This window comes from Canis lupus, chromosome 25, assembly GCF_011100685.1.
Source record: "Canis lupus familiaris isolate Mischka breed German Shepherd chromosome 25, alternate assembly UU_Cfam_GSD_1.0, whole genome shotgun sequence".
Taxonomy (NCBI): Eukaryota; Metazoa; Chordata; class Mammalia; order Carnivora; family Canidae; genus Canis; species Canis lupus.
In genome coordinates this window covers 40,794,775-41,083,132 of record NC_049246.1, presented here as the reverse complement: position 1 = coordinate 41,083,132, position 288,358 = coordinate 40,794,775, and the positions used below count along the sequence as shown (strand labels likewise).

General features: G+C 38.0%; 1 protein-coding gene, 2 long non-coding RNA genes and 1 other non-coding gene across 5 annotated transcripts; 1 reads left to right on the top strand and 3 right to left on the bottom strand.

Moving 5' to 3' along the window:
- The first annotated feature begins 83,290 nt into the window (after positions 1 to 83,290).
- SPHKAP (SPHK1 interactor, AKAP domain containing) lies at positions 83,291 to 252,344 on the top strand. 2 transcript variants are annotated; one of them, XM_038574058.1, is made up of 13 exons: positions 83,291 to 83,336; positions 107,016 to 107,094; positions 120,535 to 120,640; positions 139,711 to 139,818; positions 210,626 to 210,685; positions 212,300 to 212,434; positions 220,680 to 220,935; positions 222,208 to 225,967; positions 237,753 to 237,938; positions 239,766 to 239,852; positions 242,190 to 242,242; positions 242,332 to 242,516; positions 250,475 to 252,344. In XM_038574058.1, exons 1-13 carry the CDS (start codon positions 83,309 to 83,311, stop codon positions 250,616 to 250,618), a joined length of 5,187 nt encoding a protein of 1,728 aa, XP_038429986.1. In that variant the 5' UTR covers positions 83,291 to 83,308; the 3' UTR covers positions 250,619 to 252,344. The 2 variants fall into 2 exon arrangements, with proteins under 2 accessions (XP_038429986.1, XP_038429987.1); XM_038574059.1 differs by lacking the exon at positions 239,766 to 239,852 and having other exon boundaries at positions 83,292 to 83,336.
- Positions 88,112 to 96,634, bottom strand: LOC102153787. The gene is made up of 3 exons (XR_005378769.1): positions 96,547 to 96,634; positions 93,380 to 93,474; positions 88,112 to 88,201 (listed from the first exon to the last, which is right to left on the bottom strand). It is a non-coding gene; the product is annotated as an uncharacterized LOC102153787 (long non-coding RNA).
- On the bottom strand, positions 135,314 to 154,139 carry LOC111092300. Its single transcript, XR_005378768.1, has 5 exons — positions 154,060 to 154,139; positions 148,991 to 149,092; positions 148,324 to 148,410; positions 136,067 to 136,164; positions 135,314 to 135,969 (listed from the first exon to the last, which is right to left on the bottom strand). It is a non-coding gene; the product is annotated as an uncharacterized LOC111092300 (long non-coding RNA).
- Positions 252,345 to 273,918: 21,574 nt separating the features above from the next.
- On the bottom strand, positions 273,919 to 274,137 carry LOC119865996. The gene has a single exon (XR_005378947.1). It is a non-coding gene; the product is annotated as a small nucleolar RNA U89 (small nucleolar RNA).
- Between the last annotated feature and the right edge of the window lie 14,221 nt (positions 274,138 to 288,358).

Below are 288,358 nucleotides of genomic sequence, written 5' to 3'. Positions count from 1 at the left end.
AGCTTTTGAACAAATGTCGGTCTCCTCCTAGGCAACCTCCAGACAATGAGCACAGCAAGGATCCCACAGCCTGGCCCTTTCTGTCCCATTCGAGATTCTTCTACTAGGTAATCTGTCCTTGATTCCCTTTTCCACTGCCTAACCGTGCCAGATCTGCACCACAGCCCACATTTCCTTGTCCACTTCTGCTTCCTCCCTCTTTCTTTTCACAGATGTTCAGATTGGCATCACAATCTGACGGCTTTTCCTGCCCCACTTTGCTCTCTTCCTCCATTATCTTTCCCAGACACACCTCCACTCATATATGCCTCACCCCATCCAAGTGTCTTCTTGCTCAGCTGGCACAAGTCCGGATACTAGGAGCCCCCCCTCGCCCCCGCACTTCATGTGGTTTAGAAGGAGAGTGAAGGAAGAGAAACTTCTAGAATGGAGTCACTTGGTAGATCTTCATGGAGGAACGTGTGTTTGGAGGCTATGTAGGATTTGCATAAGCAGCAGAGAGAAGATAGGGCAATTCTGGTGGAGGAGCACAAGAAAAAGTGGGGAAAACAAGGTATTCTTGGAGGACAGGAGCTAGGTCCTTCCTGACAAGTTCCTTTGCTGAAAGTTAGAAGTGGACAGACTCTCCAATAACCATTTATGTGAGTCCTGGTACCAGGGAGCATCATTTTCAAATCAGTATGTTCCCTGCAGAAAGCATGATACCCTCACTCTTCTTTTTAATTACTTTTACTTTGTATTAGTGTCAAATGTTTGTCTTCTATTGTTCCCCGCAAGCACACCTGACCCCCCCCCCAAGTGTAAAATTATCTTCTCACCCCAGTAATTCCCATTTCTAGTGAAAAAGAGAAGGAACCCAGTGGCAATCAGGAAAAGTCTTGGTGAGTTACAGATTTCATTTTAACCTTAAGAACAAGCCTGAAAATTATTCTCCAAGTGGATAAATTGAGTCCCAAAATAGTAACACACTTGTGCTGACAGATGGAGCTGCGGATAGAGGAATGTGTACAGCAGTTGCTGCCTGGAGCACTTCCATCTGTCACCAGGTCTCTGCTCTGTCTGTATATTTAAAACTACTCTGTCCACTAATAGGCAATTGTACATGCCTCCTTCACTCATTCTGCTATGATGCGGACTAAATTGTTCATAAGGATCTCTGAAGCTATAATAATTAAAACAATAGCCAGAGAGTTCTATATCTATGTACTAAAATGTTATCATTTAAAAATACCACCTCTTGTGGTTTCCCCCCAAATAACACATCTAGGAAAAAGGAAGCAGATGAGTGGAATGAGGAAGGGAAGGGGAAAGAGAGGAAAATCTCCCACTCAAGTGCCAACAAACTTGCTTTCTTTCCTAAAAAAAAAAAAAAAAGATTATATATATATATATATATATATATATATATATGTGTGTGTGTGTGTGTGTATATACATATATATTTAAATATATATATATTTTTCCTCTTTCTCTTCCTATCTATAGAATTTCCTTTTTCTCTTCCTATGTATAGAAGAGTAGCCATGTGCATGTTAAGATTGAATTTATTGTTCTAGTTTGTAGGCAGCACAGTAAATATGAACCCAGAGTCTGCATCCAGACTTATCTAAATCCAAGAAGCTCTCCACTACTAGCTCTGAGAACTTGAGAAAATTTCTGAACCTTTCTGTGCCTCACTTTTCTTACCTGTAAAAATGAAGACTACCAAGAACTATTTCATTGGTTTGATGAAAATTAAGTCAACATACATGATAAGCTCTGACAAACCTAGTCTTTTGCCACTAGTGCAGACCTGACTTGGCCTATAACCTTTACTGGGACATGATATAAACACAGCAGAGGCTTCTAGTCCCTACAATCTCAGGTAGGCTCTCCTAGACCGCAGTAGGACATCTCTACCCAGCCACTGCCTTTCTGACCATTGGCCCTAAAGTAGCCAGTTAATCAGCAGAGCTCAGTGGCTCTGCTGTAACACAAAAGTTTCATGACGTTCTGGCCTTGAAAGACCTACCTCATTTCTCCCACCCTGAATTTTGTCCCCAGAGTCTAGAACCTCATTCTAGGCTCCAAAGTAAAACTGCTCCACTCAGGACTCAGGCTTTTATCACATAGTATTTATTTACTTGTTTAGAAACTGTAAAATGTATTAGCTCTTATTATTTGAAGATCTAGTGTAAAAAAAAATTACCAGAATCAACAAAATTAAATGTAACTGGAATAGATAGGTTTGAGTTTCTCACCTAGGAAACATGAAACACAAGTAGGGGATAGAGAAAACACTAAAGTATCTATGCAGTTCTCAACTTACTGAATCATATGTAAAGGAATAAACTCTATAGTAGCATTTTGTATTTAAGAAATATTTTTAGAAATAAATTTGATTTATTTATAATGAGGATTGGGTTTATTTCAGGAAAATAGTTTTTTAAAAATGTATTTATTTTAGGGACAGCATGCACAAGGGGGGTGGGGCGGGACAGGAGGAAGAGAGAATGTCAAGTAGACTCAATGCTGACTGTGGAGCCCACCATAGGGCTCAGTCTCACACCCCTGAGATCACCACCTGAGCTGAAACCAAGAGTTAGATGCTTAACTGACTATGCCACTCCAGAGCCCCAAGAAAATATTTTAAGAGAAACATTTCCACTGATTTCTTCTAATGAATATTAGGTATTTTTTATATTTGAATTTTGATCACCTGGAATTTTTTTTAATGAATGGAATGCAATAGGAATTTTTTATTTTTATAAATGGCTAGTTATACCAATATTAATAGTTGATTAAATTCATGTTTCACCAATTATTTAACATATCAATAATTATATACAAAATTTTAATATATTCATATAATACTGAGAAGTCTTTAGTTACACTGATTTGTTTCTGTTTCTTCTTTCCAAGTGTCTTCATTAATGTAAAATTTTAATACATTTAATATCTAACCAAACCAGGGCCTTGTGTCTATGAATCGTTATTTTTAGAGCAATCCTAGACATTATTGAATGGTTCTTTTCAAAAAATTGTCCACCTTCAGTGTTATTTCCTAAAATCCCACAAAACAAAGTAATCTGTATTAATTGGAATGGCTTGAATTTCTAGGCTGATGTAGGGAAAACTGCATCTATACAGAAGAGAATTTTCTATTCTATGTTTTTCAGTGACTTCCATAATTCAGGTAAAAACGCCACTTAACTGAAGCCAAAGCAGGACCTCCCTGCATCCAATTCTGATTGTGTTTGGAGATGAACTGAGCAACAAGAGCCTGGAAATCTACCCATAGATCCATTCTGTGAAGATTAGGTTAGTCAAGGAGTTCTCTAATAATACTTTTGGCCGTAAATGGTTTGCAAAATAATTTGTGAAAGTGTCTTGAGAAATATTTCAAAGACAAATTGTGGCATAGGAAGACATGCTTCTTTCATGTGTAAAGCAGTTACTCATTCCCATCCCTAAAGTGCAGGGAGCTCCTTCCTTCACAGTTGATTTGAATGTCACTGAACCATCCACACTTTGTCACTTGATTCCCATTAAGAACGATAGGCTTTTGTCAAGAGGATGTTTGCAGCTTGTCTGGGCAGGCAGCTGGAGGCCATGGAACTGCTCATAACTAAATGCCACTAAGGAATTAAGCTGATGCCCTGGCTGGCAGTAACTCTAGTCTGTAACTAGCTAAGCCAACCAGCCATAAGTACCTTCTATACAATTTCCTCCTCTAGGTGTTTTAAAACACCTAGAATTTTCTAAAATAGGATGGGTGCTGAACTCCTTCGATCCATATTCATGTTCATTCAGAAATGCAAAGCTCAGTAGATTCCATAGGATGTAGGGAAACATTTTTTTTTTAATGTCAGTCATTGGAATTTGAAAAGTAACACATGATTATTTTAATAATTTAAGCAGTAATTTGAACAATGCCTTAATAATTTGAACAATGAAGAAGCATCCGAATTAATGCAACCTTCTGAAGTAAGCATGGCTATACACTTGATTTAGATGTTTGAATTATATATATATATATATATGTATATATATATATACATATATATATATATAAAATTATGGATACATAAATATATTTTCCTAGACCTTATGGGATGACTGCCTAGTTTCTCATCCCTGTGCTCATTTTTGCACAGAACAAAGGCAAGCACCTTCACCCACTACAGTACAGGGCCAGCACTGCACAACACCTTCATTGTGAAATCTTCTACAGTATTTTCAGAGTACTGAAAAAAGGTATGCATTCTCTTCTTTAAAAGAAATGACAAAAAAAAAAAAAAAAAGAAATTACATAGTCAGGGCACCTATAAGGCTCAGTCCGTTGAGCATCTGCCTCTTGATTTTAGCTCAGGTCATAATCTTGGGGCTTCACACTCAGCCTTGAATCTGCTTGTAGATGCTCTTCCTCTGTGCCTCCCCTTGCTCACTCTTTCTCTCAAATAAATAATATTTCTAGAAAGAAAGAAGAAAGAAAGAAAGAAAGAAAGAAAGAAAGAAAGAAAGAAAGAAAGAAAGAAAGAAAGAAAGAACACAGTCAATCAACAACAGCTTTTCTTTATTGTAGAATCATACTTCCAAGTTGGGAAAATGCTGCAGAAGAGCAAAGGTGTAATCCCTGCCACTGAGAAACTGAGATTTTCCCACTTGGTTCCTCTCTGAGGAGCCTAGAAGTCCTGATGCAGTATATCTTAAATTTGATCAGCCCGCTTCCAACCCCTCTGTGTTTCCACTCACAGGAACCCATGACATTTATTGTGTCTCCCAATCAGATCATTTGACACTTGTTGGAACTGCTTGCGTTATCAATTTTGATGTTATTTACTATTCTGCATGTTTTGTCTCTTTAACTAGGATGCAAATTCCCTGAGAAAAGGGACTTTGTGTTTTACTTCTTTATATCTGTCAAAATGCCATTATTCTCATAATAAACACTTGATAAAAAGATGCATAAAGATAAGTGGTCTCAAATTTTCACACACACCCACACACACATGCACACACACACAGACACACACATCTGCGTTTGAGTCCAACTTTCGCCAATTACAAAGCTGTGGAATGTCGACAATTTCGTCCTTGATAATATTGGAATAAAATACCCGCTTCACAGAACTGTTGTCAAGGCTAAATATTACCTGTAAACATTTCACTATGTATTATGTAAATGCCAGGCACAAAGATGGTTGATCAATATTTATTGAAAAAAACACAGAGATCTTGTTTTGTAATCATTAATGTAATAGAATGAGATTTGAAAGTGATTTTAGAGATTATCTATCCTAACCTTGTTGTACAGATGAGAAAACACACAGAAGTGATATATTTCAAGACTACACACTAGGGTGCTACTCTACATATTTAATAAAAATTTTGTTTAATAAAACCTCACACCTTCAAGCACAAGTATTGTTAGAATAATTAATATGCTTCAAGGAAATCTTTTATTCAAAATTAACCTGTAGTTAATTTTGTAGTTAATTTTATTCAAAATTAACCTGCAGTTGATGATTGTAATCATTTTAGTAATCTCCCTGGTTAAAAAAAAAAAATTATCTTTGAGCTGTTACATAAATACATTAGGCTAGGAAATGTGAAGATACCTGATGGTGAGTTGAAAAACTGTGTTCTCATAACATCTAATTTATGCAGATTTAAACATGCATATTGTGAAATCAACCATATCTGCCTGATGTTGAGGTAGAAATACACGAATAGGATTAACAATGCCCTGTAGAATACCCAGCTCCTTGTTATATAATACTTATATAACTAATTAAAATACTGAAATTAAAAAAAAAAACAGTAAAGAAAACTAGTCCATTTCTTCTGAATCTGTAGCTGACATCCCTGGACGAGGCATGCAGGCCATGTATGGAGATGCTAAGCCCCTGAGAGGAGGGCAACTGCCCACCCATTTTGACAATTATCTTCGGTCTCTTGCTTACTCTGTATTTAAATCTGTGTGATTAAAGAGCAAGCCTGCCAATGGAAAACGGTGGGCCAGGATTTCTGACAACCCTGCATACAACCAGCCAGCACTGATCCTTTACGCCACCCATGCCTGTCAGCACTTTTGCACTTGCCAGGAGAAAGGCCAAGAAAACTGTACTTTAAATACCAAGCTCAGAAATCATTAGGCCATCAGCCCATTTTAATAAAGAATAAACATGTTTTTTTTTTTTTCCCCCCAGGGAAAAACAGAAGCCTCATTTTAGGATTTGTCTTTTAAAACTCCAGTGGAATCTTTACAGGGAATCTGTATTATATACTACCTGGTAATGCTGGCTTCTGAAATCCGTTGGAAAGTAGTTAATGAGAAACACACAACCATTTGAATAACCCTGCATAAACCATTTCTGTTCCCATAGCCAACCTTCCTGGACAGTTAGGCTATATTCTTTTAATTACGGGTTTCAACATTTTGAACACAAAAGAGACAAATGCAGTAAAAACCTCTAAAGGATGACCTTGGGGAAGAGCCTTCTAACTAAAATTTTACTTCCTATCCTAGCTTCCTGCTGCATGGCTACTGCTTTTGGCCTCTTCTCTTCTCTTCTCTTCTCTTCTCTTCTCTTCTCTTCTCTTCTCTTCTCTTCTCTTCTCTTCTCTCTCTTCTCTCTCTTTTCTTTTTTTCTTTTCTTTTCTTTTCTTTTCTTTTCTTTTCTTTTCTTTTCTTTTCTTTTCTTTTCTTTTCTTTTCTTAAGATTCTATCTATTTATTCATGAGAGACACATAGACAGAGGGAGAAGCAGGATCCTCACAGGGAGCCCAATGCCGGGACTCAACCCCTGGGCCTGGGATCATGCCCTGAGCTGAAGGCAGATGCTCAGCCGCTTAGCCACCCAGGCATCCCAGCTTTTTTTTCTTCTCAATTCAACTTGAGTATATCTAAGTTATCTTTGGAGAAAAAAACACCCAAATGTTGAAATGAAATTGGATTAAAGGTATGAATAAATGATGCTCCATCCAACTCTCTCCCAGCCCCATTTCTGAAAGACAGTTGAGGCAGGAAAAGGGTGCATGGCATGCAGGTAATGGTTTTCCAGATGAGAGAAACAGCTTCTGAAAAGAGCTGCTGACAACCCCACGGCCTGATGTTGCATTGTCTGGCTCACTGTTTCTCTCAGACCTGTTGATAACATTTATTTTCCTCCCATAGAAAAGCCTTCTTTTCTCTGTTGAACTGAGGCTGAAATAGTCTCCAAAAAAGTGAGTAAAGGCAGCTGTACTTGGTTTCAATGCCATGACTTCACCTTCCCAGAACAGGTGGTAGTTACTAACTGCTGCCATCTCTCTTGGCCTAGCCAAAGACGAATTCTAAGTTCAATAGCCAAATTTAATTGAAAAACACAGACTTCATTCTGAATTTGACAGATTTATTACATAAGCAGATGATCTTCCCTGTTGTAGTTAGAGCCATAAATATCCAGATGCTGATATTGTGAGACTTTCAAGTAGAAGCTTAGGGGGTTATTTCGCATGGAAATAGCAGCACACTGCTTCCTTTCTGCATTTTTTCACTGTATATGAATTATTCATAAGTATAAAATACCGAGAATTATTTTTCAGCATGAACACACACAAAAAAAGAGGGAGGAGAACGTATCATAAGCCACTGAATTTACATCTTTACAAATAGCTTGAGATCTCAAAGGATTCTTAAGTGAGAAAAGCAGGACAGTTTTAACATGATTTTTTTTTTTTTTTTAAATTTTTATTTATTTATGATAGTCAGAGAGAGAGAGAGAGGCAGAGACACAGGCAGAGGGAGAAGCAGGCTCCATGCACCGGGAGCCCGACGTGGGATTCGATCCTAGGTCTCCAGGATCGCGCCCTGGGCCAAAGGCAGGCGCCAAACCGCTGCGCCACCCAGGGATCCCTTAACATGATTTTTTACGGAATATTTCTACAGAAACTTCTGGGCAGCTCATCGATGTAAACAGACTCACAGAGGAAATTATTTCTTTGTACCAGAAGTAAGATCAGGCAAGTGTCAGAAAGCAAGACATGGCTTTTTATGTTTGTGTGGATGAAAGAAAGAGAAAACAAAAATGCAGCCTCTGAGTCCTGTCACTCATCATTAAAGCCAAATTCTTCTTCCTCTAGTTATTTCTTAAGGTTTTGGTGCCCATGGAAATATTAATATCTGGGAGGTCACATGAAAAATTCTTTCTTACCTGCCGAAGATCCTGCCTTGATACTTCTGGACCTGTGCCTGGCAATGTGTTCCACCGGGGCCTCAGATAATTTTGGGGCAATGGACCCCTGGACCAAAATCTCAACACCTCAAAAGCATAGTAAGAGCTTGAGACTTGAGTGCTGTATGCCACAATCTTTATTTTAACAAGATCTTTCTGGAGGTTAGCATAGATGGCACATTTAGGCAAAAGCCAGGATCAGCTTCAGCTAAAGTGAGGGGTGCTCAGCATCACAAAGTTCTCTGCTGGTTGCAGGGCCAGCAGTGTAATGGTGCTGGTGTGGGCTGGGGGGGAAGGTGTGTCATTGATGACAGCAATTGTGAAGTGAAATGCCACTCCTTTTACCTCTCGATACTCTGTCACTCTAGCCAGTGGCACATGTGGCCTTATGGGTAGAAATGCTTACAGTGGTACAAAAATTCTTTGTGAATGGAATTCGGCATAGCATTGTAAGGCTGTCTTTTACTTGGTGCCTCTGAAGTACGAAGGTCAAGGTCGTCAAGGTCTCAAGCCTTAAAATTTTCAATATTTGACAATTCAGAAGTCAATCAAAAATGAATTAGCATATTAAACACTTGGGAAAGTTATCTTGTAAGGTAGCAGTAAGGAACAGGCAGGGCTAGGTAAGGGGGCATGTGAACAGGTTCAAAGAAATCCCCCAAAATGCGGAGGTATAAGGAAATTGGAGATAAGGGAACACTCCAGACCACCCTGCCCTAAGTGTCAGAGGGGGAAGTCTTATTTATGACAATCTCCTGTGGTCAACAGAAAATAACCAGACCCTAAAAAGAAGTAAGCCATAAATGTGTTATCACTAGTCCTTAACCAATGGTGCCACCAGGAGAGGAGTCAAAGAAATTTAAGTTCCCCGGTCAGCTCTCTATAAAAGACCAACCCTAAAAATCCAGAGTGGCAACCCTGTCAGGACCCCCCTCATTCCTGAGAGCTTTTCTGTATCCTTGCTTAATAAAATTCTATCATTTTACTCACTCTCCTTTGTCTTCGAGATTCATTGTTGGACTCCGTGAGACAAGACCTAGCTCTTCCGCTTCAGCAGGACCAACTTTCCTGGAGAGAGTAAAGAGTGGAGATACACTTATTTGTAGGCTTTAAGATTCTCTTTACAGACTTCTATTTGCTGCTCAGGCAGTGAGTATACCTACGAGGAGATGATACTTCCCAATTGCTGTCATCAATGACCACACATAGTACATACCATGCTATGTGAGAACGTGGTAAGTGCTATGGGAAAAATATAGCAGTTATGGAGCCTCCATTCAATCAATAATTGCCATTTGGCATTCTCAGTCAGGTACTGTGTTAATTATAAGGGATTCAATAGACTCTTGATCCCTAAGGAATGAGGGCCCCATGCTGTGACTTTCATACTCCAGGACTGGCCAAGATGAGGACTTGTGTGTTGCCCCTCAACCTTGCTTGGCCATGAAGAGTATTGCTCATAGAACATAGCACTATTTCCCACTGGGCTCCACAGTTTGTCTCAATACAATGTTCCAGGCAGTCTCCACTCATGAATCAGAGCAGGCCCTCAAGAGGAACCATGAATGGTGTAAAATTATAAATGTTACCTAACTACCCACTCAACCCATCATGTTCCTCTTTATAGGAAGTGAGACTGTGTTTTGAAAAATTCTTGCTAGTTCTGAAATTTAGCATTTCTCAGGAAGCATATGAAAATATGTACCAAATGAATTGTATAGACACTAATATAGGACATCAGAATGGGGGGGGATACTCATTTGCAGTTTTAAAATTAGATTATCTCCTTTCACTTGTTCCAGTAATGTTTCCTAGAATACTCCTTCAAGATATTCCATGGAAAATGCCTAATTTTTGACTCTTAGAGTTCCACCCGGCACTTTAGCATATAAGTGCTCAGGAAAAAACAAAAACAAAACCCCACGGTTATTTCTTGTTCTTCAACTGGGTCTCCTGAATACAACATAGATAAGATATGATTAAGAGGAGGACATCAGGAAAAACCAAAATACAACCCAGAGGTTCTCTAAGGGCATCTGGGAATAAAGACTTAGGAGAATAGCAGAGAAGATGTAATGTTTGGTCCTCTCAGCATTTTTGCCATAGTCTGTCCCTGTTAGGCTAATGTTTTGTTTTGTTTTTTCATGTTTCACTGATGAATTTTTATTAAAGTTGTACCATGTTCTCATACTAAATTTAAAAAATGTTCTTTTCTTAGTATTGTATTGTTACCCTTTAAAATACCTTGAAAAGCTTTCCGAGAATTATTTTGTTATGTATTAAATATTCTCCTAAAATCTCAGTCATTTCTTTCCTATCTCTCTGTCCTAGATTCTTGCCTTGCCATCACTACCACTTCTTTTGCATCTTTAATGCTTTATTTCAGAGAAGCATTAAAGGAACAAAAGGTTTTCCTAGATATACTATTTAAAAAAAATATTTGAAAAGGAAAAGCCACTGGCAATATTTGATATGATATTGAAGATTCTTATTAACAAGGCTTCCCTACAGAGTTACACATTTTTAGGTTAAAAAAAATTAGAAAAAAATTTCAGGCCAAGATGTAATAACAGTGACTAGATTTATCCTTCTGCTTGAACCAGCTAAAATACTGGACAAAATATATAAAGCAACAGTTTCAAATATTGGTGTCGGGCAGAGTAGGACAGGGATCATGACAGGAAATGGATATGACCTATGATTGCCCCAGATTACTGTCAGGTCATAGCATGGGGCTGAAGGGCAAAGTGATCTCGGCCTAGTGGTTTCCCTGAGTTGAGCAGGGAAAGGCAGTCAAAGGAGACCAAGGTGCTGAGAAGCTGCCAGTGAGAGTACCTGAAAGAAGAGAACTTCACACAGTGAGAGAGGTCCAGAAGTTTTCCCCTTTAGTTTTCAGCTGAGTATGACTGAGTACATGCATGTGAGTGAAACCTCCTGTGGCCAGAGAAAGAGCCACTCGAGGATTATGGGAAACCAGAGCCAGAGATCACATCTGGTTGGAATAGTTAGCATCCCCATCAGCCAGAGTGGGAAAACTTCACAGTTTTCAGTGCATGAGCTCAGGAAAGTATCCACCAAACAATGGGGCGAAATTAGCTCCCAGATAAAGGCAACTCTAATGCCACTTGACAAAGCCTTTAAAGCAAAAGATTAAGTTATTTTCATGTAGCTTAATTGCAGAAGAGTTAATAAAGATTGAAGAATACTTAGAGAGGTACAAAACTATCCAGCAAACTATAAGGTAAAGTTCACAATGTCTGTGATCCAATAAAAAAGATCCTAGGCATACAGAGTACGAGGAGAAAAATCAATAAAAAATGATCCAAAAATGACACAGGTGAGAGAATTTAAAAAGGACATTAAAAATTATAATTAAGCTCTGACTTCAACTCAGGTCATGATCTCAGGGGCATCGGATGGTGCCCTGGTTGGGCTAACAGCTCAGTGGGGAGTCTGCTTCTTTCTCTCTCTCTCTCAAAAAAAAAAATATATATTTTAAAAAGTTATAATAATTATATTCCATATATTAAAGAAAATAGACAAATTATGAGATATATTAAATATAGTCCTATAGTATTTTTTGAATGTTTTTTTAATAAATTAATTTTTTATTGGTGTTCAATTTACCAACATACAGAATAACACCCAGTGCTCATCCCGTCAAGTGTCCCCCTCAGTGCCCGTCACCCACTCACCCCCACCTCCCACCCTCCTCCCCTTCCACCACCCCTAGTTCGTTTCCCAGACTTAGGAGTCTTTATGCTCTGTCTCCCTTTCTGATATTTCCCACACATTTCTTCTCCCTTCCCTTATATTCCCTTTCACTATTATTTATATTCCCCAAATGAATGAGAACATATAATGTCTGTCCTTCTCCGATTGACTTATTTCACTCATCATAATACCCTCCAGTTCCATCCACGTTGAAGCAAATGGTGGGTATTTGTCCTTTCTAATGGCTGAGGAATATTCCATTGTCTACATAGACCACATCTTCTTTATCCATTCATCTTTGGATGGACACCAAGGCTCCTTCCACAGTTTGGCTATTGTGGACATTGCTGCTATAAACATCGGGGTGCAGGTGTCCCGGCGTTTCATTGCATCTGAATCTTTGGGGTAAATCCCCAGCAGTGCAATTGCTGGGTCGTAGGGCAGGTCTATTTTTAACTCTTTGAGGAACCTCCACACAGTTTTCCAGAGTGGCTGCACCAGTTCACATTCCCACCAACAGTGTAAGAGGGTTCCCTTTTCTCCACATCCTCTCCAACATTTGTTGTTTCCTGCCTTGTTAATTTGCCCCATTCTCACTGGTGTGAGGTGGTATCTCATTGTGGTTTTGATTTGTATTTCCCTGATGGCAAGTGATGCAGAGCATTTTCTCATGTGCATGTTGGCCATGTCTATGTCTTCCTCTGTGAGATTTCTGTTCATGTCTTTTGCCCATTTCATGATTGGATTGTTTGTTTCTTTGGTGTTGAGTTTAAGAAGTTCTTTATAGATCTTGGAAACTAGCCCTTTATCTGATACGTCATTTGCAAGTATCTTCTCCCATTCTGTAGGTTGTCTTTGAGTTTTGTTGACTGTATCCTTTGCTGTGCAAAAGCTTCTTATCTTGATGAAGTCCCAATAGTTCATTTTTGCTTTTGTTTCTTTTGCCTTCGTGGATGTATCTTGCAAGAAGTTACTGTGGCTGAGTGTTGGCTGTGTTCTCCTCTAGGATTTTGATGGAATCTTGTCTCACATTTAGATCTTCCATCCATTTTGAGTTTATCTTTGTGTATGGTGCAAGAGAGTGGTCTAGTTTCATTCTTCTGCATGTGGATGTCCAATTTTCCCAGCACCATTTATTGAAGAGTCTTTCTTCCAATGGATAGTCTTTCCTCCTTTATCGAATATTAGTTGACCATAAAGTTCAGGGTCCACTTCTGGGTTCTCTATTCTGTTCCATTGATCTATGTGTCTGTTTTTGTGCCAGTACCACACTGTCTTGATGACCACAGCTTTGTAGTACAACCTGAAATCTGGCATTGTGATGCCCCCAGATATGGTTTTCTTTTTTAAAATTCCCCTGGCTATTCGGGGTCTTTTCTGATTCCACACAAATCTTAAAATAATTTGTTCTAACTCTCTGAAGAAAGTTTTTATTTTGAGATATTTTGAATGTTTTTATTTTGAGATAATCTTAAATCTACATATAGTTGTAAAAAATAACACAGAAAGATCCCATGTAAACCTTACCAATTTACCCCAATGGTAACATATTCCAAAACTATAGGAAAATATCATAACCAAGACATTGAGACTAATGCAGTAATGATACAGAACATTTCTATCACCACAGGGTTCTGCATGTTGACCTGTTACATGCCCACCCTCTTCCCTCCCCTAAACACCTTTTTTCAACCTACTAACCTGCTAACTACACATGTATTCTTCATATCTATAATCCCATCATTTCAAGAATGTTATATAAACAGAATTATATAATTTTAACCTTTTAGAATTGGCTATTCTCACTAAGCCTAATTCTCTCAAGATTATCCAGGGTGTTGCTTATAGCATTAGTTCATTCCTATTCATTGCTGAGTTGTGTTTGATAGCATGAATGTGGGATGCCTGGGTGGCTCAGCAGTTGAGTGCCTGCCTTAGGTAGTGATACCTTAGGTAGGTACTTAGGTAGTGATTCCGGGATCCGGGATTGAGTCCACATTGGGCTCTGCGAGGAGCCTGCTTCTCCCTCTGCCTGTGTCTCTGCCTCTCTCTCTCTCTCTCTCAGTCTGTGTCTCTCATGAATATTTAAAGAAATCTTAAAAAAAAAAAGATAGTATGAATGTTAGAACAGTTTAACCACTCATCACTGAGGAGCATCTTGATTGTTTTCAATGTGAGGTTGTTATGAATAAAACTGCCACAAACATTGATATAAGAATTTTGTATGAATATAAGTTTTAATTTCTCTGAGATAGAGGCCTAGCAGTGCAGTTTCAGAGTAAGATAGCCCAGATGCTTGTTGTATGTTTAGTTATTCTACAAGCTGCCAAACTGCTTCCTGAAGGAGGCAGTGCCATGTTATATTTCTACTAGCAATAGATGAGTGATCTAGTTCTTTCACAACCTTATCAACATTTGGAATTTTCATAGGAATTATATGAAGCCTGTATATCAATTTGGAAAGAAAATTTTTGCCATGTTGAATCTTCCAATCCATGAATATGGTATGTCTCTTCATTTATTTAGATCTTTGGTTTCTTTCATCATGATTATACAGTTTTTAAGATTCAAATCCTATACATGTTTTTTTTAGATGTACACCTATGTATTTCATTTTTGTGTGATTTTAAATGGCTTTTTATATTTAATCTTAGTGTCTGATTCACTACTAAAGTATAGAAAAAATGATTTTTGTACATTCATTTTGAATCCTGTAAATTTGCTGAACTTACTCAATAGTTGTAGGATTTTTTTTGAAAATTCCTTGGTATTTTCTATATAGGAAATCATGTCATCTTGAAATAGAAATAGTCTTATTTCTTCCTTTCTGATTTGTTTGCCATTTCCCTCCATCCCTTTTCTTGCTTAGTACAATGTAGGTTATTCATAGATTCTTTTTATCAGTTGAGGAAGTCCTCTCTATTCCAATTTTTCTGAGAATATTTATCATGAATGTGTCAAATTTTGTGAAATACTTTTCCTGCATCATTAGATATGTCATGCAGTTTTTCTTCATATGAGTGGTAAAGTGGCTGATTACACTGATTGACTTCCAAACACTGACTTAGTCTTGCATTACTAGAATAAACCTTAGTTGGTCATGCTGTTTAATTCTTTTTATATATTATTCAGTTCTGACAGCTTAGATTTTGATAAGGATTTTTCTATATTTTATACATGAGGTATATTAGTCCATGGTTGCCTTTTTGTAACATATTTTGTTTTGGAGCTTAATACTGGTTTCATAGAATAAAGAAATATTCACTCCTATTTTCTGGAAAAGATTGTATAGAGCTGACGTTAATTATTCTTTAAAAATTAAAGAGAATTATCCAAAGAAAACTTCAAGTTTGAGGTTTCTTTTCTAGAAGTTTATTTTTATTGTTAATTCAATTTCTTGAATATTTATAGAGATGCCCAAATTATTTCATATTGAATGAGTTGTGATAATTTGTATTTTTTGAGGAATCACTTAATTTCATCTAAATTATCAAGTTTACATGTACTGAGGTGTTTGTAATACTCCCTTATACCTAGAAAATATAATAACCACAAATAATACTAGAAAAATAAAGAAACTAATAATAATAATCTTCAAAATAATCTTCAAAATATCTAAACAAATACTTCACCAAAGAAGATCATTGAGTGTCAAATAAACACATGAAATGATGTTCAATATTCTTAGTCATTAAGGAAATGCAAATTTAAGTCACGATGAGATGGCACTTAACCTTTAGTAGGTTGACTAAAATCAGTAACACTCACTACATACAGCAAACATTAGTGAGGAGATGGAGGAGCTGAAGGGCTAGAACTCTCATTTACACCTAGTGAAAATGCAAGATGGTACAACTACTTTGGAAAACAGTTTGGAAGTTTCTTATAAATTTAAACTTTCATCTACCCAATGACCCAACCATTTTACTTCTAGTTATTTACCCATGAGAAATGAAAGGATATCTCCACACAAAATGTTGCACATAAATATTCATAGCTGCTTTGTGTGAAGCAACTCAAATATCCATCAGTAGGGGAATGGATAAACATAGTGTGATATGTATCTACACATTAGAATACTAGTCACAAAAAAATCCACTATTGGTCTATACATAAACACAAATGCATTTCAAAATAATTAAGCTGTAAAAGAAGCCAGCCTAAAAAATAAGCCAGCCCCGCAAAAAGTACATACTGCATTAATATCATTTATACTGTATTCTCTAAAATGCAATTTAATCTCTAGAGATTGAAAGTATATCAATGGTAGCTTGTGGATGCTAGTAGTGGGTAGGGGAGGTTAGGGATGGAGGGATTACAGAAAGATACAAGGAATTTGGGGTGATGACAATGTTCATTAACTTGATTATAATTATTTCCTATGTGTGAAAATATGTCAAACTTTATAAAACTACACTTTTTTTTAGAGGGGGAGAGGGGAAAGGGCAGATGGAGAGGGAGAGAGAGAGTCCCAAGCAGGATCCATGCCCAGCACAGAACCCCACATCTGGCTCTCTATCCCAGGATCCTGAGATCATGACCCGAGCCAAAATTAAGAGTCAGACACTCAACAGACTGAACTGCACAGGCATCCCAAACTGTACACTTTCAATATGTATAATTTGTTCCATTTCAGTTATATCTCAATAAAGCTGTAAAAAAAAAAAAACACTAGAAAAAAAAGAGTACTTCAATAAGTTTACATCAATTTGCCCTAGTAGTCCCTTCATAGCCAGGTTCTTTTCTCCATAGAAAATGTGTGTGAATTTGGAGCTACCAAAAGTTATTAATAAAAACAAAAGCACAAATAAAATGCAAGTGCTCATCTCTAAAGATCAACACCTTAGCCATTCTAAGACATCATGTAAATGACACCTAAAAGAGAGGCTGATCATACTTTTATCTGGTATTGTGATATTTGATTTGTGGGTTTTTTTTTTTTCTTTTTTTTTTAACTTGGGTAACAGAAAGAAACAAACATGTGGATGGACGGTCTTGAAGAAAAACTTTTCCTGAAGATGATATTTTTATAGTCTGGCATCATACTTTGACACATGCATTCTCTGTCAGCAACTTAACAAAGTTGGTAACATTCTTAACATGCGAAGAGTGCCCTGTCAATCAGTGCGTTAAAGTGTAGGGAAGCCTGAAAGATTTCAGATTAGATAAAAAAGCAACTGAACTCGTGAAAGCAGCACTATCACATTTTTATTTCAAAAATCAGCCATGAGAAAAATTAATCTTTATCCAAAGAGTTCCTTTAACCAGGACCCGAAATGATATATATGTTTAAATATTCCATAAAACCTCTACATTTAAAGGCTGATGAAGATTCCATCTTACATTTCTATAGAGAATATTTTTCTTTAAAAAGAAAGTTCTTTTGAGATTAGATACCACATAGTTAACTGAAAACATGAATACGCATTTTGAGTACCCTTAAAGTAAATTATAGAATAAAAGCACTGTTAAATTTTCGGCATCAGGGCAGCCCCGGTGGTGCAGCAGTTTAGCGTGGCCTGCAGCCCAGGATGTGATCCTGGAGACCCAGGATCGAGTCCCACGTCGGGCTCCCTGCATGGAGCCTGCTTCTCCCTCTGCCTGTGTCTCTGCCCCTCTCTTTCTCTCTGTGTCTCTCGTGAATGAATAAATAAAATCTTAAAAATCATTTTTTGCAGCATTATTAGCCAATCTCAATACTATTCATTTATTTGAGGATAGAGTTTAGACTAAACTTCTATGGAATCCATGTATAATAAAGTAATTTTGGCTACTATACTGACCCCATGATCTCCCACAGTGCGTTTTATGCCTTCCCCTCAGTTATTAGCAGCTTTGTTTTCTTCCACAAACATTTTCATAAGTCCCTCCATTATGGCCCTCACGTAATGGCTTATCTCACTCCATATCCGGATGGTCTCCATATTGAGCTGGAGAAATACAATCCTAGCAACTTAAATGAATCTTAGTTCTTGAAGAAATGATTTTATGCATAACAGGGCTCCCATAATCCTTTCTCAAAGTATTAGCTCTATTCGTGTATCAGTGATTCACTGGGATTCTCAGTTTTTTAAATTTGTGTAAACAAAACAAAACAAGAGACTCCCAGCTGGTTCCATTGATAGAACCCTTGATCTTGGGGTTGCAAGTTTGAGCCTATGTCGGGTTTAGAAATGACTTAAACAAACAAACAAAAATAACAAAACAAAAACAAAAAACCCTTCTCTGACTTTTGATAGCTCTTTGCCCTAAGGCAACATTTCTCAAAGTATACTCTAATCATTTACATCAGACTTGATCATTGCTAATCAAAAAATGCTAATTTCTAGGTCTACCACAAGTCTCAAAACCATTGCTTATTTTTAAAATAGGGTATAGGTGATTATAGGGCCTGTTGAAGTCTGTAGTGCTAGGAAGCTGAATTAAGTTCCTCACATTCTCATTCCCACTTCATTCTACTGATGGCCACGTTTTATTAAGAGTATCTCTCGTCAGAGAGATCACTGTGTGTTTTCAGTGCCAAGGATATTAATCCAATTGAAAAATAAAACTTGAGGGGTGCCTGGGTGGCTCAGTCAGTTAAGCGTCTGCCTTTGGCTCAGGTTGTGATTCCAGGGATTGAGCCCCGCACTGGGCTCCTTGCTCAGCCTAGAGCCTGAAGAGCCTGCTTATCTCTTTCCCGCTGCCTGCTGTCCCCACTGCTCGTGTTCTCTCTCTCTCTCTGTCAAATAAATAAAATCTTAAAAAAAAAGGAAGAAAAGAAAACTTGACAGGTGCCTAGGTGGCTCAGTTAGTTAAGCACCCAATTCTTGATCTCAGCTCAGGTCTTGATCTCAGGGTCATGAGTTCAAGTCCCACACTGGGTGCCATGCTGGGTGTGGAGTCTACTTAAAAAAAAAAAAAGTAAAACATGGCAGCAAGGAAGGGAATCTATAGTTCACAACATAATTTTGAATGAAGTAAAACAAGAACATGACTCTTTTATGTTCATTATGTTGTTGACTGTGCCCTAGGTAAGTTGGAAATGATGGTAAACCTGTGCTGGACTATGAGTTGTCTCATGTATACAGTGCATAATGTAGAAAAGAAAAGAAAATGTGATAATGAGTGGAAAGACTTTCAACATTACAAATTTTCTAAGAATGAAATTTAAAAGTCTCCTTTTGGGGCAGCCTGGGTGGTTCAGTGGTATAGGACCACCTTAGGCTCAGGGCGTGATCCTGGAGACCCAGGATCAAGTCCCATGTCAGGCTCCTGACATGGAGCCTGCTTCTCCCTCTGCCTGTATCTCTGTCTCTGTCTCTGTCTCTCTCTCTCTCTATCATGAATAAATAAATAAAATCTTAAAAAAATAAAAGTGTCCTTTTTCCTGTCTTATTCCAAAGATTAATAATTAATCTCCATGTTTTATTAAACACAAATACTAGTTCCTTCATATACATGGCAGGTCTCTGCACTCAGCCACTTTAGTTAACTAAAGTTTGGACTATGGACCAAGATTATGACTCAGTCCCACCTCTTCCACTTCAAACCATATGAACTTGGGCTTTTGACTTCAATCGGTCTGGTTCTAACTTTGCACAATAGTAAAATAAGGGTGGATATTGTTTCCTAGACTCATGGTAAAGACAAAGGCAGGTTATTATATAAAAGCCAATCCCACAGCCTTTGGTGCATCGTAGACATCCATTTACTTTTAGTTCCTTGTAGAGTGACTCTGTCCTATGTTTGTGTGGCATCCTGTGATGACAATGGGGAGAACAACTTCATGACTGCTATTTTTATCTTTTATGAAAATCTATAGTTATGAACTAAATTTCAAAAGATAAATTGAGATAATGGATTTTTTTTCTCCCAGTAATGATGTTGAATATGCTACAGATAAATGCGAAGTGACAGCAAAACTGTGCTTGACTATTGGATGCTTCATGAGAATGACCCAGTGAATAATAGTGTCTCCTTAACTTGTGTTATCTATTCCGGGATCACAATTAGAGGTGAGGCTGAATATTTTAGTTGGTGAACTGGGAGCTATTCTGGACTCTTTCTGAGATTTAGTGAGTAAAGACACATTAAGATATGTTGTGGGTTTAATTCATGCTGCTACAGAGCCTAATTTCAAACTCCACCCAGAAATGAGAGTCTATCATTTATACCATAATTCTCATACGTGCTACCTAGAAGTAAAAACTTTTTCTTCCACTGAATAGGGAGAAAAATAACTTTTATTTTAATATCTGTGGTCCAAAATCTTTAGGCTTTGACTAGACATGATAGAAGAATGTACCATCTGGAAAGTGATTATACTAATTCAATTTTGTAAGCACCTTGTAAAATCTAACCTCTGTCTGTGAGGTACATTTATTATGTTTGCAACCTGAACAAACCCTCCCCTCCCTTAAAAAATGTAGAGGAGACAGTAGTCTCCTTTCCAGCTGGAACATGAGAAGGTGTCCTTACACCACCACTTTACAATATTAACATAACCAGCTTTGCTTTAAAAAAAATCTCAAATTCAAATGAACATCATTGGCTTTCATAATACTATCTCCATTGTTCTCAAATACTTTCCTCAAGTTTTGACAATTTCATGCCCCTTTCCTGTTCATGTTTTATTTTTCATCAGTCTCTTAAACACAATGCCTTGCCCAAATGTCATGACCATTACCTCTTTACACTGATGCCAGCTAAAATAATGTCTTAAAAAATAGCAAAATGAATATCACTCCCTAAAGTTAATATATTATTCTAGCTTTTTAAATGCTTCTCTAGTGTCTGATAGAGATTCTAAAGTTTGTCAATGTTTTGTCTTTTTTATCATACAAGTCACAACTCAGTTACTATACAAGTCACATACAGCATCAACCTGAAATCATTACAAAGTAAACTTGAACTCCTTTGACCAACTAAATATGCAACATGTAAGAATCACCCTGGATAGTTTTATTATTTACATTGTAGTCTACTCTGCAGAAAAAAGTTAAAGCAGGCCTGGGGCCGCTATCTTTAGAAGAGGCTGCTTTCAAGGTTGGCTCTTGGCTAACTCTTGGCTAGGCTTCTGGAACTTTCCCTAATTGATAGGGTTATTTTCTTATGACTGTACATACAACATGATTCGTGGTTAATGTTTGCTGGGAGTCTGAAATTTTGCTAGTTGCTAACAGAGAATGTGACATATGTGACCTGCCTCAACCATATATATATATGAATGTGCTCTGTGTGACCACTTATAAGAAAAAGAGGGAAGGGCACCTGGGTGGCTCAGTTGGTCAGGCCTCTGCCTTTAGCTCAGGTCATGATCCTGGAGTCCTAGGAATGGACCCTGCATTGGGTGCCCTGCTCAACAGCAATGGGCAGGGTGGCTGCTTCTCCCTCAGGGCCCCACTCCTCCACCACCACCACCCCAGCTCTCTCTATAAAATAAATACATAAAATCTTAAAAAAAAAAAAAAAAAAAAAGGAAAGAGAGAGCATGGGAAGGTGGATAGCCAGACTACTGTATTCTTTTCCCTTACAGATCCAGCTGTGCCTGTGTGCTGTGGTGTAATTACGACTGCATGCTGAATCTCTGAGATTTTCTAGCAAATCACTGAACATATGGGTGGTCTTGGAAACCCCCCAAAAGAGTCACCTAATTACATAAAATACTACTTAGTATGAAATAAAGCAGGAAAAGTTGCCTCAATCCCTCAAGAAAGAACCATTAACTTCTTCTCTTTTCTCATAGCACATATGTTACTTCCCTGCTTAAAAATCTGCCATCACTATGCACTGTACTTGAGATCCTAATTCTTCATGAACATCTACCAGTTCCCTCCCTACCTCCTCTCAATTCCCTTGTTCCTTTGCTCACTGGAATTTGGCCATGTTCTCCACCCCAGAGAATCATGCATTATATTCACTCACAAAATGGGCCTGGTTTTCTCCTCCATTCTCCTGATGCCATTACAAATCCACTGTTCTGCCCCTAAAATGGACTTAATCTGAAGCACAATTAGAAAATGTGGGCATTGGATAATCTCCAAACCCGGTACTTTCCTCATAATTATTTATGAGCCAGAGGACGCCTAAAATTAAGTTTAGCTGGCAATTCCTTTATAGTAGTTGGTATGATGTCTGGCAAAATGTTAATATACACAATTTTTTTTTATCACTTAAGGTGTGTTGACTGAAAATAAGGGTACTTTTGATTACCTATGATTAAAACCATAAGGATATTTATTATAATTTATCTCCCAAGAGCTCTGAGACTGTGGCTTCCAGGTCTGCTCAGGACCTCTGCAGTATCAGACCACTAAGGTGACATTTCCGCATTTCTCTTAGCCTTCTCTTTTTTAGCTGCAATTTGACAGCTGCTATCACAGACATCACACAACTAACTATATTCACACAGAAATCAGAGGTTAGGTGTTGTGTTAGTAATAAAATAGCTTTTTCTTCACAGGCTGGCTCTCTCTTTTATCGGGAAGCAGAATGCTTCCCGCAAGAGAACAGCTGGCTTCTCTTATAATGCATTATAGCCAGAAGTAGTTGGCATGCCATCCCCTGTATCAATCCTGGTGAAAATAAATAGCATTCACAAGACTGGCTCAGAGCAATCATAACTTGACCCCAATGACTGGAGGAAAGACTGGAACATGCGGCTACTAAATGAAGCAGGAATTACGTTAGCAGTAACTGTTGGGTAGGCCAGTGGTTCATCCAGAGTACTAATTAGAACACAGATCCAGAGGCCCAACATCCTGTTTCTGCTTCAGTAGGTCTAATATGGAACCTGAAAACCCACATTTCTAATGACCTCTTTAAAAAAATAATAAGATTTTATTTATTTACTCATGAGAGACACACAGAGAAAGAGGCAGAGACATAGGCAGAGGGAGAAGCAGGCTCCCTGCGGGGAGCCTGATGCAGGACTTGATCCCAGGACCCCGGGATTATGACCTGAGCCAAAGGCAGATACTCATCAACTGAGCCACCCAGGCATCCATCTAATGACTTCTTAGGTGATACTGCTGCTCCTGTTCCGGGAAGCAAACATCAACCTCTATCACACAACTCCGTGAGTTCTAAGTGAAGTCCAGGGTTATCATGTTATTTACACACCTAGGTAAAGATTAGTGCTGATCTCATATACTGATGTGGACAAGTTTTAGTGCTGGTTTAGTACTCACCTACAACGATAGGCAAGAGTTAGTACTAGCCTCCCAATCAGAGTGGAAACATACACTGCATTGATTCCAGTTTTCAGTTTTAAAATCAGTTTTGTGATGTGCTTCATCATGTCAAACATAAAAGGGAATTACCATAAAATAACACAGCGTTATTTGTGCAAAACGAATCAACTCCTTAAATCGAAATGTGAGCCTGTCCAGATCACTCAAAATAATAGGAATTCTCTTATGAAATTTAAATGTAACATAGTATTGTATTTTTCTCCAAACACCTGAATGCATAAAAATGGGAAGGATAATAATGTTTTACATTTTCTAAAAATATTACATCCTAGGAAATAGAATCTTGGCATGGGTTAGTGTCAAACCAAATGGAGGGCTGGAAAATCAGCCTGGTGAATACATTTTTATTGGTAGAGTTTAAGGAAGTTGAGATCTTATGTCTAAGAGACTATAGAACATATGCAAAAAGAAGGATTTGGATACATTATGTAGAATAAGTTTTGTATTACGACAGGCAGATAAGAAGGGAGCAGGTCATATGATGAAGGAATGCCTATTAGTACTGTAAGCTAGCAATATAGACTTGTTGATCATCTATATGTTTCTAGTATGACCATGATGTCCTGTTATAAGTTTGTAGACAATATATAGAAGCAAAAAGTTTTACCCATGTGAAATGTCTAAGGAATAAAGAAAGGTATAAGGAAAGAGATATTTCAATGGCCATAAGCTCAAATAGTATGATAATGAGTATCATGCCCTGAAGTAGATGGGGAAGGCTCCACAGAGGAAAGTTATGCTTCAGGTGATTTATAATTAAGGGAAAAGGAAGGAATTTTAAGTTAGGATAACAGTGAGGGATAAGAATATGTTAAAAGAGAGAGAAGGAGAGAGAAAGAGAATAAGGAGGAAGTCTGGCTAATGCTAGGGTGAGAATTATAAACAATTAAGAGCATACTGGCTTTTGAGCTCATTTCCTTATCATGGTGAACTACAAAGCTGAGTAAACAAGCTTATGGCAAGAGCCTATTCAACTAAACTTTTTCACAGGGTAGATTTCTGAGGTTAGGACTTCAAGATTAAAGAGCTATTGAGTGTAAAAATAAGTTCTATATAAAATAGAGAAATGCTTTGTTGTGCCATAAGGGATTATCTTATAAACACACATCACATTTTACATGTGTGAGGAGCCAAAAAGGCCCATCTGTGCTCCAGATATTATTTAACCATCTAGAAAGAACTCAGGCTCTGCCTAAGCCCTATATTTGGATAAACACTCATGATCCCTCATAACTAATTGCTCTTTTGTCATGGATACTTCCATCGTCCTCTTTCTAAACCCCATATTTTTGTTAATTTTTTTTTTCATTTTTTTTTTATTGGTGTTCAATTTACTAACATACAGAATAATACCCAGTGCCCGTCACCCATTCACTCCCACCCCCCGCCCTCCTCCCCTTCTACCACCCCTAGTTCGTTTCCCAGAGTTAGCAGTCTTTACGTTCTGTCTCCCTTTCTGATATTTCCCACACATTTCTTCTCCCTTCCCTTATTTTCCCTTTCACTATTATTTATATTCCCCAAATGAATGAGAACATATAATGTTTGTCCTTCTCCGACTGACTTACTTCACTCAGCATAATACCCTCCAGTTCCATCCACGTTGAAGCAAATGGTGGGTATTTGTCATTTCTAATAGCCGAGTAATATTCCATTGTATACATAAACCACATCTTCTTTATCCATTCATCTTTCGTTGGACACCGAGGCTCCTTCCACAGTTTGGCTATAGTGGCCATTGCTGCTAGAAACATCGGGGTGCAGGTGTCCCGGCGTTTCATTGCATTTGTATCTTTGGGGTAAATCCCCAGCAGTGCAATTGCTGGGTCGTAGGGCAGGTCTATTTTTAACTGTTTGAGGAACCTCCACACAGTTTTCCAGAGTGGCTGCACCAGTTCACATTCCCACCAACAGTGTAAGAGGGTTCCCTTTTCTCCGCATCCTCTCCAACATTTGTTGTTTCCTGCCTTGTTAATTTTCCCCATTCTCACTGGTGTGAGGTGGTATCTCATTGTAGTTTTGATTTGTATTTCCCTGATGGCAAGTGATGCAGAGCATTTTCTCATATGCATGTTGGCCATGTCTATGTCTTCTTCTGTGAGATTTCTGTTCATGTCTTTTGCCCATTTCATGATTGGATTGTTTGTTTCTTTGGTGTTGAGTTTAATAAGTTCTTTATAGATCTTGGAAACTAGCCCTTTATCTGATATGTCATTTGCAAATATCTTCTCCCATTCTGTAGGTTGTCTTTGAGTTTTGTTGACTGTATCCTTTGCTGTGCAAAAGCTTCTTATCTTGATGAAGTCCCAATAGTTCATTTTTGCTTTTGTTTCTTTTGCCTTTGTGGATGTATCTTGCAAGAAGTTACTATGGCCGAGTTCAAAAAGGGTATTTTTGTTAATTTTTGCTAGCACTTCCTACACATTGCCGGTGTTCTTTACGTAAGAAATCTGCGCTAATACCATAAAATTGCTTTGAGCGTTATTTCAAAGATAAAGAATTTGGGGAGGAGTACAAGTGAGGGAAGAAAGGCTTTCTCTTTCTACTTCATGCACTTCTGTTTTGTTTGAAGATTTTAACAAGTATTTACTATTTTTGATAAATGTCTAAACTAATAACTTTTTCTTGTGGTAAAATATATATAACATGAATTTATCAAGTAACCATTTTCAGTGTACGATTCACCGGCATTAAGTACATTCACTTTGTTGTGCAATCATAATGACTATGTACATCTAGAACTTTCTCATCATCCCAGACTGAAATCCATTAAACAATAACCCTCATCCCTTCTCTCAACAACTAGACACCATAATTGCATTTTCTGTCTGTATGGATTTGACCACTCTAAGTACCACATACGTGAAATCATACATTATTTGTCTTTTTCTGTCTGGTTTATTTCACTTAACATAGTATTTTCAAGATTCATCCATGTTGGAGCATGTAACCGAGTTTCATCCTTTTTTTAAGGCTGAATATTCCACCATATGTCTATCCCACATTTTGTTTATCCATTCATCCATCAGTGGACACTTGACTTGCTTCCACTTTTTGACTATTATGAATAACACTGCTATGAACATGGGTATACAAATAAATGTTTATGGTCTTGCTTTCAATTCTTTTAAGTACATATCCAGAGGTAGAATTTCCGGATCATATGATAACTCTATATTTAAGTTTTTGAGGAACCTCTATACTGTTTTCCACATCATTTGACATCCCTACCAGCTAGGCACAGAGTTCCAGTTTTTCCATGCCCTTAATAATTCTTGTTATTTTCTGGTTTTGTTTCTTTGTTTTTAATATTAACCATTCTAATGGATGTGAAGTGGTATCTCATTGTGGTTTTGATTTGTATTTCCTTAGCAATTAGAGATGTTGAGCATCTCTTCATGTGCTCATAGAGCCATTTGTATATCTTCTTTGGAGACTTGTCTATTTAAATTCATTGCATATTTTAAAATTGGATTGTTAGTTATTTTGTTGGTTCTCATCCTTTTGTGTGTGGATATCCAGTTTTCCCAAAACTATTTGTTGGAAAGATTGCCTTTTCTCCTTGGAGTAGTCTTGGCACCCTTGTCAAAAATCATCAGACCTGTATGCAAAAGTTTATTTCTGCGCTCTCTGTCCTATTCCATTGATCTATAGGTATGCCTTTATGCCATTACCACAGTTCTTTTTTTTTTTTATTTTTTTTTCATTTATTTATGATAGTCACACAGAGTGAGAGAGAGAGGCAGAGACATAGGCAGAGGGAGAAGCAGGCTCCATGCACCGGGAGCCCGACGTGAGATTCGATCCCGGATCTCCAGGATCACGCCCTGGGCCAAAGGCAGGTTCTAAACCACTGCGCCACCCAGGGATCCCACCACAGTTCTGATTATGATAGCTTTGTTGTAATTTAGTAGTAAAAAACAAGAAATTTGAGTTCTCTTAATTTGTCCTTTTTCAAGACAGTTTTAAAAATTATGTACTTTTGCCACTTTGCTATTTGTTTTCAATATACAAATTTTAGTTTTATTGCCCCTCATTTTCTTCTTAGCAATTATTTGATTTTTTATAGTGAAATTTTTAAATTCCCTTCACATTTTCTTCTTACATATATTCTCTAGCTATCTTCTTTGTGGTCACAACAGGAATTACACTCCTGTTTGAATTTACACCAACTTGATTTCAACCACATACAAAAACTCTGCTTCTTCACAGCTTTGTGACTTAATCCCTTTCAGTAACTAATATCATAAAATTCTACTGTTACACTTTGTATGTCCAAAATATGTAATAATTTTAATGCATCAGTCTCTTAAATCATGTAGAAAACAAAAAGTCAAGTTATAAAAACCAAGATTACAATAACATTAGTTGATCCTAATATTTATGCTGAGGATAAATCTGAGCATCGTTTATACATTTTATAATTTTATCAATTTTATAATTTAGAAAATTTTTGCATGAATATTTATATTAATTAAATACGAGATGGCAGCAGGAGCTTGTAGCTATTTATATATTTAATGTTTCACTTGAAATTATACATGTAATAGAAATAAAATTAAATTTTATTTAGAGTATTTCCATAGGCCATACTTTTATATAAATAATGGTTGGGCAAATCACTCTATTAAAAGAAACTGATATATCTTAGTTTTAAATCTCTTCTCTTTTTTTTTTTTATTTTTTTATTTTTTATTTTTATTTTTATTTTTTTTTATTTATTTATGATAGTCACAGAGAGAGAGAGAGGCAGAGACACAGGCAGAGGGAGAAGCAGGCTCCATGCACCGGGAGCCCGATGTGGGATTCGATCCCGGGTCTCCAGGATCGCGCCCTGGGCCAAAGGCAGGCAGGCACCAAACCGCTGCGCCACCCAGGGATCCCTTAAATCTCTTCTCAAAGGATAATTGATTTTTGTGTTTAAATTTCAAGAGCAATATTTAAAACCTGCAAAATGTTTTCAATTCTATGATAAATGTCTTCAATATGTTTTGAGGTCTTAGGAGCAAATAATAGAAAAATATATTAGATAAAAGTCATGAGGAAAATAAAAACACTGAAATACAGATATTAGAATTCAAGGTCAGAAGAGTTCTGCTTCAGGTGAATATATTTCCGCCTAAAAAAAAGTTGTTGTTGTTGTTGTTGTTTTTAATGAAGCTCCAGTTTTAATTATTTTGCACCTGTTAAAAAGCTAAAAACCTTGTTTCACAGTATTTTCACTGTATTTTAAAACAGGACAATATCTATAACTTAAAATGTTTTTATGAGTCTTCTGGTTGGAATATATTTATTTAAGTCATTTTTATTTCAGCAAACTACATGGTCTATGGCAAAATAGAGAACTGAATCCAAATTTTTAATTCAAGCATTCCTTACATAAGTATAATTGGAAGTGGACTAGAAAATAAAATCCTAATCTAAGATGAAAAAATATTTATTTTATATAAATTTATTAATATATATTAATATATTTATTTTTATACAAATTTATTCATATTTTATATAATGAATATTTATTTTTATATATAAAACAAATAGTTTCCTGAAGGGAAGTGCAAATAGAAATGATTCTATCACTGAATCAAAATTTTAAAAGTTAAAAAGCAGCTACCAAAGTTAAATAATTTTCAGATAATATTCTATTACATTAAGATTGTTAATTTAATAGAGTCTTATATTCCAAAAAACATAGAGCAAATATTAACGGCACATAGAAAAGGTTATTATCCAGATCATCATTTAAAGATAGTAGCGGTATGCCAGCCATAACCTCAACTGTTTTCCTTTCCACAGCTGAGGATTATGCGTGCAGGGAGAAATGCCTAAACATGGTTAAGGTTCTGGAACCAAATTACAATATGGGATGGGGAGGTTTCCACACACATCCAAGCAATTCTCTGGACACTAGCTGGAGAGCCTAAAATTCAACTCAATTCTAACAATATGTATTTAAAGATAATATCAGGTCCCAAAGATTAAGTGCTTAGTCCTATAGTACGGCCTCCCTGCTTCAGACACCAGTCACAAATCCAGGTTATCATCTGCACTTTTGTTTTTTTATGGAGGCTTCATTACATAGACATGATTGATTAAATGATTGGCCAATGGTGATTGATTGAAATCCAGCCCCTCTCCCCTCCGAGGAAGTCAGGAGGTGGGACTAAAAATTTCAGCCCTCTAATCAAAAGATTGATTCTCCTGAGAACCAAAAGGTGTGTTACAAAGTCATCATATTAACATCACAATAAGCACTTTTTTTTTTTTTCTCTCATCACTCAGGAAATTACAAAGATTTTAGGAGCTCTGTGCTGGAAATGGGACAAAGACCAAATATGTATTTCTTATTATAAACCACAATATTACAGTGGTACTGCATAGTACTTAAGAGCAATCACCTGGAGCCATTGCCAGGTGTAGGCCTTTCTTGGTCTAAGACCTCCATCAGATTTTGTAACAGCTATGTGCTTTAGCTTTCTTGTTTGTCAAATAAGCATAAAACTAGCACCTCAAAGGTGCTCAAAAATGGTAAGAATTCATTAGTCAATAAATGTAACATACTTAGAAGCGTGCATAGTATACATATTAATATTTTTAAAATGTAAGTTGTACTGATGATGATGATGCCCGAGGTAGGAGAGAAACACTTAAGAATGGAAGGGTATATACTATAATAGATTGAATTGTGTCCCCTAAAAATTTATATGTTGAAGTCCTAACTCCCACATGTCAGAATGTGACCTCATTTGGAAATAAGATCATTGCAGATAAAATTGATTCATTTGATAACTCGTACTGGTAGGGTTGGATCTACTCCAGTATGACTGTTATAATTTTGAGAAGGAGACACTTAGACAGACATGTATACAGGGAGAATGCCATGTAAAGATGAAGCAAGAGATTGAGTCCTATTCTGCAAGCCAATTTAGGCCAATGATTGCTAGCAAACCACCGGAAGCTAGGAGAGTCATGAAACAGATTCTCTCCCAAAGACCTTAGGTGTCATCAACTCTGACAACACCTTGATCTTAGACTTCTAGCCTCCAAAACAGAGAACAAATTTTTGTTGTTTAAGCCATATAGTTTGTGGTACTTTATTATGGTAGTTTTAGTAAACTAATGTATGGTTATGTTGTTGATAATATATAAATCCATCTATACTCTTGATTTTCTGAAGTAAAGGTACAGAGAAAAAAAGAAAAAATTTCCCTACTGTATTCTCCTATGTTTCACACACCATATTGTTTTGTGAACCTCACACAAGCTAATGAGAAGGTCTCTAAGTGAACCCTTGAAAGAGACTGTGATTTCCAATAGGAAAGGAAGATTGGCCTTTGTCTATTGGTTGAAATCTATAGGGACTGCAGAAACTCACAGGGACACAGCAGTGGTGTGAGCCCTTCTGAGAAACCAACATAATATTTTCTGGAGGTTGAGGTTGCACATGAGCTCTAGACTGGTGCTTCCTTCTGTGGAGAATCCCATGATGTTTGGCTAGTTTGACTTGTGTTTTAGAGAGGCAGTGTACCACAGAGTTTAAAGGAAGCTGGCTCTGGAGTTGGAGTCCCAGGCCAAAATTAGAGATGTTACTTTCAGCAAGATACTTAACATTATTATATACCACCTTCCACATTGTGTCTCAGTGAGGATTATAATATTATAATATAATTATAATAATACTGCACTTCTTTGATAAGTTTGTTAGAGAAATTAATCATAATGTAAAATGCATATAACAGTGTCTGTGTGTAGGTAGCATTCAATACATGTTAATTATTATTACTATTATTATTATTCTATATTATTCTATATTCTATATATTCTATATATTCTACTATTCTATAATATAATTTTCTAAACAAGTCTTTATTCAAACAAAACGTGCAAGAATCTTGCAGTCAAAACTTGGTCAAATAATTTTCATGTAGATTATTTGTGTTTAACAATATTGGCTGAATAGAGATACAGTCTAATGTCAGAAAATATAGGATCTGCATAGTTTTAAAAGAGGTAAGTAAATTCTCCTCAAAACCTCCTTCTCACTTCATCACATACATGTTTTTTTCCTAATATGATCTGGAGTCAGATCAAGGAGTTGGGACCCAACAGTGAACAATCAGGGAAGCAGTGCTATCCTTATGGCGAATGCCAATAGGTAGAGCCGTAAGAGATAGTTTGTAAGGAATTTAAGTCTAAGAATCTCATACTGAGTCACAATAAGGAGGGAGGTGGAAAGAGACACAGATTGAGGATGTTCCTTGGTATTGACAAAGCAGGGGCAAGCCCTTTTTAGATAAAAGCTATCACAATTAAAGCATACAAATCTTCCACAAATGAAGTTCAAGCCGTAAGTCTGCAAACATCAACAAGTACCAACAAAAACAAGCCACTGTACATGAGTGCCAACAGAAATATAAAATGATGCTCTTATTTCTTCAAGGATCATGGATATTGGAATTGCCAAGTTCAGCAATGGGTGCAAGTATTACAGAAATAAATGATTCAAAGATGAGCATGTAACAAGAAATCATCAAAAATAAATAGGAAGAGTTTTTAAAAAATAAAATCTAGTGAAACAAAACATCAAATTTTGAATTAAAGATTCAATAGATAGTATGAATATCAGCTTAGGCTTGAAACATTTAATTAGTTAGAAGATATAGAACTAGAAGATATATCAAAAATTACTCAGAAAGACAAATTCTGTATATTTTCTTTTATATGTGGTACCTAATCATTCTCAAAAAAAATGTTCATAAGAGAGAACAGATTAATGATTGCTAGAAGCAAGGAGTGGATTGGGAGAAATGGTGAAGGGGGAATTAGAGGTAAAAGAAAAAATAAACTCTTAGATGGAATAGATGGAAACTTAGGTACTGGGAACACACAGAAAACATTATACTTAAGGGTATAAAAGTAGATTCCCACCAAGATGGGGAAAAAATGGCTTTTATCTTCTACCTCTGCTACTATCCTAAGACTATTATAAGACTGCTAAAAGTCTTACTAAATCAATAAATTTGGTACAAAAAAAAGTATAAAGATTTAAAGATTTGGTAGTTTGTGGTTTTCCAGAAATGCGTCCATTTCTTCTAGATTGTCTTATTTATTGGCATATAGCTGTTCACAATATGTTTTTAAAATTTTATTTCCCTGGTGTTGGTGGTGATCTCTCCTTTCTCATTCATGATTTTATTAATTTGAGTCTTCTCTCTCTTCTTTTTAATAAGGCTGGCTAATGGTTTATCTATCTTATTAATTCTTCAAAGAACCAACTCCTGGTTTTGTTAATCTGTTCCATCGTTCTTCTGGTCTCTATTTCATTGAGCTCTGCTCGAATCTTTAACTCTCTTCTGCTGAGTGTAGGAGCCTCGGTGTCCATCAAAAGATGAATGGATAAAGAAGCTGTGGTTTATGTATACAATGGAATATTCCTCAGCCATTAGAAATGACAAATACCCACCATTTGCTTCGACATGGATGGAACTGGAGGGTATTATGCTGAGTGAAATAAGTCATTCGGAGAAGGACAAACATTATATGGTCTCATTCATTTGGGGAATATAAAAAATAGTGAAAGCGAATAAAGGGGAAAGGAGAAAAAATGAGTGGGAAATATCAGAGAGGGAGACAGAACATGAGAGACTCCTAACTCTGGGAAACGAACAAGGGGTGGTGGAAAGGGAGGTGGGTGGAGGGTGGGGGTGACTGGGTGACAGGCACTGAGGGGGGCACTTGATGGGATGAGCACTGGGTGTTATGCTATATGTTGGCAAATTGAACTCCAATAAAATAAAAAAAAAATTCAACTAAAGTTGAATTGAACTTCCAATCCGAATACAATTATTTGTTAACAATATCATTGTCTAGATAGAAAATGGAAGAAAGTCAAATGAGAAATTATCAGAAAGCATTAGATTCATACGAGATTAAAAAACACCAAAAACACCACCCAGGATCCCATTCATAACTGTCACACACAAAAGTTCTAAAATGCTTAAGCATAAATTTCAAAAACTTACAAGATATAAAGAGAATTATAAAAGTTTATTGAAGAACATAAAAGAAGACTAAAAGAAATGGAAAGACATTTAGCTGCTGAATGAGCTTTGTTACTGTATAAACTCCCTCAAATGAATCCATAAATTCAATTCAATCTTAATCAAAATTTTAGTTGAAATGTTTTTGGTAGAACTTGATAAATTCATTTTAAAGTTCATATGTAAGAACTATTTCTAGAATGGCAAATAAGAAACTGGTAACATCAGTTGCCTCTCAAGGGAGAACTGAATTATTGACTATATGAGAGGAAGACTTATTTAGTCACTGTTTACCCTTCTGTGTTTTTGTATATAATGTGTATTTATTTCCCAAAGAACTAAAGAAAATTAAAGTATAGGCTTCATGTGGGGCAAATCTATTTTTTAAAAGGATGTTTTTGAAAAAATGTAATAATGGCAAAAAGGAAAATATGTAATAAATAAATCCATAATAAAAGGGTTAATAAGCAAGAAATCATCCCCAAAAGTGAATATATCTGACCAGTCTCATTATTCTATATTATGACATAATAATATAAAAATATCAGTGCATTCAGGGAAAAAGTCTTGCCTTCCCAGCAAACCTACTTAAAATGATTTTCCTAGTCATTTGTCTGACTTTCTAATTGGAGGCCACATGGGTTTTGTTTTTTGGTGTTTGTTTGTTTGTTTGTCTTTCTCTTTAAAAAAATGTTTATTTATTTATTTATTTATTTATTTAGTTAGTTAGTTAGTTATTTTATTGGAGTTCAATTTGCCAACATATAGCATATTACCCAGTGCTCATCCCGTCAAGTGCCCCCCTCAGTGCCTGTCACCCAGTCACCCCAAACCCCTGTCCATGTGGAGAAAGGGGAACCCTCTTGCACTGTTGGTGGGAATGTGAACTGGTACAGCCACTCTGGAAAACTCTGTGGTCGTTCCTCAAAGAGTTAAAAATAGAGCTGCCCTATGACCCAGCAATTGCACTGCTGGGGAGGCCACATGGTTTTAAATGGCTGTTGGTTTAGTCAAAGTGTGCTGGCTCAAGGCTGGCATTATGAAGGATAACTTGAGGATATGTACATTGGGATGAAAGACAAATAGGTCAGAAAAACATGTGGTGTCTCACTGTGTTGGCCAGAAACATCTGTCACTAAAATAAGATAATGTGGTAAGATGGAGTTCCTCCAAAGTTAAAATTAAAACTTTCTATGATCTTAAACAGGAATGTGTTTGGCATGCAGTTGAAATGTCAGTCTTTTTTTGTTTTTTGAGCAAATTTATTTAATCTATATATCATTTCTGATTCAAGATCAATATTAAAAACTTGGACTGCAGGGAGAGAAAGGGAACAAGAGTCTAAGTATTTATGTTTTGAAGACACTAGTTAATCCACCCTCCTTCTGTTTCTCTCATAGTTGGGATCAATCATTTTTCCTCTGTTATTGCTCAGAAAATCATAGAGGAGTGTCCCTTATCTACTAGGTCTAGAATCATAGTTCTCCCTCTTCCAAAAAATATTTATTTTAATCAATTAGTGAACATCTAGGGAGATATTTTACTAGGCAAATAAAATAATAAAAAATATTATTAGTCTCAAAAAAGTACAAAATTTTGAATAGTCAACAGTAATCTTAATACAGAACAATTTTTTAATATAAATTCCTAAAATTAAGATTAAATTATTATTTAGATACATGATATACACATGTATCTGAATATCATATATATATATTTAAATTTATATATATAATTTTAATCTTTTGTTAATTATTCATGTATTGACTTGTTGAGTTTTTATGTGCTTGATGCTATATTATAAGGTCATCCAGAATCTGTGCTGGAAATCTCTATGGGAAATACATAAATTTCCTAACAGTTTCTTTAAAGGTAACAGATTACAAGCATTTATAAACTTCATAAGACAAAACACACAACCATGAAAATAGGTAACACATTTGAGAAATTATGTATATTTAGCACTCTATAAATGATGTGTTTCTTAAAAATAAAACAACACTTAGAAGTCATCATTATTAATCCCACTTTACAGATAAGTTAACCCAAGCTCAGAAAGATAGACAATTATGTTCACAGAGTTAATGAGTATAAAAATGTGGTTCAAACCAAGAGGGTCTTATTTCAAGGCCCATGGTATTTGCTCCAAAATTTAAAATGGTTGTCAACTTTACACATGCTTACCCAACACAAATCTCTGGACGACTCATTTCTAACTTTGCTCATTCTCTGTTCCTTTCATTTATTTGTCCCATAAATACTTATTGAGCACTTTCTCTCTGTAGGTCACCATGTCATGGATTGAGAATAGAGAATCAAAAATTATAGAGTTTTTAGGATTAGAGAACATTTCTGGTCAATGGTTAGAAAATTGCTACAGGAGAGAGACACCTGTAAATACAATTGCTCAAAGACAAGTGACTGTGGCTGCTCAATAGATGTCAGAGGACTGGTAGCAGGTATTCTCCAGGTAGTACAATCATCTGTGAATAATGGTTGTATATAACAACAAGTAAAAACTAACTGGTAAGAGCAGAAGGATAAGGAAGTTAGAATGGTTGGGTTTGGAATCAGAGCTCTGCCATTCATGAGCTGTGCAAACTTGGACAATTCGCCAAACCTTCTCATGTTTGTTTCCTCAATTGCAAAGGAGGAAAATAATACCCAACTTCTTGCAAAAATCATAAGAAAAAATATAAAGTGCCAGATACACAGAAGATACTCGTACACAACCTTTACTACTGTCATTTTCATTGTCTGTAAATTTTCCCATCACATACACCAAATTTACGCTGATGTAGAAGAGCATCATCTACTCTACTCTAAAGCAAATTATAACATAATAAATAGCAGTTACTAATTCAGAATTTTCATTTTGGAATTTAACTAAAAACGAATGTTTCTTGAAAATTATTTCTCTTTTACAAGCTGAAATGTACAATAAGTACATTCAAAGTTGGTTATCGTCCTTCAAAAAGTGTAAGAGCTCAAGTAAGCTGTCATCAGTCAGGTCCCATACAAGGCTCACCTCCAATCTGATGTGAAGCTGAGGCCTCCCTCTTTCCTCTTGCCAGAAATCTTTGCAATCGGCTTCTCATTTAAATAATCTACATACGTTTAAAACCTACTGTTGTCTGGTTCCTCATTCCCGGAGATTCTAATTAAATTGTCTGAGATGAAGCCTTAACATCAGGATTCTTAAAGCTCCCCAAGCAATTTTATGTTTAGTCAGGGTTGACTGCCACCACCTTGCCCATCCCTAAATAGTTTCATGATACACCTACCAACCATTGATTGATCAAAAATCTACGTGTAGGTTGGGATAGAAGAGAAAATTGATGAACTATATAATATAATTGAGGAAATTACCAGAATGCAGCACAAAGAGAGAAGGAAAAAGAATGAATCCAAGATTAATAAACATGAAGGATAAAATAACAAAATCAACATGCTCTGTTTCCGAATAAGAAGGAAAAGATAATATGTAGATATCTATATGGCTAAGAATTGTTCATTCTTGAAAGAAGAATAAAAACCCTCAGTTTGAAGAAGCACATCAAATTGGAAGCAGGAAGATCCTCCAGAGGGCAGGTTGACATTCTGAGATACATTTATATCCAAGAGGGGTCAAGATCTAGATAATAAACGGAATGTATTTGTAATTTAGTTATAAATGCATGACATACCATTAAAATCAGTAATAAAAATGATAACGTCTGTGTCAGATGCTACATTAGGCATTTATATTTTCACATCTAATAAAAATCCTATGGTAAAGTCATTATAAATTCCCATTCACATCTGAGAACACTGAGATAAGGAACATTAAATATAGGCTATAGAGGTTAAACATGGCAGAGGCATCATTTAAGCCCAGAAATATCTGGCTCCTGCAGCAAATGAGCCAAAGAATTAACTTTGCTCTGAATCAGAGAATGGACAATGTCCTTTGGGAGACCATCGGTCACATGAAACAAAAAGAAACTTTTTTTCTCATTAAGTCACCTGCGCAACTCTTTGGAAAGCAGGCAGAGAAGCAAGGTGCTACTCTTCTTGTCTCATACATGATTGCTTTAAAGCTTTTCTACAGCAGAATACACATTAGGCAGATAATTTCAGGATAGAGTAAAATTAAGATTGCATATTTTACTCTGCTTATTTACTAGAAGGTTACAGACCATTCAGGAAACACGCGTGTGTTTTATTATGACTTTTTTTTATTTATTTTTTATTATTTTTTATTTTTTTTATTATGACTTTTTGACAATTCTTTCAACGAAAATGGCATGAAATAAAATGTTCTCTTTTTAATATATCAAAAAGAATTGAAAGTAAAGTGTGAACAAATATTCTCAATAACAACAAAAAAAAGTAATTCAAAACATTACTAGGAGACTGGTTGTTGGGTTGTAGGAGTGGATCTGGGAATGGTTTTACTTAGTTTTGAGAATCCATTGCATCTAGATTCTTTGCATTTTTGTAGTCCTGAGAACTGGACTGCCTGCATAGATGTTTTTGTACATGTTGACATTTCCTGTCACTAGCAATTGCTAATAATGCATGCATACAGAACGGACAAACAGATCAACCACAAGCAATGATAAGCATGAAAACTTTGCCCATAGTAGCCTAGCTATCTGTGAGATATTCCTCACAAAACTCTTTCTCATTTCCTTAGGTATGAAGCAACCTGGTGCTTTCCCTGCCTCTTCATCACCTGTCCCAGGGCTGCTGCATTACACAGCTCAGTCTGGAGGAAGGAGGGGCATCATTCATAGTTGAGTTGTACTCCAGAAGTGCCATTTATATAGAAACCATAATGAGGAAGGTCCTTCCTGGGATTGTGCCACCTAAGGGCCCTGATCTGGCTACCTGCTTACCTTCCCTGCCTGTTCTGGTACTACACTGGCTCTTCAAACACTTGCCGCATTGGCCTCCTTTTGGTTATCCAAACGTGCCATGCTTACTTTGCCCCACAGGCTCTGCACTTCAGCTCCCTCCCTCATTCATACAACAAACATTTTAAAAGCGATTTCATCATATTGTGTTCTGTGCTGAGCACTATACAATAATCAGACATTGATAAGGTGGAGAAAAATTATTATTCATTTCTTTCTCATTGTCACCATAGAAAAACGGAACAGTTCAAATAAAGCAAACATCAAGCATACCATAAAATGGAATGCTGTGTTCTTTATTATATTTTCGTGTGTATTCACTGAAGAAGAAAAAGTGTGATCATCACACTCTTGATCATCAGAATCTTTAGTAAGAAATCCATCTTAAACTGGGTTAGCTGAAAAATGTAGTGGTGAAATGCTCAGATAATCTTTTGGGAAATCCAAAGATTGTATCTGGGACCCAATAAGACCTAGGAATCCAAATATTGTATCTTGAACTTTCCCCTTCATAGTTCTTTCCTTTTTATTATGAATTCCTCCTTGAGTTGACTTCTCTTTTCTTGTTGTATTATTCTTTTCTGCCTCAGGCAGCCTTTTGTGTTTTGCTTTGTTTTTTGGAGATTATGATCTGCATCTTCAGAGACCATGATCCAGAAAGAAGATAGAGCCAGTCTGTTGGCAAGCATTTATCAAATGTATGGCTAGACTGCTTGGCTCAATCACTGAATGGAGGGGGATAAGATACCATGTCTAACCATGCCCAGACCATATGTGTACATCCCTAAACTGGAGGAGCCTTAAATCTCTGATTGACAGTTCTTCCAGAATAACTAAGGTAGAAGATAAGTGGCTTCCCTTCAGAAAGTGGATGTTTTATCAACAGTAGGAAAAGAAAAATGTGTACTGGATAATGAAAACTATATCTATCTGTCTTTATTCTGATCACCCTCAAAATGGAACCTAAGACAAGGAACTGGATGTGAATTATACCAGGAAACACAGATCAGGAAGTGTAGAAAATAGGAAAGTCGAGGAGAAAAGCCAGTAAAGAATAAATTAATGACCAGGTCCCTGCTAGAGTGATTGAGACTTCATCCCACTTAGAATCTACAGAAATCAAGTATATCTCAATATATCTGAGTATATCTGAGAATTGGCCACTAGAAGAAAGTGGGGATGATTACTCACTGATGACCATTCATTCCCCTTTGGCTGAAGTTTGTGCTGGTGGGGTGTTAACTCTTCATGTTTTCACTGGAATAAGAAAGCTCTCAAGTAGAGAAACAAGAGACATACTGGCCCTGCAGTAAGCAACTATTACATACCAGGAATGGTGCAGCAGGCAGCCAAGGGGATATGGGACGAGGTATCAATAGTGCTCACTGTGCTACCACAAACCACTACAAAATATAGAAAGAAGCATCCAAAGTAAAGCAGGGTGTGTGAAATTTTTAAATTTCTAATAAGATATAGGAAAAATAAAATGAGAACTTTTTAAATATTTTTCACTTGGTTCCTTCAGAAAAAAAAAATAAATTCTCTTCTGTCCATTGTTTAAGAGAATAAGAAATAAACTAGTCTTCTCTAATATTTAATCTATGAACTAACACCGTGCCTTTACTTGGTCTCCTATGGTGAGCAAGGTCTACTGTGGGAGGAGAAAGGAATTACATGGAAATAGTTTGGCAAGGTGCCTGGTTGTTTCCTCCATGGACTGGACATTTGAAGTTATTGCAGTTTACATGTGCCCAGTTAAGAGAATTTACAGATAATATTATTAACTAAGTTGACACTCAAAAAATGGAAAGTGACTTATGGAGTTTGCTTTTTTTAAAAAAGCATCAGATGGATGATAATGACTATAATAATGTAACACAGAAAAACAAGGAAATGCAGAGGTGAGAATTCTCTCAAGTCAGAGAACATATGCTATAATACATATGGTTTCAATACCATGTAATTTATTTAGACATATTAAATGTGTTAGATTTTGAAATATTTTGCATGTGATTGAAAAAAAAGTGTGTATTTCATCTTTGCTCCTGGCCCTATTCTTTTTACATATATTAAATCAAATTTTCAAACCAGTTCAGATCAATTTTAACTTCCTTGGTTTTTTTACCCTTATTTCTGTTGCCACTGAGAGAAAGCTTTTTTTTTTTTTTTTTTTTAATTTTTATTTATTTATGATAGTCACAGAGAGAGAGAGGCGCAGAGACACAGGCAGAGGGAGAAGCAGGCTCCATGCACCGGGAGCCCGATGTGGGATTCGATCCCGGGTCTCCAGGATCGCGCCCTGGGCCAAAGGCAGGCGCCAAACCGCTGCGCCACCCAGGGATCCCGAGAGAAAGCTTTTTAAAATCTCCCATTAAGTTTGTGGAAAGATGTGTGCATATGTGTGTGTGTGTGTGTGTGTGTGTGTGTGTATTCAGGTTTTTAGCACATGGTATAAAATATGATTTGATCCCTACCACCTTTGACATGAAACTTAATTCACCTATTTGACTTCAAACATGTTAAATATTATATGAAATACAGTTATATTTATTTTTCATTTAATTCTACTTAAAATGATAGCTGGATAGTAGCTGGATACAGTGAATTCTCATAAAAAAAGAATGTTTCATCTTGGAAAACAAATCTCCTATAAATAGATGTTCTGAATATATTTTTGTATGTAATATAATTGTTGATTCATCAAGTCTCAGGAGCAGGTTTAAAATAATCACCTTCAACAAAATGAAAAATATCAAAGCACTTACATTAAAGAATTATTTGTGCATATTAAGCTTACAATTTGAAAAGTACATATGGATATAGCTTCTAGAAAGAAATGAAAAACACAAGTGAGAAAGAATAGGCTATAGAAAGAAGGAAAATATATTGGAGGATAGATCATTATTTTCTAATTATCCCAAAATATATTCAAAGATATTTAGCTTCAGCATAAAGAAATCAGTTTGCATTTAAATGTGAAAATCTAGGAAAGAAAATATATTTCTCTTTTTATACAAAATATTTGATGATTCCCAAAACAGGTGTATTCATTAACTATGAGACAAGACTAAATAGGCATTTAGTGGAACTGTGATGACACAGAATTGGCACTCAATAAACATTAGTTGAGTAAATGAAGAGCTGAATTGAAAGCAATCTAATGGCTGTGGTAAATAAAAATGCTCATAGGAAAATTGTGAAGGATCTGACTGCATGTAGATGAAAGTTCAAAATTTTAAATGCTGGCCTTCTGGTTTCTTTTTTAAGAAGATATTTTATTTATTTATTTATTTATTTATTTATTTATTTATTTATTTATTTAGAGAAAGCACACTTATACAAGGTAGGGAGGGGCAGAGGGAGAGAGAGAATCCCAAGTAGAATCTGCAGTGAGTAGGAAGCCCAAAATGGGGCTCTATTTCATATCCCTGAGATCATGACTTGAGCTGAAACCAAGAGTCAGATGCTCAACCCACTGAGCTACCCAGGAACTTCAACACTTTTGGTTTCAATACTTTACTCCATCTTCCTCAAATCATTAACATTCTCTGAAATTATTGTATTTGGACATTGCAACTACGCCTTACAAACTATCTTATTGTGTAATAAAAGTATTCAGATACTCCCAATATTTGTTTTTAAAAGGTTAATCGCTGCTTGAATGTCAAGAACAAAATCTTAAGCCCCCTGATAGAAATATAGATGACTATCTGTTAGATCTCAGATGAGAAATATTTTTTTTTATACAGAGACACAAAAAATGTTAGCTAAGTCGAAAAAAGCAATTGCTTATGTTAAAATTAGCTTTTGTTAATCGAAAATGCTTTAAAGAAAATGAAACACAATTTATAAACTTATGCATACAACCAAGAGAGCAATACCTCCAAGAATATATAAAGAACTCCAAAACTCAATTTAAAAAGCATAAATGGGGGCACCTGGGTGCCTCAGTTGGTTAAGCATCTGCCTTTGGCTCAGATCATTGACCCTATAGTCCAGGGATTGAGCTCCACATCAGGTTCCCTGCTCAGCAGGGAGTCTCCTTCTCCCTCTGCCCCTCTCTCTTCCCATGCTGTCTCTCTTTCTCAAATAAATACATAAAATATTTTAAGAAATAAAAAAAAATAAAAAACATTGAAGACCTGATAGAAAAGATTTTTAATGAGTGTTTCTTCAACAAATGGTGTTGGGAAGACTGGACAACCACGAGCAGAAAAATTAAACTGGACTACTTTCTTACACCATACACAAATATACATTCAAAATGGATGAAAGACATGAATGTGAGACAAGAACCCATCAGAATCCTAGAGGAGAACACAGGCAGCAACCTCTTTGACCTTAGCCACAACAACTTCTTGCTAGACACATCTCCGGAGGCAAGAGAAACAAAGGCAAAACTGAACTATTGGGACTTCATCAAGATAAGAAGCTTTTGTGCAGCAAAGGAAACCACCAACAAAACTAAAAGGCAACCCATGGAATGGGAGAAGATATTCACAAATGACATATCAGATAAAGGGCTAGTATCCAAAATCTATAAAGAACCTATCAAACTCAATAACCAAAAAACCCCCAGAAAATCCAGTGAAAAAAATGGGCAGAAGAAATGAACAGACATTTCTCCAAAGAAGACACACAAATGGCCAACAGACACATGAAAAAATGCTCAGCATCACTTGGCAGATGTGGAGAAAGGGGAATCCACTTTCACTGTTGGTGGAAATGCAAACTGGGGCAGTCACTCTAGAAAACAGTATGGAGGCTCCTCAAGAAGTTAAAGCTAGAGCTATTCTATGACCCAGCAATTACACTAGGAGGTATTTATCCAAAGAATACAAAAATTTATCCAAAGAATACAAAAATTTATCCAAAGAATACAAAAATACTGATTCAAAGGGGCACATGCACTCCAAAGTTTTTGGCAGCTATGTCCACAATAGCCAAGCAATGGAAAGAAGCCTTATTAGATATATATATATAATATATATACATATTATATACACAATGGAAATATAGTATATTATATATACAATATAATATATAATATATTATATTACTATATATTATTATATATTATTATATATGATATACGATATATTATATAAAATATATAAATAATATTTATATAATAATATATTATTATATATAGTTATATATATATATTATATATATAATGGAATACCAGTCAGCCACCAAAAAGAATGAAATCTTGCCATTTGCAATGACTTGGTGGAACTAGAGGGTATTATGCTAAGTGAAATAAGGCAGAGAAAGACAAATACCATATGATTTTACTGATCTGTGAAATTTAAGAAACAAAAAAATAGAGAAAGAGAAGGAAAAATAAAATAAAATACTAAAAACAGAGAGAAAAACAAACCAAAAGAGATTCTAAACTATAGGACACAAACTGGGGTTGCTGGAGGGGAAGTGTGTGGGAGCATGGGGTAAGTGGCTGATGGGCATTAAGGAGGGCACTTAATGTAATGAACACTGGGTGTTATACTTAAGTGATGAATCACTAAATTCTACCCCTGAAACTTAAAATACATCAAGTGTTAACTTAATTGAATTTAGATAAATTTTTTAAATGGAAAAAAATAAAATAAAAAATCAATTGAAAAAAAAAAGTCCCATTATGCCAAGAAACAAATGAACGGATGTTTAACATCATTAGTGGAAAAAAATATATAATCGCACTGACTGACTTGTAGTTATTTTACTAGATACAAGTCCATGCTGTTCAACTGGCAAATTTTAAGTCTGAAAAGAAACAAAATTTGAATTCTGTGTTTCAGAATGTACTACGCAATTCTATTAGAATGCTACCTGGTGCAAGCACTTTGGAAAACATTACAGCATCATATCTTGAAGTTGCACATTCATATACCTATGGGCTAGCAATTTCAGTTTTAGGAATATCCCAGAAGAAACTCTTACACAAGAACAAGAGTCAATACAAGAGTATTGATAATAACACTGTTCATAATGGCAAAAAAAAGAATCAGGAAACAACAAAAGTGTGCACCCTAAGATGGTGAGTGAATAAACTATTCACAAAATGGGATGCTATAGAATGGTCAAAATGAATGAACTATATAACAACATGCAACAACATGAGGAATCTAGGAAAAATAAAAGTGAGTAAAAAAAAATGAATCCCAGAAGATCAAAAGATTTCATACTACATATTATGAAATGTAGTTTTTTAAGGTTAGTTTTTTAAGGAGTGCATATAGATGTAATCAAACTAGACAAAAATGGAAGCAAAAGGATGATGAAAATGACACCCAGTCATAACCAGGGGATATATGAGGACCCAATTCTGTGCACCTCATTCCAAAGAAGTAGGAACGAGAAACCAAAGTTATGGTCCCTGTAGGGGCAGAGGGTACTAGGTCTGTAAACAAAGAAATAGAGTAGGCATGCCAAACTGAGGTCACCTGTACAATGCTGAGGATGGCTTTTCCAGATTCTCTGTAGTAATATGACCAGACAGCCTTTTGTTCGGAACCGGTGATGTACCAGGCACGCTGATGCACGTGTGTACACACCCTGTCTCATTTAATCCTTGTTATTAGATACATTTTCCATTGGAAAGGCAAGAAAACTGTTGTTCAAAGAGTTTACTTGTCTAAGGATCCAGAACAAAATGTAGCAGCGTTGGTATTGGAGGGGCAGGCATAATAGCCTGGACAAGCTTAGGCCGGCAGGGCAGGGGTCTTAATAAAGAGATTCCGGGGTGGGGGTGGGGTGGCTCTGCATTAATCAGAGTCCCAGCAAGAGACAGAAGGCATTTTCAGCTAAGACTATGGTTCAAACTTAATGAATGGGATATTAGCAGAGTTATGGGCAAGGTCAAGGAAGCTAACAGGGCTACTAAGTTTCTCTGGCACCAACAAGCTCTACCACTGGGGGAAGGAAGGGAAAGAAACTCTGACAAGAGCGGAGCCTTGGAAGCGTGGGGCCACCTGGCCGGTGTTGTAGTCAAAGAGAGACAGCTACTGCCTCAGGCACAGACCTCTCCTGACAGCATCTCCTATTAGCTGAAGCTTCCTATAATATGAAACAAGGTCCAGGGATCTGGATCCAGTAGTATAGAGAGGTCAGTACTCTTGGGGCCCTGGTCTTGAGCTCCTGGAAGTGGATCTCATGAAGAGGGTATAACTAATGGAGAGTAACAGCCCAAGCACCTTTACAAAGCTGCCAGACTGACCATGGTTAGAGATTCCTTATTTGATAATTGTTACACAAACACATAATGTTTGCCCATAAATCAGTCATTGGCCGATCAAGCTTGCTCACTCTCTTTCTCCCAGACACACACCAATAGTATGGCTGGTCTACTGCTAGAAAGTATATACTCAGTTCGTGACACATATTTAAGCAATACTTTTTTCCCTTTCCCTTTTAATCATGACCCTAAAGAGTTCAAAAACTTCTTAAATTCTCTACTTATCTTATACTATACAACTACATGATGATTTAATAGCATGGCCCCAAGAATGGGAAGATTAACCTTTGTCTCAACATTATTGACGTATTTTAATTTTGACATTTATTTCTTGCTTTGGGAGGGGAGAGTAACTGATATGAAATTGGAAAAGATTTTGCAACTTGTGTAGCCATTCTATTAAATAATGATCATTTACATGAAAAGACTTCCTATTTTTCCATTCACTGGGTACAATCCTGCTCTGTTCTATCTTTCTTTTCCATCTCTTAATGATATCTCTAGCAGATCCTTAGCTTCTGGTCACATTAGGTTATGGTCATCTTATTTTTGTGATTATGCCAACTTTCAGATACACAAAGGTGCATTTATTCACTTATCTAAGTGAAACTTTCTTTGCACATTGAGTTCAGCCAGGTAATGGGCAGAGGCAGTGAAATACTTTGAGCAAGGAAATGGGAGCAGCCTTCTCAAGATGCAGGCAGTAATAAAACCAATGAAAGGACTATCACCATCGCTAGGCAAATTTAAACAATGTCAGCAGTGAAATAGTTCTCCCCCGCAAAAAAAAAACTTTTATATAATCCAACTTGTAAACAATTGTCAAGGTTACTGTTGAATTTTAATAACACAATCTCAATTTCAAATGAGAACATTTATCTTACTTTCCCCTTAATAAATGTAGTATTCTACATAGAAGCTAATTTGGGGAATTTGCAGTTAATGGACTTGACCCTGAACACACATAGCATCAGCCACACGTTAATTTCAAGAGTAAGTTAGCAAAGTTTTGGAATCATTTCAACTTGAGCACAGTTCATGTTACCAACCCTTACATATTCTTGGATGTAAACAGGCTGTAAGTAGCTGTAAACTTGTAAACAAGCAGGGGTAGCTGTATATAGATTTTCCTTTCTGAGTTATTATTTCTGATGTGATATTTTAGATGAGGCTAACAAATTGAGACACAAATTTGCAAAACAACTAGAATCAAACTTGAGGAATGTATAATGAATGATACACTGGGCTTTGAAACTGTTCCTTGTAGAGAATGTTGTTAACTATGAAAAACAAAGAGTAAAGAAATAGAATTTATATAGTGAAAAAAAGATTGAATTTTAAGGAATACCATGAGAAATGACAAAAGATGATGGCCTTGTAATGCCAGATACCAAAAAGACGGTATTTGAATGCTTTGATCATTTTCACCAAGAACTAGACACTAAATGAATCAAGTAAGGCTATTTAGCCATTTACTCTGAGCTTTGCAGAAGAAAAAAAATTGGAAATTTCTTCCAAATATAACAGAAGTCTGTGTTGAATTTTCTGGTGAAGATATTTTAGTGGAAATGTTTCAACTGTAGAGATATTTCATTGCCACTAGAATCAACTCTGAAGAAGTAAAGATCTAAATAGTATTGCAATTTCTGGAATTTATTATGAAATGGAATTTTTATGAATTTCTGCCAAACTTAACCTTATGTTTAAGACTTTTGTTAACTATTTTTAGATCTGTTGCTACATGTGAAAGAAACATTTCACAATTAAAATGAATAAAATTGTTCATCAATCAGATATGAGCATATTCAAAGAACACCTTTAATTGTAACTGAAATATTTGGAGAAAACTGAAATTATATCATTCATGGTTGTGATAGAACAATATATTGGTACAGGTTTTTTCTTTTAAAAATATAACAATGCAATTGAAAAGTATCAATCCATTACATTTTCCTCTTTTGTACCTTAACATTTGCTTTAATATTTTTAATATTCACTTTATTTTCATTTTAATTGAAAATAAAATCCTTTTATTCTTTTACTGGCATGATTATATATATGAAGTTCAATTAAAATTTTCACTATTTGCATTTCTTATCTTGCCATAATGATTTTTTTTCAAGACTACTACTGAAAATAATCATATATAGAGGATGGTGTTATAAAATGACCTGGCCCAAGTGTTCATATCAATTATATCACAGATAAGAGTATGTCTGTTCTTTCAGGAATTATTCCTCCTTGCTGTTTCTACTTCAATCCTTCTACTTCTAGTTCCTCCAAGGAATGAGAAAGAGGACTAAAGATAAGAACCAAACATTACTGACTGCATACCTGTCCTGCTGTTGGAATCCATGCTTGATGTTTGATGTCCTCTGGAAAATAATGACATTTTATGGGCTCCAGAAGTTGGTTTCCTTTGGAGACCCTCTGAGAGCTCTACTAGGGACAATTCCCTGATGTAGCTGATGTGATTTTATCACTATCCATCCCAGCTATCCCAGCTTGTATTTTGAAATACAGCCCACACCCTTCCAGACTGCCATCTCTTTACATTGGCAGATCACTTCCTTGGGGGAAGGGAACATCTGTATTTCATTGTGTCCACCAAACCCAAGGAAAACCCATGAATTCTTGCCATCCCAAACAGCAGGAACAAGGGCTACCTGAATAACATCTGCTCCTTTCCCACTTAGAATTCTCTAGAGCAGCAGGCACCTGTGTTGCTGTTCACGCACACCACAGCTCCAGGATGTGCCCTAAATTCCACACACAGCACTTTGCCCCAGGGAAGCCCCAATGGGAAGAAGTGATTTCCGGTGGCATGAGTTTCTACATGGAGTGCAATGTTGGTCTCCCATTCTTGCTTACAATTCCAGTCTTGCTCGGTGTTTTATCGTTGTTACTGTTGTTGTTTTGGCTTTGGGAACTTAGCACTCAGAAGAGCAGAGAAGGGCTTTCCACAGGGACAAAAGCATCAGTGTGGACTCAGGCAGACTTGCAGGTTTTCTAGGCAGGAATGGAGAAGCCCCAGTTCCATTACTTCTGTTTTCCTCTGTGAAATAAAAAATGAGACTGTCTATGAGAGGTGCAAGAGAAGATGGGAAGGAAAAATAAAGTAAGATGAAAGCAGAGAGGGAGGCAAATCATAAAGGACTCTTAACTTTAGGAAACAAACTGAGTGCTGCTGGAGGGGAGGAGATAGGGGATGGGGTAACTGGGCGATGGGCGTTAAGGTGGGCACTTGATGTAATGAGAACTGGGTGTTATATGCAACTGATGAATCACTGAACTACCCCTGAAACTAATAATACAGTATATGTTAACTAAATTGAATTTAAATAGGATTTTTAAAAAAGAGAGAAAGAAGTTCTGAAAGTTTTTTTGTAAAATGTGTAAAAAGCTGGGAGAACAAGCTAATATAGGAGAGCATCTAATTATATAAATTGTTGAGCACAAAATCCTACCCATCAGGGAAGGGGACACACAGGATGAATGCACAGGACGACAAAGATCAACATCAATTATCCAGCATTGTCTGTGTAGACGGGCTAATCATTCATGTAACCACTTAAGGAATTCCTGAGATTTTTTTTCACTCAAATTATCCCCAGACACTTCATTTTTGAAATTAGAAACATAGGGGATCCCTGGGTGGCTCAGCAGTTTACCGCCTGCTTTCGGCCCAGGGCGTGATCCTGGAAACTCAGGATTGAGTCCCGCATCGGGTTCCCAGCATGGAGCCTGCTTCTCCCTCTGCCTGTGTCTCTGTGTGTGTGTGTGTCTCTCTCTCATAAATAAATAAAATCTTAAAAAAAAGAAAAAGAAATTAGAAACAGAACATGCTGAGAACAATAAAATGAAGCTATAGTGCACTTTAAACAACACAACATTCTTTTTCTTTCAACAATACTATGGCTTCTTACACATCTCTATATACATATATATGCCTATATGTCTTTATATATTAGACATATATATATATATAGGTTTATATTATACATTTCTTTCAGTCTTTTTTTAGAGATTTTATTTATTTATTCATGAGAGACACAGAGAGAGAGGCAGAGACATAAGCAGAGGGAAAAGTAGGCTCCTCACAGGGAGCCTGATGTGAGATCATTCCCAGGATCCTGGGACCATGACCTGAGACAAAGGCAGGTGCTCAACCACTGAGCCATTTAGGTGCCCCCATTTATTTGTTTCTATGTGTATATATATGGTTGTCCTACATTGCATTTAAAAAATAAAGCTTCCAGGGCGCCTGGGTGACTCAGTCAGTTAAACGACTGGCTCTTGATTTCTGCTCAGGTCATGATCTCAGGGTGGTGAGATTGAGCCTTGGGCTCTGAGCTGGGTGTGGAGCCTGCTTGAGATTCTCTCTCTCCCTCTTCCTCTGCCCTTTCCACCCTTCCCAAACCCACTCGTGGGCATGGTTTCTCTCTCTCTCTCTCTCTCTCTCTGAAAAAAACTAAAAACCAAAAAATAAAAATTAAAGCCTCCAATATGTTTTAAGGAGCCTATTACATAGTTTAGAAACATTAGTTAAATGGATCTCAGGTAGATAATTGGAAGAAAAGTCTCTAGTTTTTCAATTCCAAGTGATCCATTTTCATGTAAACCTTCCATTCTACTGCCTCAGAGATATTTACAGGACACATGGTGATCTCTTCCTAAAAGCAGCACATCGCCTCTGCTATTTTTAGTTCCCTAATTCTCTTTTCAACTTCTCAGTCCACAGCTTGACACGTCTTTGGAAATGATCCCTCGGTGGGCTTAGTATATTCTATAAAGGAGCAAAAAAGACCTCTTTTCATGCTTCATGTGTGAGCTTCCCACACCTCACTTCGGAGCAACCACTTCGTGTGCTATAAATGCACATGATAGTCAATGTTTTCCTCATTTGCTTTTCATTAACGATCAGCACAGCATGTTTTCAAAAGGAGAGCTATCTTATTTTCACACATAAGGAAGGACACTCAGAACTTTGATGTTGCTTCCTTAAGTGACAAACGCCACTGTTAGAGAGACGTTATTTGTTCCTGGTTGACTTCTTATGGTTTGCAGGGATAATGTTCCTCTGTGAGTCATCTAAAATGCCTCACACATTACTTTCGTTTGACATCTCATGTAAAAGACTGTAATTCCCATTTTTACAGAGCAATAATTTGCAGAACAGCTTCCTAACAGTAGGTCAGCAGTTTCTGTGTAAACCTCCTGCCTATAGGTATGCTTTCTTTTACATTGGGCAGAAGCATCACTGCAATTACCTGTGGTTTCTCTTTCTAAAATTGTCTGTTATATGTGTTTCCAAACAGAAAAAGCTAAAAATGAGAGAACTGATCTTCCTTTAAGCAATGGCCTACAAGAGTTATTCAGTTGAAAGGAACAATGTAATGTGTAGCAGAATGAGGAAGTGTGGTGGGCCAGAAGTGGTGGGGAAAGGCTAAGGAACCCAGAGCAAACACATGGGAGATAGTACAAAAAGAGGTCTTGCTTCCCGGAGGCATTTAGGAGGAAAATGAGTCTTTGCACTTCCACTAGATGGCTTTGTTTTGCCACCTTCCACAAGTACACTTTGAAGCAAGGGGCTGGTCAGTGGACCACTGGACAATTTGAAAGGGGAGTGCCAGAAGAGAATTATGTCAGCCTGGTTCCATTGGGTCAACTATCACCCCAACATCCATGTCTCTATGTGGTCCCCAGAACCTATCTTTCACGTATTGAGCTCTAGTCCAGGAGGGTACAGAAAAAAAAAACTCAAAGATTAAAATCGACTTCTAATATTTTAGACCTTGATTTGAGAGGTGGTTGGATAGCTGTATATATTTGTCAAAACTCTTTGAATTTTACCCTTGAAAGGAGTGTCTAATTATTTGTGTACTCAAACTCAATAAAGGTAATGTTAAAAGTTAACAAAAAACCTATTAGCTATAAAAATAATAGATTTTATGGAATATGCTTGCAATACCATGTTATTTTATGACTTTTTATTAAGATATTATTTTATGTTTAGAGTAGAAAAGAGTTGCTTGGAATAGTTATGCCTGAAAAAAAGTGCCATTATACTACTCTAGATTCCCTCACAACACGGAGAGCATACACAAAGTGCTCAATAAATATTTGTTGACTGAATAAATCAAAGAAGTGTAAATGAGTACCAGCTATTGCCAGGCACAAAAGTAAATATATGTAGTCATCAAATAAAGACTCTATGCAAAATAATAATAATAATAATAATACATGTACGCATAATTTAAAAAGGTAATTAGTCCTCTGAAAGGAATGTCACTTGAAGAACAACAACAAAATTCATTACCATGGAGAGAAACTGGATCTTCTTGGTTCTTGGGTAGAAACATAAGCTTTAGAGGAAATATAAGAGCAATTAAGACTGAGCTGTCCAAAATGAAAATTGATTATAAAGACCAGAAGGATCATTCATTTGTTCAATACTAGAGATAAAAATCTCTCTCTCTCTCTCTCTCTCTCTCTCTCTGTCTCCCCACAAGTACACATACACAAAAAGTTTATTTTCTCTGTATCTCTGAATGACACTGAGGAACACAGACAGGAAAAAGCACTTAATCGAGAAAATATTAGTGAATTATTGATTTGAAACTTTTTGATTCCTCAGGGTCTTCAAATCTCATAAATATTGTCAATAGATTCCTTACAAATAAAACCTCTAGGAAAAGTTATCTTTCATTTCCACGAAAACACAAAGCATCTTTTTCTTTCCCGAGGAAAGAAAGAAGAGGCCTTCTGGGATGGAAGGAACAATTCTCTTGTACCTAATTTGTCCCAGTGTTGGGAATCTTGGCTAAGGGAGAACTGTGGGCCTGCTGGCTGTCACTGAATTCATGCCTGTTCTCCAAGTTCAGTTCAGTGGAGACGTTGGATGCAGAGAATGGCTTTCTTGAAGCCACCAGATGAGTTTCCAACAAGGAACTTGTGTAGATCTTGAAGCCACAGAAGAGTATTCTGGCTCACAGTAACAAATTCCAGGGGTCCATAAGCTCTTCTATTCAGTGATATTTCATAAACTTGCAAGAGTGTTACAATCACTCTAAATATTGCTACACCCAGACCAATCACTCATTATGTCCTATCTTTGGTGCAGCCAATTAGTAGACCTGACTCCTCATGCCCACTGGGGACCCCAGGGCTAAAATGACTTTTCAAAATGTTTGATGAGGTTGCTAGATCTTTTCAATCTTCCTGATTGAAGATTTGTTTTTCTCACTAAAGATAATTTACCTGGTCCCCCTATCTCTTTACTACTGAATACAATTTAGAGGAACCCTTATTTACAGCTGCCTTTAAAAGTACATAAAATTGTGTATTAAAGGTTGCATTATATCAATCAAAAAATGTTTTCACAACCAATGATAACATTTATTCATTTCTTCTGATTTCTTTTTACATACACTAAGAAATTTCCCTATTACCAGAAGATGTAGCAGTGATGTCCATGGTTAGCTGTGATATGAGCAAAATTTTTATGTGGAGTACCAATATTTGCATGCTGGTCTTCTAACAATTGAGTGCAGGGTAAAAAGTTTTATCACTGTTGGCTCAACAGACTACCATCTGTGCTAAAAGCTATTTTATATTGGTCAGCAGGTTGTGTTCCTGAGACAACCTATTTATGTCATCACAAATGTTAGGAATATCACAGACAACTATTGAAAATCTGAAACTGAATGCAAGATGAGGGTATGTCATTTGGCCTATGAATCCACCTGCCTCATGAAAATCAGTTTCCTTTGTCCTCTTGTCCTTTAGCCGTAGAAGACAGTTTGATGCTCTGGTATTATTTCTTTGCCAGAAAAGAAACTAAACCTGGGATTTAACAGGTTGATCTCTGAAGCAAACCTGCATTGCAAATTAGGGGATGAAAGTGGTTTACAAATATGCTAGAGCTGACACTGGCCTTTTTGGGTTCCTATCAGGGACCCTGGGCCTTCTGTTATTCCATGGATGCATCTGTACATCTTCAGTAAACATAAAAGCCTGAGTTGAAATGTTCCTCAGTCAATGCTTAGACTAATAAGAGTTTCTCCTGGAACACATTAGAGTGACTTCTCCAGACCTTCATTCCCAAGTAACCCTACTTTTCATAGAGATCAACTCTGGTATTTTGTAAAAATCTGGTATGATTAGTCAGAGGACATTTTATAGAGTCAAGTGTGGTGATTTATAAGCAACTATTCACTTAAAGCCTTGTATTCATTCCCCTCCTCCAACAAGAGACAAAGTGGCAAAAACAAATGCTTATTGGCCATGTGTTTATCCTTTGGGAGTACATTTAGTTTGGTTAAATGTTCAAGAAGCTAAAAATGTCACAAAATGAAATGCTTTTACAAATTATGCTGGAAATCTTTCAAGAATAGGGTTTGGGCAAAGGCTTCTTATACTTCTAGATTTGAATGAATTAGGAAACCTGCATGGGCTCATGAATCACATATAAGAATAGTATATTATACTCTTCTTCCCTGTGAAGTCCAGGTTTCTTTACAGTGGACCATGTGAATTTCAGAGTGGGCAACACAGCCTTCTACCATGAGTGGCTGAGAATAATACTCTCACTCAGGGTTATTCTGATTTTAAAGATTTTATTTATTTATTCATGAGAGACACACAGAAAGAGAGCCAGAGACACAGGCAGAGGGAGAAGCAGGCTCTTTGCAGGGAGCCTGATGAGGGACTTGATCCCAGGATCCCGGGATCATGCTCTGAGCCAAAGACAGACGCTCAACCGCTGAGCCACCCAAGCTTCCCTCCATCTGAACACTTGAGCTGTTTAATAAATAATGCCTCATTAATTTCCTTTGAAGGGAAATCATTTAAAGTAATTTGAGGGGGTGACTATTGTGATAATATTTTTGAGGGGGGAAGAGTTGAAGAATCAGCATTTTGCTGAGTGATTCTTGAGACTCTTATTGTCTCCATGGTCCTTTCTAGTCATATATGTGTTGCTGAAGTGAGCACACCTTCTAGTCGATTCTTCTTATGTTGGATAGTCTGACAGTAACCAGACTCACCCTCTGCATCACAGGAATGCCTGTGAACTCTTTCACATCATCCTGTCACTGACCACTGAGTTGTAGAGTCCAGTGTCACAGAAACAGCATTACACATAAAGTGACTTATTTTCTTATGTCCACTGTTTCCCAGGTGCCAGAAAGCAGGTATTTCACTTAACCATGCTGATATTCAGTTTTCCTCTTCATTCCTTTTTCCTTTATCTATTAAATGCATATTCATTGAGTCTCTACTCCAGGCCAGGTACAATGCTAGGTACAATTAAACAGTGGCCTTAAACAGATTGTAGTTGCTGGCCTCCACGTCATCAATTTCTTTCCTCCCCATATGCTCAATCCTTTTTCCTATTGTAAGGAGGAGTTGATTTCCCCTCCCCTTGAATCTAGGTAGGCTCTGTGACCAATCAAATACAATGGACTTGATATGGTTCTAGATTCCAGGCTGGCTTTGAGAGACTACAGGTTTCCACTTCTTGTCTCTTAGTATGCTAGCTTGTGGAATCCTAAGCTCACCATGCAAGAATTCCAACTATCCTGAGGCTGCCATCCATGAAGAAGCCCAGAGCTAGCCATGTGGAGAAGCAATGGGAGGAGAGAGGGAGGGAAGGGAGTGCAGGCTTGGCTGGTCTCTCACTGTTTCAGCCCCAGAACCCTACTGTATAAAATCATGAAATGAGTCCAGTCTCACTTGACATTTAACTTCAACTATGTGAAGGATCCAAGGTGTCAATTTCTCAATGCAACCCATCAATTTTCCAAACTACAGAGAATAGGAAATAAATAGATCTTCTAAGAGACTAAACTTTAGGATGGTATTTACCTGACAACAGATATGGAATACATGCTCACTACCATCCTGGAGCTTAAAGTTTTGTGCAGACAGCAGAAGGCTAAGCAAATGATCACAAAATGAGTATAAAGTTACACTGTGGTGAATGTCATTGAGGGAGGATATAGGGGGCTGTGGACATATAAGAAGAGAACAGAACCACATTTGGGTTCAGGGAAAGCTTCCATGGGCAGTGATGTTTGGATTGCAATCCAAAAATTAGGTACTATTTTTTGGAGAGAAGAGGATCTTATTTGCATAAGGATAGGGCTCCATGCAAGGGGAGTAGTATGTGCAATGGCCCTGAATTGGGGAGGACCATGGTGCATTCAGTGAGCAGAAAGATGGCCAATGCAGCTGGGGGTCAGTGAGTGGCAGATGATAAAGTCAGCAAGAGAAGATGGGCCGATCATGCCACACCGTATATGGAGTTAGGAATGTTTTTACTGAAGTGGCAAGCATCTGAATCATTTTAACTGGGAGAGTAACAAAATTAGTTTGACCCTTCATCCAAAGACATACTTCCCCAACAGAGTTGCTGCTTGCTTCAAGTGGAAGCATTTTAGAAAACCAAAATATATTTATGACAAAAGAGTTTTAGTGAGCTCACAAAGAAAAAGCCAGATATTAAAATCCAGAGGCAAACAGGATATTTTCAAGAAATATTCAAAATGAAGGAAAATCCCAGGATTTATCTATATAATAGAAGATCAGTACTCTACTGGAGAATATGATTAAAATGTAATAAAGGAAAAGAAAAGCAAAACTACAAGTAAAAACAGTTTAAGAATATTTTCTGTTTGGTATAGTATGATCAAAAGCATAAGGAATTAGAAGTCAGAAATTATGATTGGTCATGTTAACAATTATCCAAGTGATCTTGTGCCAGTCCTTAAACTCTACAGACATCATTTTCCCATCTGAAATAAAGAGATTATGATAACTTATCTTTTTCCAGTTCTGATTCAAATTATATCTACTGTCTATAAAATTATTACATATCTAAGAATGTGTGACTATATAAAGGGAAACTCCTTTATCATATTTTTTAGAATTTCTGACAAGTCTTGGGCCAAAGCTGTATATTCATGACATTCTTGTACTAGTTTATCACTCATAAATTATGTTTCTTTCAAAGACTAACTATTCTTAGCAAAGTTACCAGGTACTTGTTCTTTAATTTTCTAGGAAACACCTAAGAACAATTGATCACCCTGAGTCTTAACAGAATAAAATGTTTATACTATAAAAGATTGATTTTTTTTTCCACTGAAACTAACTCATTGTCACATTCTGGGCTTAATTAAAAAAAAACTTAAAGTAATTTATTGTTTCATATCTACTATCTTCTAGTCTCATACAACCTATTTATAGTTCTTTTCTTAAAGAAATATGAAAGTTATCAAGCTACATTATGTAGCTTAACATTTTGTGTGTCTATAATATCTCCACCTGAGGTGAAACTTCAGGCTCCATCCATCATTAGAACTTACATGAATATGTATGAATAAATAGAAATGAATTTCTGTAGCACCTTCTATGTTCAATTCTGCTAGCTAGATGAAAGTGGGATACATATGGATAATACCTGGTCTCTGTCTCAAGCAATTTGTATTTCACTTCAAAAGCAAAACACCCATGCAAATAAGTATATGGTAAATTTGGTGGTTTTAAACCATGAAAAGAATGAAGTGGACTTCCCAGCAAGATAGCATAGTAATGGTAGACTTCCGAAGACCATTTCCTATATATCACTTCTAAGAAATATCTTCAGGTTAAAACAGCTGAGATTAAATTAAAGGAAGTTATCAAAGGGTATAAAATAATATATCAGGGCGGTTTTAAAAAGCGTGTTTTGTGTTCATACACAACTAGGTTAGTTTTCCCACTTAATATCCCTGCTGATACTAGCGGGTCATGTAAATAGTCTATGTCTGGCTCCACATCTATAAAATGAGAATGATATATATCTTCCACACTAAGTTATTGAGAGGTAGTTTTATTGAGAAAGTATCACAATGCCTGGAAAATATCACAATGCTTGGAACATAGTAATACTACATAGATATTACCTACCAAGTTGACAATATTGGGAGAATTTCTAACTGATGAGAATTAACAGATGCTGGTGTCTGCAAGCTAGTTGCAACAGTACACATAGGTGACCACTGTTCACATATCTTAGGCAATACATAAAGCATGCTGTACAAGCAAACCCGAGGATACAAAATACCTCTTGAAGCAGAGTCTTATCTGTAAATTATGAAATAGTGAAGACTGTAATTCTAGATCACCACTTTATTGATTTGGTAAAATTTTTCTTCCACTAGATGTAGAACAACTTCTCTGATACCCAGGATCCTCACAGGAGTTCTGCTTTTGTCCAACTAAAGCTTTCTCTCAGATACCAAATTGAGAAAAGGTATAAAGAATTGCCAACACATTATAGAGATATCTTCCCACAGAGATTTCAACTGTAAAGGACCCCAAAATTCTAAATGAGAAAAGCGAATCTTTTGTAGACACCAGTCATTGAGTGAATAAAGACTTTTCCATGCTGAGAACACTGATTCTTCCCCACATACTCTGAAAATTATGACTATTTATCTATGACTGAAGCCAAACTTACTTTGAGACATTTGTTGACAACATCTAAAAAGTTAGCTGTCAATAAGGTATAAAATATGGAGACCATATAAACTAAGTGATGTATAATTAATGCATAATAATGTCTAGTTAATAAATATTCATTGATAATGCTCCTGTCATTGCAAGGTGAGTTCGTTGTTGAAGGGACATAATTATGCAAACAGTACAGGTTTCCAGGTTCTAAAACTGGTCTAAAAATAGAAATCCATGAACCTTCTGGAACTTCTGGCTTATTACATATATTTTACATAAATGCTAAGGTGAAGTCCAAAAAGCTGTACAGGAAGGTGCTGTATTTCATATCTCTCTGCTTTTTAATGTGATCAGATTCTGATAAAGCTTAATTCTTTATAAAAATGAGAACTATAACCTCAAATGCCAGAGAGAAGATGTAAATGGGTATCATGCATGCTAAGTCATTAATCTCGTGGAGAAACAATATATGTGAGTGTGAGTGCACACAGAGCTGTGTGTGAAAGTACACAAATTATTTCTAACCTAATACTTGTAACAATAGAAAAAAATATCCACCACTTAACCATTCCTTAATAATTAACTGGCACTAATGTCAGCTGCTTTGCGTACCTTCCTTCTCCACTTTACAAACCACCTACAGAGGCAAATATGACCTAAAAGAACTGAGAATAAGAGAAATTAAGAGCTATAAAAAATCATAGAGCTAATAAGTTTCCATATCTATGACTCAAACCTAGGGTCTCAGCTAGTCTGGGCTGCTATAACACACACCATCAACTGAGTGGCCTACACAGCAAATGTATATCTCTCAGTTTTGGAAGCTGGGAAGTCCAAGGTCAAGACACTGACAGATTCAGTTCCTGATGAGGACTCTCTTCCTGATTTGCAGATGGCCTCCTTCTCACTGTGTCCTCACAAGGCAGGGGAGACAATGAGAGAAAGATTGAGAACACGTTGGTACCTCTCATAAGGGCACCAATCTCATTCATGAGGCTCTATGACCTAATTACCTCCCAGAGGCCCCAATTCCAAAACCCAGCAAACTGGGGATTAGGGCTCCCACATATGAATTGGGGGGGAAGGGGACACATGCAGTCCATAGCACCTGGGTTTGAGTACTTCCATAGAATATCTACTTCTCATTCTGCCCTCCCTCCTCATGATTCCCCTTCGTTAACTACCTCGATTTTATTTTATTTTATTTTTATTTATTTATGATAGTCACACACACACAGAGAGAGAGAGAGAGAGGCAGAGACATAGGCAGAGGGAGAAGCAGGCTCCATGCACCGGGAGCCCGATGTGGGATTCGATCCTGGGTCTCCAGGATCGCGCCCTGGGCCAAAGGCAGGCGCCAAACCGCTGCGCCACCCAGGGATCCCAACTACCTCGATTTTAAAGGAACAATTATATGCCTTTTCATTTATAAAATATACATTTCTCGTATGTTGCATTATCGTTTGATGTCTTGATGATAAGGTTTCACCTTACTGTATTTTTAAAAGGTCAGGTATGATTTCCTTGTGTCTAGAAACGATGCTAATGTTGATGTTAAGGATCTGCTGCACACTCCTGGTTAACTTTCAGTCCCTTGTTTCTTATCTAATTAAAGATCAGCGTGAAAGCCTTTGGATGACACTTAGCTTTGTTCAAGACAGAGAGCAAGAGCAGTAATTCAAAATGTCTCCTCTCAAATAAGACAGCAATTTCAAATATGTCATGTCAAGGTTTTAAATGGTTTTTACTAATGTGGTTTGTTTTGTAATACAATTGACATGTAACATTCTATTCATTTTAGGTATACAACATAATGATCTGATGTATGTATACACCAAAATAATTACCACCATAAGTCTAGTTAACATCTGTCACCACACGTAGTTAACGTTTTGTATGTGTGATGAGAACTCTTAAGATTTACTATCTTAGTAACTTTCAAATATATGATATAGCATTGTTAATCATAGTCATCATGCTGTGATTTCCTCGTGCTCATTTCAGCCCCAGAATTTATCTATCTTATAAATGTAAGTATCTACCTTTTGCTGGTTGCTACTTCTGAGGCAAGATTGAAAGTGAGACTAAATAAAAATTGAGCGCTGACAGGTGACAGCAGTTTAACAATGGGATTGCAGTAATGATTGCAACAAAGCCGGTCTGGGGTAAGACAGTAGGAGTCAATCACAAAGACTCCAAGAAGAGTCCATCATGGCAGTTCAGGGCCACTGCATGACCCATGAGGAGCCATGCTCCCTGTGAACTTTGCAGCTAGCTTTACCTCTGTCTGTCCGGGAGCTTGATTCTTGAGGTGCTATGCTTTCTTCATCAATCCAAGCTGATTTTCACTCTTTCAATCCAGGCTAGGCATTTATCTTTCAATATGGGTTATTCCGATTATTGAGGTTAAGGATCATTTCTATGATCCTTATGAGTTTGAAAGCATATTCCATATTTCATACAATTCCTTTTAAGATCAGAAAAAAAATATAGAAAGTCCTTGTGAAGGAATAGTTGACCAGCAGTAATGGCATAAAATCAATTTTCAATCAGCACTCCTGAAAATTAACTGTGTTTGCATTTATTAGTTCACAGTAGTTGCAATTTATTAGTTCCTTAAGTCCCTTGTTTGCATTAGTAAGTAATAAATTTACATTCTAGGTAATATTTGTATGAACTAAATGATTCATATATTTTAATCAAAGCAATTTTCTAAACTATTTTATTCAAAAAATTCAAAATGCTGATGAAAAGAGGAAAGAGTGGGAAACTCATTAGGGATAATGCCTTACTTATTAGCACAGAGATGGTATGACTCAAGAGCCATCATGGTGTATTTTGTCAATAAGCCCAATGTGAAAGACTTCTGAATAGCCCTGCCAATTGTTACTCAAGACGGTACCTTGTGTATTTAGTGGCACTTTCCAAATCTCAGGGGCTGCAGCTACATTTGGGGGAATTCCAAGAGGAGCTATAATCCAAGTTCCTTTCTAAAGGTGTTGAAGGAAAATGGACTGAAGCAAGTCTGTTTTCTGCATCGATGAGTCATAATTGATTTTAAATTCAATTTGTTCTTTTTTAGGTCCAGCACACAGCACTGAAATGTCTAAGGTATCTGGTATGCCCATGTGCTGAGAACTGAAGATTCTGATGGACAGGTCCTCTTGCTGTGTTTGGTGTCAGCTGCCCAAATGTGTACCATGAACTACTTGATGCCACCAACACCATCACTGTTTTAATATCAACAAAAACTAAAGATAGGACCCTGCGTGTTTTCCATTGCAGAGGAAGGCTATGATCGCCCCCTTTTGCTGTGATATGCTCTCACTTTCTTTTCTTTCCATTTTCCCAGATATTTGACGTATAAAATAAATTCTGATTGCAGGGCTTTCAGGAGTTAACAAATGAAACAAATCTTGTTATCAAGATGTCCGTCTAATTGGAAATACATAAGGCCCTAGTTCTTAAACTCCAAGACTTAGGACCAGGAAATGTAATGTAAACTTACGATGTTTTTCTTACAAACTTCAAAGATGGACTCAGGCTTCTTTTTTCCTTATATTGTACTCCTCTTTGTATTTATATGCATACCAATAATGACTTCTTTAGTTCTATTCCATTTTCTTTTGAAAATTTGTTTCAAGAGGTTTATCATTTGGATTACTTGCCTTCCCAAATTTCGTAAGCATGTGTCATGTTTTCTAACAACTAAAGAATGTATACAGAGGTCCCATTATTCTGAAATCTTTTTCTCATTTTGCGTGTTTAGAAACCACTTCTGTTATTAACTTTACAGAAAAAAGGTAATAACATTTGGTGTTCTCATTCTTCCCTTTGTTGCATCTTCACAAGAAGCATAGAGTTTGAATGCATTCTAGAATATTCTAAATCTTTTTTTTTTTTTTTTTAATTTTTATTTATTTATGATAGTCACAGAGAGAGAGAGAGAGAGAGAGAGAGGCAGAGACATAGGCAGAGGGAGAAGCAGGCTCCATGCACCGGGAGCCTGATGTGGGATTCGATTCCGGGTCTCCAGGATCGCGCCCTGGGCCAAAGGCAGGCGCCAAACCGCTGCGCCACCCAGGGATCCCACATTCTAGAATATTCTAATTCACAGTTGAAAAGCACCTTCATGTATTTGCTATTTCTACTATTGGTTTTGGTCTGTTTTATGTTTTATTCACTATGTATTCTTTCTAGAGGGAGTCTTAGAGTGTTAACTGTATCCTAAGGAATTGCAATTGAGTTCAAGAAAATTTTAAATCAATTGTTTTGGCCATCGACAAGAATTTAACAGTAATTTCCCATTCCTCTCATGGATCACCTTAGACTCCTTCAGCTATAAATAGCAAAAGGATTACTTGTGCTAAGCCAATCTTTATGCTAGTCTAAGCAACTCACATCTTTCCAATGGCACCTCATCTTCTTTCACTCTCTAGTGCCCTCACCAATAGTTTCAAAACAAGTCAAAATCCTAAAGAAGGAAAACCTTTGAGTTTTTATAGAAGCTATTTCCTTCATTTGAAACTATCCATTGAGACCTCACCTTTTTTCTTTCAACTTAAACCAGTACCTGTTCGCTATTTTAAAAGATATTGTCCTGGTTGTTAATTGGCTGTTTTACAGAAGGGCAATTTGTTCTCCCTTGTTTTCTTGGTTCATCTTTTCCCTTCTTAGACTAGTGTGAGGATAGTATCACCATCTCCCTTGCACCACCCCCATTCTGCAGAGAACTCATTTCCTGCACACCCATCCCCTTATTTGTTGCTTTCATCTTTCAATTTCTAACGTGCCTGACATTCTTGAACATTCCAGGTCCCCCAAACAATTCCTTGTCTTAGCACACGTTGTTGCCTCTAACAAGAATGTTTCCATTGTCCATCCTTCCCACAGTGCAATCACCTGGGAACACCCTACTTAATTCCACTTCCTCTGGGATGCTTTATTGTCTCTTTCAAGTAGAATTCATTGGGTTACCTTTCCCTCCTAACTCTTCCCTTTGTAAAATGGTTTGAAGCCTATCACCTTGTATTATGATGCAACTGCTTTCCTGATTTTTCCCCCTTCAGTGGGTGAAGGGTAGTTGGGAAGACATGCATTGAAGGACCCAATACTGTACTCTTGTCTATGTCCACACTGTATTAGTCAGGGTTCTCCTGAGAAACAGAACCAGTAGGATATATATATAAAGAGATTTATTCTAAGGAATTGGTTCCCATAACTGTGGAGGCTTGTAAGTCCCAAATCTTCAGCATGGGCCAGCAGGCTGGAGACCAGAAAGAGCCAATGTTCCAGGTCCAGTCTGGAGGCATCTTGCTAGGAGGAGGTCAATCTTTTCCTATTTAGGTCTTCCAATGATTAGAGGAGATCTACCTACATTATGGAGGGCAATATGCTTTACTCAAAATCCACTGATTTAAATGTTAGTCTCATCCCAAAATACCCTCATAAGAAACATCCAAATGTTTGATCACAATATCTGGGTCCCATGGCCCAACCAAGCTGACACATAAAATTAACCATCACAAAGATTTTTTTAAAAGATTTTATTTATTTATTTGAGAGAGAGAGAGAAAGAGAGGGAGAGAGAGAATAGTGAAGGGGGGAATGGAGGAAGAGAGCCAAGCCTACTCCATGCTGAGCACAATTCCCAGGATCCTGAGATCACGACCTGAGCTGAACTCAAGACTCAGATGATTAACCAACCGACCTCCAAGGTGCCCCCCATCACACAGATTATTTGCCTTTGTGCATGCACACCCTTGACATCTCTCTGTGCCCTGATATCCTCTTCATACAAGGACACCAATCAGACCGGATTAAGATACACCCTAATGACCTTTTTAGCCCTAATGAATTCTTGAACAGTCCTAGATCCTAGTCACCGTGATCCTAAAATGGATAGAAACCATCTAACATACCGAACAATGGCTTCCACATGTTCAAATCATTAAAGAACATTGTAGGTAAGGGGACTTCAAAGTCACTCCAATTTCCTCGTTTTACGTAGAATTAAATTGGAACAGGAAAAACTTAAGAAGAGGTCACCTGAGGCTACCCAGCCTTCTTTACTTACCTTTCCTGACATGACTAAGACACATTATAAAATGTAGTAAACTTCATATTTATCATAAAATCCCCAGACTGTGCATTTAGTTTTCTGGGGAGGAAAAAAAAGGAAAAAGAGAGAAAATTATGTGTAAAATCAAATATAGTTAATGGTGGTCCTCTAGAGTCCAGAACCAAAGAATTTTCTTTTTTTGTTTTGTTTTTACAAATATTCATGAATTCAACTATGACTGGGCTGATTAACAATTCTAAAACTTTATCAGCTCATTCTTTGTGGGAGGATATAAAAGAAGCTAAGGGCAGAAGCTTATAGAAAAGAAATGCAGAAGAGCAGAATGATGGGAGAAAGAACCAGAACAAGAGAAGAAAAATGGGAAGACCGAATAGGGTTTATTCACTATATGCCTTAGGCTGAATGAAAAGAGTTTATGACAATGATGTACTATGCTATACACATTCATAAAGTAATTAAACCATCAAAACCTTTTCTTTGAGCAGAAAAACAGCCACAGCTCATTCTTCAAGCAATCCCAACCTTTCTGCTGCCATTTATTATACCATTTACTATTTAATCCTAATTCAAATCAGTTGTTCCTGTTCAGGCAGGAGCTCCTACAAGGAGCTTTGAGGGGAAGAGAAATCATACGCAGGCACTTGCTTTGTGGGGTTTTGAGAAAAATGAATGACAGGAAACCCACAGCCAGGGGAAAATACCAATCACAGGAACTTGAAATGTAGGTTGTAAAGAGGTAGTGGGAGGGGTTAAAGAATTCTCCTCTCTGCTCCTACTTGGAAAAAGATTATCTTTAATAATAATTATTGCAGTAGTTAGCATTCGCTAAGCCTTTAGTATATGTCAGGCACTGTGGGAAATTCCATGTGGCATCTCACTGAATCTTCACAGAACTCCTATGAAGATGCCACAGGGAAATTAAAACCCATGTCAGGGGGTTGGCAATGGGAAACAGTGTCTCTGAAAAGAAAAGAAAGAGAATAAGCTTGTTACAGCTGAAGCCATATAACCAGCTGATTTGAGAAAAAGAGCTCCATGAACATTATAAAGAAGAAAGGACATTCCATTCTCTACTAAGCAAACGATTCACAAACAATGAGGGTTGCAAGGCATCCTGCTATGGGTCTCTAGGAAGAGACATTTCATGAAAGTCTATTATCCATATTGAGGTGGCCACTCTCAGACTTGTCATGAAATGTCACACTGTCCTGCCAACCCCAATGCACCTGTTAAAAACATGGTATATATTAAGCTTATTTTTTTCTTATCCCTTTTTCATCACAGTTTCTACCTTACAAGAGATCCTCTTTCTTCTATGTTATTAGATCAAGTTAGTTTCTGAAGTCTGGCTCATTAGTTTTTATGTCCTCAATTCTTTGGTGGGGAGTGGGTTGGAAAACATATGGTTCTATAGATCATTCAAGCTTGTTTTAGTTGTTAGACTGAGAGCAGCATTTCTCTTGCAACTTTCTGCATCAGAAGCAGGAACCCTTTACCCCTCTATCATATCATCTTATAGTACAATTACCATGTATATTAGTATTTACTAAGTTTCTTTCTCTAGGTGGTGTATCATCTTTGCTATGTTTCAAATGTCTAGGAAGCGGGGTTCAGAAAATCTTTTTTTCTCTCTAGTGGAAATATTTGTATTTAAACCCTTATACTATCTTTTAATCTCCTTTTTCTCTTACATAATCTTTTACTATCCAATTTGTCCCTAATATGCTTTGACTCCCATCTATTAACTATCAAATAGTCAATGATCTTATTTTACTTCCCCCTTCAATTAACTTCTACTTCTATTTTTCACTTGCATTCATTCCACTTCTTCAGAACATGTAAGGTTTATTTGGTTTCTCTCCACTCCTGTTGCCATCTTATTTCAGTCATAATTGTACAGCTAAATGCATTAAGTGTTTGAAGTTTCTCTGGTTTATCTCTTGATAAAAAGAAACCCATCATATAGTGGAACCCTTGAGAAAGGTCGCTGTATTTCATATTCCCTAAGTTATTGTATATTAAAACTGCTCTTCTGTGCCCTCGATATTTAAAGTACAGCTTGCCTGGAAAGTACATTCTTGGCCCACGCTCTTTTTGTGTTTCTTGAGAATGCTGCTCTACTGTCCCCTGGCTCTACATTCAGTTCTTAAGAAGTCAAATGCCAGCCTAATTTTCTGACATTTGTAGTCTTTTTGTTGTTGTTGTTGTTGTTCTTGTTGTTGTTTTTGGTTGTGTGTGTGTGTGTGTGTGTGTGTGTGTGTGTGTGCGATTTATTGCCTGAAGACTCTGGGGTTAAAAAAAAAAAGGTCCTTGAGAACTAACAGTTTTGCTAAGAAAAGTCAGTTTATTGCCAAGCCAATTTTCTCAAATGAACTCTTTCTAGATCCTATTTCCAAAAATGTTTTGTTGGAGTATAAACTATATTAGAACATATTAGTTATGATGCTTTATATTTGTTTGCTCACTTTTCTTCTTCAAGGACTCCAATTTCATGTATGTTGGAATATCTTTTCCTGGCTTCCCTCATAATCACTTTTTCTCTGGTCTCTTATGTTGCTCCTTTTATCTAATTTTCATTCTCATGGCTCTTTTCCTACTTTTCCTCAATATGCCTTATGAAATTTTCCTTGGTAGGGCACCTGGGTGGTTCAGTGATTGAGCATCTGCCTTTGGCTCAGGTCAGGATCCCAGGGTCTGGGATCAAGTCCCACATCAGGCTTCTCACAGGGAGCCTGCTTCTCCCTCTGCCTATGTCTCTGCCTCTCTCTGTGTGAATAAATAAATAAAATCTTTAAAATAATAATAAAGTAAATAAATACATTTCTCTGGGAATCTATTTTCCTTTGAGCCTCGTATATTTCTTTTTTAAAAATATTTATTTATTTATTTATTTATTTATTTATTTATGATAGACATAGAGAGAGAGAGAGAGAGAGGGAGAGACACAGGAGGAGGGAGAAGCAGGCTCCACACCGGGAGCCCGATGTGGGACTCGATTCCAGGACTCCAGGATCATGCCCTGGGCCAAAGGCAGGCGCTAAACTGCTGAGCCACCCAGGGATCCCCAAGCCTCATATATTTCTGAGATTGTTTTCTTTTTTTCTTTTTTCAAGTTCTTCCCAACTGCTGCACTAAGCATACTCTGAAACAAAGGGAAATGTAGAGGAAGGTCATCAGAGTTCAAAGAAATAGAGGACTTCAAAAATTGCACTTAAAATATTTTATTTTCACAATTTTGTCGAAAATCTGACTTAAACACATTACAAAGACCTCTGCAAGGATTCATAAAGGCTTGTCAGTCTGAGAGTTTCCAAAGCCTAAGATTTACTAGCATCACAGTAATTCCACCTCTGGTGACAATTGGACACCAACCTTATACAAAGTGCTTTGCAAATATCATTGCCTCTGATAATTTTATCTAATACCTACAGAGCAGTTCTTTAGGATAAATAGTGCTTTTAACACCCATTTGATGAGGAGGAAAATCAGGGGACAAATGAAAAATTCTGTACTAGAATACAGTCCTCCACCTCTAGAGGGTCTGTGTGTCCTCCTTCAGCCACTCATCTTTGATGTTCTCTGAATTATACACCAAGTGCTCTCGCTATATGCGCTTGCACCTCATCAGTTGTTTCTGCCTACTTTGCTTCCAACTCTACTTCCTTTCCATCAATCTCTTCTTTAAACTCTTTTCTAGACATGTGTGTTGAGCTACCTCTTTGAAGTCTCTAATCCTAGTTCAGTTTCCTACCTACTCATCCTGTTGCAATTCCTTGAAATAAGAGACACATGGGGCTTTTCCTACCTGCATAGCCCTCATAGCCATAGTAAATGTCTCCAGCACACTAACCCCAGAGCTATAAGAAATCATGGACACAGTGTTGGCATTATCAACAGTTTGGCATATCCCCCTCTCCTGAGCCTCCTGGCTCACTGACTACCCCCTATCCGTGAATATAAAGGACAAAGAAGAGAGAGAGTGAGGCTCAGGGATGCCCATTAGGTTGTTATCTTGAATTAGCAGGCTAGTAGGTAACCATGGTATCCTTTTCTGAGAGGTAGAAGGTTGGGAGGAGGTAGCCGTTTGAGGTTTGGGAATCTTTGGTGAAGCAGCCTTCTCTTTAAAATGGAACCATCAAAAATGGAGCTAAAAGTTAAGATAGGTATCTCGCAAGAATGAACACACAGCAAGATTTAATTTCATGCCTATTGGATGAAAAAAATTAAGCGTTGTATTTTAATGCCTTCCTTTAATAATCCTAGCAACCTAATTTGTTTTCAACCTGGGAGAGTATGGAAAGAGTTTTAGTAATAGGACTTTTATTAATAGATTTATTTGTATATACAGATGTTTATTGGATTATTGTTTGTTTTGGTTTGTTTGTTTGCACTTCAAACTAGGACACAAGCTCCATAGGGAAATGAATCATGACTTCCTTGTTCACTGGTGTATCCCCCATACCAAGTACAATGTATTTGCACATATTGGGCACTGGTAAACTCATATTGGATGAGAGACTAAAACAATAGCTTTAGCTATCAAATGCTGTAATGAATATAAAATATTATCAAAAAATGGATTGGATTCTGGATTATTTTAATATTGATATCACTAAGCATTTTTATTACTGAAATTAACATTTAAATTAAAAAATTCATCCCCAGCAATAAAGTTATCATTCTTTGCTATGGCTCCCTTTCCGCTTACATACGAATGTGCTATGAGAGAGGCTGCTCTAAGTGCTTAGTGGCTACAGTAATTTTAAAAATTCCTGTTCATTGCACATGGCTTAGAAAGTATGGCAAGGTAACAGGACTGTAGATGTGAAGAACAATAAGACAGCAAATTGTTCTTGCTGAATCTCGATGGCGGCAGCATCTTTGGCTAACATATATTAAACCACCTCTACTCTGCTTGAGGATGTTATTCAAGAAAGAATGAGCTGCATTGAAAAGATGTCACAAATCCACAATATCTGCAGCACCATTATTGTGTTTCTATGGGAAGCACTCGTACCTGGAGGAAATGCAGCCCTTGTAGTACATTAACGCAACAGCTTATGAGTTCTCCCAGGTAACGTAGAAGCTATTGTCGGGTGCCATGTTCTCCCTTTCCAGAACTTCGAGAAATGCCTCAAATATGCAAATATGTATTTTAGTTCTATTTTTAAAATTATAATAAATTCTATAGTTATAGTTTTAAGTTTATTTTTATTTTTTCAATTATAATAAATTCTATGTAAATAAGCTGTGGCAGAACCTATGACTATGCTGCTGCTGTGGCAAAAGGGACTTTACAGATAGGAGTTAATTAAGGACCTTGAGATGGAAAGATTATTCTGGATTATCTGGGTGGGCTCAAAATGTAATCCCTGGATTCTCATGAGACAGAGGCAAGAAGGTCAAGGGGAGGAAAAGGTGATGTGACAGCAAAAGCAGACACTGGAGTCACGCGACCACAAACCGGGGAAAGCTGGCAACTTCTAATGTCTGGAAGAGACAGGGAATGGATTCAGATTCTCCCCTGGATCCTTGAGAAAGACAAGCCCTGCTGACATCATGACTTTAGACTCATGAGAATCTTAATCACATTTCTGGCCTTCAAAAGGCATTGAGTCAAAGACCTAACTAATGACAGAAGTAGGACATGCTAATGGGGAGCAAAGGCATGGAGATGCAAGAATTGCCAGAAGCTTCTTATTTTGTGTCATCTTGGTCTGCTGTGGTTGTTGACCAGGCCTCTTCTCAATTTGCTGCTTCCCAGGGGCCTCCTGCTTAGTTAGTTCATCTATAGCAGGAGGACACTGAACCATACACAGGTCATGCTTCCAGGAGGTGGCAACCACTAGTCTTGGGGTAGGGGTCAGACAACTCCTCAGTTTTAGAACTAAACTGTGTGGTTACTTAGCCTGTGTGTCTGAGGAGCAGAACTTGGTCATCCTATAAAGTAGATCCATAGTCTTTTACTTATTATTTTCTTTATGTTTGCATTAAAATGTTTATTGGTCTCTTCTGATTAACAAAGTAATATCAGTTAAGGAAAATGTTTCGAATGCACAGATCAATGCACAGAAGAAAATAGATTTCCTACAGTCCCACCATCCAGGAATAACTATCTTTAACATTTTAAAAAAATCAATTAGTTCTTTTTATCAAGTTCATATTTTTTTTTCTTTAAAAAGTAACAAGTTTTTCTACTTGGGATGTAGCAAGCCGAAAAGATCCTCCTTTTAAGGAGTGTGACTCTAAGGACAGTAAGTTAATGTGTTCAGCTATTTACTGATAAAGTGGAAGGTGGATGGAGATGTGTCTTGTTGAGTTTATCAACATCACCAATGCTGCTGCAGACAACAGGGAGGGATACTAAGAAGCTTTCAGAAAAAGTGGCCACAGTGGGGCTCTCTGGGTACTTCTTCCCATTTCTTTGCTGCTTCTGAGTTCATTACTGACCCTTGACTTCCAAACTCCTTAAGCTGCTGGATAAACCTCACATCCCACTTCTCCCTTCCATATCTATATCCTTGAAGCTAAGTAGGTCCCTTGCTTAATGCCAATATGAGCAGATATTGGTCATTTCATGCACTCTTAGGAATCCGGCAGGTCCTGCACAATACCCCTAAAATTCTATGACTACCATTGAATCTTGGATCCGAAACTTCCAAATCCTTACATTCTAGTTCCTCAGACTTGTTCCAGAAATCTGAACCAAACCAACTGATTTCACATTAGAAGTACAGTGTCTGCCCACACCCTTAGGAGTTCAAATTCTGATGGCCACCATCTCGAACCATATGCTAATGGCACCTCCCTCTTGCTGCTCCCATAATTGGTAGAAGCCTACATTTTGGAGAGCCATGCCACAGGTACCAGAGTTGAAAAGCCTGGCAAACCTAAGAAAACGAAAAGGAAAATTTTAGTCAAACTAATATTTTGGAGAGTTCCATGATGCCATATTCTCCATTTGCTTTTTTAAAATCTAAATTTCCCAACTGTTTTACATGATGTACAAAAAGTTTCAAATATCTCACGTTAATTTATTTGAAACTTCATTGCTTCATTGTTTTGAAGGGTGCAGTGATCATTGCAATGGCAAAACACAAGAATGTTCTCTTGTGCTTTGTAAATTAAGACTGAATCTCAGTAATCAAATTTTTAGGGCTTTGAATGCACATAGATATTTTCCTTGTTTCTTTACAAGTACTGTACCCTAATGTGTGATGTGTACGTTATAGACTGAACCACTTCTCTGCAGCTGTGATCTTTTTCTCCTGATCCTTTAACTTTTTCTTTATTTTTAAATGGGGAATATATATCATGCCTGTCACGTATCTTGGGGAAAAAAAACCCTCAGTGTTAATCAGTGATGGGTACAGTCAGTACAGAGAGTCATGAGGACATGAAGAAACTCACAGGAGAGTGGGAGGAGGAGAAGAAAATATTATGATGCTCACTTCTTAGATTTGGCTTTGCTTTTGTACACAACCTGAGAATGAATTGTGACATGCAAGCTTTAGACGGCCAAGTCCTACATGGGAAAGAGGGATAGCCAACACAATGATGAAAATGTGCTACAAATTCCAGGAACAATTTCAGTAACTGTTGCTTCTGCCTGTTGGCTAAGCTCTTTCCCCTACATCTCTGCACTTCTAGCTCTTTCTGACCTGGCATAAACTTAAATGTTCCCTTTTGAGAAATATGTTCCCCAAACATTCAGTAAAAGGTACCAAATTCATTCATACCCCAATTGCCAAAAAGCCTATGACTCTGTTACCTTACATGGTCAAAACCAGCTGACAGATGTGATGAGGTTGAAGACTTTGAGTTGAGGAAACTTATTCTGGATTATCAGGTGGCCCAGTCTAACCATGTGAGTTCTGGAAAATTGCTAGAATTATGGCCCAGAGAGATGGCATATAATAAGGATATGACCCATCAGCACTGGCTTTAAGATAGAGGGAGAGAGCCATAACCCATGAAATTTGGCAGCCTCTGGAATTGGGAACAGCCTTGAGTTTACAGCTAAAGGGAAAGGAGGCCCTTGGCCCCATGATGATAAAGAACTGAGTTCTACCAACAACCTCAATGGCCAGGAAATAGATTCTCCTCCAGAACCTCCAGAACAGAATGAAGCATGCAGGGCCCTTGATTTTAGCCTGATGAGACCAATATCTAATTCCTTTTTATTTTATTTTATTTATTTATTCATGAGAGACACAGAGAGAAAGAGAGGGGCAGAAACACAGGCAGAGGGAGAAGCGGGCTCCATGTAGGGAGCCCAATGTGAGACTTGATCCCGGGTCTTCAGGATCAAGCCCTAGGCTGAAGGCGGTGCTAAACCGCTGAGCCACCGAGGCTGCCCCAATACCTAATTTCTAACTGCCAGTACTGTAAGATAATATTTTTTAGTTATTGTAAGCCACTAAATTCATAGTAATTTGTTATGGCAGCACAAAAAACTGATCACAAAAGCTAGATCAGAAAAATATAATAGAGTGAAATGCAAGTAAAATTAGAGTACTAATGTGGTGGTGCAGTGTGCACACTTGACCTCTCACTCTGCCTCTCTGATGAGTCTTGTGATCTACAGGTTCATATACAGTGAAGCTGATCTTACAGAGACCTGTTCCAACAAAACAGTCCAAAATTATTTTGTTCAAGACTTACGGTAAAGTGGAAAGCCTTTAAAAGATATTCAAAAATGTTTCATTAGTTGGCAAAGTCATGATAGCACATCTCTTTTTTCCACTATGGCTGAGATGCCTTTGCACCAGTCTCTCTCCTTCCCTCCCCCCGACCCTCCTTCTCTCCCTTTTTCTGCTTCTACTTATCCCTAAATTGCCATTGATTATGATCACTTAGAAGGCAATCATTTTCTTTCTTCAGTGGAAACAGTAAAATCTAGAGAAAAAGCTCTAAATTTGTTTATAGGTTCTATACTAGTTACCCCATGGAATATACCAGAAGATATTTTTAAAAATTCTTTTTATTTTTTAAATTAAACTTTTTATGTAATTGTCACTTCACATGTTGCTGTAAGAAAGAAAAGAGAGCCCATATACCCTTTATCAAATTGTTCATTCACACCTTAATACCCCATGGAGCTTTTTGGGTGCAATCTGGAACCAGCCAACATATACAGAGGACAAAGATACTAAAGAAAGTAGCAGGCCATTCCAAATTGGTAGATGACATTTTTAATAAGCAAGGAACTCACTTATGAAGCTTGTCCTGCATGGCTGCAGAAGGAGTAGATATCCAAACTCATCTCCAGAATCTTAAAAGTTTATATTGGGATCCCTGGGTGGCTCAGCGGTTGGGCATCTATCTGCCTTCGGCACAGGGCGTGATCCTGGAGACCCGGGATCAAGTCCCACATCGGGCTCCCTGCATGGAGCCTGCTTCTCCCTCTGCCTGTGTCTCTGCCTCTCTCTCTCTCTCTGTGTGTGTGTCTCTCATGAATAAATAAATAAAATCTTTAAAAAAAGTTTATATTGAGGTCCTAACAGGGTTCAGCACATCCATCCAGATGGCCTCAACAACACATTCCAATCTCAAGGCTTGGTCCATGGGGGCACTTTCTAGCACAAGGAAGACAAAGTGCAATACATCGCAAGGGTGTGGAGAGAGTGAGGAGGCTCTTATTGCCTGGGTCCAGCTGGCAGATCAACCAACAGCCATATGCTCTCCATGACTTCCTCCAACACCAATTTGCCCCAGTAGTAACATGTTGCAAGACCTAGCGTGCAGCATCACAACTAGGATACTCACCTATGTACAGGCAAGCTACACAATACTTCCATAACCACAAGGATCTCTCATGTTGTTGTTTTATATGTACACCCATTTCCCTCCTGCTCCCAGCCCCTCCCTGACAACTCTTCTCCATTTCTTTAATTTTGTTATTTCAAGTATGTCATATAAATACAATCATATGAAGCTGTAACATTGAAATTGCTTTTTTCCACTCAGTGTAATTCTCTGGAGAGTCACCTAGGCTTTGGCCTGTATTAATTCTTCTTTTTATTTCTGAGTAGAATTCCATGGTATGGATGTACCTACTTGTTTAACCATTCACGTACTGAAGGATGCCTGTGATGTTTCAAGTTTTTTATTATTATGAACAAACCTGCTATAAACATTCATGTAAGGATGCTGTATGAACATAAAACTTCATCTATCTCTGAGAAAAATACTCAAAGTGAAATTGCTGGGTCATGTGTCTCTAGCATACTTAGTTTTTAAAGAAACTGCCAAACTACTTCCAGAGTGATTTTTACATTTTCCATTCCTACCAGCAATGGATAAATGATGAGCAACTCATTTTCTCTGCAGCCTCACCAGCACTCGGTCTGTCAGTATTTTTTATTTTAGCCATTCTGATAGGTGTACAGTGAAATCTTGTTGTGGTTTTAATTTGCATTTCTCTAATGGATAATAAGGTTGAACATCTTTTCATGTGCTTGTCATCAGTAAATCCTGTTCAGTGAAATGTCTGTTTCTGTCTTTTGCCCAAGTTTTAGCAGAATTTTAGTTTATTTGTTAAGATTTTATTTATTTATATTTTTAAAGATTTTATTTATTTATTCATGAGAGAGAGAGAGAGAGAGAGGCAAAGACATAAGCAGTGGGAGAAGCAGGCTCCATGCAGGGAGCCTGATGTGGGACCCCATCCCGGGACTCTAGTATCATGCCCTGGGCCGAAGGCAGGTGCTAAACTGCTGAGCCACCCAGAGATCCCCAAGATTTTATTTATTCATATGAGACAGAGAGAGAGTGAAGGCAGAGGCAGAGGGAGAAGCAGACTCTTCGCTGAGCAGGGAGCCCGCTGACACGGGGCTCCATCCCAGGACCCTGAGATCATGACTTGAGCTGAAGGCAGAAACCTAACCAACTAAGCTACCCAGGCTCCTCTGTTTGTTTGTTTTATAGTTAACTTTTGGGGGATTTTAAAAATATATTCTAGGGCAGCCCGGGTGGCTCAGCGGTTTAGCTGCCTTCAGCCCAGGGCTTGATCCTGGAGACCTGGGATCAAGTCCCACATCAGGCTCCCTGCATGGAGCCTGCTTCTTCCTCTGCCTGTGTCTCTGCCGCCCGCCCCCCCCCCCCCCGCCCCTTTCTCTGTGTCTCTCATGAATAAATAAATAAAATTTAAAAATATATTCTAGATACTAGTCTTTTGTCAGATATCTGTTTTGCAAATATTTTCTCCCAGTGTATAGCATGTCTTCATTCTCTTACCAGGGTCTTTCTCAGAGCAAAACATTTTAAATTCAATGTGATTTGTCAAATTTTCTCTTTATAGATTGTGCATTTGCCAAGTCTAAGAACTTATCCTTAGCCCTAGATACCAAATGTTTAGTCCTATGTTTTGAACTAAAAGTGTTATGGTTTTAGTTATATTTTACATTTCAGTCTGAGATTCATTATAAGTTAGTTTTTGTATATGGTGTGAGACTTGGTCAAGGTCCATTTCTTTTTTTTTTTTTTTTTAACATAGGAAAGTTTAAATGTTCCAGCACTATTTGTTGAAAAGACTGTCTTTCTTCCATTGAATTGCTTTTGCAGCCTTGTTAAAAGTCAGTTGCACATACTCTTTCAGGGCTATTTCTGGTTTCTCGATTCTGTCCCATTGATCTATTATTCTTTCACCCATACCACATAGTCTTAATTCATGTAACAACATGCTAAGTCTTGAATTCCAGTGGATTGCTTTCTACTACAATTTTTTAGCCATCCTAGTTCCTTTGCCTTTCCTTGTAAAATTTTACAATAATCTTGTCTATATCTACAAAAAAAAAAAAAAAAAAAAAAAAGAAAGAAAAAAACAGAAAACTTGTTGGGATTTTTACAGGAACTGTGTTAAACCTATATACAAATTTGAGGAGAACTGACATTTTTACCATGTTGAGCCTTCTAATTCAAGAGCACAGTATGTCTCTTAATTTATTTAGAGTTTCTTTGACTTCTTTCTTCTGTATTTTGAATTTTCGGCTACAAGTCCTGTGTATGTTTAGTTAGATTTACAGCTCAGTGTTTCATTTCTTGAATAAATTTAAATGGCATTGTATTTTTAATTTCAATGCTCATATTCTCATAACCAGTGTATAGAAATGCATTTGATTTCTACATGTTGACCTTGTATCTGCAATCTTGTAATTCCTAAGCTCTAGGCTCTACATAGACAATTACATATTCTGAAGGCAGGAGCAGTTTTATTTCTTCCTTTTCACTGTGTATACTTTTTATTTCCTTTTTCTGCTGATTACAACCACCAGAGCTTTTAGCATTTATAGTTGAATAGAGTTGGCATCCTTGCCTTGTTTCTAGCCTTAGGGAGAAATAATTTAGTCTCTCTCTCTCTCTCTCTCTATATATATATATAATTATAATAAATTATTTATATATTATATATTTATTATAATTTATATATAAATTATAATAAATAATTTAGTCTTTATATATATGTAGCTATATATAGCTAACATATATCATATATATATATATATATATATATATATATATATACACACACACACACACACACACACACATATATATGTTAGCTATAGGGTTTTGGTAGATGTTTTTAATCAAGTTGAGGAAGCCACCCTCTATTCCTGTTTTTCTAAGAGTTTTCCTTATTGTAAATGTCTGTTCAATTTTATTTGATACTTACCCTGCACTGATGATCTGATCATTTTTTATCTGTTAACATGGTAGTTTACATTGATTTTCCAATACTGAACTACACTTACATCCCTGAAATAAACTCTAGGTGGTCATGAGTATGTAATTCTTCTGTTTATATATTGCTGAGTTATGTTTAATAGTACTTTGGTAAAGATTTTTGCATCTGTATTCATGAGTAATGCTCATACATCGTTTTATTTTGGTCTCTCTAGTTTTGTTATCAAGGAATATGGATCTCAAAAAATAAATTGGGAGGCGCGTCTGGGTAACTCGGTTGATTAAGCCTCCAGTTCTTGATCTCAGCTTCACTCCTAATCTCATCTCAGGTTTTGATCTCAGGGTCAAGCCCCATGTTGGGTGTGGAGCCTACTTAAAATGAAAGAGAGAGAGAGAGAGAGAGAGATAAGAGAGAGGAAGGAAGGAAGGAAGGACAGTGACGTACGGAAGAAAGGAAGCAGAAGTAAGTAATGAATAAGAAGAATAAGAACGAACAGAAGCTAAAGAGAGAAGAGAAGAGAGGAAATAGAGAGCAGAAATAAGACAGAAAGCCATAAAGCCAATCCCTCCCTCCATCACCTCCAATTCCCTTCCTGTACCTTCGCTCCCTCCCTCTCCTCCCTCCTCCCTCCATCCCTCCCTCCTCCCTCACTCCAGACGAAAGAACGAAGCACAAGAAAGAAAGAAGAAAGAAAGAAAGAAAGAAAGAAAGAAAGATTCACTTGTCTCCTATTTTCTGGAAGTGATTATGATGAATCAGTGTTAATGTTTTCTTTAAGTATTCACAGAATTCTCCAGTGAAACCATCTGGGCCTGGAGAGTGTTTTAGGAAAGGTTTTCTTTCATTGCAAATGTCCTTAATAATTACAGAGCTGTTCAAATGACTTGTTACCTATTGGGTCAATTTACATAGTGTCTTAGTTTCCTAGAACTTCCGTAACAATATCACTAATTGAGTGGCCTTGAACAGAAATGTATCATCTTATAGTTCCGGAAGCCAGAAGTCCAAAATTAAGGTGTGAAGAGTCCCTCTAAAACTTGTTAGAGAAGAATTCTTTCTCTGCTTTTCCAGTCTCTGGTAGCCCCAGGCAGGTCCTTGGTTTAGGGAAGTGTAATTCCAATCTTTGCTTCCCTCATCACACAGTTTTCTCCCTGTGTCTCTTCATATCATCATCACTCCATGTGTGTGTGTGTCCAAATTTCCCATTTTGATAAGGACATCTGTCACATTGGATTAGGGCCCACCCCAATGACCTCATCTTAACTTGCTTAAATCTGCAATGGCTCTATTTCTCCATGTATTCACATTCTGAAGTTCTGTGGGCTAGGAATTCAACACATCTTTTTTTGGAGATCCCAACTCAACCCATAACAAGTACTTTGTGTATTTCAAGGAATTGGTTCTTTTAATCTAAGGTATCAAATTTACGTGTGCAGAGTTGTTCATAGCATTCTCTTTTTTGTCTTTTGATGACTGGAGGATCTGAAGTCTATTTAATGACTAATATTGGTGATTTGTACCTTCTTGGCATTTTGTTCATCTTGTTAAAAGTTTATCAATTTCATTGATCTTTTTAAATATGCATCTCTGGGGATGCCTGGGTGGCTCAGTGGTTAAGAGTCTGACTTTGGCTCAGGGTGTGATCCTGGAGTCCTGGGATCTGTATCCCAGGGCTGTAATGGGCTCCGTGCATGGAGCCTCCTTCTCCCTCTGCCTATGTCTCTGCCTCTCTCTCTCTTTCTCTCTCTCTCTCTCTCTCTCTATGTTTCTCATGAATAAATAAATAAAATATTTAAAAAAATAAAAATAATAAATATGCATCTCTGTTTCACTCAATTTTTAATTGTTTTTCTGTTTCAATTTCATTGATTTCTGCTTCTATCTTTATTATTTACACCTTTTTTGATCAAAGTTTATCAAAGTTTATTCAGCTCTTTTTTCTGCTAAGTGCTTGAGGTGGGGCCTTAGATTATTAATCTGGGAAATTTTCACTTTTCTGATATGTACATTTAGTGTGATAAATTTCCCCGTCTGATTATGTCCCGCATACTGTGATACGTTGTATTTTCATCTTCATAGAATTCATTGTGTGTTTAAAATTTTTGAGTATTCTTCTTTGACCTGTGGATTATTTATAAGTGTGTAGTTAATTTTTTAGGTTTGGAATATCTTTATTTTTTTTTCTATTCTTGATTTCTTTTCTATTCTATTGCAGTTGGGGAACACACTGTATCTGATTTCAATTCATTTGAATTTGTTGAGTTTTGCTTTGTGCTTCAGGCTATAGTCTATCTTGTCATGTGTTCCATAGATTCTTAAAAAGTGTGTATTCTGCTATTTTTAGGTACAATATTCTATAAGTTCCATTAGATCCTATTGGTTTATGATGCCAAAGATCCTTCTATAAACTTGATGATTTTCTGTCTACTTTATCACTTGTTAAGAAAGAGTGGTTGTTGGAACACCTGGGTGGCTCAGTGGTTGAGCATCTGCCTTTGGCTCAGGTTGTGATCCCGGGGTCCCATGATCGAGTCCCGCATCAGGCTCCCTGCATGGAGCCTGCTTCTCCCTCTGCCTGTGTCTCTCTTCTCTCTCTATGTGTCTCTCATGAATAAATAAATAAAACCTTTAAAAAAAAAAAAAGGAAAGAGTGGTTGAAGCTTGCAACTATAATTGTGGATTTGCCTATTTCTCCATTCTTTTTTTTTTTTTAGTTTGTTGCTTCACATGTTTTGCAGCTCTGTTGTTCGATATGTATGTATTTAGTGTTGCTATGCCTTCTAGTAAGTTGACCTTTTTACCACTATATAATCTCCCTCTCTGTCTCTAGCAATTTTCTTTGCTCTGATGTCTATGGTATCTAATGCTAATATAGTCACTAACATTTTCTCTTGAATAATATTTGCATGATATATCTTTTTCCACATTTTTACTTTCAAACTTCTTATATAGTTATATTTTAATTCCTTGTAGACAGCATGTAATTGGCTGAGTTTTTAATCTACTCTGCCAATTTCTCTTTTAATTGTTGTGTTTAGACCATTTATAGTTAATGTTATCATCAATATACTAGGGCTTAAAATTGACATTATGGTTCTTTGTTTGTTTTATCTTTCTTCTGATTTCTTTTGCCTGCCTTCCTATGGTTACTTAACATCTTATTATTTTAATTTTATTCATACATAATGTTTTGAGCATGTTTATACAGCTTTTCTTAATGATTTCTGTATGTATTGCATGGTATATACATAATAATCATAGTCTCCTGTGTTGTCAATTTTCTAGTTTGAGTAAAATGTAGAAATCTAAGATCTCATGTGTCCCTTTATCTTCCCTCCTTTATAATATAATTGTCTGCAATGTTTTCTCTACATTTAGAAGCACATCTGATAGGCATCTGGGTGGCTTGTGGGTTAAACATCGGACTCCTGATTTTGGCTCAGGTCATGATTTCAGGGTTGCGGGATGGAGCCTCAAGTGAGGAGTCTACTAGAGATTCTCTCTCTCTCTCTGTCCCTCGCCCCACTTGCGCACCCCACCTCTCTCTCTCTCTCAAATAAATATAAATCCTTAAAAAAAAGAAGCACATCTGAAAAAGTTTATAATTTTTGCTTTACCTGTCAAATATAATTTGGAAAATTCAAGAGGAGAAAGAAATCCTTTTGTATTTATCATATTACTACTTATGGTGTTCTTCCTTCCTGGTGTTCTAAGATTCCATCCTTAAAATGTCCCTGCCATTTAGAAACCCCTTTCAGCCCTTCTTTCAGGGTAGGTCTATTGGTGGTGACAAATTATCTTAGTTTTCATTCATCTGAGAACGCTCTGATTTCATCATAATTCCTGAAAAATATTTCCACTGGATAATGGATATTGTGTTGACAGTTCTTTTCCTCAGTATTTGAAAAATGCTGTGTCACTAACTTCTGGCCTCCATGGTTTCTGATAAGAAATTTGAATTGTTTTCCTCTGTGGGTAAAGTGATATTTCTCTATGACTGCTTTCAGTATTTTGTCTTTGTTTTTAATTTTCAGAAGTTTGAACTGTACCTTTGGGTGGATTTCTTTATGTTTATCATGTTTGGATTTTCCTCAGCTTCATGAACATACAACTTTATATCTCTTGCTAACTATAGGGATTTTTCAGCTGTTTTTCTTCATTCATTTCAGTGGCTCTGTTCTTTTTTTTTTTTTTTTTTAAGTCTGCTTTCTGACTTTTGTTCAAATTAGATAATTTATATTTGTTTTATCTTTAGTTCACTAATTTCTCTCCTCTACGTACTTCACTGTGCTGTGAAATCATCCCATTAGTGTTTTATTTTGACTATTATATTTTTAGGTTTTAATATTTCCATTTGGTTTTCCTTTATGTATTTGCTTGCTAAGATTCTTTTTGGCTATCTATTTGCTTGCTAAGATTCTTTTTGGCTGTCTATTTTTTCATTTGTCTCACATGTGTTTGTAGTTGCTCACTGAAGCACTTTTATTTGGATATTTTAAATTATTTGTCAGTTAATTGCAGCATCTCTGTCATCTCAGTGTTGGCATCTATTGATTTTTTTTCATTCGGTTTGAAATCTTCCTGATTCTTAGTATGATGAATAATTTTCTACTAAAATCTGTGCATTTTGTTTTGCTTTGTTTTGTTTTAAAGATTTTATTTATTTATTTATTTATTTATTTATTTATTTATTTATTATTTATTTAAGAGAGAGCACAAGCAGGGAGAGTGGCAGAGGGAGAGGCTCAGTGGGGAGCCTGATGTGGGGCTAGTCCCAGTACCCCAAGCTTATGACTTGAGCCGAAGGCAGACACCCAACTGACTGAGCCACGCAGGTGCCCCCAAACCTGTGCATTTTGGATATTATGTTAGGAGACTCTGAATCCCACTTAAAGATTTGTTTTCATTAGGTTCTCTTGTTGTTGTTCTTGTAGGGCAAAGGGGGCTGGGTGGGAAGGTGGTGTGGCCTCATTTCTGCTAGATGGGGAAAGAAGTCTAGGTTCCCCTCTTGACTTTCTTTGACACCTGAGGGAGAGGGGTCTCCTCCTTGATGGAAGGTATGGATGAGGCTTTAGGCTTCTCACAAGCCCTGACCTTCCTTCACTAGACTGCTAGAAATACCTAGTTATTGCTTCCCAAATGGCTTCATTACTTCTGTGCCGTGGCGAAACTTCTGGCTCTCCACTCTGCCTCCTTTTACTCTCCCCTAGTACAGAATGGAAGGTGGTGGCCTCATTGCTGCTGTGCTGTGTGAACACACAGGCTTCACTGACACCAAGGTGGGAAGGGATGGATGTAGACGCCTGGATCCTTACTCAGCCTTCTCTAACACTGCTGGGCTGGGGGATTGGAGTGCTTCATTAGAGACTAGAAATAGTATAGTCTGGGTCTCCCACTTGTCCTTTGACAGAGTAAGTAAGGTGGAACCAGAGGACTTTTTTCTTTGGTGTTCTGCTAGAGCATAGCCATTGCTGTCTGTAAATTTTCTGTCTTGCTAGACTGTCTTTTTTTCTGGTCTTATAGTAGAAAGAGGAGGGTTTTTCTCTCTGCACCCACTGACATTTCCAGTTCACCAGTTATGTCTCACATATCCCAAGGCTGGTTTGCATCTCTTCCACCCCCCCCCCCACCCCATCCCCAGGCTGGGATATGTGAGGCATAAAGAAAACCCTGAAGTCACAACAATGTCAATCCTTGTGTCTCAAGGTCCCTACCTTGCCTGTCTTCTCCTGCTTGCCTTTTTGTCTTCTTATATTTGTTTTTAATCTCCAGTTTTTACTTGCACTTACCAGGAGAAATAGGGCAAAATACACATACTCCTCCTTCCCGTTTATGGAAGTTCTATGCTTTTCTCAAATATATATACATATATATTTCATGTAATGAAAAAGGACCAGAGTCAACAGTACCCTCTTAACAGTCATTTGCTACCCCCAACGTCTTTCTTCTTAAAACAAATGCCATTTTTACTCAAGGAGATACCGAAGCAGACACTTGGGAATTTTCTGTGACACTTCTTCCTTCCAGGGGCTGGCCCCTGATGGATGGCCACTGTCATGGGTTTTGAGATCTCTGTGTGCACACAGCCTCTCTACCAGGCTAGGAATGAGTGAGTCACAATTAAGCAAAATGAGTTAGATGAATTGTGAGAACCAAACCCAGGAAAGGGAGTCCACGTAAAAGGCGAAGAGCAAGGGGAGCACGGCATTGCTCCGAGTTCTCAGCCATTACATTGCAGAAGGTAACAAAAATAACATCAAATCCAGAGGAGCAGCCGAAGGGCTGGTGCGCGACCAGTGTGGGGTGTGGGCATTGCCAGCAGAGCGCGAATGTGGGAAAGTGGGGGAACAACTTGCGGGCTGAGACCTGCTGCACCCCAGAGGTAGGGGGGAGGAGACGCGACGGCGGGGCGGGGCGGGGCGACAGCCCTGCGGTCCGAGTCCCCCCTGCTGGGCTCGCGGAGAGGCGGGGAGAGCGCAGAGGGAGCCTGGCCCGGGGCTTCGGTGCAGAAGGACGGAGCCGGGCCGGGGTGCAGCGCCGCCCCGGAGGGCGCGACCCGGAGGGGCCCTGCCGGCGGGCGCGGCGCTTCCCGGCCGGGGCGGAGCGAGTCCCGGACCGCGGCCCCCGCCTGCGCGCCTCTGTCCCCGCGCGCGCCCGCCCGTGCGCTCCGGGCCCGGCTCCCGGCGCCTGGGACTTGGTCCTGCGCCCGCCGACGATGGATGGCAACTCCCGGCTCTCCGTGCCCAGGTGAGCGCGCTGCCCCGTGCCCCACGCGGGGGCCCTAAACTCCGCCTTGGGCCTCGGGTCGCCCCCCGAACGGGCCCGCGGGGTGGGCGCAGGGTGTGCGCGAGGGTGGCCCGGGTCCCCTGCCCCGCGGGGCGCGGCCTGCACCCCGGGGCGGCTCGGGGCAGCTCGGGGCAGCTCGGGGCGCGGGGCCAGCTCGGGCAGCCTCCGGGGCTGGGGCTGGGGCTGGGGCTGGGGCTGGGATCGGAGCCCGCAGCCGCACTTTCCGCGGACGCAGCCTGCACGGGGTTCGCGCCCTTTGGAGAGACCCGCTCCAAGGTAGGGGTGAGAATGGGGGAGAGCAAGACTAGGGCAAAGTACCCCCGTCCCCGTGCATTGCGATCCGGGCGAGCCCCCGCGGGTGCCGGGGTGAGGAGTGGGTGCGCAGGTGGGGGGCAGCGTCCCTAACCCCCGACGACACGGAGGCGGCGCCCCGCCGAGGCAGGGGACAGCGGGACCCGCTCCGCTGCAGCCCCACCCGCCTCAAGCGCCCCCACATCCTGGGCCGGTCTGGGCTGGCCGAGCGCGCCCGGTGCCTGCACCCCAGCCTGGGGTCCCCGCTCGGGGAGGGTCGGGAGCCGCGTGTTGCCCCGGGTGTGCGTCCCTTCCCGTCTCCCCCTGTGCCCCGATTCCGCGCCCTTTCACACTCGAGTCCTTTGCAAATTGGAGACACTGAGATTTTTTTTTATATTTCAGCCCCCATACACCGTTAGGGGGAAGTCGAGGTGGTTGTAGCGCCGGTTGTGCCCCCCCCCCCCCCAGCTGGGCAGGTGGCTTTTGTGCGGAGCGTCCCCGCAGAGGGCCGGCGGACACCCCAGGGCGGCCCGCACATCACCCCCCCCCACACACCCAGGCGAGGGGCTTCGTGGTGCTCCTCCTGTCGCCCTCCCTTGCCCCCAGTCCCCTGTCCCCTGTCCCCTGTCCCCAGGCACCGATCTAGGCAGCTTCCCGCCGAGATCATCGCGCCCAGGAATAGACATTTTTCAGCTCGCGTTCTTGGAGAGCAGCGAAACCCAACATCCCGGGGCGAGGGCACACATGGAGCTGATACTATAGAGCCAAGGAGCCAGGATGGGGGTGAGAGTGGAGTGGGGGTGGCCCAGGAGGACGAAACTGCTTTTCAAGCGCGTTGAAGGCTGCCATCTAGAGACCTGAAGCATTTATATTCTGTAATGAAAGAGCTTTCCCAGCTCCACAGGCAATTTCCTCTTTAAGCATCCCTTCTCGGTGGGGGTAGCAAAAGGCTCTGAAAAGGCCTGCGGTGGTTTCAAGGCCTGGCCTGAAGCTGCTGTCAAGGGGAAAACCTCTAGCCTTGTGGCCAAACACGGTCAAGTGACCACGAAGTCTTTCCATTCTGCCCTAATGCATGAAAAGGACAAGAGCCCCAGGAAGGTTTTGTTTTGTTTTGTTGTTAAACTTAAAATATATATATCTCCACTGATTTTTAGGTAAAAGTGTGAGGCACCTTGAAAGCATGAAGCCCCCTAGGACTTCACTTGCCATGCCCCCTATTCTACTGCCTAGAATTGAAACGGCAACTGTGATTCCAACATTCCCCTAGAGACACTTTTGATGAGAGATCTCTGGCCTTGCACACAGGTTTGCAGATCAATAGTGATGTGCCTGAATGGGGACTATATTCCTATTCAAAAGCTGGGACCTTTTCTAAAATATTAAAGTTCATGATGCCAGTAATTCCTTAAAATTATTTCTATGGCACTACTGTAAAAATGATTTTACAAAGAGCAAACCAGTTGCGATGGTATTGCTCTGTGTCATGTAGCATCCTACAAAATATTAATATAGGTTTAATATCAGCTGCCGCAAATTACACGTTGAATTATTCAAATATTATTGTTTATTCACCAGACATCATGTCACATCTCCACGAATCGGTGTAGTAATTCAGCTATTTTGTTAGCATCTTTACTCATATAAAACATATTCAGTTCACTCTAATAGAATAGCTAACTTGATCCTCTATTTCATTGAATACAAGAAACATAATATTTAATTGGAGACCATAGGTATTGATATGCAAAAAGTAAACTAGAATTACCAAGCAGTGTCTGGAAATATTATATTAGCCACACTACTTGTCCACAAAAGTTTGAATTTAAGGAATTGATGACTGGAAACTCTTCACAGGTTTTTTTTTTTTTTTCAAGAAAATGGCAATGATCAGGAAAAAAATCAAGTTGTTGTCAATCAATATGTGTGCTGTTTAAATCTGAAATATTTTCGGTATCTAATGTAATTAAGTGGGTGATTATAAATCACTGTTTCTCTTAAGAATTATAAAGCAATCAAAGACATTCTGTTTAGCACTTGGGTAGGAAGAACAAAATGATTTAGTAATACACTGAGGTAATCACAGAATTTTTGCATGTGTTGGCTTTTACATACAGTTTCTTAAATTTTTCAGGGAATCAAAAATACAAATTAAATTTTGTTCAAGCAATGTTCTGTAACAGTCTTAAAATTGTTTTTGATTCATACACTTTAGATACTTTAAACCATGTTTTTTTTTAAAAAAAGAATTGTTTATGCTTTGACTTGTTATACTATATTTCTTTACTTCCGTGAAACCTCCAATTAGTTGTTAATATTTTCATTTTTAAATGTACAAAAGCTATTTGGATGATGTTACAGAGTTCTTTAAATGACTGTTATTAATGTTGGAAGGTGTCTCCAGTAATGGGGCTGACCTATGGAAAGATGAAATGTTCCCATGTTAGTTGTATTATAAATCCAGAAGCCAAGTGTGTCCCGACTAGTAGTCTAGTTCAAGAAAAGAAAATAAATAAAAAAGGGGAAAAATTTTAGATTCTTTAGTCATCTACTTTACAAAAAAGTTTATTTGATTTGCTAAGGTACAAAACTAGATATTGTGAAAATAAGAGAAAATCCAAGGACTCTCACCCAGTGTGTTCCGTGGCTGTAGTGCATTGCACTGTAATATAGAAGCTACCCCTGACAGAGTGAAGATCAGTGTCAATTATATTGATCACTAGTGTGTGTAAAATAAGGCTTATATTTTATGAAGTATTAACCTATACATTAACTTTTGTGATCTTCACATCCCTGTGAGTTAATATTACAGATATAATTATCTCCACTTTTTAGTTAAAAAATTTGAAGGAAAAAGAAATAAAATGAGGAAAATGGTTAGATTTAGAAAACCACGCAATAGTCTGTAGCAGAGCTGGGTCAACCACAGAGTTCTTCTGGCTTCTGGTGAGGTTCTCTTTCCTGTATTGACGGAAAATCCATACTTTCAAATAGGGGAAGTTTGAACAAACACTGATATCATTAGGACACATGGGGGCAGCCTAAAAGCAAGATCATCTGTTAAAGCCAACCAATACTGAAAATATCATTTTTGTAGACAGAAATAATTTGTCACCTTGACCATAACTAAGGTTTGAATTTGAAGTTTAAGAAAGGGGCCATCTCATTTCCTGAATCACTTGTACTTTTTATACTGTATCACTTTGTTATTTTTGTTTTGCTTACTGGATTTCTATTTCAGTAATGTTTTTATCAGGCACTTTGAATGAGAAAATTATCAAAGATGAACCCTTGGAAAAAATAGGGTACTTTGATTTAGGTTTCCTGTGAGATTATTTTAATCCAACCTAAGGTTACCCTAGCAACATTTCACTAAAACCCACCAAAATCTCAAGGTTTTTCCTCTAAAAATGCTAGTTCTAGGGAAAAAAAAAAAAACACACAACAGGATTTCCTTTTTTTTTTTTTTAAGAAGCAAACCAGCTTATACTGTAAACTAGACTATGATCTTCTGTCAACAAGTTTTTATTTAAAGGTTATGTTTTCAAATTCATACAAAAGGAAAAATTCAAGAGTCCATTACATTTCTGTGTCCTATTTATCTGAAACTCTCAGAAAAGATTAATCTATCACTCTTAACAAATTGAGGAACAGAGACAAATAACAGACTGTCTTAAGTGTAAACTGAAGGCTGTTTTCTATCGTGACAACCATGCTCCCTTCAAGAGCAGTGCTGACATGACCATATTCTCCAACTCATAATTCACAAGGAAATACGGCCCAAGAAGTGCTGTTTCCTACTATAGAGAAAGAAACGGAGAATTAGTCAATCCTGGTGCCAAGGACCCTGAGAGCCACATTGCTGCAGGGTAACAGGATCTGGAGAAGAGATGGAAACTCTGAAGGCAATCAGATCTCTATCCATGTGGTCCCTTTAGTAAAATATGTATCTGATTCAAAATCATCAATGTTTTTAAGATTCATTGATTGATTGATTCATGAGAGACACACAGAGAGAGGCAGAGACACAGGCAGAGGGAGGAGCAGGCTCCATGCAGGGAGCCGGACGCGGGACTGGATCCCAGGACCCCAGGGTCACACCCTGGGCTGAAGGCAGCGCTAAACCGCTGAGCCACCTGGGCTGCCCTAAATCATCGATTTTTAAATGAACTATTATATTAGAGCTTGTCTCGTTCACAAGGGGTTGCCTTTGTCTGATACTATTCATTTTCATGGTATTTTATTCTTTGCATGAGAGTAACAGCTACAGAGACTTGTAAAGAGAGAAAGAAGAAATAGTGATGTATTTGATGGCAGGAGATCTGGTGTTTAGTCCTGTTCTGAAGTTGTTGGCTGCGACTGCCTGGGCAGTGTGCTTGACCTGTGACTCCTGTGTCTTCTCCTGGATGTCATGACTTATATCCTGAATGTTCTGCTTTTTTAAGTCCCTTTTACTTCTAACCTGTAGTGCTGCAGACTTTATTGTAGCAGTGACTCTCAGTTGGGCATGATATGAGGATGAACGTCGTCTCATTCTCCTGAAAGAGAGATGAAGTTAAGGCATTTAAAAGAACTGAAGTGGGCACCTGGGTGGCTCAGTAAGTTAAGTGTCTGCCTTCGGCTCAGGTCGTGATCCCAGGGTCCTGGGATCGAGCCCCACATCAGGCTCCCTGCTCAGCAGGAAGTCTCCTTCTCCCTCTGCCTCTCACCCCACTTGTGCTCTCGCTCTCTCTCTCTCTTAAATAAATAAATAAAATCTTTTTTAAAAAGAAGAGAACTGAAGCAGCACTCGCCATCCAAAAGAAAGCACAGCTTAGAGAATGAGTTGGCTTTTTTTAAATGTCTCCCAAGGGGGAAAGCAGCATAATGCTCATAGAAGGCATAATAAAATCTTGTGGGTTTGTTGTTGTTGTTGTTTTTTTGTTTTTTGTTTGTTTGTTTGTTTTTGTTTTTTAAGAACACAGGACAGTGATTAAGATCCTGGTTCTCCTACTTAGTAGTTATTGGTTATCCACATTGGGGCAAACATTATAAGAATTGAGATGGTATGTGTGAAATACAAGGATCATGAACCTTCATCTATTGCTGTTTATCATACTTAATAGACTCTTCTAAATACAACTGTTTCATGATGGATTTTTAAAAATCAATGCTGGTGAATAGCCCACATAACTCAGACACAAAGCACACTTTAGCTGACACTGGTGTGGCTGCTCCAGCTTTCTCTTGGCTTACCTTTTTCCATCCTTTTGCTCCTAACCTAAATTTTCATTTTGAAAGTTGTTTCTTACAAATGGGCTACTGCATTTTACTGTTTAAAAATCCTATCTGACAATCTCTCTTCATTGATATATTTAGGCGACTCACATTTATCATGATTCTAGATAGTTTGGATTAAAATTTACCAACTAACTAGCTATTCTCTATGCTTTATCTGTCATTTGTTCCTTTTTTCCTCTTTTCTGCCTTCCTTTGGGTTGATAACTTTTTAATGATTCTATTCTATATTTCTTTCAAAAATGTATGATTGCCTTATGGTTTAGAATTTATAGGGGTGCTTGGGTGGCTTAGTTGGTTAAGTATTGGACTCTTGATTTCTACTCAAACCATGATCTCAAGGTCATGGGATTTAGCCCCACATTGGGCTATGTGCTCAGCATGAAGTCTGCTTGGACTCTCTCTTCTTCTATTCTTCCCCTCCCTATGCATGTATGCTCTCTCTCTCTAAAATAAATAAATAAATCTTTTTGAAGAAGAATTTATATATATATATATATATATATATATATATATCATTATTATTCAGTATTTACCTTCAGATTATAATATGCCACTTCATACCCAGTGTAAGTCCCCCCCCCCCTTTTTAAGATATTATTTATCTATTTGACAAAGAGAAAGAGGGCACAAGCAGGGGGAGTAGGAGAAAGAGAAGCAGGTTCCCTGATGAGCAGGGAGCTGGATGCAAGGCTTGATCCCAGAACCCTGGATTCATGACCTGAGCCACAGGCAGCTGATTAACCAACTGAGCCATCCCAGTGCCTCCCCCCACCCCCACAATGTAAGTTTCCTGCAGGTATATATCCAAATTCTCTTCTCTTTTGTGCTATTATCATATATTTTGTTTTTGTGTATTCTATAAACACTATTTATTGCTAATATGTTTGCTTTATAAAGTCAGGTATTTCTTAGAGCAATAGTATTAAGAAAAAAAATAAATTTTATTTTACCCTCATATATTCATTTCTGACACTTGATCTGTGTAGAGCTAAGCTTCTGTCTAATATTATATTCCTTCTGTCCAAAAAATTTCTTTTAACATTTCCTATAAGGAATGTCTGCTGGCAATGAATTTTCTCAGCTTTTGTTTGCCTGAGAAAGTCTATTTTTCCTGTACTTTTTGAATCATATATTTTTTTTTTTACTCTAGCTTTCTGGATTTGCAAGATATTTTTCCCCATTGTTTTAAAGTTGTCACTCCATTGTCTTTTGGCTTTGAAGGTTTGTGCTAGGAAATGGGTTTCATTATTATTTTTGCTCCTTTCTATGTTACATTTCCTTTTTCCCTGCTTATCTTCAAAATTTTCTTTTTATCTTTTATTTAGAGCAATTTAAATATGATATGCCAAGGTGTGTGTGTGTGTGTGTGTGTGTGTGTGTGTTGTATTTATCCTATACAGTGTTCTCTGAGCTTCTTGGATCTGTGGTTTAGTGTCTGTTGTTAATTCTGAAAAAAACTAATCCATGATCTCTTAATATGTTTCCTACTCTGTTCTCATTCTCTCTTTTCCTTCTAGAATTCCAATTGTGCCTATATCAGAATATAGCTCCTGGATACTCTCTTATGGTTTTGTTTGGTTAATTATTTAGGGTTTTTTATTTTAATTTTTTCTCTTTTTGTTTCAATTTAATTAATTTGTATTGGCATACTTCAAGTTCATTGATTCTTTCCTCAGCTGAGTTGATTCTACTGAAGAATTTATTAGAGGCATTCTTCATTCCATTATAGTGCTTTGCATTTCTAACATTTCCTGTTTTTTCTTATAGTTTCACCTCTCTACAGAAATTACCCATGTAAGCATGCATGTAGTGTACCTTTTCCATCAGAGTCACTAAACTAATAATCATTATTTTGAATTCTTTGCCAGATAGTTTGAACATCTATGACACAATCAAGTCTGGTCCAGTTGCTTGTTTTGTCCCTTAGAAGTGTTTTTTTTTTTTTTTCCTCCTTGCCTTTTCACATGACTTATAATTTTTTATTAAAAGCCTGATATCTTCTATAGGGTAATATAGCTTCCCTGAGTGGAAACTGGAAGTCAGTGAAATTATTTTATTCCTATTTTAAAGATAAAGAAATTTAGGCTTAGTAAGGTTAAATGACCTGCCCAAATCACTCAACTAGTAAGTAACAGAGTCAGAACTTGAACCTGCTTTTTAAATTGCAATGTTTGAATGTTGTTAAAATACATCACTGTCCTTTTCTATTTCCTAATACATGCACATTCCCACTCTTAGCCTCCAAGATATTCTTGAACTCTTCTAACAAAGTTACTGAAACATGTATAATGATGAGTAAGAAATGGTTCTTGTCCTTGATGAGTTTAGTATATAATTTCAACATGCCATTTTTTTTTCTAAATATTTTGATTCAATCTTTCTCAAACTATGGCCTCTAAATTAGCAGCAACTATGAAGACAGATGCTGTAAGAGATTTTTGACACAACAGGAAAACAGAGGAAACCCAGCACATGGAATCAAGCACATGAATGAAAATGTTTGTGTCTGTTCTGAAAGAGATCTTGGAATCCAGGCACTGGAAGCTCTACTTGCATATCAAGCCACACTCTGAATGAAATGGAAGAGGTGACATATTTGGACCTATGATTTGAGAGAATTTCTCTCTAAAAAAATAATATGCAGACCAGTGTGCTTTTTATTCCTTTAATTTAAAATTAAAATTTATTCCTTTAATTTAAAATTAAAATTAAAATTAAAATTACATGACCAAATTATTGAAATAGTTAACAGAACCTCTTAGAGTAGCCATGATTTTAGAAGTATAAGTTAGTTTTAAAAAAACATAAAGGTATTATATTAGTTTTCTATTTTGCTATAACAAATTGCTACAAAATTAGTGACTTAGATCAACACAAATTTACTATCTTACAATCCTCTATGTTGGAAGTCTACCATGGGTCTCACTGGAATAAAATCAAGGTCTTGGCAGGTCTGTGTCCATTTCTGGAGGTTATATGGAGGAATCTGTTTCCTTACCGTTTCCAACTTACACAGAAAGCATTTGCTTGGTGATGCCTTTCCTCCATCTTCAAAGCCAGCAATGGTGGCTTGAGTTCTTCTTACATCACATCCTTCTGACTTCTGACCTCTTTTATTTATTTATTTATTTATTTATTTATTTATTTATTTATTTATTTATGTATGTATGTATGTATTATTTTTAAATTTTTTTCTGACCTCTTTTTATGCCTCCCTTTCGTATTTTTAAAAATTCTCGTGATTACATTGGACCCATCCAGATTATCCAGGATAATCTCCCAACATCAAGGTCAGCTGATTCCATCAGCTTAATTCCATCTTGAAATTGACTCTGCTTTGCCATATACCAACATATGCACAGGTTTGGGGATTTGAAAATGGATATCTTTGGGGGCCCTTTACCCTGTCTGCCACAGGCAGTAATTTAACTAAAAAATTCATCATGCTGGCTCTGAAATGGCACTTGAGATTCTACAAGGAGTACCTTCTCTCTCTCTTTTTCTCTCTTTCTCCTTGTTCTTAAATAAAGGGGAAAATTGACAGAATGATTTGTTTCTCCACTGTGATATGTGAGTTATTCACTGTAGCTGAGCTGACATAATGACCCAGCTCCTGAAGTTTATTTAAGAACATAAGATTGGGGGTGTCTGGGTTGCTCAGTTGGTTTAGTGCTCAACTCTTAGGCTCAGTTCATAATCTCAGGGTGTTAGATCAAGTCCCATGTTGGGCTCCATGCTTAGCAGGGAGTCTACTTGAGATTCTTTCTCTCTTTCTCATTCTCCATATACCCCTCCCCCTGCTCATGCTCTCTTTCTCTCTCTCTTTCAAATAAATAAATCTTAAAAAAAAAAAAAAAAAAAAAAAAGAACATAAGACCAGTTAAGAGTGGACCTGGAGACCTTACAGAATTCACTCTTTGGCACATCTATTTGTTGTAATGGGCATTAATGATATTCAGCAAATATTTCTAACTGTGTTCCTAAGGATAGGGTAGGATCGAACTTGTTCATCTCTTTGGTACAAGGTGTGGCCATATGACTTGCTTGGGCCAATGCAAAGTGTGTAGAAGGGACATTTGTCTCTTCTAAGTGGAAGTACTAAAGAGGACATTTATGATTTGCTTTATTTCTCCTCTTTCTTACATAGTGAAGAACAGATTTCAAATAGTGGTTGCTCCATCAGCCTGAGTCTTAGAATGAGTACAACCTGAAGCAGAGCTCTCAGCCAATCCATGATGGACACATGATATGAGCAGGACACAGACCTTCATGATTTTAATTCTCTGGCATTTTGGAGCTTGAAACTGCAGTAAAACCTAGCCCAATGTGCCTGATCTCACAGAATTCTCTTTTTGCTCTGAAATTTCCAAAGATCTTCATCACTAACATGCAGGGATATGAAGATGGGGTTGGAGAAAGGGAGAGACGGAACTCACCTTAACCAGTTGAAGCAGTCAGGAAGCAGGCCCTATGCACCAGCTCCAGGTAATAACAATGGATACTGTGGTCTGTAGGTGTCTCCTCCTGAGGACTGGAATGTGAACTGGGAATCACATTCATCCTGACATAAATTCACACTTTCCCCATTTCATAGTCCCACAAAGCTGCTGCTATTTAGTGATATAATAGCATGCCATAAACACATTTAACCCATACATATTCAATGTTCATTTTTCTTTTTTTTATTCTTTCATTCTCCAACTCTCTTTCTCATTGTTAAAGACATGGTAAGAGGGGATCCCTGGATGGCTCAGTGGTTTAGTGCCTGCCTTTGGCCCAAGGCGTGGTCCTGGAGTCTCAGAATTGAGTCCCACATCAGGCTCCCTGCATGGAACCTGCTTCTCTCTCTGCCTCTCTCTCTCTCTGTGTCTCTCATGAATAAATAAATAAAATCTTAAAAAAAAAAAACCAACATGGTAAGCTTATATTTATTTTTATCACATATTATGCATTTCTATATAGTGTATACACATACACACAAATAACGTTATGAGACATTTTTTAAAAAGTCAACATGCTGTAGTTTATAAACTTCTTAAGGGATTTTCAAAAGCTATTTTGACTCCACATCATTTTCAAGATAGGCAATGACATTAGATCTCAAACCCCACATTAGATGCTTCCAATGTTGCATAGTGATTCTGGTAGCATGTCAACATAAGAATAGGAAGATTGGAGAGTCAGATACCAAACAACAATTAGTGAGCAGACACTCACTCCTGACACCTTCAAGATTTTGGGTTAGAGTAAGACCGAGTTCCTGTCCTCCTTGCATATCACCTTGGGGGCAGGTGGCATTGCAGATGGAAGGAGACATACTAGGAAGTAGATAACCCAGGACATGTTGACTGTAGTTTCTTTTCATTTCCTGAGTGACTTTTCTCAGGTTAACCAACTGATCAGTTCTTTTATTTGATGGACATGATTGATAGATGACCCCTAACTTCTCTAAACAATTTTTAAAAACAACTTTTTGAAACAATTTCTCCCTAGTAAGAAACTTACATATAAAATATGTCTTTTGGAAGATCAAGTGTTTTCTCTCTGTGCTGGAAAAATGGGAACCCATCAAACATGGGATATTAGAGCTACAGGGAAGTTTGGTAAAAGTGATCTTGTTCAACACCCTTCCTTAACAGATAAAGAAATTGAAGTCACAAAAAGTTAAATGAATTACTCAAATCACACAAATATTTAGAGATAGGGCCAAGAATAAAACCCTGACCTCTTGATTCCTGTACTTCCCATTGCATGGGATTTGTTTAAAATAATCCTGACAGTAAGCTCTAAAACATAGAAACTCTTGGTATTTTCTGGTGCAGCAGAACTTGTCTGTTACCCACATCTAAATACCTTCTTTACCTTTCCTCTAGAAGGATACTATCTCTATAACTGCCCATGTCTACATTTTACTTCAGCTGCCAGAAATCGCAGAAACAAATTCGAAGTTCAATTATAACAACCATGTAGGAGTTCATTACCTGAATATCTGTGCTGTTTTTAACAATGATACTGATCTTTTGTTATAATTTCTATTTTACTTATCCCTGAGTTTTTAACTTATGTTCTATTATTTTATTGCATATATCTGTTCCTTTAGTTACACTGTGATTCTTAGTGGAACAGATGGAATATCCATTATTAGATGACTCACACAATCAATCATTTTCTTTATAAGTAATGCAAAAGAATAGTTTTCCTATGTATTGGAGAAATTAAATTGATCTGTGGCAAATTAGAACTCATATAAAATAATGGTCTATTTATATTTAATTAGACTTCTTTTAATGATAGCCTGGTTGTATCTGAAAAATTAGAAGCAGTTCCTTTAAAATGACTCTAACATTATTAATATTAAATTAAAGTCAACTGCTTCAGAAGCTTATAATAAAATAAAATGCTAAGGTTTTGTGAGATGTATTTTTTATTTGTTAAACATGTTATACATACATTTTAAAAATATGTGCATATGTAATGGATATGAATTTGTATCAAGTATTAGTTTCTAAAAGTACCCTGTTTAGTTTGTAATTTTATATTTCAGCATGCTTTGTTTAGGTATTAAAATGCATTAAGTAAAAGGAGAGGAATTTTTAAATATTTAATTTTGCTTCCAAAGATACAAGGAGAATTGATAATTTCTTCTTTATACTTTAGTATTAACATAAGTTAAGTAATACACCCAAATGCTTTTTGTCCTAAAAATCTATAATTTTTAACATAATAATAAGAACATAAGAAAGCAATACACACAATTGCTTTTTGTCCTAAAAATCTATAGTTTTTAACATAATAGTAAGAACATAAAAATTCAAGAAGTAACTTTTGATAGATTATGCCTATGAATAGATTTATTCATTCATTTATAGTTTGAGTAGTCAGTACTTCCACTTAATATATGCAGAGAAATAAAGAATTTATCTCACTAATTTAAACCAAAAATAAAATTCAGGTAAAAAATAAAGGACCAGTTGAAGTCATTTTTTTCTATGTAAAATCTTGGCCTCACATAATGTGCTCTTTGCTGACTCATGCACTCATTATAACCTGAAGATTTTTAATTTCTACTTTTTTTTCCTGAATGAATTAACAGTGCTTCAAAATAGCAATTAAAAAGGTACATACACTTCACCTGTCTAATTATCAACAGGTCAGTGATCTGACCTGGCATTCTGTTAAACCATCAGCCTCCTTTTCTTGCAAAGGTGGAAAAAAAGGTGGTGACTTCATTGGAATCTTGTCATTTACAAAATGAGCTACAGTTGCATCATATGAATCATTATTAAAAACAGTGTCCAAGAAGGCGATTCAGTATCCAGAGAACATGTTATCCAGAGGAGCTGTCATCCCAGACTTAATCAGACCAGCCCTTGTAGATCACCACTACCCTTTGTGAAGGCGAAAGCATATCAACAAAATATTGATGATGGCATTTTTCTTAGTTTTCCCACTGGGTCTAAGATATTTTCCATAGGATGGATGAGGGCATATATAAACAGGGAGGCAAAAGCATGAAGATCTAATCCAAGTTTTAACCTTGAAGATCATATGTGACTTGTATGGTTGTTTGGGAGAGGGGGGAAAAATAGTGGGGAGGACTTACTTGCTTCGTTGAGAGGAGGGAATGAAACTCAGAATGAAACCGAGTGACTTGAATGCCATCTTCTCTCTGTGAGGATGAGAGGAACCTGGAAAAGGGAACATGAAGTAAATTCACTACAAAGAAGAATAAATGTCATTAAATAGTGCAGACAATTAATGTATTTGACTGGAAATTTATCTTTAAATGAAATTTATCTTTAAAAATTATAGAATTTTTAAAAATTAGTTTATTTTATCATTATCTGAAAAATAACATGAATTGTGTAATAAATAAATAATAGATTAGGTGTTGACTGGATTGGAGGATCATAATTTTCCCTTCAGAATTGTTAACATGGCACTTTTGGTCACAATATCATAAACAGTGTTAGTACTATATTCGTCAGCCTCATCCATTTTGCCAATGCTCCCTTTAATTCTTTGATTCTCAAATCAACCTCTTGTGAAAATATCTGTCACATCATCACCCTCACTGATTTTCTCTCCTTCCACTGTTAACTGATCTCACTCTGCCAGGTGCTCATTTGGAGTTGGTTTGACTTGTGATGAAGAGTTCTCCAATATCATTTTATTCTTCTTTCTGAATCCCTGCATCTTTTGCAAAATTTATTTCAATCGATTAGCATTTTATTTAGATAAAAGTCACAACCTCTGAAATCATCAACAGAAAACAACCACCAAAAGTTGTTGATGCACTGCACAGAGAAAAACACTCAAGTGGGAAGGATCTTCACTGGAGACTAATTGTTAGTTAGCAGTTGGTCCATTTGCTTTCTTATACAATCTTGAAACTGCAGGGACTGGCTAATGAATAACAAGGACACCTGATCTTTGGGGGGGATAAGTTCCAGTGACTTTAAGTTTACTAGATTTTCTCTAGGGAATGGCACTGCTGGAAACCTTTTCCATTTTCACAAACATTATCTGTAGATGAGCAAATTATCTAATGAAACCATCCAAGTGCAATTGAATATTTCAAAAACTCAATCTTCTGGAAATCTCCACTGTAGTAAAGATTAAAGAAGTCTTTCCGTTTCCAAAATATCTCACAATTGTTAGTTGATTTTTAATGCAGTAGTAATTTAGATCTAATGTATGAGAAAACACCAAGGAAGGTGAATAAATTAAATATACATTTTACCTGATAATCCTTGAGCTAAGTTTATCTGTGAGCACAGGGATCCCTGGGTGGCGCAGTGGTTTAGCGCCTGCCTTTGGCCCAGGGTGCGATCCTGGAGACCCGGGATCGAATCCCACGTCAGGCTCCCGGTGCATGGAGCCTGCTTCTCCCTCTGCCTATGTCTCTGCCTCTCTCTCTCTCTGTGTGACTATCACAAATAAATAAAAATTAAAAAAAAAAGACTAATTTATCTGTGAGCACAGAGAACATAGATGCTAATATCTCATATGCAAGACCAGAAAAGTCCACATAAAGGAAGAGGTACTGAGTCCAGGACACTAGATCCAAACATTTATTTCCTTAGAAATATGCAAAAATTTAGAATATGTAGAAAGGTACAGTTAAAAAACATTTATTGTCCCATCAAGATATCTTTGGTATATAAAAATCTACTCTTAACCAAAAAAATACATCAAAGCGTTTACCTGAGAAGGTTCACATAGTTCTAACTAAAGATGATTTGAATGTCATGGTCACAGAGAAGATGGACGTGATTAATACAACATTCCACATCTCTTGCTTCTTACCCCACAGATTCCACTGACAACATCACCTCTCAGATACATTCAGAACACTAAACTAAGCTGAAATTACTCCTCTTTAATCTGTATTTTGGCTCATTTCTGTCTTCCTCAAAGTGATGAAGGTTTTACAATAAAGCCCTTATCTGGCAGCTGAGGGTAGGAAATGCTGGGTTCCTCTGCTCCCTTCCCTAATGAACTAGATGCTCACAGTTTAGCTCTTAGCACCCAAGATATTCCAAGTAGTAGACAACAAACAATAGATCAGTCTGGAGGGAGATTTTAAAGACACATTTTACAGAAATCGTTTCCACAGATATATAGTGATGATGGCATTGAAGCAAAGTACATGGTTCCCTGTGGTGAGAAATGAAGATGGAGGGGAAGCCAGGGGCTAGATGAGGGAAGCACTCACAGCCCATCCACCAAAATGGCTCTGACATTTCCCTCGTCTCTCATTTTGACTAAACTTTAGAAAACATCATATTCCTGACTTCAGTTGCAGGCTTCCCATTTCTTAGAACATTTTATTTAGAAAACTTGTGCTTGTAAATGATTTCTCTGCTAAGATAGAAATCCTTTGAAAAGACTTTGTGTGTGTGTGTGTGTGTGTGTGTGTGTGTGTGTGTGTTTAACAACCCAGGAATGTCTTTGTTAAGGACCTGGAAACATCTCTTTGAAATGTTTAGATAGGAGATAGCACCCAGATCTCACAGTTTCTGTAAGAGGAAAAGAGCCTAGCTTCTGTAGGCACCTTTACTCTAAGTTATAAAACTGTCTCCTGCCATGAATATATGACGTTTACTTTTCCTTTGATAAGACCAATTAACACCACCATCACCTCTGCTCTTAAAAACATTCACTCTTTATTGGAAGGGAGTTGAATTTAGACTGCATTCTTGCTCTCTCTGTTTCCTTTTGCCATAGACCTGAATAGTCTTCCTTCCCTGCTTACCTTTGTCTGGTACAGTTTTTGCTTTGACATCATGTTTAGGAATGTGGACCATGTCTAAGTTGGTTAGTAGGACAGTGGTGGAAGAGCTCAAACCTAGGGGTCCCACAACCTAGACTGGAATTCTGACTCCACCGCTCCACAAGGCAGTTAGTGGACAATTTATACAATAAATAGGAAGTTGTTTGATTGGGTGATCAACACTGAACATTAGCACTGATTAAATTCGCTAGATAAGTGCTGGGTTTTCCCTGTTGCTTGGCTTTAGTGCAAAGAAATGCACCTGTGAGCATAGTGTCCATTCTGCTGCATTATTCCTGACTTTTTGCAAGCACATGGGTTATAATTAGCTTCGCTAAGCTTGGCATGCTATTTTGCCCGTGGCATTTCCACGTCAGTCTTGTGCATTCTGAACCAGGTGAATAATTATAGATTAACAAATAACATTATTAAAACTTTGGTTCCTTGTTTTTCTTGGTAACGTTACTTTCAAGAATCATAATTATTCAACCTATACAGAACACTGCTCTTCTGTGGCCATCCAAATAATCCAAATAATCCGTGAAAATATTTCAACCTAAGGGTTTGTTTTTCAAGACTCTCCAAAGAAGGCTTTCCTAGCAATTGTAAAGCAGCCCAACTCTTCCAAATTCCAGTGGTCTCTGGGGGCTATCGCTGCCCTTAAGGACATGTACTGCTCTCTAACTTTCTTCTGTTGCCTTTCTACCAAAATAATGCCTCCTTTACTCCCATATAATAGGCCAAACTAATAGAAACACCTGCAAGGAGGTAAATAGACTCTGAATTCCTCTGAAAGTAATTTCTATAAAAAACAAATAGAAAAGGGGAATAACAGGTGTTCCATTGTTAATTATCCAGCTGCCTTATTCTATTCTCATAGAGTCCTGCTTTCTTTGAGCCTATGAGTAGAGAACTCTAGAATACTCAGATACATATTTAATCTTTCAGATCTTTTGGATATTTCATTTCCATGATATTCAATACACAAATCATTGAAAATTTTAATTTACTTTGGGTACTATGTAGACTGCAGTGTAATGGAAAAGAATCCAAGGCATAGAATTGGAAGATGTGGGTGTAAGATGTCCTTCAATGTAATATGTGATTTTGGCCCAATTATTTAACTACCTTGAACTTGTATATTAATGCTTTTTGACCCAATTCTCATCTTGCAGAGAAAACTAAGCAACATATGTGAAAATATTCACTTCATAAGAGTAATATTCAAGTATTATTTTCCTTAATCTTTTATATATCCTACTTTTATATATTACTTTTTTGTTTCTCTCCATCAATGCAACATAAATGCCATGAAGGCAGGGTTTTTGTTTTATTCACTGCAATGTCTTGAGCACTTCCTACAATGCTTGGTGCTCAGTAGCTATTTGTTGAAGGAAATTAAAAAAAAAGTGTGCATGCAGATTTCTATTTGGTTTTATGATTGCTTAGGAAGGCTTCTGCTCTTTCTGCTTACAGAGTGGCTATTAGAACTTAACACATTGTTAGAAAGAAATCCCATTTTGATTGAGCATTTCAGTATAAATTAAATGGTGTGTGTTTCTAGAAGATCTTACCTAAGAAAATGAGAAGCTCAGAGGTGAATCTGAATCACTGGCTAAAAGGTTTGGGATCTATGACTATTTATTGATGTTAGCCTTTACACTTGTAACTTTTTTTTTCAGAGGGGTAAACTTCATTCCATCTACAGTGGAAAAGAGCCATTCAGGCAATCCTACAGTACACCTCAAGAACACTGATAGAAGTAAAGCTTCCTTGTTGCTCTTTGTAGGTCTATTGCAATCAAGATGTGGCTACATTTGAGACCTGCACATCAAATTCTCTGAGAAATCATAATGTAGACACTGTGAAGGTATACATAATAGATAGTAATCTTACATTGAAATAGGTCTTGAAGGGGAAATAAAAAGTCTTGTTCTCTTAGTTGGCATATTTTAGCTTAAATCTTTCACAAGGGAAGACCTTTCTAATGGGGATGATCTCCTATCTAGGACACATTCGTTTCCACTTTGCTGAGAAACAGTCTAATAAGCTGGATGGTCTGCTGCATTCTCTCCCTGAGCTACAATTAACAGCAGCTCCTAAACTTTGAGTCTTTGCCTTCCCTGTTTTCCAGTGCCACGCAGATGTTCTATTTCTTGTTTGCAACTATAATTTGCCATTAAATATTAAATTATAGGATTTATCTCAGATATATGTTTATTGTATTTTGAAAACTTTGAAAATAAGAGAGTGAGTGTTGTAAGGCACCAAGCAGCCTGGAAGTCTCTTTACATAATCTCCCTAGCTAGATTTGCTCACTGCTCTCAGTTCACTTTTCTCAGTGGCATCTAATGAGGCAACAGCATCAACCTGCTGTGACAATGGCTATATCATCCTGCTAATGATGAAACACATTCATCTGCTCAGCCTCAGTAAAATTCTGTGCTCCATGTCCCCTAGAAAGGATGAAATGTGATTTCCAAGAAGAAGTCAAAGTGTTTTGAATCTTGACTATTTGGGAATCTGTGGAGTTATACAATCTGAAATGCTTATTTTTATTCATTTTATGGTATTTTTATTAAATGACCTTTTCGGTTGCTATGACTCATATATGACATAAAACTTGAGGTTCTCATTAATAATAGCTGCATATAGATTCTAACTAATCATCTGTGGTCTGATTGCTATATTCTCATGTCTACCTTTAGAAAGCAAAGAATTCTTACCCTTGTCAAATTTTATCTCAGAAATAGCTACCACTGAATGAGTGACAAGAGTGTTCATTGTTAACCTTCCAACAGAGATGCTGGTCTCAGCTCTAGGCCTTAATTTCACCTCCTGAAAGCAGAAGGTTTGGGCATAGTTAGCTTTAAGGATGAAATAAGAAACTGTTTTAAACTTTAGTAATTGAGATTCACCTGTGTGAAAAAAGACAGTTGAACAGTTTGATAATGCCTCATGGTACCTAGGAAAGACATTTGTGATTAGGAATATGATTTACACAAAAAAGGAAGAATGTTGCTATACCATTAAAAAAAATGTTTTCTTACGTGGGTTAAATAGATGGGTTTCTCTTTTCATGAGAAAAGAGAAAATAGATGTTTGATTCTTTCCTCCATTTTTGCACTTCATTCTAAAACCTGATCATTTTTAAGTTGCTTTTTTAAAAGAAATTAAACCAGAGTGGAATTATAGAAAAATTGATCATTCTACCTGTCTCTCTAACATATTGGATTGTGCCACTCAACTTCTATTAGGGTAAAAATGCCTTGTGGAGAAAGCAATTTTGATCTGGCAGGGAGAGGTAGCATGCATCCTATCTGAATTCCGTATGTGAATCACTTAAGCTTTTTCTGCAAAATGAAATCTATGAACACAATGACAATATATTGTTATAATGAATTTATAACACAAAAATGTTTTGATGATTATCAGTAAGCTCACATATTATGCTTTCTGTGCCTGGGCATTTTGATATATTTTGTAGAATTAAACTTACTTTATAAAGTATGCTTGCTTTCCAAGAAAAGAGATTGTGTGTTTATATATATCTGTATATAAAGACCATACTTTTCAATCTTGAAAGCAAGACTCTTATCCTGCCAAGTATGTGTTTTTGAAGTACAGTTCTGCAAATGATTTGAAATCAGGTCCTTCTTGAAAAATATGTCATTTTCACTATACATTAATTTCATAAAAAATGAAGATGGTTTTATTTGACTTCTAAGGGGGTGAGATATAATAAGAATTATTGATTGCCATCGTTGTTTCTGTTTTTGCTACAGCATGCTACTACTACATGAAATGTCTGAGTGACTAGATATCTTTAGGCCACTTAATTATCTACTTCTTTCTCCATCTAACTGTTTCTATCCTAATGAAAAGGTTTTCAGGAGATGGGTCAGTTGTTTTTAACCCACACTTTTCTCATCCTTGAAATCTGTTGGTACTATTTTCCTCTTCTGTGTGACTTTCCCCACACCATCAGATAACTTTTAAAGGCCTATGAGTTTTAATTCCAGGAATATAACAAAGCTATTCATCAATCCTCTTGCTGAAAATGACTGCATTTATTTATTTTAAAGATTTTATTTATTCATAAGAGACACACAGAGAGAAACAGAGACCTAGGCAGAGGGAGAAGCAGACTCCCTATTAGGAGCCCTGTGTGGGACTCAATTCCAGGACTCTGGGATCATGCCCTGAGCTGAAGGCAAATGCTCAACTGCTGAGCCACTCAGGTGTCCCCAGAATTATGCCATTTATAATAAAACATTTTAAAATTTATGAAAAAAACTGAAGGGTTGATATGATAATAAGGAATTATTAGGTAAATATCAACAGGCCATCAAAGAAAAACAAAATCTTAAGAGTGGCTGGAAAAAGATACATTACCTTTAAAAACTAAAAATTGGATTGACAGCTCATGTCACAAAAGCAACAGTGAGAATCCAAAGATAATGAGGTCGTATCTTCACAGTATAAAGGAAAATAATTGCCAGTTTAGAATTCTGTGCATTGTGAACATATCTTGCAAGAAAAAAATAAAGTTTTTTTTTTTACAGCCCCAAACTGGGAATATTACTAAAGAAAATCATAAAAGATTTTAAAGACATCAGTGGTTACATTAAAAGTAATTGTACTAAATGCTTCAAACAAAATGCAAAGATTATCTTTTGGATTTTGTAAAATCAAAGAAAGTAAGACATATTTGAAACATAAATTACTAAAAGGCTGGAAAAAATACACAATTCAATAGCTAACTAAAGCTTTGTCTTTATCAGACAAAATGACCTTTAAAACAAAAAAGCATTGCCAGAAGCTAAGCATGTCACTTTATGATGGAAAAGGGTTGAATAATCAGCAAGACATACCTAAATTTTAAATTTGTATGCACATAACAAAGTGTCCTTAAAATTAAAACAAAAAATGGACAGACATATAAAAAGAGTTTATCCAAAAATATCAGTATGAATTTAGAAGATCTGACTATCACAACCAACTTAATGTACATACCTGAACTATGACAACCCAAACCTGCAGATTACATACAACACTGACAGAAATTGGCCACATAACTGGGTTATAAAGCAATTCTTAACAAATACCAAAGATCAGTGTTATGCACACCATGGTATGAGTAAAATGCAATTCTATAAGTTGATAATGAAAAGATAAATTGAAATTTTCCATATAAGTAGAAATAAAATCACCAAAATTATAATGAAAATTAGAAAATCTTTGAATTGAAGGATAATAAACATACCACATTTCAAAACTTGTAGAATGCCAGTAAAGCTATCATAAGAGCTATCATATGACCTTAAAGAAAAAGAAAAAAGTAGGGCTAAAAAAAAAGTAGGGATAGAAAAAAAAAGAAAAAGTAGGGATACGTAGGTGGCTCGGTGGTTAAGTGCCTGCCTTCAGCTCAGGGTGTGATCCTGGAGTCCCAGGATCGAGTCCCAGGATTGAGTCCCATGTCGGGCTCCCTGCGTGAAGCCTGTTTCTCCCTCTGCCTGTGTCTCTGCCTCTCTCTCTCTCCCTCTTTCTCTCTCTGTCGCTGTCTCTCATGAATAAATAAATAAAATTAAAAAATATATATATATATACAATGAAAAGTAAACATATTTAAAAGCTAAATCAAAAGATTGTTCTTGGAAAAGACAAAAATCCCTGACATGTTTAACTTCAAAAGGGGATAGATGAAGCAAGAAAAAGCAATTTTAGGTATCAAAAAAAAAATAATTACTGCAAATACTATAGACAAAATTATAGTAATAGTATAAAGCATCACATCAAAACATATATATATACATATATATGCAACTTGTATTAAAATTGTAATTTTGAATGAAAGTAGGACCTACCAAAGTAACTGTAGAAAATAAAAGGAACCACGACAAACATTAAAGATACCGACACTGTAGTCAAAATCCTGCTAACAGGAAAACTACACTACCAGACAAACTCACTGGAATAGTTAATTCCTATAGCAGTCGAACTCTTCCAGCAAGCAGAAGAAGAGAAATACCCTCAAACTCTTTTATGAAGTTGGCATGACCTTGATACCAATCTGACAAAGGAAGAAAGGAAATACAGTCAATTTCATTCATGATCATAGAGGGACAAATGCTCCCAAACAAAATATTAGCAAGCCTATGTCCCACAAAATATAAAAAGGATAATACATTGTCATCAAATTGGGTTGATCTCAGGAATTCACGCCTGATTTAATATTACAAATCAATTATAATTCATAAAATTAACAATCTAGAGGAGGAGAGCAATATAGTTATATCAATAAATGTAAAAAGACATTTGATAAAATGTAATATTCTTTTATGATTAATAGGATAAAAACACTAGAAAAATATAAATAGACAAGAACTTCCTTAATAAAAATGTACCGGAAATATAATACACAGTGGTGTAACTTTAAGGATTTTTGCATTACTCTCTTCAACATTTGACTGAAGATCTTAGCCAATGCAGAAAGACAATAACGAGAAACAAAAAGTAAAAGGTATGACAAAGAAGAAACCAAAACTCTTGGTATTTGCAGTTCATTTGACTGTGTGCACAGAAAACCCCCAAAATATGCAGATAAATTATTAGGATTAATAAATGAGTTTAGCATGTTTGCTGAATATCAATCAAAGCACACACATAAAGTACATTTTTTCATATAAGCCTCAAACAAAGTGAAATTTAAAAAGGAAATTTAGGAATGTCTAGATACCAGTGGTTGAACGTCTGCCTTTGGCTCAGTCATGATCCCAGAGTTTTGGGACGGAGGCCTGCATTGGGTTCCCTGTAGAGAGCTTGCTTCTCCCTCTGCCTATGTCTATGCCTTTCTCTGTGTCTCTCATGAATAAATAAATAAAATCTTTAAAAAATAAAATAAAAAGTAAATTTATATGCTGTCAATAAATATGATGTTTTTAGGACTAAGTCTAAAGAAAGCAGACAAGACCTTTCCAGAGAAAATTATCACCCTTAGAGAATGGAGATTGGAGGTCTCCTTATATGATATTTTACTGCTTTAGTCTTCTCTGGCATCTTTAGCCACACAATAAAATTTTGTTGAATTCTAATCATGTACTGGTAACTATCAGCCATCTATCAGCCATTGAGATGCAAAGATAATTTCACTGACTCCTTACTCTCCTTTTGCTCTTATATATCTACATTTACAGATGTAGATATATTATTACTTTTTCATAGTTAGAGTGACTTTCTAGCTTTTGAGATTTGAAATAATACAATTTGATCTGAATGGAAAAAAAGGACTAGAGTGTAAGCATCACTCAAGCATCGTATAGAAACTTAATTACAAGGCATTCAATTTCCATAAACACTTTTAGCCTGCTTTTCTCTTCATATTGATCTTAATATTAAAGTAGTAAACTTGAGAAGCACCGTGGTTGCCTATAAACTAGGTTGGATGGATCTGAAATTCTTGTCTACAAAATGGCAATTTCTTTTTGATGCATCAAAGATGTGAAGCCCAATCATAGATACACATCCAGCACATTACCTAAGACAGGGGCTATCTGAAAATATGTGTGAACTCTTTTCTGAGTTTTTTGTTTGTTTCATTTTGTGTTTAATTGTTCCAACCTCATCATCTAGCTACTTTTGTTCTTTTTAAAGACAGCCTGCTTGAGTGTGCCTTTTTTTCTTGAATGACACTAAAACCTCTGTTTTTTTCCCCTCACCTTGTTCCTCTCCTGCCTCCTCTCCAAATCTGCTGGTGTTTGTAACTCCTTTATTGTGGGTGTGGTCCTCTCCATCAGCCATGTGGGTAGTTGAACCAAAGTCACCTACCAACCTCTCTGCTGCCTTGTCCACCAGGAGACACTCCCAGGAATCCAGGTTGGTTGTGGGGTGTGGGGTCCAGGGGATGTATGCAGCCAAGTCATAACCAGGGCCTCTTCTTTCATTCCAGCACCCCATAGGTTCCCCTGGGTTCCCAACTCTCAGATTTTGACCCTGACTTTCCAGGCTTTCTGGTTTATGACACTATTTCTGCCAAGCTCCAAGCTGCTGTGCATATTACCTCTTTCTTACCATCAAATTTTACCCTTTCTATTCCCCATCCTTTTGGAGTCCTGCTACCTCTTTTCATTTAAATTACTCTAAGGCATTTGTTGGGACTCCAGCATCAAGATTCAGTGGGTGGTAGAAATTTTTAATTAGGCAGGGGCCTCATTCCTGAAATCACAAGAGGACATTGTTTGTCTATTCCACTTTCATGGAGGCCTGGGGCTGGCAGTGCGTTTGGCTGAAGCTCCCCTCTTTCTCTCAATGGGACTAACCATCCAACCTGGTGCAGCAGTCAGAAACATCCCCTCTTTTGATCCTCACCCCTTGTCTGCAGTCCTCTTCTCTGGGGCCAAAGGTCCCCATAAAATGTGAGCATCCTAAACAAAATAGTTCTTAAGAAAGTTAGCATGTGACAAGAGCAAGTGGTACTATGTGAAGACAGCAGGGCACCTGGGAGAGCACAGACCAGGGATCTGGCTCACCTGGGTTTGGATCTCAAATTGTGCCTCTTAATTAGCTGTGTAACTCTGAGCAAATTCTAAATTTCTGAGTCTCAGTTTTATGAATATAATAGGCTAACATAACAGCACCTCCCTCATCCTGATGCTGTGAGGCTATGAAGTGACAAAGCTAAAGGTCCTGTCATAACTACTGGGTAGAGTGAATGTCAATCAAGTATACCTGTTAATATTGGCTGAGATTTTCTCCCTTCAATAGCAGCAAATCATGAAAACTAAATAGTACTGGTTCCATTTGACAGATGAAGAAACTGAGGCTCAGGGAGGTTAAATAACTATTCTAAGGTCAAAGTAGTAAAAGTGACATTTGGGACCCAAATTCAGGTCTTCTGACTTCCACCATATAGTCATATTTTCACTATATCACATGACATAAGAAATTTCTTAGTTTTGGCATATTTATATTAACTGCTAGTCTTCTCATCTGGTGTATTTAATGTGTGGACGTTGTCTCATCTTTTCATTTATTGTTGTGGTTTAAAATATCGCTATTATAATTTACATGAGTTTCATCCTAACAAAAACCACGACATTTGCCTTATGGTTTATATGGATTATTTCTAGCTATCTGATAGTTTCGCTAACATTTGTATTTCAGGAATGTAGACTATCACAGACAAAAGCATGTAGTGAAAACTTAGAGACTGTCTTACCTTTATCTGACAAAGAAAAACTGCTAATATTTTTAAGTGGTGCCATTTATTGACCCTACCATATTTACTGAGCACTGACCAATTGTCAGGTGTTGTGCTAAGCTTTCTGTGAGGTTCCATAGTGAATTAGATGGTCTTTTTTGCCTCAAGAACTAGATAACAAATTTGGAAAGAAACTCTAGCCATTTTAATTGATCCTGAGCCAGACTGTAAAACCCCTCTTCATTTGATATAAAATACAAATTTGCCTTAAAATGGAAATTGATACATATTAACACTGATAGGCAAAGATCTCTTCCTTGAATTGTGATTTCCACAGGTATTTTGACATGAAAAACCAACCCAGATCCCCGTATTAGTGGAGTTCATTGCCTATGGCTGGGGGTGGGGTGGCAGGGAGGAGAGACACATAACAAATAATAAACAGTAAATAAATACATTCTGTTTTTTTGTTAGATGATAACTGATCCTGAGAAAAACAGAGCAGGATAGAGAGATTGGGAAGCCAGAGATAGCTCTGGGTGGCAATTGTAAACACAATGGTCAGGGGAAGTCGTATCCAGAAGAGGCCTTCAAGAAAGGCCTACCTGAAGGAGATAATAAAGTTAAGAGTGCATCTCTCCAAGAAAAGAGCATTCCGGGCTAGGGAAGACATCAAGACAGCAGTGCAAGTGGAGAGAGAGGGAAAGCATAGAAGACAGGAGGTCCCAGAGGTGACAGGGAGTTTAGGCATTAGGGTCTCACAGCCCATGGCAATGACTTACAGCTTTCCTGGAAGTGAAAGGCAAAGCTACTGCAAAGTTTAAGCACAGAAATGACCCAGAATAACATTTTGTGTTCAACTGTGTTCATTTAATGGAGCAACATTTTCCTGCACCATTTTTCTTGGGAGGGAGAAGAGACATTATCTTAATGTCTGCATACTAAACCCATCAGGGTATCTATTGATGAAGATACTACTTATTTTCGGCTTTTTAAATTAATAACATTGAGTTGAATATCTAAGTAAACACTTTATCTTGCTATCTTTGCTCTAGAATAGATTTCTATAAAGGGCATTCTTTATGGGTGTGCAGGTATGCAAGGGTAGAAATCATGAAAAACATACCCAGATTGTTTTCCTTAGCAGTCATTTGAGTTTATATATTCTCAGAAGCAATATGCATTATATCACACATTGCTATTTTTTTAAAAGATTTTATTTATTTGAAAAAGAGAAAGTGGCGGGGGTGAGGGCAGAGGGAGGGAGAAGCAGACTCCCCACTAAGCAGGGAGTTTAATGTGGGGCCTGATCTCAGGACTCTGAGACCATGACCTGAGTTGAAGGCAGGTGTTCAACTAACGGAGCCACCCAGATGCCCTTATATCACACATTGTTTTAATCAACAGAATAATATATCAATTTTCCTAATTTAAGGAAAATTAGTCAAAATTCAATCACTCATTTGTCAAGAGATTCCTTAAAACCTACACTTGACTCAACAATCACTAGACACATCAGAATGACACATACCTGTTCTCCATATACAGTTATATATTTTCTTATCTTTACTATATTAAGCCCCTTTACTTCATTATTCCATTTTCATACACTGACTTTTTCTTAAGATTTGTTCTTTATTTGAGAGAGACAAAGCATTGAGAGGGACATGAAGAGGGAGAGAGAATCTCAAGTGACTCTGCACTCAGTGCAGAGCTCTACAAGGTGTCAGGATCCATCTCATTTCTGAGATCACGAACTGAGCAGAAACCCAGAGTTGGACACTCAACTGGCTGTGCCACCCAGACACTCCTTAATATAACTGACTTTAAATATAAATGACCAGCATACATGGTTCGAGTCAGGATCCCATCCCTCTAGTAATAGTTGTTTAATTCAGTTTCGTGATGTGATGATGTTTGTGATAACTTAAGCAGGGCTCACTCCATTGAAACCTAACTCCCAGTATCTTCAGAAGAAAGGGTTTCCCAAACAAATTAAGAGGGCAAACAGAAATACAGAGGGGAAAATATAAAATGCTAGAAAAATTGCTCTTAATGAATTTATTAAGGTAATATTTTTTTTTCATCTAAAGTAACACTTTAGCAATACAGCTACTTTTCTCTAGAAATGTTTTCAATTCAGATTTTCACCAGTATTAGACTAGTCTTCTCTGAGCTTTTCAGCTTTGTTTCAATTTTCTGGATGTTTTCCCATGTTGGTAGATATAAAACTGCCTGCACGGGTCACATCTTTGTACAGTTTTAGACTACTTGATTGAATTCTGTGTTTTTTTTTTTTTTGATTTGAAAAAGCCTTAATTATTCTTCATTTTATAATCTTGTGATAATAGTTAAAAGTCAACATAAGTATGAAAATCATTACTGTATATATTTTCAAACCCAAGTCTGAGAATAGAAAAGAGAAATGTCACTATAAGGAGTATTTATGCATTTATACAAAAGGCCTGCAGATGTATTTAATTTAATATAAAAAAGTGTATTGAGGGGTGTCTGGGTGGCACGGTTAGTTAAGCCTCCAACTCTTGGTTTTAGCTCAGGTCCTAATCTCAGGATTGTGAGATTGAGCCTTGCATTGGGCTCCCTGCTCAGAGTGGAGTCTGCTTTATTTATTTTTGTTAATATTTTATTTATTTATTCATGAGAGACAGACAGAGAGAGAGAGAGAGAGAGGCAGAGACACAGGCAGAGGGAGAAGCAGGCCCCCTCGCAGGGAGCCCAATGCAGGACCTGATCCCGGGACCCCAGGATCACACCCTGGGCCGAAGGCAGGCGCTAAACCGCTGAGCCACCCAGGGATCCCCTGGAGTCTGCTTCAGACTCTCTTTCCCTCTCCCTGTGCCCCTGCCTGCTGTGCACAGACACACACTCTCTCTCCCTCTCTCAAATAAATAAATAAATCATTACAAAAAATATACTGGTGACAAAGCTTCTCTTGTAATCTGCATTTTATGAATGAGGAAACCAAGGCTTAGAGAGGTTTCAGTAACATGTCCTATTCTTGTTTCCTTTTTTTAGAGAAGGAGGGGGGAGATGTAGGAGGGGCAGAGAGAATCTTAAGCAGGGTTTCCACCCAGTGCAGAGCCTGATGCAGGGCTCAATGTCACAACCCTGAGATCATGATCAGAACCGAAATAAAAAATCAGACACTCAACCAACTGAGCCATCTAGGCATCCTGCCAATTCCATCTAGCTAGTAAGTGGTAGAGTGGCAGCTGGAATCTGGGTTTCTCAAATGCCAAGGCACTGGGCTTTGGCTGCGTGAAGACTCATTTGGATGTCATGGTCATAGAAGCAAAGGATTAGATAGAATATGAGAGGTCACAGAAGGAAAGAACATGATATACTGCTAAGAGAAGCCAGTGAAATCTCAGATCAGTTATTTACAAGTAAATAACTGGATTCTATTATATTAACCTCTAATCCTTGATTTCTCATCTATAAAAGGGGTATAATTAAAAGACTATGTAAAATATTTCTTAGAGCTCTAAGCACCCATTGTGCATGAAACGATAGTAATTGTTTTTAAAAGCAAAATAGGGAAGATTTTATAATAGCACTTGGCCAGCTGGTTTGGTGGAAGAACAGAAATACTTGAGACCTGGGATGGTTACTGTAGCATATATTCTGAATGTATCTGAAAAGTCTAGATGCAGCAGAATCCAGTGACATATATAAAATGTTTTGACCATGGAAGCAAATAAAATTTAAAACTTTTTTTTAGACAAAGCACTTAGGGATAAATACTTCAACAGGAAGCATCTAATAGTCTTTGCGTACAAATACATATTCATGAAACACTAACTTAGCAACAGCGATATGTACTTTTTCCGTCACATTAAAATAGTCTTTGCAAACACCATTTGCAGGATATTTGTCTTGCAAAATTTCCCTATAGCCCTCATTAACAAAAGAGAAAAAAAAAAGATTCTAAGCTATCATGCTATTTTATTTGATTCTCTTTTCTGAACAAGAAGATACAGTTTTAAAATGAGTTCTTGGGGTTTTGGTGGAGCTTGAGATTGCGAAGCAGCTTTTTAAGCTTTTTAAGGTCCCAAGCTAAAAACCTCATAGTAGTGATTTAAAATCATGAAGACATTATTTGCTATCACCTCTTAGAGACAATATATGGATTTGCAAAGCACAGCATTTGGCACACAGGAAACTTCAGTATATTTATTTTCTGTTACACATATTTATTACCAGTAGCACTATATTGAACAGTATATGCCTTTTCCTATATAAATAAGTTCACTATCTGATTATCTTTTCCACTGTAATTTGCTTATTTTGCACAGTATCCATATATGATGAGGTTTATGTTTCACTGGATATATCTGATAGATTCAAGAGTTGCCTGAATGAAGTCGCTTTTGAGTTATTTTCAATATAATTTCTCAGGATAAAAGATTTCAAGGCAGCCCTGGTGGCACAGCGGTTTAGTGCCGCCTGCAGCCCAGGGCGTGATCGGGAGACCTGGGATCGCGTCCCACGTCAGGCTCCCTGCATGGAGCCTGCTTCTCCCTCTGCCTGTGTCTCTGCCTCTCTCTGTGTGTCTCTATGAATAAATACAATAAAAAAATCTTAAAAAAAAAAAGATTTCTTCCCAACTAGTACTGAAAATAGAGAAATCGCTAGCCATTGGTGTTTACGAATTGTATCCCTAATGAATTAGCTATGCTATAATCATATGTCTTTTTTGTTTATTTTTTTTAAAGATTTGATTTATTTATTTGAGAAAGAGAGAGAGAGTGCATGCACAGGTGTGCCTGCAGGTGAGAGGGAGAGAGAGAGAGAGAGATTGAGAATGAGCAGGGGTGAGAAGCATACTTCTGGCTGAGCAGGGGGTTCAATGGGGCTTGATCCTGGAATTCTGGGATCATGACTTGAGCCAAAGGCAGATGCTTAACTGACTGAGTCACCTGGTCACCCCTGTTTATGTTTTTGGGTTTTTTTTTTTAAAGATTTTTTTTTTAATTTATTCACGAGAGACACAGAGATAGGCAGAAACATAGGTGGAGGGAGAAGCAGGCTCCATTCAGGGAGCCCGATGTGGGATTTGATCCTAGGATTCCGGGATCATGCCCTGAACCAAAGGCAGATGCTCAACCATGAGCCACCCAGGCATCCCATGTTTTTTTAAATTATGGGATTAAATCAGAGTATAGCTAATTTGAAGCCACTATTTCTGCTAAGAATAAGCTACTTGATTTATGATTAATAATGAATGACTTGTTTATATTCTATTTATTGTCTTTTGATAGTACCCAGACTTAGGTGTGCAACAAGTTTCACTGATCTGAGGACACAAATGATAGTGAAGTGTGTCAATGATCTTATTCCAAAAAGAAGTAATCTCCATTCTTAGATAATCTATCGCAGTTTTTTGTTACATTGTTAAAATGTTCTTTCTTTGAAGAATTATGGTGAAAGCAGAGGTAGGAGTTAGTTTTAAATGTTTTTATTGGGAAAATAAAAGAATGGCCATTTATAATCTTATTTCTGTTTTTATTATTATTTTACTGGTCCAGAAGATGGGAAAGTCTGGAATTCACCATTCTATAGTTACTCAGTTGTCTTTAAATATTGAAACAGGACACTTAACAGTGTTTCTAAATATTTTCAAAATTTGGATAGTTGTTTCCTCTGATTAGCATACTGAAGTCTTACAGAATTAATGAGTGCCATTAGGTCTTTCAGTGACTAATGAACTGTGACATATTTCATTTGTATGAATGGCTTGATAAGAAAATCATGCTCTTATGTCTCCAACCGAGAAAAGAAAAACATGAGTATAGAAACAAAAGAAAAGAAAAGAAAAGAAAAGAAAAGAAAAAGAAAGAAGAAAGAAAGAGAAAGAAAGAAAGAAAGAAAGAAAGAAAGAAAGAAAGAAAGAAGAAAAAGAAAAAAAGGAACTTCATACTTAAGAGATAAAAGCAGAGAAGGAGCAGAAGAGTACACATTATAAACAAAACCTTTTGCACCAAACACTTGCTGAAAATGTGATTTTATTTGAGCTACTGCAGTAGGGGAGAAAGAAATCAGTATAGAACTGAGCTCAACTCCAAATACAACAGGAACAAATGGGGATTTATAGCCAGTAGGCAGAGTGAGGGCCTGGTCAGTATACTAAGTGGACATGACTGAAGACAGGGGATCCTTGCTAAAATGGCCTAACAGTGTTCTTGCTAAGGCCAACCAGCATAGCTATCAAGGGTGAGGGATGAGGATAGATGTCAATGGTGGAGGGATTCCCACTAAATGGACTTAGCAGGATTCTTTGCTAGAAACTGGGCTCGAGGACCAAGGGTAGGGCTGCAGTTCAAGGTCAAGATCTGGTTGAAAGAATGCTTGGAGGCTAACTAAAGATTGGTTAAAGAGAGAGCCTTTGTCAATAGATGAAGACAAGAGAAACGAACACACCATGCGATTTTTAAAAACACATCAGTTTTTGAAAGACTGACCTAAACCTCTGAGCTTCACATAACATGTTAGCCCTTTGGGCTGAGAGTAAAATAAGGACATTCACTTGAGTGCGGTTCCGTTTTGAACCACGTGAAGTTGTTTTTTAACTTCCTCTAAACTCTCAGTTGTGGTATGTCATTAAATTGAACTTAATGAGACCATCTCAATTCCTTCTTAAAGATCTCCTCTGATAGATGTAAGTTTTTATTTTTTTCTCCAGTGTTGAGATGCAAGGATTTAGTATAAAGCTCAAGAGTAAATATCCTTAATAGGATAGAGATAATCCTAGGAATGGTAATTACTCCATTTTACTGAAAACATTCAATAAGTGGGCAGGAGATAAGAATGAATTTTACCTTTTAGAATCTGCTAAGTTTAACTTTACACTTTGTTTACTTGACATTTAAGCAACAATAGCAGCAGGATCCCATTTCATTAGAGCTATCCTGGGAAATTCTTTAAATGATCTCCTCAGATGCAGCTGATCCCACCATCTGTCACCACTGCAGAAAATTTAGCATTGATTTCAAACACTCTTTTGTGCATAATTTTTTGATGTCAACCAGGATGCTCAAAAAGACAAGAACAAACATTAATAAGTACTAATTCAGCATCTACCACTGCCTGGTTCTACATCCTAACAGGTCCCTGTTTTTTCAGTATTTACAAGCTCAAAGGGAAGATAGACAAATATTACAAAATTATTTGCCATTTGCCAAGTGCGGTAATAGGACATGATACAGGGTGCTGTTGAAACACACAGGAAGAGTGTCTGTCCCACTTCTTGCGCTAGGGTAAGATTGGGAATTGGGGAGTGGTGAGAGTGTGAGTGTGTTTGTGTGTGCATGAGGCATTGGAAATACATGGGAGATGAGACGTGGCCTCCTTGGGGGGGAAGGAAGGTGCAAGAAGTGATTTATAAATGGAGACCCAAGAGGTAGAGTAGATATTATTCAGAAGGAAGGAAGGGGACTGGAATGGGTGTTCTTAAAAGAAGAAACACCATGTGCAAGGATTCAAGGGCAAATGGGAATAAGTACTTAATTTAACATGTCAGAGAAATGCTTCTCAAATTTTAATGGGCATGTGAATCCCTCAAGTTGGATGTTAAAATGCAGATTCTGATTCAGTAGCTCTAGGGAGAGACTTGAATTCTGGGACATCTAACAAGCTCCTAAGCAATATCAATGCTGCTGGTTCACAGACCAAACTTTGAGTAGCAACATACAGACAACTTGACTTCCAGTAACTGGACACTTCTCTCTCCAGAGAAGTCACTGAATATTCCCGAAGCCATTGTCACTACTGATGGTGACCTACTTATTCACACTGTGTGAATCCTTAATGATGGCACTGTGGTGGCAACTCAGCACGTCATTCACATACTACATTTTCTGCAAGGGAGCCTACTTTTCTTCCCATAATATTTTTAAAGTCACTACTTCAAATTCTGCTTTTGTACCTTCTTTTCCTTCTGTTCGTTTCTCTTGATCTCTCGCTCTACCTCCTCATTGAAACACATTTAGCAGTTTCAGCATGAAACCAGCCTGAAAGGATGTGCTTAAGAAATATTGTCAACATTTGTCACAATCAAAGAAAACGTCCCAGGGAAGAACTTACAGCCTTCCCCATTAGGAACAACTTAAAGGCTGTACTGTATCTTGACAGCAGTTCTTTTAATGTCAATTTGAACTCATTTTAATAAACGCATGAGTCTCATGTAACTGTCTCTGCCTCATCCTGTAAGAGCCAATGTTCTGCTTCTCCAGAGACCAGGGACAGCATCTTTGCAGATACTCTAAAAATTCCATCTCCATCCCAAAGGCATGGGAACAGATTGGGCTAGGTTAAAGTCACTTACAGGGAATTCACACCCAGGTCACAAGTTTTAAAAGAGAAGCCTCTCTACATATAGGTTTGTACATTAAGCATCATCAAATTGATTTATAATGTGTTTCTGGGGACTAGAAGTGGCTTTTGCTTTGAATATTGGTGCACTAGAACTGCATCTCCCTTGTCAGGTAATGCACTGATTTTACTCCTAGTAATGTGAGTCTAATATATTGTTTAATCCTCATAATAAGTAAATACATATATACATACACACATATATATTCACATATATATTTAAGATCAATTTCTGTATTAGTGCTATATAGACTTAGCATTAGGACAAATGGAGTGAACCTTACAGGCAAGCAACACTTTTTTTTTCCAAATTTTTCTTTCAAATTTTTATTTAAATTCTAGTTAGTTAATATACAGTTTAATACTGGTTTCAGGAGTAGAATTTAGTGATTCATCACTTGCATATAACACACAGTGCCCAACCTAACAAGTGCCCTCCTTAATTCCCATCACCCATGTAGCCCCTCCCCTGACTACTTCCCCTCCATCAACCCTCAATTTATTCTCTATTTTTAAGAGTCTTTTATGGTTTGCTTCCCTCTCTCTTTTTGTTTTCCTCCTTCCCACATGTTCATCTGTTTTGTTTCTGAAATTCCACATATGAGTGAAATCATTTGTCTTTCTCTGGCTGACTTATTTTGCTTAGCATAATACATTCCAGCTCTATTCACACTGCTGCAAATGGCAAGATTTTATTCTTTTGATGGCTGAGTAGTAGTCCATTTCAAAATCCTTCTTCACCATCAAAACCACAATGAGACACCACCTCACACCAGTGAGAATGGGGAAAATTAACAAAGCAGGAAACCACAAATGTTGGAGAGGATGTGGAGAAAGGGGAACCCTCCTGCACTGTTGGTGGGAATGTGAACTGGTGCAGCCACTCTGGAAAACTGTGTGGAGGTTCCTCAAAGAGTTAAAAATAGATCTGCCCTATGACCCAGCAATTGCACTTCTGGCGATTTACCCCAGAGATACAGATGCAGTGAAACGTCGGACACCTGCACCCCAATGTTTATAGCAACAATGTCCACAAAAGCCAAACTGTGGAAGGAGCCTCGGTGTCCATAGAAAGATGAATGGATAAAGAAGATGTGGTCTATGTATACAATGGAATATTCCTCAGCCATTAGAAACGACAAATACCCACCATTTGCTTCGACGTGGATGGAACTGGAGGGTATTATGCTGAGTGAAATAAGTCAATGGGAGAAGGACAGACATTATATGGTCTCATTCATTTGGGGAATATAAATAATAGTGAAAGGGAATAAAGGGGAAAGGAGAAAAAATGAGTGGGAAATATCAGAAAGGGAGACAGAGCATGAAAGACTCCTAACTCTGGGAAATGAACTAGGGGTGGTGGAAGGGGAGGTGGGCGGGGGATGGGGGTGACTGGGTGACGGGCACTGAGGTGGGCACTTGACGGGATGAGCATTGGGTGTTATTCTATATGTTGGCAAATTGAACACCAATAAAAAATAAATTTATAAAAAAAAATCCTTCTTCACCTTTATCTCCAACTGGGATCTCAAAATCATCTTAAAGGCCGATGGGCTTTCATACCAAAGTATATGTGGGTAGACTTGTCATTTCTTCCTTCCACTAAACCAACTTAGCAGTTCTTAAACTTTTTTTATGCATTAAAAATTACTGTAGCACCTTGTCTATTTGCAGTCATATACAGTGTGCTTTATGGGGAAATGAGGAATTTCCATAGGTGTTCTTTTACTTTTTTCTGTGTTCCTATTAACTCTTACTTTGTACCTAACTCTCCCCAAACAGATGTAATTCCCCTTTAGAGCAATCAGAGATTATCGAAGCCCCTTTTCTACACTGTTTTATATCAGCTATGTCTCAATCTTACTTCTCAACCTGCTTCCTTCTCACTCCTAAGGTTGCCAATCCTGTAAAGAAAAGTGAGAGCGGTCCTAACCCTGGAAAATACAATTTCCTTGACTCATGAGCCAAGTTATTGCAGATCCAAGTTAGCTTGGTTTATGGTTTGGAACCTAACAACGATAAATATTTGATATTTGGGTAAAAACCCAATTCTCCTATGGCCAGGAAAGCATTCAGAGGGGCATCTGCAATTGAGTGTAAGGTACAGTTACATTTAAGTGGTAGCTAAAAAGTTGCAGGCCCCACATTGTGAGATACCTATAAAAATAGGGCTGAAACCTCGTGCTTTCCATGATACTATATGAGTAATTTCTAGAGCCAGAAAGGACCACAGACTTTACTGCCAACATTCATTTATAAATTAACTAGGCAGCAGAATAGTGAGGGATCTGGAGCCAAACCTCCTTTCCTTCTTCATTCCTCTATCTTTTCCCAGTTAAACAAAGATAACATGACTGCTCTCCTTTCATTTAAGTTAAGCTCATTCTAGTCCTCAATGTGTCAATTACTCAGAAAATAATACATGAATATTTAAAACAAAACAGATTTTACTTGAATTATTCTGTGTAATTTTTACCTGAATCTGTGATCTGTTACATACACCATTAGCCGTCATTAAAAAAAAGCCATTCATAGTAATTAATAATGGAAATGCTAACAGACTACATTTATGTATTTCCATTTAATTGCAATATAATTGAAGTTGACTAATTTAGAACTTAAAACATGGAGTTATATATTAGTTAAAAAAGCATTAACTGACCTTCTATTTGCTGTTTCTTTGAAGAGATTTTGTTTAAGTGTTGGCTTGATAATTACATAAAGAATTACAAGATCACATTCCAAAAACATGTATTTTGAGGAGTTGTACATATTCTATGTGATCAAGAACAACAAAAATAAAATACATAGACTTTAGATACCCATACATTTTTTTAAAAAGATTTTATTTATTCATGAGAGACATGGAGAGAGACAGAGAGAGGCAGAGACACAGGAAGAGGGAGAAGCAGGCTCCATGCAGGGAGCCTGACATGGGACTCGATCCTGGGTCTCCAGGATCACACCATGGGCTTAAGGTGGTGCTAAACCACTGAGCTACCCAGGCTGCCCCCATACATTTTTTTAAAAAATTCTGAAGTTTTCTTGTTTTCAGAAGAGAAATATTTAGGAATCAATAAGATCCAGAGGGCTTTTTATATTTCAGTTAGGTTGAATTCAAAATCTCCCAGTTATATCATGAAAAGCAAGAGTGATAATGATTTCAATTAGACGTAAGGCTTGGAAGGGAGTTAAGTCTAGAATTTTGGAGACAGAGAAGTTAAGGTAATGCTTCCAGGTACAGAGACAGAAAGAGATGACACCTTTTCTGAAGTCTATGTTCTGTTCTTCCCCGTCACTGTCCTTTCTCCTGATTAAAAGTATGTTTTTTCACTTGTTTTAAGAAATAAGATGAGTATTTTACATTTTTAATTCTGAGCAGAATTAATGTGGCATTCTAAAAGCATTATTTGGGTAAAGCGTTATTTGGGTTTTAAAACTGCTTGCTTAAGAAAAACTGGCAGAGCTGGAAGTCAGGCAGATGCACTGTGTCCATGTAAGCACCGTGAGAAGTCACTGGCTTGCAGTTTCCTGTTCCCAAGAGAATAGTTCATAATGACTTCACCAATTGCATGAGTGAAGCCAACAAAGACATGTCATCAGGATTTGCATAGTTCCGTACCATCAGAAAAGAGGGTTTTGATAAGCCACAACATGTTACTTCTGTTCCATGGAGATGACTCACTGGAATGTGTTTTCTTTTGTATTTTGGGGACAAGCAGCAATTTGGAGTCACCACTGATGTACGAGGTTTCAGCGCCACAGCAGGGCAGCGCCAGCGGCAGCTTGAGAGGCAGCCTGGGTAGCTCCATCACAGCGTGTAAGAAGGTAACCTTGCCTACCACTACTCTCTTTTCCCTGATTGAACTTGAACACTAGTGTCATTTGAGTTTCTAAGTACCTGTTCTAAAGCAGAAAAAACAAAACAGCAAAAACGAACAACGGAATGGCCCACGGTTTGCTTGCCTGGTTAACCTCTGATGCCACTAAAAATGTAATTCATGAAAATGATCAGAAAACTCAAGCAGTTCAGATCGGTATGACTTGAAAATGATAAGCCTGAAGTGCTTTTCCATCAGCGCTTCCACTTCTTCCACTGCCTCTTTGCAAACTTGGCCGTGGGTAATAGCTTCTCGGATCTCCTTTCTTCTGTATCTAAGAAACATTCATGGCTGTTTTCCTTCTGATATTTTCTTAAAAAGGAAGGTGCGCTTGGCTTAATTTATTATGAGAAGCAGAACTGCATTTCCTAGAATGTAGACATTAGAGCTAATAAACAAATTTTGCTTTAACACACTTGCTGAAAGGTGTCATTTGAACAGCATAAATTCATCTACTTCATTTTTCAAACCCATCAACTTAAGGCCCAGAAACTTAAAACAAAATGTCTGATTTCCCACCTAAAGCCTTTGTCACTATTTGCTGCAGAATTCCAGAAGAGAATGTGTTTTCTCTCATCCAATCTTAGAAAATATCACACTGGATTATTTCATTAATTGTTTGAAAAAAAGTTAAATTATAAAAATTACTTATAGGTGTAAATCAAGATGAATTCTATTACTAAATATATTTTTAGTATGTGTATATATAATTTATGTATACATAGTGTTTTTTATGTACGCCTATATGTATTTATTGATTGATTACTACACCCAGTAGTAATTACTACACCCAATTAAGCAGCCTCATTTATTTTCTGCTTGTGTGATATTTATATCATTTTCAAGTACTAATGAAAATGACACATACCTGTGTTAGAGAACATATATTGATTATAGAAAAGTAGCATTAAACATAATTTTATAGGGTGCCTGGGTGGCTCAGTTGGTTGAGTGTCTGCTTTTGGCTCAGGTCATGATCCTGGAGTCCCAGGATCAAGCCCTGAGTTGGGATCCCTGCTCAATGGAGAGCCTGCTTCTCCCTCTCCCTCTGCCTCTCCCCCTGCTCATGCATTCTCTCAAATAAAGAAATAAAATCTTTTTTAAAAAAAGGCATAATTTTACAAAAGTATTTGCATTCATACATTCAAAATCAAACATAAAAATAAACCGGTTGGGGCAGCCAGGGTGGCTCAGCAGTTTAGCACTGCCTTCAGCCCAGGGCCTGATCCTGGAGACCCGGAATTGAGTCCCATGTCAGGCTCCTTGCGTGGAGCCTGCTTCTCCTTCTGCCTGTGTCTCTGCCTCTCTCTCTCTCTCTCTCTGTGTGTGTCTCATGAATAAACAAATAAAATCTATAAATAAATAAATAAATAAATAAACCAGTCTAATCAGTTAAAGTCTCTAATTATCCTGTGTTATATGATCTATTATTCTTTCTCCTCCTCTACAATTCTTATAGAAGAGTCAGTGATATGAAGGTCTGTTTTTAATGCAGAAAACTGAGGTTCTATAATTCAAAATAATTTTGAGTTACGTATAAGAGAGGTAAAGCTGCAGATCTCAGGTCTTGCAGTATGTTCTATTCAACTTTGAAATTCCAAATTATAGTCTTCACTAGATGCTACACATTTCACAAAGCTAAATGATTTTTCATTTATTCTAATTTTTAAATAACTCTATTTCTATTGATTAGAGTCCACATGGTACTTAAGTTAAGGATTGAAACCAGACTGCCGGAATTTGACATCCAGTTCAATCATTACTAGTTGTGTTATCTCCAGCAAATTATCTTACCTCTTCATGCCTCAATTTGCTCATCTGAAAAAAGGTGATAGGTGAAGATCAGTGAGTTAATAGACATGAAATGTTTAAAAAGGTGCCTGGCATACTATAAGCATTTGAAATAAAGATTATCTACGAGTAACATTATTCTACAGAATAATTTTTCAATAAGTACATGGTGCCAGAAAATAATTCAATATATGCATTGCCATGCTGAGAGAGTTAGTACTTTATGATCTCTTATCCCAGCTACATTTTTTTTTTTTCTGGGAAAAGAAGTCATCATTTTCATTTCTTAAAAATTGTGTCTGGAAGTTACTGAATAGAGTCTTTGGTGCTCATGTCTACTCAAAAAATTAAGACTCAAACTCAATCATTTATTATAGGTATAAATATATTATATCTGTGTGAATATATATTAATTTAAAATTTTAAACATAATCGTACTCATACTCCAACCATTTCTAAAGCTATTAGTAGGTTGAACCATATATAATGTCCTTTTCTACAGATTAAAAATTATTAATTATAGGCAATTTCATATGGTGAAAAAAAGATTTGAATGAGTTAAGAGATTATCCAACCAAATTTAGGAAGGCCTGCTACAAATTAACACAGCAGAATTTAACACCTTTGTGTCCTGGAGTATTTTTCTAATTTTCAGAAGGCATTCTTTTCCTTTTTTTTTTTTTAAGATTTTATTTATTTATTCATGAGAGACACAGAGAGGGGTGGTGGTCAGAGACACAGGCAGAGGGAGAAGCAGGCTCGATGCAGGGAGCCCGACGTGGGACTCGATCCTGGGTCTCCAGGATCACGCCCTGGGCTGAAATGAAGGCAGCGCTAAACTGCTGAGCCACCTGGGCTGCCCCATTCTTTTCCTTTTAAATATTCTCTTAAACTTACATAATAATTGCATTTAAAGACAGTTTAGTAGCCATATAGCCAGAAGTTATATTCCAAGTGAGCTCTAATTGTTTTCCTTTTCTTCAAAAGAGTAGCTCACTATTGTTTTCTTTTTTATACTTAGAACATGGGCCCTCATTAAAAAGATACTGAATACTGAATGATTTCATGCCTTCATTTTATCATTATATATTATTGCAAACTGACTTAAGTGATTATTGATCAATTTGAAAACAAAATCTTGTTAATCACAGATAATGGACCTGGGCAAGTGAGAATCTATAAATGCACATATAATGTGTATTCAAAGAGACAAAAAAGACAAGGACAACTCTACCTTAGAGACAAAAAGACAAGGACAACTCTACCTTAGAAACATCAAGGCTGCCCAGCTGAATCACTATGGCTCACAGTCAATCAAACTTCAGTGAGGGTACCATGGATAATTGAAATCTGTTGGTAATTCCCCAAACTGATTTTATGTAATAGTCTCATCTTCTTCCCCATCAAAGCTTCTTATCAGAACTGACATATTGCTAAATTAACTGGTGGAAGAAATAAAACAAGGGTCTAGAAGATAATCAGCCTCTGAAAAATTGTAGATTGACTGAATTTCTCTCATGTGTGTCACATCGAATCTCTAAGGGTTTCAGAAATCCTATCTACATGCAATTGCTTCAGTTCCTCTTTGCTGTTGGGGAAATATAGTCTCTAGGAGCCTCAGCTGTGAAAAAGCCATAGCATCAGGAAAAAAGATTTGAGTGGACTAAATTTGAAGGAGGAACTCCTTAAGGAACTGCCCTTCCCCAGAGCTAAGATGGCCATACCACCCAGTCGTGGTTTACATATATTATCTTCTCATTTTGTTAATAGACCTCCCTTTGCTCTCAAACATATCCCAGTATGCACAGTAATTTATATGATTGTAGAACCAGCTCAAGCTTCAGAATGATCCTTTATCTTTCCTTATCCCCTTCTTCTAAATGCTAGGAAAGTTATCAGATAAATTCTCACTGAGGTATTAGTGATTGTGTACGTTAATATTATTGTAACTTAACTACTACTGCCACTGAACTAGTTCTATCGTCCCCTCCCCTAACTGATGCTGATAATTGAGCCTAATGAACCTGGACTTGAGTTCAGAATTCTACTCATCTGGAAGCTCCAAGCAGACAGTTATCAATTCATCCAAGTCATAATATGAAATAGCCTCTATGTCACCATAATTTACTGAGCTCTGAACTCAGGGAAATTTTAATATGTACAATGTGATACTTCAAAGTCATGCATTTAAAATGATGGAATTTCAAAATATTAAAGGGAAAAAATGGAACAGAAAGAGTAGCTGATGGAGAGTGAATAATACTAGAGCCCTCCGTGGTACCTCTTGAATCTTATCTCACATAGATCTTATCTAATGTTCCCACTTCTCCTAGAACCAGTTCTTCTTATAAGACAAATGCAACCACCATTATTAAACTGAATTATAGGAATTTTCCATCCAATGAGCTAAATGATTATAAATGTTATCATTTTATATCTGTTAGACACTAACTGAAAAGCCTTTATATTCTCTTCAAAATGCATCAACATTTGTTAACTCTAGGAGGCAGTAGGATGCCATGTAGCAAAGCTGGACTTGGAATCCAAAGATCTGAGTTGGATTCCAGGTTTCTCTTTTACTGTGTGATCTTGGGCCAGTGACATAACATCTCTGACTCAGATATCTTAGGGTTGGTGTGATGTTTATATGCAAAAAGGTTAGTATAAGTTCTTTATTTTTTTAATATTATTTATTTATTTATTTATTTATTTATTTATTTATTTATTTATTTGAAAGAGTGTGTGTGTAATTGTAGGGGAGGTACAGAGGGAGAGGGAGAGGGAGACCCTTCAAGCAGACTCCCACTGGATACAGAGCCCAATGCAGGACTCGATATCTTGACCCATGCCATGACATCATAACCTGAGCCAAAACCAAGAGTCCAATGCTTACCTGACTGAGCCACCCAGGCACCCTGCTTTATCTAAGTTCTTAGCTCACACAGCTGATGCTCAATAAATATTAGTTGATTCCAAATAAGCAATCTTTACACCGGGAAAAATTTATTTAAATAGATTTTAAAAAACTAATCTGAGGTAGCATGCACTGTCCTCTCATTATGTTGAATCTCTGTTAGATTTTTTCTGCTCTGGAAGCATTATACTCTGTGTCACATATCCACAGTAGCTGGATGTTTCCAGGCCTTGCTTCACTTCATGGGCCTGAAGATCTGTTCTCTGGGGTAGAGTAGAATCAAGACTCTGAATAGGATTTGTATGATGAAAGAATCGTGGGGGAAAAAATCAACACCCCAAATATCCTTCTCTTTTTATGTCATGTTAATTAAATCTGCATTAAATCTGGATTTATCAAAGACAGTGACTGCACAGACTTCAGTTTCCCGGAGATAGAGTTTGATCTTAATATGATATCTGATCATCTCTTTGAAGCTTCAGAGCATTCTTTGCCATGACTAGCCTCCTTTAAACGAGTTAAATTTGTTGTCAACAGTGGCATAGAAACCTCTGAAGAATTGGCAGAATGGATGTCCCTGGATGCTTCATATTATTCTGTAAAATACCCTTTCATCTAAGCTCATATCATTTTGAATTGCATGTAATTAACAAAAGCAATTCAATTAATGTGTGCAGGCACAGACATATAAATTGGGAGGCTTTTTCAGAATCTGATCTATATCTCTAAAGATGTTTTTATTAGTCAGAATTGTATTGTTCTGGGCCAAACACCCTATTAGTACTTCTAGGAAGCATGTGATAGGAAATAGCTGTCATAGTCTGTGTTTATAGAAGCTGATTCCTTACAGGAAGGAAGGACTTTAAAACATGTAAATATATAAGTAAAATTAAAACAAAATAAGCATAATTGGGTATATTCACCTTTCTATAGAAGGAAAATGCTAGGCTTTCCCCCTGGAATATACAGCACTCACAGCTTTATAAACACTCTCTTCTGATGAAGCAACCTGGCTGTGGTCTTCAGACCTAGCTCCTTATAACAGAATGGCCAATCTAAATTTTGTCAAATGGCTAGATGTCCTGTTTGATTGCCATTATGCAGGACTAATCAGAAGCATTGAAGAAATAAGGAGATTTTATTTTATTTTATTTTTTAAAAGATTTTAGCTAGTCATTCATGAGACACACAGAGAAAGAGGCAGAGACAAAGGCAGGGGGAGAAGCAGGCTCCCCAGGGGGAGCCTGATGTGGGACTCAATCTCAGGACGCCGGGGATCACGACCTGAGCCAGGCAGACGCTCAACCACTGAAGCTACCCGGGTGCCCTGGAATAGGGAGATTTTAAAGAAAATGGAGAATTGTCTTACTAAAAGTAGTATTTGAAGAAAGCTAATTTAATAGTTCCAAAGAATTCCTTAAAGCAAAGGGAGACTGGAATCTGGGATGCCAAGAGGGGCACACTTGATGTGGACAGGGGAGCAGGGAGAGGAGAGACGGAACCTGCATCCAGGCAGTGGGAGGAGAGACACACACATGTGGAAGTCAAGATCAAGACTCCCTGGCACTGAGAGTTAAACCAGGAACTCTGTCTATTTGAGCCAGAACATCCATGAGAGGTGATACCATTAAGGTCACTGGGAAGAGGAGAAAGGAGATCAAGTAGCAAAAGAAGTCCATCCATTCAGATTCAGCCAGTTGCATCTACAGAGCCAGCCACGAAATTCCCTCTGGGGGTCAATTCCCTGACCACTTAAGGAAACTTATTAATCTGCTGATCATATTGACATCTGGGGGGGGGGGGGGGCGGGTGCATAGTTGCCCTGAGACCAGAATGCAGATAACAAGGGTGTTGGTGGGACTGATTCCCTCTGCCTTCAGCAAAGACGGGTCAGAATCCTGTGCACCTCTTGGCATTCAAGCAGCCTGATCCACACTGAGATAAAGAGGTGGGGCTTCATGTACTACGTGGTGAGTTCATTCTTTGGAAAATGCCAATTCAGTAATCCTATGTGGGAGACTTTGTTTAAAACTATCAATTATGGCTTGTATTGCAGTTCGAATGTGATTTAGCCTCTTATTCCAAAACCAGTATGTTTGAAGACTTCTATTTGGGACTCCACACCACCTGTCTGCCTCTCTGCAGTTCCGTTCTGTGAGCATCCTTTTTGCTATGTGTGAAGAACTCCTGGAAGGATCTTGCAGTGCCTTTTCTTTTCCTTCTTCTTCTTCTTCTTCTTTTTTTTTTTAACGAAAAAGTAGGACTCTGAAAACCCAAAATAGCTTAGAACATTTTGTGGAGTTGAGGGTGATACTGCATGATGGGAACTAGGCAAGTGATCTTTTTGTCTGAATTCTTGCAATTTCCCCAAACCTTTATATTATGTATTAAATATCTCTATACAAATGGGATGGGTCTAACATTTAAAAAAATATCTAATATGGCAGTAAAAATTCTTCTCCTTTCTATTTTTGAGTGTTTTTTAAATTTTTATTATTTATTTATTTATTTATTTATTTATTTATTTATAGATTTTACTTATTTATTCATGCGAGACAGAGCGGGGGTGCTGCAGAGGGAGAAGCAGGCTCCAAACAGGGAGCCCAGTCTGGGACTCCATCCCAGGTCTCCCAGGATCAGGCCCTGGGCTGAAAGTGGCGCTAAACCACTGAGCCACCTGGGCTGCCCTATTTTTGAGTGTTTTAAAAACGACCTGACACCCCTGCTCCCTACCACTTACCTTAAGACTTGCTTGCTTTCCTTTCCACCTCCCAAATAAGCAGCCCTCTGGACTTTGGAATCTGGAGGAGACGGTGCATTTCCTACCAGCCCTAAGAGCTTCCACTTTTCCTGTATCATGCCAGGTTTGCCTTCTGATTGAAATGCCCAGTCATCACTTCTGCCAATGTCAGAGCAGGAAGGAAGGATAGGGCTCGGATAAATTTGAACAAACCTTGGAGGGGGCCCTTTGGCTCATGAATCCCTGAGAATGAGCCCCCTCATATGTGTACTCACTTTTAGGAGGCTCATCTCTGTGTTTTGGGGATTAGATCCACCTTGAAAGATTCATACGAGGGCTCATACCTTAAGGCTTGCTCACTTTCCTTTCCACCTCCCAAATAAGCAGCCCTCTGGACTTTGGAATCTGGAGTAGACAGTGCATTCCAACAAGCAGGTGTCTCCCTTAGCAAGTTATGTGTACATCTGCTTACATCTTAAAAGGTAAATGTATCCAGTAGCTTCTTCCAAACAAGAGTCAAGAAATGAGAATTGCCACTTTTTTATAATTGCCAAAGGCATGCATCAAACCTCAAATAATACGATGGCCACTAAATCCTCTGTCCCTTTGACCACTGGTACATTTTGCATTACCTACACTTGGAAACCTACAAAATAATCCAGAATCAATGGTAAGCCTTGATGCATATCATATATTTTTCGACATGTGTGTTCTTCTTGTATTTTCCTTCTCCTAACATTAAAAATCACATTCCCCTTCCTGATCATATCAACATCACAGCATTATACTGCTTCTAAATAGCAATTAAGTAGCAATCAGCTGTCCTCTATTTATATGTCTAATTTTATTCTGTTTAAAACATTGCTGACCATTCATAAATTATACTATATTTGCATTTCCTGAGCATATCTGTTTCTGTAACTCTTGCATTTTATGCTTGAAACTCAAACTCGGTTATCACTTTCATGCAAAAAAAAAAAAAAAAAAAAAAAGCTCTGATCAACTTTCAAAGCATTCTTCAGCCAGCTGACATCTGTGTGATATGATAGAAGTAAACAAGTATGGCTTGATATTTCTGAATTGTCCTCTGTACTCTTATACCATTCTGTGACTCCACTGAAATACAATGTTGTTTCCAGGAAACAAATAATTGTGTGGCCCAAGAAAATCAGAGAGATAACAACAGAAACCATCACTGAAGTTGAGTCTAGTTCATTTCTTGCCACATTAGGATACGCTCTGGCCCAAGTCATTACTGAGTCTCTAAATTACATACACGGGGTTATTAGTTTCAAAGAAGAGATGCCTTTTGCTAATGAAAAATCTCCATTTTATACTCAGGTAGGTGCATTCATTTGTCAGAGGCCCATGACATTTGTCAGAGACGGATGCTCCATGAATCAGTATGTTCCGTGTTTATTTATCAGAGGCAAGTTTAGTGAGACAGGTACCGATTGCTAAAAGCATTCCATAGATAAGGACTCTCCTGGTGTAAAAATACAGCTTATCTGAAGGCTGGTCATCAATAGGCTTATGATGAGGTATGACAATGTTGCCTTCTTTCTTATCTGGGGGGTATTCCTTCCCACCCCAGACACGGTAAAGACAGAGAATGAGGTACAGACCCTGCGCTTGCCATTTTCTTTTCAAATCTCCACCAACTAAGCCTCTGATCTGGTGCTTTCTAGGTACTCTCCTTCTCAGTAATGGAGAACTGTTTTGTTCCAGGGCCTTAAAAACTCCCTTATTTTCCAATACTTTAAAAATAATTGTTGACCAAGAAGAAGAGGCTGTCAGGCAACCAAAAGATTTATTTGGGGTCTTAGATGGAAAGTGGACTAAAGTTGAAAGTGTGCTCAACTTTAGTTGCTGAATTGTACGTGGGGAGTACAGATATATAAAGGCAAAACTCACCAAATTACATAACTTATTTTGAAGGAATTATGATTAGTGTTTACAGAGTTAAGCCAACCGACTAATACAGGATTGGCCATGTAGCCACTAGGTGTTTCATTACTTTGGTCCAAAGTAGAAGGATGTATTTCAAGAGGTGGTCCAGTCACAATTGTTCATGATGTTCCCAGAATTGAAACAGGAGATGTACATTGGCCCTACTTACTCAGTGCCTTCCCTATCCTGTTTTGAAATGACACTCTGAACAATGCTCACTTCACTTTGGAATATCCTTTCACATAATCAATTACAAGATTTCCAAATTGGAGCATATGTCAATAGTAAGAGGCAAGAATGCTTCATGTCCAACCAAACAGATAATCATATTACAAAATGTGTCCAATGAATAATCAAACATGCTTTGGATTGCAGTTTCTCCTTTTTTTGTCAAAGGACACTAAATAGACAAGAACTCAGGCAGACAGCCACTAGAATCATTATTAAAAGGAAAATGTTGGGGATCCCTGGGTGGCTCGGCAGTTTAGCACCTGCTTTCAGCCCATGGCATGATCCTGGAGTCCGGGGATTGAGTCCCATGTCGGGCTCCCTGCATGGAGCCTGCTTCTCCCTCTGCCTGTGTCTTTGTCTCTCTTTCTCTCTCTCTCTGTCTCTCATGAATACATACATAAATAAATAAATAAATAAATAAATAAATAAATAAATAAATAAATCTTTAGAAAAATAAATAAATAAAAGAAAAATGTTACCTTAACATTTTTTAAGATTTTATTTACTTATTCATGAAAGACACACAAAGTGAGACAGAGACATTGGCAGAGGGAAAAGCAGGCTCCCTAGGATCACCACCTGAGCCAAAGGCAGACACTCAACCACTGAGCCACCCAGGTGCCCTGTTATCTTGACATTTAATTAACATAAATTCCACGCACGAGTGAAATCATATGGTATTTGTCTTGGACTGACTTATAAAGTTTCCTATACCACCTATTACCCGCATTCTTAGGTACTTACCCAAGCAAAGCAAAATCTTAATTTCTAACAAAAACCTGTAGGGGTATGTTTATAGCAGCTTTATTCATATTTACCCAAAACTAGAAACAATCCAAACGTTCTTCATCTGATAAATGTTTTTTTTTTAAATCAGTATACATCTATATAGTGGAACACAACTTGACAATAAAAGAAGAAAAAGGGCTAAACACACAACAATGTACATGAACGTCAAACACATTATGCCAAGTGAAAGAAACAGGTCACAAAAGGTTACATGCTAAATGATTCCACATATGACATTCTAGAAAAGGGAACATTTTGGACATAGAAATCAAAGCCATGGTTTCCAGGGGCTAAGACTTAGGAGGCATTTGACTAAAAGTATCAGGAGGGAATTTCTTTCTTTTTTTTTGGGGGGGGGGGCGGTGGGTGATGCTGAACAGTTGTTCTACATCTTGACTAGAATGGTGGTTACAGAATTATGTGTAGTTTTTTAATTCATAGAACGTTACACAAAAAAGGTAAATTTTATAGGATCATGATATCTCTATGAAGAGTTGCTTGCAGTAGAGATGCCATTAATGACACCATGGAGCACATAGGTGACAGCATCTATGAGTAGCTGCCTTCATCCTAATCAGATGTTTATCATCTCTCCTACTTAATATGCAAATCTGACTGACCTGCTCACATTATGGTCTTCTTGTGTAAGAGACATTGAATTAAGTTTCTTAGAAAGTCTAGAACACCAGTGGGGGCCTGGAGATTCTTCTCTGAATGATGCCCATGGCTCTTCCAGTGAGCTTCCCTTGCTCCCTTTATTTTATAGCTCTTGCTTTTTCTTTCTTTCATGAAAATTGTGTGTCACCTTGAAAGAATGATTTTTTGGACAGTGTTTCCAAACTTTTTTCATATTATGACTCTTTTTAAAAATAATATTTGTTTAAAACTCTTAAGTAAGCAGATGACCAGGGGTGCTCACCCTGGAATGGCCACCCCAGGCCCTGTCCAGCCTGAAGACAGCTGAAAGCATCAATGTCTAAAAATCCCAGCATACTTCACTTCTCTGAGTCTAGTTGTTTGGAGGGGCAGGTAAATCTCTGCTTTTGAAGAAAAATGAGTCCTTTTGTTCTGATGACATTATTCAGTTAATTTTAAGCAGTGTTCCATCATTAATCACAATGCATACATTAAGCAAATACAGCATTCTGTGTGTGAAATTTTCCTCTCCTAAAAGCTTTGGGGCTGCTTTACATCTTTACACTTACAATCATCAGAAAATGAAATTTGATAATGTTTTGATAGCAGAGCACTATAAAAATGCAGATCTTGCTCTAACTTAAGATTCTTTGTTACCTTTGCATAAAATCCTTGAGAGAAATAAAAGTCTTGCAGAAATGTAAAATATCATCATGTGCCCTAGATTTAACTCTTAAATTTTCTTCATATTCAATATATCCCTCACAAGTTTTCTTTATGAAGCACAATCACTGGAAAAGAAAATTACAAATCTACATCACACCAAATACAAAAAGTTTTGGTGCCAAACAACAATCAGTTGCTTCGTACCAACTATATGTCAAGAGATAAGTGTGAAAGATAAATTAAATAAGATACTCATACATTATATCATAATAGGAAGGAAAAGACACGCATGCACATTCTAAAATTCTGAGGTAGAAATATTGTTTTCATTATAGAGATTTCACCAGGAGAGAGACACACTTGCTAGGGGGGAGGGGAGCCGTGATTCAATTAGTTCATGATGGTTAGGGAAGAACATTGATGGGAAAAGTTCAGGGGGCAGATGAAAAGATATCAGGAAAACAACATGCATCATAAATATTTCTCTTTAGTAAACTGGTGGACTGTAGCAGAGTGTACGTGCAGGGAAATAATTGGACACAAAGCTTGGACAACAGTTACGTTGGGCCTAGTGCAATATTTTAAACATTGAAGCTTAATAAATGTCTGTGAAATGATTAACAGGTGGGAGCTGAATTAGCATCTGTCTTGAATGTGAGGCCATAAAATGTTGGGCTCACTGATAGAAATATTGCCCTTCTTTCCTATTTTCCAGGGCCTAACCTAGTGGCTGATAGGACTAGCTGGTAAAACACTGGTATATACTGGCTCAATTAATCGACTACTCTGAAGGTCATGGAATAGAATTACATAACATCAGTAATTTACAGCTATTAACCTTTCTGTGAATACTTAAAAATCAGATGCTGTGTAAATTTATTATTTCTAATGTCTACTAAAAATCCCTCATTGTAAGTGGCAATGTTGACCTTATCTTGTAGATGGGAAAACCGAATCTCAAAGAGGTTAAATGACTTGCCTTAGGTTGCACAGTTAATTAATGGAAAAATTGGAATTTGTAGCCAGGTTTGTCTTGAAATATTGCACATTTATCTTTTGGTTTCATTGAGCTAGGTGGATTTGGGAAGCAAAGAATGAGAGAGTGAGGGAGATAGAAGAGGCAGACAATTAAAATATGAACTGTCCAGGCCCCAGCCTTACCTAAATGCCCGTCCCAAATATCATCCCTGTTCCCTTTATGCTCTGTAAATGTGCCATGTTGAATTGCTCCACACTACCCACTACAATTTATAACACAATGTGTTTTTCAGTGCTCCTTTATTTACTATTTGGCTCCCGTGCTATATTTTAAGTTCCATAAATACGGAGATCAAGTCTATATTATTCACTTTTGTATCACCCAGGGATTAAACTAGTCCATGGTATGCAGTCACATGTGGAGAGAATTAAAGAAAAAAAACCAAACTTCGGAGAGCAGAATATAAGGACAAGAAACAGACAAAACAGTATTCCAGATGGCACCGGCATTCCAAGCCAGGGTAGCTAGGAGAATTGTTCTGCCATCAACTGTAAACAGGGGAGTTAGGGAGGGAGTCAAGTTTCTTTTAGAGACTGAAATTAGGGAAGGAGGTAGCTTGGGCTTAGAAATCAAGAGTTCATGGTGACAGCAGGATACCTAAGAGTAATAACTAACAGAAAAGTGAAAAACCAAGCTCTAGAGAAAGGTCCAAGCTGAAGCTGTCAACCATTGAGTCATCCCTCCAGGTGGAAATTAATGCCCCAGAAGTCAGTAGGTTTTCTGAGGAAAATGACCCAAGGAGGTGGATAGAGCATCACCCTGAGGATAGGACAGAGAGCATATTCCCAGTTAGGGCATCAGAGGAGGAAAAACTATTTAGAAAGAGAGACGTATCCTCCCTCCTACAACTCGCCAAGATCCTCTGACCACATGGAAGTATCTTGAAAACTGTGGTCAAGTGTAGAGTCTCCCGCTACCCTTGCCACAGGTAAAAGCACCTACTCCTCTTGGGTGATACCCCTCCCTGGACTGCCATTGATCAAAGCACCTGCCTTCTTTATCAGAGTTCTATGAACACTTCTTCTCCCCTATTATAGTTTAATTTCCAAAAGGACAGTGATCATTTTTGTTCATCTTAATATTCCAAGTGTCAAATGAACATTCATTGACCAAAAATTGACTAAAAGAGATTAGAGAAGGAGGAGGAAAACGAGAGTGGTACATCATAAATAATGAATAATAAAAATTGTCAACTGTTGTGCAAAGATCAAGAGAATGCTCGATGGAAAATCTTGTCTAAATTGCACTGCATTCTCTTGACAACAGCTATCCTGTACCACTTGCCTACTCTGAAGAGATTAGCCCTTTACAAACATTTTCTTTTCAGAGTTCACTGATTTATTTATTTTTATTTAAAATCAGTGAGCCAACCTATCGTACATCATTAGTTTCAGATGTAGGGTTCAGTAATTCCTCAGTTGCATACAACACCCAGTGCTCATCACATCACGTGCCCTCCTTAATGCCCGTTACCCAGTTACTTCATCACCCCACCCACCTCCCTTCCAGCCACCCTCAGTTTCTTCCCCATAGTTAAGAGTCTCTCATGGTTCTTATTTGAACCTTAGAATGACTTTCTGAAGGGGCTGCAATTGTTCCCATGTAATAGGTGCAGAAACTAAGTCCCAAAGCAGTTAGAGGACTTGCCCAAGTTTACTCAGTAAGTGATGAGGTGACATAGAATTTCAGTTCTGCCTCTAAACCTCTGTGACTAACCAACTGTAAGGTACTGTCTTCTTCAACCTAGGTTACTTTTTGGAAAAAAAAAAAAAAAAGATTTAAGGCATTGCTTAGATGTGTCCAGGTAACTGAGAGTTTATTTCTCCCTCCCCATTCCATGTTGAAAGTATATTTCTGTAACTTGGATCTCTCTATGAAAAAGAGAAATCACTGTAAAATAGAACACACAGATCTTTCTTCATTGTTTAGGACATGCATTTTTTTTTAAGAGAAACTGTGTCATTATTATTTCGAGTTTGTGAACACACAGCACATTCATTATTAGCTCTTCATCTGAAATAAGTAAACCTGCAACTAAAAATAGCAGATAAATAAATGAGCCATTGAGAACCTGGTGAGTTTTTCTCTTTCCCCCCTCAGACAAGTGACTCTCTCAGCAGGGTGATTATATTCATAAGGATTCAAAATCATTAAATTTTCAAGTACATATTCTTCCTTCTAGTATGCCTGTGTCTCTAATGGTTCGTCTAAACCATTAAACCAAAAGCTCTTCACAAGTTAAAATTGCCTAACATGATGCTAAGTGGTTTATTGGAGGCTGAACTTTTATTCTGTTTGCTTATTTGGCTTTTCATGTATTTGGGAGAGAAGAAAGCAGAGGGAGGGCAAGCAGGAGGAGGAGGGGGGAGAGTTACATGCTTCTCAGTGTAAAAGGGGCCTTCAGATCACATGAGTGAATTGTTTACAGAAACTGAGGCTGGAAGCTAATGGGTGACTTGACCACATAGACAGTAGACTCAGGACTGGGACCCAAACCTCTGTATCACTCAGACCAGGGCCCTGAGAGAGAGAGAGAGAGAGAGAGAGAGAGATGAATCAATGCATGGATTGGGGTTCCTTAGAACCCAAAGACAAGAAATTATGTAATTTTACCAACCTGCAACGGAGTACTGGATAATGGGGGCTTTGGGGTCAGAGAGCCCAGCTCAAATCCTAGTTCTCCACCAACTAGGCAAATTATGTATGCCCCTAAGCCTAGGAAAAGAGAATAATCATTGCTGTGATAACTTAACATAACTGTGATAACTGTGAGAACTTGCTATGAGTTCTCTTGTTTTAAGCACATTACATATATGGGCCTTAAATTCTACCTTGTATGTCTAGAGGTTTAATTCAGATAATATATATTAGAGCCTTAGCCCAGAGCATTCAGAGTACCTATAGTATTTTTTGGTCAATAGTTAAAGAATATAGGTATTAATAATCTCTAAATATTAATGAAATGTAAGGGGCAACTTTCTTTTAATTACTAACATAACCAGGTGAACTATTTTTTTCATTATAATGAATAAAATACAAATTTTAAGGTTACATAGTGAGTGAATACTCTCATCAAAATTCTCTTCAAAACATTTCTCCTAAGACATTGAAAGATTTAGGTTTAATTTTAAATTCCACTTCTTTTATCTGTCATTTCTATTTCCTCTGAAACAAAGATGTATCATAGAGAAGACACTCAGTATCCCAGGGATATGGAATAGCCAAACAGGAAGTCTTTCTAGCATTTTCCACTGAGCAAGCATTTTCCACCAAAAAGCTGTTGACTTTTCTCACTGCTAGGATAGGACAAAACAAGGTCTTTGTATATTTTCAGTTATTATTTACTTTAAAAATAGGTGCAAAAAATACCTCTAAAGTAGAAGACTTGACAGATTCATCATTCTGCCCTCATTTCTCTGTTGGAGAAGTTAAATGTAGGAGAATTCCAGCAAGTTAGCCAGCTCTTATCTCCATCGGCCTCATCATGGTCATGTTTTTCACAGATGTGGGCATCTGATGGTGGGAAGTGTCAGGCTGAGGCTTTGGATGCCTCTGTCTCTGCCTCTCATTATTTCACCAGGAAAACATGCCAACCCAGCCACCATTTTTCGGAAACACCCAAGTGACTTGTGTCTGAACTCTGTCCTCTTCCTAAGGCTGACCTTGGACAAGAATAGTCCATATGCTCTGATAAGTGACAGTTGCTTTCTTTAATTGACATATTTGTTGCAACCATAAATGCTATGTGCTTTGAATATATTAGAAAATAGAAGACATCTATTGGCTACTTTTTGAGGAGTGAGTTTTGCAATGACTAAGAAGTGATTGTAGTCAGTGTTTATTACACACACTGCAAAGTATTATTAATCGTTAAATTCATTTGATGCCTCCATTTTAAATCTCTAATGTTCTTATGGTTCAAAGTGAATGAAAGCTTTACTGATGGGTGTTCTAAATTTTAAAAATCACACAGGCGAGAAGCAGAAGCATGACAATATGAGTTTCAGTGTTAATACAAATAGATATAAAATCATGCTTTCCTTTGAGAAATTAAAATGCTGCCATACATGCCAAATGGATTAATTTCATGATTATAATTTACATCACAAAATGTTTCTTCTCCTTAAAGAAAAATGTCACCTCATAATTTCATTCATGGAAAATAGCTTTAAAATGGAGGTCCTTAGGGTGTGTGGGTGGCTTAGTTGGCTGAGTGTGTGACTTGATTTCAGCTCAGGTCATGATCTCAGGGTCATGAATTGGAGCTCCATATTGCTCCGTGCTGGCCATAGAGCCTGCTTAAGATTTTCTCTGTTCCTCTACCTCTGCCCCTTCTGCTTATGCTCTCTCTCTCTCTGTCTTAAAAAAAATAATAAAAATAAAAATGAAAGTCTGTAAGAAGGTATAGTTACATTAACAAAAATGAGATGCACATAATTTTTGAGAAACATGCCCCAAATTAGAGTCATTTTGTATGGGTTATGGAAGACAGCATAATTAAATTATTTCACTTAAAGGCCTTGGTAACTCCAAAACCAAATCCTAAGTCAGTTTCTGAGCAGTTTGGGGAAGAAACTCAAATTTTTCTGAGCCTCAAGATCTTCACCTTCAAAATAACAATTTCTGTGAAGATCCTTATCTTTAAAATAACTTCTACCTTAGAGTGTTGCAATAAAGATGAAATTAAAAGGTAAAAAAAGAAAAGAAAAATTTAGCACATTTTCCAGCACATTCTAAGCACACAAAAAATAGTAACTGCAACTATTAATACTACAAAATGCAGAACTAAAATCACACCTCAGATTAGAATATTTGCTAAAGACAATTTGTCTTCACAGATCTGAAATGCTTTCAATTCACTAATTTCAAGTGAAGGCATCCAATTTTCCATTTCCCTTTGTAGTTCATTTCAAATAGTAACAGTGAAAAGCATGTATTAGGAGGATAACCTGCCATCTGCATGCCACAGTGTATGACACGTGTCATCTCCCTGAGTACTCAGTGATCCCACCAGTGAGCTTTATTTTCTCCATCCACAAGTGTGGAAACTGAAACTCGGAATTGAAGTCAGCTGCCCAAGGTTATTCTGCCTCTGATGACTAAGCTAGGATTTCAACTCAGACCACTGATGTCCATGCTCTTGAACTCTATTCCATGCTGGCAGTGGAAGTGATTAGCAGTAAGGAGTAGAGTGGGCCAAGAGCCTTTTTCTACTTTAAATAAAGTGAGTCTAGATGAATAGTTCAACATTGGGCATCAACTGTAAGATGGGGAAAATCTTACACACTGTTTGGGTAGAGTTAAGACACATTAGAATTTGAATTGTTTGGTTATTCATGAGATTGCATCTTCAAAATGTCTTGTCTCAGAAATATAATTTTGGGGGGCTCTGGGGGACTCAGTGGGTTAAGCATCTGACTTTGGCTCAGGTCATGATCTCAGGGTCCTGGGATTGAGCCCCTGCCTCGGGCTCCCAGCTCAGTGAGGAGCCTACTTCTCCCTCTTGCCTTCCACCCCCACTCCTACAGGTGCGCATTCACTCTCACACCCTTTCTCTCTCAAATAAATAAATAAATAAATTTTTTAAAAGTAAAGAAATTTAAAAGTAAACAAATTTTCTTCCTTGGTTTAAAAACCAAGCCCAGAAGCATGTCATTTATAAATCTTGGTTTTGTTGATTCACATATTCAGATTTGTTCTGCTTTACTGTTTCAACATGGAAAATGTTTATCATGATGAGCTTTACTTATTCCTAATAACTTGGTATAGTACTTTAGATATTTAACAAGAATTGAACCCCATTTCACAGACATGTTAGCAAAACTGAAGCTGAAGGATCGTCATTTCAGTAGCAACATTGCACCAGAGAAAAACATCACATTTTTTAAGATTGAAAATATTCATAGAGTGAGCAAGAGCCCTAGCACTAAAATGCACTTTGATCCCCATTGCCAATTGAACCACACCCCAGAATCATCATTTGAGGTTTCCACACAGACATCATGGAAGTTTCCAGATGTTAGATTTGATAACAGAAGAAACATCAGGATTAATATTAGTGTACTCCTCTAAAACCAACTCCTGGTTGAGTATTTTACACATTCAAGAGGTGTTATTATCATTTCAGTTTTTTTTTTTTTTTCCAGTATTCAGATGCTCTGAGGTAAAGAAAACACCTACAGATTCTTCAGAAAAGAGCTGCTTGTTGAAATAGAAAGCCTGGCCGTGTAACACTGAGAAGGTTTTCTTGATTCCCTTCAGGTTCTTTGCAGCAACAGCCTGCTTGAGTCTACAGACTACTGGTTGCAGAATCAAAGGACACCTTGCCAGATTGGTTTTGTGGAAGACAAGTCTGAAAACTGCGCTTCTGTAAGTAAACATAACTCTCAGGATATAATCTGACAAAGCAGAGACTCCGGCATGTGTGCTCATGCTAAAGATGGAGGTTTCGTAATTCTTTAAATACAAGGTTAGGAAAGTATCTTTTTTTTTTTTTTTTGGAAAGTATCATTTTGAACATGCATAACTGGTTTATATGGACCATTAACAAAATAGCATGCCGAGCTCATGTTTCTACTCTCCCTTTGCTCATTTCAGTGGGTAAATTAACCTGATCAATTCCCTTTAAAGGAAAAATGATGTTTGTATTTTCAAGACTGAGAAAAAGATTCAGAAATAGAACCGTATGATGAAAAAAAAAAAGAATCATATGATGAGAAATAAGAGACCATTCAAGAGCTCTCTTGTATTCTTTTCAATATATTTTATAACTGCTGCTAGTAGGTATTTTCCAACAGGAAAATTGTGTACAAATTTTCTACCATTCTTATAAGTTATGGTCATCATCTGAAAACCTTTCAACCTAAGAAATCCACAGGCATACATTTTAATATACTGGAGCTGAGCTTCACGTACAAAACCTTTTTTAAGGAAGAGATATTCTTATAAACAAAATTCTTATCTTAATATGTGGATATGTATTACTGATATGAGAAAATCAACAATATGATTTTTCTTCCTGTTGACATATGCTCCATCCTGTATGTTCTACAAAGCGATATGTTTCATTTTAATTGAAATCACCTAGCCCTTTGGGGGTCATAATTACAGAGATTGGGGAAGAGTATTTCCAAAGCGGAGAGAAATGTAATTCTCATGACTAAACTGAGAACTTCAGCTCTGAGCTATTCTTGGCAGTAAGGTGAATGCCAGCGTTTCTGTTAAAAGAAAAAAATAAAACAAAAAAAGAAGGAAGCTGAAAATGGGATGAAGAAGCTTTTTATATATATAATGGGCAGAACCAGAACTGGCAGACAGAGGATATAAAACATTTCACACTGCAGAGTCCCATCGCACAAGGAAAGCAGAGTCCATTCAACAGACTTATTTCAATTTCCTTGTTTAGGCAAATGATTTTAATCCTGCTACTTTTAGGACTTTTAATCCTTTATCCAGATAACTGATTGATGTCTAAAAATCTTTGGGAAAAACAAAAAGGATTAGGTGGCAAGTGATTTAATAGTGATACCTTTTTTCCAAATTCATTTCTGAGGTGAGTTAGAAAATGCAAGCATTTGTGGATAGATATTTCTAATCACATAGCTATCCACTGTGAAAGGGAGAGAAATGCAGCATAAAAGCTCTCTAGCTACATTCTGGAAAAGTCATCCAAGCATCTCCTGTATTAAGAAGTCTCCCACTTGGAGGGGCACCTGGGTGTCTCAGTTGGTTAAGTGACTTTTAATTTCAGCTCTGGAAAAAATAAAAAAATAAATAAAAAAAATAAAAAAAATAATTTCAGCTCTGGTTATGATCTCAGGGTTTCTGGGATTGAGCCCCACATTGGGCTCTACAGTCAGCAGGGCGTCTGCTTGAGATCCTCTCCCTCTGCCCCTCCTCACCTATGCTCTGTCTCTGTCTCTCTCTCTCTCTCTCTCAAATAAATAAATAAAACCTTAAAAAAAAGTCTTACACTTGGAGAAGGCATGAATGTTGGGGCCCTAAAAATTGTGTGGTGGAGGGCAAAGAGGTCTTCTCTAACCTTTATATTTTTGGAATCTGGATTGCAGATCTGCAATTAGAAATGCTAAATTTATAACCAGATTTAAGATTACCATTGGATCTCCCTAAGTAAAGAGAACTCTCCTCCTACTCCCCACCAATCCCAATAGACTCAAATTTGGACTTAAAACCATATGACTTCTTTCCTTAATTCTTTGTCCCTTTATAGTGTCAGATGACATCATTCAGGTTGATTCATCCTGCCTTTACAGTTCTTTCTATTCTTTCCAAAAGGGGAAAAGCCTAAACACAAATAAAAGGCATACTGGAAGATTTGTTTTCCCACACTGTTTATAAAAATTGTCCATGATTCTAAAGCTAAAGAAATTTCAAAATCCTTATGGCAAAGTATCCTTAATCTCTCAAAAATATAACCTCTAATCCCCTTTTCTTCATGTACGAGTCCTTTCTCTCTTTCTGACTTGGCACGGATTTCTAGGGCGAGAAGAAGAAACAGAGTCCAGTGTTAGGCATTGCTGAAGGGAAGCAATTATTTAGAGAGTAAATAAAGGTGAGCCATGGAGATATCTGACCAGGACCAGGACCTTTTGATCACGTCAACCATACATAAGGAGTGGCCAAAATGGTCAGGATAATACCTATTGTTGTTTGTTTTTTAGGGTTTTATTAATTCATGTACTTAATTGCTTCTTAAAAACAAATTCTCGGGGATCCCTGGGTGGCTCAGTAGTTTAGCACCTGCCTTTGGCCTAGGGTGTGATCCTGGAGTCCCAGAATCCAGTCCCACATCGGGCTCCCTGCATGGAGCTTGCTTCTCCCTCTGCCTGTGTCTCTGCCTCTCTCTCTCTCTCTCTCTCTCTCTCTCTCTGTGTGTGTCTCATGAATAAATAAATAAAATCTTTAAAAAATAAAAATAAAAACAAATTCTCCATAGCAGGATGAACATGAAAGCTGTAATTTAAAGGAAAACTTACTGCATTTTAAAATAGTATCTTCATGCAAGTTTCATTTAAAAATTCAGTGGAGTAAAATCATACCAAATTAAAATCTCTTTTCACATAATCACAACAGAATCCGAGGAACCTGTAGCAATGTTGGCTTATATTTTATTGCTTTGTACTTTTTGTACTCTGTTCATAGGTCTGTGTTAATCATTGGTTCTTTAACGTATTTCTTCCCAGTCAAAATTAGCAGCCAACTTTTACAGATCCAATTTTGATTGGCTTAGTAGCCAATATACTGACTCCAAACGTCGAGACTTGCAGTTTCTTAGAACTAAGACCCTTAGAGTACCAACATTTTCTGAATTCAAGAGGTCCACTTAAAATTTTTATTGAGAAACAAACTCAGATTTGGAAAACATTCAGGGTATTGTGCACATGGGTCAGTATGACTGTTGTCAAGCATCAAGAGATGAGTTTTTCTAGTTATTATCTTAATAGAGAATTGCACTCATCTCATAGCTAATATGAAGAGCCTTCATGAAGAGTAGCTTGAAGCAGTCAGATAATATGGGGCACACCAAAGGGGAACATCTTGCCAGGAAGCCTGGCTCAAGGAGCCCCCTAAAAGTCATCCTTAAAAGTTTTCCACCAGGTATCAATTATAAGCAATGTGTTTATGTTTTCTTAGAGTTCTCCTACATAGTTTCATTTTCTTTCTGATTTGTGATTCCAAAAAAAAAAAAAAAAATCACTAACCTTGGCTTTCAGGGTGTTTTTTTTTAAAACTTAATTATTTTTTTAAGATTTATTTATTTATTTGAGAGAGAGAGAGAGCAAGAGGAGAGAGTGGGACAAGCAGACCCTGAGCTGCTTGCAGAGCTCAACCTTGATCTCATGACCTGGAAATCATGACCTGAACCAAAATCAAGAGCTGGAAGCTAAACCAACTGAGCCACCCAGGTGCCCCTGACCTGATTATTTAAAAGAAAGAAATGTGGAAAGGGATAATGGAATTGGAAGCCAATTTTCAAACCCAACAGCTGAGGCATTATCTTAATAGAGGTCCTTAACACAAGGAATAGAAATTGGATTTTCAAGACTCTTGACTTTTTTTTTTAAGATTTTTTATTTATTTATCCATGAGAAACACAGAGAGAGAGGCAGAGACAAAGGCAGAGGGAGAAGCAGCCTTCCTGCTGGGAGCCTGATGTGGCCCACGACCCTGGCATCAGGCCCTTAGCTGAAGGCAGATGCTCAACCACTGAGCCACCCAGGCATCCTGACCCTTGACTTTTTTTAAAATTAAAAATTAATTTAGTTACTTTTTAATCTGCTATTACTCTTTGCTATTTACTCAAAAAAATTTGTTTTTCAAAAATCCACTTTTGTTTTAATGCTTCATTAAAATTACCTTGACAATTCACATTACTTCTATTTACAGCTACTGTCAGACTTTTTTCTTACTAATCATTTTAAGACTTGGCTATCACCCTGCAAATAAATTACATCCTCTAGTATGCATCTTAATTGACAAATCATGGTATTTGAAAATGTGTTACATTTGCCTTAAATTTTTAAATAAACAAATTAAATTCTCAGGCTTCAACATCCCACACATGACACTGCAAAACTAAGAAGAGATCTGACAGCCGTTCAGTGAGTCTCTGACGTCAATGCAATTTGGTGGCAACAATGACATGATTTTTTGTATGACGGCTCTTTATTTTATATTCTTTCTCCAAATATTTATATACCTAGTCTATTATGAAATTTAAAAATATAAATTAGAGAACTCTCCACTTGATATATTGATCTATGGAAAAATCTAGACTTACATGATCAAGGAAAAATACAATTATAGAACAATGAACAATGATCTAGTCCGGATATTGACCAAACTTCAAGCAACTTTTAATATTTTTTTCCTTTAAAAATCAAGTTTGGAACTTATTTTTTAAATTCTTTAATTTTGGACTTACAGCAAAATTGCCTGAATTCCTAAAATTCCTAGATTCCCCATATACTAACTTTTTATTGCATTTGCTTATCCTTCCCTGTGAGTGTGTGTGTGCAACTGTGTGTAAGTGTACATATAGGATTTTTTTTCTAAAAGTTTTGAGAATGAGCAGCAGACATGATGCCCCTTTATCTCTGTATACTTCAGTGTGGGAAACAAATATTTAAAACCAGAATTGAGGGATCCCTGGGTGGCGCAGCGGTTTGGCGCCTGCCTTTGGCCCAGGGCGCGATCCTGGAGACCCGGGATCGAATCCCACGTCGGACTCCTGGTGCATGGAGCCTGCTTCTCCCTCTGCCTGTGTCTCTGCCTCTCTTTTTCTCTCTCTCTCTGTGACTATCACAAATAAATAAAAATTAAAAAAATAAAATAAAATAAAACCAGAATTGAATCCAGAGCTGAAACGAAGAGGGAATTTTTATTTTTATTTTTATTTATTTTTATTTTTTATTTTTTTGAAGAGGGAATTTTTAAAGTTTATTTTAATTGAAAATAGAATTCATATTCTATCACTTATGTTGTAGGTAAACTGCTGCATAATAAAAATTAAGATCCTTGACTTTTTTTATTGGCTCAAGGAATTACAGTGTACGTCTAAATATCACTCTAATAAGTGGAATGAAACTTCCAATAATTCATTATATGAAAAGGAATTAAGAGGGAAATCCAGGTGGTTATTTGTATGACTATTTAAGCTTGATGCAACTGCAGAAACCAATTTTTAAATGCTTTTGCTTCAGTGAACATTGAAACAAAATGAAAAGCCAAATAACGACTGTGTAACTGTATATATGTATATAATAGCCTCACAGTATTAATTGCAATGCATAAAGAGTGGCCACAATTCATTATGAAAAAGTGAAATTTCCAATAGCAAAGTTGGCAAAAGGCCAAACATAAGAAATTCATTGAAGGGGTAAATGGGTGGTTCAGTTAAGCCTCTTCCTTTGGTTCAGGTCATAATCCCAGGACTATGGGATGGAGCCCTGAGTCAGGCTCCTCCTCCTCCTTCTGCACCTCTCTCCTACTTGTTCTCTTTCTCTCTCTCTCTCTAATAAATAAATAAAATCTTAAAGAAATTCACTGAATAATACAATTTTTAATTTAGACTTGAAAAAATAATTAACTGCTCTGATAATCGAGGAAAATAAATTCCAACTATTACAGAATATTTCCAGTAAAGTGGTTAAGATTGTAAAAATTATGATACCCAGTGTTGGTGTAAGTAAGAAGACACTCTCAAACAGCTGACATTAAGGAGTAGGAATTGACAAGTTAGTATAATCTTTCTGGAGAAAAGCTTTGTAATGTGCATTGTCCAAAACATTTTAAATATTCATGACTGTTGATCCACTTCTGGAAGTATATTCTAAAGAAATGGCCAGAGTTACGAGCAGACTAATATAAAATATAGAGAATGCACAAAATAATGTACACAAGGCAACACATGAGATTGATTTAGAACATGAACTCTGGAGTCAGGCTGCTTCAATTTGAATCCCATATCTCCTTTCTAACTACATAGTCTTGAGAAGCTGTTTAGTCTCTATGTCTCAAATTTCTCATTTGTCAATTTGTCAATTGTTACAGTATTTATCTCATGGGTTGTAAAGATTAGATGCATTAACATGTCTAAGTTTTTTTTTTATGTCTAAGGTTTTAGAACAATGCCTGCACATAGTAAACATTATTAAACATTATTAAGTAACGTTATTAAGTAAACATTATTAAGTATTCTATGAACTTAACTGCATGTGATGGCAAAAAAGAAAGACCTTGCATGGCTCACAATATAATACAGGCATGGTTAAATACATGTTGGACATTTATGCCATGAAGATTAATGCATTCTTTACAAACCAGGTTTGGAAAATAAAAATATTTTGGCACAAGGAAATAAAGGCTCACAATATAATTATGCATAAAAATAGAGTCCAAAATTGTACATAATTTATTTTAAATAGGACAGGTTAATCAGTTGGATGAAGGAAAGAGAGAAATCAAGAATAAGTCCTGTGGTTTGGGCTTAAGCTCCTAGATGGATGGAAGTTTCATTTACTGTGATGGTGAGGACTAAAGGAGAGGGAAGCAAGTTGGAGGTGGGAGGAGGAGGATGGTGTTGAATGTCTTAGTCATCCAAGTGGCAATGTCAAGTTGGCAGATGGATGTACAAATCGGAGTTGTTGGCAAGATCAAGTTGAGAGAGGAGAGATTTAAGGGCCTTCACGGTGACCGTCAGAGTTAGAGAAGACCAGCCAAACCAGGGAGGGTGTGTAGGTAGAAAAGAGCGTTTGTTACTGGGCATGGGGTATTCTGATAAGTGCTCATCCGTTGATCTTCATGTCTCAGGCTTTCCCCAAGAGCGTTTGTAACTGGGCATGGGGTATTCTGATAAGTGCTCATCTGTTGATCCTCGTGTCTCAGGCTTGCCCCAAAAGCAAAAGTTTATTATTTAAGCATGTAAACCTGAGTTTCAAATACATAATGGAGCATCTTATGTGTCCTGATATCTTTGCACTTAAAGTACAATCAGAGGAATAGACCTGAGTGTACTTTTAAACCTGGGGTGTTCATACCATTTTTCAACTGTTTTTTAAAAATTCATTTTGACAGAAGAATGCATTATTAAAATAGCTCAGAATAGCTTTTAGTTTCGAATTTCATACAATTCCTGCTATTATAGCAATTTTCCTCTGAGTGGAAAGTCTGTCAATCGGGAAAAACTGAAAACAATAAACAATGTTCCTCGTTAAATACCTTTCAGCTTCAGGGATATTGACTACATAATTTCTACTTCCTTTTAGTAGAATTGTTTGTTTGGACCAACATGTCTTTCTTAATCATTTCTTCCAAAATCCCAAGAAAACTAGTTAGAAGTAATAGTGTGTGTGTGTGTGTGTGTGTGTGTGTGTGTGTGTCTTACAGTTTAGCATCTCAGGTTTTTAAAAAAATAAAGAAAGAAAAAGAAGAAGTTTTAAAAGTGGACCTGGCTAATGACCACCATAGGATGTCTGGTTTTTAGTTCAGAGCCTCTGGAATACTATTTCTCTCTTTTGTAACAATGACCACAAGCTCAACCTAGAGATTTATTAGGAAATGAGAAAATGCTAAATGAAGAATTTCTGCTCTTCCATATTTCACTCTTATGAAGACCAGAGGCAGCCCTTACTTTACATTTCAGAGAGTACTGAGCACATTGGTTGGTCCATAAAGTCTGTAATGTCAAGATTGAAATGGATTATCTGGAGGCATTCAGTGTACTTGCTGGAACCATCTGAAGTGGAAAGTCTGAAGCCAGAAGGCATGAAGGAAAGTGTGCCCCTGCTAAATTGTGCCTTGGGTTTGTTTAATATGATCATTCAGCAGACAGCCTAAGTCAGTAGTGGCTCAAGTGGTTTTATTAGGCACCCAAGGATGAATTCTTCTAAAGCAGGATCTATCAACCTTTGACTCTATTGTTGAATTAGGCTGGATGATTCTTTATTATAGGGATGCTTTCCTGTGCATTGTAGGGTATTTAGCAGCATCTCTGGCCTCCACCCAGTAGATGCCAGTAGGATCTACTCTCCAGAGCAACCAAAAATGCTTCCAGATGTTGCCAATCTCTCCTGGCCGGGGGTGGTGGGTGAGGGGCAAAACCATACCCAGTTGCAATTGCTGCTCAAGAGTTTCTAAAACTATAACTCCTCATCTCTCCTGAAGTATCTACCATTCATATGCTTCAGCTCAAGCTACCCCTCATGCCTGCACAGACATGGAAGGCAAGCACAGCCTCCACTTCTCCCAAGTGATCCCAGCCCACTTGCTACCTCCATCAGTGACCATACATACTGGAAGGAAGGACTGAAAATAAAAGTTCATGAGACAGTCAAAAGCATTCAAAATACCTACCTGTAGGTCAAGGTCAATTAATTTATGGCCACTGCCTCTACCACACATAGAATCCAGTACCTCTGGAACATCCCAGGCAACCAATTTCTAGATTGAGATATATTACATTTATATAAATAAATAAATTTATTTATCAAATTTCTTTTATCAAATATGATGCAGTTATATAACAGATCATTGGAAAGCAACAAGAACGAAAAGCACTCTAATTCTAGTACCTAATGGATCTACTCTTTGTACTCAGGTTATTTCCTTCCACCCTTCCTCCCATAAACCAGAAAGAACAGACATGTGAACTCATCTCAATTCCAAATGAGAATATGGGCCCTGGGCTGAAGGGCTCCTCGTTTTTTAAGAAGAGTCAGAAATTTTGTTTTCTACATGAAATGTGATTTCTAAAAATTGGCCAGTAATAAAATTTTCTTTCAACATTGTATAAACAAAACAGAGCACATCTATGGGATGGAATTAGCTGGTAGGACTCCCAGTTTCTGACATCTGCCCCTTCATCTTGTGCACACCTGGTGTCATTCTTGTTATCTGCCAATTTCTATTTGCATTTTGAATTCAAGACTTCTGTCACTAAACAATCCCTCAAATGCTTTCCAGCTAAAAAATTCTGTTAGTGTAGGGCCAAGTATGTTATTAGAGCCCCCTTTCTCATTACCTGAATAAGCTTGTCCAGATTTTTACTACTCTCCACAAATAGACATCATCTTCCGTGGCTTTACTCTCTGAAGATGAATTGGAAAATAGAATCTTAACTAACCTGGAAAATAAAGGACATTGGATATAAATTATGCCAACTTCTTTTCCTTTATTCATATGGTGCATATATACATGTATGTACATATATATTCATGCATACATATAATATATAATACATATTTTATATTTTATATAATATTTTTAATAGTATCATAATGGATATATTTCTGTTGAAAGTGTTGTTCTGGTAAGTAAACAATTCACTTCACAATGAGTCAACCAAAAAGTATTGTCCACAAGATAAAAAACTAACACCATAGGTGTATTTGGGCTGAAGCATCCACTTCAAGACCTTCCACCATCTGTCCTGTCCATATTTGTCCATTAATCAGCCATTACTCCTTGCTACCACTCTTTCCCCAAGTCCATTGGAATACTTGTTGTTCTTCAAACATCAGTGTGCCTTTGCTCAACTATTTCCTTGTCCCAGGCTACCCTGGAACCAGCTGGCTGCCTCAAGAATTCTTACATACTTGTTTGGTCCAACTATGTTCATACAAAACAGTTGTTTCAACTTTTAAGCATTGCTTATTCATGACAATTCAGGAAAAAATATCACATTCGTTTTTTTCCAATTAATTCCTGAGAAACTCACTGAAATTTCCTGCACTCCTTACTTTATTTGGAACTGATAGCTAATTTGTCAATTACTTCAATGTTGCATTCCTTCAAAATTGCTTTGTCTTAAAGAGAACATGTGGTCATCATTCTTTTTTTTTTTTTTAATTTTTATTTATTTATGATAGTTACAGAGAGAGAGAGAGACAGAGACATAGGCAGAGGGAGAAGCAGGCTCCATGTGCCGGGAGCCCGATGTGGGATTCGATCCCGGGTCTCCAGGATCGCGCCCTGGGCCAAAGGCAGGCGCCAAACCGCTGCGCCACCCAGGGATCCCCCATCATTCTTAATAAAAGTTCTATTCACAGCTGTATCCTTAAATACTTAACTTACATATGCTTTTCCATTGTTACATAGTCTTATGTTACTCCACAGCTTCTTTAAAAAGCACATATCAAAACAAGTGAAAAACACTTTTCCTTGACCCTCTCTCCCTGTGAAAACATTCATCATATGTTCCTCCTTCTCTTGATCACCAAACTTAAAAACTAATAAAAAGTATGCTGTCTATGCTACCTGGCTACTATCTGGCTGTCTCACCATTTGCTGAAATTGTTCTTATTAGTGTCACCAAATCCACTATGTGTTTTCACTGTTTATATTGCGTCATTCTTAGTAGAACTAACTGTGCCCATACTCTCACTCAGCTTCTGAAGACTAGCTCTTTTCTCCATGGCTCCAAAACATTATTCTTCTAATTGTTTTCCTGCCTCTGGGATCATTATTTCTTTGTCTTATTCCTGGACTTTTGCTCTCCATGACCTGGCATTTTGTGGTAGCATTTTCCAAAGGTCCATGTAAAAGCCTGGTCCCGTCTTGCTGATTGTGTTCACAGGAACATTCATTCATACCTCATGGCTTTAGCCATATCTACTTGCCAATGGCTGCCATCTCTGTACTGTAGACTTATTTCTAGGTACTTGCTGGATATACCCACCTGAACATCTCAGAAATAACCCAAATTTAATATAGCTGGGGGTAAATATGCAAAAATTTGTCTGACTTCCAAATTTTCAATTTCTGTTGATGGTTTGTAATCTACATATTTCCCCTTGCTATGCTCCTTAGGATCACACTCATTTTATCTTTCCCTTTACTTTTCATCTCTGATGGGTTACCAAAAGCTTTTTTGATTTGTCAATTCTGGCTGTGCATTTCCAGTCTCACTGTCCCTATTTTATTGCCTCATGCCCCTATATATTTCTTCTAAAGATTTAATATACAAAAATCAAAAGCAAACATAGAGAAGGGGGGAAAAAAGCAAGAAGACCCTAAGGTCCTGTTATCTTTTTCTCCAGAAATCTTTTGCAGCAACAGATTCCTAGATTTATTTTAAGGTTCTGACGGTAGGAATAATTACATTCCCAGTCCCCACTACCACCCTCAGCATCACAGAATTCCTCCAGGGGCTGAATCAGTTCAGTGTCTAATTCAAGACCTAGCTCTAGTTTGCAATTGGACTGAATATGAATTCCAAAGGAGCTGATTCACCATGGCTATCCTAATTTTTAAAGTGCTACACTAAATGACAGGCCAGTGAAGAAACACTTTGACATTGGCGCACTTTGACATTGGAAACACTCACAATATTTATTTGCCAGAGCCTCCTGGTAGCACCAAAATATAATATTAACTGGAGAACATGTTTACACCACATGCTAAGCAAACAGAATGATTCTCTATTCTGTCAAACTAAGTAGCTAAGCTTCCATTTGTGATGTCTAAGAAGCCAAAAGCTGAAATAAAACTAAGAAGATATATTGCCCATCCCTCTCACTTTTCAGGTGAGAAGAAAAAATTGCAATAAAGGGAAGGGATTGCTCGGGGCTAAGGAGTAGATTAGTAGCAAGGCCAGGTCTAAAGCTCAAACCCACCAGCTGTTAAAGCAGAGAGCATACTTTTTCAGTATTCTGGTAGGCCCCCCCACCTCTGTAAAATATTATGATAATTGTATCAAAATTTCATAAAAAGTACAATTCCTTCATTATAGGATTACGTTTATTTGAGGCATAAGAGCTTTGTATTAGTGATCCAAGCTGAAGACCCTTGGAACTATTGAAAAGTTCCAAGAAGTTTTGGTTGTTTTTAGTAAATTTAGATATTTAGCTTTTTGGCTGTTTTTAGTAAATTTAAGAATGTCACATGTTCGTGGATAAATTATTGTCAGATTATATTTGGTTACATCAACCATAGCTATAAATGACATTAAGATCTGATATGTCTGTACCATCAAGCCAAAACACATAGCCCTTGGTCATCTCAAGTGGCGATGCCTGTACTTACCCATCCAGCTGGCATTTATTAGGTTTACTATGTGCAAACTACCTATCAGAACCTCTGAGGGGTATAAAAATACAAGCAAAGGATCTCTGCATCTTAAGAAGCTCAGAAAAATGGGCATTTTAAACAGTAGAGCAGCTCTGAATACTGATCCCTCCTTTACTCTCCTGGGCTTGTTTGGTTGCTATTTGATTTTTTAAAATTTGATTTTGATTAGGCTAAGTCGTTTTAGTGAAATCTATTTCCCCATTATAGTGTGAAGCCTTTGGTGTCACTCCTCAGAGATTCATAGACGTCGGCCTGTGCACAGTCACCTAGGATGACATTGGTTTTAGCAAGTCTCTCTTTGGCTGTCTTTCTCTGATCTTTCTTTTGAGTTTCCTGGTTCATTTGATATTATACCCCTGCCTGTTTGACTTTACTATTTTACCAGCTGACTGCTCTACTGCTTTTAACAATGCCTTAGAGTAGAAGTTGCTCAGCAGTCTGATCCAATTAAATTTAAGCAGCCACAATTTTTGAGACCAGTTTTGAGTTTTATTTTGACCCCATGAGGGCTCCTCCTAGCTATTTCTCTTTCTGGTTCTCCCTAGTAAACTAGCTGGCCTATGGTTTAACTTGTTGCTCTTAATTAAGAGGAGCTACTGTTTTCAAGAATGCCCTTATCTTGAACTTCCACAGATTCCATTTCAGATAATCTCAGTTCCTTTAGGGAGAGTTTCTGAGCTCTCTTTTTCTATAGAGGACATCTCCTTCAGGGCAAACTCTCTGAGTACTGGATGGGGCAGTAGCCTTTAGAGCTCTTGGTTTGCCTTCTCCACTTGGAACTTCTGCTCCTCCAGCAGGCCCTTGGCTTCTTTTTCCAGCCCCTTACTTTGTAACATGGAATTTGGTGACCCAGGCAGGATCTATAGCTCTAGAGACAGGGGCTTCGTGTCTCCAGTTAAAGGTAGCTTAATGTCCTTCAGCATTCAGACTTGTTGAAGGTAGAGTTGATATTGTCTTTATGAAAGCTAAGGCATTTTAGTTTGTCCCTGGAGAACATCTCATTAATTTTTTTAAAATTTTTATTATTTTGTTATTGAAGTAGAGTTGACACACAATGTTACGTTAGCTTCAGGTGCACAACTTAGTCATTTGACAACTATAAACTTTATGCTGTGTTCACAAGTATAGTGACACCTGAGAGCATCTCATTTTTGTGTAAAGTGAACAAGTGAATTCTTGTCAAGAGAGCCAAGATTTTCTTCAGGGGAAGAAAGAAGTTGGAGTTTCTTGTAATACCTGGAGTCCAACTTCAGACGATGTTTTTGTTAATTTTATTCTGAAAATACCTAACAAAAGTCACTTGAGCAGTCATTAAGAACCTGTTAAACAGCACTGGATTTTTGTTTTGTTTTTAATTTTAGGGAATATAATTTCAAAGTGAACCCACAAAATAAATGTTGCTAAAATGTCCCCCTAGATATTACATGAATTGATTTGCAATCTAGTTGTTGGCTGGAAGGTACTTAAATATTAAAGGAAATCTGGCAAATGGTGATAAATGTCAAATAGCTAAAACTGAGTCATTATTTTTGGTACTAACTGCATAGAAGACCCAATTGCCTACTTTTTTTTTTTTTTCCCAATTGCCTACTTATGCCATTTGTTCCTATAAAATTGTGTTATCAACCTAAGAGACTTCAGTCATGTGTTCTTGAAACATACTAAAATTTTTGTTTATTTTTAACCAGAAATTCATGGATAGATTTATCTGCAGCAAAGAGAATTCTCTGGTCACTGCAGTTTTTGTCTAAGAGCATTGATAAGTAATATGAGGTAGGTGCAGGCTTAAAAAAAAAACAAACTGATACGAAAATTAAGGGTTGCACTTCATTTATCACCACGAATTCCCAAGTGACCTGGTCGATGTGAGCTCAAAAGTTTCCTACAGTTTTAAGATTCTTTTCAAATGTTATTCATTGTTCTTGACCGGGAAGTATTGGAAAAAAGTGACATTTTGCTTAATTAATGAGAGCAGCATAATGTTTCTGCCTATTTTACTTTATTTTATTTTTTTACACTGACCTTCAGCATATTTTGTTAACTCAGCAGGTTGCTGTGGCTCTGATGCTTCATCTGTGAAAACACCTTCTGTTTGAATTACCTAAGAGGCAAAAGAAACAGGGGTGTATTTTTGGTTTACCTTAATAACTGCAAAGGGAATTCATCAATCAATGCCACAGGCATAAAGGTATTCTTATGACAACTCAATTTTATTGACTATTTTTCTTCCTTCAGTAAGCCTGTCTGTGAAGATGTCCTTTCTCCTCTGTCCATCATAACCCTTTCTTAGTCATCATCTAGGCAGAAAGCCCTTTGATCTAAAGAGAAGTGATTTGAGAGAAGAAAAGCACAGAACTGAACTCATGCCCTGTTCATGTGCCTGGAAACTGAAGGAGGAATTAATTTGCTTAAGCAAAGTCCACTAGAGTTACAGTTTTTGAAAGCGCTTTTTGAAATTAATCAAGGGTGAACATTTTAGAGATTGCCTAAAACAAAGCTTCACAAGGCATTTAAGTTGGTGCAGAAATAATGGATTCTTGTGGTGCATGAAGGTTTATGTCAGCTCACTTGTTTGAAAACAAAACCATACAAAAACGTGACTAATTTATAATAGACAGTATTTATGTAGGAATATATAAAAATGTGAAATGAATGACCCTAATGTTTTCTTAGTGTGTTGATAATTGTAGGGAAAATTCATGCAAACTTTAAGTTACTTTCTTTTTTAAAAAAGATTTTATTTATTTATTCACGAGAGACACAGAGAGAGAGGCAGAGTCAGAGGCAGAGGGAGAAGCAGGCTCCATGCAGGGAGCCCGATGTGGGACTTGAACCTGGGACTCCAGGATCATGACCTGAGCCAAAGGCAGATGCTCAACCGCTGAGCCACTCAGGGGTCCCTTTAAGCTACTTTCAAATCTATGTAGTCATTTGTTTACTTTTCCATTTATAGGGCTACTCTGTTGTGAATATTATGTCTTTTTTTTTTTTTTTTAAGAAACAAAATATTTTTTTACTGTAAATTATTTGCAAATGTTCATGAATATTATGTCTTGTTTAAGCTTTTTCTTTCTTTCTTTTTTTTTTTTTTTTTAATTTAATACTGAGGGCACCTGGGTAGCTCGGTCAGTAAAGCGTTTGCCCTTGGCTCAAATCATGATCCTGAGGTCCTGGGATTGAGTCCTGCCTCAGGCTCTCTGCTTGTGGGGAGTCTGGTTTTTTTTTTTTTCCCTTTCCCTCTGCCCCTCCCTCCCATCTCTCTCAAATAAATAAATAAAATCTTAAAAAATTAATACTAACTAGTTAATAACACACACTGCCCTTCAAGATGAAATGGGCAGGGTTTTACCAGCCAATCCTCTGAGAGGCAGGTGAAGGAAGGTTTCCTAGCCGGTGTTGCATTCTATAGGCTACATCTGGTGGGTACCATGTATTAAGGTGACAGGACACTATGTATTGTTTTAGGGCTTAGGCATGTGTAGGAAGAATAAAAAGAAGACAATAAACCCAATTATTATTATTTTTTCCTTTGGAGAGATAAATATCCTATAATAATGATAGAAATATTGAATCTGTTACCTATACTGAGTTCTGTGCAAAGTAATGAGTTTTCTAATAAAAGTATTCCAAAATGGGATGATCGTAGAGCCACCGCACAATAAAGATGATTCAAGCATCTGGTAAATGACCTGTATGCTCTTCCATCCCAGAGTTATATGACTTTGTGAAACTTTTCAATAAAAAAGATCTGATATTTATCGAATACTTCTGGTCTGCCAGGAAGCTCTGCTGAGAACATTAGGTGGATTCATTAATTCATATAACATTTCTACAGAATAGGGAGTATTATTTTCTCCAGGCGAGGCTGACGTGGGTGGTGTCTGTGAGTCACATAGCCAGTAACTGGTAGAGCCAGGAATAAGATACAGGCAATCTAACCAAGAGCCCCGTCTTCCAGCACTTTCTGCATAGTCTCCGTACTGTTTTAAGCCATTCCTAGCCCTCTCATTTCATGGCAACTGAACAATCTGTTCCATTTTATACAGAGACAGAGGGCCTCTAAAAGTGATTGTTTAGTGATTCCATAAATTTGCATCTCTTTTATTGCTACCGTTTTAGGTTCCTATCAAATAATTTTTCTGTTCACTTATCACCTTAGTAATGAGAACTTTATAATTCTTTAGTTTACAAAGTATTTCCACTAGTGATACTATTTCATTGAGTGTTTTCAGAAACCCTACGAAGTAGCTGGAATAGGTATTGTCAGAGAAGAGATGCACATAGGTGTTAAAAAGTTTAATGCTACTCCAGGATGATGGAGTTGGTGCCTGAAGTTAGTTTTTCTAATTACATTTGCCAAGGAACTTCTCCCTGGCCATGTCACTTGCCATTAAAGGATTAATTGGGAAAATAAAGTCCTATGACTTCCTATTTTTTTTTTATTTTCTAAAGCAGCAGTTAGCAAAATATAGTCTGACTCACTTCCTGTTTTAGTAAATAAAGTTTTATGGAGACTCAGTCACACCCATGCACTTATTATTCTATGGCTGTTTCTCCACCACAGAAGAGTTGAGTAAATGCAACAAAGACTTTATGGCCTGTATACCTAAAATATTTACTCTGTGGCCTTTTACAGAAAAAGTTTGCCAACCTGTATGCTAGAACAAAGAGCTAACACTTTGAAAGATAAATATGACTTTTCTGTATCATCAGTTTAGTATGGATAAAAACAAGACTATTTCTGTTCTATCTAAAGAAACACCCAGGTCTTTTTTGCATCAGGTATTTGAAGGAATTTCTTTTCCACCATCCAGGCTTTAATTTTTTTTATCTCTGCTTCCTATTACGTAAACCCATGATACGATTTGAAATCTTGATCAACATGATTTTTTCATAATTTCCCACAAACTCTTTTATTCTCGTTTCACATTAATGAAGTCTTTGTTTTGCCTCTTACTTTTTTTCCCCTCTCAGCTTCTTCTAACTTAACTACTCAAAGTGTCCTAAGAAATTACATGTTTCATAGCATTTTCTCCTGACTTGCATCTGAGAATTAGACAGATATACTGAGTTTTCTTTTTTCACTGAAGAGTAATTGGGCATCTTTGGAGAGAACAATATTGCTTCCTGCATAAACCTAGCCTTTGTTTTTCTCAAAGCTGTAATTACTAACAGTATTTTTAGTCCTGTAAACCCTAATTTGCCATCCCATTTTACTGTAGCCTGTTAATCACAACCTACCAAAAATTGCAAAAGCCATGCTCACAGTCATTGAAAAATCTTTGATGTGTGATTTGCAATTCAGAGAGAGGATCAAACACTGGTCAGCTCTTTAGAAAAGGGAAGTAAGTCCTTGGTAATTCAAAGGGGGTGGGGTCAGAGGATAGGTTTCCTCATTTCTGGGCCTCAGATTTCAAGAAGTTAACAGGGGCACATACACATACACCTGGGTTCTAAGTCATTATTAATTTTGAGAAACAGAACATCTTTGTATATCAAAATTCAATGTGCTAAAAAGTTACTACACACATGGCACAAGAGAAAAACATAGGTGTTATAAAAATCCTTTCAAGGATGCCTGGGTGGCTCAGTGGTTGAGTGCCTGCCTTAGGTTCAGGTCATGATCCTGGGTCCAGGAATCGAGTCCCACATCAGGCTCCCTGCAAGTCCATTTCTCTCTCTGCCTGTGTCTCTGCCTCTTTCTCTCTCTCTCTGTGTCTCTCATGAATAAATAAATAAATATAATCTTCGAAAAAAAGCCTTTCATCTTTGAAACCCATTTTTGTGATCATTTTCTGTAATTTTAATTTACTTCCACAATTATGTTCTTCCGGCCTCAATAGGCATCATGCTACTTCCTGGAACTACAATGGGGACTGGACATCAAATTTTGGAGCCAAAATTTTCTTGGCTTTGAAATAGGATGACCTCATATTTTCTGTGATAACATTGGTTATATTCTCATGCTGAACAGAAACTTGATTGGCAGGAATACATGTTGAGAGAGATTGCCTGAAGGGGAGGTAAAGAGAAAGAAGGAGGGAGAGGGGGGGAGAGGGAGGAAAAGAAGAAAAGAAGCCAGATGTGCTCAAAAAATAGTCATATTCTATTGGGGGAATACTTCTGAAGACTTCAGTAATTCAAGATTATTTTTCACATAGGTTTTAATGTAAAGTACACATGATGGTGGGATTATCTCAGTTAACTCCCATTACAGAACAGTTTTGCATTTAAATACACTTTTTAATTACAGTATATATTTACAGTAATTTTTCAAATTGCTTATACCTCTTATCAAATTATCACAAAATACAACCTGCTTTAATGCAGACAATTGCTTGGGTTAAGGTCATAGGAACACATTATGGGAACTTTGACCTTGAGGTTAGTATCTAGAAGTTTATCTTTGCTCACCTGTATGGCAATTTTTCCAAACTGAACATTGAAACAGCTTTGATTTTTTTTTTTATTTTGTCTCATATTTCAGAGTGGTTCTCCTACAATAACCATAGGGAGTCATTGGGAATGATTCTTGGTTTTCCTCATAGCATCATAGCACTGCTAACTTCAGATTCAAAGTCCTTGATTTTATGCTCTTTAAAAAAAAAAGATTTTAAATGCTAATAGGAGTTACTACTAAAGGAACGTTGAGCAAACTTACTCACAGAGGGCCTGAGACTTGTAAAATTTCAATCTTTAATGGCCTGAGGTCAGTAGTTTTGTCTCTTAACAGAGAGAGTGGAGTGAGCAGGTGGCAGTTAGAGTTCACAGTACACCAGAAATTATGTGATTGCTGATGTGCTGATTTAATTTGGAGAGCATTGTGGTATAGCTGAAAATCTGGGCAATACATTCACATGTGAAGATCTCAGGGGGGGTCAGGCTTTTGTTTCTGTCACCATGTTTTAGTTCTCTCTCTGTGTTGAGCAGTAAATTAATAATGCTTTTTTTTTTTTTTTCAAGACTACCCATCTAATATTTCTAGGTATGCTCCCTTGGTAGCACTACTTGTGAGTCAGTTGAATCAGAATTGGAAAGATTCCTACATCCCCTTTGCCCCTATGTACCACCTACATACTCATACATATGCACACAATTAGCAGTTATTTTGGACTGGCTCTGCCCAGTATATTAGAAGGCATGTCTAACTTTTAGGAACCTCAGTGCCATTGGTCTTGCTTTATCCACCCTGAGTATCTGGAGCTGTATGAACCAACATTCAGTTAGAGAGAAGGCCTTATCCCAATTCACTAACTCATGTAGAGCATTCCCAACCAGACCAGCACCCTCCTCACATTGCAAGGAAGGAAAGACCATTGCTCTGCCACAAATGATCTCTTAGATGATGAGTTAATTATTCTGCCCCTCTGTATGTAAAGTAAACTTTGACTAGATTTTCCTAAAGTTCTTTTTCATCTCTGAAAGTTCATGATTCTCCAATTATCTGTCAGTTAATATGGATGCACAATCACCCCAGATCTTAGTAGCATAAAACAAATTTTCAATACGCTCATAAATTTGGTTTGTCAAGAATTCAGACAGGGCACAAAAAGGGTGGTTTCTTTCTGCCCTATATAGTCTGGGACTCAGCAGGAAGACTAGAAGCCTGGATCCAGTGGCCATCAAATAAGTTGGCCAGAAGGCTGGAGATCAAAATCATCTAAAACCTCACTCTTTCACATGTCTCACATCTGGGCTGAAAGACTCAAATGGCTAGGATCTCAAATAGCTGGGCTTTGCTATGGTTATCGCTTTATTGAAATGTGGTTTTTAATTTCTTTGTTTGTCCAAGTGCTTTTTCCAGGATGAGGTTTTCAGAGTAGCCAGACTTGTTACATGGTGGTTCAGAGTAGCCAGACTTGTTACATGGTGGTTCATGGTTCTCAAGGCATGTATCCCAGGAGCCAGATGGAAGCAGTAATGCCTTTTTTGGGCTATTTTCAGATATCACTAGGGTTGCTTCTACTGTGAGAAGCAACAAAAAAAGCAGAAAAAAAAAACAAAAAAAAAAACAAACCGGTGAGAAGAGATTTAAGAAAAAAAGGAAGAAATGACCCCACCATTCACTGGAGGAATATTTGTATTGTGTTGGTATAACCACCTCTGGAAAATACAGTATCATGCCATGGAAAAATATTTTTCAATATGTTTAATCTATTATAGATAGAAATAATATGCTATACTTCTCACCTTCTTGAATTCTAGTATTTTGAAAACACTGATATCTAATGATATGCTGCCTACAAATGACTCATTTTAGCTTTAAGGAGATACAAAAGGCTAAGATAGAAGGGATGGAAAAAAGATATTCATAGCAAATGGTAAACAAAGGAAAGAAAAGGTAGCTATACTTAAATACTTAAAAAAAGAATTTAAGCTAAAAATGGTTACAAGAGACAAAGGAGATCATTATATAATGATAAAGGAGTTAAATCATCAAGGACATGTAACAATTTTAAATATTTGTGTATGCAGCATTAGACAGTCTAAATATATAAAGCAAATACTTATCAAATTAAAAGGAGAAATAAACGGCAATACAATAATATATGGAGATTTGATACTCCATTCTTCACAAGGGATGGATCATCCAGACCGAGAATCCATAGGAACAACAGATTTAAAAGCCTACATCACCACACTGAGATGAAAAAGATCTACAATATTGTCCAGGATTACCTCATCAAGGATGGCAAACTGATCAAGAGCAATGCTTCTATTGATTATATCCCTCTGACAAGAGCATCAACCTTTGTGCACTTGGTGAAATGACCAATGTCCTCATCATGCTGAAAGGCTATGTGTTGGAAACCAAGATATAAGTGCTTGCTCTCTGAAAGTCCTTTGCAGGCCCTGGAGAAGGTTGACGTTAAGTTCGTTGACACCACCTCCAAGTTTGGCCATGGCCGATTCCAGACTGTGGAGGGAAAAAAAAGTATTCACAGGACAACTTAAGAAAAAATGAATTGCAAAGGAAGAAGGAGCTTCATGTCAGGAGCAAATTGTGCAGCTGGTAAAATCTTAATAAAAATTATTTTCCAGTGGAGAGAAAAAAAAAAAGAAAACAACAAATTTTAGAAACATCATAGACCAAATGGGCCTAACAAACATGTACAGAACATTCCATCCGACACCAGTAGAACACACACTTCTTTTTTTTTTTAATTTTTTTAAATTTTTATTTATTTATGATAGTCACAGAGAGAGAGAGAGAGGCAGAGACATAGGCAGAGGGAGAAGCAGGCTCCATGCACCGGGAGCCCGACGTGGGATTCGATCCCGGGTCTCCAGGATCGCGCCCTGGGCCAAAGGCAGGTGCTAAACCGCTGCGCCACCCAGGGATCCCTGAACACACACTTCTTAAGAACACATGCACCATTTTCTAGGATAGATCATATGTTAGGCCATAAAACAAGTTGCAGCAAGCTCAAGAAGATAGAAATTCTATCAAGTATCTTTTCTGACTATGATGGTATGAAACTAGAAATCGGTAAAAACAAGAAAGCTGAAAAAAATAACAAATACATGGAAATTAAGTAATATATTCCTGAATGACCGATAGATCAAAGAAGAAATCAAGAATGAAATTAAAAAATATATATATTTGGGACAGAAAAACAACATACCAAAACATATAGCATACAGAAAAAAAGAATCCTGAGAAGAAAGTTTATAGTATAATAATTGCATCAAGAACAAAGAGAGATTTCAAATAAACAGCCTAACATTACATCTCAGCAACTAGAAAAAGAACCAAGTAAGTCCAAAGTTAGCAGAAAGAAGGAAATAATAAAGATTAGAGCAGAAATAAATGATAAGAAAAATAGGAAAGCAACAGAAAAGATTAACAAAACTGAGAGTTCTTTGTAAAGATAGACAAAACTGACAAACATCTAGGTAGAGGCAACCAGGATAAAAGGAGGAGTCAAATAAAGTTAGAAGTAAAAGAGGAGACATTAAAATGATATCACAGAAATACAAAGGATCATAAGATGCTACTATGAACAACTTTATACCAAGAAATTGGGCAAACTTGAAGAAATGGATAAATTCCTAGAAACATATTGCCTATGAAGAGTGAATTATGAAAAAATGGAAAACCTGAACAGACCAGTAATGAGTAAGGAAATTGAATCAGTAGTCAAAAATCACCCAACATAGAAAAGCAAAGGAACAAATGGTTTCACTGGTGAATTCAACTAAGCATTTGAAGATTTAATGCCAACTCTTCTCAAACTTTACCAAAGTTTGGTAAAGTGTTCTCAAACTTTACCAAAAAATTGAAGAGGAGAGAACACTCTCATATTCAATTTATGAGGCTAGCATTCAACTGATACCAAAGCCGAATAAAGACATTACAAGAAAAGAAAACTACAGACCAATTCCCTGATGAATATGGATGCAAAAATTCTCCAAAAACACTAGGATACAAAATTCAGCTCCACACTAAAAAGATCGTACACTCTAATCAAGTGAGATTCATACCTGAGATGCAAATCAATGTTGTGATACATTACATTAATAGAATGAAAGATAAAAATCATATAATTAACTCAATAGATACAAAAAAGCATTTGAAAAAATTGAAATTCTTTCATGATAAAAAGTCTCAAAAAATTGGGTATAGAGAGAATGTATTTCTATGTAATTAAAGTCATTATGTGACAGGCTCACAGCTAACATCATACTCAACATTGAAAGTTTGGAAGCCTGACTTCTAATATCTAGAACAAATCAAGGGTGCCTACTCTCACCGCTCCTCTTCAACATAGTACTAGAAGTCCTAGCCAGAGTAATCAGACAAGAAAAAGAAATTAAAGGCATTTGATTTAGGGAAAAAAAAGAACAAAATTTGTCTGTTTGCAGATGACATCATATTATACATAGAAAACCCTAAAAACTTCACACACACAAAAAAAAACTGGAAGCACCAATAAACAAATTCAGTAAATTTGAAGAATACAAAATCAACATTCAAAAATCAGTTGCATTTCTATACACTAAGAGTGAACTATCAGAAAAATAAAACAATCCCGTTTACAGTAGCATCGAAAACAACACAGTACTTAGAAATAAATTTCATCAAGGCGGTGAAAGATCTATACAATGAAAGCTATAAGGCATTTATGAAAGAAATTGAAGAAAACAAATAAATGGAAAGATATCCCACATTCATTGATTGGAAGAATTAATATTGTTAAAATATTCATACTACCCAAAGCTATCTATGGATTGAGTGCAATTCCTCTTAAAATCCCAATGGTTTTTTTTTTTTTCACAGAAAAAGGAAGAACAGTCCTAAAATTCAAATGAAACCCTGATTAGAAGGCCCCTAATAGACTAAGCAATTGTGAAAAAGAAGAATAAAACTGGAGGCATCATACATTCTGATCTCAAAAGATACTAAAAAGCTGTAATAATAAAAAAAGCACGGCATTGGCCCAAATGCATAGACTAATGCAACAGAGTATATAGCCCATAAGTAAGCCCACACATAAGTGCTCAACTAATATTTGACCAAGAAGCCAAGAATATACAATGGGAAAAAGAGAGTCTCTTCAGTAAATGGTGTTGGAAAACTGAGTATCCACATGTAAAAGAATGAAATTGGACCCTTATCTTATACCACTCACAAAAATTACCTCAAAATAGATGAAAAACTTAAACATAAAACCCAAAATTTAAACATAAAACCCAAAACTGGGGATCCCTGGGTGGCTCAGTGGTTTGGCGCCTGCCTTTGGCCAGAGGCACGGTCCTGGAATCCCGGGATCGAGTCCCACATCGGGCTCCCAGCATGGAGCCTGCTTGTCCCTCTGCCTGTGTCTCTGCCTTTCTCTCTCTCTCTCTCTCTCTCTCTCTCTGTATCTATCATAAATAAATAAATAAATAAATAAATAAATAAATCTTTAAAAAAAACAAAACAAATCTATGTAACTGCTAGAAGAAAACATAGGGAAAAAGCTTCTTGATGTTGGCCTTGGAAATGATTTTTTTGGATATCACACCCAAAGCACAAGTAAAAAAAGTAAAAAAAAAAAAAAAAAAAAAAAAAGTGGTACTGCATCAAACAAAAAAGTGTCCTGCACAACAAAATAAATGACCAACAAAATGAAAAGGCAACCTAAAAAATAAGAGAAAATATTTTCAAATTACATCTAATAAGAGGTTAATAACAAAAATATATTAGGAACTCATACAACTCAATAGCAAAAAACAAAATAATCTGGCTAAAAAATGGTCAAAGACCTAAATAGACAATTATCCAAAGAATACATACAAATGGCCATCAAATATATGAAAAGGTGCTCAATATCATTCATCATCAGTAAAAATCAAAACAGCAAAGAGAAATTAACACATACTTGTCAGAATGTCTATAAATTGAAAAGACAAGACATCGCAAATGTTAGAATAGCAAGAAAGGGAAACTTATGTGCTCTGTTGATAGGAATGTAAATTACCAGTCATTATTGAAAACAGTATGGAGGTTCCTCAAAAATCAAATGTAGAACTACCATATGACTTAATAATCCCACTCTGAATATACATCCAAAGGAAATGAAATTAGTGCCTGGAAAAGACACTTGCACCTCATTTGGTTTTTTGTTGTTTTTGTTTTTAAGATTTTATTTATTTACCTGATAGAGAGAGAGCACAAAGGGAGAAGGAGAAGCAGATCCCTGCTGAGCAAGGAGCCCAATGTAGGGCTCCATCCCAGAACCCTGGGATCATGACGCAAGCCAAAGGCAGATGTTTCCCCACCTGAGCCACCCAGGTGCCCCTGCACCTCATGTTCATTGCAACGTTATTGATAATAGTCAAGACACGGAAATAATCTGTGTGTCCATCACAGATGAATGGCTAAAGAAACAATATATCTCTATATATCCATAGCCGTATACCACATATATGAATATACACATTGTATATGCATACACACAATAGAATATTACTCAACCAAAAAAAAAAGAAATTTTGCCATTTGCAACAAAATAAATGAAATTTGAAGGCATTATGCTAAATAAGTCAGAGAAAGACAAAAACTGTATGATCTCACTTATATATAGAATCAACAACAACAAATTATGGAAACAGAACACATTGATAGTTGCTAGAGGTAAGTATAGGAATTGGATTAAGGTAGTCAAAGAATACAAACTTTTAGTTATAAGATGAATAAATTCTCAGGATCTATTGTACAGCATGGTGAATATAGTTAGCAATACCGTATTATATAATTGAAAGTTGCTAATCTCTTTTGGAAACACCCTCACAAACACATCCAAAAATAATGTTTAACTAGCTATCATGGCTCAGTCAAGTTGACCATAAATGAACCATCACACTGCTGTTGAAGTTTCTTTGGCTGCTTAGCATATAAAATCCTTTCTTGTATTTAGGGAATTTATTTATGTTTTAATTATTTTAGAAGCTGAAAAAGACAGATAGGTGCTCACCCTCCAGCTAGCACATGGGTTACTGACTTAAGCTTGACCACTCACTGCTCTGACGGGGACAGGAAGTGGGGGTCTTTCAGAACTCATTCCCTGCTGGTGGCACTCAATATTAAGTAGCAGCAGTGCAAGTCACAGCTGACTAATATGACAGTGGCCTTCGCACCTAATCTATCTTCCAGTGGTCTGACCTGGAGTGGATCCAGCCACATAGCTTCTTGTGGCTTCTATATGTTTTCCAGGCTTAAATCATTGGAACTACTTCCCTCTGTTTTGTAAGTCACTCAATATCCATGCAGTAAATTTATCTTCTGTTTTTGTTAGCCAAAATCCATTTCAATTGCTTATACACAAGAATTCCAATAGTTATAATAATGAAACATTAAGAAATTATTTTAAATAAATTTAATAAATGTTAATAGAGCACTTTCTATATACTAGGTACAATACAAGGAGCTGGCAATTTAATGATGAATACAAATCAGAATATTCCTGGAATGGGGTGGCTTCATAAGTCCCACGTCATTTTCTCACCCAGCTCTCTCTCTCCTACCCAACTGCCTTGCTTGAGTAGACTCTGGGGCTCCTAGACTGGGTGGGCTTGGACAGTACAGAGCACTTAAGTAAACCTACTCACAACACAAAAATAAATTCTTCACACTGAAAACGATTATTTTAAAACTAAAGATTTCAAGAAATAGGTTGAATGGAAGACAGTCACTATAGAGATTCAAATTTGTAATCCAGGAGATAAAGCAAAAGAAACATCTCAAACCTCTAGTTTTAGGAAATAAAAGCATTCAATAGTGAGAAGACTGATGTAGGAAATTGAAGGAGAGTAACAACCTTCCAAAGAAGAAAAAGAAATGTTAAGGAAATGAAAGGAAAATGATAATCAAATAATTTAAAAGAAAATGTTTACCTGAACTTAAAAAAGACTTGAGTCTGCAGATTGCAATGGTTCACCAAGTTCCTGGAAAGATTAATGAAAGGCCAAATGGCAAAGTAAATGCATGGGGATTGAATTATTCCATTCAAAACATGGACTGAAAAGAAAAGGAAAACAAAACAAAACAGGGACGACCCATGAGCTTCTTCAAGAAAATAGATTCCAATTTTATGCTTCTTAGTAATAAGAAGGCACTTGTATTACGCATGGATGAAGGAAAATTATGTTCTCCAATATTGCTAATGGCATCTAAATTATTCCAATGTGTTTAGATAAGAAGTGAAAATATTTATTAACATTTAAATGACGTGTGTGTCCTTCAACCCAGATATCTCACTCTTGGTATGAATCCGTTAAAGTAACTGAAAATGAGAATCTCTATATGGCAACAACAGAAATAAACAAACCAACAGACCTGGAAGTAAAGTGACTCCCTTTGATAAGAGAATGGTTGGATAAATTACACTCTGTTGGCCCACACAATAGAATGCAGTTAATATAAAGAAGGCACTGTGGGCAGCCCCGGGGGCTCAGTGGTTTAGCGCCGCCTTCAGCCCAGGGCCTGATCCTGGAGACCCAGGATCGAGTCCCACGTCAAGCTCTCTGCATGGAGCCTGCTTCTTCCTCTCCCTGTGTCTCTGCCTTTCTCTCTCTCTCTCTCTGTGTGTGTGTGTGTGTGTGTCTCTCATGAATAAATAAATAAAATCTTTAAAAAAAAATGAAGGCACTGAAGATGTAACACTTGGAAGGATTACCAAAATACACTGATGAATGGGAGAAATCAAATATAAAGAAAGGTAATAAATATAATGAGAATAGGATGTCATTTTTATAAAGCAACGTCCAAATCACCTGTATGTATATGTACACACACAAACACATGCACATACACACAAATACATATACCAAGTTCCTACCACAAATTGGGGTGTGGAAGGAATAGGCATTTCACATGAAAAGATGGATAAAGGAGTAGAGCAGATTAAGTAAAAAGGAAAAGAATAAAGACTTCCTTTTTGCTCAGTAATTCCCCCCAAATACATTCTCACATCTTGTGGATAGAAAACCAATCATGTATTATATTATGATCCCATCTCATTGAAAACTATAGTGCATGCATGTAAAATTAGAATGACTATATAATTAGATATACGGGTGTCTATGTGAACGGCATGTTGTAACACATAGTAAATTCTATTACTAGAAAACAAAATCCTTATATCTATATGTACATACATGTATATGTCGATAGAGCTATATATCTACATAGATACAGATTGGTTTGGAGACATGTGAAAGGACATACATTAAGCTGTTAAAATTTATGACTGCACTGAAATAAATATTGGAGTGGGAGATAGTGAGAGGGAGTGTCTTGACTTATTTTTTGTTTCACTTATTATAATGATAGTATTATCTGTAAAAAAATAAATATAAACATTTTTACAACAAATTAAATAAAGCTAGATAAGCCACATCTACAAGTCACTCTGTGGAAATGGGGGGAAGGTTGACATCCTTTCAGCTCCACCTCAGGGTGATGTGTTAGCGGCAAAGATACTAATGAAGGGAGGTGGGATCACAGGTGACGGAAGAGTTATTTCAGGTCAGAGAAGGTGATGGGAAAAAGCTAAACATACAAAGTAGGTTCCAGAAGAGACGTGATTATGTTTTTAAATTGTAGTGTGAAAAATAGGGGAATGTTAACTGGATGAAAAAGATAAGGAAGAGAATTCTAGGCAGGTGCAGAAACATGACCAAAGGCAAATACATATGATTATAAACTAGGTTTAATACTTCTGTTAAAGAAAGATCCTAACGCATCTTTGAAAGAAAGGACTATAAGAGTTACATGGTTTTAAGATCAGAACTCACCACTTCAGAGCTGTTTGGTGATTAATTATCATCAAAAATGAAACTCTGTAATATTAAAATCCAAAGGAATAAAGTATGAAATAAATGCCTAAAGTGAGAGGAAATGTTTGTAACTCCAAATAATAACAAAGATCTTTTAAGGATCACTAAAGAACCCTGGAATGTAAGATTTTAACATGCTCAAAATATTAGTGCTGATCTACTTTAACGTGCTTTAGTTAACACTTTCAAAGTTTATTTTGTCCCAAGGACAAATGCAGATTTCCATCTCCATCTATATTTAACAACTCAAGCTGAAATTTATGACCATGGATGTATACTTGTAAATAATTCATATGAAGTCATTTATGGGCCTGGCATCATGGTCTTTTTTTTTTTTTTTAAGCAGCAAAAAGAAAAAAAAAAAAAATTTCAAGTGAAGTCTCACCTGTCCCCCAGTATATAAACAGAAAAAAAAAAAAAAAAAAAAAAAAAAAAAAAAAAAAAACCAGAAATGTAGAAATGGCCACATGAAGTGAAGTCCTGGGGCCCTGACTGGAATCAAATTCACTCACAGCTCTGAACCACAGGCCCCTGAAAACATGACTGAATGACAATCTGTCTCTCTGACCATTTGTCTGTCTGTCTGGTTGACTCAGCCCTCAAGAAGGCCTATCAATCACCAAGTCAAGATGATTGTACTGGAGCATATGAAAGCTCACCTTTCCCAGATTTCTAGCTCCATGTGTGTAGTTCATATATATTTTTATGCTTTGCAGATTTCTAGCTTGATATTGATCTTTTATCAATTTTATTTCATTGGGTGATTTTAAGAATAAATCATTTTTGACTGTGATTGGGAACACCCACCAGTATTTCCAACAGGTACCAACCAGTGAGTCTCTGAGATTCAAATTACTTAGCCTCAGTAATGTACAAACAAAAAAACCAAATGCTCCTGCCATTCAGTTCTTTTACTCCTATGCTGAAAGAGAGAAGCAAAATAGCCTCTTGCTTGACATCCTCACACAATGAAAAAAGCCAAGGCTGTTGAGTCTTTCAACAAAACATTCAGTGGTTTGTGCTTTTCGACTCACATCGATGGTGCTGAATTTTCACATCAGATGAAGGACAATCTTGGATATGTTTTGCAGTAAGGAGTAAACACAATGAAGCAAGATAGATGGATAAAGAAATGAAAAGAAACCTAATAGGACAGTATGTCAAAAACACATTTACGGTCTCTAAAATATTATTTCTTTGGTTTACTGGCTTTTTTATAATGGGTCTAAAAACAATGGGTGAATTTTAAGAGATTATCTGCTCCAGTAAGTTTGTGCTATGAGAATTTATTATGGAAGAGTGAAGCTCCTGTTGCTTCACACAACTCGCCTAACTGAGAAATATGTTCCCTCTCTTGTGGACACTGAAATGATTGTGATTCGTCACCATTTGAGCAATTTGCAACCTGAAAATGTGCACTCATCCCAGCGCTGGGCTCTGGCTCCACGGCCCCCATACGGAGCTGTTCTGCTCTCTGTTCTCTCCCAAAGGTGCACCCACAGATTCAAACAGCTTAACTGTAGCTTGAAAGGAGGCAGAAGGTAATTGGATAAGGTTTAAAAAAAAAAAAGGATAAATTTCATAGAGGCACAAATTGCCATTTTATCGAAAATGAATTACTTTGTGTCACATTGAGACCCAAAGGAGAAGCCACAAGAATGGGAGGAGCAGGAAGGGTGTAGCTGTGGCTGACCATGAGGTCAGAGGTGGACCCTGGCATCACCAACCTTTGAAGTTTCTGAACACAAGCGTATTTCAACCATAGAATAGATCATGTTTTACTGGGAAATCAGTTAAAGGCAAAATCCAAGGGAAAACATGAGAAAAATGTTTGCCATTGTAATGTGATTGCCATTGGAGCCTCTCTGGCTCTTATTCATTTGTCTAATTATTAGGAAAAGTTAGGCGTATTCTTTTTTTCTTTTCTTTTTCTTTCTTTTTTTTTTTTTTTTTCTTTCTGGGACTGCTACAGTTTTGTTCTTGGCCTCTGAGGGCATCTTTAAGTTCCACTGTGAAAGATGCCCTTCCAGCCTGAACCATGGGGGGCCCAGTGGGGTAAAGGATGCCATCTGAAGTGTTACTCCACTCTTCCTTAACCCCTCGCACGTGAATTGTACCAGCACATGCACAGTTGCACAAAGTCTGCACAAAGTCTGCACATATGATTCTCACTACTCCAAACCCTCTGCTCCCCACTTGGGTGGCTGAGAGCTCTTCATTGTTCATGCCTTCAGTGTGGTCAACAACTATTTCTCCCTGAAAGGTTTCTGGAAGCTTGAGGGCTGAACTGTCTTGTACCCCCATGGACCCTGGTACTACTGTTCCTGGAGATTAGTTAACTCATGACAAAAACTTTGTTGAGTGCAGGCAGGGAAGCCATCTCTATCTACAGCCTCAGGTTGGTTTGCTCAGCCTGAGGTAGCTTTGCCACAGGTCCAAAGAGCACCCCTTCTTCAGATCAACATACTATGTCTCTCCAGAAAACTGTGATAATAACCCTACAATGCTACTGTGAGTAGAAAGTAAATGCTCCCCACCCCAGAGTTATAATGGCACGCACTTGTGCTACCATAAGAAGCAGCCTTACATAGAGTGGGAACCAAAGCCTGGGGCAGAAAGGGGGAGGGAGGGAGACACAATGAAATAAATGAATAGAATTATCTTTTGACCTCATTTCTTTCTTTACCTGTTACCCTTCTCTGTACTTTCATGTCAAAACTTTTTGACATCAGTTAGGCTTTTCTCTTCAGCCCTCAGAACTCCACTGAAATTGCTCTTGCCAAATCTGTCAAGGACCAGTTAAGGGCCTTGATCCCATCCTTATCTTTCTTGACCTGTTGGCAATGCTGATGCCTCCTTCCCTGAATACATGTCTATCAAGGGCTGTGAAAGAGCTGAGATTTTACCCTGGGCTCAAGCTAATAATCTAGTCTGTTACTGTTGAACCAATGCTGAGAAAAGACATGACACTGCTGGGTCAGAGCAAAAGGACTTTTCTACTCAAACCCAGCAATGGTCAGGGTCATTGTACCTCTGTCATTTTCTCCTGCTTTCTAAGAACCACAGGGGCCGACAATGGTGGATCCCAGGTATAGGCCGTGCACACTATGAGTTTGCATCACAATCAAAGAATGATGAGCTTGGAAAAATCGTTGCTTTTATGGTAAGCCATAAATGAGCCTATTCTTTCATCAGTAAAGAGGGGAGAAGTTGCCATATCGTTTTTTTTTTTAATTCCTTTTTTTGGTAAATTTGACATTACAATTTATAAATTTAAGGTATATAGTATGTTACTTTGATACACTTCTGTATTGTAATGTGATTGCCATTGAAACAATAATTATCACATCATTATAGTACAATATTATTGGCTTTATTGTACTGTGCATTAGATCCCTGTGGCTTATTTACTAATTGTTATAAGTTTGTACCTTTAAATACCATTAATTAACCTTATCTACCCACTCCCATCCCCTGGTAATCACCATTTTACTGTTTTTTTTTTTTTAATGGGCTTGACTTTTTTAGATTCCATACAGATTCCATACATATATACTTGTCTTTGTCTTTCTAACTTAATCTCACTTAGCATAATGTGCTCAAGGCTTATCCATTTTTGTCACAAATGGCAGGGTGTCTTCCTTTCTCATGGGTGAATAATATTCCATTATAAATTGTAATTATGTTAGTTTTTGTGAATACTGCTGCAATAAATATGGGTGTGCATGTATCTTTTCAGCATCCTATTTTCATTTCCTTTAGGTATGTACCAGAAGTGGAGTTGCTAAATCATATGGTAGATCTATTTTCAATTTTTTGAGGAACCTCCATCCTGTTTTCTATAGTGGTTGGACTAATTAACATTTCTACAGTGTATAATGGATCCCTTTTCAAGCACATCCTTAACAGCATCCATTGTGTCTTGTTTTGATGATTATCATTCTAACAGGTGTGAGGTGATATTTCACTGTGGTTTTGATTTGCATTCCCCTGATGATTGATGATGTCGAGCATCTTTTAATGTACCTAATTTTCCTCTTTGGAAAAATGTCTATGTAGTTCTTCTGCCCATTTTTAATTGGATTGTTTGCCTTTGGGTATGTCAGTTCATTATACATTTTGGCTATTAACCCCTTATCTATTATATGGTTTGCAAAAATTTTCTCCCATTCTGTAGGCTGCCATTTCATTTTGTCAATTGTTTCTTTGGCTCTGTAAAACCTTTTGAGTTTGACATAGTCTCATTTGTTGATTTCTACTTTGGTTGTTTGTCTTTTTGGCATTTGTCCACAAACATCATTGCCAAGAAAATACCAATGAGTTTCTTCCATTTTTTTCCTAGGCTTTTATGGTACAAGCTCTTATGTTTAAAGTCTTTGATACATTTTGGGTTAATTTTTGTGAGTGATATGAAATAGAGGTCTGATTTTATTGTTCTGCATGTGCTTCTCCAGTTTTCCCAGGGCCATTTGCTGAAGAGACTGTCCTAACACCATTAGGTATTCTTAACTTCCTTGTTGAATAATAATTGGCTGTAAATACCAGGATTTCATAATGGGCTCTTCAATGTGTTCTGTTGGTCTATGTGTCTATTTTTGTGCCAGTGCCATACTGTTTTTGTTACTATGGCCTTAGACTATAGTTTAAAATCAGGAAGTGCAGAACCACAGAGAATCGGAGTAGCCAAAGCAATCTTGACCAAAAAAATACCTCCTCCTTTAAGTTTTCTTTCTGCAAACTCAAGGCTAAGAAACGGCCCTGGTGAAAAGTAGTCAGGGCCTTGTGTTTTTGGCATACCCAGCAAGAACATACAAGGATGCACAGGGCTCATAGTGGACTGCCTCTACCAGCATTGTGTTCTCTCAAGTTTTGCAGCACCACACTTGCCTGGTTTCTTGTCTACTTTGCTGGCTACATGTGTCCTTTGTTAGTTCTCTTACTCTGGCCCTCTGTCAGAACTTAAAGAGTTCTGTTTCCTCTTTTCTTCTTCTTCTACATTCTCTTTCCCTTCATGATATCATGCTTTAATATCTGTATTAGGAACACAAAATCAAATGCCTATGGGGCAAGGCAGGTAACATAAATGAGTGACACACAGGAATAAAGCCAGCATGTGCCAGAAATATAATTATCTGTCATTCATTTTTACTAAATGGAGACAAAAATACCTAACATAATACAAACATGATTGACACTGAAAATAGTACTGTGAAGTAAAAAAATTTAAAACTCTGTATTGTAAAAATAGAAATATCCTGTTATTACAATTTTATATGGTAACTCATTAGAACTTGATCTGAAACTAAAAATCTGAAACCTTTTCTCTATACGAAACGTCGATGGTGGGTTTTATATTTCAATCTGCAATGTGTTAAACCAAGTTCAGCCATGATTCCTCTGGCTGTGTGATATTTCCTTTTATTATACTCCATAATGGAAAGTGGCTATGCCCAAACACAGGTACTACTATGGCTGAATAGACTGGTGCTTCTTATATTTAAGGTAGCTTATCTGGGAGAGTGAGGATTATTGTATTCCAATGTTATCATTTTTAGGTGTTAGTTATGATTCTGTATTTCAGTAATCTCCATTGGTAGCTCTTCCTTCACAATTTCAATATTAAGAGACAGAAATTGAGCAATGTTAATTAATTTCACTTGAAGTTTAATATTGACCAGATAAAGCTTTTTAAATATCAACCTTCAAAACCATAGTAAGGGCAATGGGGTTCAGCTTCATTTGGGAAACTGAATTTAGCATATAAGAGTGGACAAGGTTACTTCTTCCTAAATTACATCTCTAAATATATAATTTTAGGATTACTGGACCAATGAAATTATGCATTCTGATAACTGTTCAGTGGTTAGATGAGTTGTCCTGGCAACTGAAGTGGCCAGATCTTTAACGCAATGATGGATGCCTGAATAAGTCGATGGTTTTCAACAGCTAACATCCTCTTCAGTGCTTTGTGATACTGAAAGCACCAGCACTGCGTGATATTTCATTTCCATGCATCCAGCAATCTTTGGAGTACATAGTACTCAGGCTGTTGGTGTACATTAAGTTCATGGAGTTAATTTCTATGTTCATAACATTGTCCAGTTTTAACTTTTTAACCAAAACAGACAAAACCAGTTCATAATGTACCACATGAACTAAAATTCTACATTCTTGAAAAATGTTGCCATTGTGTCCATTAGCTGCATAATTCTTCCAGCTTTAACACCAACCAGAGTAGCAACACCACCTCTTACTAATTTTGACCAGTTGACAAAAGCTACTTGACCTCTCTCAGTAAACAAGGTAAAGCACTTCTTAACATTATGCCATCAGGAGCACTATAGCCAAAAGTTCTGGGTTAAATCAGAATTATCATCAACACCAGGAATAAATATAATGGTACTACATAGGCAGAAAGATGATAGATAGTAGATAGATGGTTAGATAAACAGAAATCAATCTGTGCTTTTAGCAGATGGCACAAATAATTTTCCATGTAAATTATATAGTAAAATTTCAGCAGTAGCTTCAACATGCCAAGGAACATTACTTCCAGCTAGAATTTTGTTTGTAAAAGCTTGTTTCTGTTCAGAGCACATAATTTCTGCAGCACTCAGTAGACTTTATTTAATAAATCTGCCATCTGTAAAAAGCAATTGTCCAGGCAAGTTTTTTTCCCTAATACATAACTAATTCTGCAGAAGCATCACATATTTTACTCATATCCAAAACGAATGCTTTTAAAATTTTAATACCTTTTTACAGATCACCAGTTGTTTCATCATGCATCTTTTCTTTATATCTGTAGAGTTCTTGATGACAGATGGTTTCATAATATTATTTTATGGCTGTTTCTTTTAAAAACAGATATACTTTCATATTAAACATGTGGTTCCAGTGCTCACTTCCACAAAGAAATGGCTTTTCTACTATTTTCTTAAAATTCAGTCTTGGCACTTTTATTTTCCTATTTTTAATAAAGAGATGGGTACAGAGACATATTTTTATATTATTAAAGAAATTACGATGCAAAAACCAATGACAGATGACAGTTGCCATGAGACCTCAGTGTCCAAGATGCAAGGGGAGGTGATGGAGACTGGTGAGCAGGGGAGCACACGCCACTTGAAAGGGTCTGGGGAATTGTTGCCGTATGGAAATGAAGGTTTATTGTCCCAGATCTTTTATAAAAAGGCTAGAAATCCAGATTTTTAAATGTGAAATTGTACAATTTTTAATTTTTTTAATTTTTAAATTTTTGTAATTTAAATTAAATTGAGTTACCATCTAGTGTATTATTAGTTTCAGAGGTAGAATTTAGTGATTTATCAGGTGCATATAACACCCATGCTCATAACACCACATGCCCTCCTTAATGCCCATCACCCTGTTGCCCCATCCCCCCAACCCTCTCCCCTCCAGCAGCCCTCAGTTTGTTTCCTATAGTTAAGCGTCTGTTCTGGTTTTCATACCTCTCTGTTTTTGTCTTATTTTGTTATTTAACATTACCTTGATTTCCCTTGAAACACTATCTGTTCCACACTGAACACATTTTCAGGCTGCAAATTGGCGACTTTTGGACTCTAACTGCCAGTTTGCAACCTCTGAATGGATCTGGAAGGGGTTGGATGTATCATCATTCATTCATCACCATTGCATCAGGTCCAGTAAGGCTGCAGTGTAGGTTCAATCACCACTAGATCCATTCATTTTTCAAGGAATAGAAGTGTTTGTTGGTTTGTTTTGCTGTAAGTGGCCACAGCTAATGCTGCTTACCAAGGAAATTCATTCCTTGGATATTCTGAGTATAAATACTTGAGCTCAAATATCATAGCTCTATCACCAAGCAACAATCCTTGTTTGAGTCTTATATTATAAACTTTTACTTGCTAGCTTATGGATAAAATTGAGAGTCCACCTAGTAGTAGTAATGTAGTAACAATAAACAATAGTAATAATAATATAATAATAATCTAGTTGACTTAAGCTCTCATCCCTGATCCTGCTATCCCTAGGTATGCATACCGACAGGCCACAGAGTCCACTCTGCCTGCTGCTTTATCCCTATTATTATGTTGCCATGGAGAAAGATTAATAATAGGAAAAAAATATCCACACTTACTATATTTGAAGCACACATATGAAAATGGAGATTTTTTTCTTTTTTTATTCAAGTTTTTATTTAAATTCCAGTCCGTTGAAATGCAGTATAATATTAGTTTCAGGTGTAGGATTTAGTGATTCGTCACTTACATATAACATCCAATACTCCAAAGATTGGCCCCAGTGTGATTCATGGAGCTTTTGTCACCAGCTTTAGCCTGTGCTCTGCTGCTAGAGGTGAGGCCTCCACTTTCCTCTCTCGTGGGCTGCTCTTGGTAATGTCTCTCCTCGTGGTCCTTTCTCAATCACCCACCAAACTCAAAGTATCTGAGCCCTCACACCCTCTCCCTGGGGGACACTCAATCTTCCAAGTTCTGCCACCTATCTTAGCTCCCACTTTAGGGTTTTTGTGGATTTATCCAAATCACCTATTGAACCCGACATTAGATACCTCTTAGAGCGAAAAATCCTCAACAATCATCATGGATTCAGCTGCAAAAATATTAAAGCCCTGAGAGCAAATATCACACAGAGTAGTGTTTAGAATAAGTCATTTTTGCAATTAAAATCATTAATTCAGCCTTTTTCCAGCCCCTGATAACAATGTCTGAAGTTCTAATTATGCAAGATGAATAAGTTTTAGAGATCTGTTATACAACATAGTGCCTATAGTTCACAATGCTGTTGTACACTTAAAATTGTGTTAAGAATATAGATCGCCTGGTAATTCTCACCACAATTAAAAAAATAAAATGAAATGAACAAAATCATTAGTTCACAGAAGTCCATCACTTATAGATCTATACAATCCTACGGTATGGTGAACGTTTACTTTACACTTCACCCCACTGTATGCCCCAGAAATGCATTCTGCAGGAAGAATAATTCCAAGGAATAACCTGGAATGTGAAATAGTTTGGATAGTACAGATCCACTTCCACTGAAAGTAGATTAGAAGAAACAAATAAATATTGGAGATTGTACCACGAGTAACTATCTTTCAAGCTTTGTTCCAATTCCAAATTTAATGAAAAACTTGAGAAATAGATTTAGGTCCTATCTTTTGACCCAATTAATGTGAGAACCCCAGAATGCCTGTGAACATCTTGACATATGTGGATTAGCGCTGCTTTTTGGAAAGACAACTTCCAAGTTCCCCTTGTACTCTGAAATCATGACAACAGCTCTGGTTCTACACTAGGGTTCCCAGTGTCCAGCTTTCATTATGGCCCATAAGCTATAAATGAAGGGTTTGGAGCCCAGAGTAGAAATGGGTTGCTGATGCAAACCATAGCAAATTCCTTCAAATGTGATGATTGACCTTTGCCCCTAAGTATGAGGTCCTTATTTCAATAAGGAACACATTGTATCCAGCAAAATAGACAAGTGGACTGGAATTTAATCTTCACTCTTATGTACAGTATTTGCCTGACTTTGCAGGATTTACTTAACCTATTTAAGTCCCAATTCTTCAGCTCGAAGACAGAAATCACAATAACTACATTTTTGGGCTTCTGGAGGACAAGCTAAGATAAAGCATAGCACAGTGCCTAGCATACACTAACACAACCAGTACGTGTTATTACAACTACTACCTTCCCTTCTAGACATTGGGTCTTTGGGTTGGTATTATTATGTCCCTTGATGACTCTTACTTTATTTTTTTTCCCCTTGATGACTTTTAGTGTAGAGTTTTACAATTGCAGTTACCTTTTCTGTGCCTTGGTTTCCTGGGAATAATTAGAGTAATTACTGCACAGGATTGCTATGAAGAGTAAGTAAAATAATGACACAAAGTGTTTTGAATAGTGTTCGACTCAATAAATGTTAATTATTATCTTCAGTCTCACTCAGTAATCATTTTAGAAATCAAGCTTGTTAGTTTTAATTATTTACCTGTGGCAGCTTCCTCCTACTTTCATTAATCTTTCCCCTTTCATAAAATTCTAACTCCTCTGTGGTGAAGACTCATTTGCAAAGCAAAAATATAGAGAAAAATAGATTGCATATGGTTTTGGTGGTGTTTCTCTGAAAAATGATGGAGGAGGGGAGAAAGAGAATGTGAACATAGTACTGGCTCACATCTTCTGCAACTAATCAGCCCAGATAGTTAGAGAAAGCAAGTTGCCATTGCTAACTGAACATAAAAAGTTCACAAAGATCACATTCAAGACATGGTTTCCTATGAGACACATATGTAGCTGCTAAATAGCTGCTTAGGGCACCCAAATTAAAAGCCATTTAGCTGTTCAGTTTTTTAGGCTGTATAGCTGAAAGTCTCCTTGCCGGCTACAAGAACCACAGAGGCAGCAAGCTGTGGACTGTGTGATTAACTTAAAATCATATATTTTCTTTTTTTTTAAGATTTTATTTATTTATTCATGAGAGATACAGAGAGAGAGAGAGAGAGGCAGAGACACAGGCAGAGGGAGAAGCAGGCTCCAAGCAGGGAGCCCGACGTGGGACTCGATCCTGGGTCTCCAGGGTCACACCCTGGACTAACGGCAGCGCTAAACCGCTAAGCCACCAGGGCTGCACAGTGAAATATCAAATATATGATGAAAATCATATATTTCATCATAACTTGGAAATTTTAACGTGACACAATCTGACAAGATATATGAAAAAGATGCATGTAGATCTACACACGACATCAGAGCATTTCCTACCCAACTAAAATACAGGTATCAAATGATTTTTGGAGGGAGTTTATAAAGAAAAAAAAAGGTGTTTTTAATGTAGTAGAAGCTTCAAGAAAAAAAAAATTCTACGTGTCAAATCCGAAGAGTGAATGTTTGTCTTAATATTAGTATATTCTTTTCCTCTCAACTGGTTTACTGTATCTGAAACAAATTTGTCTGTGGTCTGCTCATCTCTTGCCTGGTATGTGCAGATTTCTGCCTGCCAGAATAACACCTCTCATTTTTCTGGTCCACTTTAAACCCACTGAAAATTTTTATTTTTCCATTTCTAAATAATGATTCTTTCACTGCTTAGTTGATGCAATCAAGCAAAACAATTCAAGATTACTCTTTTTATTTTATTTTACGTGTTCATGGCTTAAACCACAGAAATTTAGTTTTTCACAGTTCTGGTGGCTAGAAAGCTGAGCATTAAGGTCCAACAGGGTTCCATTTCTGGTTGAGAACTCTCTCCCTGGCTCGTAGACAGCCACCTTCTTGCTGTGCCTGCACACAGTGGAAGAGATCTCTCTCTTTTTTCCTCTTTTTTTTTTTTTTTTGTATATACTTGTATTCTTGTTTCTTCACATATATCATAGTATTGTGTGTATAATGTCTTGTTTCTTGCTTCCTACATTTAATATAATATAGATTCCCTTCAATATTGGTACATACTAAGCTACCTCATTATTTTTTACAATGCTAAAATTGCATAGCATTCCATGTGAATATAACATGATTTTATTTAAACAATCTCCATTTGAAGGACAGTAATTTCAAATCTAATTTTTAAAATGGAATTGTGAATGATTTTAATTCCATTTTACAACTTTTTAAAATAATTTTAAAAATATTTTAGTCCAGAAATATTTTTTCTAATACAATACTAACAGGCATTATTTCTGATTATAACAGTACAATCATTTTGTGTGTGTGTGTGTGTGCACATGCATGATGAGAACACTTAATACGTACCTTCTTAGGAAATTTCAAGTATATAATGTAATATTGTTAACTATATTCACATTATTGCACAGTAGATATGCAGAACGTTTTCATCTTTCATAACTGAAGTTTTTGTACCTTAATATCTCCTTCAGTTCCTTCTCGTTCTAGCCCCCCAAACCACCATTCTACAATCTGGTTCTGTGAGTTTGACTATTATTTTTTTTTCAAGATTTTATTTATTTATTCATGAGAGACACAGAGAGAGAGAGTGTCTGTGAAAGAGAGAGAGAGAGAGAGAGAGAGGCAGAGACACAGGCAGAGGGAGAAGCAGGCTCCATGCAGGGAACCCGACGTGGGACTCCATCCCGGGTCTCCAGGATCAGGCCCTGGGCTGAAGGCAGTGCTAAACCGCTGAGCCACCAGGGCTGCCCAAGTTTGACTATTTTTTTAAATTTTATTTATTTATTCATAAGAGACACAGAGAGAGAGAGGCAGAGACATAGGCAGAGGGAGAAGCAGGCTCCATGCAGGAAGCCTGATGCAGGACTCAATCCCAGGACTCTGGGATCACACCCTGAGCCAAAGGCAGACGCTCAACCCCTGAGCCACCCAGGCACCCCTGAGTTTGACTATTTTAGGTACCCCATATAATGTATTTAAAGGTACCCCATTATGTCGGTACCCCATTTTAAAGGTACCCCATTATGTCGTATTTGTCTTTCAGCATCTGGCTTATTTTGCTGATCACAGTGTCCTAAAAGTTAGCCCATATTATTGAAAATGGCAGGATTCCCTTTTTTATGGCTGGATAATATTCTAATACAGGTATACATCACCTTTTCTTGGTAATTCATCCATAGATGGGCATTTAGATTGTTTGTCTATCTTGCTATTGTGAATAATAATGCAGTGAACATAGCGGTGCAGCTATTCTTTGAAATCTTTTACTTCCTTTAGACAAATTATCCAGAAGTGGGATTGCTATATCATAAGGTAGTTCTATTTTTAACTTTTGAGGAAACTCCATACTGCCTCCATAATCGTTGTACCAATTTACATTCCCACCAACAGTGTAAGAGGTTCCCTTTTCTATATCCTTGCTAATACTTATCTTTTGCCTTTTTGATAATAGCAATTCTGGCAGGTATGAGGTAGTATCTCATTGTTATTCTGATTTGCATTTCCCTGATAATCAATAAAGCTAAGCAAATGGCTGTATTTGCTTTGTCCATTTGTATGTCTTCTTTGAGACCTATTTAGGTCTTTAAGTTGATTTTTACCTGTAGTCTGAGGTAACTGTCCAGTTATATCCTTCTACAAGTAGATATACAGTTTTCCTTTCCTTTCCCTATTATGCCTTCTTGGCACCCCCATCAAATATCAGTTAACTATAGATACATAGATTTATTTGGGGCTGTTTTCTTCTATTGGTCTATATGTCTGTTTTGATGCCAGTGCCATACTTTTGGATTATGGTAGCTTTGTAATATATTTTAAAAATCCGGAAATGTGATGCCACTGGCTTTGTTCTTCTTTCTCACTATTGCTTTTCCTATTCAGGGTCTTTTATGGCTCCATATGAATTTAAGACTTTTTTTTTCTATTTATGTGAGGAATGCCATTGGGATTTTTAATAAGAGATTGCATTGAATCTGTAGATCATTTTGCATAGTATGGACACTTTAATAATATTAATTCCTAAACCTTAAATTCACAAAAATGAGATATCTTTCTATTTACCTGTATCTTTAATTATTTTCATCAGTGTTTTATAACTTTTAGTATACAAGTTTTTCACACCTTTAGTTAAGCATATTCCTAAGTATTTTGTTATTTCTCTTACCGCAGCAAATGAGAATTTTAAAAATTCCTTTCAAATACTTTGGTGATTTGTATATAGAAACATAATTGATATCCTACAACTTTATTGAATTCACTTATTAGTTATAACGGTTTTGCTGTTGAACCTTTAGGGATGTCTCCATATATGATCATGTCATTTGCAACAGATCATTTTACTTCTTTTACAATTTGGATGCCTTTTATTTCATTATCTAATTGCACTAGTAAGGACTCCCAGTACTATGCTAAATAGAAGTGGTGAGGGTGGGCACTGTTGTCTTGTACTGGATTATAAAAGGAAGATTTCTATTTTCCCCCATTGATTACGATGTCAGCTGTGGGCTTTTTGTATATGGCCTTCATTGTGTTGAGGTATGTTTCTCCTCTACCTATTTCAATATGCCAACCTGGGGAATGGGGAGAAGCAGGTAAAATGTTCCTAACAACTTTGTATGCAGCTATCCTTGGCTTTTAAGCTCCACAGGATGGCTACAGATTCTTACGTGTACTCTAGAGTTCTCTCAGAGCTATTTTCATTACTGAGCAGTTACTGAATGGTTGTTTTGTTGTGGAACAAGGGCTGGGGCCTCTTAGTCTGCCATCTTGCTGATATCACTCCTTTTAAATATCAAAGTAAATTTTATCCCTGAGCCATGATTTTAGAAGATCAGGAGTGAATTGCCAGTCTTGGTGAAGTGAAGAAATGTTGTGGTGGATTCTTTTTGTTGTTTTGCTTTGTTTGCCCTAATTCATGTTAAGCCACTCCTTGTTACACAGTTTTACTAGACAGAGGCCATGAATTCTGTGTTGAATAAAGATCTAAAAAATTTATTCAGTCATTTCCACACAAATGAGTATGCCCATAATCTTAAAAACACTTGATCTTTATGGAAATTTAGACACATCCTTTTGATACTATTTAATTTGTTCATTTAATTTTCACACTCTTTTCTCACAGGGCAGGCATGGTTCACAGAACAAACTGTAACATTACAATTGTCTTCAAATTTCTTTTTTTAATGATTATTAACTGTGTGACCATGGGAAATTAATTTCTCTACCCCTGGTTATCCTCATCTATAAGTAAGTGTAGAGTCAGTGCCACATCTGGTTGTTATGACATAAGCTAAAGTATGTATAAGCACTTAGCGTTGACTTCAATACATTGTGAAGATTATTACTGCTGTTACTAGAATAATCAGTATAAATAGCACTGAGATTAGTAAAACACAGTCACTAAAGGAAGGAGTCCTGCATTCTTTATGTGTTTATCCTGCATAACACCTAGTAGAGAACCTTAACTATAGGCTGTGCTACCTATTAATCTATACGGATAAGATAAATTTATCATCAAGTTTAAATAGCATCTAAACAGATACTTTTTGCTGTAATTTAAGTTTTACATCACCTGGAAACTAGAATATGGAATAAGGTACCAAATATTAAAATCATGTCTTGAAATCTATCTTTCAGGTTCTATTTTTCAGGAAGAGAAATTTCCTCTCCCTCTCCCTCTTCCTCTCTCACTCTCCTGTTAGAACAATCTTTGCAGTCACTGGCTAGACTCTTTACCCAGCACATGCAGTTTCTCCTTTCTTCTACAAGACCATTACTGCAATTCAGCCTTGCCACTTGTAGAAATCTATTTAGAAAATGGTTGTGGAGACCATTTTTCATAAGCACATGAAAACATTACAAAAATGTATAAGTGGGGAATGAAAACTATTATAGCCACTCTGGAAAATAGTCTGGCAGCTTTGTAGAAGCTAAACATCCACTTATCACCCAACTCAGCAATTGCACTCCTAGGTATTTGCCCAAGTGGAATGAAATCTGTCAGTGGTGATGAGATAAACAGGTGAATGGATGGGAATCTGAGTGGCTCAGGCGGTTAAGTAACTGACTCTTAGTTGCAGCTCAGGTCATGATCTCAGGGTCATGAGATCGAGTCCCACACGGGGCTCCATGCTCAGCAGGGATTTACTTGAGATTCTCTCTCTCTCTCTCTCTCTCTCTCTCTCTCTGCCCCTGTCTCTCCCCCTATGTGTGCACTTTCTCAAAATAAATAAATAAAATATTTTTAAAAAAACAACACATGAATGGACATACAAATAACGGAACACGATGCAGCAAGAAAGAACAACAAACAGCTGATACACACAACATGGATAAATCTCAAATGCATTTTGTCAAGTGAAAGAACTCAGTCTTAAATGGCTACATACTATACAAATTCTACTTATATTCTACATGTAGATATACAGTAGATATGTAGATATTTTGGAGAAGGCAAAACTATAGAGGCAGAGAACAGGTCAGGAATGCAGGGTTTAAAGGTAGGAGAGGTTTTTTGTCTATAAAGGGGCAGCAAAAGGGAGTTCTTGGGGGTGTAGAAACTGTTCTGTACCTTGTAACACTTACAGGAATCCATGCATGTATCAAACCTCATAGAATTGTACACCTCCAAAACTGAGCTTTATTGTATGTAAATTTTACTATGTATATTTTTTTAATGAAAATGAATAAGCAAACATTTCTTTATTTTTTTTGAGCAAACACTTTTAATAAGGAGTTAAAAACTACTAAAAGCAGACCCTCCTACCTATTAACATGATTAGTACAGTGTTATGTAGCAGCAGTTAAGAACAAATGCATAGGGGAACACAGGACTTCAGAATCCTACAAGTGAAGGCACTGAAGAAGACAGCGTATGAGTTGAGGTCCTAATGGATGCACTGAGGACGCGGTGAGGAGCACTGCATAGACAACAGGCCCCTTCCCAGTTTCAAAATGTGAGCAGAGGTGTAGAAGCAGGAAAGCCCTGAGCATGTTCAGGGAATTCCATTGGTATCATTTGGCTGGAGTTTAAAGAGTAGAGTTGACAAGCAGAGTGCATTAAACTGGTAATGTCTACCTTACCCCGGGGGGGCAGGGAGGATTAAATGACATTATGTGTGATATAATGTGTGTAAAATGGTAGAATGCACATGAGGATTCACGTATCCAAAGTGTAACATAATGCACGTCTAATGATATAATGCATGTATGAGCACTTAGCACGTGGAATGACTCACACCCCTTGCTATGGTTTCTCTAGACATGTAAGGAAAATGGAAGCTTTTTAGGCTGGGGAGCAGCAGGACACAGAATGGGGTAGAATGGAGACAGTTGGAATTGGGGATGTCCCTTGAAGACTTTTGTTCCTGGTCACAGAGAATGAGATCCTGGATCAGGCAGTGGCAGCAGGAACAAAGCAGATAAAGGCCTCTTTCTGCAGCTCTGTTGACGTACAAGGATCTGAGATGAAATGAGACAATTTTTTAATCTGATGTTAGAATTCCAAAAGGGCAAAATCCAGGTAAAAGCCACTGCCCACAGAGAGGTCTTTATAAGACAGAAGCCTGAAGTTATGGATTAAATGTTTGTGTCCCTGTAGAATTCACGTGCTGAAACCCTACCCCACAGTGTGACGGTATTAGGAAGTGGCATATAGGTGGGTAATTAGAATTAGATGGAGCCATTAAAGTGGAGCCCTCATGAACGTGATCAGTGCTTTTATGAGTCACGGTAGAGCTTGCTTCTCTGCTCTGCTCTCCACCACACAAGGGCAGAGTGAGAATTGGGCAATCTGCTGCTGGATCCTAACCACTGTGGCATACTTATCTCGGACATCCAACCTCCAGAGCTGTGAGGAAGAAATATCTGTTGTTTATGATCTACCCAGTTTATGGCTTTTGTTACAGCTTCCCAAGCTGAGTAGGACACGTGATGATGTCGTCCTTCCCTCATCTGGAGGGTCTTCTCTTCTCTGGTTTTCCATTGCAGTCAGGATAAAGAGAACATCTGTAAACTCCCCTCCAAAGTCTGTTATAATCTGAAACCTTCTCATCCCTCTGGCTCCAATGTCCATCTGTTAATCCCTTACCCTCCAACCATCTTCCTTTCAATTTCCTAAGTGCACTCACTGCTTATTCCTCCACCGAGAGCTCTTCCCTACCTTGCTGCCTTTCCACCCATCCTCCATCCATGCCTCCACCTCACCTCTAACACTTTCAAACCTTCTTTCAAACTCCACCTCCTCAGCAAAGCTTCTCCTCCTCCATTATCAATTCAATGTTCTCTGGAGGCCATGGGCTCTCCCTTGTAGTGGTGATTACACAGCTCTTATTCCCCTTTTTTCCCAAGGAATCAATGAAATAAGCCCTAAGGTTTGAACTTCAAATCAGCATGTGAAAACGGAGAATACCAGGTGAGGATATAATTCAACAGGGATGGCCTTCCTTGGGTTTTCTCTCTGCACTTGAGAAGCTTCTTGTCTACTATCTCAGTGAAAATATTGTAAGTTCAATGCTCTCATGTCAAGATATTTTGAGCTCATGACGGTAGGAGTTATATAAATAAAAAGTCTATATAATATTATTTATTACATAATGCATGATTTTTAGCATATTTTTTCAGCAGTACGCTCTTTTAAGATATTTTAGAATACTTGTAGAAAGTGTCAGAACATCTTCTGCAACTATGATATGTAAGATAATCATAAAGGTAACAACATAATCAAGTCAATTTTGACCTTATTTATGCCTCCTTTCTTAATTATGCAGTGGCTTCTGAAAACACGTGCTCAAGTTGTCAAATGCCGATGCTTGATGCAACTACCTTAGTCCACTGAGCAAGTTAAGTGTGCCTCCTTGAGCACTGATGATTTGCAACTTTATTTCTTTTCTAACCATGAGGACCATCTAAACTACTCTCAGAAATCCTGCCAGAGCAATCCACCTTAAAATATCCCTGAACACAAACATATACAGCCAGTCAAAGGAAAAAAGCCCTTTCCCATATAAGCCACAGGAAGTGTGGACGTGATTCTGCTTATTCATACATCAAAAGCTGTCTGATAATTGACTTAAAATCACATTTGTCGATACTTCATGAGCAGACTTTTAACTACTGTACTTATTCCCTAGAAAGATGGTGTCCTCTGGCTCATGTCCATATATAACACTTCATGAAGAGCAAAGATATTATCATTTTGCTTATTTAATTTAGTTCCTTGTTCATATTTAAAATAAAAAAGGGGCAGCCCGGGTGGCTCAGCGGTTTAGCGCTGCCTTCAGTCCAGGGTGTGATTCTGGAGACCCGGGATCGAGTCTCACATCGGGCTCCTGCATGGAGCCTGCTTCTCCTTTTGCCTGTGTCTCTGCCTCTCTCTCTTTCTCTCTCTCTCTCTCTCTTTCTCTCTGTTTCTCGTGAATAAATAAATAAAATCTTTAAAAATAAATAAAATGAAAAAGAAATTCTTTTAAGATGCCCACAAGTCTGAAAGAATGAGAATTGCTGACTTAGTGCCTAGAGAATATAGGCCCTGCCAGACCATGCTAAAATTCATGACAACATTGCTTCCAATCAAATCAGGCAGGAAGCAATAGTCCAAAACAACACAGGTTGAAGCCAAAACGGGGCATTTGATATGGCCAATTCAAGATGATTATATCTTCCTCTATGACCTGGTCATTCTTCATTAATTTAGCAGCTATTTACTGAACATTTGCAGTGCCAGACACTTTGATGGATGTCAGGTACACACTGAGAGACAGCAATCCTACTCTATATGAATCTACCTTCTAATTGAGGAAAAAGACAGGAAATAATTAAAGAAATAAAGCTTATACAAACTGCGATAACTGCCATGAAGAAATGCATGGTGCCGTAAGAGACTATAGCAGGATGATTTAAGAGATCACTTTAAGGAGGTAGCACCTAAAAGGAGGTCTGAAGGATGAGAAGAAATAAACACACTCCCGTTTTGTACCCCCTCCCATTCTATACTATCCTTCAAGATTGAATTTGGAGACCATGTGTGCAAAAAATAAAAATCCATTCAGCGGGCAGCACTAGAGCTATCTCATCAAACTCACATGGACTATTCCTCACATCTGGGGGCTCCTTGGCTGTTGAAGATACTGGCAACAATGTGGCCCAAGGAACTGGAGTAGCAATTTGGAATCCTGGGGTGTCTAAGGACTGTGCTTAAGTCCTTAAGTACTCTGTTGGCATTTTCAAGAGACAGAGGTTTGCCATAAAGCACAGCTTTCAAGGGATTTCAGATAGCAACCTCATCTTCCACTGGGAGCCCTAATGCCATCAGCTGTTACCAATGTGCATATAGCACTCCCTGAAGAAAAGTCCTGCAGCTCCTATCAGCCTCTGGGCTGGCACTCTCAACCTGAGATTCTGCTGCCACCACAGCAGAGCAATCCACCTGGGAAGTAGTAAGAGAACCAATGCCATAACAATGAACCCTCCTCAGTGGGGGGGGGAGAAAAAAAAATCCCAGGAGTCAGCAGATGGCGCTGTAAACTGTTTGACATTTCATAGTCATCCTATCACTTTGTTTTCCATTCAGCTTTTCTTTGTTGTTTTCTGTTTGATTTTGTTTCAGGTGTAGACTTTAGTGATCCATCACTCTTACATATAACACTCAGTGCTCATCACAACAGTGCCCTCTTTAATACCTTTTTAACCCATTCCCCTGCCCACCTTCCCTCCAGGAACCCTCAGTTTGTCCTCTATAGTTAAGAGTCTGTTTCTTGGTTTCCCCCAGCCATGTTCATTTGTTTTGCTTATTAAATTCCACATAAGAGTGAAATCATACGGTGTTTGTTTTTCTCTGATTGACTTATATTGCTTAGCATAATACCCTCTAGTTCTATCCACATCATTGCAAATGGCAAGATTTCATTTTTGGATGGCTGAGTAATATTCCATAATATGCATATAACGCACCTTCTTATGGACATTTGGGTTCTTCCATAATTGGCTATTGTTGGTAATGCTACCGTAAACATTGGGGTACAAGTATCCCTTCAAATCAGTATTTTCATATCCTTTTGGTAAATGCTTAGTAGTGCAATTGCTGGATATAGGGTAGTTCTATTTCCAACTTTTTGAAGAACCTTCATACTGCTTTCCAGAGTAACTGCACAAGTTTGCATTCCTACCAACAGTGTAAAAGTGTTCCCCCTTTTCTTCATCCTTGCCAACACCTGTTGTTTTCTGTGTTGTTATTTTAACCATTCTGACTACTGCTAGGTGATATCTCATCATGGTTTTGATTTGTATTTCCCTGATGGTGAGTGACGTTGAGCATCTTTTCATGTATCTGTTAGCGATCTGCATGTATTCTTTGGATAAATGTTTATTCTTCTGCCCATTTCTTAACTGGATTATTTGTTTTGTGGGTGTTGAGTTTTATAAGTTCTTTAAGGATTTTGGATACTCGCCTTTTATCAGATAGGTCATTTGCAAATATCTTCTTCCATGCAGTAGGTTGCCTTTTAGTTTTGTTGATTGTTTCTTTCACTGTGCAGAAGCTTTTTATCTTGATGAAGTCCCTATAGTTAATCTTTGCTTTTGTTTCCCTTTGATTCAAGAAACATTTCTAGTAAGAAGTTACTATGAAAGGGCCTTAAAATAGAGTTGTTCATTGAAACTTTGTGTTAAGAAGAGCTAGAACTCTAAACTCCTCCTAATCCTATAGGAGACCATCATCCCATCCTTCTCAACAAGAGGTTTTGTTCATTGCACTCTTAGCACTTCACACAGTAGGTGCACATAGAATACTTAGGCCATGATTTTTCAGTAAATCAGCAGAATTGAAGATTTTTTCCATAGTGACACTAAGCCAGTCCTCAGAGAAAGATAAGGGAAAATCACAGTACTAAAAACTGAGTGTAAGTGAAAGTCCATATGCTAAGTGATAAGACATTCCTTCCAACTCTTACACCACCAAGATCCCAAAATGCAAGAAGCCAGACTTTTAACTACAATACCCTAAGCAATAAATTGGAGAATTCCTCTTTGGATAAACAGATGGATTGCAAGGAAGAGAAACCTTTACATATTGATAGCAAAGGATTCTTCCAAAGTTATGGCTTGGCTCCCATACAATCAACCTACAGAGAAATCCATTCATTAACAAACACTCAGTGGCTTCCAGTGACGTTTAGTTAATCACTCCTAAATATAAATGGGCAATGAAAGATAGAGACTTGAAAAAAGCCTCTAACATAAAAGATAAAAATAAAACAGATAAATAGGACTCAAAAGAAAGAGATAAACATATAGGGAACAAAAATAATTCCTCCACAAATAAATATCTAGAATGTTTACTATCAGAGAAATAAGTAAAACAATGCATCTATAAAATAAGAATAGGATTTATTATTTTATTTTATTTAAGGATGCTACTTATTTATTTGAGAGAGAGAGAAAGAGAGAGAGCACAAGCAGTAGGAGGGGAAGAGGGATGGAGAGAAGCAGAGTCCCCACTGAGCAGGAAGCTCAACGTGGGGCTCAATCCTGGGACCCTGAAATCATGACCTGAGCTGAAGGCAGATGCTTAACCAACTAAGCCATTCAGGCACCCCCAGTCCTTACTCTTTTAAGCAATTATAAAGGGGGAGGGAGTTTTGAAATTAAAATTGTGAGAGATGAAATTTTAAAATTCCACAAATGTATTGGAATATAAAGTCAAGGGAATTTTCAGAAATATAACAAAAAATGCAAGCAAAGAGGAAATAATAAAAAGTCTAAGGAGCAATTCAAGAAATCCAATATCTAACTAATATAAATGGCAGAGTAAAAACAGAAAATGAAGGAGACAAAATTATCAAAAACACAATAAAATTTCTCAGATCTGAAAGAGTGTTTTGTTCAACAGAGCTCAGAAAATAGGCCAAAACCAGTAGGGGAAAGAATCCACAGTAAGTCTTAGCATCATGAAATTTTATAATACCAGGGATAAAGAGGATTATCACAGCTTCAAATAAGAAAAATAAGCCATTAACACAAGAAAAAGAATTAGAACAGCACATTGCTGTTTGACAGCATTGCTGGAAGCTAGAAGACATCAGAGCAATGTCTTCATATTTTTTAGTGAAAGGGCTTTCAACCTAGAATTCTATACCCAGTCAACCTATCAATCAAAAGTGAGGATTAAAATAAGACTTTTCCAAAATGAACAATGCCTAAAGCTATCTTCCATGCACCCTTCCTAAAAAAGCTACTTGACAGTATGCACTTTCAAAACAAGAGAGCAAATAAAAATAAATAAATAAATAAATAAGACATTGAGTATTGAAAACAGAAAATCCAAAATAGGTGAGGCTGGAAAGTCCCAGGAGGACAGCTGTGCATGAGACCTGAAGGACAGCCAGCCTAGATGAGACTAGGAGGGTAGGGGACTTGGTAAACCGTCTAAGCCCTATTGTTTTTAATGATAAGAAAAGCATTATCCTTAAACTTTTTGTAAATCTATTAGAATTTTAAGGAAGGTTACTATTTGTGAAACAGAAAACTAATCAGAAAAAATAGGTGTAAGAACTGACCTTTGTTGTATAAGAATCAACAACAGTGTTTGAGGAGTATGCAAATATATACTTCACATGTGCCTTCAGGTTGTTGTGGGTTTTGCAGGCTGGGCTTCACTGGATCTAGGTATTATTTGTGTCCTTAATACTCTTTGCACCAGTGGACTAGCCTCAGAATAAGTTCCTTTAAGGAATATGATTAAAAAAAAAAAAAAAAGGAATATGATAGACACAAAGAGGACTGCCCTGTCACACAAGGACATTTCAAGCACTGGTTTGCAGTACATCCGCTAACCTCTCATTGGCCAAAGCAAGTCACATGGCCAAATTCAAAAGTAATGAGCAGAGAAGTTGAGTCATCCTATGGAGTTGGGAAAAGATGAATATCAGCTGAACAATAATTCAATCTACCATGTAAGGCAAGAATTAGATCTAGTAAGAACAATTTTATTATAAAAGGAAAATCACAGCATACAATGTGATTCCTGCTGAACAATAATTACTTGGTTACAAGGCAAACATGAAATACTGATTTGGCAAAAAATGTGATAGAAAGATATGGAGAAGAGAGAAGGAGGGAGAATGGAGTGGGGATAATAGCCTGAGTGTTGAAACCTCATCTATAGTGAGGAGACAATGTCTGACATTTGTGATCACTAAAAAGCAATATACTTGAAGAAATTGAAGATGGAGTTTGGAAAATGTCACCCGCAATTTATAAGAGGGGCACAGAAGAAAGCAGATATTTTTCATTAGAAGACTATTAAAAAACCATGTATAGGGCAGCCCGGTGACTCAGCGGTTTAGCTCCGCCTTCAGCCCAGGGTGTGATTCTGGAGACCCAGGATCTGAGTCCCACATCCGGCTCCCTGCAGGGAGCCTCCTTCTCCCTCTGCCTGTGTCTCTGCTTCTTTTTTTCTCTGTGTCTCTCATGAATAAATAAATAAAATCTGAGAAAAAAAACCTTCGTATATATTTTAAAAAGTTAAAGAATTCTGGGGCACCTAAGCGGCACAGTTAGGCATCTGACTTTTGGTTTTGGCCCAGGTCTAATCTCAGGGTTGTGAGATTGAGCCCTGCATCAGGCTCTGCACTTAGTATAGAGTCTGCTTGAAATTCTTTCTCCCTCTGTCCCTCCCACTCATTCTCTCTCTCACACAATAAATACATCTTAAAAAATAAATAAAAATAAAAGGTTAAATAATTTTAGATACATAGTGATAATAGCAAAGCGAAAATATTCATTAAGCATTTCCTCGGCTAGGCTTTAAAAGCCCTACATCTTAAAAAACCTGATGAGATGGATATTGTGTTCTCCTTATTTTATGGATGAGGATACAGAGTCTTTTAAGAGATTGCTCAGGAGGGGAAAAGCTGGGATTGGAGTCCAGCTCTCATCCACCATCCTACACTCCACCTCCTGGCTCGGGCTGTATGAGGACTTCAGCAAGGAAACAGTAGTGCATGATAGAGAATTTGAGGTCTAAGAGTAATAAGGAGAAAGTAGGGGAGGAGCTGAGTTGGAGGGAAGAGAATGAAGAGCATAGAATGATGGTAAAGGGGTAAAAATCCCCTACACACACACAATCCTTCTTCACCAAAATATATTTACATCATCTACTAAAAGGGCTAGTGTGAATATTTTTTTTTTCTGTTCAAACCAAAGAAATGACTGAGTTTCACACCAGAGTTGATCTCCAGCAAGCTGGCCAACCTTGTAGGAATTTCCAGAGGATGCACCACTTTTGCACCAGTGAATTGAAACATTAAAGGTAATTGAAGGAGATTTCAAGGGACATCTGTCCTCAGCTGACACTCCTCATGCTCAGCTGACAATGAGGCAAAAATAAGATAGAGGTGTGATCACTTTCCTGTTACTTCCTAGTGCAGAATCCTATCAAGACAATGGAACCTTCATCTACCATTTTGCCAGCTTCGTCTTCTAGCATATCTACCTTTTCATTTTGTTGTCTAATGTGTTCAAAGCTCCATCTGGTCTTTCCAAACCTCCACATCTCAAAGCCCAATCTTCTTCCTTGTCTAGATTTCATTATCATTTTAGCTTGTACCTCTGTTGTAGCATCCATTCTTCTGTCTTCATTTACAGTGACTTGATTTCTAGTAAGTAAATACTTCAGTCCACCAGATCACAAGAAATGGAAAGATCTCTGCCCCACCTGTTTATCATTATATGTCAGTACTTACTCCAACAAACAGAGAGGTTTCCCTTTAAATTTTCTTTAAATGAATAAATGAGTGAATAGAATGAGTAAGTACATGCAGGAAGGAAGGAACTAGCTTTGGAATTTGGCATGCTTTGCTTACCTGGGATTTCGTCCTACAGATGAAATGAAAGAGTTGAACCAGATGATTTTTTAAAAAGATATTATTTATTGGGATGCCTGGGTAGCTCAGCAGTTGAGCATCTGCCTTTGGCTCAGAGCATGATTCTGGGGTCCCAGGATCCAGTTCCACATCGGGCTCCCTGCATGAACCCTGCTTCTCCCTCCACCTCTCTCTCTCTCTCTCTCTCTGTGTCTCTCATGAATAAATAAATTACATCTTTTTAAAAAAATAAAGATGTTATTTATTTATTGAGAGAGAGAGAAAGAGAGCAGAGAGGGGCAGAGGGAGAAGGAGATAGAGAATCCTGAGTAGACTGCACTAAGTGTGGAGTCTGATGTGGGGTTCAATCCGACGCCCCTGAGATCATGACCTGAGCCAAAATCTATCGGACACTAAACAACTGAGCCACCCAGGTGCCCCCAGGTGATTTTTAAATGTATTTTCTGTTCTAAAGTGCTGTAGTCTGTATTGCAATAAAAACACTAAAAACACATTCTCCTATATGTATTTGCAGTTACATTTTAGAAAGTTACTTGTTTTGATTGTTCTCTTATGACTGACTCCTCCTACTGAAATAAAAATATATTTGACCAAGCTATTTGAAGCATAAAAATGTTTCTTATGTATTACTCTGCTTCCCTTCAAGTGGGAAGGGAAAATGTTAGCTGGCCACAGACATGGTATGATGAGGTTTGGGCATTACAAAGGATTAAACTTCACGGCCTCATGGCCCAAGCTGGCCTCGTCCAGACTGTACTGTCTATCTTAACACAGACAGAAGGGTCTTTCGGAGGCTTTCCGAATTACTTCTGCAATTCACAGTATTCTTCAGTTGAAAGCTGGAATTTAAGCCTCATACAGGAAACTATAATGACATTTATTTTTTAACTCTCTTTTTCTGTAAATGATGAGGTCAGATTAATGGACATTTTCATGATTGAAGTCAGAAACATTGAAACATAAAACTTAAAAAAAAAAAAAGCCAGCTGCCTGCCTTATTGTTGTCCATGATTTTTGGAGTGGTTATAGAATATAAAGTGTTTGCAGAGTTTCTGAGTCACCTATTTTGAATTCTTGATTCCAAAATCAGAATTGAAGTGCAGAGGTTTATTTGTCATTTTTCTTACCAGCTTGAATTAGCTGTTTCTCCAGAAGTCATTTCCTTAAACAAATAAAGTTCAAGGAAGCACACTGGACAAAGAAGCAGAAATCAAGATATATGTCAGTTTTACCAAGACACACACACACACACACACACACACCAGCACACTCACAGTATTCCTCATGCAGAAAGTCTTTTGGAACATGAATATTTTAGTAATTAATCAGAATCATCAAAAAAAATCAGAATCATCGTCAAAGGAAACAAACATGAAAGGCTAGTATTTTATCCTTTTACTATGATAGATGTTCTCTCTCATATGTTTTGTTTCTCTTTAATTATTTTATCTAATTATTCATTGTGTGTGAACTGCAGTCTTCTGAATTCCAATTTTCAAAGGCTTAACTTTAATAGTCATTTAATTGAAAAGCAAGCTACTTCTGAGGACTTGCCAATCTGTTAGAATATTTTAAATTGAGTCTGTAAAGGGCCCTCGGGATCCAAGCTATGGGGCACTAATTGGGATACATGCCTTGGGCTAATGGCTTCATATATAGACCTAGAGCTGACCAAATAGACTGAGCCCAGTGAATTAGAAGTGACAGCTGCTTTCTGGTGCCATTCATCAAGTAGATAGTCAATCTAGATCTGTTCAAAGGAAGGGAAAGTACCTCTCTTCCCTTACCAGCTGGGTTGTAGGACTAAATTCTCTAGAGAGTCATTCTACTTCCCTTCATCACATCATCCAGGATGTGTGTTTAGAAGTTGCTTTTGAGTTTTTGGGTTTTGCACTTTTTATCTATACTGATGGACTACAGCACTACCTAATTATTGGAAAGGCACAAAGTGTTTGCTCAAGTATACCTGAGGCATCTGGAGAGGTGAAGTTCGGAGTTATTTATGGGTTTGGTTGTCAAAAACATGAGATGTGCTACTTAGATGTCTAGTTTAGATCAGTCATTTGCATTTTAAAATTAGATTCACTATCATTTATTTCTAGTAGTTTTAAGCACTTAAATTGCTTTTCATCTCCTCTAAAATAATTGAGCTAGTCAGACTGCAAACATGCATGCCTACACTTTTACTTTTTTGTGCAAATCTATATGACTTTAAGAAGAGGAGAAAGGCAATTACTGGAAGTTTATTACTTTTTTTAAAAGCTATTATTTATTTATTCATGAGAGACACAGAGAGAGAGGCAGAGACACAGGCAGAGGGAGAAGCAGACTCTCTGCAGGGAGCCCGATGTGGGACTCGGTCCCTGATCTCCAGGATCACACCCTGGACTGAAGGCAGCACTAAACTGCTAAGCCACCGGGGCTGCCCTATTTTATTACTTTAAAGGTGAAAATTATAAGTAACCTTTAATGAAAGCCCACTTGAAGAGTTAAAACATAAATTACTACAATTTTTTGTCTGTTTCTAATTTTATTTAAATTTTAGTTAGTTAGCATATAGTGTAATATTGATTTCAGGAGTAGAATTTAACGATACCTTGCTTATGTGCAACATCCAGTGCTCATCACAAGAAATGCCCTCCTAATATCCATCGCCTATTTAGCCCATGCCTGTCCATCCACCTCCCTCAACCCTCAATTTGTTCTATATTGTTAAGAGTCTCTTATGGCTTGCTTCCCTCTCTTCTTTCTCCTCCCCATATGTTCATCTGTTTTATTTCTTAAATTACACATATGAGTGAAATCATATGCCATTTGTCTTTCTCTGACTTATTTCACTTAGTATCATCTGCTCTAGCTCCATTGACATTGTTGCAAATGGAAGGATTTCATTCTTTTGGCCAGCTGAGTAATATTCCATTGTGTATACATACCACATCCCTTTATCAGTTGATGGACATTTGGGCTCTTTTCCATAGTTTGGCTATTGTTGGTAATGCTGCTATAAATGTCAGGGTGAATGTACCTTTGGAATCTATAATTTTGTATCCTTTGGGTAAATACTTACTAGTGCAATAGCTGGGTCATTGGATAGTTCTATTTTTAACTCTTTGAGGAACCTCCATACTATTTCCCAGAGTGGTTGCACCATTTGCCTTCCCACCAACAGTGTATGAGGGCTCCCCTTTCTCTGCGCCCTCACCAACACATCACTTCTTATGTTGTTCATTTTAGCCTTTCTAACATGTGTGAGGTGGTATCTCATCATGGTTTTGATTTGTATTTCCCTGATAATGAGTGGTTGAGCATCTTTTCATGTGTCTGTTACCCATCTGTATGTCTTATTTAGAAAAAATATCTGTTCATGTCTTCTGTCCATTTCTAACTGGGTTATCTGTTTTGGGGGTGTTGAGTTTTATGAGTCCTTCTTTTAAAAAAAGGATTTATTTATTCATTTTAAAGAGAAAGAGAGACAAGGAGAGAGCACACACATGAGGAGCAGGGAGAGGGAGACAGAATCTCAAGCAGATTCTGCACTGAGCACAGAGCCAGGCATGGGGCTCAATCTCACAAGCCTGAGATCATGACCTGAGCCAAAACCAAGGGTTGAAGCTTAATTAATTGTGCCACTCAGGTGCCCCTGAAAAGTTCTTTATAGATTTTGGATACTAACCCTATATCAGATATCTCATTTGTAAATATCTTCTTTTCTGTAGGCTATCTTTTAGTTTTGTTGATAGTTTCCTTCACTGTTCATAAGCTTCTTATCTTGATGAGATCCCAGTAGTTCATTTTTGCTTTCATTTCCCTTGCCTCCGGAGATGTGTCTAGTAAGGAGTCGCTATGGCCGATGTCAAAGAGGTTACTGCCTGTGTTCTCCTCTAGGATTTTGATGGTTTCTATCTCACATTTAGGTCTTTCATCCATTTTAAATTTATTTTATGAAAAATTCTATGCCAACAAACTGGGCAATCTGGAAGAAATGAATAAATTCCTAGAAACAAGCACATGATAAAAACTGAAACAGGAAGAAACAGAAAATTTGAGCAGATCCATAACCAGCAAATAAATTGAATCAGTAATCAAAAATCTCCCAACAAACAAAAGCCCAGAGCCAGATGGCTACCCAGGAGATTTCTACCAGACATTTAAGGAAGAGTTAATATCTATTCTTCTCAAACTCTTCCAAAAAATGGAAATGGAAGGAAAACTCCCAAAGTCATTCTCAACATTACCCTGATTCCAAAACCAAAGACCCCACTAAAAAAGAGAATTACAGGCCAATATCCTTGATGAACATGGTTCCAACATTCTCAACAAGATACTAGCAAATCAAGTCCAACAGTATATTAAAAGAATTATTCACCATGAGCAAATGGGATGTATTCCTGGGCTGCAGGGCTGGTTCAGTATTGACAAATCAATCAACGTGATCCACCAGGTTAATACAAGAAAAGATAAGAACCATATGATCCTATCAAGTGAAGGAGAAAAAAAGAAAAAGCATTTGACAAAATACAACATCTGGTGTTTTTTTTTTTTTTTAAGATTTATTTATTAAAAAAAAAAAAGATTTATTTATTTATTTGAGGGCAGCCCGGGTGGCTCAGCGGTTTAGCGCCGCCTTCAGCCCAGGGCCTGATCCTGGAGACCCGGGATCGAGTCCCACATTGAGCTCCCTGCGTGGAGCCTGCTTCTCCCTCTGCCTGTGTCTCTGCCTCTCTCTCTCTGTGTGTGTGTGTGTGTGTGTGTGTGTGTGTCATGAATAAATAAATAAAATCTTTAAAAATTTTATTTATTTATTTGAGAGAGAGAGAAAGTGCATGTGAGCGGGGGAGGGGCAGAGAGGGAGGAAGAGAGAATCCTCAGACTCCCTGCTGAGCAATGCCCACACTTGGCTCAGTCCCAGGACCCCAAGATCATGATATGAGCTGAAGATGAGAGTTGAATGCTCAACCAACTTATCAACCAGGCACCCATACAACATCCATTCTTAATAAAAAATCGTCAGCAAAGTAGGCATAAGTGAGACATATCTCAACATCATAAAGGCAATATACAAAAGACCCACAGCTAATATCATCCTCAATGGGGAAAAACTGAAAACTTTACCCTTATAATCAGGAACAAGACAGGGATGGTCACTCTCCCTATTGTTATTTTACATCTTACTGGAAGTCTTAGCCTCATCAATCAGAAAACAAAAAGAAATAAAAGGCATCTAAATTGTCAAGGAAGAAGTCAAATTTTCAGTCTCTGTAGATGACATGATATTCTATTTAGAAAACCCAAAAAACACCACCAAAAAGTTGTTAGAACTAATACATGAAGTCAGCAAAGTCACAGAATATAAAATCAACATATAGAAATCTGTTGCATTTCTATACACCAATAATGAAGCAGCAGAAAAAAGAAGTCAAGGAATCAATCCCATTCACAATTGCACCAAAAAGAGTAAGATAACTAGGAATAAACCTAACCAAAGGAGTAAAAGATCTGTACTCTGAAAACTATTAAACACTTACGAAAGAAATTGAAGGGGACACAAAGAAATGGAAAAACATTCCATGCTCATGGACTGGAAGAACAAACACTGTTAAAATGTCTATACTAAAAAAAAAAAAATGTCTATACTATTCAAAGCAATATACATATTTAATGAAATCCCTATCAAAATACCATGAGCACTTTCACAGAGCTAAAACAAGCAATACCAAAATTTGTTTGGAACCACAAAAGACCCCAAATAGCCAAAGCAAACCTGAAAAAGAAAAGCAAAGCTGGTTAGCACATACAGAAGAATGAAACCGGATGACTTTCTTTCACCAAAAATTTCTACAAAATTTAAAACCATGAAATATTTACATTCATGTCATTATATTACATTACATTTACATTTATATAAACTGATAAGATTTCACGTACTGTATTAAGAAATTGGGGGTGCTCACGTGGCTCCACAAGTTAAGCATCTATCTGCCTTTGGCTCAGGTCATGATTCCAGAGTCCTGGGATCAAGCTCCAAATTGGGCTTCCTGTTCAGGTGGGGAGCCTGCTTCTCCTTCTCCCTCTGCTCCTCCCCTGGCTCATTCTCTCTCTCTTTCTTTCTCTCTCGCTCTCTCTCTATCATAAATAAAATCCTTTAAAAAAAAAGAAATTGGAATTATGCATTGGATCCTAGTGGTTCCTTTGTATAGATAAAAGTTGGTGTTTCCTCATCCTGATTCAAGATCTTTGAATAAAAGAGACGCTGTTGTGTCTAGGTCTGTAAGTTCTCTCAAATAGCACCATTCATATTTAAGGACTTAAATGATAATAATTAGACAGTGGTTGATGTTTTTAACTTGCCTACATTTCTGCTTGAATTTTTTTTTTTTTTACTTCCATGTATGCACTTGGCTCCCTTCTTTATGTCCATTGGAATCATCCACTGGCTTTATGGTGTGTGATACCAGGCAGCACTCATACCCATGGTGTGCATTTAGATCATTTAAGTCATTACTTCTCTTGGGAACAAGAAGGACATCATTTCTTAATTAAATCTTTTATAGCCCTAACACTCAAGGTGGCTATCGGTATTTATATTTACCCCAAACATAAGTAATGAAGATTTTAAAAAAATGATTTAATGTTTTTCATCAATAAATAATGTGTACATAATTAAATGGGAACAAAGATTTATACCAAGTAAATAAGATGTGAGTAGAAGTGGGAGTAGCTACATGCAAGGACCTAAATTTTAATCACTTTATGATCTCAGAAATAGCTGCACTTTTTAAATATTCTACCTCAAATTATTAAATTGGGCCTTGTGAAATTGACATTTTTGTGCAAACTATGAACAGCAACTTCAAATAATTCAGCCTTATGGACAATAACCCAGAAATCATAAAATGTCACCCAGTATTCTCTGATGTTCTTTACTTTATATTTCATTTAGTCTTTCTAGAAATTCTGTAAAGTATTTTACTATCTCCCCCTTAGACTAGGATCTAGCAAGCACAGAGCTGGACTTTGAAGCTCAGCTTGTGTGTAGGCAAAGCACAACCCCCTGCCTCTTCTGCCTTAAAGACGAAAAAAATGTTTCAGCCATATAAGGCGAGCACATTCTCCCAAGGGCCAGCTAAAGAGTCGACATAGATAAGTCATTTTCCATGTCTGGAATTTTCTCCATTGTTCTTTGGTAAAACTTACAGAACTTTAACACTCTGAGCAATGATGTGTCCTCTACATGGAAACCACAGTTATTTAAAAATATTTGAAAACGAGGTGGGTTTTTCATACATAGCCTACTTGCTTCTCCAGTTCTTGATTGTTAGTTCTTTTATCATACTTTGGGGATCTGGGTTATTCCTGGCTTCCATAATTCAGGAACAGCCCTGTTTCCTCTGTCATGCTTTCATTTGAGCATACTTATCCAGATTAAGGATAGTTAATGGTTTGAACTGAAATCATCCAAGAGTGGTATGAGCTTATTAAAAACAAACAAACAAACAAACAGTGTAAGTACAATGAATTTTGAGGGATAATATGTATAAAATCATCATATTTAACTTGATAATGGAAAAGAATTTCATGTTTTGGCCATGAGTGATTTAGGATCAGCAAATAGATCATCTCAACTACCACCTCCTGAGGTCCATCTCATCTATCAGAAGATATGAATTCTCTGCCTCCTCTCCCCTGCTCAATAGATGCTCTACATACCCCCAGAAAAAATATTTTCCCTATTAAACTTGTTAATAGATTTCTGTGGCTTATTTGCAGTAGTCAAAGTGAAGAGTTGAAAAGTCATCTTGATTCAAAAATAAATCAAAGGTTTGATGATGAATAGAGAGTCCCTCACCATCATCCGTGACATCTGTAATGATTCATCTGCTTGATATTTGATCAACATTTGGCTTTTCTTTGCTTGTACTATTCCAGAGCATGACTCCCGAGAGCTCAGAAATTTATCTCAACTCTTTATGTATTAGAAATCTAAATAACCTCTGTGAGAGAAAAGTAAGACAGGTGGAACCAAGTCTATCAGGTACTCATTTTCCCTTCAATATAAAATACAAACAAGGTAAAACTACCAGATAAATTCTGTTCCAAGGGAAATTTGACTCATCTCTGTCCCCACCATCCTTGGGCACCATTTTTCCTTAAAACTACCCCTTTCAGTGGAAGAAGAGGACAAGAGAAAGCTCTCATCACCGAAGAGATGAGAGATGACAAAATTATGGTCAAAAAGTGTGTGTGTGTGTGTGTGTGCGCGCGCGCGTGCACACAGATTCCAGAGGGGAGGTAAGTAGAGGATCTGTGAAATAGGTGAAGGTGATTGAAAGGTACAAACTTCCAGTTATAAAATAAATAAGTCACTATGTGAAAAGCACAAATAGGAAATATAGTCAATAATATTGTAATAAGGGGGACCTGGGTGGCTCAGCAGTTCAACTTCTGCCTTTGGCTCAGGTCATGATCCCCGGGGTCCCGGGATCAAGTCCCACAGTGGGCTCCCCACAGGGATCCTGCTTCTCCCTCTGCCTATGTCTCTGCCTCTTTCTCTGTATCTCTCATGAATAAATAATATCTTTTAAAAAATAATATTGTATAAGTTGGGTGGTGACGGACAGTGACTGCACCTAGCATGCTGAGCATAGCATTGTCATGTCTAGAATTGTGGAATCAAAACATTGTAGAAAATTTTATCAGGGATCCCTGGGTGGCTCAGTGGTTTAGCACCTGCTGTCGGCCCAGGGCGTGATCCTGGAGTCCCGGGATTGAGTCCCACATTGGGCTCCCTGCTTGGAGCCTACTTCTCCCTCTGCCTCTGTCTCTGCCTCTCTCTTTCTGTGTCTCTCATGAATAAATAAGTAAAACCTTAAAAAAATTATCATTCACCCAAAAACATATCAAATGACTGACTCTGGTTATATGAAATGTCCAAAATAGGCCAATGTGTAGAGATAGAAAGATGAGTGATTGCCTAGGGCTAGGAGGAGGATTTTGGGGGGAGAAATGGATATTCATTGCCAATAAATGCATTTCCTTTTGTGGATGAAGAAATATCCTAAAGTTGGTTGTGATGGTTGCACAATTCTGTGAATATAATACAAACCATTAAAGTATATTTTAAATAGGTAAGTCACATGGTATGTGAATTATATCTCAGGAAAGCACATCTTTAAAATGGAAATATAAAATAAATATAGTGTGTTCTTTAACTGGTAAATGTATATCAGATATTGTATATAAGTATATCCTTTTGTTCCCAAAGAAATGTCTTTGGAAACAACAAAAATAGTGGGAAAATGAATAATTTTCTTGAGTAGCATACTTAGGTTAGCAATAAAATTGGCTTTATGTATGGCTAGTTAAAATACCTGTCATTGTTTAGGAATTCTTATATCTTTTACTCAGTCTCTCATCGCAAACTGCTTGAATAGTTGCCTTCAAAACAGCAATTCAAAGATATTTTTTAAAATATTGACAGGTTAGAGTCGCCTAGGTGACTTAGTGGTTGAGCGTCTGCTCAGGTCATGATCCCAGAGTCCTGGGATGGAGTCCCACATCGGGTTCCCCAAAGGGAACCTGCTTGTCCCTCTACCTGTGTCTCTGTCTCTCTCTCTGTGTCTCTCGTGAATAAATAAAATCTTGTTTAAAAAGAAAATAAAATATTGACAGTTTAAAAAGCAGAAATTGGACAGTCTCCAGTGAAAGTAAAGCTCTAGATTTCATTTTGTGCAATTACCACAATCATTTTAAAGCAATAATAACTGGACACAAGTGCAGTTATCATTCCAAATGTTGTGTGTCTGACAGCATTATGGCATAACAACATTGATGCATAAATCGCCATGTTAGTTATCATTGGTCTAAAATACTAACAAAGGGGAAATCCCATATTCTTTCAGAGATAATTTTGGTCCGGGGTCCTGAATCTAATAGGAGCCTTTTGGTTGGGGTAAGAAAAGAGGCAATTCTTTCTTCAGATTTCTCAATCAGCATTTTGATACCATCAAATTAAGAGATCCCATCCTCTCTGCATGGCCAGATGGCTGCACTGTTAGAAGCTGCCGAAGGAAGGGATGAGCTTCCTCTAAGATAAAACTTAAGTATATAATTGATCATAGTCAACATTCAGATGCTCAGATTTTAAAGGCAATTTGACATCATGTTTTTTATTAACATTTTCTAAGCAAGACCTCCATAGAGGATGATTACCTTGCCTTCACAGGCGGTAGCTGACTTCAGGAGAGATGAGAAGGTACCCAGCAGAAGTCAGAGGCCCCACCCTCTGGACCACACACCTGCTGACATGCCACCCCTGGCTTAGTGATTTACCCCTCCTGGATGCATAATGCAATGGCATTTCTCAACTATCACATTAATTATCTGAAGAGTCCATAAAAAAAATAAAACTGTCCACACACAATGAGAGTTGGTCCTTGACAGTCATCAGTTCTTTTTCTGTGTTTTTTTTTTCTAGGAGTTTTTTTTTTAATTTTTATTTATTTATGATAGTCACACACAGAAAGAGAGAGAGAGAGAGAGAGAGAGAGAGAGGCAGAGACATAGGCAGAGGGAGAAGCAGGCTCCATACACCAGGAGCCTGACGTGGGATTCAATCCCAGGTCTCCAGGATCGCGCCCTGGGCCAAAGGCAGGCGCTAAACCACTGCGCCACCCAGGGATCCCTTTTTCTGTGGTTTTAATTCAAAATGTCAAACCTGAGTTTTGTATATGACATACAGTATTGTTTCTGTCTTATACGTTTTTGTCTCACCTAAAATGGCTTTTGTCTGACTTCTACAATAAATACATAATAAATATTTAAAACCATTTAGGTACAATTAATGCACAAAAGGTGCTATGAATTACAATCCCTGTTTTAAATTATTTATTTTTTCTTGTTTTACTACATTTTCTTTTTTTTAAGATTTTATTTATTTATTCATGAGAGACGCAGAGAGAGAGAGAGAAGCAGAGACACAGGCAGAGGGAGAAGAAGCAGACTCCATGCAGGGAGCCCGATGTGGGACTCAATCCCAGGTCTCCAAGATCATGCCCGGGGCTGAAGGTGACGCTAAACCACTGAGCCACACAGGCTGCCCTTCTTTTTTTTAATTTAAATTCAATTAGCCAAAATATATTACATACCTAGTTTCCAATGTCATATTCAGTGATTCATCAGTTATGTATAACACCCAGTACTCATCACATCAATTCTCTCCTTAATGCCTGTCACCCAGTTACCCCATTCCTCCTCCCTCGTCCCCCTTGGCAACCCTCTATTCGCTTCCTTTTTTTAAAGATTTTATTTATTTATTCATCAGAGACACAGAAAGAGGCAGAGACATAGGCAGAGGGAGAAAGAGGCTCCATGCAGGGAGCCTACTGCAGGACTCAATCCCAGGACTCAGGGATCACGACCTGTGCCGGAGGGCAGAGGCTCAACCACGGAGCCACCCAGGTGCCCCTCAATTTTTTTCCTAGAGTTAAGTGTCTCTCATGGTTTTTCTCCCTCTCTGATGACTTCCCATTCAGTTTTTCCTCCCTTCCCCATGGATCCTCTGCACAGTTTATTATATTAAATTTTAATGTTAACCTTTTTCTCACAATTTCTTACACCAAAATACATCTCTCTTTTTTTTAAGACTTATTTATTTATTTGAGAGAGAACGCATGGGGGTAGGGAGAAGAAGAGAATCTTAAGCAGACTCCATGCTGAATGGGGAGCCTGATGGGGCCTCGATCTCAGGACCCTGAGATCATGACCTGAGCTGAAACCTAGAGTCAGATGCCTAACCAACTGTACCACCCAGGCACTCCTACATCAGAATATATCTTATATCAGTATTTACTAAAACTCCATAGTGAAATTTTATTTTTAAACATGCTTACATGATTCTCTATTTATGAAAAGGAACTTATATGAAATAATTGATATTGCTTGACTAGATAACCCATAATACTAAACAGAGAAAACAGCATTATTACCTATGAACATTAAAATGGTTAGGATGTACAAGTAACTTTGGAAGAGTATTCCGTTAGATAGCATAAACACCAAAATCATAAAGTGACATCATGTTCTCAATTATACTTATTCTTCCAACATTTTATTTTAAAACTGTAATAATGACAGAAGAGAGGCATTTGCATTTGAAAGGTCCATACAACCTCATAATTTGCTTTGTTAAGAAGGCAAGAAAAGAAGTGTCTGTGTTCTCCCAGTGATGGTTTGTGTTTCCATCTGCCTCGGCTGAGTATGTCTGCAGTTGGTCTAAACAAGGACACGTGCAGACACAACATGAAATGTAGGTTCCGAGAAGAGAAAGAAGCTTCCATTGCAAGAAAAGTGTTAATGCCTTTTACATGTGTTTATTACCAATTGTAGTTCTCAACATTTAAGGTTTTTTTTTGTTTTGTTTTGTTTTAGCAAATCCTTATTCACAGAACAAAGAAGCCAATCTAAGTACTTTAAATAGTACCAACTTCTGGATTAACATTAGCTTGGTTAATTCTATAACTTCTCCATCTATTCCCTTATATCCTTACTGGAAGAAAACTTTGTTTATTGAAAACATTGGAATTCACGACGTAAATAAGGAAAACAATTATTACAGGGATGACACCTGTGATAACTGAGACAGTGCTTCCACTCCATGGGTGCATGTGCCTTTATCAGCATTTATTGAGCACCTACCAAGTGTCAGGCTTTGCTAAATACTAAGAATTCAGGGCTTGCCTTCATGAATAAATAATCTAGGGAAGGCTGAAGGGAAATGAACTATGTGCAAGAGATTATTAAGTAAACTCACATACTTAAAAAATATTTCCTCAGATCATTTGGTATATTTGGATTTGGACACTTGGGCATTTTACAGATCACTCCAGTGTGACATGAAGTGTCAACACAGAGAATTCACATCTTACTCCCAATTGGTTGCTATCTCTGACATACAGCCTCAACCTCCCTGCCCACGGAGTTCTCTCCAGAACCTGAGGGACCCCTCTTGACACACAGCCCATAGAACCATAGTGTGGAGTCTCCCCGGCTTTCATATTTTTGACATGGAACACTCACTCTAAACCCCTAGAAGTGTATTTTCAACTTCCATTACTAAAAGTTTCCTTTTAACCCCCTATGGTAACACAGGGAGCAGCCTCACCTGTTCAGCAGCACAAACCTCTCACCCCACACCCACCATGCCCCAGCTGTTCTGAGCACATGCTTTTTCTCATTTTTGGATTTCAGTGTTGGTAGATGCCTCAATCTCAAAAAACCCTCAGGTCTTTCTCAACCCTTATTGCACAGAGAGCAGAGCATAAAATTATGATTTCTTCTTTACTTCAACTCTTTAAAAAGTTTGCAGAATTATGCCCAGAGTCTTCATAGTGTAGAAAGAAAGGCATTGTGCTCACCAACTTTGGCCTCACTTCTGGAATTTCTCTAGGACGTGACTCTTGCCTTGGACTTCACAGCCTTTATCTTCTCCTTCTCTTCACTTTAATTAATTCAGAGCCTCTTACTGTCACTCAACAGGTGCTTATCAGAGGGATTTCATCTATTCATTGTTTGTGCCATTTTAGATATGTCCTGCTTCCTCCACCTTGAGTCCAGCCTTCTCTGCAATGCCATTTGTGATTGACCTCGTTCTCCCACCTTCCTTCTCCAGCACGTAGGCCTGTCACTTCTGTAATACTTAATATTGTGCTTCATAGATTTAAGAAATGTGTTCTGCCTCCAGACCATAACTCCGTGAGAGTAAGAACAATACCTGGTATTGTTTGTCTTCTCAGAACCCAGCATCAGAACCATACGTCTCAGAAACATGGAGCTCTTTGTTCTATCAACTTCCACAAACCTCTCACCCTACACCCACCATTCCCCAGCTGTTCTGGGCACAAGCTTTTCTCATTTTTGGACTTCAATGTTGGTGGGTGCCTCAATCTCAATAAGATCTCAAGGTCACAAAGAGTGGACAATAAAGAGAGCGATACCATTACATGGACCATTTTAGCAGGATGTGGATTTACTGTAAAATCATCAAAGCTGAAAATTCAGGGCTCATCTGGTGCCCAGGCCACTCTCCCAGGAGCTCACATGGTTATATATTTTTGAGAAATTTTCAAAAGGAAGCTATTTTAACTACAGTTATCTCTTTCCAATTAGATTCCCACTATATCTTATTATGTTGAGAGTCATTGGAGTGACCCACAAACATGTGTGGGGTCTGGCTTGGAAATTGAGTGTGGTTGTGTTTACATGAGATAACTTTATGTGGCTTGAGGTCACTTTAGTGTATAATTAAAGCCATTGCTAGCCATGCCTGTGGAGTGATGGCTCTCAGGAATATTTTTACCATTGACAGTGGGAACTCTGCCAGAGATTGAGACATGAAGGTATCAGGTCAGAAGTGGTTTCACAATATAAGGTATGTCCTACTGTTTCCAACACTAGAAATATGTAGAGAGTGGAGAGAAAACAAGATCTATTTGCCAGAAACTAGTCTGTGGAGAATTCTCCCAATCAGACATGTGAACTTATAAACACAAGACTGGGTTCTCATTGATGCCTGGTCAACAAAGAAGTTCTCTCCTGCAGTAAATTTACTTGATAGCTTTGAAAATTATAATTGCACCATATGCTTTTTGAATTTTTTAATGGGAATCAAACAAAAGAGAATTTATCCAAATTCTCACGGTTGTAGAGCACGAACTTGTAATAATATTAAGAGTGAGTATGCCTATAACAACTCATATATGAAAGAAATTTTGGAGTGGTTTCCCACTGAATTTGACAACAACTTGGGAAGTGTACAAGATATTATCAATAAAAGTTTGTGAAGCTGAAAAAATCCACTGAAAATATTAAGACTGAATTATCTTTCTGTTTTGTTTAAATAAAATATTATAAAACATCTGCCATATGAAAAGCTGATCAAAGAGTATGGAGCCAAAAGTGTAGGGAATGAGTATTGTGGAGATGTATTGAGCAGGGGATTAAATATCATTTTTCTGTAAGTTGTCACATTTGTGATATTTGTCACCCTTTTTAAATTTGAGACTTGTTGTGATTTCTTTTCTTCTCCTAAATAAATGAATATTCACCTTTACATCTAATTTAGAATTTCAGTTCAGTTTGCTTTTCCTTTTCTTAAAAAAGTTCTTCAAAAATTGTATATACATCAGGTTCTAAAAATCTGGATCATCCTCTACCACCAAGATATGGAAAGATACATGTGCCAAAGATGAGCAAGTGATGGTTTATGCCTGATTTTGTTCTAGTCTTGACCTAGCTGGCAAGTGTGGAGAATTTCCTCCAAACGTAGCCAGTTTCACATCACAGCCCAGAATGAATCAAGAGAAGAAAGTTCATCTCAGAGAACAAAAGACCATATCTGAGGACAGAGAAGTAATTACTATAGATGCCTTTTCTTGGTCTCTGCATTATCCTCCCCCCCTGTAATAGAAGATAAGAGCCTTGGGTGCCAGGTTAAGATAATGCACCTTTCTTTAAGGTGAATGGAAAACTGTCTAATCAGTTAGTAAATGCAGTCCCAGCTGCACGTTATTCAGAGCCCCTGAACATGAACAGATACTGAACCAGTTTTCCAAGGGCAAAGTTCCAATTATTGTATGAATATTCACAAACTGCTCTGAAACATGAACTCCTTCCAAGCACCATCTACTATCCCTGCCTCTCTTTTGTGCTACCCCTGAAGGAACTCATGCCTGGTTCCTAGTTAGCCATCCTATTAAACCAATGGAGGAGAGCCTCTGAGTGAGAGTGTGAATGGCAGCTCTTCCCACAAATGCCTATCAGGTTATTCTTAACAAGCACATACTGTAACCTAGAGATATGCTGCAAGGATATGGTGAGTTCAGAAAACCAGAGAATATTCCATTGAAGGGAATAAATCAGTAGTGAGCTTTACACTTTTGCAATATATAACTAGTGTAGTTCTTAAAGGCTCACCCCAAATCTTCCAATAATGTTTTTTGACCTCAAAAAGAGAAAGGATGGATTCTGAGAAACCATAACCCCAAACAACTGAAATTGAAAGGCCCCATATGCTTCTAAGCACTTACATAAGTCCAGACATCTGACTAAATATCCAAATAATGTTATCAGCTTTATATGAGCAAATCAACTTGAGTAAAAAGCTTGAACCACTATGTACACCTGAAACTGATGTAACATTGTGTGTCACCTGTACTCAATAAATAAATAAGTAAATAAATAAGATTTAAATTAAGTTAAATTATTCATTAAAGGGGAAAGGAAAATAATATATCTCACTTCTTTATGTTTTAAGTTTTCTTCTCCCTATCTCCATGCGAATGTCCATAGTAGATTTTTTTCTGTGGGCTGTGTTTGAAATTTAAACTACAATTTTCTTCTTCTTGTTCTGAATTATTTTTTAATATTGTTGCTCTTGGTTTCATACTCTAGCTTATTCAGACATTTATCTAAGATGACTAAAAAGAAGCAAAGTATACAATGGGATTAAATAAATTAATGAAAACCATGAAACAAAGAGAAGCCATTTATCATGCACTGGTTCGAAAATGAGAGAAGAAGGGAGAAATGAGAAAAAAAAGATAAATGGAGATAAATGTTTATTGCAATTAAAATCAGAGGTTTAGAGTACATAGTATCTTTTCTCCTATTTTTGAGATTGGATAACCCTTTATAAGTCTGAAGATTTTGTTGGGACTTACATTGACTTGAATACAGAGAGATCATTCTTTTTGTGGGGCCATGAACAGAAGAGGGCGTGCGGTGGGGTCAGAGGAATTGTGACTAGGGTGTGAGTGTTTTGCACAGAAGCCCAAAGGTACAGCGGCTGTTTCTGGGCCAGACCAACTGTACGAAACTTGCAGGACCCTCAAATATTTTGCCCCAAATGGGTTCCATGCTTTCTTCTAAAAGAACTGCCAGGTTTTTCACTTATTTGGCTGTTTTGGGGCTTTTTCCTAGGTTTGCTTCGTGAACCTGGATGTGAACAAGGATGCATGCAGCACAGAGCACCTGCAGCAGGTAACCCTGGGAACACGAGCTCTCCAGGAGCTCATAACAAAGGCTTGCTGGGCCAACCAGAGAGCCGACATGACTTCACCTATAAATGGCACTCATTCAATTAGAGACTCTTTGGTTGGGTGGCTTCACCACAACCCATTTCCTGACCCTTTCCCTGCTACCTCCCATGCAGGTTGCCTTCGTTGTATTCATGAAATTGGCTTTCCCAAGATAACTGGGCTGCTCTCTGAACAGGTGCTTTCCCCTACCCCCAGCCCCTGCTAGATGCTTTCTCCACCCCCACCTCCTTTGCTCTCAAACACCCTGCCTGAGATGACATTTCCAAAGTTTTTCCAAACCTGCTTGATACCAGCCAGCCCTTCTCTGTGGCTCTCAGGTCTGGTCCCTCCTGCTGCTTTGATCAAACGTTTTGTCTCTAACTTGGGTTTCCTAGTCTTAAACTCAACTGGGGCTCAAACTCTTGGCATTCTGCAGCAGCTACATATTCCAACTCACAAGATTGAGAGGATCCTGATGTAAATCCTTGACAGCATGCAAGTACTTGAAGGTCCCCTCAGTCCTTTGGAACTAGAGGCAATAGGGGGTCTGATAGGAAGAATTGGTGTGATGTGGTTATCCTTTCAATGCCCAAAGTTGAAGATGGTTTGACCTCACTATTTGGTAGTTATACCAAATAGTGGTATTATAGTGGTGTGATAACACACCATTTGCAGCTTTGCAATCAGAACAGTCGGCCTGTGATTACTGTTATTCCTGTAATGTTTTTTTCTTGACAATGCTGCACCTGGGTTGGAAGCTTCTCAGACCTAATTGCCCACACAGATTATCCGTAATAGATTTCCACAGAGCTTCAAATATCATTCATCTGTGTAGTACTGGAGGGATTTGGGAGGAAAAATTGTACATATGCTTTCATTTAATGGACTTACGGTGCAGACAGAGTTTGTCAAAGAGACAGCAGGAGAGACCAAAGCAAGTTGGCATCTTGGACTGTGTGTTTGAAGATTTATATGAGTGATTTGAGACAGTCTTCTGCTACGGCTAAGAGTAGAAACTTAGCACTGATTTAGCTATATGAGCGTGTGTAAACTAATCTCTGGACCTCAGACTACTTATGTGTAAAAAGGGAAGTAATAATGTTACCTAATCCATATGGGGGTGTTGTGGGAATTAAGTGTACTAAGATGTAACTTGTACAGTCTTTAGCATAGCACCTAGTACATAGAGTGAAATGAATATTGGAAATTATTATTATTGATACTATGATTATTGACTCTGTTAGAATAGATGATTATAGTCAATAAGTCTCTTATTCCAACTATGAAGAGGATAAAAATCCTACTATGTATACCTGTGCTGTAATAGTAATTAAATGTCTACTTTGGAAAATTTAGAACTAAAAAGTTTTTAAAGCTTTATGGTTAAGTAATTTTCTATTCCAATCTAAACCTTTGTGCATCAATTTCATACAACCTCTTCTAGTAATAATCTTAGTATATTATCTAATCTATCATTTGTATAAGTTATATATTATTTTTGCAAGTGAATAGTTTTGGGGTAGTGCTTTGGAGGTGAAAAGAAATCACCTAAACAAACTAATCTCTTCCTCCACAGAAATTGGTCAATGTTTCACCAGATCTTCCAAAACTCATCAGCTCCATGAACGTCCAACAGCCAAAAGAAAATGAAATTGTCCTTCTAAGTGGGTTAACATCTGGAAATATCCAGGCAGATTTTGAAGTTTCACAGGTAAGAGATGTAAGCTCTTGATAAGATATTCATTAGTGATAGGTTATCTATGGTCAACTCTTGGCACAAGTCGTTATGAACTTCAAATAGATGCTACAAATAAGCTCCCATAGCAAAAGACTTCAAAATCTCTTTGTAATCAAAAAGTCCTCATTTGTATTTCTTCTGAATATGCCACTCAAGAGTTTGGCAGAGCTTCTTTTACCTCAACTCCTAACATTTATTATCTTCTCAAGTTCATGATGCTAACTTGCACCTAAACTAGAGCAGACACATTGGGCACAGAATGACTAGTTATCTTGGTTTTCTTCAAATCTATTAAATAATAAAAAAAAAAACAGACTCATTTTATGTTTCTCAAACAATACCAAAATTCTAATTCATACCGTATGGTCCCAGAATCCTAGCTCCTTCTTTCTTCTTATATTTATTTCTTAGGATATACCAAATGAGCCAGGCTAATAAATACAGGATAGCAACCCCATGGACAGAAAATGAGTTTCCTCGAAAGGCTAAAGTGAGTTAGTGAGTGAGTCCTTAAAGAGTAAAATTCCTAGAAGAAATGAACATTATTGGGATGCCTGCATGGCTCAGTGGTTGTGTGTCTTCCTTTGGCTCAGAGTGTCATCCCAGGGTCCCTAGATTGAGTTCCGCATCATGTTCCCCACAGGGAGCCTCCCTATCTCTGAGTCTCTCATGAATAAATAAATAAAATCTAAAAAAAAAGAAAGAAAGAAATGAACGTTACTAAAAATAAAGCAGGAATTCAGATAATATTACTCTCATTCAGTGCACTGATCTTCATTGCTATTAGATGAGTCGTTATAACATTATTTGAAGACAAGTTTTTACAACTATAAATTGTTTAGTTGATTTGCAGAAACAAATATAAGATTTCTAAAGGCATACTATATCGAAGATTGTGGATATTCCCAAATAAGTTATGCTGATAGTGACACATAATACAGCTACAGATTAAAATGTTGCACATTTGTTTTCCTTCAATTGTTCTTTCTTGGGTTCTAGTTTTTATGGAAAATTTTAAAATATTCTTTTATTTTTTAGTCCTTCCAAATGTCAAAAAACTCAGATACCTACCCACTATTTCTTGCATCTACTCCAGATGCTTTGTAAAAATTTGCACACAGCCTATTACAACTTGGTAATCAAGACCAGAAAAGGGGGGGATCCCTGGATGGCTCAGCAGTTTAGCACCTGCCTTCGGCCCAGGGTCAAAGTGGAGTGGTCCTGGAGTCCTGGGATCGAGTCCCACATCGGTCTCCCTGCATGGAGCCTGCTTCTCTCTCTGCCTATGTCTCTGCTTCTCTCTGTGTGTGTCTCTCATGAATAAATAAATAAAATCTTAAAAAAAAAGAAAACCAAAATCCTCATTAAAAAAAAAAAAAAGAAAAAGACTAGAAAAGGGGCACCCAGGTGGTGCAATCAGGCCTCTAACTCTTGGTTTCAATTCAGGCCATGATCTCTGGTGTGGTGATCTTGGTGTCATGGGATGAAGCCCCACTGTGCCCTTTCTTGGCTTCGTGCTCAGTGTGGAGTCTGATTGGGATTCTCCTCCTCTCCCTCTGCCCCTCCTGCTCATTCTCTCTCTCTGTCTCTCTCTCTCTCTCTCTCTAATAAATACTTTTTTAAAAGACAGGAACAAAATTTCTCCTGGTCAATCTAATAACACATTTTCTTAGTGAGAAAGAAAAGAGAAAACAGAAATGGTTCTAGTGCTTTCTCTGTATACTGGGCAAAGGTATGATGACCAATAGGAATTTTCAAATCTGAGTTTTAAAATAGTATATCTGCACCAGTCCTATTAGGATTTTAATTAAATATGACAGAAAATTAGATTATGCATAAAAATAGTATAGCTAATAGGTAGATTGTTAGTGGGACTTGAACAGTGTCATCAGGACATGGATTTTTCCTCTTTTGGGCTTTCTCTCTCCTTCCCCTGCTATCAGACAGTCTCTTCCCAGGAAAAGTCACTATCCCTTTGGGTTCAAGTTAAGCAAAAGTGAGTTGTCTCCTCCAGATGGCTCCCAGCAAAAGTCTAATTGTGTTCTATTGGTTCCCATGTGCCATATGTCCATTTCTGAACCAATCACAATCGCCTGAGGAATGCAGTGTTCCAACCGGCAGGCTGGGTCACCTGCTTGGATCACCTCGGAGTTTGAGGTCAATTAACTCCATGTAAATCACTTGGATTGTGAGTGAGCCAAAACATGATGCCCCACAGGGTATGAGAACCAGAAGAAGACTGAGTGATGTTTTGTTTCCCAAAATAAACACAGATGTTAATTGGGGTCAGGGAAAGTCAGATTGCCCAGGACTCATTAAATATCATCCATCAAAAACATGCTTAACATCCTGCATGCTTTTCCTAAGAGCTATCAAGAATTGTCTGTGAGCTGTAACACTCTTAAACATTTCATTCTTCTCTGTCCCAAGAGTCCCCACCACTTCTTACATTACCACTTCACCCTTCTGCAGTCTCCCAAAGCCCTACCTCATTTTCTAGGTACCACAATCCATGTTTTTTTTTTTAATCCATGTGTTTTAAAAGAGCAGTAATTTTGGGGCAGTGTATCAATATTGAATCCCATGTTAGCCAGCCATACCCAGTACCTAATTGTTCACGGATAGTCTCAGTGTGGCTGTCCTGCCTCATGAGAGTTAGTTACCTGTTAATCCACAAGTTAAAATGGAGCTATTGGCCAGGGAATCTTGAGCTGGGTTCTTAGGAGAAGTCTAGATCAACCCCCAGGGCAGAGCTATTGTTCCCAGTGACCCTGTGAAGAAGGGAATCAACAAACCACTTGGCACCTTTATGCCAGGAAATTACAATACGGAAGATTTTCAGTAGTCCAGATGACAAGTGACCTCGCTTCTCTCAACTATAATTTCCTATTCTGTAAAATGGATATTTAAAAAATATATCTTTTCTTCATTCTCAGAGACTAGTCATAATGATTTAATAAAATAATATGAAGGCACCTTGAAAAGGACTATTCAAATACAAAGTGGTGTGTTTTCTTTCCATGTCCAAAAAACTGAAGGAAGGTAAAGTAGAAGGAAAATGTTATTTAAAGCAAAATAAGGCATGCCTGGGTGACTCAGTTCGTTCAGTTCTGACTCTTGATTTCGGCTCAGGTGAATCTCCCAGGGTTGTGGGATCAAGCCCCGGGGGCTCTGCACTGGGCGTGAAGCCTGCTTAAGATTCTTTCTCTCTCCCTCTCCATCTTTCCCTCCCCCCTTTCATCCCAAATAAAAAGGTGATAGAGCAAAATAAGACACCAGGGTAGGGGCGGCCTGGGTGGCGCAGCGGTTTAGCGCTGCCTTCAGCCTGGGGTGTGATCCTGGAGACCAGGGATCGAGTCCCGCATTGGGCTCCCTGCATGGAGCCTGCTTCTCCCTCTGCCTGTGTCTCTTTCTCTGTGTCTCTCATGAATAAATAAATAAAATCTTTAAGAAAAAAAAAAGACACCAGGGTAGACTACTGGGCACACCAAGAATAAGCATCCATTTACAAACTGGCTAGGCTCATCCGGGGAAGAGAAGTACAAGGATATTGTCACAAGGATAATGTATGTAGAGAGTGCCCCTTCTGCCTCCTGATGAGTTTCATTATCTATGAACAGTTTTCTCTTTATTTATTCATGCCTTCATCTTTCCAACTCAGCAAATGACCCTACTGCTTTCTTTATATTGCTACATTATTTTGCAGTTAAATTGTACGACTCGGAAAAAATGTAAGGAAATAATCATAATGTACCTCTGTTATTCCTGTGTAAATATTGTAAATATAGTAAACCTTTGTTGAATGAATGAATATACTATATATATAAGTCTAGCATTTTTCTTCATACTGAGGATACGGTAGTAAATAAGTTGGACATCTTGCTTTTAGAGAGCAACTTACTTAGTCTAGCATTCTCTTTGACCTTATTTCTTATGGATATTATTAAATATATATGAACACATGCACAACTATCCATACATATGTGTCTCAAAAGACTAACGAATAGTGGGGTGCCTGGGTGGCTCAGTTGGTTAAGTGTCCCACCCTTGATTTCAGCTCAGGTCATGGTCTCTCAGTGTTTTGAGATGGAGCCCTGTGTCCGGCTCCATTCCGAGTATGGAGCTGCTTAGGATTCACTCTCTCTCCCTCTCCTTCTATCTCTCCCCCCTCACATGCTCTCTCTCTCTCTAAAAAGAGAAACTAATGCATACATACCAGTGAACATCAAGTGAGAAGTTGGCATAACAGTTACATTTTCCTTCTCCAAACAATTCTTAGTAGAGCCTTAGTGTAAGATTTTAAAATATCTTAAGAAAAATCATCATGAGGACAGCCAGTGGACAAGTAAAATACTAAGTGAAAAATACAAGTAAAATCAATTATTTTTCTTTCTTTTTTTTCTGTTACCAACCCCTTATTTATTTATTTATTTATTTAATAAATTTATTTTTATTGGTGTTCAATTTGTCAACATACAGGATAACACCCAGTGCTCATCCCGTCAAGTGCCCCCCTCAATGCCCGCCACCCAGTCACCCCTACCCCCCGCCCACCTCCCCTTCCACCACCCCTAGTTCATTTCCCAGAGTTAGGAGTCTTTCATGTTCTGTCTACCTTTCTGATATTTCCCACTCATTTTTTCTCCTTTCCCCTTTATTCCCTTTCACTATTTTTTATTTATTATATGAATGAAACCATATAATGTTTGTCCTTCTCCGATTGACTTATTTCACTCAGTATAATACCCTCCAGTTCCATCCATGTCGAAGCAAATGGTGGGTATTTGTCGTTTCTAACGGCTGAGGAATATTCCATTGTGCATCGAAAGATAAATGGATAAAGAAGATGTGGTTATGTATTCAATTATTTTTCTACAGAAGAAAATTTTTTCTGAGAGGCTTATTATGTACAATAATAAGATCTACACCTATGTCTGTCCTTTCTGTGAGGTGAACACATAATTTTATTGGGCATGCATGAGTTCGAGGAGGTTGAGGTGCAAACCATCCTTTTCAAATTGCACATCCTTGGTTGATATTGGAGTTTTGCTGATTAGACCAGGAAGCCATGGAGAGAATTGGAAAGGACACAGGAATTGGAGCCCAATGGGCCTGGATTTCACTGCTGGCTCTTGCATTTTATATTTGTGTAGCCTCCAAAGGAGCTTTCTATGCCTCATTTCTCCTCTAGAAGATAGTAATGGCATCCCCAACTTCATAGAAATAATGTTTGCATTAAAGGTAATAAGCTATTCAAAGCACCTAATAGACTACAATAAAAATTATATAATAATACCTACCATTATTTTACAGGCTGCATTGTTTGGCCTTCATTTACCTAAGACTCCTAGGATGCTTATTTACTTTCAAGAACATTGTTCAGAAAATATATTTTCTCTTTATGAATGCAATAACCATGGAACATTGCACATTTAACACAGTCCTTTCTCTAAGTTTATTTTCAGGTATTACTTAACTGGTCATGTTGATTTGTTAATATCTCTTTTGAATCCTGCCACAATATATAAAACCCTAGGTCATATATATTTAATCTCAATGATATGAAATGGCCAATATGCAACCATTTTTACCTATAAGTATGGCGACTTCATTATTTTTATTCATGCCTGATCCACTGGTAGTATACTGTGCCCCACATCCCAGTCCCCACCCCCTATCTTTATTTTTTTTAAAGATCTTATTTATTAATTAATGAGAGACGCAGAGAGAGAGAGAGAGAGAGAGAGAGAGCAGAGAGAGAGGCAGAGACACAGGCAGAGGGAGAAGCAGGCTCCATGAAGGGAGCCCGATGTGGGACTCGATCCCGGGTCTCCAGGATCATGCCCTAGACTGAAGGCAGTGCTAAACCGCTGAGCCCCCCGGGCCGCCCCCCACCCCCCATCTTATTCATGTTTGTACCTCCCAGCATACCTTGCATAAAATAGACACCCAGAAAGTATCTTGTAAATTTCAAGTAAGTGTATTATATCTGAATTCAGTGGAAATAAAATTAATCAAGCCAGCTACTGTTACTCTACAGCAGTAGTTCCTCATTATTGTGGGAGATTTCAGACCCTTTGTGAATTTCATTAAAAAACTGTAAAATCGGGGGCAGCCCGGGTGGCTCAGCAGTTTAGCGTCACCTTCAGCCCAGGGCGTGATCCTGAGATCCGAGGATCGAGTCCCGCGTCCTGCTTCCTGCGTGGAGCCTGCTTCTCCCTCTGCCTGTGTCTTTGCCTCTCTCTGTGTGTCTCTCATGAATAAATGAATAAAATCTTTATTTTAATAAAGCTATAAAATCAGCACTTCTCAAATATTAATTCATGTGGAATCACAAAGAGATTTTTCTTGAAAATTCAGATTCTGATTCAGTAGATATGAGATGGATCCTGAGATTACCCATTTCTAACAAGCTGCCAGGTGATGCCAAGGCTGCTAGTCTACAACCACACTTTGAAAAGCAGGGTTATGAACCCCCTTCCTCGAGAAACAGACCTAATTACCTAAGCATGTAGATCAATTCTGTTTCTGAGCCCCCTGGACCCCTTGGAGAATGATTGGACTTTTCATTTTATAATCACCAGTCCTGGAATTACTCTAATTATAATATTCAACTAAAAAGATTAATAAATGATATTTATGGAACAAAAAGATATACTACTTTCAGAAATACAATATGGATGTGGACATGTGTGTATTTCTGTGCATTACACGTACCCCTTACACACACATATATTCAGAACTCAAGGATTCCAAAATGTAAGTTAAGTAGGATTAGACCCAATTAACTCTAATTGCAGATAAGCATAGGATTTAAATAATCCTTTTTATAAACTAAATGTTTAGACATAAACTATTTCCCCCAAACATTTCAAATTCCACTTGGATATAAATGTGTTTAGCTTTCTCCTCCCCAATAGCTCTTGTTTCCAGTCAAATAATTTTCTGTTAAAACTTACTACAAATCAGCGTATTGTTCCTTTTATAAAAATAATAAAAATCTCGAGATGCACAAGATATGTTTACTAGTAATAGGTGCACGAGCAATCGAAACTTTTATTGCTTTCTAATGGACAGCAATATGAATAGAGAAAATGTGTAGTGGAGAACAGGGAGATGGTCTGTAAACTCTAGAACAGAACAGAATTAATAGGTCTCACAGGGACAACATCTAACGATTTGAGCCTTTGTATCACTGCTTTCCTATATGCTGATCTTCTAGAGATAATTAGTGCTCTTCCAGTGGATTTCTTTATATCTCATTGTGTCTGCTTCTTCAGATGAACAATACGCATTAGAAATTCCAACTGTAGTTAATAGAAACACTGAAATACTGGCAGAGGTTTTACTGAACATCACCAAGGCAGAAAAAGATACTGGTCTGAGAATCCCTGAGAAACCAGGGTTCTGTTTCATCAAGAAGCACGCCCCAGACAGCCTTAAGGTTCCCCTCGGCTTAACTCGACTTTAGGCTTCATTCTGACTCTAGGCACTAACTGCCCTTTCCTTAGAACATTTACTTTAGAAAACATCTTTATGAATTATTTCTCTGCCCCTTTGCGATGTAAATCACTTTAAAGGCCTCATGACAGTTTTAGAGCCTGGGAGCATCTTTTTCAAAGACCTAAGAGCCATCTCTGAAATAAGATCATCAAAGAAGACGGTGTCCCTTCTTCTGTGGAAGGATGGGAGATGGAGATCTGCTTCAGGAGGAGCCAGAGCAAAACTACCTCCTGCCATGCAGATGCAAAAACATTTACTTTTCCTTTGGCTAGAACCAGTTAGCAAGCACAGATGACCCACAGCCCTCTGACACCAGCCCCTAAAAGCCCTAGTGCCTTCTATTTCTGTGGAGCTGTGGTCCAGCTCACTTCTGGGGCCCCTCTTTCCTATTTTAAGAACTCTGATGAAGGTCTTCCTTAACTTGTTTAACTTTGCCCACTGCCACTTTTGCTTTGACAGTAGACCCCAGAAATATGTGATACAACTGGCCTAGTTTCCCCTAAGTCAGACTTTCTCCTAGGTACCCTGTGTGCCTGAATATCACTTGAATTTTTTTTCAAGCAATTCATCAATCTAAGCCCAGAAGATATTCCAAATATTTTAAATGTCCCCTACTCCTTGTAACAAGGAAGACTGGTGGAAGAAGAAAGGTCAGAAGTGATTATTTTTTTTATTCTCTATTTCAATAAATGCCTTCTTTTCTCTCGACATTCAGTGTCCTTGGCTGCCAGATATCTGCTTGGTCCAGTGTGCGAGAGGGAACAGGGCAAACAGTACCAATTGCATCATCTTTGAGATCAACAAATTTTTGATTGGTCTGGAACTGGTGCAGGAGCGGCAGCTCCACCTGGAAACAAACGTCCTGAAAGTGGAGGATGACACGAACTGTTCCCTGTCTTCCATCGAGGAGGACTTTCTCACCGCCTCTGAGCACTTGGAGGAGGAAAGTGAGGTGGAAGATTTGAGGAACGGTGAGAACTGCCCCATAAAACAAATGTGCATCCTGAAATTAGTCACCCTATGAAAATGAGTGAGATTTCAGCCACGTCCGTTTGGCTGATGCATCAGAATCTTCACCTACCGAGTTTCTAGTGAGGCCACTGACTCATGCGCTTAGATTAAATGGTTGGATGGCTCCATTTTCCTAAAGATGCTTTAGGGATGCTGATGGACATCCTCTTGCCTGCCAAGAGCCTAAGACTATCGTAGGGAGGGAAGTTATCTTCCCTGAGACTACCACAAAGCCACCTATTAGTTGAAGCCAACTTAAACTGGCCTGAATCCTAGCACAGCCTCTTTGAGACTGTGAAGCCTGGGTCAGTTCCTAGTCCTTCTGAGCCCCCGTTCCCTTATCCATTATTTGGGAGTAGAATAGTGCCTCTAGCACTGTTACATTTATTATATTCAGCTATATCTATGATATTTACCTGGTTATGTTAAAGGCAGAAGGAAATAACCCAGGGGAGTACTTAGCACTTAGCACTTATTCACAGCTTTGGTTTACTGATCCATAGAGCTCAGTGAACAATGTGTTCGTCCTCCCCACTCCTAGCCAAAGACAAAGGGATACAGCAGATGCTGTTGGCACTACCTGAGACAAGTCCTACCCAAACTTCAGAGCAAGTGTTTGCCACAAGGCTTACTATGGAGGTGGCTTTAAACATCCTTCCTCCTTCTGTATGCTCTGGGAAGCTCTTAGATACAACTGTCTGGGTTACTCCTCCTGTGGAGAAAGGTGATAAGGGCACCTGGGTGGCTCAGTTGGTTAAGCATGTGCCTTCAGCTCAGGTCATGATCTTGGGAGCCTGGGGATGGAGCCTCTGCATTGGGCTCCCTGCTCTGCGGGCAGTCTGCTCCTCCCTCTCTTTCAGCCCCTGCCCCACTCTCACTCATGCTCTCTCGAGCTCTCTGCTCTCTCTCTCAAATAAATAAATAAATAAAATCTTTCAAAAAAATAAAGAAAGATGATCAGCACTCAGTTCTCCAGGGTTTTCTCCTCCCACTCTAGTACTAACATCTTTATTCCACACTGAAAGCTATTTTGGAGTGGGATTCCATAATGAAACACAAAAGCCTTTTCAGATCCATTTGTCTCAAAGGAATGTTCTAAATGCTGGGTGTTTTGCAGGGGGAGGAGGGAAATCTGATGCTTTAAAGCATTTTTAGAAAGTAATTATTATTTTACACTCACGAGATCCTGCTATCCAAAAAGTAATAGTGGGCCCTCGTTTTGTCTTCACTAGGTTATGAAAACATAAGTGTCTCAGCTAATGTTTTGGAAAATAAAAAAACAAAGGAAGCCACTCAGGAAGAATGGAATTACAACAAGGAAAAGTTACTTTATGCTTTGGAAGACAAATATATTGGCAAATATCATCCGACGTTGATGAAAGCAGAAGGATCTCTGGAAAAAGTAGAAGACACCACTTTGCAGAGCCTGGGCACATCAGCTGAGCCATTGGGACAGAAAGGTGAAGCTGTGTGGAATGAGAGGCCAGCCCCAAATTATTATTATTCGGAAAATGTTAAAGGTCACGTGGAAAAATCTCAGGCACCACATACTCCCGGGGATGCTTATTTCTCCAGGATAGTTAAGAACAGTGGGCCTCCTGTATATGAGCATGACAACAGCTTACACCCAGGGGACCATGAAGATGGCACAAACCCCCTTCCTCCCAAACAAGATGGAGAAGCCACAACTGGCGAGTATGCTACAAATTTAGCAGAATCCGTGCTGCAAGATGCATTTATTCGGTTGTCCCAGTGTCAGCCTACACCTCCCCAGGAATCGGCAGTCAGTGTTTCTGTCGGAAATGCTGTGCTACCCAGTGGCTGTTCCACAAAAGGTATGGTGGTCCCTCGGTCATGGAATGAGCTCCCCAAAATTGTCATTGTTCAGAGTCCAGATGGCAGTGACGTCGCCCCGGAGGCAGCCATCACCTCATGGTCTGACATGGAAGTCTCTGTTGAAACCTCAGGTGTCTTCTCTGGAGAGAACTCCAGCAGACACCCTCAGAGTGCTCTAGAAGTTGCCTTGGCCTGTGCGGCCACTGTAATTGGAACCATTTCCAGTCCACAGGCCACAGAAAGGCTCAAAATGGAGCAAGAATCTTTGGTTTCAACGCATCCACTGGGAGGCAGTGAACCACTGCAAACTCAAATATCCCAAGTACTCAAGGAGCCTTCCATCAGCGAATACTCCTTTCCATCTGCTTTGTGTGGCATGACTCAGGTGGCGAGTGCCATTGCTGTTTGTGGCCTGGGTGAAACAGGAGAGGCCAAGGCTCCCAGTGGCCTCTCGGGTACAGCTGAGGCCTGTGCAGTAGTTCCCACACCTTGCAGTCTGGCGACAGGGAGGAGCATGGAGCTGGGAAATGAGGCCATTGCACGAGCATTGCTCAAGGAGGCCGCTCTGCTTTTAACAAGGCCAGAATCTTGCAGCAGCGTAGGAGACCTCATGGAATCAATGAGCGAGAGAATCATTGAGGCTGCTTCAAAGCCTCAGACCTTGTGCTCAGAAAACGTCCTCAGGAATGAAGTAGCACAGACCCTGTCCAGTGTTATTCTGAAGCATTCCATTGATGAAGCTCGCCAGAAAAGCAAAATAATTGATCCCAACGATACTAGGCATTCTCCAGAGACTCTTGACACCTGGATGGAAAGTACAAATCAACTGCTCTTCAGTGTGCTTTGCTTCACATTCAAGAAGATGAGCCATTTTGTACAGCTTGGTGAGTGCCCCGCCGTCCTTGTTAATGAGACCAGCAACTGGAAAGAACCAGAATTAGGCTACTGGCCGCCTGACCAGGCTGCCAGTCAAGCATGGACCAAAGCCTCTGAATATTCCAGCAGCCATCCTCTTAGCAGTCCACGCAAAACTAGTCTTGTTATCAATGATCTCGGGGATGAAGTTCATCTCAAGCCAGATAGCAAGGGCCCGGCGAAGCCAGGCCTGTTCAAGAACCCCATGCTGCAGTCTGAATTGCCCTGTAGTCCCAGAGTGCCTGACTCTTTGGCTGCTAAAACAGCCCCCAAAGAAATATACCTAAAAAGAGCAGCGGGAGAAGATCCAGGCAACCCTCATCCTGCGCGAAGGCGCAATGAGAAGGAGTACAGAAGCCCTGCAGAAGGAGAAAGGGCGCCGGCGGGGGCCCAGGGCTGCAGAGGCCCCCAGGATGCAGAGGACAGCGCAGGTGCCGACACCCAGGAGAAGTCTAACCGTGTGTTGCCCCTGAACAGTGAAGGTCAAGTGAACCTGTCTTGGTTAGGGAATGATGCGCTGCTTCCTGCCCAACCCGTGCTGCAGGCAACACGTGCAGAACTCTACTGCATCACAGACTTTGCGGAAGAATTAGCCGAGATGATTGTCTCCATGGCAACCGAAATCGCAGCAATTTGCCTTGACAACTCAAATGGAAAACAACCCTGGTTTTGTGCATGGAAGAGAGGGAATGAGTTTCTGGTTACCCCCAACGTATCCTGCCGGTCCCTGAAGAGGAAGAAGGAAAGCCAGCCCGGCGGGGCCACCGTGAGGAAGCACAAGCCACCCCGGCTCAGCGAGATCAAGAGGAAAACGGATGAGCACCCGGAGCTTAAGGAGAAGCTGATGAACAGGGTCGTGGACGAGTCGATGAACCTCGAGGACGTCCCAGATTCTGTCAATATTTTTGCGAACGAAGTGGCCGCCAAGATCATGAACCTAACGGACTTCTCCATGGTAGACGGTGTCTGGCAAGCCCAGAGCCACCCCCGCACCCGGTTACTCAGCGGAGACAGGTGGAGCCGACTGAAGGCCTCCAGCTGTGAAAGCATTCCAGAGGAGGACTCTAACGCCAGGGCTTATGTAAATAGCCTGGGTTTCATGAGTACCCTAAGTCAGCCAGTGAGCAGGGCCAGCTCTGTCTCCAAGCAGTCCAGCTGTGAGAGCATCACTGAGGAGTTTTCCAGGTTCATGGTGAACCAGATGGAAAATGAAGGAAGAGGGTTTGAGTTACTGCTGGATTACTATGCGGGCAAGAATGCCACCAGCATCCTGAACTCAGCCATGCACCAGGCCTGCCATAAAAATGACCACCTCAGTGTGAGGCCGAGCTGTCCCTCGAAGCAGTCCAGCACCGAGAGCATAACCGAGGAGTTTTATAGGTACATGCTGAGGGACATTGAAAGAGAAAGCAGGGACAGCGCCTCCTCCAGACGAAGCAGCCAAGATTGGACAGTTGGCTTACTGTCACCCTCTCTGCGATCCCCATTGTGTTACAGACAGTCATCTGTGCCCGATAGCCGATCCCTGGGTGCCAGGCTGACGGTGAACCCACCCATCAAAGCCAACTCTTTAGATGGCTTCGCTCAAAACAGCCAGCAAGATTTCCTAAGTGTACATCCAGTCAGTAGCACTTCCTCCTCGGGTCTCTGCAAATCTGACTCTTGCTTGTATCGCAGAGGCGGAACTGACCACATCACCAACATGTTAATTCATGAGACCTGGGCAAACTCCATCAAGGCCCTCATGCAGAAGAACAAAATTCTAGTGGACGATGCCGAGGCAGCCGATGCTGAGCCCGTTCCTGGTGGCTCTCCCATGCAAGTGGAGAAATGTGCAAACAGATCGGCTTTGAGCAGAGTGCAAGGTGGGCCAGTTCTTCTTGTTCAGGAGTCTGTTGATACCCCCAGGAAAAACTCCATTACCGACAGCAAACATCCCCCAGTATCATCTAAGAGCAAAGCTGCTCCTCTGACAAACCACAACAGTTTAGATTCTAAGAAAGAATCTTCTTCGTGCCATGGATCTGTGCCTGTCAGCCACACCAAGCGGTCACTTTGCTCAAGGGAAGTGCCTTTAATTCAGATTGAAACAGATCAGAGAGAAGAGTGTGTTGGAGAACCTGAACATTCCCCTTCCAAAAGCAGCCCCCTAGAGGAAGCAGAGGAGCATTTGAAAGATGAAAAAGTCCCAGAGGTGGCGAGGGGTGGAGACACTGCTGAGAGTGCCTGCCAAAGTCCTAGGTGAGTGAATGACCTCTTAGACCAGATAGCGCATGGGACTGGAGTTTGCATCTTAATTAGTATGTATTCTAAATCCTGGGGACTTTATTGATGCCAAAATTGAAATCCTGAGACAGTAAATGACCTCCCTGGGTTAATAGGCACTTCTAATAGAAAGTTGGAAGTGATTTTTTTTAAAACTCCTAAAATAAATTGAGTTCATCCTATATAAGAGAGAAAATAAAGTTTCATTTTCCCCATGAAAATTAGTATCCCATGCTGTGTTACCTTTTAAAATTCAGCCAAGAAAATTTTCAAGCTAAAAGGAAAATCACATCAACTTACCCATTTGAAAAAAAGCTAAATATAAATCAATTTTAATGTGGAATCTGACATTATTTTGCTATCATTTTTCTCTATCACCTCTCCTTTCAAGTTTTTCTGTTTTGTTTTGTCCTAAAGATCTTTGCGAGGACACCATGTCCCATAAATGCTGGACCTTTAGGTACATGGTAGAATCATAGCAGTGTTGCAAAGAAAAATTAGAATTTTGGTATCTCAGTAGTTCCTTTCCAGAAAATTGCAATGTAAGTGACAACGCATTTTGAATTTGAGACAAAGGAATTATTTCTTCCCAGGTGCTTATGGAAGAGTTAATCCTTTTATAACTCCTCTTTTCTGTAGAAAATTCATAATATCCTTGAATATTAGACCATTGTATCATTTAAAAATTATTATTGAAGTTTAGTTGACATATCATATTAGTTTCAAGTGTACAATACAGTGATTCAACTGTTCTACTATACATTACACAGTGCTCACAAATGTAGTCACCATCTGTCACCATACAACATTATATTATTGACTATAATTATTGCTGTACTTTTCATCTCCATGACTTACTTATTTTATACAATTGCCTCTTTTTTAAACATTTGTCATCTCTACTTAAATAAGATAGAAAAAAAAAAAAACAGAAATGAAGCTACTAGCCTTGGAAAACATAAGTTGGAGAAATAACCCGTTTTGTCTTTTCAGGGACATATGCCTATTGTACAAAGAGCCTGTTATTTTTAAGTGTTTAGGTGCAATAGACAAGTTGAACACAGCCTTCATCAAATTTCAGCTGCTCTAGAAAATCCCTAATACTTTCCCACCCCATCAGGGTGCTCCCTATCATTATACAGCATCGTTACAACGTGTGGATGGTGGTGGGCAAGGTGCACCTGAATATTTCCTTCTTAGCCACTTAGTGCTGAGAGCTTGCCAACTGAATTAAGTCCTGGGAGAATTCAAGGGGAAGAAAAACATGAAAACTTACAAGCAAAAGAACAAAATTAAGCAAAATGAAATACAGGCCAAGCTGACCAAACAGTACTTACAAAGTCTTATAGGAGTACCATACCTCACTTTAGTATGCACCACCTCCAGGAAGTATGGAGAATTACAAGTTTTTAAAAGTGACCAAAGAGTTGAAGAAACAAAATAACCAAGTGTAATTCTTTAGAATTACCTTAACATGAGATATATGAAAATGGAAAAGTTTTATTTTAGATTCCAGGTGTCTGACTTAGACTCTTCTTCAATGTCATCATAAATCAGCTGCGATTTTTAGCTGAAGAAAGTTACCTAGTTAGGGAGCACTTATGAACTAGTAGTTCAACAAGATTCATGGCTGCAGCAGGTTCAAATCAAATAATGAGTGCCACTGAAGTGAAATAACATTCATTGTACAATTTTGAGTAAAATATCACTGATCTTATGTTTAAATTCCAGGTACAACCTGAGAGTTTCCCAAAACTTGGGGAAATATGCATGAATAAAGCCTCCCACTGATTTAGATTTATATTCCATATAACAACCCAAGGGCATATTCTCTCAACTCATGATATGGACTTCTGATTTAGTTTTCCAACAACCAAAGAAAAAAGAATGTAGAATCATCAGCCTTAGAAATTCAAGAGCTGAATCTGCTTCCAGAACATAAGGACTTTGAATGTATTTTTCTTTGTGGAGCAATATAAAGAGTTGTTATAGAACATGAACTCCACTAACTAACCCTGAGCAAGTTCCCTAATCTCTCAATGTTAGTTTACTCACCTCAGTGCCTGCCCCATTAGAAGCAACTCAATAAACATTTACTTTATGGTTGTTGTTGTTGTTGTTCAGGGTTAGGGTATATGATTGCCTTTATTCCAAGAGATTTTTTTTTTCCAAAGAGAATCCTGTTATGAACTGTGTGAAAATTTTGTTAAAATAGGATTACTAAGATTTACAAGGGGGAAATTAGTTATATTTAGGTCACATTTTCTAAGCTCAGGGTTGTTATTAGGGGATTTGATATGTCAAAATACAGAACTCAGTTCCCTGTGAAAGAATTCCTATCTACTTAACACACAGATGGAAGGAGGTAACAGAGATACTCTTGATTCTGTTTCATCATGGGGAGATGTCATGTCCTGAGGATATTTTTGGGCTACTCTCTGAAGGACATTTTCATAATTCTGCTAAAAACTTCACAAAAGCCCAACATACTGAAATAAAAATCACTTTCTTACTTTTTTTTTATTTGATAAAAGAGTAACAATTTCAGAATTCATTTGAAAGCCACACCCAGATGGGTAATGGATAACACCCGGAATAATCCCTCAGTTGTAAAGAAGGAAAATGATTGAGGACAGCCCAATTCTTGATTTCTGATAAAATAGTATCCTATTGGTGGGCAGCAATGTGTTTTTAACTCAGCTGCCCTCTCTGAAATTATTGAAGAGCAATTATATAACTTGTTGATAATTTGAAGTCACAAGGTATAAACACCCAGCTGAGAATTCTAAGCATTCATATGTTGCCCTCATTGGCATAACCTAGTTTTTTTAGAAATACATTATGTTGTCTTTTTATTACTTTTTGCTTCAAGAAAACAATTATTCATCCAACAAATATTTGCATGTCCGTTCTGTGCTATAGACTGTCCTTGGGGCTAAAAACACAATAGAAAATGGAGATTTTGTACCTGCTGTCATAACTCCTACACACTCAGTGGGAGAGACAGACAATAAGCATGGAAAAACCCTTTGGGAAAAGATAATTACAGTGTGTTATGAGAGAAAAATAAAAAGAATAATATGAAGAACAACTGATTGGGGAATGTGGTTACTTAAGATAGAATGTAGGCATTTGGATGAGACATGTAAAAAATTGAAGTGGAAGATATGCATTTGCATTTAAGCAGTACTGGTGGTCTGGCTAGCCTAAAAAATCCTCCCTCCACAGACCACCTAGAAATCTCAGATTAAATATAGTAAATATTCTTTTGAATACAGGGCTGACCTTAACAGTATTAATAAATAATGATGATGAAAATCTCAGAGGCAGAAAAATGAGAGGATATAGAAACAAAAGTACTAGGCTAAAGCTAAATCTGTGCTTGCTCTTGAGGCCTTGCCAGTCTCCCTAACCTACAAGCTCGTTTTCTAAAGGCTAGTGAAAACCAGGAAATAAGACTGGATCCATGAATGGTGAAGACTTAGAAATGGCACCAATCTCCATGCCCTAAAGAATTACATCCTCAGAAAAAGTACAAACTTAGTAAAAAGTTTCACTCATCGTCAAAGGAGTTGATAAGAAAATGTATCTTTGGAGGTTAGGGCTCTAGGTAGAAGGGGGTAAGTCCCCTAAAAATTTATAACCACAGCTTCCCTAATGCATATGTGAGGGTCCAATTTACCACATAGTTGGTCCAGAAAACCCCAAAGCAAGATAAACAAAAAGAAAACCACACCAAGGCACATCATAATCAAATTATTAGAAACCAAAACCAAAGAAGTAATCCTAAAAGCAGCTCAGAGGGAAAAACAACTTACATACAGAGGAACATAAATAAGAACTTCAGGTTTCTCATCAGAAAAAAATGAAAGCTAAAAGACGAGGAATGACCTCTTTCCTGTAGTGAAGGAAAAAAATTGCCAACTTAGTATTCTTCACTTAGCCAAAAAATAAAGGCTACCCATGGATAAGAAGACTCAATATTGTCAAGATGTCAGTTCTTCCTACCTTGATTTATAAATTCAGTGCAATCCTATTTAAAGCCCCAGCTTGTTATTTTGTGGATATCAATAAAATAACCCCAAAGTTTATACAAAGAGACAAAATACCCAGAATAGCCAAGACAATATTAAAGGAGAAGAACAAAGTCAGGATGCCACTACCTGCTTTAAGACTTAGTACAAAGCTACAGTAATCAAGACAGTGTAGCATTGGGGAAAAAATGAACAAATGGATCAGTGGATCAGAACAGAAATCCTAGAAATAGATCTACACAAATATAGTCAACTGATATTTGGCAAAGAATCAAAGGCAATGCAGTGGAAAAATGATAGTCTTTTCAAGAAATAGATGCAGCAACTTGATATTCACATGCCAAAAATAATAATAATCTAGAAACAAAACTTTTCAAAACAACTCAAAATAAATTTTATATCTAAATATAAAATTTAATAAAACTGTAAAACATGACATACAAGAACATTCAGGTGACCATGACTTTTTAGATAGAATGTCAAAGACGTGATTCATGAGAAAAATAATGGACAAACTGGACTTCATTAAAATTAAAAACTGTTGCTCTCTGGAAGACACTTGTCAAGAGGACCAGAAGATAACCTGAAGCCTGGGATAAAATATTCCCAAAGACATATCTGATAAAGGACTGTTATCCAAAATATACAAAGAACTCTTAAAACTCAATAATAAGAAAGCAAACAGCCTGATTTTAGAAGTGGGCAAAAGGCTTCAACAGATACCTCATCGAAGAAGATATACAGAAGGCAAATAAGCATGTGAAGAGCTGCTGAATATCATGTTATTAGGAAATTTCAAATTAAAACAATGAAGAAATGCCACTACACACCTATTAGAAAGGCCAAAACCAAAAAATGGGCAACACAAAATGCTGAAGATATGGAACAACAAGAATTCATATTTATTGCTGGTAGAAAAGCAAAGATGGCACAACTGCTTTGAAATATAGTTTGGCATCTTGTTACAAAAATAAAGATACACTTGCCATATGATCCAACAGTCATGCCCCTTGGTGTTTATCAAAATGAGTTGAAAATTTATGTCTACACAAAACACCTGCACACAAGATTTTATAGCACCTTTATTCATAATTCCACAAATATTAAGCATGTGAGTAAACAGAAAACACTTTTTGTACTTTTGAAATTTCTTTAAAAGATAATTATTTAAAACAAAAAAAATGTTTTATGACATACACAAAACTAAAATATACGTTGGTTATGATACAAAGGATGTGAGATAGAAATGGAAGTATACTGTTGTAAAAATCTTCTATTTATTGTAGCTTTGTGTAATGTAATCTGAAGCTTTGTATAATGTATCACTTGGGTGATAAAATGGGTGCAAACGATGAACCCTGGAGTAACTACTAAAAATCTAAAACAAAGAGCTATGCTAAGAAACTAATAGTGGAGATAAAATGGAATGCTAAAAATTGTTCAATTAATCTGGAGAAATGCAGGAAAAGAGGAGAACAGCAACAAAGACCAGATGAGATTCATAGAAAATAATTATTAAGATGATATATTTAAACACAATCCTATTGATAACTGCACTAATTCTTAATGGTCTAAATACTTCAGTTAAAAGACAGATTGTCATACTATTAAAGCAAACTCTTACTGTAAAGGATCTATGAGAAATGTGCTTCAAATATAAAGATGTACATAGGTAAAAAGTAAAAGAATGGGAAAAGAAATATCAAAAGAAATATGGAATAGCTATATTAATATCAGACTGAGTAGACTTCTTGAGGACAAGGAATTTTATCAAGGATAAAGAGGGATATTTTATGATAGAGGGCAAGATTTATCAAGAAAACAGTTATTTTAAATATGTAGTCACCTAAATAACAAAAATGCAAACTCTGTGTTTGAAATGAAATCTGCTACAGCTGAAACTGGAAGGTGAAATACACAAATCCACAATCAGAGTTGAAAATTTCACACCCTTTTATCAGTAACTGGTAAAAGAGTAGACAGAAAGTCAGTAAGAACATACAAGACTTGAGCAATCTTCTCAATCAAGTTCACCTGATTAACAGTTATTAAACGCTCCACCAACAGTAGCAGAATATACATTTTTTCAAATATACTTAAAATATTAACCAGGGTAGGCTATGAGGCCATAAAATAAGCATTAATAAATTGAAAATAACAACCTAAAATATTATGGAGTATGTTCTCTGATCACAGTGAAATTAAAATCAATAACAAAAAAATCTAGGAAATCTCTCCAAATATTTGGAAATTAAAAACACACTTCTAAATTATTCATCAAAGAATAAATCACAAGGGAAATTAGAATAAACTTTAAAGTGAATGGAAATGAAAACACAATATATCAAAATTTGCAGGAATTACTTTAAAAAAAAAAAAGAAGAAGAATTTTGTCTAACAACAGTGATCTGAACTTCCACCTTAGGAAACCAAGAAAAGTTGGTCAAATTAAATCCAAGGTAATATAAGGAAGGAAATAAATAATAAAAATAAGAGCAAAGACCAACAATTAACAGAAATAGACAAAAATAGAGAAAATTCAATGAAACCAAAAGGGTTTTTAAAAAGATTGGTGAAAAAGACATGTTTATGCATTTAAAATTAAAATAAAATATTTAAAATGTGTATGTTTAACAAAAATAAATTCAAAATGGATGAAACACCTAAATGTGAGACAGAAACCATCAACATCCTAGAGGGTCTAAGAACACAGGTAGAAATCTCTTTGACCTCAGCAACAGCAACTTCCTACTAGACATGTTTTCAGAGACAAGGGAAACAAAAGCAAAAATGAACTATTGGGACCTCATGAAGATAAAAACTTCTGCACAGCAAAGGAAATAATCAACAAAGCTAAAAGGCAGCCTATAGAATGGGAGAAGATATTTGCAAATGACATATCTGATAAAGTGTTGGTATATGAAATCTACAAAGAACCTATCAAACTCAACACCTCCCCCCCATAAAAACAAATAATCCAGTTAAGAAATGGGCAGGAGGCAAGAATAGACACTGTTCCAAAGAAGGCACACAGATGGCTAACAGATCCATGAAAAGGTGCTCAACATCACTCATCATCGGGGAAATACAAATAAAATCCATGATGAGATATCACCTCACACCTGTCAGAATGGCTAAAATTAACAACATAAGAAACAACAGGTGAGGATGCAGAGAAGGGGGAACCCTCTCGCACTGTTGATGGGAATGGAAACTGGTGTAGTCACTCTGGAGAATGTATGGAGGTTCTTCAAAACATTACAAATAGAACTACACTATGATCCAGCAATTGCCCCACTAGGTACTTAGCCAAAGGATACACAAATACAGAATCAAAGGGTACATGCAACCCGACATTTATAACAACATTATCAACAATAGCCAAATGGAGAGAGTCAAAATATCCATCAACTGGTGAATGGATAAAGATGTGGTATATATATACATACAATGGAACATTACTCAGCCATAAGAAAGAATGAAATCTTGCCATTTGCAATGACATAAATGGGTATTATGGTAAGTGAAATAAGTTGTCAGAGAAAGACAAATACCATACAGTTTCATTCATAAGTTCAATTTAAGAAACAAAACAGGTGAATATTTGAGAACAGGGTGGGGGAAGGAGAGAGGGAAACAATAGGAGACTCTAAAAACAGAAAACAAATTGTTGATGGAGGGAGGGAAGATGGGAGATGGGCTTACATGGGTGCTCGGGATTAAAGGGGCCACTTGTTGCAATGAGCACTGAGTGTTGTATGTAAGTGATGAATCACTGAATTCTACTCCAGAAACCAATATTGCACTGCATGTTAGCAAACTAAAATTTAAGTTTAAAGAATGTGTATGTGTGTCATTATTTCCCCTTCAATGAACTTCATGTAACTAAACAACTGGATGACCCATTGCGAAGAAGGCTTTTACTGTACTTCTATATTTATTTTTATTATTGCTGTCTACCTATGGCAAATGATTTCCATTTTCCATTTACAGTGATGACTCAAAATTTCTTTTTAAAATAAACATTTAGGTTACCTTAACTGGTTTTTACAATTTTTATTATTGATATAATACAAGGGGAATGCAGGTGTGGCAAAAATCATGACAGCAGTCTGCTAGTAAATTAAGGTAGGGGAACATTAGGCTAGATGATTTCTGAAGTCCCTGCTAACTCAGAAATTCTACAATTGATTTGATGTCATATCAAAAATGGTCCTCTAAAGCTCTGCATGTGAACTATGAAATCAGAAATGGAAAAAGGCCATCTACATAAATCTGCATAACACATCTGTGCATTATTCATAAATAAATGAGCAAAGCTATACATTTATCTCAAAAGAAAATGAAAACCAGTGTTTTAGATAATCATTACTCATTTTGAGTTCCCAGTTACGTGACACAGAATCTGAGATTTACTGTAAATAGAGCATGAAATTAGATAAAATAAAATATGCTGACAGACTCATTTTTAACCTGAATGTTCTATGTCAATCACTGAGATTTAACTTCTGCTTTAGTGAGAAATATTCTGGAATGAATTTTTCTAGGAGTGTAAGGTCCTAATTTAGTAAAAAAATTAGTCCAGGAGATTTCTTCTTCTAAAAACAAATGGTTTTAGAAGCCTCCCTTTTGTGCTCTGAACTTGGCTTATTTATCTCTTTTTTTAGGAGTATGTGTATTGTTTCCAGTTATCTTCAATAAACTTTTCTTTCATTTGAATTTAACTAAATTCATCTAATGTCTTTTTGGTTGCAGCTCATTTTCTCCCTGCTCGACCTGGAAAAATCTCAACATTTTAGAAAGGAAAATCAGGTTACTAAGAACCTTTTCTTCATCAAGCCTTAGTAGCACAGCCTACTAGAAACAGCCACCCCTTAATATTGTACCTATCCAGAATGCTGTGGGAAGGAGTCTTACAGGCAAGGATTCCAAAGCTTTGGTGAAATTTTCTGGGTAACCAGTTCACATATCAAAGGAGATTTGTCATCAAACCCCAAAATTTGTACATTTGAAACTCTACTTTCTGTATTAGAACTCATTTAAAATTTTTTTCAAGGATAACCATTTTTGGAGAAAGGATAATGGTACTAATCCTAAGACTGAAGAGAATTACCTAGACTTTTCTGCAGCCAGTGTACTACTTTGAATGAAGGAGACTGAGTGCCTTGGGTTGCATCCCTGGGAACAGACTTTTAGAGGAAGAGTTTCAGGCAGATAATCTAGTAGGGAGTGCTCTCTAGACATATGTGTGCATACATCTATAAGGAAGTAGGAAAGGCAAGATTGTATGGAGAGAAGGTGCCCCCAAGTTTGTTTGCAACTGAGGCCTCAGCAATCCTACAGGAGCCCCTGAAGAGGGAATGGACTGTCAGGTTTGGTGCCAAGTAAGACAAGAACTGGCCTTTTGTGTCTTTGTCTCAGCTGGTTGTTGGGATGCTCAATGAGAGAGGGTACAACCTGGGCCAGGCTATTCTCTGCCTGCTGGTAATTCCCAGTGTGCACTGGCAGCGGCCAATATTCTCTGCAGTCAGTGTGCAATGGCCAAGAAAAGCATTCTAATATCCACTACATCAGACTATTGCATTTTTCGTTGTCACCCGAGAGATACACTCTTGCTCCTTGCTCGCAGTTATTAATGTCCTTTTCTCTTATACTATTAATTTTTGATGACTCTGTCGGTAATATCAGGAGAAAGGCTGTGTGAATATGTTCACATTTCTGTACATTTGGCTTTCTGAACAGAGTATTGGCACCTGGTTCGAAGGATGATTGAATGCTAACCCTAAAGATACTTTTAGAGAGATACAGAGATTTACATTTCTGGAGCTATTTGTTAACAATCCAAGTGAAGTAGAGACCATTCCCTCCCCCCTGCAGAGAGCATTTGGATTTGTTTTAAGTGATTTATCTCTGTCTCTCTTCCTCCCTCCCTCTCTCACTTTCTCTCTCTCTCTCCACCAGCCTGTCTCTCTCCTTTCTCTCTCTCCCTGGTGAAGAAAAGGGCAAATGTGCCAGCAGCAGCTCCTCCTACATGAGCTCTAAGATTCATAACTTTGAGGTTTCCCTTCTGTGTTGCAAACCTCACTACATGATTCTCCAGCATTTTTGTTTTTAGATTCCACATAAAAGTAAAATCATATGGTATTTATCTTTCTCTGTTTGACTTATTTCACTTAACGTCATACCCCTCAGTTCCACCCATGTTGTCACAAGTGGCAGGATTGCAGTGTTTTTAATGGCTGAATAATATTCCATTGTATATATTTATTATATATTCTTTATCCACTCATCTGATAGACATTTAGATTGTTTCCATATCTTGGCTATTGTAAATAGTGCTGCAATAAACATAGACACACATATGTCCTTTCAAATTAGTGTGTTCGGTTTTGGGACATAAATTCCTAGAAATGGAATTTCTGGATCATATGATTGAAAGAAGAGAAGTAGCTGGGGTTCAACTATTAGGAGGCCAATACAATATAGTCCAGCCAAACAGTAATGGAGTAATGCCCACGAGTCTCAAAACTTGAGGTCTAATGTCTGGTACCAACTCTTGTTGCAACCTTGGACAAATCATTTAACCTCACTGGGCTCCTGCACCCTAATCTACAGGAAATCTAGGAGGTTCCTTCCAAATCTAAATTTGAGCAATTTAGAAAGACCTAAATTAATATAATTTCATGAGCAGAGAGACAAAAAGGTCAATGGAAATAAAAAGCACAGGAAGAGGATGGGAGGGCAATTAGAATTTGTTTAAGATATGTTGATTTCAAAATGTTAATGAGAGAGATTAAATAAATTCAGAAGACCAGCTGAAAAGAGAGCCCCAGAAGCAGGAAGAGGAACCCTGGCTGGAGTTCAGATTTAGAAGCTGTTTTCATAGGCAGGAAAGTAGATGAAATTGTTAGGGACAGACTGGAAAGGAGGGCAGTGAGCCCATCATAGCTGGCGAGGGTGGCACTGAGACAACACAGGGAACCAGACTCTAGGCAAGGCATGACCAGAGAGTCAGAAAGTCCTGGGAGACCAGGGAGCAAAACAAAGGCTGCAAGGAGAAAAGTGTGTCAGATCAAGGGTTAAATGCTTTGGAGAGCGACTTGACCTAAAAAACACACTCATCCAGAAAGGCAGTGCTGATATAAATCAGAGGTTTCGAAGGGAGATGTAGTCTAAAAGGGTAGCCACAAATGCAAAATGTGTTCAGAGCCATTTATAGGCAATATGGCTTGGTAAACCTCCAGAACTAGGTGAGTGTTTTTCTTCCAGCATGGTCCACATGCCACTTGCATTAAAATTAACCTGGAGTGGTTGTTTAAAATGCAGGTTTCCTGGTCTCCCTGCAGAACCAATGACTCATAATCTCTGGAGAGGATGCGCTGGGTGTCTTCATTAGAAATGCTACTTCCCCTCCTTTATTCTTATGTATACAGCCCAGGGTGCTTCAACATGTTTTTGAAATGAATGGTGGGAGTCAGTAGAAAGACAAAATGAAGATATGGGGAAACTGATGGATTAGCAATCTTGAAAAGGCAAAAATGGAGTTAGGGCACTAGGAGAAGAGGTAGCCTGAAAGAAAGATGCCACCGGCCTCCAAGGCTATCCTGTTCACTATGGCAAAGACTTAGGTTCAACAGAGCAGCTAACAAGGTTCTCCCCCCTCCCCTGCCCCATGAAAAGTTCTGCTTGGGCCTCCACTCTTGGTAATGATATCTTGCCACCTACAGTGACAATCTTGATGCCAGCGATGTACCAGGGGCTGAAGTCTCGGCGGAAGGCAGAGCCCCCGATGAGTTCCCCAACCTTTCCGGCAGCAGTGGGGAGAGCACAGACAGCTGGTCCCAGCTCGCCAATGAGGAGGACAATCCAGATGACACAAGTAGTTTTCTGCAGCTCAGTGAGCGATCCATGAGGTACTTGCTCTTTCCTTGACTTTCCAGGGAAACAGGTCTCAACACAGATTCTAAAAATACTTTCTAAACGGTTCTCTGTACAGGGTCCCTAAGAGAGTAAAAAGAGCCCTCAGCTCCTGCTAGGTTAAGGTGCTTGCCTGTTGTGATTTGTGCCAAGGGGTCTCTTACTATCCAGCTGTGATTTTACTTACCTTGGCCAAGGTTAAGAGTCAGCTGTAGTCCTTTCTCTGTAAGCCCCAGCTAGTGTGTTCGATAACAACTGGGGATTTTTAAAGAGCTGCTGTTACACCTGGTGTGTTTGATACTTTCTCTCTGGTTCATTTGTATTTCAGATGCAACTCAGGCTGGGTTTACATGAGGCAAGTGTTTCCACATTGTGTTGTGTTGTTTGGCCTAATTGTTTCTCCCCTTTCTCTCCCCTGCCCTGTGTATTGTTGTTCTGGGAAAGCAAGAGAGGAATTAATGAAAGATCAGATTTGGAATGACCTAAGCCCAACAAGAGACATAAACTAAACACGACCCCTCTGTGAGGTGGAAATGAAAAGGATCTCCACATCTCTAACCCAAGTCTCATTTGATACTGGGCAAAATCTGTAGACTTTCTAGAAAGGCCAGTGGGAGAATGGGATTCATATGTATCTGGTATAATAGCTCCTTGGCAGCCTTATATCTGGCAGTTCAGTCTGTTTAGACTTAGGAAAATTTCACAGTGTTAAATATTTTGTCTAAAATACCCAAAACTGGTGGGAAATATTACAGTATAGAGATAAAAAGCAAAGAGAATTTAAATCTCTAGACTTAGCAGAAGTTTATAGGGTTAATTGCCTTCAGTGCAATGTTCAAGTCATCAGATCTCAATCAGTGAATACATTCAGTGCCCCACAGGAAACCCAAAGCAGGAATTTGAAATTGAAGGAGTCCAGTTTGTTATTCATAGTACTCCCTAGGGAAGACTGTCCTATTGCATGACACACCAGCAATCACCCTTTGGAAATCTGACTTGGAAGAGATGTCACTGGGAAATAGTGGGAGTATGAGGAAACTCGACGGGTTTGCTGAAATTGGAGGCATTCCATCCTGCAAGTACAGACAGAGCCTAAAAATTGGCTCAAGTCTACTATGTTTCAGCAAATAAATTCCAAGCTAGTAACTAGACCATATGTTGATTGTGTAACCTATGAAAGTGATACATCAGCCCTCCTTCTCCGTGATACACAAGGTATCAGGTGCCACTTCTCAAAGATTTTATGATGAAGGATCTGATAAAACTTTGGCACCACCAAATTTGTAAATTCTGCAGTCCTACAGGAAAATAATGTGCCAGGTGCATATTCTATGGAATGTCCCTCAGAAAAAAATCCCTTGAATGGCAGAGGGAGAACATGTGTCTACTGGTTTCTGTCAGAAGTCAAGAAGTAGGCAGATGAGCATATTGGTATCTCCACCAGACAGCATTCTCAGCATTCTCTTAGTTGCCATGGGTGGGTATACCAAGGAGTCTCTTGCTGCTGACAGAAACATCCTCACTCTAGTTATAATGAGGAAGACAAAAGTCATGCTGTCACCCACTAAGTATGACACCAGTGCAGAAATTCAAAAACAGTGATGATGATGATGATGATGATGATGATTGGCTTGAGCCAAAAATGTCTTTTATTATGTCTTCCTCTAATTTGTCCAGCAATAAATATTAATTTAGGACTCCCCCAACAATATTCTTCTGGGGACCAAAAGAAGGACCTCTTAGAAAGAATGATGGAACATCAGTGTTGGCAGTGTGGCCAGGTGGTGCGACGGGCATTAATATGTAAACTTTTGCTTTGTCAGCAATGGCAACAGTAGTGCCACTAGCAGTCTTGGCACTATGGACCTGGACATTTATCAGGAAAGCATGCCATCTTCTCCCATGATTAAGTAAGTAGCCACTGAGATGCAGTGATTGTGAGACCACTACTCTAATTCCATCTGGCAATCCATTCTGATCATTCAGATTGTGCCCAACCACCGAATCATTGTGTCTATACTGCCGTGGTTCCATGTCACTGGAGCAAGAATGAGGGCTTAGGACAATCCTACCCTACCACCACTGTTTCTGGATTTCAAATCTGCCTTCTGTGATAAAATCATGTCAGAAAAAGTTTATCCAAATAATCAGAAAAGAGAAGCAAAAATCCTTTTAAACCATACCATGCCAAACCCACAAAGATTGTTGTTGAATAGAATAGAATATGAATGGCTTTTCCTTTAGTTGTAGACATTAGTAAATGTGCCTAATACCAAACGGTCCCACAATGTGGATGTGTCATTGCCACGCAGTGACTCTGCTTCCCAAAACCTCAGGACCTTCCCAAAGACCAAGGAGAAATAACATTTAGAGGAGCACTACATGTGCAACACAAAATACGGTGCAGAAGAGGAGGGCAACATGAGGTCAGAGCTACATCCATAATTAGTGATTATTCTGGAAGAGTAAATAAACTGAAATCTAGTTTTGGCCATTACGACTCAGCTTACTGTTGGGAGTTTTCTGAAATCTCGAAAGATAAAAATGAAATATAAGACCAATGTTGCTCCCTCATCTCCTTCCTCAGCTAGTCTCTATAGCTAAGTCATTTTTGCTTCACTATGAAATCAGCTATCCTGCCTACAAGAGTATTGCTCAGTGACTGAAGGTTGCCATGCATCCTTGGTTGTCCCATGCTGCCATTAGTCACAAGTAGAGATGAACAGACACACGATCTTGGGTTTGTTTTGTTTTGCATTTTAAAAGTAGAACCAAACTATAAGCAAAAAATTACTTTGGTGTAAATTTATTTTTCTCCTTCAGGAAACATTGGTTTATCTTCCTTTTTCCATCTTTCTCAAGGGTAGAGCCTAGGACCCCACAGATTATATGCATTCTGGGAAAACCAAAATGACCACCACCCATAGCACCGTCCGGCAGCTCCACGATAGCAGAAGCTGCCCCTACCCTGTGTCATCTCACTTATATCACTTGCAGAGACCTAGGGGAGACTCAAGACCCTTGGGAAGCTGGCCATTCTCTGAGAAATCATTTCATATGTGTGGCAGGACAACTACGCTCCCTCTCAACATCAGCAATACAGTGGAATTTATAGCCAGTAAACTTTTGCAGTAACAGAGAATATAAGGAAGAATACTCTATATAAAAATAGGCATTTTTAAGAGCTCCTGTCTAATTTCCAGCCCATATTAAAGTATAGGACAACCTTGGGCTTCCCAAAAAGGCCACCTCCTTTCAGCTGTTGGGACACGTGCTCTCATTTTGGAAGTGTTTACTGAGTCCTGCTGTTGCATCAAGGCTTCTGAACAAGTACTCACTGTATGAAAACACCTCAAACATTGAACATGGCTGTATCTCATAAAATCCTTCAGTTATGTCTCTAGTTCTCTCTTCTTTTTTAAAGATTTCATTTATTTATTCATTCAGGAGAGACACACAGAGGGAGGCAGAGACATAGACGAGGGAGAAGCAGGCTCCTCCCGGGGAGCATGATGCAGGACTCGATCCCAGGACCCCGGGATCATGCCCTGAGCTGAAGGCAGATGCTCAACCCCTGAGCCACTCAGGTGTTCCTCATGTCTCTAGTTCTTCATCACCTCCAGCCTACTCCATCCTCCTGATAGAAAAAGAAAAAATTCAATTTTAACTGAAGTATTTTATTGTACAATTTAAGTTCTGCCGTTCATTGGTTGTTCTGTCCCTTTTTTCAGGTCAAAGAACCACAAACATTAGAAAAATATTTTCCTAGACTAAAAGGCAGCTTTGCTGCTGTCATAGTAGAGGGGAAAAAAAATCATTGTGTTAGGGTGGAAACATATAGTCCTTTAAATGACAAGTCAAATAGAGAAGAAGTAAAAGTCCCCAGATCAGATCTAGTTGCCTACACGGTATTTCCCTGATTGTTGAAACCACTGAAGGTTTATGGAAGAGAAGGTGAGGAGAAGAGAAAGATGCATTGCTTAGAGTCTCCCACACCAGTTATCCCAACTGAAAAATTTGTAGTTTATCTGGCCTTTTTTAAGGGCCAGAGCTATTTATTGCAGACTCAATAATCCAATGTAATGGCCACATTGGTATTTCCCCAGTGTTACTTCCCTCTATGAAAACAATAAATATAGAACAAATTTCAGAAGCTTTTAGATCAATAAGACCCATTGCCTCATCATCCATTTACAACTTATTCTTCCTAAACATTACCAACCATATATTGTTGTTTTCTCCCAAAGTGAATTGGTGGAAGAAAAGGAGATTCTTAAAGGACAGTCAGAAAACGTAGAGGGTAAGTCATGTTCCCGTAAGTTTGACACACAATTTGCCTGTCATCTCCCTGTGGAAAGCGTGGTAAGTTTGGGCTGTGTCTCTGTTCAGAAGGTGCCTCTGGAGCGCCAATGGGAGTAGCCAGCTCCCAGGGGAGCCTGCTGGTGATCAACTTTGACCTGGAGCCAGAATGTCCTGATGCTGAGCTTCGAGCCACTCTGCAGTGGATAGCAGCCTCTGAACTTGGGATCCCCACCATCTACTTTAAGAAATCTCAGGAAAACAGAATCGAAAAGGTACCCCCCGTCCTGTACTTGGATGTGGATGAATTGTTGTGCTTCTTCTTATCACTGCTGGAAACTGGATAAATCCCCAGTCAAGTCATTTAAATTTGAACCCTTTGTTCTTTTCACCTTAAAATTGTGACTAGATTTTTGAAACCTTCCACCCACATATATATATTCATGATAACTGTTTCTTTGGCCTCAGTTTTCTCAGCTAGAGAAAGTGAAGTGAAAAGATGGGAACTTTTTCAGAGTCTAGTGTTTTGTTTGTTTCTGTTATGGTGTTTCTTTGCTCTGGAACAATTTCCTCATAACACCCATTTAAATAAAAAGAAACTAAATATACAAGAAACTAAAGTGAGGCCATACTTCTGTTGAAAACACACTGTGGCATGGTGTCAACGAGAGGCATGTGTCTATTGAACAGGTTGGCGTTGGACAGACTTCCTTGTCATCACTCTCCACCTACTAGAAATATAAAGTCGGAGAATAGAGCCTTTGCCAACATCTAAATTAATAGCAACTATCACTCTAACTCCCTAGCTCTAAAGCTGCCCACTAACTGTTGTAGAATCTCAATTAAGATTAAAGCACAAATCCATCTGCCAATGTCTTCAAGCTCAATTTCCCATAATTTAAAAGTATGCTCCTTCTGAAAATGTTCAAGTTAATAATAGTGCTATAATATGAGTTTCCTATTGCTGTGTAACCAACTGCCACAAATTTACTAGGTTAAAACAATACCACCTAACTCTGTTGCCAGAAGTTGGGTGAACTCTACTTTGCTCTCTGCTTAGGGACTTGTCAGGCAGAAATCAAGATAGCAGCCTGGCTGGGCACTCATCAGAGACTGGGTTGGGGTGAGGAGGAAACAATCTTCCAAATTTATTCAGGTTGTTGTCCTAATTCCGTCTGTTGTGGTTGTAGGACTGATGCCCCATTTCTTTGCTGTTCCACTTCTAGAAACTTCCAGTATTCCTTGTCACACGGACCCCTTCATGTTCTCATGCAATCAATCTCTCTTATTTCTTCTTGACACCAACCAGAGAAAACTCTGTTTTTAAAAGGTTTATGCAATTAGATCAGTTTTACCAGGTAGTCTCCATTCTGACTAATTCAGTATTAACTAAGAATCCCTTTTGCCATGTACAGTAACATAGTAGAGGCATAATTTTCTCATCCTATTCATGGTACTGAAGATCAGGACGGAAATCATGGAAACTGTTTTAGGATCCTGCCTATCACTGCCACAGTGCATTTTTTAATGTCTTATTATCACAAAGTACATCCCCATATGCATTACACTTGTTTCTCAGCAACCCTATGAGAAGAGCCAATGGCTGTTATTATCCCTTTTTAATGAGCAAGTCAGGACTCAGAATGGCCCTTGAGTGAGTCCCCAGTTAGTGACGGCTGAGCCGTCCTGGAAACTTCTCAATAGTGTCTCTCTCAGGTTAAATTGCCTTGAAATTATGATCTGGATTTTTTTTTAAATATGTACTTGCATTTTAATTCTCATTGTCAAAATCTAGCAGCCTGAAAGATCCTTTGCCATCTTGCCCATGCACATGGTAATTAGAACAGCTTCCCCATTTCTGTGTCACCAGCCAATGGCATTAGCTCCTGGAAAAAACTGAGAAGGAGACCTAATTGATACTGCCTTCTCTCACATCAGCCTCTCTCTCCAACAGGCAATTTATATTTCTCTTCATGTCTAGTATTTCCTACCATTCCATGGCATCTGAATCTAGATACTATCCTGTACTGTCATACCTTTGTTGGCAAGGTAATGAGTGGTTCACTATTTGATAAATTCTCCTTCCACCTTACCACCCAGGCTGTCTAGTGCAAAAAGTGGAGTGAAAGAGCACTCCACATTGGGTCCCTCCTTCTTCCATACACAATCCTAAAGACTCCCTGCCATGGGGAGGAGAACAAGAACATTCTCAGGCAAAGTGCATCCTCAGGTTCATGGAAAAGTGAAAGACAGGCTGGTTTCCAACTTTATCTCCAGAACATTACTTGGTGCATTTTTGGATGGTCTCTTAATGAAGTAGATTTTTATAAAATCCACCATTTTGAAGAAACAGCATAGTACTCTATGAGAATATATGTCTCATAAGTCCTCATTATGTGAAAGGACAAAGAGTGTGTCACTAACCTGATTATTAACTTGATTAGGTAAATCAGGCCCTGACTTGATGTTTATTAATCCTACCTAATTTTCAGTTCTTGGAGGGGATGACTATCTTTACTTACAGCTAGCTGTTTTTTTCTGAGAAAATAAACGCTCCACTAATGTTATCAAGAAAAACATGAAGTAGTGTTTTACTCATTCAATTTAGCATCAGGTCAAGGAGTTTATTTCTAAGTAATGTAACTTTAGGGACAAAACATCCTAATTTTTTTTTTTCAGTCAATGAAGGTTCTCTGCACAGAGTGGCTTGTTCACAAATGGGCAGTATTTATTGTCTCAAAGAGAACTGGTCAGAAAAAGCAAACCCATACGCAAAATTTTGACATCCTTTCTTTTATCAATACTGCATTTGGAAGCCTCATTCTGGTTGTCTATAGTAATTGGTTAGTTTTTTTCAAGTAGTGTGGAAGAGAGATTGTGGTCTTCCATAAGGCTTTGTCACACAAGGGCAGCAGAGTCTCTCATGCTCCTCCTCAGTGTGGAGAGGACTAAAAGAAACATCTCTGTTAAGTTCAGAAATCCCATTTCTCACCATCACTTAGAGTATTAAACATTACTCACAGATCTATGTGCTGAGTCTCCATTTGTGTGCATTCAGAATTTTTTCAATAAATTCATGTAGTTAACAATTTTCCAACAGGGGTGTTCCCCAGTCATCGACCCCCCTGCCTTATGACAGTACAGGCATGAGCTAAAGAGGAGAAGGTATCATGAGTAAATACTGAAGCAGCTCATCTTTCCCACCATCGACCTTGGAGTTGAAGGGCACTTAATTAATAATAATTAATTATTATAATTATAATAATAATTATACCTTATAATGCATTTCAGCCCCATTTCAACTCCAAAGGCAAATTCCAGATATTTGGGGGGCCCAGGGTAGTGTCACTTTTTTCTGGTAAACTGACACTTTCATTTTTAAGCTTTTTCCTTCATGGCATTTTTTTTGAAAGTCATACACTCAGAATATTCATCAAATATTTATTGAGCATGAACAACGCATCAGGCACTGTTCTAGGCTCTGGGAATATAGGGAACAAAAGAGACAAAATTTCCGACCCACGGGATGTTCCATCTAGTCAAGAGAGACCCAGAGTAAGGTGAATGTAAATCAGGAGAGGCTCAGATTGTAAAGCAAAATCTTGAAATATGATGGAAATTTATTTTAGAAACGGGAGATGACAAACACATTGGAAATAGGATTTCCCACACCTCAACTATAAGCCAAATGCACAGAATTACCTGGGACAGTTATTTACAATTCATATGTCTACGCACTTCCTTAGCCCCATCACATTCACTGCTGCCCAGAAATATACATTTTTAAACAACTTCCCTCAAGCGAAGTCATGTTGATGAGTACTAAAGTTTGAGGCTCTCTCCTATAAGAAATACCCTGAAGGAGTGTCTGAACTTGAGGTGGACTTTAAGTATCCTAAATTCCAGGGCAAAGATTGCTAAGAGTCTTAATGCCTGATGTTCTAAAACAGTTTGTAAACATCATTCACAATGTCTGACACTCTGTGCAACTGATGAATCGCTAAATTCGACTCCTGAAACTAATAATGCAATATATGTTAACTAAATTGAATTTAAATAAGAATTTTTTAAAATTTTAATTTAATTCAAGGCGAAAAAAATCATGAAGGTAATTGGTTTTTAAAAAATGACATAAATCAGCCAATTATTCTGCCTTTTGGATACAAAGTTTCATTACCCTCTAGCTCTTTTTCTAAATATAACGAGCTTCTGTGAGCCAGAATGGCCTGATGACTAGCTTCACCGTATATCAGTGCCTTTCTCATCTTTATGCATGTGAGAATTAGTCCTTTTTCTTGGAGGCAATGCAAAGAATGCAAAGAAGGAAAAGAGAAAACAGGTGTACAGATACCTTCCCAGGAAAGTGAGAGTCAGAAGAGACATGACCTCACCTTTAATTTCTCATTCCATTCTACATGCAAAGTGGTGGAAAGACAATAAGAGAAGGAAAGGAAGGAAAAATAAGGAAGAATTCTATACTGCCTTAACTCAGACTCCCTTAACAAAATACCATAGAGTGGCTTATTCAAGACATTTATTGCTTACAGTTCTGGAGGCTGTGAAGTCCAGGATCGAGGTGCCAGCAGATTCCATTCCTGGTGAGGGCCCTCTCCCTCCCTCTGTCCTCCTATGGTAGAAAGAGAGAGCTCTGGTGTTTCTTCTTTTTTTTTTTTTTTTTTTTTTTTTTAATAAGGGCATAAATCTTACCACGGGAGCCCCATCCACATGACCTCAAGTAAACCTAATTATCACCCAAAGGCCTCACCTCCCAGTACCATCACATTGGGGTTTAGGGTTTCAATATCTGAATTTGGTGGAGAACACCAACATTAAGTGCAAAACAGATACTAACATGTCCATTTATAAACATAAGAAATTGTCTTGAATCAAACCCTTTAGTCAAGGTTCTCAAACTCAGTGTGTGCTAGAATCACCTGGGGAGATTTATAGACCCAGATGCTCTGGCCAATTAAATCAGAATCTCCTCTTGGTATGAAGTTCAGGCATTGGAGTTTTCTAAAGGTCTCTGGTGGTTCCAGGGTACAGGCAATGCTGATAATCACGGCTCTACAGGCTAGAATTGCAGGGACAATGTAAAAACCAACTCACTTGTGCTTAATAAAATGGAATGTCGCCTTGGAGCAAAAGAAGGTAGTTACTTTCAGAAATCCAAATTGAGTGTTTTTTTTTAAAAATATCACAGCTTGCAACAACTCCCAGAGATCCTACCATTGGATTTTGTGAACAACTGATCTAATTTAGTAAATGTGCCTGAGAATATAAATGTCCTCTACCAGGTAACATTCTTCTTCAAATGGGTCTGTCAATGATATACCATCACAGCATGTAAATCCTTCTAGTTGCCTAAGACAAAATATTTGCTCAAGGAAATGCCAACTGTGATCTATAGGAAGGGAACTTAATTGTTATTGATTGTGAAAAGGCAGGAAGTGAAAATATTTGGGTTTTGTTTTTCAGTGCATTGGAATGAAAAACTCAGGTCCCTGCCATACTAAAGCTGATTATAAAATTACGAGAGCAAAAACATGGACAGACACAATGAAAGATCTAAGGCCAGCTGCTAAATTGAATGTGGTTTTCAAGGCTATAAAGCAACAAGCTGGGAATGTCCTTTCCTGGCTTCTTCACAACCTTAGCTGCATTTTTATTTAGAAATTTCTTTCAGTCAAGGAAGAAAAGAAAGTGTAAGACCTTCTTGCTCATCAGACCTACAGAAGTTTCAAGGTCTTCATGTCTGAGATTAAGTCATCACAGCCACAGAATAGGCTATATTTAGTGGGGCCAGATCATTTTTAAAAGCTGCTTTATTGGGATATCAGACTGGATTTAGAAATCATGAGACAGATTCCAGCCTGTGACTATTCCACAAACTACTGGCAGAGTGGCTAGCTACTGGTGACCCACGTTGGGTCAGTCAACATCATCCTGTGGTTGTCAACACAGTGGGAGACCCACCTTCAGCAAGTCTTAAATAGTTGGAAAGAAGCTTTGTAATTGAGCTTCCAAAAAGGTCTGAGGCTGAGAGCCTTCTAGGAAGGGCTTAGCAAATATTGACATCTGGCCCAGAGCTTTGATGGTCAATTAGAAAAATGACTCAGGGATAAAAGTTGAGAACAAAATGGTAGCCCAGTGAGCCAGACTTTATAGAAAGAAAAAAAGGATCTGAGGGTAATTTTATATTTCTGTGTATTTTATGGTGACTGCATCTTTATAAGACATGTTGAGGGAGAAGAGGCACCCTTAAGGGATGGGTCTGGCCGAAAGCCATTGGTGACACTTGAGGGAAATCTTGAAGAGAAGTCACCAACCTATGAGCCTCTCACAATGAGACCTCAGAAACTTGAAGTTCAAGCTTTCTTTCCTAGTAACACCTACTTTCTAGACTTCCAGTAAGAGCTGGAAAAGTCTGATTTGTCAAATCATGCAAAGACACCCTAGCCTTTCTCTCTTTTTCTCTGATGCTTCATGTTTTTACTGTTCATCCAACAGAAAGTACACCTTGGATTCATTCATACACACCAAGATATAAGTGACAGCTCACAAAGTTATTTTTATGCATCTCCATTCATTATTAATAGCTGCTAGGAATGTTCCCCTATCTGAGGGTATTTGCATTTTAAGCAGTCTTAACCTAAAAGATTAAGCTCTAAAATTTCAGGAATCTGACAGACAGGAAAATAGACAGAAGTTGCAAGGAGTCCCAAATGGCAAGTAGTGTCTGAAATGTTATCACGGAGACCAAGGGAACTGAATGGAGCTAACCTTCCACTGCTGCTCTAGTGAACAGTAAATAGAGGTCCTGGCTATCCTATCCCGCAACACACATGCCATTGTCAGTCACAGGGCAATGAGACAAATGGCCCACAATGAGCTTTTACTCTGCTTCTGGCACACTCCCATTGCCCCAATCTAGGCTCTTTTCAGCCTTTGCCTAGAGCCACAGCCTGCAGCCATTTTTGTGGAGCATCCTCTCAACGGAAAAGTATTGATTAAACAACCTCAAGATATGCATGTTTATTTTAAAATTATATATGTGTAAATACATTACATACAACTTTAAAATGAATACTTAGATGAGGTTCCCCCCCCACTAATGATTCTGGATGCCGTTCCATATTTCAGCTCATCTTCTTGGTCATTTTGAATGTATTTGACTCCCATTTGGTCATTTGTTCTTCTTTCACTCAGCAAACATTTATTGGACACCTATCAAGTACAGGAAAAGGTAGTAAGATACGACTTAGATGTTGTCCTTCCCTGGGGGATTATGGTCTATAGCATAGTTGCCATTGGCCTCCTATCTGTCTCTCTTTTTTTTTTTTTTTTACATCATCCTAAATATCATGATCATGTGTTCATCTCTCGAGACCTCAGTTTTCATCTGTAAATGCCTGCTTCACTGAGTTGTTGACAGAATTGGATGAGATTACCTGCGCAAGTGTATTTCCTACAGGTTTTGGCTCTTAATAATTGTCCATTTTTTAAAAGAAGTATCTTCCTGAGGATGTTGAGAGGCCTTCACCCTGGGCTTCATCCCACAGTGGCATGAAGGGAATGATCTACAATGATTTCCCACCTTCCAACACTTCAGGTCACAATTCACCTGACGCCAAAAATATTGTCTCTAAGTTGTGGCCAATTGAAGCTTCTACCAATAATGGGGTGACAAATCTAGGGTGTTTCTTCAATCTTTCCTTTTCCTTTTGCAATGGAAAGCCAATGTCTCTTGAGATGTGATGGGGGGAGGGGATTTTTCAAGATGGAGTGAGGAGCTAGTAAGTGACCATACCCAAAAGTTTAGCACTGGATTTATTTAGCATAAATGTATACATCCAATGAGAGACTATTTGGAGACAGGTAGAAGGTTCTAGGAGCTATGCTGTACAGTCCTGTCAGAGAGAGTCCAATCCAGAGAAGATATCTAAGGAAACTCTTGAAATATCTAAAAGACAGACTCTTGAAAGAAGAATTCCATCTAGTCTCCGGCAATCAATGGATGGCAACTGCTCTGAAGAAGAAAATTCTAGTTCATTGAAAGAACTCTCTAATGAACTTGTCTAAAAGAAAAATAGACTGTCGCGGAAAATAGTCCCCTCTCACTAGAGATTAAAAATATAGCCTAGAGAGCTGTTGGCTTTGGAAGAATGATTGAATGAGATGACTTGAAGGCTCATCTGTGATGTGTGAGTCCTAACTCTGTGCTTTATTTTAGTTTCTAGATGTTGTGCGACTGGTTCAGCAGAAGTCCTGGAAAGTGGGAGATATCTTCCATGCGGTTGTTCAGTACTGCAAAATGCATGAGGAGCAGAAGGAGGGGACCCCAAGTCTCTTTGACTGGCTCTTGGAACTGGGATAAGGCAGCTATGTCCTTAGAGTATTCCTTTCCTTTATTCCAGCTTAGATTACAGTGGTTTGCTCTAAATACTCTCAACTTTCTCAAACATCCCATCACATTAGCAGAGCTATAAAAAATCTGCCATTTCAAGTCTACTGCACATGGAAAAAATCTGAGGAAAAGCAAAAATAGGTCTGTACAAATCCATACAACCTATGAGTGAGTTCAAAAGAGCTTGTATTAGAATGGCTGGAAAAAGAGAAATTTTAATGGGCCCTAAACTAAAAGCTTACAACTAGGCCCAAAATTCAGGAAAGCTGCTCTTAAATATTTTTAATAATACAAAATGTTATGTAATGTCTCCAATTATGTGCAACTAGAAGCAAAGTCACTAGTCAAAATAATTTTGTAAACTATGACGTAACCATTATTTTACTCTTTTGAGCTGATGAAGGGGCTGTCAGCCCAGGTCAATACTTAAGATATGGACGAGAAGTTTCCAGAATTTTGATACAAAGGATTTTCACTATCAGACCAATATCAGTGGATATTAACAGAAGTACAAGAGTATTATTGTTGTTCTCTACTGAGGTGATTTCATTTATTCACTGTAACTCACTGATAAATACTCCGCAGCTCCCCAACAGTATCTGTGTTCCCAGCCAGCAAGAAAACTGTTGTTTTTCAGTTGATAGTGTAAAAGACTGAAGATTGTCTTGTTTCCATCTCTGTATTACTTGGGTAACATGCTCACAGACTTCTGACCATGAGAAAAAACTTTCTTACAAAAAAAAAAAAAGTCTTTTGAGATAAAATCTGCTTGTGTATTAAATTATATAAAATATAAACTTTCATTTTATTTTTATTGTAAATTATGAAAAGATTATTATCTTAAATAATATATTGAGTTATCTTAGAGGTTCATAACACATGAGGGGATTGTTGTCTTAAGTTATACCTTGACACTTGAGCTCAGTGCTTTTATTATAAATGGGTTGGCACTGCGATGACAAACCTGCTCCCTGGGTGACATTTATAATGATGGATGCAGGATTTGACATAACCCACTAGGATCATCCACTCTTCCTGATTCAAAGATACTGGCATTTAATTTGGGAAGAATAAAACCTTATTACATTAAGTATTTTAATAACAGAGATTTACTCTTCTGAAAAAAAATAAAAGTATCTAACTGCTCTCCCTTTAACTAAGTGAGGTACGCTGGCTTTTATTTTCTTGACCAAAGAAGGAGTTTATTTAAGATTTCCTGAAATACCCTGCTTTTACTCTATTTTTAAAAATTGCAAAGTAATATTAAATGTGAACAAGGCCCCATGCCATCAATGTTGGCCTTATGTGTCATCCACATCTTGAAATGTCAAGGAAGCTTCTTTGTAAGCCATACCTCCCTCTTCACCACACACCAAGGAATCCTTCCCAGTACTCATTAGACATTTCTTATATTAATAGTCCAAATTTAGGATCTATGTTTAATTTGTCACATTAACAAAATGTCAAATTTTGAAATGTATCCATTATCTCAAACTGAAAGTTCTTTGTGCTACTAAATGGAAAAGGATATATTTATTTTTTAAACAATCCCAGAATATTGTGTGTAGACTCTTGTTGTGCTCTATTGAATGTTTACCTATCCTACAAAGCACAAATACTGAATTGTAACCCTGTGATAAAGTTATACGTGTTGTACCTACTGTTGCAAACTAATCAATAAATTTTTGTTGCCGAATTGTTGATCCTTTTTTTCTCCAAAAGTTGTAAGTGCCTCATAGAAAACAAGAGCCACTGTGATTGGATGAAGGTAGATTATCCTTTGGACAAGTTTTACTGTGACACTTTTGACTTTCAAATAAGCTGATATTCTTTGACTAGTTAGCATCAGTGATATTCATGTAAATTAGCATTTCTCAACCTTGGCACTATTGACATTTGGGGTAAATAATTCTTTGTTGTAAGAGGTTGCACTATGCCTTCATGGGTTCAGCAGCACCCGTGGCTCTTATCCACTAGATGACAGTAACCACTTCCTCCTGTTATGACAATCAAAAATGTCTCCCAACCTATTGCCAAACATCCCCTGGGTGAGACATCAGTTAGGGGCTGCTGGCATAAATAATGCACTGAAGGGGCAGAGGCAGAGGCTCGACCAGGTGTTCTGGTTAAGGAAGAGGAGCCTGCAGACTCTACTCTAGGGAATCCCAGTAGGAATCTGGGATTCCCGTCCCACTTTCCAAGGCCCATGGGCTGTGGCCTCTACAGCACGTCTGGGGGATGGGAGAAAGAAGCATGAGGAAAACAAGGCTTGGGGATAAACTGACCTAGACTCGAGTAAACTAGACGTAGTTATCAGGCTTAGAGGTAAATGGATCAGTGCTCTTTGAATTCAGGAAATAAATTATTAGAATTTGTGTAAATAAGGCACTGAGACTTCTGAGCACTTTATATGATAATAAAAGTGCCTTCTAATAAGAAGGCATAAATATGCTTATGCAAAGGATCGTCCAGTCAGCCAGAGGGTAATATCAAATAAAAATAAACTCTGGACATTGGCAAGGAGAGACTTTATTTGAAAGGCTTATAATAACAAGGAGAAAGGGGCTGTTGCAATGGGTCACAGGGGTCATGGTAACAGTGAGAGTGCTCCCAGTGGGAGACCTGTCAGCATCTCAGGGCAAAGGGAAAAGGGGTTTTCTTTTACAGTGAGAGTAAACATGAAAGAGCCAGGTGTGGGTGGACCAGTGGGATGGACCAGCCACGTTGGTGAAGGTGGCGTGGTGGGAAAGCCCCTTGTATCCTGAGCTCAACCTGTTCTCAGGAGGGGCTTCTTTTTTTCTTTTAAGATCTATTTATTTTAGAGAGAGAGAGAAAGAGAGAGATTGAGAGGGAGGGAGGGAGGGACAGAAGGAGTCCTTTTTTAAAAATAATAAATTTATTTTTTATTGGTGTTCAATTTGCCAACATACATAACACCCAGTGCTCATCCCGTCAAGTGCCCCCCTCAGTGCCCATCACCCAGTCACCCCCACCCCCCACCCTCCTCCCCTTCCACCACCCCTAGTTCATTTCCCAGACTTAGGAGTCTTTATGTTCTGTCTCCCTTTCTGATATTTCCCACACATTTCTTCTCCCTTCCCTTCTATTCCCTTTCACTATTATTTATATTCCCCAAATGAATGAGACCATATAATGTCTGTCCTTCTCCGATTGACTTACTTCACTCAGCATAATACCCTCCAGTTCCATCCATGTTGAAGCAAATGGTGAGTATTTGTCTTTTCTAATGGCTGAGGAATATTCCATTGTATACATAGACCACATCTTCTTTGTCCATTCATCTTTCGATGGACACCGAGGCTCCTTCCACAGTTTGGCTATCGTGGCCATTGCTGCTAGAAACATCGGGGCGCGGGTGTCCCGGCGTTTCATTGCATCTGTATCTTTGGGGTAAATCCCCAACAGTGCAATTGCTGGGTCGTAGGGCAGTTCTATTTTTAACTCTTTGAGGAGCCTCCCCACAGTTTTCCAGAGTGGCTGCATCAGTTCACATTCCCACCAACAGTGTAAGAGGGTTCCCCTTTCTCCACATCCTCTCCAACATTTGTGGTTTCCTGCCTTGTTAATTTTCCCCATTCTCACTGGTGTGAGGTGGTATCTCATTGTGGTTTTGATTTGTATTTCCCTGATGGCAAGTGATGCGGAGCATTTTCTCATGTGCATGTTGGCCATGTCTATGTCTTCCTCTGTGAGATTTCTGTTCAGGTCTTTTGCCCATTTCATGATTAGCCTCAGCCAATCAGACAACAGAAAGACATAAAAGGCATTCAAATTGGCAAAGAAGAAATCAAACTCTCCCTCTTCGCCAATGACATGATACTCTACATAGAAAACCCAAAAGCCTCCACCCCAAGATTGCTAGAACTCCTACAGCAATTTGGTAGCATGGCAGGATACAAAATCAATGCCCAGAAGTCAGTGGCATTTCTATACACTAACAATGAGACTGAAGAAAGAGAAATTAAGGAGTCAATCCCATTTACAATTGCACCCAAAAGCATAAGATACCTAGGAATAAACCTAACCAAAGTGGTAAAGGATCTATACCCTAAAAATTATAGAACACTTCTGAAAGAAATTGAGGAAGACACAAAGAGATGGAAAAATATTCCATGCTCAAGGATTGGCAGAATTAATATTGTGAAAATATCAATGTTACCCAGGGCAGTATACACGTTTAATGCAATCCCTATCAAAATACCATGGACTTTCTTCAGAGAGTTAGAACAAATTATTTTAAGATTTGTGTGGAATCAGAAAAGACCCTGAATAGCCAGGGGAATTTTAAAAAAGAAAACCATAGCTGGGGGCATCACAATGCCAGATTTCAGGTTGTACTACAAAGCTGTGGTCATCAAGACAGTGTGGTACTGGCACAAAAACAGACACATAGATCAGTGGAACAGAATAGAGAACCCAGAAGTGGACCCTCAACTTTATGGCCACCTAATATTTGATAAAGGAGGAAAGACTATCCACTGGAAGAAAGACAGTCTCTTCAATAAATGGTGCTGGGAAAATTGGACATCCACATGCAGAGGAGTGAGAGTCTTAAGCCGACTCTGCACTAAGTGCAGAGCCTGACCCGGGGATCGATTTGAAGACCCTGAAATCACGACCCTGAGATGATGACCATGAGTCAACGACTTGAGCTGAAACCCAGAGCCAGCTGCTTAACCTACTGTGCCACCCAGGTGCCCCCTCAGGAGGGGCTTCTTAAAGAGGGCTATAGACTGGATCAGGCTGCGGATGGGTAATGTTCTGGGGTCTAGAGAAAGGACAGAAGCCTAATGGAATCCTTTTTAAAGATTTTATTTATTTATTCATGAGAGACACACAGAGAGAGAAGCAGAGACACAGGCAGAGGGAGGAGGAGACTCCATGCAGGGAGCCCAGCTTAATGGAATTTGGTGAACGTCTTGCTCCAGTTGATCGCAGTGGGTACGAGCAACTCGGCTAATCATTTATGAGGAAAGAATGAGAATTTGGAGGGTTCGGTCCTGTCTGAGGTACATAAGGGAGTACCCAGGAGTCCAAGGCTCAGAGCTTAGCTCTTAGGAACTGGCCAAAGGCACACCCCAAACACGGGCCTCTTTTCAGGATCTGCAGGGTTTGAGCAAGCCAGACCTCCTTGACGCCCTCTCCTGGGCTGGCACCCTTTCCTATGCCTCCTTCTAGCAAGGTAAGTGCAATCCCTGCATCTCTGTGCATCGATGACTGTAAGCTCCTGGAGGGTGGCGCCACCTGTGACTCCTCCATGGCTCCCGCCCTAGTCCCCCACACAAAGCCTTGTCCCCTGGGAAAGCTAAGAGGCCGTGGGTAACTTTGGTTTCTAATTAACCGTGTTCCACCACTCATTCCAGAAACACACAATTCTACTGTAATGTTCTTCTTAGCTTATCAGAGACTGCTACCTGGTATATTATGCTTCTTGAGGGTGTGTGTGTGTGAAATTACGTTAGGATTCAAGCAAGTGAAACTTTCTATAAAAATTTGCCTTTTATTATCATTGCCTAGGAACATTCGATCACAGAACTGAGAATGTTTTCATGCTTTGGGGATGAATTTCAGTGATATTCAGGACATTATCAGCAGGACTTGGAGGCCAAATGACTATAGACATGTTTGAATGCAGTGGACAGGGGAGAAAACATCTGAGCTGCCCTTCCATCAGCAAAAATTGTACTTGAGAAAAGCCAACAGAAAGCAATCCACCGGTATTGTTGAGAGAATCTTTGACCATCTACATTTTCCGTTTCCTGTAATAATTCCCTTAAAATTGCCCCTCATTGGGTGCCTGGGTGGCTCAGAGGTTGAGTGTCTGTCTTTGGCTCAGATCATGATCCCAGGGTCCTGGGATCGAGTCCCACCTTGAACTCCCTGCAGGGAGCCTGCCTCTCCCTCTGCCTTTGTCTCTGTCCCTTATGAATAAATAAATAAAATATTTTTTAAAATGCCCCTTGTTAAAGCCCCATATCCAGTTTCACATGCTGCTTTTCAGTTTTCACATCTCCTTATTTCCTTCCTTTCTGTCCTTCGGCGATGGCCTTCCAGTAAATTCTTATCAACGAATATTTATTTGGCTCTGGAAGATTCTCACTACTTGGTTGAACTTTGTCCCATTTACTGCTTCAATAGCTGCTGTACCTCTTTCCAGCGCAGAATGGGGCAGGGACTCCAGCTCCTACCACGAGGCACGAAGCACCACAGACTGTTTCCTGGCAGATTGTGTGGTCTCTGGGCTGAACACTTGACCCAAGTCTTTTTTAAAAATTTGTATTATTTATTATAAAAACTATTTAAATATTTGTATTATTTATTATTATTATTATTATTATTATGTCCAACTATAGTTGACATACGAGGTTATAGCAGGCTCAGATGCCCCACATGGTGATTCAACAACTCTATACATTACCCAACGCTCCCCACGAGGAGTGTAGCCACCATCTGTCACTGCACAGTGTTACCACAATATTATTGACCATTCCGTATGCTGTAGATCTCATCCCCATGAACTTAGTTAGTTTATAACCAGAGGTTTGTACCTCTTGATTCCCTTCCCCTTTCCACCCATTCCTCCCTCTGGCAACCACTTGTTTGTTTTCTGTGTTTATGTGTCTGTTTCTGTTTGTTTGTTTTGCTTTGTTTTTTTTTTTTAGTATGGTATTTGTCTTTCTAGTCTGTCTTCTTTCACTTAGCGTTGTTCCTTCTTAGTTCATCCTTGCTCCCACAAGTGATGAGATCCCATTCTTTTTAATGGGTGAGTAATATTCCATACATATATATTCCATATATATATATGTATATATGCAAGAGTTTGCATATATATAATGCAAGAGTTTGGTATATATATAAATATACCACAGTCTCTTTACCCATTCATTTATCAATGGACACTTAGATTGCTTCCATATCCTGGCTATTATTATAAATTATGTTACTGTAATAAACACAGAGGTGCATATATCTTTTCAAAGTATGATTTCATTTTCTTTGTGTAAATGCCCAACAGAGAAATTACTGGATCATGTGGTATTTCTATTGGTAATTTTTTGAGTATTCTCCATACTGTTTTCTGTAGGGACTGCACCAATTTACATTCCCACCAACAGTGCACAAGGGTTTCATTTTCTCCACATCCTTGCCAGTACTGGTTATTTCTTGTTTTGTTTTGTTTTGTTTTTATATTTTTCTGGCCCAAATCTTCATAGACATAAAGCACATCCCTCTTTTGTCACATCACAAACAACAGCATGCAGCACAGATAAGGTAGGAGAGTTTTGCTTCTTATGGAGGAAAGCAGGATGGATCGCCATTTGTTGAAATAGAATGAAGGTAGGTAAAACCAGGACACCCTCTAGTTTTAAGTGTACTGGATTCTCCTTCATGGACACATGTGCCATGATTGAAGATTCTCTGGCCTACTCTTTCAAGCACTAAGCCAATTATTTCAAGTCTAGCATCATTTTTAGTGATAAAGGTAGTCGGCCATATGTTGACCTTTTACAAAAGCCTTTAGAAATGGCTAATAATGCCTTACTCAATTAGATCAGTATCTCTTTCTTCATTCATTCAATATCAAGATCTTCTTTTAAAATTTAAGTGCAAGGATATATAGAAAAAAACAATCATTTCCAGCCCTAGCTATATGTGTCCTCCAGCACATGACTAAGTTTTTCTCTGAAGCATTTTGCTTTGTTTACCTTTTTAATGTAACAGATAAAAGTATGCAGATAATATGACATATGAAATAATTTCCAAGGTGCCTGGGTGGCTCAGTCAGTGAAGAGTCTACCTTCAGCTCAAGTCATGATCCCAGGGTCCTGGGATCGAGTTCCATGTTGGGCTCTCTGCTGAGAGAGGAATCTGGTTCTCCCTCTCTGCCCCTCTCCCTATTCTCTCTCTAAAATAAGTAAATATTTAAAACAATAAGCTAATAGAAAAAAATCAGATTTGTGGTTACCAGAGGTAGAGGCTGAAAGGAGGGGACAATTGGAGGAAGAGGACCAAAAGGTACAAAACTCCAGTTATAAGATAAATAAGTAGTAGAGATGGAATGTCCAGCATGATGACTATAGCTAACTCCACTGTAGGGTATCCAGGAAGGTTGCTGAGAAAGTAGATCCCCAGAGCTTGCATTACAAGGAAAAACACTCCCTCCCCTTTTTGTGTGTATCTTAAATGATGGATGATAACTAAATTTATGTGATAATTATTTCACAATATATGTAAGTTGAATCATTATGCTCTACACCTTTTGCTGTTGTCAACTATTACTTAATACAACTAGGGAGCAGAGATAGTTGAAACTATCAATAACAATAGTTAAGAAAGTAAATTTCATATCATTTCTTTTTACCATAAAAAAATCCACTCAAAAACACACCAATTATAACAAAGCTGCCAGAGATACCTCTGAAGAAATAGGAAGCTGTAGGTTCTTATGCCCTTAATGATGTGTTACTGTCTGGCTAAGCATTTCTTGACAGTCCAGTAACTAATGTGTAGAAAAAAAAGCCAAGAAAAGGAATTCAGTAGGATGTCTGGTGTTCTGATAGGCATTCGTATTTAGCCTTTTCATTCCCTGAACATTTATGTGGCACAAGCATGACAAGCACTGTTTAAGATGACCCAAGAAAATGCGACAAGAAAACAGAGAGTGTGCTTGGCATTTTAGAATTTCCATTCTAGTGAGGGATACAGATGCTGAGCCATAACAAAAGTACAATATAGGAAATAAGTGTAATTGACCACAGAGCAGTAGTGAACAATGCTGGGGAAAGAAAAAAACATAATTAAAAAGCAAGGTGAGGTGAAAGAGGGCTGGGCAGTATTCATTTGGATCATATCTAACCCTAGTGGTTCCCAGGTCTTCTCTAGATAAATTTGAAAGTTTTTAAAGAAGTCAAAAATTGTTACTTGCAATGGACCTGACCACTTGTTAGTCAATATAAACGTGTGATTTGGGGTTTGAAGCAAGAAGGCATCTGCAATGTCAGCTGCTGTCTATAAGTCCACAACTGAGAGCTTGAACTGGCTTGTTACCATGGCAACATTGACACATGCCTCCAGTGGGCAACCATGGGAGCAGGAGTTGAAGAGTTAACTATTCCAAAGAGCAGTCTGCAGGGAGTCAATGTATCCCTGTTCTTTGGCAGTATTTCCTTTCACTTCCATGTCTCTCGGGCTATGTATTTTTCCACCCGCAACTAAAATCCCAAAATATTCCCTCGGGACATTTTCTAGACTATCGTCAACTCCTGATGTCACTGCATGTGGCATTTTCTTGCCCTGCATGAACACACAGGTTGGTGACACATGAGCACACTCTTGCCGAGGGCATGGAGTCCTGTCTTTTAGAATGTCAAGGTCAATACTGTTGTCATCAGAACTCCTCTGATTGATGAACAAATAACATACAAAAATAACTGAATTCGTTCCTGGAAGAAAATGAATTCTCCCAACTCAACATGGAGGTTTTGTCAAACCTTTGAGCTGAAAGACAGTGACATCTGCTAATGAGTGTCTGACACAAGTCCAAGCACGGCCAACTTCTAATGATCCTGAAAAATGGAAGACAGCCTTGTCAAGAAGCTCCCTGGTGTTAATTAGCCAACATTTTACTAATGATTTCTCCTTCTGTGATCCTTGTTCAGGTCCATATAACTCATTCAAGTAGAAAAAATTATGGGCCCAATTTTGTAGGCAAGGAAATTGAGATTCAAAATGGCAAGAGGGCCTAATTAAGATATCAAGAATAAGAAAAATAACAACCATCATCACTGACATTTATTGACCTCTTGCTCTCTATATGCCAGAAACTATGTTAAGTGTTCTACACGTATTAATCTATTTAAGCTCCACAACAACCATAGGAGGTAGGTATTATTGTTATGATTTCATTATTGAAGAATCTGGAACATGGCAAGAATAAATAGATCACTTAATGTCACAGAGGTAGAAACAGCCAGAGCAGGATTTATTTTAAATTGGCATAAATTGGAGGCATGGAAAGTGAGAGAGGCCAAAGGACAGACAACACAGAGGGAAAAAGGAGCAGAATTACAAACCACAAATCATTTCTTATCAGTTCAATCGTATATTTTCCCAGTTACCAACCATCAGTCTCCCAAAATAGAGAGAGAACAATAAACAAAATCCCTGTGTTCTTTTGGTGGCAAATAAGGCTCAGAAGTGGAGTTGACTATTTATAAGGCTGAGAGAACTATTTGAGAATATCTCCACGCAGGATACTTCGAGATCATTCATAATAGCTGACACCAGATAAATTCTTCATGTAAATGCAAAATGTAAAGCTCCCCTCAATCTGGATGAACACTGGTTATATTTTCCAAAACTTTAAAATCACAATAACATTTTCTTCACCAAGAAAAAAAAAAATGTGTTTGGCTTCTCTCATGAAAAATGCTTCTAGAAGCATTTTTCAAATGTTGCATTATAATTAACCCTTCAAAATGTTATAGTATTAAACACTCTTAACCAATAATAAATTCTGCACCATTTCTCTATTTGAAATGAAATTTAAACAACCTGCTATAGGACAGAGTCGTTCAATAGAAGACGGAGGAAGCACATGCCAGCCAAATATTCAGAATGGGAAGAATAAACATCTCAGACACACTGGGAGGTGAATTTTAAATTCTGTTTTTACAGCTTGACTCCAGGAGGCAGCAAGAAAAAAAAAAAGAAAAAATTAAAAGGAGGGTATTTCCAAAGTAACAAATTGCCAACATTGACTCATGATGGGTCTGGAAGGTAGAACAATGGGGAAAGGGTAGGGATGATGAAGTGACCATAGCACATAGGTCTTCAAGTCACATGTTGGAAGTCTTGTCCCTGTCTCGGCATGACTGACTCCCACCGACTATGGCTAATGGAGGAAATCCTTCCTTGGCATGGAGCAGCCCAAAGGAAATCGGCCAACTCTACCCAGGGCCATGTGGGTCATTACTAAGGGTAGAAGCAGATGCTTATCGCCTAGGGTGGCCCTCATGCAGTAGAGTCTGTGGCCTCATCACAACATCCTGTGTCCCTCTCCTCCTTACCTGATTTCACGTACCTCACCTTCCTCCCCCCAACCCATGTGATGCAAAACCTATTCCATCTCAGGGATGAATGCAGGCTAGACAAAGCCCATCGGACAGAGACCAGTCTTCTGTTATTGGAACAATGATCCGCTCAGGGGTGGACATGGACCTGAATTTGCCCAAACTGAAGGGAAGGCATTATACAGCGGGCTGTCTCTCTCCAATCCCCAACAAAAATTAACCAGGAAAGCATGTCCCAGGCTGCTTTGAGCAGTCGGCTTGCAAAAGTAAATGGTTTAATAAATCTGAATTGCATGAGGCAAACAAAAACATGATACATTTTTAAATTTAACTATTAGGCCAACAGTGTTTGGTCAAATTTCTTTTTGCCACCTGATTATGCATCTAGGGCAGACCCCATAGTTTCTGATTGCTTTCATGACTAAAATCTGCAGCCAGTCTAATTCAATTTACAGTCTGGTTCTTACGTGTGATGTAAAGCTCTTGTTCCCTTTTGCTGAGCACCAGCCAGGCTGTGGCCCGAGGAACTTGAAGGGAAGAAGGACAGTGTCTGCTATTTTTGTCTTTTTTCTGCCTTTCCTGGTTCTCTCTCTCAGTGTTGGGCACTGGAGAGCAAGAAGGGAAGCAGGGCAAGTGTTTCTTTATCTAGAAGCGGAACTGCAATTCTCTATTGACCACTATTGCTTCTCTCATTAATACCACCCAATACCATCCCGTTGACAATGCCGCCTTTGAGGCAGGAGCCCAAATATCTGCTCTCCCCATGGAATACATGTGTGAACATTTTGGAGGGCCTCGTGTGATCATTCAATTTGCTGAAGAGGGAGACACAACTCCAGCTCTGCCTCTTCTTCCTGCAGCCCCATGACCCACCCCGCCACCGACGTTCCCTACCCTCCCTCTTTCTCTTCCCTTCCCCCATCCAAATCTCTTACTTCTGGTTCCCAGCACCCAATAGACAATGCTCTTGAACAGACCCCAGGCAAAATAGCTCAAGCGTAGTTGCCTAACACAACACTTACAGTAAACCAAGGCAAACTCATCATATCAAACAGTGAGAACCTTATCTGCACGAACCGGTCCCTTTCCCCTTCATCTCAGCCAGTGCCTTCTCTCTGGAATTTTCTTCTCTGCTCAGATGTGCCTAAAGTAAAATAATCAAGTCTTCTGCCTAAACAGGCAGCCAATCAAAAAAGTAAACAAACCAGAATCCCTTCCTTAAGGGATGATCTTGGTGTTCCCTCCTTTGATTTCAAGAAGAGAAGGAAAAATACCCTCCATCCAAGGAGGAGAAGGAAAAAGGCAGAAGTTGATGACACATTAGTCATGCAGCTAGGATGATGGCTGAAATAGCTTAAGAAATATAGATCTGAGGCTATGTTTTCCCATTTCTAGAGGTCAGTTTTGGCCAAATAAACAATGACACCTGAGAAAGAGTTTCAAAACTGACCAAATAAGTGGGATGTGTGTGTTTCTTTCCTTTTCCTTTCCTTCTATATCAACCTGTTGGAGTTCGAAACTGAGAAAGCAGCACCAGCCACATGATTTGTTGGACTGATGCCTCAGTCCAAATGCAGCACCTCTTGTTCAAAAAAGTTTTCAGAATTTCAAGAGAGTGACAGCAGAGCAATTAATCAAGCACAAGGCCTTTCTCAGGGCAAGGCCAAGTGTGCTGGCCAGGTTACATGAGCCAGTGGATCCAGAAGGCCGAACATCAGCCCAAAGAAGACTATTCTTGAGCCTTAGTGTCTTGAAATTTATCTTGTTCAGTTTTGGATTTGCCTGGAACCCATCACCTTTTCCTCCTTTTTTTACCTCTTCTTTTTGGAACGAGAATGTCTATTTTATGCCTGTGCTACCATTGTATTTTGGAAGTACATAATTCCTCTGGTTTTGCAGGTTCACAGATGGAGAGGACTTTGAATCAAAATGAATCTTTCCTCAAGTTTCACCCACCTCTGATTTATATTTATATTTAGTTGAGATTTTGGACTTCAGACTTTAGAGTTGATGCTGAAATGCATTAAGAATTTGGTGGCTGGGACGCCTGGGTGGCTCAGCGGTTGAGCATCTGCTTTTGGCTCAAGGCATGATCCTGGGATCTGGGATTGAGTCCCCATGGGCTTCTTCGCAGGGAGCCTGCCTCTCCCTCTGCCTATGTCTCTGCCTGTCTCTGAGTGTCTCTCATTAATAAATAAATAAAATCTTTTTTTTAAAAAAAAAAAAAAAGAACTTGGTGGCTGTTGGCATGGAATGAATGTATTTTTGATGTGAGAGAGACATAGATTTGGGAGGGCTAGTTGCAGAATTATGTACTGATTACGTGGGTCATCTCAAAATTCCTATGTTGTAGCCTAAATTCCCTACTGTGATGGTATTTGGAGGGAGGATCTTTGGGAGCTAATTAAGTCATGAGGGTGGATCCTTCATGAATGGGATTAGTGCCCTTATAAGAAGAGACATGATAAAGATTCTCTCTCCTTCTTTCTTTCTATTCTCCAACACATGAGTATATAACAAGTAGATGGCCATCTGCAAACCAGGAAGCATGACCTCAACAGACATCAAATCTGCTGGTGCCCTGATAGCAGGCTTCCCAGCCTCCAGAGCTGTAGGAAACAAGTGTTTGTTGTTTAAGTCCCTAGTCATTGTATTCTATTATATCAGCCATAACTAAGGCAACTCCAGAGAACCTCAATGCCCCCTTCTGTCTTTCTATGATCACACACACATTCTGAGACAGAGAGATAGTACTGGTCAGGATTAAAGTTACAGTGAGAAAGTTTGAGAGGTCTACTGGAGAATAAGGACTTTGAGGTTTCACATAATCTGTGCCTTGAAGCCCAGATCAAATTTGAAAAAGCATAAGTTGAAGAGGTGTTGCAAAAATAATTAAGAGTGTAGGCAATGGGATGGATCTCAAAGCCAAGGCAATATAGGACACAGAGCATGGAAAATGGGAAGATTTACCATTCAAAAGTGGTTGGAGGGCAGCTTGGATGGCTCAGCAGTTTAGTGCCACCTTCAGCCCAGGGCCTGATCCTGGAGACCCGGGATCAAGTCCCACGTTGGGCTCCCTGCATGGAGCCTGCTTCTCCCTCTGCCTGTGTCTCTGCCTCTCTCTCTCTCTCTCTCTCTCTCTTTCTCTCCCTGTCTTTCATGAATAAATGAATAAAATCTTTTTTAAAAAAGTGGTTGGAGCCAAAATGTAGAAGTCCTTGAAAGAAGATGTAGAGTCTATTCAAGCAATGTGATATTTTATGCACATTTACTTTGAAAGTAAGTTACTTGTGTTTTATATTAGTCTAGTATTTTGAATCTAGACAAGCTATTACTATCATTCCAGATGCATGGAGTAGCTTCATATACAATGTAGATTCTGTGATTTAAGTCATAGTTTAATAAGTGAGAGACTACTGGTATTGTCTGTTTTACTAATGATAAGGAGACAAAGGAATGCAGAATTTGAGATAAGGGAATCTAGTCTTGTGGTTCATTTGCCACTGAACATCTGTTATCTTCTGAGGAAATTATTAACCTTTCTGAGCTTCAGTTTGTTCATCTGTAAAATGAGCTTTTACCTTCTGTTCCAAGTTATTATAAGTATTTGGTTGGACAACATTTGCAAACATGTTTTATAAACAGCAAGACCCTATCCAAGGTATAGTGTTAATGTGATTCCTGAATCCTTGACTATATTTTGGAAAGGTCACTCCAATTGATGCCTGCTTGAAAAATGACATACAAGTCTGCAGAGGTAGAGTTAGAACAGGCTAGAGTATTTATAAATCTAGTTTTCATCTAGTCAAAGCATATTTGACAAGTGAGTCTCAGGGGAAGTTCTCAAGTGTCAAGTTCGTGGACCCATGAATAGAGCCTATAATTGAGGGTAGTCAACGCAGCTTGAAGAAACATTGCTAGGATCTTGGAGAACATAAGATTTTTTAAAGGAAAATTTTATGTAATACTACTGCATTCAGATTCCCTGATTCTCTATATTTTCCTAGTCCGATTGTCTCAGCTCCATAAGACTATAGGTCTCTATATTTTGAAATGAGTGCTGATAGTGAAACAATTGTGTAATCACCTCTCAGTGAGACATAATTATAGTCTGGTCCTTGTGGTTTAGTGGACACAGACTAGATGTTATTTACTCCATCCATAAGTTTCTTGTTATGACCCCACAAATGATCCATGACCTTGAAGAACTTTGTATAAGCTGTTTTCTCTTCCTGAAATATATGTTCACCTATCATGGACACTTAATAGTGGCTCTTCCAGTATCTATTTGTCCCACCCCAATGACTCCCAAATTCCATCCTTGTATCTTAAGGTAATCATCTTTGTATCTGCTTGATTAACGGTAAACTAATGCCTTCCCAGACTCCAGAGGTTTGCACACAACCTAAGACAATCCAGTCATCACTTTCTACTTCCTTGGCCACAGTGGTTGATTTAGGGTTGGACATATGACTAAGCCTAGAGAGTGAAGCAAGGGTTTACTGACTTTTGTGGTCTAATGAAATAGATCTGTCAGGATAAATAAGCTTGTTTCTACATCTATTTTTATTTTTTCATTTTTCTAATTTGTTCACTAAGTATTTGTGGTATTATGTGTGGTTTCTTCAATAATTTAATTGAGGTTTCTTAAAACCAAAACTTAATCCTTTCTAAATATTCGAAAGATAATTCTATCATTTTAAGCAGTTTGATTAATAATGTAGTTCAGTATACAAGAAATTAATTAAATATCTTTTTTAAAGATTTCTCTTGGTATCTCTTTGGAATTAAATGTACTTAAGCCTGGCATCTCTCCTCTAGGAACCAGGAGCCTGTAAGTCTATTACAATAGATGCCCAACAATACATCATAAAAATAATATCAAACAAACTTGATTAAGTTATTGTAAAAATTCATGCCTCTAAGAAGACTTGTCCTCAGCTTATATCCAGCTTTTTATAGTTTTAGGTAACTTTTTTTAAAGTGGCCACAAGTTATTTGACACTCCTCCAACTGAGCAGTGTCTATGTTCCCTGCACTTGTATCTGAGTGGGTTCTGACATTTTCATACAACGTTTGGTAGAAGTGATGTTTTGTGATTTCTAAGACTACATAATTAAATGCTATTCTGTTTCTGCTCTTGACTACTCACTATGTGGGAATCCAGCTGCCATATAAAAAGAAAATCAGACTGGCCTGAAATTACCTTACTGGAGAGAACAAGTGTAGACATTCCTGCTGACAGTCCCAGGGAGTCTGGGCTTCAAGTCATCCAACCCAGGCACCACACATCATGAAGCAGAGACAAGCCATCCCTGTATTATCTAAATTCCTAACCCATAGAATTCTTTCAACATAATAAAACTGCTATGTGCCACTGAGTGGTTTTGTTATATGGCATAGTCACAGGAAAATTTACCTTTATTCCTTCAAGGATGAACTTAAGGTTTTTCTTTGGTGTGTTTTAACTAGTGTATGTCTAAGTATACCATTGTTTTTATTATATTTAGGATTTAATAAACTCCTTGAGGGGCACCTGGTGGCTCAGTGGTTGAGCATCTGCATTTGGCTCAGGTCGTGATGCTGGGGTCCTGGGATCGAGTCCCACACCAGGCTCCCTATGGGGGAGCTCTGCCTATGTCTCTGCCTCTCTTTCCATGTCCCTCATGAATAAATAAATAAAAATTTTAAAAAAATTAAGAAAATAAAATAAACTTCATAAATCCATGATTATTGTCTCAAGGAGCTCTGGAAAACTCTCAGGCATTACTCTTTCTGTACCATTCAATCTCTCCTTTCTTTCCCTATCTTCCTATCTCATTAAACATGTTAGACCTTTATACTATGTCTTCTGTTTCTGGTGTCTCTTCTGGTGTCTCTTCATGCAAGATCATTTCTTCTGACATATCTTCCAGTTTAAAAATGCTCTCTTCAGCTAAGTCTTCTGTTAAACCCATTCATTGTGTTTAAATTTTACCTCCTGTTTTTGTTGTAGGAGTTCTGGGGTTTTTAAAACCTCTTATGTCACTTTTTATTTTTTCCTGTTCCCTACAGATATTTCCAAGTTCTTTTTTTTAAGATTTTATTGATTTATTCATGAGAAACAGAGAGATAGAGACAGAGATAGAGATATAAAGAGAGAGACAGAGACACAGGCAGAGGGAGAAGCAGGCTCCATGCAGGGAGCCCGACGTGGGACTTGATCCCGGGCTAAAGGCAGTGCTAAACCGCTGAACCACCCAGGCTGCCCCTCCAAGTTCTATTTAAAAAACAAACATTGCCTTATACATAATAGGTATAGTTGTTTTTTGATTTGTGTCTGATGATTCCAAAATCTAATGTCACATAGGATCTATAGTTGTTGTCTATTGTTCTGCTGGATTTCACTCATGTTGTCTTGGTTCTTGTGCATCTGGTATCTTCAATAACACGACAAATATTCTATTTGAAAGGTATTTGTATAAATAATTTTAGGCCTATGATAATGAAAGTTTCTTCTGGGGAGGATTTTTCTTTTGCTTCTGCAAGCAGATGCCTAAGATATATTTCAATCTACACCATCCTAAGCTCATTTTGTATTTTGCCCAGTTTTTTTAGTTGTTTCATCATTGGAGGTTTGATTCAAACTGCATAGCTTACTATTACCTAAAGTATAAATTCAGGAAATGGTAGACTAATGGAGATCAGAGCTTCTCAAACTTTGATATATACACATCAGCTGGTATCTTGTTCCATGGTGGGACTGTCAACAGGAAGACAGATTCTTATTCAATAGGTCTAGGGTAAGGACCAGAATTCTGCATTTTTACAGGGTCTCAGGTGAAGGATATGCTAAACGTGGAGTAACATGTATAAAGTTGGATAGGAATATTGAGTGGGAGTTGGGAAGATGAAAATTCACAATAGATACATTGCAAGTGTAATTTCTAACCAATATACTACTCCAAACTTTCCTTGAACCTTCCCTTGATAGTATGTTAGACATCGAGCTACTAGAGAGACTGAGGCACATCCAAGAGTACCTGATCCAGTGGTACTCTGATTTCAGCAGAGATGATTTGCAGGGAGGGAGAGGTTTATGAGTTAAACTGGGAATGATGACAGAGAATAGTATGATGTCTGCCTCCTACACCACATCCGGTGATCAAGTATCTAAGCCCTGTGTGTGATGGGTCTGCAGATGAAAGCTGAAGGAATGGTTTTCTTAGGAAACTATGTAAGACATAGGAGTATAAGTAGAAGACTATTTATCATTATCAGGACTTGCAGCTTTGAAGCTCCGAAAACCAACCTGAGACCAATCCTCAGTAACTGGTGCTAAATAGGCAGATTTGTAGAGTGGGTAATCCCCCTCAAGTTCAAGGACATGTTCAAGGCAGTCCAGAGCAAAATACCTCAAGTAAACTCAACTGGCAAGAAACGCTTCCAGGGTACACACACACACATACACACATTTTAGCATCTAGAGACCAATACACATTAAATATCCAAATAAGGGGTAATTCTTAATTAATGGAGGTATATAGTGCATTGAAAAGTGCAAGATTTTTAAGAAGACCTTTTAGGGCTCAAATTCACACTCTATCATCACTGGTGGGGTCACTTTGGGTTAGTTACTTAGCTTCTTAAATGCCAGAAAGTTTGTGAAGCTTAAAAGTGATAACTATTACAAATTACTGTCATATATTAGGTCTTTAATGATAAATATAAATATCCTTACTTTTCCTTTCCCTCAGCAACAACTTAAAAAAATACATCTAAATCCCAAGCACAGCTTTATCCACTTAGGCTTTTGATGAAATAAGAGCTGGAATATTTGGACAACAGATGCTCTAAAACAATCAACATCATTAATGCATAAGAATCCAAAGCCATGGGGCACCTGGGTGGCTCCATGGTTGAGCATCTGCCTTTGGCTCAGGTTGTGATCCCCAGGTCCTGGAATCAAGTCCTGCACCAGGTTCCCCCCCCGCCCCGCCCCGGGAACCTTCTTCTCCCTCTGCCTATGTCTCTGCCTCTCTCTCTGTCTCTCATGAATAAATAAATAAAATCTTTTAAAAAAGAATTCAAAGCCATGGAAATGTAAGTCCTCTTCTCTCCACTTCTTTTTCAGAAAACTGATGCACCGGGCTGGGAGCCATGATTTATTTTGTCACACCATTCCAAAGTTAAAGGAAACAGACTTTGGATAATTAGCTAATAAATTTTATTCGTATTTAATAACCAAGGGAAAAAATCATTCTTCTATATCCTCAAAGTAGGCCATTCTTGGATTCTTTTAATACAAATGTGGCAAACACAATTGATCAAAAAGTTTTATTATTTAGAGAAGACATAAATGCCAAAATATAAATATAATTTTCCCCTCTATTCTCACTCTGACCAGTTCAGACATATTTATTAATAATTACTTGTGGAAACATAATTCACAAAGCTGATCTTCCTAGAACAATAGTGCATTTACTTATCTCAGCGGTACCACATGCTGATGCTTGTCCAGCATTCTTGGAAATAATTATTCAGCACCAATATGGTAAGTTTAAAGTCACAAAGAATCTACTTTAAATACTGAAAAGTACACTTTCTCAGCAAAATGTTCTCAGCAAAACTCTGAACTCAAAGAATACTTTTTTATACTGGAAATTGTTAATGAAAAAATATATTTTATAACATACTCAGCTGGGCTTAGGAAAATACATATTTTATAACAGATAATCAATCGAGCATGCAAACATTGACTGCTCCAGCATTTCCATATAGAAAGTGCAATTTAGTAGGAAAAAAAAATCTTAAGGCAAAAACACACTGACATTATAGACCATTTGTGTTTAGTTAATAGGTCTTTTGGCAAAGGTGGGGGATCTTCCAGCCCCTCAAACCCCTTGTCATTCCTGGTCTGCAAATATATTTTTTAAACTTTTTTTTAAGATTTATTTATTTATTTGAGAGAGAAAGAGTGAGACTGAACATGAGCAGGGGGAGGGGCAGAGGGAGAACATCTCAAGCAGACTCCTGGTGAGCTCAGAGCCTCACAAGGAGCTCCATCTCTCGAGCCTGAGAGCATGACCTGAGCAGAAATCGAGAGTCAGACAATCCGCTGAGCCATCAGGCACCCCTGCAAATATATTTTCTTTCATGGAAAAGAAGAGGTGGCCCTTATGAAGAAACCTGCCCTGTAGATGTTTCTACTCTAATCAATTATTCCTGCAAAAAGGAAAAATATGTTAGAGTTGCCATTTGAGCATCCTTCTTCTGGCAATAAATAGAATTTGTGATTGGTTTATATATGCCTCTCGGTTCAGATCTCAATATGAACACCAAGAGAAAATCTGAAGATTGTTAGGCTCAAGCAAAAGGAGTATGGAAGTGTTAACTTTCACAATCCTGCATAAAATTTCCTCTAAGGGCCCTGTAAGAAGTTTAACCTTTGATGATGAACTTGGCTGCCTGATAGATTTCATTTGGACACCACTTTTACTGTTAAGTAAACACCTAAGCATCACTGTACTCGGGCATCCTGGGAACACCAAAGCTAAGCACAAGGTCCCCAGAGAAGCACTCTTGTTTATAAAAAACTACAATACACAAAGGCTAGACGTTCTTTGTGCCTCTTTTTTTCTCTTTTATTGTGGTTAATGATATATTTCTTTTATCATGCGCAATTTTATAATTACATGAAGTGTGTGTCTGTGTGGGTGGGTGGGTGGGTGGGTGAGTGTATATGATTTGGATATTCCCTATGAGGAAATGCTAGCTCTTGATACAAAATGGCCCCTGCAGAATTATGGCAGAAGCATAAACAATAGTCCATGGATTGATTGCTTCAAACTGGAGACTTTCATCAGAAGACCCAAGCACAAAAGAACAATCTTCTAGAGCTCTGTGATGGCTCATTGGTCAGACCAAGCTGTATCTAAAACTCCTGTTATTCATCTGTCTTCCTTATTTTAGAGCTAAAGACTTTAGCCCAGTTAAAATTACATCTTTACTATTGTTTCATCTTTTAATAATATACACAAGTGGCTGAAGATTTATCAAAAGAGATTGCTAAAGTAACTTAGGGCAGTTTCCACGTGGCAACACATTTGTCATTGTGTATTTTGATAGAGTTAAGTATTAACATCATATTTAAAAATCAAAACCATGCATTTGTCAAACCAGATATCTAAAAAAAAAAAAAGGTGCCTCAAGCTGAAAATTTCTTTGAATTCACAATAAGCTCCTCTTTGACATAACTTCCAAATGAATTAAATAAAAAAATAAAACATGAACTAGGCCAAAAAACAAAGTCAGGAGGCCCAATTTCAAATATTGCCTAGAATGCTTCATTGGTCTTGTCTTAATTTGCTTTTAGGTGGTACCATTTTAGAAATGTCAACACCAAATTTATGTAAAAAGAGTATCAAGTTCATGCAGCAAATTGAAAGAGTTAATGAGTACTTCAATCTTCCTTTTCTTTGAGTAGATGTTAAAAAAAATTCTCTCAAGGTGAAATAAGTGAAGATTCAAATAAGCAGTGGATGAACTTGACAATCGTTAAACAAATATTTAAGTTTCCCTCACACAAAAGACATTGGGTGATAGGTGCAAGCCCCCAGACTACCATGGAGGCAGCTCCATGGCTCAAGACAAACTAGTCAGTCTACCCATAAAATGCAAGATTTCCAAGTCAGACAAAGGAAAAGTAAATGCTGTTAACCACCTTGGCTTTGGCCACTGCCTTGATTTGGCTACAGAATAACTGTTGTAAGTCCATCTGATTGCATTATTCAGAGATGATAGCTTCAATACCGACACTTTCCAATGTGGTAGCTGGTAGTCATTTATGGCTATTGAGTATTTGGAATGTGGGCAGTGTGACTTGAGAAAGTGAAGTTTTGATTTTACTTATTAATTTGATGCTAACAATACAGAGTTGTTAGCAGGATTAATGAATTTATTTAACTTGGACAAATGTAATTTTGAAACAGATGCTTTTGCCTCAAAGCCAAATCAATTCTTCCAATAAAGATAAGCCACGTCTATCAATGTGGGTGAAACTTTAGAAAGGAAAATGATTACTTGGTATTCAATTTAGTTATTGAGCAACTTTTAAATATGGTTGGGACAATTTAGATATGTGAGTCTAAACTTTTCAACTGGAAATTTTATGAGATCTAAATATAAATCAACTATTTCCAATGAAAATTTAACATCTGGATAAAGATGTGTCTGCCGCTATGCCACTCTGTTATAGAAATGTTCTCATTCTCATCTGTCCTGGAGAGAGGTTCACGGGTTGTTCACCCTCTAGAAGCCTATTAGTAAACCTCTCTGATGAGGTAGCTACATCTCACATAGGAAGCCCTGGGAAATGCAGAAGCTTGCGGGTCACTGGTAAGATTCTTGAGAGGCCCTGACCATAGGGAAGCCCATCCTCTTTTATAAGCAAGCTTCAGATCTTCAGATCTGGAATGTGTGGTGACAGTGCTGCCCAGTGGTACATATCAGACCAGGGAAGTAATCCTGGGACTACATTACTGATTCTCCACAGAACCTAGCCAGGTTCATTGCAAATAGACTTTTTATTTTTTAGTATAAGTAATAAAAATTTATTAAGAATTCCGAGGATAGTGGTTCTTGCACCCAACCTGGAGAGAAGAACCAACACTGTAGGAAATCACTCACTCAGAAATCACACTGTCCCAACACCTCTGGCCAACACAGGGAGGAGCAAAATCATTCCCCCAGAATTTTGGTCTGGCTCTGTTCACCCATGAAGGTTTGGGAGGACGGATGTAGAAGGGACCATCGCATGATACTGGGGGTGTGATGGGGGGTATGCTACACCCCAAGCTGGCACCTCAAAAATCAGAGGAGAAACAGATCCACTTCTTTTCTGGAGTGGAGTTCCTGGTCACCAGGCTCATTTCTTACCCTTAATGAGGTTGTCACTGCCCCGAGTAAAACTTTCATCCTGTAGGTTCAGGACAAGGTTGTCATCAGTGAGATAGATATGGTTCTGCAATGTAGCGATTGTCTTGGAGATATTCTGGGCTGCCTGGATCTTGTGCAGTTCGATCTAGCCAGAGTTGTTGCTCAGGGTTCCTCCAAAGTGAGAAGGTTGGGGTTAAGAGTTCACACAAGGCCCAATCTCAATCCTGGCCCCATCTTTACTTCTCTAGCCCCTCTCTGGGCTGTCAAGGCTGTGCTCAGATGGCTCATGCCTGGTCCCACTCTGGTCCCCACCTGTAGGCCCCCGTGCAGGAAGCTTCCAGGAACCGGAGGCAAGGCCATCAGTGCTACTGATCTGCCTTACAGTGAGAGCCAGGCCTCAGGCACCCCCCCCCCCCGAAACAAGTAGACTTTTTAATGGGGGACTTTCTGGAAGGCTTCTTTGCCTTTTTATTTGGTCTAAAAGAGAAAGTCTGAAGAGATGAGGGTCAGTGGGTAGTTGGGTGTCTGTGGTATCATAGGGAGCTTCTCTTTACCAATCCTGTCACTGCAGTTGGGATCACACAGGCCTCACAGTGATAGGGCTCCGTCCTTCCACTCCCAGGCACCATGAATCTGAGAAGCTTAAACCTGCAGAGCTAATGAGCTGAGAAGCATCTGCCTGGAGATTTGGAAAAGTAGATCCACCACACACACACACACACACACACACACACACACAAAATCACACACCATCTCTCTGAAAGAGAAGAAAAAGACGTATGTGAATTCCCTGAATATCTGATAAGCTCTTACTATTTGCCAGTTATCGAGCTAAATGCAGAGAGATACTAAACCAAATTAACTAGATCCTATTAATAAGCCATTCAGAGAGAATGGCTGCCCTGGACATTTGCCTAGACCAATAGCAGGCTTTGCATAAGTGAGAAATAAATTTCTATTTATTAAACTCCTGAGAATTGTGAGGTTTTTTTTTTTTTATTTAATTGCAGTTGACCTTATCTATCCCAAGATGGCTAACTAACACATGGCCCTTGCCTGTGACAGGTCCATAATCCAGGAAGGTAACTTCAAGTCTTTATTTCAGTGGCTTCAGTAAGCACTAATTCTTTAACTAAAATAACTAGTTCTAATTTATAGAGGTATTTACTTCCAAGGGTAATGAAAATTTTATCAATATCAAAACATGTATGAAACAAGACAACTAGGAAATTCAAGGTCCTGAGAGCAGCTGTTCTTAGGTCTGGCTATGTGTTAGAATTATGTGGGAGAATTTTTCCAAAATGCCAGTGCCAGAGCCCTAACCTCCAGAGATTTCAATTTCATTAGCCCAGATTAGGGTTCAGGCATTAGTATCTTTTATCAAGATTTCTAGTTTGAGATTCAGTGAATTTGATAGTTGTATCAAGCTCCTGGGATACAGTCTTGTAAGTTAAGTTTTAAAACTGAACATTAAATTTAACTCTAAACTTCCAGCTAAACAAAAGAAAATAGAAATCCTTTCTCCTTCCTGAAACTTATTGTGATATATTTACATAATTTAGTTAATGTTTTTCCCTGTGATGGTCAGTTTTATGTGTCAACAGTCCCCTGTTATTCAATCAAACACTTGCTATGCAAAGTGCTGTAAAGGTAATTCGTAGGGGTGATTAAAGTCCATAATCAGGGGCTCCTGGGTGGTGGCTCAGTCACTTAAGTGTCTGACTCTTGATTTCAGCTCAGGTCATGACCTCAGAGTCCTGAGATCAAGCCTGGAGTTGGGCTCCATGCTCCTATGGGGAATCTTCTTCTCTCCTTCTCCCTCTCCTTCTACCCCTTTCCCTGCTCTCTCTCTCTCTCAAATAAGTAAATAAATCTTAAAACAATAAATAAAGTCAAAATCAACTAACCCTAAGTAAGGAATGTGAAGTCATCTGAATGGGCCTGATCCAATGAGTTAAAAATTCTTAAGAGCAGAACCGAGGCTTCTCAAGTCTACCCATGAACAGCCCCTTCAGCTTGCACCTGAGAATTTCACCGAGCTCACCCTGATGGCCTGCCCTGAGGCTTTCAGACTTTTCCCCTGAGCCCCTAAAGCATCTGAGCCTTGCATTAAATCTCTTAATATAGATCTCCTACCAATTCTGTTTCCCTGACTGAATATTAATACACCCCAACCTTCAAGGCAGAGGTATCGGTGTTATTCATTATGAATCCCAGTACCTAGCAACATGCATGGTCCCTAGAAGGCACCAACAAATACTTAGCAATTGAGTAAGTGAATGAATGAACCATCTGGTTGGGGAAGTAAAGCATGCAACATAAAGAGTGGGCCATGATGGACAACAACTGCTATGGAATTCTGCATAAGGAGAAAGCACGTCCACCCATGGTGATCAGGGAAGAAGCTGAGTTGGCAGGATGGAAATTCAGGAAGCAAAAAGTATAGAGACCAGAAATGGCAGATGCAGACATATTATATAAGCTAGACTAGACAAAGAACTTATGTGAGCAAACAGATAATGAATTGGGAAGAATCAAGCACACCCAGATTTTGCAGGACTAAATGCAGAACTCTAAGGCACCTGGGTGGCTCAGTGGCTAAGCATCTGCTTCAGATCAGGTCATGATCCCAAGGTCCTGGGATCGAGCGCCACTTCAGGATCTCTGCTCAGCTGGGAGTCTGCTTCTCTCTCTCTCCCTCTGCCCCTCCCCCTGCTTATGCTTGTTCTCTCTCTCACCCTGTGTCAAATAAATATGTTTTAAAAGTGCATAACTCTAATCCCTTAGCAAGCCGTGGCTCTCTGTCTCTCTCTTCAAGATTCAAAAACTGTTCTCTGAATGAATTTTATTTGCAGGCTAAAATTAGGAAGAAGAAAAAGTGAAGCTCCTCTGGTGAAGAAAGATGGGAAGGACAGGGTTCTCACTCACTCGTGTGGATGCCTTTAAGAAACCCCTAAAGAGGGGCACCTGGGTGACTCAGTGGTTGATCATCTGCCTTTGGCTCAGGGCATGATCCTGGGGTCCTGGGATCGAGTCCGGCACTATGCTCCACACAAAGTGACTGCTTCTTCTTCTGCCTATGTCTCTACCTCTCTCTGTGCCTCTCATGAATAAATAAATAAAGTCATTTTTTTAAAAAGAAACCCCTAAATAACAGCTAATATCCCATAAAGCATCTGTTGAAAATCAATGCTAAAGTAACAGGCCATATCAGCATTAGTTCACTCATCTAAGCAGTGCGTCAGTCATTCATGTTTAGAGCCCTCTATCATACCCAAGTTCTGGAGAAGCTGGGGGTGAAGAGAAGACTATGTCTGCTGGTGGTGGGCCCAGCATGAGCGGCAATGATCATGCTCCTGAGGTCCTGAGAGGCCTTCTTCTAAGAGCTTTGTTCCAAAGGCAATTCATCCCTGATAGAGGAGACAGAGTTTTGTAAAAACTGTGGATCTGTGCTTACTTGGTCTTTCTCTGACCTCACCTCTCCTCCATGGAGTTATGCCTGAGCCCTGGAGAGAGGAGGGAAAAATGAAATACTCATTGTAAAAATCTCTGAAACACTGGGAAAAGGGCATGTGGCAAACTGCAACACCGAGGCAGGGCCAAAGGGTATCCTCTTCACTCCAAGTGGAACATCTTCTAAAAATGGAAAATGAGAGAATGTCACCATCAGAGGAGGGAAAGGTGAGGGTCATTGTGGACAGAGGCTGAAATACTTGTCACTTCACCTGAATTCCTGTCTTAAAAGAGAAAGTGGCCCAAGGACACTTTGGTCTACCTGGCTGGTTCACTTTGCAATACAGACTTTCCAATTTTACCCCTGACCTTCTCACTTCCAAGGCCCTGGACTCTTTCTAGTTAAAGATCTCCTCATTATCCAGAAGAGCTTCTCCAGGGACAGTTTTCTAAAAGACTTGTTCTGGTGGTTAGTCCTCCCATATCCTGTGTCTGTTCACTGCATGGGCCATATCTCATAGCAGATCAACAGACCTGTGCTCACTGGCACTGTCGACTTTGACTTCAGTCCTTTTGTCCTGGTCTTTCTGGAAACCTCAGGCCAGAACCTCTTATAGGAGGTGCCTTCTCCACACCTTTGCTGTGCAGCTGAACACTTTGGGAGAGAATTGCATAATCCCAGTACAGATGGCTACACACCTCTGTGGTCCTGACTCTGGTGCTGCGCATCAGCCTTTCTGATTTTCTTCAGTGACCGTCAAAAAAATAATTAAAAAAAAAAAAAAGGCCAACATCCCTCGTGTTTAAGGACCTCATTCTCAGCAGACCTCCCTATACAAGCCAAAGTCATCAGGCATTTATCAGCTGAGGCTTCAGGTTGCTACTGCTTTGATATCAAGATAACAAAACTACTCCATTGTAAGTCTGAACACAGCCAAGCACAAAAATGACCAAACAGCCCACTCTCCTGCTAGTAGGAGTAGTGCCTTTCCCTCACCAATTACATAAAATTTACCAATTATATAAAAGTGATAACTATACCCAATCATAGCATTACCCCCACTTCCTTACAGCATCTAATTTAGAGCAAAGAGCAAGGTCCCTAACACTCCCTCAAAGAACCTAACAGAATCCCAAACCCTGTAATAAATCTTCTCTAGCATTCCTTTTCTGAGAGGCTCCTTGATTCCCCAGGGGGGGCATTATCCCTCCAAGGAGCAATTGACCCAATCTGTTCTTTGGCAGGAAGGCACTGAAATAGTAATAAGAATTACTAGTATCAGGGTTGTTAGGTTTTGTGCTAAGTACTTTACATGCATTACCCATTTAATCCTTTGATAACAGTGACCATTTTGCCCGCTGTGGACATAGAAGCACTAAGACTGAATGGAATGTAAAAGCTCATCCGGGTCACAGATCCAGCATGGTGGATGAAGGCACTGAGGAATCTGCCTCTGGAGCTCGTGCTCTTCATGATTTTAGAAATAGCAAACCACAAAATCGGCAAAACTAATTTCTGCCCCACATCACCCCCTCCAGTGTCAGAACACGGGTTGTTTTTCTTTCAATGTCAACTTCCCCTTCCGTCTGTTCTTTGACCACCTCTTCTGTCTCCTTTAATACTTGGCTCCAGCAAGTTTCAATTTCCTTCTAATCCTTCAACCATCCTTTTGCCACTAAAACAAGTTTCTCAGTCTAAAATCAGGCATAAGCTTCGTTCATTCTAAAAACAAGCCTCTGTTACCTCTGATGACCCAATGGCCCCTTCCATCTTTTTTCATCTTTAACCCCAGTTCTGGAAATCTAGTCTTTATTTTCAAGAATAATGTAATTCAAAATTATAAAATAGGCATACAAAAATGGAATTTGGGAGAGAGACCTTTTCTACATTGGAGGGGTAAGCATGGGTGACAGGGGTCAAAGAAGAGCTCAAGGAAGAAATGATATCTGGGGTAAAGTATAAAACATGGAGCCGAGGGTGGAAGGGGGAGGTGTTTCCTAGCTAGAGATACAAGAAAAGGAGTTTTAGGGTAGATAAGTGTCCCCCTCCCCCAAAAGTCATGTGTTGAAAACTAACCCCCAGTGTGATGGTATTAGGAGGTGGCACCTTTGGGAGGTAACTAGGTCATGAAGGTGGAACCCTCATGAATGGGAGTATATGCCCTTATGAAAAAGACCCCAGAGAGCTCCCCATCCCATCACCACATGAGGACATGGCAAGAAAATGGCCATCTATGAACGAAGAAGTAGGCTCTGCCAGACACTGCATGTGTTGGTGCCTTGATCTTGGCTTTTCCAGCCTCTAAAGCTGTGAGAAATAAATTTCTGATGTTTATAACTCCTACCCCCCCACCCCAGTCTATGATATTCTTTCATGGTAGCCAAGTGGTGTAAGTAAAATCACAGACAGAGGAAAGTCTGGCCCATATTTGAGACCTGATGAGTGGACTAGTTATCTGCTGTATTAGTCAGCTCAGGCTACCAAAACAGAACACCACAAACTAGGTGGCTTAAGACACAGAAATGCATTTCTCAAAGCTCTAGAGGCTAGAATTCCAAGGTCAAGCTGTTGAGATGTTTAGTTTGTCGCTGGGCTTCTCTTCTTGGCTTGGCTATCTGCTCGCTATCTCTTCACATGGTCTTTACTCTGTGCATGTGCATTCCTGTTGTCTCTTTGTGGGTACAAATTTATCCTTTGGACACTAGTCAAATTGGATTTGGAACCATCTCAAAGGCCTTAACATAATCACCTCTTAAAGATTAGGCTAGAAATGTAGATTAGGACCAGCTCACAGACTCCTTAGAACATGAGAATGGGAGACTTGAATGAACTATATGAATGCCTGACATGACGTTACCTCATTAGACTGTTCAAAATTGAAGGTGAGACCTGCTAACATGATTCATTACTAATAAATCATCTATATAGGTTATAATGTATGTATATTTCACAGCAACTAACTTCCCTCAAGAGAGGCTTGTTTTCAGATATATATATTTATATTCTTCTATTTCTATCCTCCTGTTCAAACCAAATCTGAAAGACCCTATAGATATTTATAAAATTGTCTGAAACAAAATGTTTACATTTAGCCAATGCTTAAAAAGTTTTTTTGTGATTAATACTTGCAAGCATAAACTCAAATGCATAAGAAAGCAGCTGAGGCTATTCTAAATATAGGCCACCTGCTTTTCCCAAGGGAGTCAGTGAAATCTGAGTGGCTTAGAGAAGCACATTCTGGAAGGGAGGGCTCCGGCCTTCAGAAAGGCAGAGAGGCTGCCCTTGCTCTCAACCACAAGGGCAGTTCATGCAAGATTGTCTTTCCTATCACCCCCATCAGCACTGATTCCAACTTTGCAATGGCTCGTTCTCAATGGAGCAATGCAAGGTCAAGGACACTTACTGACTGCCAGCCATACCACAGCCTTTGGGCTGATTTTTCTTCATGTGTAGTACCTCACTTCAATCTATGGCTATATTTCCATTTTATGGATAAGGAAACAAACCCAGGAAGGTTAAATGACTTATCCAGAATAGTAGAATGATGAGGTGAACACTGTCTCATCCCAAAGTGCACACTCTTTGCCACACACCATGTTAAGTGGAGGTTGTCTTCCATGATCATGTAGGTCATGGTATCATCACCAGTTTTTGGAATCCTGCCTTCTGTCCTTTGCCCTCTGTAGGAGGAGGTCAGCAGGCTGCAGTAACGGGTTTCAGGCCACCATCAAGGACCTTTCTGAGAACAAACATGGATATAAAATCCCTCACCTTGCACATATACAGCAATATATTAGGGTGAACAATATGAAATTACTTTCTGGAGAACAAAATTTGTCAAAATTGGCAATTTCATAGGACTCGACCAAATTGATTATTCATGGTAATAGCTCAAGAGTTAATAACTCTAACAGCTACTCTACTTTCCATTGGAGATTTTCTAGCTTAGAAAATAATTGTACATGCTCTTTTGCCTGAGGCACACCTAGAAAACAAGTCTTTTCCTGTCTGGGGAAAAACACCCAGCGTCATCGTCCACTACAGGAATATACACTCCTCATCCAGGAAAACAGGGAGAAACCACATCTAAATTGAACAGAAATTCAGGCATTCCTCCTCGAATTGCTATTTCTGTAATTAAAGAAGAGAATTTGTCCAAGAAATACTTGCAATCAACAAAATGTTTCAGAAGTTGAAAAATACTAACCTAGGCACCACATCACAAAAGATTCCAAGGGTGTTATTGCACATTTATCGTAAGTCCAAACTCAAAATGTTACTGGGAACATACTGGAAATGACAACAGGAAGCATGTCTGTGGTCACTCATATTGAAGGGGCACTGGCTTCTTTGACAGTATAAATGATTAAAATCCAAATTTGGGGGCTTTTGTTAATCCCTCTAATATGTATAAGTCAGTAAAATTGTAATGGGCACCTCAGAACATCCGGGGGACTGTTTTCACCTTTAAGATAATTTTGAGAAGTATTTGATAAATTCCTTCTAATTTTCCTAATAAGAACATCTCAAGTACTGAGAGGAGGGTTTCAAGAATTTTGCAACGCCACTGAATTAATGGCATTTGCACCTTGCTTCAGCAGTGATTTCCATAACTATGCAGGCTGGACAAGGCTTTACATAGAAGTACACAGTTTTGAAATAGGGGAAAAATACAGAAAAACTGGGCTGATTCATGGACACAGCATGTTTATTAAGCTGAATTTGTTCTGTTCCCTATTAATTTCCTAGGATAAGGGGAATTGGAAGGGTTTTGTCTGTTGCAGGGATGCCTCAAACCATAATAAATTATTAAGAAAATTTACCTTAAGGGTGAAAATTCTTGTTCAATTCTTAAATACTTTATTTTTTAAAGATTTTATTTATTTAAGAGAGAGAGGAGAGAGAGAACAAGCAGGGAGGGGGCAGAGGGAGAGGGAGAAGCAGACTCCTCACTGAGCAGGGAGCCCGATGTGGGGCTCCATCCCAGGACCCTGGGATCATGATCTGAGCCTAAGGAAGACACATTACTCACTGAATCACCCAGATGCCCTCAATTCTTAAATCCTTTAAGTCTAAATCATTGAGGCAGCAACTACAAATAATATTAGCTACCCCTTAATTGAATGTCTATGATATGTCAACCTCATTATGTATCAGTTAACTTACTTAATCCTCACAAACTCCTCCCATAGTATTATTAGTCCTATTTTATAGATGAGAAAATGGAGCCAAGGGGTGTTTGAATTTTCAAAGTCCCACATCCAAGAAGTGGTTGAACAGGAGATTAAAACAGGCATTCTGATTCCCGAACCCATGTTTCTAATTTCCAAAATATTTTCCTTCGTGAGAAACTGTCTGTCGTGGCAACCACCTCACCAAATAAGGGATATTATGACAGTTTGATGTTAACAAAACCCTATTGCCTCCCATTTATTCCAGGAAATAGCCACCACAGGAAAAAAAAAAAAAAAAAAAAAAACAGAAAACAAACCTCTTCCCACAACACTGAGCAATCCTTCTTTTGAAATGTCCTCAAGCTTTTTGTGCCCTTGCAGCCAACCAAGAACAGATATCTGAGGACCAATTAGAAAGTCGCCTCATTTCCAAAGCACACATCTTTATAGAACACTTGTCACAGACTCAGTATTTCATCTTTTTAACTCTATGAAACTGACTTTCCTTTGCAACTTTAAACTCCTACTGGAATGGAAGTGATAGATGGCTTTCCTCGCCACAAATTCATGAATAAGAAGCCTTGGTTAATTTAGTCTTAGACCTACTTTTATCTCTGATAACCCCACATAAATGAGTTTGACACTTTTGATTTATGGTTATTTTAAAGTAACTCAAATTCAAAGTATTCACAATTCCTAAACTCTCAACCTAATGAAATCATGATAAACTTTATTAGAACATAAAAAGAATCCATGTTATACTCTGATCAGGTATTACCATTTAAAAAGACACAACTGAATGTTGGATTCCTTGCTAGATTGTGTTGTTTTAAAATAATTAAGACTGGTTTCCCACAGAGGGATCTATAGAGAAAAAAAGAACTATTTCTCATTCACCTTACTGGTCTGAGTCCTCATAGATAGAAAAATGTCTCTATGCTGCATCAAGAGTAATGAAATCTGTCATTTGCCCCAGATATGCCAAGATGGTCCTAAGTTTAAACCATAGCAAAATCTGAGCATTGTTATATATCCCCACATAACCCGGATCTTTAAAGGACATAGAATTAAAAAGTTTACTCTTTATAATCTTCATTTGAAGCAACAATTCATCTGCCAAAAGATAAACACTGCCACCTGCTGAGGTAAGATAATAAAGGCATGCAAGCTTATGCACTTTTAAAACAGCAACATTTTCTACTTTTCATTACTGAGACAATTACTTCATTAAGATCTCACAGTCTTGGAGCACCTGGGTGGCTCAGCGGGTTGAGTTTCTAACGTGGTTTTGGCTCAGGTTGTGATCTCAGAGTCTTGGGATGGAGCCCACATTGGGGCCCCCACTAGGCTTGGAAGTCTGCTTGAGACTCTTTCCCTCTCCCTCTCCTTCCCCCACTGTGTACGTTCTTCCACTCTTTCTCTTTCTGTCTCAAATAAGTAAATCAAATCTTAAACAGAAATATTTACCATCCCAAGAAAATAGTAGCAAAGCCAACTTTGTCCAAAGAGATGCATCCATTTCCCAAAAGGTAGAATGAATAGCAACCCTAGTCTTCATTGTACTTAAGCTTCCAGACAACTTTTCTGGGATTTCCAGCTCTTGCATTCCCATAAACTCATTTTTAACCTCCAGGTAATGCAAACTGAAATTCTGAACTCAAGAAGAAATTGAGTAAAGAGAAACTGATGGTTTTGCCTTTATGTGCAGAATTCAAGGAGCCTGTGAAATATACACACACAAATACGCAGACCCTTTATCAGTTCTTCTCAATGTATTAAGCCAGTATCCATTCTTGAAATTTCTTATAAAAACTGGGGTCCTTCAGGGAAGGGGAAGAAAGTGGAGGAAGGTAAGGAAAAGAGGTAAAAGACTCAAAGTGATACCAACTCCCTGGTGGAGTCTTCCAGAGATCATAATTAATTGTCCTCAGAGGCCTATAAAATTCCTCTAGGTTCACCCTAGGAAAGCAGGGTACTCCTAAAAGTAGCATTCCCAAGGATAGACTACTCTCATATCACCACCCCAAAGTCAGAAAGTATCAAACCATAAATTGTTATGAGAAAACATTATAAAGGCTTCTGAGTCTTGTAATTTGAAAAGCATCAAATACCAACTGGATCCCCCCTTTCTGAGCCAGATTTTGTTATAATAAGAAAGTATTTTTCCTGTCATGACTTCATCCTTCGGGTTTCATATTTTTATTTCAAATTGTACTCCTTTAAAATATACTCTTAGCTCTAAAAAAAAAAAAAATAAATTTACAAACTTCCATAGCCTCCTTTCCTACCAAAAAAAGCTAATCAAGTTGTTTGTAATTAGCATGGTGTCTTAGAGACAATAAGCAATTGTTAAAAGGTATAGTCCAACTCTGAATTTTTCTAAAGAATTAATACAAATATCTTTATGGTTCATATCTTTTTCCTCATGAGGTCAACGTTTGATTCCCTTTAAATAATATATCTCTAAATACAAGGAGCCAAGTATATTATGCTGGGAAAACCAAGAAAACTGACGACTTACCAGTTGCAAAAGATTGTGAAAACAGATTGAGCATTTGATAAGTTTTTATTGAGGTAAAATACACATAACTCAAAATTAGCCATTTTAATGTGAACAATCCATTACCATTTAGTAGATTTACAGTGTTGTACAGTCACCACCTCTAATTCCAAAACATGTTTATCACCCCAAAATAAAACTCTGCATCCATTGAGTGACTACTCCCCATTTCTCTTTACTCACCCAATCTCTGGCAACTAGCAATATACATTGTCTCTATGGATTTACCTATTCTGGGTATTTAATATAAATGGGACTACCCAATATACGACTTTCATGTCTGGATTCTTTTACATAAGCATAATGTTTTAAATTGTAGGTGTACCTACATGATAGCATATATCAGTACTTTATTCATTTTTTATGGCTGAATAATGCTCCATTGTAAAGATATATCACAGCTTGCTTATCCAAACGCCCCACTGGTAGACATTTGAGTTATTGAATAGTAAATAGTGCTACCATGAACATGAGGGTACATAAGCTTAAGTACCATTTTCATTTTGGGGAGGACATTTACTTAGAGGTGCAATTGCTGGGTCATATGGTAATTTTATATTTAACTTTTTGAGGAATATCAACATCGATTTTTAAATTAAAAAAAATCATAAAAGATGGAGCTTGCCAATAGCAGAGGTGAATGAATTTATGACCAACCATAATCTGACCTAGTTGGGATCTGGAATTTCACCAGAATGAGTACAGCTGTGGAGAGGACAATTTGCTGTGGTAAAATCTCTACTCCCTTTAACCAACAGGTGGACCTGTCCCATATTTAAGAATGATAAACTCATTCTAATATGAGGGAGAGGAAAGAAATAAATGTGAATCATAATCTTCCACTGGGTTATTGTATAAGTAAGTCAAAAATTACTACCTAGGATACAAACTGCATTTAAAAATTAAATTCTTTGTAATAAATGACCATTAAAGAAATATCCAGAGTCAGAAATGCAGTTAAATGAATCAGAAAAAAACCCCATGTAGTATGATCCATTAATCATCTTCATTTAATAAAACATTGATTTCATTAAACAAAATTAACCCAATTTACTTAACATAAGGAGTATGTTTTACTTTGGCTTTTGTGGTTTATTTTGTTCTGAGTTTCCTAAACCCTTCAGTATTTTTCAAATATTTTGTTATATCATTACGTTGTTACTAGATAAGATAATTTTATGTTGAGATTAGATAATTTTACTAAGCAATTAAACAAATACATGTTTTAAGAGAAGAGCAGCCCTATTTTACATGCTTGTGACCTCACCTTTGTTTTCATTGTCTTGGCACAATTTCAACAACCTGCATTTGTAAAACGGGTTCCACAATAAGAATGAGTGGGGACCTGGTCTTACTCTGGCTGTTGTTGTCCAGTGCAGAAACTTCCAAATGAAAACGAACAACTTGCTCTTACAGGTTCACACAGTCCAACCTATTACTAAGCAGACCTCCTAGGTCATTACTGCATCTACTTTTCTACTTTCCAGGTGTGAATACTCAGAATCTGAGCACTTGCACTTTTCTAATTCCAAAAGCTTTTATTTTTAATTTTCAATTAGTATCTGTAATGTTTGGAATAGACATTTGTACTCTGTTGCAATATAATTGCTAGAAGTGGGAATTTAGGATTACCAGGCCACAAGGAATTGGGATCCCGTCACTAAATAATTGCATGCATAATAAAGGTTCAGATTCAAACTTTTATTAATTGGAAGAAAAGCACCACCCTTCATGTTTATTTGATAAAAGTTATTCAGGGGATTCAAAGGAAATCTAGACAATTAAAAAAAATCCATGCTAGTACATAAAACACACAGTAGCCGTGTTGAAAAACTCAGGCAGCACATCATTATTTAAGGCCTCTTTAGGCTAGATGAAGAACACAGCCTTTCTACGTTTGAATTCATGTCTGGCTACCCACTGGCTGAATGATCCTGGGGAAGCCACTCTCCCTGTCCTGGATTATATGTTACCGACTCTAAATTCAGGCTCTATTAATTCCTTCATCATTCCTCTTTATTAGATGATCAGAGTTAGGCAAAAGTCCTGGAAACCATAAAATATGCAACTATTTGGAAAGGTTTTGTTCTTGGTTTTGTTTTTTTCCTATTTACTTTAGAAATCAATCATCTGATAGAGCAAAAGGAAGCCAGGATAATTAAGCAGAAGATTGTCTCGATATCTAGTACAGAGGTAGTGAGATTATAGATTACAGATTAAAATGGCAATAAGACTGGATAGCTAGGGTTTGTTTTTTAATTTAGGAAAATGTTTATGATTTGGTGGACACAGAGAGAAAATAAAGAGTGAAAAATGAGATCATTGCTATCAGTGGTAGGGATACAACTGCTAAGATGTTAGGGTAAATGGAAATAGAAAGGGAAGTGAGAAGTTCTCTTCTGGATTTGATGAGATTAGAGAGATGACAAGATCTTAAACCAAGAAAACATGTTAGCCATCTTGCAACTTGGAAGGACACACTCAGGACAAGCCAACAAGGATGACACAGAGGAAAGCCTCCAAGCTCTGCATCCTTGGGTCATCTTGCCCCTAAATAACCAACTTTGTGACTGACTTTTTTAACTGTTTATTTTGCTTCTTCAGCCAAAACCATCCTACTCAAGATAAGAGTAAAGTTGAACTGAACAAAAAATACAATAATCTTGGTAAGATAAAGAGATTATAGATATTTTGAGTCAGTTTACAATTGTGTTTGAGAAGGGATTTGTCTTTAAATATCGTAATTCCTTTTTCTTTTTGCTACAAATTTTCCCCTTTGGAGAAACAACAAGGTAAGCTGTTTGATGAATAACAGCAGCAGTGGAAAGACAGAATGTAATCTGCTTGTGATTTAATAGATTATTGATGTGTTTTTAAATGGCAATGTAAAAGTTGCATGTCTAAAAAGCACTGTTTCATTCAAAAAGCATTTATTTTGTCTCTAAATTAGGCATTATGCTAAATCATGAGCCCCTGCAGTTTTACATACGAGTTGTTAAAAAAGATATTTCATTTTTATGAGGATGATTCACTTTCCTAAAACCCTATCCTAAATCTGAATCTATGAAGATGGATTAGACCATAATCATTTATATTGATGATAGTTTCACATCTCAGCAACTCTGTTAGAGACAAAAATCTTTTTTAAAAGGACAATGCTCCTAGGGCTCTTACATATTAATTGATAAAAATTTGAGTTAGAAAAAAAAATTTGAGTTAGATTTCTCCCCAGGATACCTATAATACATTAAAGTGAGTTATATTTCAACTATCACTTCTGAGTAAATAATGCTATATTCCTTCCTGAGAAATATGTTCATATATCAAATACAGTTTTTTAAGATGACCATTAAGTTAATGATTATAATAATAATGGAAAATATTTTTCATGCTTGTAATGTGCCAGATAGTCCCAATCCTCAAAACAAGAATTATTAATATCACCACCTCTAGCTGAAGAAAAGAAGGCAGCATGCTGGGATCACTTGCCCAACAATTAAGAGCTGGAATCAG

Excerpts from the sequence above, each read along its gene's own strand:
- SPHKAP (XM_038574058.1), top strand. The coding sequence starts at position 83,309 with ATGGCAACTCCCGGCTCTCCGTGCCCAG. Across the intron at positions 120,641-139,710 it reads CCATCACAGCGTGTAAGAAG|GTTCTTTGCAGCAACAGCCT; the intron begins GTAACCTTGCCT and ends GATTCCCTTCAG. Across the intron at positions 225,968-237,752 it reads AGTGCCTGCCAAAGTCCTAG|TGACAATCTTGATGCCAGCG; the intron begins GTGAGTGAATGA and ends TGCCACCTACAG.